This window comes from Amblyomma americanum, chromosome 6, assembly GCF_052857255.1.
Source record: "Amblyomma americanum isolate KBUSLIRL-KWMA chromosome 6, ASM5285725v1, whole genome shotgun sequence".
In the NCBI taxonomy this organism is placed as follows: Eukaryota; Metazoa; Arthropoda; class Arachnida; order Ixodida; family Ixodidae; genus Amblyomma; species Amblyomma americanum.
Window position 1 is genome coordinate 99,294,138 of NC_135502.1, and position 251,454 is coordinate 99,545,591.

At 49.8% G+C, this 251,454-nt stretch overlaps 4 protein-coding genes across 8 annotated transcripts; all 4 read left to right on the forward strand.

Annotated features, from left to right (window-relative positions):
* Positions 1-28,938: 28,938 nt before the first annotated feature.
* Positions 28,939-140,745, forward strand: Vang (Strabismus domain-containing protein Vang). Of its 4 annotated transcripts, XM_077627685.1 has the most exons (7): positions 28,961-29,494; positions 114,719-114,793; positions 128,810-129,144; positions 129,199-129,873; positions 130,403-130,483; positions 131,437-131,635; positions 136,564-140,745. In XM_077627685.1, exons 3-7 carry the CDS (start codon positions 128,869-128,871, stop codon positions 136,989-136,991), a joined length of 1,659 nt encoding a protein of 552 aa, XP_077483811.1. In that variant the 5' UTR covers positions 28,961-29,494; positions 114,719-114,793; positions 128,810-128,868; the 3' UTR covers positions 136,992-140,745. The 4 variants fall into 4 exon arrangements, with proteins under 4 accessions (XP_077483809.1, XP_077483811.1, XP_077483812.1 ...); XM_077627683.1 differs by having other exon boundaries at positions 28,939-29,494; positions 128,810-129,873; XM_077627686.1 differs by lacking the exons at positions 28,961-29,494; positions 114,719-114,793 and adding an exon at positions 127,543-127,711.
* Positions 140,746-143,102: 2,357 nt separating this feature from the next.
* LOC144093927 (charged multivesicular body protein 7) lies at positions 143,103-144,946 on the forward strand. Its single transcript, XM_077627687.1, has one exon. The coding sequence runs from the start codon at positions 143,292-143,294 to the stop codon at positions 144,570-144,572; it is 1,281 nt and encodes a 426-aa protein (XP_077483813.1). The 5' UTR covers positions 143,103-143,291; the 3' UTR covers positions 144,573-144,946.
* A 63,279-nt stretch (positions 144,947-208,225) lies between these two features.
* Positions 208,226-224,094, forward strand: LOC144095411 (uncharacterized). Its single transcript, XM_077629161.1, has 8 exons — positions 208,226-208,495; positions 215,692-216,073; positions 216,922-217,133; positions 217,923-218,046; positions 219,189-219,358; positions 220,906-221,071; positions 222,189-222,275; positions 223,922-224,094. The coding sequence occupies exons 1-8, from the start codon at positions 208,256-208,258 to the stop codon at positions 224,092-224,094; spliced, it is 1,554 nt and encodes a 517-aa protein (XP_077485287.1). The 5' UTR covers positions 208,226-208,255.
* Positions 224,095-234,046: 9,952 nt separating this feature from the next.
* Positions 234,047-240,925, forward strand: LOC144093928 (uncharacterized). Of its 2 annotated transcripts, none has more exons than XM_077627688.1 (4): positions 234,047-234,141; positions 234,673-234,771; positions 235,816-236,061; positions 236,395-240,925. In XM_077627688.1, exons 2-4 carry the CDS (start codon positions 234,751-234,753, stop codon positions 237,739-237,741), a joined length of 1,614 nt encoding a protein of 537 aa, XP_077483814.1. In that variant the 5' UTR covers positions 234,047-234,141; positions 234,673-234,750; the 3' UTR covers positions 237,742-240,925. The 2 variants fall into 2 exon arrangements, with proteins under 2 accessions (XP_077483814.1, XP_077483815.1); XM_077627689.1 differs by having other exon boundaries at positions 234,673-234,762.
* Positions 240,926-251,454: the final 10,529 nt, after the last annotated feature.

Genomic DNA, 251,454 nt, shown 5'->3' on the forward strand with positions numbered 1-251,454 from the left:
CTGGAAGCACGAAGTGAGATCGCTGTTTTCTCCCATCAGTACAAATCAGGGTTAGCATGCGCCTTACAGCGAAGGAAACACAATCGCGACGCTTCTCCTCCGCGCTGAGGTTAGCGTGAATGTTTCTTCCTGAATGCACACGCACGTCCCATAGCCACGATCTGTCAGACCGCGGTGTGCAGAGGGGACGGCCGGGCCGAGCTCTTATACGGCCGGCCGCGGGTATGGGAACGATAGAAATCTCAGCGGCTGTTCCGCCCGTGTTTGCAGATAAGATCAGCTGCCCGCTAAGTGTGTTCAAATGCGCGCGCCGAATGGCGGCCTGTCAGACAGCGGCGGCGGCGCATTCTGTATCGCTCCATTTGGCACACACTGCGCAGGCACACATAGCGCGCTCGCTCGCGAAAACCGCAGACTTATGTCCGTATGCCGACCGTTGAAGTACGGCCGTGAGGGCTTTCCGTTTAGGGGCAGGAGCGGCGGCACCAGCAGCAGCAGCAGCGCCAACAGCGGCCTCGTGATGCACCAATCGCGAAATGGGCGTCGCCGCCTGTCTCTGTTCGGCCTTTCGCTTTTGCATCTATAGTGGCGATTTCTTAACAGGCCATATGATTTTGGCCGGGAACGCAATAGTCCTTATTCAGTATTTCCGTGACCTGCATTCTGCGTCAAGGGACATTTATTTTTTATATTTTTTGACGCGTCTCTTACGGGAATCACTCTGGCTTTGGTTTTCATTCGCGCCTGATTTCGCGTAATGCCCTTCACTGTGAGGCAGATGGCGAACTGGGCGTAGTGCTTAGGTCACCTCGCATTGGCGCGCACAATGATGACTGAGCACGCGCTGCACTGCGACGACCGGTGCAGAGACGGCAAGCGACGCATACAGCTTTTCTCCTTTCTTTCTCCGTCTGTCCCTCTCTACTTGTGGAGAGCGACAGACAAGAGATTTTATTCATGTTTGCCCATCGAAACGAATACAGCTTTTACCACCGAAGTTATAATTATCACTCAGGCAGTTTTGGCACAAGCAGCTTTAAGAACAATGCATGTAAGCGTTGTTCTTGGAGTGCAATATACACGAAAGATGGGATAGCATTTGCATGCAGTACTTCGTAAAGCTCAGCGCATTTTGCAGACTCGTGAGGACGCTTCAAGGCGGTCATGCACTATGAGGTCATCTGTGTATAATGAAGGAGTTGGGGGTGCCCCTACATGCGCACTTCATTGCTCGCAAAATATCAGGGAGGCCGTGAAAAACAATGTAGCACAACATAACTCTCCTGTAGTGGTTATCGTTATAATGCATAAACGGGGTGCCTTTTTATTTAATTCAATTGTTGTTATTTGCACAAACATACAACTTATGGGGGATTTAAGGAGAGAGAGAGAAACGTTTAATAAAGACAGAGAGAATTTAGCCGGCGTTTAAAAACTGCCGGCCTGCTATTGTGCGCGGGGAAGGGAATTTGGGAGATGAAGGCGGAAGGAGAGCGCTGCGGAAAGAGCAAAATAAACCAAATAAAATGCTGAGAAGATAAAATGCAGCCATTAAATTCATACTAAGGTGTCTAGGCGAGTAATGATGTTACATATGAAATGGTGATGTGCATAGTCCGACAAATGGGTTAACATCGTTCACTGCGTGAAGAATGCGTGCGGATAACCTGCAAGGTAAACGGCTGATCACAGCATCTTTACTAGCATTAAACCAAGTCTAAGGGCGGGTACAGGACCGACGGCACGAGAAATGCGATGAACAAGTAATTTGGTTGAACTTAAACCAACCGACAGGTATGCAATGGAAGGAACAACACCCATAAGCCATCAAAAGCAAACAAGTCCTCAGTTCACACTTCAGTATTAAAAACAACAAAAACCGTATTACCGAAAAAAATACTGCGAGGAAGAACAAAGCATGACCACGCAGTTAATACAGGTTAATATCTAAAACAAATAAAGTGAAATTAGCTGCTTTCCTCGAGAGCAGACTCTGGCGAAAAGGAGTAGAATAAGGGAGGACAAATTTAAGAGCCTGTTTATACATCACTGAAATCATACACAAACGCGAAACAGGACGCTAAGTAGCATCGATGTTACTGCGCATGATCGAAAACAAGGAGCATGGGGGAATGTTTCAAGTTTTTTTTAATATTATAATTGGTCGTTGTGATCAATGGCAAATAATATTAACTTTTGTATCGCTGAAAGAAAACTGGTTAGACAGCAGAAGAAAAGAAATGGAGCGGACACTTAAGCTCCGCCTTAAGGGTATGACGCGATAGAGTGTATGGGTTAATTCCCAAACAGTATGCAGAATTTGTCATTATCTACATTCATAGATCCCTGGGTGCACTCATACCACTCCTAGCTCACTGGTGCAGCGGTTAAGTGATAAGCCACTGCCCTGCGAAGGCAAGTGCTGCCACCGGTGGGTCTTGTGCGACCCAGGTTGCTCTGGCCGAGCGACCAATAATTAAACTACCACCTGCCGCGGTGGGCAGTCTGCTCACTATCCAGTGGGCAGGCTGTGATGACGCCGCAAGGTCACGTGACCTGGGTGGCCCACCTGCCTCCTAGGTTACTTTCTGGGGACTTTTTTGCCGATTTTTCGCCCACTGTCAACGACGTCGACGACGCCGAATTTTCTGCAACACGAGCTCCTTAACGCTATCGCGTTAAATTGCAGAGAGCTTAGCATGGCAAAATGCGGAATTTTGTGCAGTAGCACTAGTTACAGTGGGCATTTAACGTCCTTACGGGCGAAAGACATTTGACCAAATGGCCTTTACCATAAAAGCCTTTGTTCGGTCTAAAGGCCTTTCGCAAAAGGCATTTTACCATGAATGCCTACACCCTAAAGGTCTTTACCATGAGGCCTTTGCCCTAAGAGCCTTCACCTATTGAAGGCCTGTCAGGTGTAACACATGTCAGATTTCCCACAACCCGGTGAGCAGGAGGGCCCCCCTTCCACAAAGAAGGGACGTATGTACGTATGCAAGAAACCGGAAAATGCGCCTAGTAGTGCTGCTTCACTGAAACAACTTCATGCCGCCGGCGGGATCCGAACCCACGACCTCCGGATATCGCGTCCGGTGCTCTACCAACTGAGCTGCGGCGACAGCTGTCCAATCTGCTGCTTTCGGGGGTATCTTATGTTTGCGTGTAAGCGAACCTTGAGAGTGTTCACCAGCGCCACCCTCGTCCATAGCGGCGGACGTAGTACATCCTGCATTACCACGAGTGCCACGTAAACGAACGTGGTCGAACGGTGAGGGCGGAAGCTGTGCGATAGCCCTCTTATGCTACCTATTGCACCAAGACTGCCAGAGCCGTGGCCCTCGTAGAGCTATTGAGCTAACAAGGAAAAGGAAATGAGAGGCTCGTTATGACATATACCTCCTGTAAGAAGGAAGCGAACGTTCACCAAAACCACGGATCTCCTTGCCTTCGCTTCGTTTGTACTTGTTATAACGAGCACCTCATTTCACTTTCTTTGTCTGCTCACTGCGCGTGAGGTATTTAACGAGCTTGGTAAGCGGTAATGTAACATTTGAAATGCGTAGTTAGTAAGAGGTGGCGCGGTGTGAACGTGTACTGTATTACTCTGTGCTTGAAATCAACTCCGCGCATTAACTTACGTATGACTCGTTTCGTTTCTGTTCTTTACGTTAGAGCAGCGGTCGCCGGAATGGTAACAGGCAATGCAGAGCGAATACTCTGAGTACTTTAAAGAGGAGTGCGGTACGAGAATCTGAGGGTGCATCAGGTAGTACAAATTACTTTTCTTTGAAGCAGGCATATTTGATTTATGATGGGGGTAGAGGTCATGCTCTATAGGGGCCAGCAGTAGGTTCTGAGGAAGAGGGCATATTCTACGGGGTGATTTGTTTTTTAACGTTGACAAACTTTATTTTTAAAACTACGAAATTTACGTCGGTGCGGTCTTCGCAGGTAAATTATACAGCATGGGAGGCATTACGTATGTACTAGAGCTCAATATTTCGGCCGCTATATAAATAAATTAACTAATAATGCGTATTTTATGGTTTAAGGTAATATTGTTAAATTGACGACCGTCAATATTGAAAGTGAACACAGCTTTTATATTCCCTTTATTGGCTGTGTGATTCGAAATTTATCGAACGTCCTAACTACGCATTTGAAGCCTCGTCGATTTGACTTTACCGCGTTGCACATTTATAAAACGGCGTCGCAGAGCGTAGTATCGTCGCCGGCATCGTGTTAACTGCTTCTACGTCATAAAATACATAAATGGCGTCTGTATTTGCTGCATTATAAATGCGAGCGACACCTTTAAATAAATGTTTCAATAAACGTTTAATAAGTTTTTCAATAAAATCTTGCCTCCTAAAATCAAAAATAAAAGCTTGATTGGTTCATTTTAGTTAATTAACGTCTTTCAGTTAGCCTCTTCCGCGTACGCAAGGTCCGCAATGCCGTACAATCCACCCACCTGCACGAACCGCACTTACGTATCTCTCGCAGCTTTTAAAATAGAAATCTGTAAAAGTTAAAAAAATCACCCGGTGTAAGTTTCGCCTTATTTTACACCGGTTTAAAACTAAATAGTAATCCAGCGACTTGTGCGATTTTCTAGAAAGAAATTCTGCGTGATCGGTCATGATATACAGATATCGATAAACAGATTTAATTCTTTACGGAACTGGAAAGCTGAATTTTTTAACAGACTACTCTAATGTTGATCTCCAAATTCATGCTTTTGCTTGAAATAAAATTACTTTCGTTTTGTCAGTGTTAATCTTTAACTCCCCATCTAGTGAACAATAATGCATATTAGCGGGTTTAGAATTGCAAGTTGAAGCTAGGCTTGCAACACTTTTTGACGAGAAAAGCACGGTAGTATATTGGGCGTATATTAAGCATCCTGGTTTGCTACCACCAAGAACGAGACCATTTATGTAGACACTGCAATCACATGAATTCGTTTTGTGCTAGTAAGGCAAGATGGGCTGATAATTTCTTCGGAAAGCGTAGCAACAGTTAGTTCAGGCTGCTTTTTTTCTAACCAATCTGATATACACCTAAATAATTTTTTTTCAGTTCCTCTGCAGAATGTTGGGAATATGGAAATATGTCGGTAATCAGATGTCTGCCTTTTATTACGCTCTCTTTAAACGGTGGAAGTACGTTAGCGGTGTGCATTGTAGCCCCGCCCCAAACACAAGGCAAATATTATAAACGTAAGCTAAAACAGGCGTTATATTATCCATCAATGTTATATTGGTCGTAAATATTGTGCGCCGTATTAATACGTAACTCAGAAAAACGGATTAGCTGAGATCCAATAGTAGCAATGCTAGTGACAATAATAAAGTAACTGTAAAAGCAGACAAGCAATAATTCACCCCGAACACTAAATTCGTTTTCAATAACCTCCACTGTTGTGCGTGAGGGCGGCGCTCGATTTAGCACATTAGTTAGTTTTCTCCAAGTTTCGACGACTACCGTTATGGCAAGGCCTCAAATTTTCATATTCACAGCAAGTTTTAGTTTCCCGGAGCTTATTTTTTGAAAGAGTTCATCCCTGATCTTTGTTTTGCGAATATTCGAAAGTCGACTGCAGAGGAGGAAAGCACGTGTTTCCCGGTAACACGTGCTGACACTGCGTGGCATATACATAGCTCCAGCCAAGTTACCGAGCAATTTCGCAACGACTCCTATCATTATTCGTTACCTTGCTTTTAATGCGATAGCATACGAGTTGTCTCACCAATACCTGGCCTATGTCGGAAACGAAATTTGCTGATTGGCCAACCGAGGTCACATGACCTTGTGACGCCATCACAACCTGCCCTGATTAACCACCCTGATTGGTCGAGAGAGGTCACGTGACCTCCTAGCGTCATCTCAACCTGCATGTCATGGCAAGTGGCGCGTCACGTGTCTCTGCAGCGACATCATCACAACTTTTTCACACGGTTGTGAGCAACCTAGTTTCTAGACAGCAACTTAGACATTCGGAATCAAAATGGTAAATACGCAAATGCCGTCACCGTCACAGCATAGCGGATGTAATCGCTACTGCTGCTAGTTGTCTGAATATGGCGATTGATGAACCGACCATTGCAAAGAAACTGACGCTGAAACACGCAGATGTCGCAACAGAAGCTGCGGCATATGTGAAATACAATGCTATCGCATTCAACTGTTAGGATGACATAAGCATCCATACAGTTTTTATGCCACTGGTGAGCGTCACGTTCCGCACCGGTGCCGCCAACGATTCTTCTTCTGCTTAATTTAATATAGCCATTACCCGTGACGTCAGGGCTCCCTAGCAGGCCGCGTAAGTCGCAGGCACCGGTGCCGGCAACTTACATAAATTATAGATATATTAAATTAAGCGGAGGAAGAATCATTGGAAGACACGGCCGCAGGAAGTAATTTGTTGCACGCCAGTTCGCTTGTATCATCATCATTAGTGGTCGCTCGCGGCTCGGCAGAAGCTGGCACGACGGAAGTTTTCGCAAACGAAGCGTTAGCGAGAAAAAGGGTATGACGTGGAGTTACGAAGCACTTGCATCGCGTGACTCTCATGAGATCACCCACGATGCCAAAAAACACAACAGCTGGCAGAGTGATAGGCTCTCTCGGAACAAACAAACAAAACACCTCTTAATTCTCCCGTGACGACTTCATTTGTTTCCGGAGCAGCACATCTAAAGGCATATTCTACTCGTGACTGGAAGGCCCGTTTCTGCTTCTGATCAAGATTGAGCTCCTTTCTCGTTGGCTGTCATTAACGGCGTAAGCGCATTGCGCCTGTCAATCGCGCAGCTCTCTTGCGTAAGCGATGTCTTCTTGCGAATCTGAGGCAGCACTTTTTTTCTGATCTAGCAGCGCGATTGTTTTTTCAACTTATTGTTTTCTGAATTTTGAAGTTCATTCCTATATTGGGTCAGTACTTGCACCTCCTTGTCGAATATTCAAATTATATTTCACAGCTCTCCGCGTACTGAGCTATTAAAGCGTAATTTCTCATTTCTGGAGCTGTCCCTGCAGAGTTTCGGTACTCTGTCGGTCTTGTACGCAAATAGTTCAGACGATGCACGCAGAATAAAAGCTGTATTAGTTCGCATTACAACTCCCAAGGTCAAGGTTGGTGCGCGTTTGCCCTTGAGTTGGCGGAGCGGAGGTGTGGCAAGTGACGTCATACACGTGACACGCTGTGGAAAGGCGCCGCAGCTGCGCTCTCCCAGAGCCCCACCGCTGCTGTACCACGTGACTAGCGGGGGGGGGGGGGGGGGGGTATAACAGCTGCTTGGCTGGCGCTCGATCGCTCAGTCTCGCCATGGATGAGGTGTGCGCCGGACCTACACCGGCGCCAAACCATGCGTAAACATGCTCAACAAGCGCAAAACGTCTGCTAGTTTTTTTTGTTTTTTTTATTGTGGTATTCTCCAACTTTGTTAAGTGTTCTGCGCTCGAAGACAAGTATTGCTATGAGCTGTATTTGTTCCCTGTTGAAAGTAAGCAGACGGTATACAAAGCCAAACCTCGATATAACGAAACGGTTTATAACGAAATATAGATCCGTATAATGAAGCGATAGATATTCCAGTTGGGATAGCCCTTAGTTCTATTAATGTTTGGTGCCCCGTTTGTTAAAAGTAAAATTTTCCTACTTGTAACAAACCCAAATGAACTGCAATGACCATTTCACTCTGAGCATGTCAATTTCTAACGGTGCTTAGCACCTCGACATTTTTTCGATGCGGCAGATTGAAGTTACCGCTCATAACAGGCGCTATCAAGCCCGTTATGCGGAAAACATTCCTTTCCTCAAACGGGACCCTAATGTAACGCTTCTTTGGGAGATTCCTCGCCGTCGGCTCAGGCTTAACGAAGTTGTGACGCCGGAGCGCCAATCCGGAGCTCCTTCGAAGGAATTGAACAATTCTTTATGTAACTATAAAATGGTTGTTGCTTCTCCCTTGAACACTGACGCAATGCGGTAGAGCGTTGCGGCCGATGCAGGGAGGCAAATCATGACGGGAACTCGCGACGGAACTATGATGCCTCGATGCGTGGCTCTAGATGGAATCGTTGCCGCGCACCCTCTTTCACCGAGTCCCGTGTCAGACTTGGCGCCGAGAAAACGTGGCTAAATATTAGTTCGAAGGCATTTCTCTGCTCAGGGGTGCCGTGGACAGGATGTGTCACCACGGGCTGTGGACAGAGTGCGTGCTCTTGAACGGTCGATGATCCACAAATAGTGCAATTATTATTTGTAATGATTGGTAATGGCTGAATGGAAGGTGTAAATGGCCGAATTACTAAATAAATCAAAAATAACAAGAATACAATAAAAATAAATTAGAAAGAAAATAAATATAACTGAACATGAAATAGTAAAATAAAATAATAATAATAATAATTATAATAATAATTCATTTGTCACCGTCAATAGCGATAGCAATTATAATAATAATAATAACAATAGCACATAAAACAAAAATAAAAACCACATAAATGAAGTAACTAAAACAAAATTTTCAAGAATTAAAGATAAAATTCAAATTCAAATATTAATTACATTACCAAGTAGCACCGGAGGCAACTGAACTCCTTAAGCGCTCATTTAATTTTTTTTTTCTTGGTAGGTCTCACTGTCTCCTCTGTGACATATAACCCCCAATCCTCATTTTCTGCGCATGTTGATGAATTCGAAGCTGACACATCCGTTTGGTGCACCTAGTGTGAGAGACACGTCGGTGCGGACTGTGCGGGTGGATTTTAAGCAAGGCGGACATTAATTAACTAAAAACACTTATTCGACCTTTATTTTTATTTTAGTGGAAGATTATATGAAGAAACTGAAGGCCATCAACGCAGAATGTGAGCTCAATTTTTTTAACTTTCTAAGTCGGCAGTTTGGCTTGAATTTTACCGAGCGTCCATAATACGCATTTGAGAGCTTTTTGAGGGGCATTTCCCGCGTTGTCCACTTGCAAAAACGGTGTCGTTGTGCGTGCTGTTGTCGCCGAACTCACGTTAACTGCTGCTACGGCATAAAATACACAAACGGCACCTGTACTTGACGCATCATAAATGCCGGCGACTGCATTTTATAAATGAGAAATGTGGGAAAGGTCACTCAACGTGCTTTCAAATGCGTATTTTTGACGTTCGATCGATAACATCGAATCATTGTCGGTTAAAAAAAAGAAAAAACTGGGCTCTCCTTCGATGTTCACGGCTTTAAATTTCACAATGTAATCTTGCCCTATAAAATCAAATATAAAAACTCGATTAGTTGATATAAGTTGATTAATCGCCTAATTAGTGAGCTCTATCACGTGCGTTTCTGTACATTCCACTTGGGCAAACTGCACAGATGCGTGTCTCACAGGTTTTAAAATAAAAATCTGTACACGTGAAAAAAATTAAGCAGTTACCCGATATATTCAGCTCCGTTGGGGGCGCTGCGCACAAGCGTTGGCTCGTTCAATCGAGACCGGCGGCAGTCTAAACGGCAGCTGCGTCGTCCTCGGTCGACTTGGTTTCAGTCACTTTAAAACTGCGTGCAGAAGACGGCACGACAGCACGAGGCACAGACCACACAAAGCGCAGAGCGCGGATTAGAAAAGATGTACTGAACTAAGGCGTGAAGTTGGGCTAGTTGGTTCTTGTTGTCAGTCATTTTAAAACTGTTTTAAAACTAATGAACTCAAGAACACACTAGCACAACTTCACGCCTTTCTTCTACTTGGTGACAATAAGCCTCCTAACATGCCGTAGATGAGGGCCAAGCTCACCCACGGCTGCAGCGAAGCAGCAGCTATAAGTTAACGAAGAAATCGTGAGGCCCCGTCTACTTTTCTACTTCGTTGTAACGAGGTTCAGCTTGTGCTCGTAACGAGTATTCTTGGGTGTTTTTTGTGAGCCTTAGAGGAGCTTGGGGACCAATCAAACCCCGTTTCTCACATGAAAACCCTTATTTCTCGCAAATGTTTATTTATTTGTTTATTTAATAATTTATTTATGCAGTTATTCATTTATATATATTTGTTTGTTTGATTTGGTTTGTTTGTGTGTTTGTTTGTTTGTTTCTTTGTTTGTTCGTTCGGTCATTCCTACGTTCACTCGTTGCGCGAGTTGCTTTGGGACGTTCAGCCCCATAAGCCATTCATTCATTCATCGATCAATATACCAATCGATCAGACTATGCTCCGTTTCATGCTATCATGTGAAACGCTGTGAAAGGTACGGAAGCAGGTCGCATGAAAAATAAAGGGAGGCGTGTCACTCCGCGCCCACTCTTGCTTTGGGCCGATTTGGGCACGCGACAGCGACCGGTGTCGTCAGCAACATTACGGAGGGCACTTCGGACTACTTCCGTGCTGTAAATGCCAAAGCATGCACGCGGGGTCTTCGGCTACGGCGATGGTTCACTGCACTGACGCAGTGGCCAGCGAAGCTCATCTGTCCGCGCCGCCCGAAAGAAAGTTGACGAAGACGACGCACCCGAACCCAGCGCGAGAGACTGGCAGCTTAGCGCGCGGGGAGTTGTGCTATGGTGATGGCGCAGTATTTCAAAAATGCAGTACTCTTCTCGGGTATCTTGCAACCGGTATTGAAAAAAAAAGGGGGGGGGGGGGTAATTTAACACAGGATCCTTGTGGTATCTCACTGCACTCTCATTTGTTGATGAACCCTTATACATGTTCCTTCTAATTGGATTGCACAGCCTCTTTAAAACATGCGTGATGGACCTATATTGTGATCCATTCTTTTGTTGACAGCGCTTAAAAAACCCAGACAGAAGACATAGAAGACGACGTCACAAGCGCTGAACTTCAACTTTATTCAAGAACAACTAAACACTGCATATATACCCAAAACGCAGGCGCCAACAAGAGGTGAAAATTTTATGCACTTGTGGCAACAGAACTGATATGACAAGTAGTGGTATAATGACAATGGCTAAAAACCAAAAAATTGAACAGAGCAGGATAAAACCAGAACAAGATTTCACGTGTCGGAGATTTTTGTTTTTTAAATGACTTGGTAAAAAATATTTTTTTTCTGTTGTCTCATCTTGTTCTGGTTTTATCCTGCCCAGTTCAATTGTTTGGTTTTTAGCCCGTTGTCATTTTACCACTACTTGTGATATCATTTCCGTTGCCACGAGTGCATAAAATTTTCGCCGCTTGTCGGCGCCTGTGTTTCGGGTATATATGCAGTGTTTCAGCGTTCTTGAATAAACTTGAAATTAAACACCTGTGACGTCGTCTTCTATGTCTTCTGTCTGTGTTTTTTAAGCGCTGTCAACAAAAGAATGGATCAGCACCAACTAGCCCGACAACTTGTCCTATATTGTGAATCTGTTGTTTTTGCAAAAGACCACTTCAGTATAATTATTGTTCATCTAAATGAAGATAATGCCCAGACCAAGTTGGAACCGGAGTGGCACTGACATTTAGGGCTGTGCCATTACCTTTTTTCTAGTGCGGGGTTGCTTAGGTGTGTCGTATTATGCATCGCGCTGATATGCCACTGTTTTCCTCATGGCTTCTGCATAGCTCATGTACGTGTAGCATTTCATCATTGTAATGAATACCATGTTGTGAAAAAAAGCGGTTATGTCGCAGTGCTTTAATGTAGTGGTCACGGAAGCTAATCTGTCCGTGCTTCAATACCCTCTTCGGGACAAATTTTATTTAAATTTAGTTTTCTTTCCTTCTCGTGAGGTCACGTGGGTTTTTGGATCGGCCGTCTGGCGTGGCCAACGCCGAATTTTCCGTCTTATGAGCCATATAATGCTTTCGTATTATAAGACCGCATTTAACCAAGCTCATGGCAAATGCATCCAATAATAAGCCAGTAGGCAAAGTCCTTATTAGTTTTCACTCATAAGGAACGTACTAAAAAACGTTTGGTACTCGGGGAAAGTAAGTGACGCAGTATCGCTCTCACTTCTTGGTGAACACGTCAGTCGCTCCATAAATTGAGGGAAGGAAGGTAGGAGTGTGTAGCATAGCCATGGCGTGCTCGCCGTAACGCCAGATCAGGGAAGCAGCAGCGTAGTCAGTAGAACCAAAAATGAACGTTTATTTACAGGCGTAGAGCGCATTTGTAAGTAGCCAAGTGGCAGGAAGATAGGAAGGAGCACGGGTTAGTCGTGATAAACCGAAGCTGTGAAGGATCGCCAGATAAGGCGATAAAAGGTGCGCGCACTTCGAATACACACGTGAAGTTGCAACAGAGTGCAAAAAAAAATGAGAGAAAGAGGTGCCGTAGTGGAGGGCTCCGGAATAATTTCGACCGCCTGGGGATCTTTAACGTCCAGCTGATATCGCACAGCACAAGGGCACTTTTGACGTTTCGTCTCCATCTAAAAGCGGCCGCCGCGGTCGGGTTCGAACCCGGTCTATGAGGAAAGGAAAGGCGCAGTAACTGTCTCACTTCTCGATGGACACCTCAAACCCGCTATAATGGAAGGGACTAAGGCGGGAGAAAGAGGAACGCGCTAGCATTGACAGCCTTGCACTTCATGCATGAAACGAAGTGTAGATCAAAGACCGCCATACTGTATTGTCGTGCACCGCCGTCGAGGATCTTGTTCCCTCAGCACACATCAGTTCGCCAACTTGGTGCTTTTTTTCAAAGTGTCTAATGTGTTGAGTGCATGGGATCTGTAACTCCATCTACATTGACTACTCACCACTACAAAAAACAGCGAATTGATATTGCAAAGAAAGCTTACGCATTAAACAAGACCGTTAGATAACATTTCTTCACATCAGATTCTATGTAGCTAGTTGGCCATAATCTACTGACTGAAGTAAGAAAAGCAATTAACAACTAACAATAATAAATAAAGTGAAGATAGCACAAAAAAAACAACAACAACAAGCTCTAATCACGTTTTTTTTTTTTGTTTAGGAGAAGCCATGTGTGTGCCGCAGCCTCAGGAATAGATTAAACCGAAGAGTTACAAACATCGTATTCACATCTTCAAGGCTATAGAGGGCGCTCGTCTCGCCCATTTCTAGGTAGTGCTTTAATCTGCTCTGCTGTGCTTCCGGTATCACTTCACAAAAAGGTTTTTGTTAATGCTAACTTTCGATTTTCACCAAATTTGAAGTAAAACAAATTATGGTAGATTTGCGTATTTAGGCCAAATGCGAATTAGGAGCGCTTGCACTTCGGTTTTTCTCTTCGGTTCCAGTGTTCGGATTCACTATTCTCGGATGGAAGGTATTCAGGTAGCGATATTGCGTTAATGCCTACATATGCGGAATTTGTCTTCCTTTACTTAACATTCATAGACCTCCGGAAGTCCTCACACCACTTCTGTCTCAAATGACGTGCCCCGCGATGGCAGGTCCTGATATTGGTGGGGTTAGTGCGAACCACGTTCCTCTTGCCGAGCAACTTCTCGCGACCAATTGTTAATTGAACTATCACCTTCCACTGCGGGAAGTATGTATACAAGGTGTTTCAGGTTGTTTCAGCCTGCCACAAACCACGCTTCAGAGAAACACACATCGGCTAAATGCGGGGAATGACCACTGTAAATTATGTCGCGCACTAAAGATAAAAGTCATGAATGGTAACCTAAAGCGCAGAAGGTACGGTTGGCCGCCCGTTGATGCGTCAATTAAGTGCCGTAAGTGGTGCGCTAAGGGCGCGACAATCACATCTCGCGCATGCTTTCAGCCGAGCGGTTGCTTCTCCGCAATGTCCCAGGATCCGAAATGGCGCTCCTTTGCGTCGCCGCGTACTTGCGCTACCGGCAACTCCGCGCGTTCTTCCCTTTCCTCCTTTCCCTGCGAGGAGAAGAAGTCGGCGGGGGGTCGGATGGATAGGATCGTCATCAGCTCCGCTCAAGTCGGGGGGAAAAGTTTTCGAGCCGATCCGGGCACTCTGCGCGCCGGCTCCTAAGTGACGCCTGTCTAACCGCATTCGTTGGCTGGGATTTATTTTATCCGGAACGGCGCTTCGCGAATGCTTTTTTTTTTTCCTTCTTAAGCTTCGCGTGTCTTTGTTTCACTGTCTCGATTTAGACGTGATCCCGGCGGCATCCTCGAAACTAATCCGTCTATTCTGTCCGCTTCTCACCGTCTCTTCATCCGCGCAGCTCACGTCTCAGGCTTATAGGATGGAGATTGTGAATCGGTCGTGATCACATTACGCGCAAGAGTGCTCATCCCGGCGACGGGGAAAAAAGACGGGGAGTACAGATAGGCCGGGAGGAGCCTCGAATTGCGCAAGAATGCTGTCATTGATGTGGGGCCAGCCTTACCTTGCTCACGCTTAAGGAACGAGGAAAATTGAAGACGGTTAGGTCACGTCAGGTTGTAAGATAGAGAGAAGCACCTACGTGTGCTAAGTGCGAGCCACACTGGCTGATTTGAAACTGCCGCTGCTTTGCCGCGGTGTTGCAAATGGGTTGCAAACCCCAAGGGTAGCGTTGGCCTGGCGGCCTGGGGCAAAGCTGGAAACATCCGAAGGTCCCGGCAAAGGATGAGTCGACTGGCAACAGAACAACTTGTTTATTCTGGCATCGCAAAAGAGCAGCCGGTCAGGGCGACCACGTTACTCGCAGGAAGAAATCGAAGTCTCTCGGCGTCCGGGGCAGCGGCGTTTTATACCATCGGAGTCGAGGGCAAGAGGGAACGAGTTGGGAAGAGTCATCCGATACGGCGTCGCTTCGACATGTCCAGACGTGACGGGCGCGTCCGCCAGGCCGGCGCCGGTCAGACCTCCTCGCCTCCCAGTTGGGGAGCTCCTCTCCCCGGCTGCCGCGCTTTGACAAGCGTGGGCAAAACATGCACACACACACACACGCACGCACGACGACACGTGGCACTGAAACCTGCCTGGACGCGCTTGGCGGGAGGCGTTGCGGCCGCGATGAACGAAGCCGCGGCGTCCGTTGCATCCGCGCCGGCTATACCGCGCGTTGTAGGCGAGACGTAACAGACCGCCCCGCCGGGAGAAGGAGATCCCGATGGTCAGGGGACTGCATCCGCTGTCCAGAGGGATGTCGCTCGATGATGCTCGTAAACGAAACCGATCGTCCCTCGACGTTGCTTGAGCGCAGCGCACAGAGAAGGCCTCGTTCTCGGGTTCAGGATCACATAGGACACTGCAAAGTCACTTCGGGAGAGTTGCCATTTTTGTGCTCGTTCCCAGCAAGCGTTAGAACTACGCCGAAACGCAACCGCTCAGTCAGCAAGCACGAGACAACCCTCACTAAGCTCTGCCAGGCTCTTTCCCCTTTTATACTACTGCCTAGTTCCTTACAGTAGTCAAGCAGCACTCAGAACGCGTCCACAAATTGGAAAATTGCACTAGAAAGCACATAATCACTTAGAAACACTAAACAAAAGCAATATGTTAAAAATCCTGCCTCAGGAAGAAAACATCACTAACAAACAACTTTGAGGCGGATTCCTACGTTAGGGGCTTCGACTTAAGCCATCGGCGTTACCGTTGAGACTCCCCTTTTTGTAACGCACCTCAAAGGAATATTGTTGCAAAGCGAGGCTCCAGCGCAGGAGGCGGCCATTTTTGGGAGATATGGTCTGCAGCCATTGGAGAGGGCAGTGATCCGTCTCAATGATAAACCTCGAGCCGGCTAGGTAGCATGACAATTTCTGAACGGCCCACACGAGACACGCACACTCTTTCTCGGTGGCGCTGTACGCCTGCTCACGACAGGTCAGCTTACGACTAGCATACAGGACGGGGTGTTCCACTTCTCCATTGTCCCTTTGGCACAGTACAACGCCCATGCCTCGCTCACTAGCATCGCACTGAACAACGAACCCTTTTGTATAGTCTGGCGATCGTAGCACAGGCTGGCTTGTTAGGGCGCTCTTTAGGGCGCTAAAAGCTCTTTCCTTTGTCTCGCTCCAGACGACTGTTTGGGGCTCTGTTTTTCTTAGAGCATCCGTCAGGGGAGCCGCGATATCGGAGTACCTGGGGATGTACCTCTGATAGTAGCCGGCGACACCTAAGAACGACCGAATATCGGTCTTCGTGCGCGGTTGCGGGAAGTCTCGTACAGCGGCCACCTTTATTTCAGAGGGGCGGCGACGACCCTGTCCAATCACGTGACCGAGGTAGACAACCTCGGCCTGTGCTAATTGGCACTTGGGAGCCTTGACTGTCAAGCCCGCTTCGCGCAGGCGGGTTAGCACTGCCCGCAAGTGTGCCATATGCTCAGACCAGGAGGCGGAGAATATCGCTACGTCGTCTAAATACGGTAAAGCGAATTCTTCCTGTCCCCGCAACACTTTGTCCATGAGGCTTGAAAAGCAGTATGGCGCGTTCTTCAAACCAAAACTCAAAACTTTAGGACGGAATGTTCCCATTGGTGAAATGAACGCCGCATACCTACTAGCCTCTTCTGTAAGTGGAACCTGCCAATAACCCCTGACAAGATCTAGGGTGGAAATAAACTGAGCGCTACTAACTTTCTCAAGGCGCTCCTCGATGTTAGGGATCGGATAAATTTGATCCTTAGTAATGGAATTAAGCCTGCGGTAGTCGACGCAAGGACGAGGTTCCTTGCCCGGTACCTCAACTAAAATCAAAGGGGAGGTATAATCACTCTCACCCGCCTCAATAACACCGAGCTGTAGCATTTTCTTTACCTCAGCCTCCATAATATCGCGCTGGCGGGGTGACACCCGGTACGCCTTGGATCGTACTGGCTCTGGCGAGGTAAGTTCTATATCATGAGTAAGGACAGAAGTCCTACCAGGCCTCTCAGAGAACTGACCTTGAAACTCTTGTAAGAGTTGGTGTAGTTCGGTTTTCTGCTCAGGCGACAGCGGTGCTTTACTGAGTAAGTCACTAATGACCTGATCAGTGCCTTCCCTGTTCGTCACTGAGCTTAGTCCCGGAAGCTCGACCGGAAGCTCTTCTAACTTTCCCGTGTCGGGCATTTCCTCTCCAGTACCTGGTGCCTTCAACGCTACAGGCTCAATTTTATTCAGTTCGGACGTGCTCTGAATATCCGCTTGCTGCGCCTCCGACCCTTTCTCATTGTTCGACAACGTCGGCCCCGCAACTACCGCCTTTGCAGCGAGCTCCCGAACTCTCGATCTGGTTAAGGCCTGAACGCTAGCCTCACCAAACAAAAGCCCCTTCTCGCGCAGGAGGTGATCGGACCTGTTCGAAAATAGGTACGGGTACTGGGGGGGCAGCCTAGATGACACTACGGCCTCAGTCTCAAGTGCTCCGAAAGGTCCTTCAATAAGCACTTTTGCTACGGGCAGACACACGCTATGAGCTTCCACGGCTTGCTTGATCCATGCGCACTCGCCCGTGAACATATCGGGTTCTACGTAAGAGGGGTGAACTACATCCATTGTAGCTGCGGAATCACGAAGCACTCGGCACTCTTTCCCGTTCACGAGGAAGTCTCGCATGTAAGGCTCGAGAAGCTTCATGTTCTCGTCAGTGCTACATAATGACAAACACACGACTTCTCTTTTTGTTTCTGGACACTGCGCCGAAAAGTGACCCGGCTTCTGGCACGTATAACACACGCGCGCTTGCCTCGCCTCGAACCGCTTTCTGCGTTCGGCTTCGGCTGCCGCCGTCTCCTTACGTTCGGTCGGACTGCTTTCACTCGCATCCGCACTACGCGTGTCCCCCCTTGCTCTCATGGGTGTGAACTTCGGCCTCTCAGACTTGGAGCCAAATTCACCCTTTTGACCGTCCTTAGCTCCGCGAGCCCGACGCGTCACAAACTCCTCGGCTAGCTCGGCGGCTTTAGCCACTGTACTAACGTCTGGCCTATCCAAGACCCAGTACCGCACGTTCTCAGGTAACCGACTATAAAACTGTTCTAGCCCGAAACACTGCAGAATTTTCTCGTGGTCACCAAACGCTTTCTCTTCTTTGAGCCACTCCTGCATGTTTGACATAAGCCTGTAGGCAAACTCTGTATATGACTCATTTCTGCCTTTTTCATTTTCCCGAAACTTCCGACGGAACGCCTCCGCTGACAGCCTGTACTTTTTTAGCAGACTCGATTTCACTTGGTCGAAATCCTCTGCCTCCTCTCTCTTCAAGCGAGCGACTACGTCGGCCGCCTCGCCGGGTAACAAAGTGAGCAAGCGCTGTGGCCACGTTTCCCGAGAGAACCCCTGCTTCTCGCACGTTCGCTCAAAGTTAACCAGGAACAAACCAATGTCCTCTCCAAGCTTAAACGGCCGCATCAGGTCAGTCATTTTGAACGATACTCGTTCTCCTGCACCGTGTGCCTGACTTCCATTACGAGCGCGTTCCATCTCTACCTCGAGACGCTTCATTTCCAAAGCGCGCTCTTCTTTCTCTTTTTGCTCTTTACGTTCGCGCTCCTCTTTCTCTTTTTGTTCTTTACGTTCGCGCTCCTCTTTCGCTTTTTGTTCTTTACGTTCGCGCTCGTCTTTTTCTTTTTGTTCCCTCTCCTCAATGGTCTCAAGGCATTCCGACAGCTCGTCATCCTCAGCCTCCAACTCAAGAATCGCCCTTAGCAGTTCTGGTTTTCTGAGTTTGTCTGAGACATCAAGACCCAACTCTCTTGCAAGCTCCAGCAATTTCGGTTTGCGCAACGACTTCAAATCCATGGCTGCTCCGAATGCTGCTTTCTCTACTGCCTACTATTGTCTTGCCGCAAACTAACCCGGCAGCAACGACAACACAATTACCAGCTCTGTTTCTGACACTAACAAAAGCCTGGCAAAACTCAGAAGAAGAAAGTCCCGCACTCACCAAACCTCGCAGCCAAGAATTCAGGGCAGTCGTTCCGCTGCAGGCAACCAGTCATCACACAGGGCTCGTTGCACTGCTCCCGGATGGTCGTTGTGCTCCTCAGCATACAGTTGAACGCATATCTTCGCTGCTGGCCTCCGTTGTCGGGATCCCACCGCTGGCAACCAGTTGTTGCATTTGGGTTGCAAACCCCAAGGGTAGCGTTGGCCTGGCGGCCTGGGGCAAAGCTGGAAACATCCGAAGGTCCCGGCAAAGGATGAGTCGACTGGCAACAGAACAACTTGTTTATTCTGGCATCGCAAAAGAGCAGCCGGTCAGGGCGACCACGTTACTCGCAGGAAGAAATCGAAGTCTCTCTCGGCGTCCGGGGCAGCGGCGTTTTATACCATCGGAGTCGAGGGCAAGAGGGAACGAGTTGGGAAGAGTCATCCGATACGGCGTCGCTTCGACATGTCCAGACGTGACGGGCGCGTCCGCCAGGCCGGCGCCGGTCAGACCTCCTCGCCTCCCAGTTGGGGAGCTCCTCTCCCCGGCTGCCGCGCTTTGACAAGCGTGGGCAAAACATGCACACACACACACACGCACGCACGACGACACGTGGCACTGAAACCTGCCTGGACGCGCTTGGCGGGAGGCGTTGCGGCCGCGATGAACGAAGCCGCGGCGTCCGTTGCATCCGCGCCGGCTATACCGCGCGTTGTAGGCGAGACGTAACAGCGGACAAAGTAGGTAAGTCTCGGTTTTTTTTCTTTTTCTTTTACCTTATTACCCCAACTCTTTCATGTCTGAACGCTCAAAGATATTTGTTGCCGTTTTCTTTCATATGTCCCTCCAAGGTGCGAATAACTCATTCATTCATTGTCCATTCAAGCAGTGGAGATACGCGTTTCACTTTGCCTGCTGTGCGCATGCGCGTTGTTGAGAACGGGAAGTATGTATAGCACGACAAAGGGAAGCGCCTTTATCCTTCGTGCGTGCATTCAGCCTCATCCTCTTTACTGATAGAGCCATTGTTCTTTTTTTTTTACCGTTTGACCTTTGACACCTTGGACGTTACTATATGCACGGCATTCGATAAAGACGCTTATGTAGCAGACTTACTGGCAGCTATGTAACTCGTATGTGATAGTTTGAAGGGTATTGCGCAGCGAAGGAAAGCTACTGAGGTTACCCGGCCCTCTTTAAAGCTTTTACTTGTAGCCATTTAAAAAAATTGTGTATGTGTTCACTGCGTAATATTAACGTTTGAGGGCCTCTAGAGCAGGAATGATTCTAACATTTCGATAATATTCAACAAAAGACCTTTCCTGTACCTTGTTCTTGGCGCATGATGTCCTCAGTTGCCTATGTGCCATAAAACACAACACACACACATACACACAGTTTGAAAGGTATAGATGCAAGCAGGTGGAGATTATGCCCTGCGCAAAGAATAGGGTAAGAACTGGGTGCGCCTGCTTCGAAAAGGTACATGACTTCTGGTCGGTAAGCCCTTTGGTGTTTCTAACAGCCAGCAATGAGTTTATGCGCCTGTGTCGTTCGTGTGAATGTTTTATTTTTTATGTGGCGAAAGATCTGGCACGAAGAAAAAAAAAGAGCCCAGATATTTTTCTGCGTTTTTAGCAGGAATGGTTAGTGTGAAAGATCGACTTCCAACTAAGCTTCCAACTAAGCATTCGTGGAGCAACACTGTGGATGGATATAAAAATCTGTACTTGGATTTCTCGGTGGTCGGCAATAAATGTCGAAAAATATGTGCTAATCTTGAAGGAGTGCTGGCTTTCCAGCGGCCACATTTGTATATGGTTCATTTTCTGGTCCATTCCTGGTGCCACTTGATTGTTGGTGAGGCTCGATGCCAGGGCCGGCGATAGGGCGATAGAGACTGCTGGCTAGCAATCGAAGCGGACATTACTGTCGGCAGCGATCTATCCCAATGGAAAATAGTAAGAATTGAAGCGGGAAAGCAGCTGTAACGAAATACGGTCCCTTGTTGGGACTTCTCTGATCGCAGAGAATTTGATGACCCTCGATGACCGCAGTAGCAGATCGCAATGCTTGCAGCAAATAATTTATAGCAACGAGTGTCTCTACTGCGAGATACGCTACAAATATCCCCAGTCCGCATATGCAAATTCTGTATGTTATACTGTTAGGGGCCTTCGTTTCCGCGCTTTGTATTTTTCTGGAATTTGAGGGATGAATGGGGGGAGATATTTTTTGACCTCGAATTCGGATATAAATCGGGCTATTGAGCAATCAGACAATGGGTTTTTTTATTTTCATTTTTTTGCAGCAGTCATTTTAATACAGGGGCTCGTTCTTATTCGGGACATATTAAGTCCTTCCTGTCTTTTCCTTATCACTTCACAAACATAGGAAATTGCAGATTAAACAACGAACTGTGGGACAAATCAATGAGGAAACGGTTTCGTCGCGTACATTACCAATGTCTCATGCAGCACTTCCGCATCCGTGCAAGACCTGCCTACCTTGTACGGGAAACATTAATTCAACAACACACGGTCCATTTTAAACACGCAAGAACCTTGGCGCAAGTCGTTGTTAGCGTGGATATAGCGCATGATACATGCAATAATAGCAATACGACGCCTGGTCGGTAGCCGTATTTTGGCCTCTCACATCTAAAACTTGCTTTTTAGAGCTTATTCTCAGATCAAGCCGCCCATGAATAACAAAGGAAGAAAAAGGCTTAATGTCACCAACTAACCGACAACATTCCTCTGGTACAAGCAGATATCTCCTATAATTTCCGTGTCATGTTTACAGATTTGCGCAATGGAAAGCGCATACGTTCTCCAGATGGCGCATTTCCAGATAGAAATCGGGTTTAACACAATATTTGAGAAATCTGTTCGGGGGGACAGGTATCGGGTAAAATATGGTTTTACCCGAAATCGGTGGGCCCTGTACATCCTTCACTGGAGGCTCAGTGGCTTGGCGTCCTAGTGCTGATCACAAGTTCGCAGGTTCGAGTGCCGGCCGCAGCGGCTGCATTTAGATGAAGGCGAAATACAAAAACGCCCGAGTGCTTGCGATGTAAGTGGTCTGAATTAATCCGAAGCACTCTACAACGGCGCTCCTTAGAGCACTGGTATCGCTTTTGATGTTTTGATGTTAAACTCTACATTCTCTACTCTACTCTACATTAATTCCTTCACCCGTAACGTCGTCACGTCGGTCATATCTGGTGTCGGCGCTCTAAACGCCGGTCGAGGTGCCTGACTCGTACTATCTTGCACTACATCATACTATGATGAACTCATGAGATACGCTGGGCTGACGGTGATCCCGGCACCTTTGACGCTTTTAGTCAGGCTCATTCTTCGGGCCTCAGTGTGAAAGTACAATGCGCAATAACAGTTTCTCCAAGATATGCATGAAGTAAGCAAACATCATCAGTTTCCTTTATCCAACTATGACGTTCTACAGTCTTTATATTGCACAGATTCTTCAGCTTTTCTCACCTCTATTACACACCAGGATCTTCATAGTATAATCTTTAGCTTCATTCGAAGAAAGCTGCAGGTATTGACAATATCTGAATGAGTGACCTCCAAAGTAATTTTACGAAATTGCAGTCGGTACTTCTTTTTATGTTGAACACTTTTATTACTGAATGATTCATTCCACACAATTTAAAAGTTGCCATAGTTAAGCCATTACATAAAAGTTGCTCTTTAAAGGCTATTGAAAATTACAGGCGCATTTCAATTCTAACTGCGATTGCGCAGATTCTTGATAAGCACCCATTTCGAGTTATGTACAGTTTTGTTTTCACGAATAATATCCTATCAGAGGAGCAGTTTGGTTTCATTGAAGGTAAAGAGTTATTAGAAAGTTTTACTGGTACTATTTACTCAAGTTTTGATGACAACAAATTCGCGTGTGGTTTGTTTTTGGACGCTAACATACTTTTCGATTGTGTTCGGCATGACCTTCTGCTAGATGAACTTGATGTCATAGGGTTTAGGGGTCCTTTTAATGATTTGCTGAAAGACTATTTTTCTAATCGGGCTCAAGTTGTTGAAGTAAGTGGGCATCGAAGTTCTGAATCATTTTTGTCGGCAGGTGTTCCACGGGGCTCTGTTTTATCGCCTTTGCTTTTCAATTTGTTTGAAAATGATTTATTAAATGCTGTAACAAAATGTTACATTTTTCAATACGCCGCTGACACGCTATTGTTGTCAACAAATGCTTAGCTGCCTCTGGCCATGGAGGCTCTTAGAACAGATGTGGTGCATGTTATGGACCGGTTCTTAAATAATTCTATTTCAATTAATCAAGAAAAAACTAAACTCATTTGTTTTCTAATCCCCATAAAAAGATTTCCTTTGTTGAAACATTGTTTTCACATTCTTCGCATTGTCTTAGTTGTTGTTGCATTCCTATTAATTTTTTCAAATAGTGTCAAGTACCTTGGTATACTTTTTGACAGATATATGTCTTGGAACAGTCATCTTACCGTATTATGTAACAAGCTTCATGGTTTATCATGTGTGCTATACAATGTTTGATATTTATTACCTTTTCTGACTCGCAAGCTTATTGCACATGCTCTTATTTATGGTATCCTGAGATATGGAGTCACTGTGTATTATCACTGCTCAAAGACATGGTGAATGAAATTAAATGCTATACGAAGGAACATCCTTCGATCCGTGGCATACAACACGGATGTTTCACCTGGCTGCAATTTATTTTCTTTTTTTACAGCTGCCCTCTATTGATGCCCTCTTCCATCATGTAGTTATTCGTGCTCACTTTTGGGAGAGTGAATTTTTGGTTCCTTTCATTCCTGTTCGTCCTTTCCGACAGCACGCCCATTTTACGGTACCTCGCTGCTACACTCATTATGGCCACTTCACTCGTAATTATTACATACCCAAAATTTTTAATTCTTTGCCTGATTCGATCTTTTCTGTTTCTTCGCTGTCACAATTAAGGAACTTCTTAAAAACCTATATGTCGGTTATTTAATCTGTTTTATTTTTCTTGTTTCCTTTTCATATTACGGTTTATCTTTGTTTTCTTGCTTTGTGACTCCTGTTTTTCAATATATTTGTCATTCACCGACTGCCGAGTACTTCCTTACAAGCCTAAATGGCTTTCGCAGACCTGTCTTAAAGAAAAAATATATGTTGTCTGAAAATAAAGGTGTTTATAATTATTATTATACATGCCACAATTCGAAGCGTAGACAGCATATTCGATTGCTGTATAAACAGCCGAAATTCTAGTTTCTGTTCGATCGGCTACACAAATCTGTTTAAAATGACAAACGGTTATTCCATGCGAACGCTGCGAAAATTTCAGGTGGTGATTTTTTTTTTCTCGCGCATACACACTTCCCTGTAAGACTTAGACCCATTGATTATTGAAAACTCAAGAGGGACATAATCTTGTTGACAAAATGGCACGATTTACATACACCGTTGTTGACTATAGTGACAGGCGGACTATAGCCACGAAGGCGTATGCGAATGTAGTTGATTACAGGCACGTATTCAAGAGGGGGCCTCAGGGTGTCCGCCCCTTCCCCCTCTTTCCACAAATCAAGATCATCCCCTCCCCCTATCCTCCAAGAAGTGTCTCGTTGACAGCGCACCGCAAATGCTCCGCCTCCTAAAATTCCCGATACAAAAAAAGTGTCTTGGGCCCCTTACGGAAAAAAAAAAAATATAGTTACGTGTGCCCCGCCGCGTTGGCTCAGTGGTTAGGGCGCTCGACTACTCATCCAGAGTTCCCGGGATCGAACCCGACCGCGGCGGCTGCGTTTTTATGGAGGAAAAACGCTAAGGCGCCCGTGTGCTGTGCGATGTCAGTGTATGTTAAAGATCCCCAGGTGGTCGAAATTATTCCGGAGCCCTCCACTACGGCACCTCTTCCTTCCTTTCTGCTTTCACTCCCTCCTTTATCCCTTCCCTTACGGCGCGGTTCAGGTGTCCAACGATATATGAGACAGATACTGCGCCATTTCCTTTCCCCCAAAGCCAATTATTATTATTATTATAGTTACGTGCCTGCAGCTCATCATATTACGGCATCATAGCATCTCCTGCTTCCTCTCCCTCACTATCTCTCCCTCCTCTTGTCCATACCCCAGAGTGAAGTAGCAGGTGAGAGTGACATTGCCGGCTGGGGTCTCCACCCTTCAATGCCAGTAAAGCTTTCTCTTTTCTGCCTCTTAATGCAGTTTTGGAGTAGGTGCGTTAAAGGGGCTCTGAAAGAGCTCTAAAAAGTTGCGATATACCTGAAATGTTAAAGCACGCCGCTTCACGAATATTGCCCAAGAAGGATCTTTTAATGCGCTTTCTAGAAACAGAGTTATATGTAGTCAAAACTTGAATTTCAGCGTCTTCGCGCTTTTCCCTCTCCTCTCGTCACGTTTTGCACGCTGGAAGGTCGGCGATCCTCCGCCGTACCCACCTCTGGCGGAGAGCTTCCTGACCCGCCGGGGCTACGCGGCTTATTGGCCGCGACCATGGTAGCTGCCCGACGTCTGAAAGAATCTAACCAGTAGCCACCTCTCAACATGTATACGTAGATGCGAGCGACGGAGGAGGGTGCGAGCATGAAAAAGTCGCCGGGAAGGGCTCGCCAACTTTCGCGCATGATTGTGGGTTCTCTGCTCCGTGTATGTGTATTATTCGGCTCAGATTTTCATAACAGTTGATATGGGTATTATTTGGCTCAGGTGTTCATGGCAACACAATGCAGTGATTGAGCAAGTTCATGTCGTCTCCTCGGAAGGTGTTTCAGAGCCCCTTAAGAGCGTTTGCACTTACTCATCACATTTCTCGATTTCTTGGGGTCTGCTACCACCTCTCGTCGGCGTGAAATGTTCCAAGTCCGAGGAATTCAAGATGGCGGCCCTCATAGTAAATCGATGTAGCAACCCAACTGGTAATTGATTGGTGACGCCACTTATTCTCCGCAACGGTGCGGAAGACACTACTAGGCATGAATCACCCCGTGATATTCGCTTACGACCGCTAAATAATTTCTAATCGATTTTTTCTTTAATGCTGTTTCAGTTTCGGTTTCAATAACCGAACGACTGCTGTGACGTCAAAGAGTGCTTTTGTGTCACGTGAGGTATAGAAAAACGTCTATATAATCGCTGCTCCATCGTTTTAATTCGCCACAGTGCTGAAACCAGGCTTCCTCAAGAGCCGGAATGAAAATGAATGTGGAAGCAGCGATTATATTGAGGAGGAGGAGGAACAACTTTATTTACGTCATGGCCTAATGGCATCATGACCTAATGGCGCCGTGACGGGGGCCCAGGCGGCAACTCAGCGGAGGATCTGAGGCCTTTGTCGCTCAAGAGCCGCCGAGACCTGCTGGACGGCCCAGGTTTGCACGTCACGGTCAGAGCATTCCGTCGCAGCCGCGAGTCGCGGCGGAATCGTTTTGCTTTTAGAAGCCTCGTCGGGGAATTTTGTGCAGTCCCATAGGATGTTTGATTATATTGAAGTTTTTTTCATGTCTCGCGTGACCTGTAAGCACACGTTAACGTCACAGTGCTCACTAGGCTGTTAAAATCGAGACCGGAACAGCGCGAGAAAGAAATGCGGTAATAAATTATTTAGTGGTCTCAGGAGAATACCAGGTGGTAATCCATGCATAATAATGCCTTACGCGTCATTACAAAAAATAAAACACGGACCCAAAAATTAGGTGTCTATAGTCCTTTTACAAGTCCGACAACACGCACTTGCAACTTCGGCAGAGTCGAGCGGACATGTCGATGTCAAGGGCACACGTTGGAGTTGGAGCGCTTCTGTTGCCAGTTTCACTGAGCCATTTACACATGATATACTGGCCTCTGACTTGGCCTTATTGGGCAGTTCGTGCAAAATTTTGAAAGCAAGCTTCTCTGGTGAGCATAATACCACAGCTGCTGCGTCTTTCCCGGTAGGTCGCAAAACATAAGTGTATAACTTGACTGTGCTCTTGTTTGATTGTTCCAATAATTTCCGGCCCGCCATGTACGGCGACAGAATGTGGTTAATCTTTTTTCAATGTATTTTGCAGCTCTCCTATTTTCTTTAAGAAATTATTTATACAATTGTAACAAAATAATCGAGATATTGCTTTGCAAGCAAGCTTTTCCACAAGACAAGCACGGTGGCAAGTTCTACGGAGAAGCGTCCATGCGGATAACGAGACGAAAGACGAGGCGCCGGCCCAAGTTGCTCTGCCTTCGAGCATCCCTCCTGCCTTTTGGACTAGCTCATTACTGGCGTCGCAGTGCGACGTAATATTCTTACCCTATGTACTGCGTTAGGAAATAACGGCCTATAAGGCTTAAAATCCTGTCTATGGGAGGTACACCTTTATTGCTTTTGAAAGCTGTGCACGTGAACTAGATGTACGCAAGCAGAAGCGTTTTGAGAAGGTCGACCTGGTATATACTCGACCGTTTTGTATCTGGCATGATTATAAACAAGCTATACTGCTTCTCAAAACGCTCACTTTGTGAGTATAAGCTGCTATCACAAGCTCTCACGGTGCTAGCTCGCGGCGCAGTGTCAACCGCGCGCCACTGAGGAGATAGATGAAAGAAGGCATTGGTCAGCGAAAGACGTAAACCCAATCGCCCAAGTAACCATAGTCGAGCTTATGGTTCCGGACTGGCTGCGGTGCTTTCTTCGCGAATAAAAAAAGGGCACCTCTTAATCCGTTGATGCTTCCTAGACGGAACTATGGTTCCTGGCGGTTGGCCCCTGCCGAAGAACTACACTGGAGACATGTGGCTGTGCTGTGTGGCCTCGCTGGTGGCACGCAGTGCGAACTGCGTCTGGGCACTGCACATCACGCAAAAGCTTAGAAAGACTCTGCTTAAATATGTGCATAAAAGCATCGTGCTTCGAACAGGCGCCCTCCTTTCATGCAGATATACTTATCTTTGTACTTCCTATTGAAGTTGGTTTGGGTGCTTGCGTTATTAGAGGCTAACCGGTGCCTCAACATTACATGCAAGCCCTCTGTTGCAAAAACAAAACTTGAAACGGAAGTAAGCGTGTGCATGAACGTCGCGAAAATAATGTCACCTGAAACAGCACAAAGCGCTGTGCCCTTTTATGCCTTCTCAATAAATTCCTTGCGGGGTGCGGAAGAGGTAATAAAGTGGGAGACACTTTCGTGCTCGCGGCGTAGATTGCAACCTTCCGGAATTCTTACAAGGAGCGCACTGTCCGTTTTCATCACTTCCTGTGGAGCTGGTTGCGTGCCGAATGAAATGTTTTGGCACCCTTGCTTTTCAACGATTTTTTTCAGGAAAACCGGTGCAGTCGAGCTGGGTTTTTCATGCCCGTGAAGATTTTCAAGCGCAACGCAACGCAGTATCAAGTGCAGTAGTGTATTTGCCCGTGTGCGCAAACAACGCTAGCTGTTGTACGTTTTAGAAATCCTAGTTCCTTGCAGAGAATAATCTGCACGGATTGTATACCCCGTTACGTGACGTGCAGTGCAGGGATTCAGCAGAGATTTGGGTTGTTTACGACTGCAACCAAACCTCGCGACACGCCCATTTCCCAAAGGCTTGGGGAGCAGCAGCAAGCTGCGAGAACCCGCATTTGTCACGCAGTCTGGGCGAAAGTTATACGGTCTCGTATCCCGGAGCGGGCCCGTAAACCGGCTTTAATAATATCATTATAATAATTTTCTCCTCCAGCATAGCCCGTAATTTATCACCCTGTCAGCACCCAAGTCCTGAGAAATTGTCGGACAGGGCGGCGGAAGGGCATAAATCAACCACTGACCGAACGTGCACGAGTGCCACCATATGTGAGAAGAGCGCGTCGTTTACTAAGAAATCGGAGAAAAAAATAAGGGAAGCAGAGGGGCACGGACGTCGGGTTAGAGCAAATCCTGTCATAAATCAGGCTCCCTCCATATGGCCTTTTCGCTGCTGAAAATCGCGGTTCCGATGCCGAAACAACCTCCTTTCCGGCATAGCACGTCTGACGGCTCCTGTAGGCTTTATTCTCCTCAATGCACCAAGCGCAAAAGCGAGGAGGCGTTCCTCTCTCGAGGAGAGTGCAGAGCAAAGCCGGAACGCGGCATCCAATGAGAGCAGCGGCATCGCTTGCGATGTGCGCGCCGCCTGTGGAAAAGAACGCGAAGTGCAGCGTCGCCGGCAGCGAGAGACGGGCGACCGGGAACCGGAGTGCGGAGGCCGGAGCGCTCGCGTTGGAACGGCGCTGGAGTGCTGCTGCCGGTTGTCGCATTTGTGGTTTGTGTGCGTGTCGGTGCGATGCCCCCGGCGTCTTGCCAGCGTTAGAACCGACAGTCGGGCTCAAACTCGGAGGATGCAAACAAGTGGCTGAGCGAACGGTTGGCAGCGCGCCCGACGACCGCCGGAGACGCGGCGTCCGTCCGCGAGCTTCAAAATGGTCGCTGGCGACCGGACGGCGTCGTTGTTTGGAGCGACGGAGCGTGCTCTGGATTTCGTCTGATCTTCGCGCCCGTCGCCTCCACTTGGAGAATTTTGTGAGAGCCTCGCTCTGTACGGCTCCCTGCGCCTCTCTCCGGAGGGCGAGTGTGTGCGTGGCGCGGGTGTCTGGACGCGCACCGCCTCGGATTACGGGCGCGCGAAGAATTCCTCTTCACTTGACGTTTCCACTCGTCGGCAGCTTTAACGCATCGACTGTAACCGGCGTGCCACTTACCTCCACCTCCGACGCCCGACGTCTCGCTGGTAAGTGTGGTACACCTTTTGGCGCACGTGTTGTATCCTCAGATCGTTATTTTGGTGCATTCAAAGCTCGCTCGGAGCACCTCCGCTCTTAATTACAGTGACTGTTTGCCGTAGTCTCGGAGTCTGCCAGTTTGAGATGTAGATCGGCCTGCGACAAAAGTATTTGCTGGCGATCGTAGTCCTCCGTGTGCGTAGCTTGGCTGCGTTCAGTATTTATGCAGCGAACCGTGTTTTGTGCATTGCACAGAGATCCAGTTCTCAAGAGTTTGTAGGTACCTACGTCTACACTGGGTGGGCGACTGCTCCAGACGTTAGCAACCGTATCACGATCTGTAATTCGCGGGTAATTTTATCGTAATAGCGCCCGGGCTGGCGCAAGCGCTGCCGGTTCGCGCGCTTCGCATCTGGCATGCGAACAGACGCGAGGCAGGTGCACGGGCGCTTGTGCACGTGAACCGCGTCCGCGCCTTTTGACCTCTTTTACATTACCGTTTTCCTTTTCTTTTTGTGCGCAACGGAACCCATCTCCTAAGTGGTGTTTATGAAGTTTGCCCTGCACAATGCTTACAGCATGACGCTTAATCTCGCCTTTATAAACAAATTAAATGGTTTTTGACGAAAGGAAATGGCGCAGTGTGTGTGTGTCACATTTCGGTGGACACCTGAACCGCGCCGTAAGGGAAGGGATAAAGTAGGGAGCGAAGAAAGAGTTGCCGTAGTGGAGATCACCGGAATAATTTCGACCACCTTGGGATCTTTAACGTGCACTGACATCGCACAGCGCGCGGCCGCCTTTTGCGTTTCGAGGGAACGCGGCCGGGTTTGAACTCGGGAACTCTGGCTCAGTAGCCGAGCGCCCTAACCACTGACCACCGCGGCGCGTTCGCCTTTACACCGCTATTCCTCGATTTCGTATGCTACGGTTGAAAAGCGATATAAAGTGTTCCTCACTGGCGCTCACTTTGTGTATCCACTGTTTGTCAAGTGCTTGCGCGAGATTTGTTTGCACAATGCTTGGCTGTATGCCTGGTCCCGCAAGATCTTTCTGAACGATACGAAAATACTTGGCTGATCTAAAAAAATGAATTTTAGGCTTTAACGTCCCGAAGCGATACATCAGCTTTCAGGGGCGGCGTAGTGGAGGCCTCTGAATTAATTTAGCACACTCGGGGTTGCTAACGTGACTGGTTGATTGGTTATTAGGAAATGAAAGGTGCGGTAACTTTCTCACTTCTAGGTGGACACCTCAACCACGCCATAAGAGAAGTAAGGAGGGTGGGAGTGAAAGAGGAAAGACAAAGAGGTGCCGCAGTGGAGGGCACTGGCATAAATTCGACCACCTGGGAGTATTTAGCGTGCACTGACATCGCACAGCACACGGGTGCCTTTTGTGTTTCGCCTCCAAACGCACAGCCGCCGCGGTGGCTCAGTGCTTAAGCGCTCGGCTCCTGACCGGAAAGACGCGGGTTCGATCTCGGCCGTGGCGGTCGAATTTCGATGGAGGCGAAATTCTTGAGGCCTGTATACTGCGCGATGTCAGTGCACGCTAATCAATCAATAGTTGTCAATCAGTCAGTCCGTGCATATTTCGCTTGTGGTAGGGCTGGCACAGTGTCACTGACGCCATTCGCTTCGTAATGTGCAACTGACTCAGCCGGGATGGGCAGGGGACTTTGCGAACAGAAGGATGTGTTAACAAAGCAAGAGTGCCTAGTAAGGGCTCAACGCGAAGACACGCCAAACTGGGCGGGCCCTATAAGCAAGCTTATACTTTGTGTATGATGTGGTTGCCTACAGCCTTGGTCTAGGAATGCTGACAGACTGGATGGAGTAGGGGCCGTCGATTGCGCCTTGTTAGACGCTTGCGATCCCCATTTGCAACGCAGCCAGATCAGCGCTGCAGTCGAAGTGAAATTCTGTGTCTCGGCTTCAGGACCACTCGTGCGTGTGGGCGGCGCTTATCGCTTTTCAGTGCGCCGTCTTCCGATTCCCATTGTTCCGGAGTCATTGTCTTTCTCCAACCCGTTCAGAGGAGCCTCTGGTCGATGGCGATGCCTGTTCGCTTTTCCTCAAGAGGGAGTTTGTCGCGATTGTGTCAGTTATGAAATCGTGCTGGTGTGGCGTTCGCGGTAGGAAGCACCGTTTCCGTGGTGCTTTTCCGGTGCAAGAAATTCCCTAGCGTGAAGCAGGGAGAGGGAAGCGATGGTGTACTGATGGCTACTCCCAATTCTTGTTCTGGAGAACACTCCATGCAAACGTTTTAATACGATGAAACGGTGTGCAGAACATTAAGCGAAAGTGTCAGAAGTCTGTTGTGCACTATGCAAACAATCTTGCCTGCTGTACGCACGGAAGAATAGTAGCCCGTAGCTTAGGATCGCCAAGGATGGGACTTGCATAAAGTCTGGCTCACTACGTTGACCCAACAGGCTGGTATTTAGAAGAGTGCAGTCGCGAGCATCAACTGCAGATAGTGCTATGGCTCCCATTCACATCGTCTTTCAAAGCTTAACCGAAATTCTGGGACAAAGGTATGATTTCAGCTGCTGTGGAGGTGCTGAACGCTCTGTATTAGCAGGAAGGGCCTTAAATATTGTGTTAACAACCTTTCTGAGCCCATTCGTTACAATGAGTGCCAACTGTTAGCTTTCGTTAGTGCGCCTTTAGCCTTTTTTTAGTGCGTGCTTGCTTATGTGCTTCCTTGCGTTCTTTCCTGCGTGCGCTCGTGTTTGCCCAGTGTTTAACCGCGTGGTGTGTCTTCATGTAAGGGCGGTTTATAGTTAGCGGCGGCCCCGTCATTTCCTTTTCCTCGTCTCTTCTTTGAGTTGGTAGGCTTTTTGAGTCGGTTGGCAATAATTTATGCGGCCTCTCGCTTTATTCAGATATTTTGCCGACCTTTGCTTCTTACCTTTCTTCTGTTGATTTTCGCACTAGGCCTGAACTATAGCGAGGCTGTGTCCATAGCGGACCCGTCATATTCGGAGTGAAAGCAGAATTGGGGTTCGTGGTGTACGGCGACTCTGCGATACTACATGGTAAAAGCCATGCTACGTACGCTGCTTGCTGAGTGTTACCCCAAGGCCACGCAATCCTGCGAACATGCAGCGGAAGGTGAGACACTTTATCTATCGCGGGATAAAAAAAGGTGGGGGGGGGGGGGGTGCAAAGGGAGAGTAGGAGGCAAGGCGGTTGAATGAATCCGGAAGAGATTCCTTCGTGGGCTTTTGTCTCGACCTTCCCCGCGTGTAGTACCATGGTGCCCGCACGCGCTTGTTCAAGTTCCGCCCTTATCACGTAAAGGTGAAGAGAAAGACTGCGCCATCACATGAGACCGCTGAATGACGCGAGGAACACAGGACAGCGCAGAAAGCGTTTCAGTCTGCATTGACAGGATTTCAGAAATGCAGTTTTCGGTTGCCAGCCGCTTCTCTTTCCCGCCAGCTCTACTAACCTTATCCTTAGTCTGTGCCTAGATTAGCGCTGACGATCCGCCGCAATGGTGACCCGCGTCTCGCGGAAGCAGGGCCGTACCTGCTGTCCCGCAGCATGCACGTTGCGGAAACTGATGACACGTGGAAAGCACTGTGCCAATTGAGGGGCGTTATGCTGAAGCGCTCTATACGCGCCGTGCCGGCCGTGTTTCGATGGAGGCAAAGCGCTAAGGATGCCCTTGTGCTGACCGACGTCAGTGCGAGTCAAAGAATCCCAGATGGTCGAAATCGGAACCCTCCAACTCGGCATTTTAAAACTTTCGAAAGCGCTGCTACAGGGGACACCAAGAGAAAGAAAACCAAGGACAAGCGCTTGTCCTTCGTTTTCTTTCTCTTGGTGTTCCCTGTAGCAGCGCTTTCGAAAGTTTTAAAATGATGTACCAACTCGCTCAACTGTCCGTGTTAGTCCAATTAGGCATATCTTTCTTCTTTCACTCCCGCCTTCCTCCCTTTCCTTACGGCCTGGTTGAGATGTGCACCATGACGTGAGACAGTTACTGCGCCATTTCCTTCCCTCAGAAGCGATTTTCATTTCACAGCATGGTTGAGGTGTCCGCTACCTGCCGGCAAAGAGCCAGCGCTTCATTTGCGCGACTGGCTTGTTCGAAATCTTTCGCGTCCCTGTTTTTGGCAGTACACTCCTCGCCGAGAAATATTTCGTCATCGTCGTCAGCTGAGTTGAGTCGAGGATGAAGGCTTTTTCTAGTCGTAACCAGGCGCAAGATTTACCAGAGGGCTTGCTCTGCGCTATCCCCCAAACGAGTCTCCCTCTCTCAAGGAAGAAACGGAGTTCTCGTCATTGCACGGTTCGACTGTGCGCGTTTTCCAGGACACGCACCACTGCACGTTCGTCGAAATGCGTCGTGGCCAAACTGTGGCCGTCACCTCTTTCGACCCACCGCGCCATCCAGATTGTCAGGGCGCGGAGTTGGCGCGTGGGTCTTCTGACATCGACCGAGGGCGAAGTGGTTCTACCTGTCCGCGCGCATGGCTTGCAGGCGGCGTCGGCAGCGGTGGTTACGTACCGGCCTCCGCCGCAGCCGGTCGAAAACTGGCGCAGACGCGGCCACCAGAGAACTGGGTTAACCGACGCGCTTTACTGTATGCGCTATGCGCGTATGCGCGCGGCCCGTAGTTCGGCTGGCCTCGCCAGTTTGTTGCAAAGGGCAGAGCCGCCGCCATACAAGACCGATGGGCTGTATGAGCGCTGTGGTCGGCGTTGCTGCTGCTCGCTGGCAGTGGCAACCGTTCCTAATCGGCCTATGGCTCTCTCTCCGTACCCTGGCTGGCCCACCGGCGACCGCTCCTGCTGCGCCTTTCCTCTCGGTTCGTTGGTTGACGGGCGCTGGAAAGGTGCGACTGGCCTCCCCTCTCCCCCTGTGCGGCGTCGTTACGTGGCTTGATCGATGGCGCCTCGGGCTTCCCTGTCCACCGCCGCCTCGATCGGCGGGGGGATCGACGTCTGCCCCATTGTACTCCTAGGTCGGCGCTCGTCCTGTGGCCGCACCTCCTCCGTCCTGACCTCGCTCGCAGTGGCTGCCCGTGTTCTGTGCTTCGTATTGCAAATTAAAAAACTAAATTCAGAGCTGCCCGGCAGTAGCGTTCGATCCTAAACCGCGCCTATACGCTGCATCGAAGCGGTGCGAGGTATTGCTCTACAATTTCTCTTACTCCGGCTTGGTTCGATAATCCGGCTCCCGAGGGCTGCTGGTTTGCCCAGTGCGGAAAAAAGGCGCTCACGTTTTTCGGGTTGCGGATGCTGGTACAGCCTCCATCTCTCGTTTGTGTCTGCGTGGATGTGTGTGCGCCACTGCAGTTTATTTGCTGTCGATGTCTCGCAGAGGCGACTCCCTTCTCTTGCTCCGAGCTGTTTCATCAAAACGTTTGGGTGTTGCAGCGCCGAAACTTGCGCGTTATTTGTTTCGTTTTGTGCTTTTTCTTCTTTTTTTTTTACTACTACTCGCGGCCCATTTTCTCGCCCCTAAGCGTGCTGGAGCGCGTTTTCTTTTCATTTTCGTTTATTTAGCGGGATCGAAGGAGATGCTGACATCCGTAGTTGAAATCGGCTACCACTTCCCGCGTAATACGATGATTAAAATTGGTAGATTGAACTTCAGGTATACCACATATCCGATATCAATAAATCGCACTGTATCGAGTTCCGCACAAACCAACTACCTGCTCATAATCCTGCACAAGATGCGCCCACTGTCGACGTGTAGAGACGTACAAATCATGCGCAGTTCAGCCGTGCTCAGGGTCAGTGGATTATTCACAACGACTTGCTCATGCTCGCTCCCTCGGTGGGGCGGTGTCGACGGGCCAGAAGAAGACGTCGGCCGTTACGCGTCTCAATCTGCACGTCTGGGTGTGTGCCTGACGGCTGGACAGAGCGCGAAGACGCCCGTGCGCACACAATGGACCATTTTCGTGCCGCGGCCACTGGTCAGCGGGCATCTGGGTCGCACGCTGACGGCAGACGACCGCGTGTACAAAGTGCGAGGGGATGAGCGCCGAGCATGCTACCTTGCTTCGCCTCCCAGTGTTCGAACAAGCATCGTTCCCGCAGAAACATCGTGGGGATCTTTAACGTGCACTGACATCGTAAGGCGCCCGAGGGCTGTGCGATGTCAGTACACGTTAAAGGTGGCCGAAATTATTCCGGAGCCCTCCACTACGGCACCTCTTTCTTCTTTCACTCCCTCCTTTATCACTTCCCTTACAGCGCGGTTCAGGTGTCCAACGATATACGATGCAGATACCGCGCCACTTCCTTTCCCCCAAAACCAATTATTATTATTATTATTGCTTCTTGGATGCCGGTGCGCGGACCGTGTGTGCGCCTTTGCGTAGCCTGGTACACCGAGCACGGCTTTAGGGCTTGGCCTCTCGGTCATGCGCGATGCAGGGCTAATCAATTAATTTTATATGTCATGGCTACGCCTCTTCTCTTCGCCAGTCTGAGACAAGCTGTGGTGCAGGGCCCCGGGTTCATTTCGAACTCAGGGCGGCCGAACGCACTCCGAAATGTTAATGCCCGAACACTTTTTCGTTAGGCCTCGGCCAGGTAATCATGGCAGTGTCCTGACTGCAGTATGTAGTCTTGAATGATGGCGGCGGGAAAACCCTACTTTTTTACCGATGCGTAGAGGAAGAAATCACGTATGCTTAATCGAACATATTGGTACCAGCGAATAGACGGGATCGCCAGAAGAAGGAGTACACGGGACAGCGCTGTCCCGTGTACTCCTTCTTCTAGTGACCCATGTCTGTTTGCTGGTAACAGTTTGTTCGATTCACGCCACCTGGCCCGCATGGTCATCTTGTTAAAGTTCACCTGTGCTTACTTCTAATAGATTGTGGTAGATCTGCACATTTATCTTCTGTAACTTCTTGCAGGTTCCTTAATTGGGCTCTGAACAATAAACCGTGATACGTGGGCACCTATCGCACTGTGCTACGGAAAGAAGAGTTCACTAGGAAAATGTACGCGAGGGAAGGATACGGCACTGTGTTTGGCATCCCCATTCAATAATTTCGGTTTCTATTCCACCGCAGCGGCAAGGCCGGCCCGTGGGCGTCGTGCATGTAGAGTCGCTGAGCACGCAAAAGCGCGCCTAGTATTGTGAGACAGGTTTATAACGAAGCATGTGCATCGTTAATTTGGTGATAGTGGGAAGTATGAAGCTCAGTAATGATATCTTAGTCCCGCTAGCCGCGCGGAATCCTCCGAAACAGAAACTGATTTCGCTGCAACGAGCATTTGCTACGTTCGGCAACACATCGAGGGACATCATTCTTTTTTTGTTTTGTTGATTGAAGCGAATAATAGAAAGAGCATGACTGCCCTGCGGGAACGCTTCGCGTTGGATAAAATTCATTCATCACTAACGCTCGCCTCCGTTCTCATACCGTCTTCGCGTAGTTATGTATTGAGGCAACGGGCCAACTGAATGTAGCCGCATCACTGTTTCGAAGTATTGAGAGTTTCGAGAAATCGAGCGACGTGTCCGCGGGTGAGTGTTGTTACGGGCGGTTGTTATTCGGTGGCCGAAATTGGAATTCTAAGAACTTGTTCTGCAACGTGTTGAATGAAATATTTCGGCAGTTTCAGCTAGCATAGCGACTTGCGTTGCTCGAATGGAAAAGAAAAAAAAAATGGCAGACTATTACGATAGTCGACAATGCGAAAGTTGAGCGCAGCGCTTCACATATTTTGGTTTAATTTTTTGCTGCGATTTTCTACTGTACGTATGCAGGTACACAGGTTATGCTAGGAAGGGTATTTTGCTCATGTAATTGCCACCCTTCGGGCTTGCAGGTGGCCTGTTACGTTGGTATAGCCACCCTCCGGTATCTTCCCCTGGCAGGTGGTTATCCATTCCTCCGCTCTGGCTGTTGATAATAATAATTGGTTTTGAGGGAAAGGAAATGGCACAGTATCTGTCTCATATATCGGCGGACACCTGAACCGCGCCGTAAAGGAAGGGAAAAAAAACATTCTTTAAACTGCACACATCCACGCTGTCTGTGAAAGCATGGCTTCATGCTTCAGCATGGCTTCATGCTGTTCTTGCGCCACGGTCGGTGAACTGCCGCCTGTGCGGTACACCACAGACAATTGACCATTGCTTTATTCTGTGCATTGATGCTGCGTTCTTCTGGGATATATTACAACGAACAGTTAAGAACGACAATAGCGTTTCTCTGTGCCACTGCCTGCGAAGGTTGTCAGGTGGCGTGTTACGCCGACACCGCCCACGCATACCACGCAGAATCGAGGACCGGGCGCGTGAAAGCTGCGCTCTATAATAAAGCCTCTCTCCACCGAGATCTGATCGTACACGCGCAGTTCACTACACTCTATTATACTATATATACTACGAGGTCCCGTTAGCGGGCGATACCGCTCGCAGCGCACACGCGAGCGAGTGAGAGGCTACGCGCAGCACTGCCAGACGAGGCACGGCGGATCACGTAAATCATCCGCAGCCGTGGCGCATCGAGATCGGAGAAGGCATAGCCGCCAGGGCCGTTGCCGATCGGGGCTATGCAGCTACAGCGGCGCGCCTCTCTTTCCCCCCGTGGTCTCGTGCGTGCCCGGAGAGCGTTGTTGCAGTACCAGCACAAAGGGGTGGCCCGAACCCGGCTCGGAGAAATAAAGCAGCGTGCGCTATAAGAGGAAGAAAGGCCCCCGCGCATAAGGCCGCCGAGGTGCGGTCTCCTTCTTGGACAAGGAAGAGGAGGATGTTTGTGTGTGTGCATGCACGGTGCGGGCTTCGCCGTGGAAGGTGCACAAAGGGGAAGAGAAGAGATGCATCCGAGGCGGAAAACAAGCGCGGAACCGCGCGTGCAGCTGCCTCCACTTCCCTCCTCCTCCTCCACATCCTTGTCTCTCCGAAGAAGAGCCCTGCGTGGCGGCGAGACCAGGCAACACCCTCTAAATAGACCAGGCGCCGTCGTGCGCGCGCTGTGTGTGCCGTTGTTGTACGGGATCTCTACGGGGTCGAACCGCGCCGTGGCCCGCTTACGGTGTGTTTATGGACGAGCTTTCCTCTCCCCCCTCCCCCCGGACAAATGCGTCCCCCCCCCCCCCCCCTATTCCTTCCAGGCGTTCCACCTTCCTTTCCTCGTTCGCTGGTGCCTCTTTGTTTTCGTGGCAAACACGCAGCGTGCGTGGCGTATCGGGGGCCGATGCACCGTCCCGTGCCTCTTCTGGGCACGAATTGGCGGAGGTCGGATTGAGACCTCCCGCGCGACCGTCGCTTTCGCTCCTTTCGGGTGTTCTGATTGACGCCCATAAGCTTCGATTGTCTGCTTTCCTCTTGCCTTTTCACTTTCATTTTGTTTATCTTTACGGCGGCGCAGAACTCGGAGCTTGGACACTTGGGGCCGAAACGTGTGCCACGGCATGATGGTATGCCAGCATACCCGTACTAGTTGGGCCCGTGGCTTGAAGCATGCTGCTCCGGTTCATCTCGGAAGAGCTAGGGCCTTGAATCGAGGCAGCGAGGCCTGAAGAAATTAATGCGAGGTTAGATAGGAAACGGATCTTGAGATGCATATCGAGGCTTAGCTGTATGGAGGGCCTGTGGCTTGGGTAGTCGAAACGCGCTGCTCGCGAAGGGAAAAATTACAGTAGCCAGGGAGGGAGGCATATAAATTAAAAAAAAACAAGGAAGAAACGATGGGAGCAGATAGTTTCGGGGGGCTGCGCGTGCTTAAAGAACAGCACGGCAACGTGCGTCTTCCTTTAATACGCCACGGACATCCCCGTGCCCCTTTGTGCCCTTGTCGAGCTGCGCGGCCCAGACAGTGCCTCTCCCGACTTTCTTGAAAAGTACACTCAAGCGGCGAAGGCCCTCGCACTGCGTGGCGTCCGCAATCCTCATTGTGCGGCCGGTCGCAGAATCGGCCGTCGTGTCACGCGCCGCCAGGGGGCCGCACGGATCACTCAGAAAGAGGGGACAGCCGCTCTTTTCACGAGCCCAGCGTGGAACCTTGCGGTGTGCGCCCGCTGCCCTGTGCCTGTCTATGCGTCGGCGAGGAGGAGGTGTACACAGTGCGCCACACCGTCGTGGAGTCGACGACCCGTTGTGGCCAGTTGTGCGCGGCTCAACGCCGTCGCGTTGACCTTTCCTCCCGTTTCCGCGAGGAGACGCGCGCTGTGTTGTTTGTCTTTTCATGTCTTGCGAGCGCGCTGCGGTCGCGACTCGCGTCACGACTGGTCCTCCTTCCGTCACGCAGCGCCGCGCGCTCCTCTTGGGCTCGCCAAATGCGTCTCCGCCGCCGCAAAAGGAGTTTCGTGCCTTCGCGAGGAGAAGCCATGTGGGCCGTTCCGACTGAAACGAACGAAGAAATGAAAAAAAAAAATAAGTGATGGAGGAAACCAAAGTAGCCGCTTGCCGGCGGCCAAAGTAAGCAACCCTATGCTCATCGCTTCTCTTTATTTTTGCTTCCTTTCTTCCTGCCTCCGCGCTTTGTGCTGTTCAGCCCGCGTCCACCCCTCCCTCCTCTTCCATTCTTGCGGTCCAGCTGAGCTTGTGTGTTTTTCCTCTCCTCTGCCGCCGACGGAAGGTTCCTCCGCCCTTCGCTCCGCTGTTTTGTTTGCTCGCTTTAGGACCACCTTTACCTGGTTTTGCTCTTCTGGGACCTCTTTCCCTCTCTTTCTCTCTCTCGTTCCGGGCAGCTCCGCTAGCCTCCGCTTGCTCCTCTCCCAGGAGAGCGTGTGCATATGATGTACGCAGGGCATGCCTTCGCGCCCCCGTCGATGGACGGGCAAAGGAAGCGGCCTCTCCGACTTTTGATTGATGGCCAGCAACGGCGGTACCGGGGCATGTTTCCTTTTCTTTCTTCAGCTATCGTTTTCGTTCGCTCTCGGACTGCCCCGAGCAGCGACTTTCCAGTTTGGCCTCCGTGGAACGCTAGGGGTCGCAACCTTCGGGGGCGGAGCAGCTCGAATCCGCGGAGAAACGGAGGAGAATGGGAGACCAGCCGTATGTATATAAGCGGTCGGAGAGTAGGCGAGAGTGCACTGACGACCACCCGTCGTCTTTCCGAGCGTAGCACGGCCGCCGGTGCGGAAGCTGGTCGCTGTGCGATACACCGCGCTCGTTTTCACGGCAACTTATTCACGCTGTCCGTTTGCGATTGGCTTCTCCTCTTTTTTCCCCCGTTCTGTCTATCTGTCTGATTGGTATGTTCGGTCCTCCTCGTCCCTTTGCTGGAGCGCAGTCTCCGGTGTACTGGACGTAAAGGTGGTCCCATTCCAGAGTTTCCATGCATACCTGTGGTGATATTGTCCGGCCTTTTCGTTTTTTTTTCCGCCGTTCTTTCTTTGAAATTGTGAAACAAGTTTAGGTGCTGTTTGTACTGCTGAGTGTTGCGAGTGAAAGTTGTTCCTCTTTTTCCGCTGACGTTTGTTTTTGTCATTTTAGCATCGACTGTTCTCTGACCGAAGCAGAAAAAAAAATGGGTACAGTTGAAGGGATTCTACGAGCCTGAGGACGTACGTATGCACCAAGTTCCCGCCCTTAATTTTATTTTTGAGGCGTCCAGCAGTTTTGATTAGAGTATTTTTTTTTAATTGGTTTTGGGGCGAAAGGAAATGGCGCAGCATCTGTCACACATATCGGCTGGCACCTGAACCGCACCGTAAAGGAAAGGGTAAAGGAGGGAGTGAAAGAAAAAAGGGAGAAAGAGGTGTCGTAGTGGAGGGCTCCGGCATAATTTCGACCATCCGGGGATCTTTAACGTGCACTGACGTCGCACAGCACACGGGAGGGAGGGTGCCGATTGCAGAGTGCTGATTTTCTTCCTTGACGCCTTCTGGAAGAACTGAAGATGGGCAGGTTATTCGGCTTCAAGGTACCCTGTCTAAGTCAATCGCAGTAAACCTTATAGCGCTGCGGATACATGCTACCGTACACGTAAACGGGACCAGCCGTGCGTTTCTGCGCATGCGTAGCAGCAATAAGGGAGCGTCCCCCCCACTTAGATACTGTTCGTGCGCAGCCGGTGGCGGGCTGGCCATGTACACATTACGCTAGTACGTCATTAAAACTCTGCATTGTATATTTATTGACCCCGCCGCGGTGGCTCAGTGGATAGGGCGCTCGACTGCTGATCCGGAGTTCCCGGGTTCGAACCCGACCGCGGCGGCTGCGTTTTTATGGAGGAAAAACGCTAAGGCGCCCGTGTGCTGTGCGATGTCAGTGCACGTTTTTTTCCCCAGGTGGTCGAAATTATTCAGGAGCCCTCCACTACGGCACCTCTTCCTCCCCTTCTTTCACTCCCTTCTTTATCCCTTCCCTTAAGCCGCGGTTCAGGTGTCCAATGATATATGACAGGTACTGCGCCATTTCCTTTCCCAAAAAGAACAATTATTATTATTATTATATTGTGACGAAGAAGACGAACTGTGCAGTGGCGCGAGCGCTCCTGCCCGCGCGAGCGCTCCTGCCCGCGCCACTGCACAGTTCGTCTTCTTCGTCACAATATTTATTGAAGTCACAAGCGCTTCATCTTCTGTCATCGTATTTTAAAAATGGCTTTTTTTTGTAAATATCTGTAAGCCGAGGCGACAATTTAAGAAGGGGCGGAAAAGTCGCCAGGCGGTAACGGTTCGCGGAAAGAGCGCCATTGGTTTACGCAGTGGTCGCTGCGCGGCCGTTTGTGTAGCGGGCGTTCGACTCCTATATACTCTCGGCTGTCTGCATGCGCGCAAATAATAAACGAGGCGGCTCGGTCGATCGCTGGCATATCCTGCCCTTCCTGCAGCTGGCAAAGAGAAATCCCTTCCGTGGCATCATTATCCTTCTTCCTCGACCGTCGGCGCCTCTCTGCTTGCTCTCGACTGATGGCCGCGGAGGAGAGCCGGCCGTTCGAGCTTTCGCCGTTGACCCGTGCGCATGCGTTTACAGGTTCGCCCGGTTATTCTTCGTGCCGAGGCTGCATGCGGGGCTCCCGCGGAGCTTGGGAGAGTCTACATCGTGCGTGTTTAGCTGTTTGTTGGCCGTAAGCGAGCAGGCGCCTGCCGCGTGGCGACGGGCATTATTCATCTTCGGTCCTGGCGAAGAAAAATAATTCTCCTTTCTTTGTTTTTTTATTGACACGGACATAAAAGGAGATGTTGGTGCCTCGTTATGGCGCCGGCTACTCTTTTGCGCGTAATGGGAGAAGAACACTCGAACTGGCGACGTAACGCTCAATCAAGCACTGCAGCTACAATACACAAGACAATACGTTGGACACGCCAGAAATGCTAACACGAACTATAAACTATAACTACACTGACTACAACTATATAAACTTATTATAATAGAATGCCATAAAATTCTCCTTTTTCTTTTTTTCTTCCTTTTACGCCGTCCCCACTCCACTTTTTCATCCCTTTCATGTCTTCGCCACGGTTCAGGTCCCATTTCTAGAGTGAGGCAGTTACCGCGCCTTTCCTTCCTAAATACATTTTCCTCTCTCCTCTCCGCGCTCGTAGAAAGAACAAAAATATATAAACTGGTGAAACGCGGGTAAGGATTTCATAAGGCTTGTTGTCTGTAGGGGTTTAACGTCCCAATGCGACTCGGGCTATGAGGGACGCCGTAGTCGAGGGCTACGGAAATTTCCATTACCTGAGGTTCTTTAACGTGCACTGACATCGCACAGCACACGGGCCTCTAGAATTTCGCCTCCGTCGAAATTCGACTGCAGCGGCCGGGATCGAATGATTTCATAAGGAGCTGTCCTTTCACGTTCTGGCTAGCGATTGCTACAAGTGCGCGGTGTTCGGCGCGTAGCTGTTATTTTTTATGGTTTAGTTATTTATTAACAACAGCTAAAGAAATCTCGGTTAACTGATGTTACGCCTTTCTTGTTACCATGGCAACGCCCAGTTCGTCGCGCGGAGGTGACCCCGTCCACTGTGGCCCCAGCAATACGGTCACGCCGGACGGCTGTCAGCTCGCGCGTGTACGTGCTCAGAGCTTGGCAGGGGTGAGCTGAGTGAATTGCCCGCAGCCTACTGGTGGATAACGAGGTGCATCGGTCAGATAAGCGACGCTCACAACCCTCGCTGAAAAGTAAACCAAGCTCAACGGAGGAAATGGGATATGCCATAATTGTATATGTGCTCTCCTGTCGAGCTTTGCAGTCCATTTCCTTTTCATGTGTACATGTTTTCTCTCCCTGTCTTTCTGTTTTGCTTTGATCTAGTGTCATTTGTTGCGTACTGCAATGTACAGGTTTGGTCAAAAGTTTCCAGGCCACATGGTCTGTTTTTTCGGCAGTGTAGCGGAGCATTTATGACAACCCCGAAGCTCGAAATCTCTGGATGACGAGGAGAAGCCTCATCCTCACTTCTTAGGACCCTGGTAGTCGCATAGGCACCGTGAGGGACCCAGTAATACCGCTCGAAAGCAGACCCTGTGGCCTGGGAACTTTCGGCCAGTCCTGTACCAACTCTGATGAGTCCTCCACTGCGACGTCGCTCATGTGCAGCTTCGAGACATTAAATCCAACATATAGTATGCTGTACGCTACCGTAACGTACTGTACCGCACCGAAGCACACCGTACAGCGCCGTACCATATCACACGCCACACTGCACAATGCGATGTCATACCATACCATACCATGCCACATCGTGCCACAGTCGGGAAGCGGATGGCAAGCAGTGTTATCTTCGAGTTTCCGCCAAAACGAGAGAGCCCATTTTTTAGATCTTTCTTGTACACTACAGAAAAGTGCGTTACTCAGCTTCTCTGGCTAGACCGTATACACGGAGCCATGCTATCGATCGATCACTGCTGTTTTTCCGTCAAGTAGTTTTCGCGTTAGGCTTGTTGCGACCCCCCCCCCCCCCCCCCCCCCAGTCCTCCTCCCCTATCTGTTTCACGGCCGAAGGGGAAGGCCTGTTTCCTGAGGCTGCGGCGAAGACCTCCCCCGCCATTTTCCCGTCGCGGAAGGATGCGCTCTTCCGGTGGGCGGCTGTTTTTTTCCGCGGATTACCGCAGACGCGGCTCTCGTCAAAGCCGAGCCGGGGGTCGTCAAGCTGTCGCTGGGACGCGCCGCCGTCTCCGGCTCGTTTGTCTCCGTCGCGAGGAGAGTGCAGCGCCTGGTCTGGTAACGTTGGGCGAGAGGGGCGACGCCAGGCGTCGGGCGTTCAAGAGCCCCTCGTGGCGGCGGCCGTGCCCAGAGTGGGCTTTTCCTTGTCTGTTTTCCTGAGGGAGAAAAAAAAATGAAAGGAGGATACGACAGGGCCTCGCTGCAGAACCTTTTCGAAACGACTGCTTTGTTGTGGCGGCCTCCTTTAATGTTTTGTGGCGGATAAGGAGAAAAAGCTCCGTGAATTGAGGCAAAAAGAAAGAGAAAAAAATGAGGGGGTGGAGGTCGTACCTTTATTTGAAGAGGAGGCAGGTGCTTGCTGAGGCACCTTGCATTGGCAGGAGAAAGGCAAAGGAAAAGTAGGATTGATGATTGCTCCCCCCCCCCACCCTTTCCATTTTTCTGTTTTCTTTTTTTGTTTCAGTGGTGCCTTTCCTCAACACATGACTGGCATATCGCACCGGTCGTGGTATCGCGTTGGCCTCTTCCTGCGTCTTGTCTGCGCGCTGCTGTTCTCAACGTGGTCCCGAGTCGAGCCATCTCCTCCAGGAAGAAGCCACAGCTGTGGTCTCCTTCCCCCCCCCCCCCCCCCCCCTCCCCTGCACCCGTGGTTTCCTCTGGAGACGCGGGCTTTGGTAAACGTGAATAGCTTCTTTGTTTCAACTCGTGAAGTTTCCCTGTCGGTGTGCTTGGGCATGGGCGACACGTGCAGACTTGCTTTTGTCGTGCCGAAGTTTGAGCAGCCTTTGTCGCGGGGTCGTCATCGTCACCATCTTCCCTGCGTGCACTAGTTGCGCCTTAGTTACATGTGCTGTTCGGTCATGCTCGCTTGCACGTTAGAGGTCGCTTCTTTCTTTTTTTTTTGTTTTCAGCCATAGTTAATGAATGTTTACTCCTCAACTTTCTCACTCGGGTACCTAGACTGCTTCTCCTATTTCTCTCTCGCCTTCCTCTCGGAGCGATAACAGCTGCGGCCAAGATGTACCCCGGTGATCTAAGGGCGGTTGTGGGTAGCAGTAGAAGCATGCGTCGTCGTAAAATGTACTTGTCCTCAGCGTTCCTTAGAGGGATGAAAGTAAATGAACCTCCCATGGCTAATGCCCGCTTTTCTGAACTCGACTCCGGCCGACGTTTTTCGTCACACCGTGCATGCATGCTGAAACTAAGGACCTCCGCGTTGCGATGGCTTTTGCTGCGTCCCCTGCGAAGCCGTTGTCCCGTTCCTCTTGGTTCGCTTAAATGCGCTGCAGTCGTAAACCCGCGAAAGGGTTGCTATACTACCCTGCCGCACATTTCTTCCTGCCCCATGCAACCAGTGTCGAACAGGCGCCTAGGACAGCTGGACTGAGGAAACCGGCCAACGGTGACCGTCGTCGTCATATATCTGTAGGTAGCCGCTGCGAGAGGCGAGCGAACAAAGCGCTCAGAACCTGTCAGCAGCAGCAGCAGCGCTCGACGAACGGCGGCTGCATTTAATCCTCCGCGGCGCTTCTTCTCTTTCGATTCCAATCGAGCATCTAGCCCTTGTGTCGAGTGCGCGCTTTCTGTGGACGCACCGTCGCACGATTTATACATGCATGCGCATACGTGAGCTGCTTCGGTGCGTGGCTGAAGCGGTCCTTTGTTCGCTCGACTCGCGCTGGTCTGCTGCCCCTGCGGCGGCAGGTTGACGCATGGCTGACTCCCGGTGCTGTGGCGACCGCGTGTACCGCCGGGGGGTCCGTGCGCGCTTGTGTCCACTTTCCCCTCTCGCGCTGACGGAAAGCGCTGCAGGCTTCGAGGAGGGGCCGATGTAGTGGCCAGAATAGCCCTGTGTGTGTGCGGTTACATCGGCGCCACTTGGCTTTGTTCTCTGGGCTTCTGTAGGACCCGCTGAGCGGCCGGACTGGAAGACAAGGCATGCGTAGGTGTATACAAAGGCTTTTTGGCTGTTTGCTACGCACGTCTTATGGCTTTAATTCTACGGACCTCGTCTGGGTGGTTACCCAGCCCCATACAAAGACAACTGCTCTTATTGCCGACGCGTTCTTAGTTTTCCACTTCGTTTTGAAGCGTTGGTCAGAGGACTGAGGCTTTCCCCTCGCTCTCTGTATTTGCTGTGGACTGAAGTCCGCGAACTGAATCACGGGTCCGTAGGCGTACCTCCGATTGTCGACGCGCTGCGCTAACTTTTGCGTCTCGGGAAATGACGGCGAAGCCCGTTTACGTCGGCTATTTAGGAAGTCGCCGACTCGACGAGCTGGTATTAGCGGAAAGCCCCGTCCGAAGCTTCTCCGTGGCTGCTGCGCGGTGTCTTCGCAGTGCGAACGTTGCGATCGCCCTTGCGGTGGTTTTTATTGTATCGATTTACGCGCTTGAAACTGCTTGGAACATGTGCAACACGTGCTCACACCGCTGCTCCAGCAGCGAACGTGTCACTCACCTCGTCGCGCCCTTTGATTGGCCCGATGCGTGGTGACTATATATAGCTACCATATTGCAGTGCATGCCTCCGGGCTTTGGACGAACCGCCTCGTAGTATCTCTCAGGCCATCGCCATTTCTTTCCCTTTTAGTATAGGTGACACATTGTTGACGGGTAGCGTGAAATGGCTGGTTCGCAGCTACGTAGTTATCGGCAGACAGCTGGCATTTTCGCGCCGAGCAACGCTCTGAGCCCCTCTGTATGTATCCCGGCTCGCGCCGCTCACTCGATCCCCCCCTTCCGCGTATCTTCCCGGTCTCACTGGTTTCCGGCTTCGCACGCGCCGCAGGACTGACAGAATGGGTCAGCATCATCTTGTATACTGCTTGCGTCGTCAAGGCTTGTAAGCACCTTGTGTAAGCCTTCTTTCTTTCGCGCGCTTTTTTATTTATTTTTCAGAGGCTCTGGTTTTGAAGGCTCCCGGGGTGGGGCGTGAACTTGGCGAGCAACGGGGTCGCGCGAGCGACCTGCAGGCGCCCGAACGCGGCACCCGCGAACGTGGTGTTTGGCGAGGCGTGTCTCGGCGCCGTCACCCCTGCAAGTGCGAGCGGCAGTGGCACCCGGCTCGTGTATACGATGCCGACAAGCGAGCGGTCGCGTGTACTGCGGAGGATGCTTTAATGCCCGTCGCTACGTTCGTATCAGAAGTCTTGTGTGAAATTAGGCGCACAGTTCGCGACATGGCGCATCTTGTAAACAGAAGAAGAGAAGAGAAGAGAAGAAAGGGAATTTTAATGAAAGAAAGGCGGAGAGGTCGGCCGGTGGTAACAGGGCCCTGGCCTGCTACTCCACACAGGGGAAAGGGAAGAGGAGGAAAAGGAAAGTGTGAATGAAGGCTGATGATGGCATAATACAATGAGTTTCACGGGTGATGTCTATGCACACGCACACACACACACACACACAACACTGGCTGGCGCTCGCATCGCGGTTACTGGACACACATAAAACTCAAAACTGGTGTCTGCAACACAACACCGACACATGTCATTAACCATGTAGGTTGTGCACAGGCGGTCACAAACGAGTATCCAGGCCTGTTTCACACAAAAAGTTGAGCAGGGCTTTTGTCACACGCCGCCAATCAGAACGTCTCGTCCTTGCGCCCAGAAGAGTTTCCTCAGAGAGAGGGCGAGAGTCCAGGTTTTTCACGGTCGCCTCCAATGTTGTTCTTTCAGAAGTATACTTCGGGCACGCGCAAAGAAGGTGTCCAATAGTCTCTGGTGTGTTGCACTGTGCGCAATTTGGGTTACTGTCGATGCCGATCTTGTGAAGATAGTGTTTGGTGTAGGCAACGCCAAGCCGTAGCCGGTGGATTAAAGTCCCATGACGTCGCACCACCACAGATGGGAAATGTAATCGTGAGCCAGCGTCAAGCTTACACACGCGGTCCTGTTGATGACTCGGATCATGCCAGTGCGACTGCATTGCCGCCTGCATTAAATGCGCCAACAAGGCTCCAATGTCTGATCTTGAAAAGGCTATCTCAATGAAAGCACCATCACTATGTGCCATCCGAGCCTCGGCGTCAGCACGCTCGTTTCCCGCTATGCCGCAATGGCTCGGTATCCATTGAAACTTTATGATATGGCCGCGGTGGAAAGCCTCGGCTAACAAAAGCACAATCTGTTGAACCAGCTGCTCGCATGCTCTTGGTTTTAGATAAGTTTGTACGACCTGTAATGCCGATCTGGAGTCGCAGAATATAGTCCATTGCTGCGCTGGCTGGTGACCAATATAAAGGACGGCTTCTCGTATGGCTGCCAATTCGGTTGCCGTAGAGGACGTTTTGTGCATGAGCCTGAAACGGTGACATGAGGCATTTCCTGGCACTATCACCGCTGCAGCTGAAGAAGTGGTCGTAACGGATCCGTCCACGAAAACATGCTGGGTGTTAGTATACATAGATGTAATGTATGACAGCGCCAGCTGTTGCAGTCCGACTGTTGGAATGTGCGTTTTCTTTGTTATCCCTGGGATTGTTGTCCGTATAGATGGTTTTGGTACTGCCCAAAGTGGCACCTCCGCAATCTGATGTGGCGCGTAGTTCGAAGGCAGCGCATTGCGCTGCATCCAAAGGGCTCTGGAAAAGGCTGCATCTGGACGCACCGCACTAATGTTAGTCAGGGGGTGATGACGATGCCTGGTCAGATGCCGCAAATGCACACGAAGTGGCTCCTGTTGAAAATAAATTCGTGCTGGGCAGGCGCGGGCCTCATAAAATGTGCCCCATGTAGAAGTTTTACATGGCAAACCCAAGCATATGCTTAAAGCACGAGCCTGCGCGCTTTCAAGCACACGCAGGCCTGATAGTCTGACCCCCGAGAGAACGGGTGCACTGTATCTGAGAAGGCCGACTACCAGCGCCTGGTACACGTGTAGTAAAGATCGCTCAGAGGGACCCCAACATTTTCCTGCCATACACCGCACAATGCTTGCAAAGCTGTCGAGCTTTTTCTTGAGCACAAAGCGTCTGTACGTCGGCCGCAGGTGTGAAACCGCCGTGAAGGTTCGAATCTGTCTCACGAGCTGTTTCGTTTATTTGTTTGTTTATAAACCGTTTATTTTTTCTGACCGCAGCTGACGCAGGACGAATGTAGTTCTGGAGCCTTTATAACGTGATAGCGTTAACGAGGTCGTGTCGGCGTCGGCGGCGTCGTTGAGCGTGAATGAAAGATCCATGAAAAATCCCCACAGAAGCAATCCTGAACAAACTGCGCACCGTGGCAGGTGGAAGTTTATGATTGGGCGTTAGAGGTTGCTCGGCAAGAGCCACCTGGGTTGCACAAGCCCTACCGGGGGCAGCCGCAGCCATCGCAGGGCAGTGGCGCATCTCTTAACCGCTGCACCACTGCGCCTCGAGTGGTATGAGGACTCTGAAAGATCTGCAAATTTTAAGTAGAGAATGACCATTTCTGCATATACGGTCATTAACCCATTAAGCTATCGCGTCATTCACTTAAGACGCAGCTTAAGTGACCCCTCCTTTTCTTTTCTTTTTTGCCCTGCAGTGGATATGGTTAATCTGATGATGGTGCTCGCGCTGGCCCGCCTAATCCATGGCCGTTGCAGGTAGCCCAATAATCGTTGATCGCGGATCCGTTATTGTTGGATATCCGCAGACAGCACTACACAAATAGCACAGACACCGAATCGTAGCCTGCGAGTGATATATGTCAAACGGGTGTTTATAGAACTGACATGCCGACTGAGGGCGGAAGGGCACTCGTCTCGTACGCATCCCAAGCGTCGTCCATCTGTTTCTGCAGAGGCCACTTCTCCGTGCGTCGGCTGCTGCTACAAAGTGTGCCGCCCGTTCCTTGCCTCGTGTTGTGTACCGTGCGCCTAATTCGCACCAGTGACCGTGCTCGTGAGGAAAGGGGAGCCGGGCACGAGTCGAGGCCTCCACGCGATCGGCTCCTTACATATATGGTGCATGCAGGCGGGCAAGCAGGGGCGCCTGTCCTGCGCGCACAAAACGAGCAAGCACCACTTCTTTTTTTTTCCCCCGGGGTCGTGCATGGCACCGTCGGCGGAGGAGCCCGTCGAGCGTCTTCCTCCGTCCCTGTAATCAACCTGCCACGCGACTGTGTGCGCGCGCGCTGCCCGCGGCGTCGTCACGCCATGCGGATATATATGGCTATTTGCGAGCGGACAGCTTTGTTCCACTCGTCGAGGGCTGAGGAGCCTGTGCTGACCTCGCTGTCCGATTTCTCTCTCTCTCTCTCTCTCTCTCTCTCTCTCTCTCTATATATATATATATATATATATATATATATATATATATATATATATATATATATATATATATATATATATATATATATATATATATATATATATATATATATATATATATATATTATATATATATACATACGCACAGAAAAATGCGGTCCTCCAGCCGAAACGTCGTAAATTAAATCCTGCTGTTTTTAAATGTTTGGTGTGTGCGTGCGTGCGTGCGTGCGCGTGCGCGCGTGTGTGTGTGTGTGTGTGTGTGTGTGTGTGTGTGTGTGTGTGTGTGTGTGTGTGTGTGTGTGTGTGTGTGTGTACGAGGAGACACGTGACGATTGTTTACGCTTCGTGCTGGGCGCTTTTTTCTTCGGTCTGTGCGGCTTTCTGCTATCTCAGTGGTAAATTTGAAGCCGGTGCTCGATAAGGCGCCCCGTGCAAATTGTAGTAGAGGCCACTTAAGCTCCTCCTTACGGGTACGACGCGACAGTGTTAATGGCTAATGCTCATATATGCGGGAATTCGTCACTCTCGACTTAACATTCATATATACCTGGCAGTCCTCGTTTACCACAACTAGCATAGTGGCGCACCGGTTGAACGATGCGCCACTGCCCTGCGATAGCAGGTGCTGCCACCGGTGGGGATTTTACGACCTGCGTTGCTGTTCCCGAGCAACTTCTCGCGACCAATGTTTAACTGCCACTTGCCACGGTGCGCAGTTTGCGCACAATCCGGTGCGCAGGTTGTTAATACGCAACAAGGTCACCTGACCGAGGTCGAGCCGCCGGTCAGAAAGCAGAAATCTTATTTCCGTCATTTCTAGCAGGCCTCCCCCCGGCCCCTCATTGTACGGAATCCTCATCTTTCAAAAATTCTAACGGCTTCGCCCCGCCTATAGCGGTGTCTGCCGCCATCTGTGGAACCTTTCCTCCTCGCCAATGGAGCGGCGGCTGCGTTTTTATGGAGGCAAAACGCTAAGGCGCCCGTGTGCTGTGCGATGTCAGTGCCCCAGGTGGTCGAAATTATGCCGGAGCCCTCCACTACGGCACCTATTTCTCTTTCTTCTTTCACTCCCTCCTTCATCCCTTCCCTTACGGCGCGGTTCAGGTGTCCAACGATATATGAGACAGATACTGCGCCATTTCCTTCCCCCCCCCAAAAAAAAAACAAAACAACCAATTATTATTAATGGAGTCACCTTCCGGCTGGAAGACTGTCCCCGATGTGGGAGGAGTGCTCGGGGTAAAGGGCGCAACCAAAGAGTAGACTTGTGATAGTTGATGTTAAGTTGAATGACCGAGACATGTTATTCTGTGCGCGAAGAACATGAAGAAACTTCGCCCTCTGTGTCTGTGTCCTTTTTTTTTTTTGAGCGCCGTCAGGATATATAGGTTCTGCTATTCACTCAAAACAGCGTGTCGGCGTTGCACTTATCTATAGTAGTTGGCTTGCAGTCACTCCCGATACGAGCGCACTAACTTTGTTCACAAGTATGGAACCACGCTTAAGCCTCTTTGTGACGTGGAACACGCCACCGGCTATCGCTCTGGCGATGCGCAGCACCCAACGCGCGTGGACACTGCGGTGAAGCCCACATTTTTGATCGCCAACTAATTCCTGAACTTTTCGGTGGCGCCAGGCCCGCTGCGCCCAGAGAAGTAAGCTCCCGCAGCATCCTGGGTGTTGCACGTTACGCTGAGTGGGGCTGTACGTCGAATGCTCGCGAATGGTCACATTTCGCGCTCTTGCTGATCGCGATGGCCAACAACACGAAATTCCAAGGCACGGTCCTTTACTGCGCGCTGGCCCGTGATCACGGCCCTCGTTGTGGTGGGGCCGATTCCACCTGCCATGATGCTGCTCCCTCCGAGCGAGCCGAAAAAGAGTAGCTTACCGTCATTTCATTCTCAAGCCCGAGCGCGTATCTCGAGCGGCGCACAATGGCGTGGCAGCCCCGTTGTCTCTTCTGATACCCGCCGTCGCCTTCCCCTCGGACTACACAATGGACGGCCGCTGCCTGTGTCGCTTCGCAAAGAGCTGGCCGCGGCCTCCTTCGGGGCATTTAGTGCCGGCGGCCGCAGTGTACGGTATTGTGCGCCCATTCGTCCGCACGTCTGCGGCAGCGACCACTCTCGACGGTGCCTGTCACATGGGCACCTTTTTAGACGAGGAGGCGTTGTCTGCGCGGGCGAAAAGGGCTTTTGTCACGTGCCACTTGCTGGGGCTTTCAGCGACCGGCGGCGGTTCATAATGGGCGAGTAATGAGGCCGCGGTGGCCCCATGTGGCTGGTTCACCGTCAAAGATACGGCATCCGGAGCAGTACTGCCGCAGCAGGTCGGTTCTTCTCGCACGAGACGGCCTGTTCTAGTTTGCGCCGTTTCTTGATTGGATAATATGGTAGTAATAGTACAGTTAGTAGTGCTGGTAGCTGTGGCGGTGGTGAGGTGATAAAGCAGTAGTAGCGGTAGTAGTAAGAGCTGTAGCACCAGCAGCACTGGTACGTTTAGCTATGGTCATCTCTTCGTGCAGCTTAAGGGCTAGTCGGTTTATAGTGCTTCGTTGTTATCAAAATGCTTGCAAACACAACGGGAGAGTGGGAAGGCAGCATGCTATAACTATTATCTCCTGAAAAGGTCACCATGCCGTGCCTCTGCGTTGCATGGACGGCGGCTACTTCGCCGACAAGGCTACCTGTTTCAGCGGCTACGGTGTGAGACGTCGTCATACCACTTCATGGAATATTTGTGGAAACGTTGCGCTTCTCTGTCACCCTATCGCCAGGGACGCACTTTCTGTGCGCTGTGCGTGTAGAACAGTCGTCCGCTTCCGTCGCAGTTGAAGTGGCCTGCGCGGCACTTTGCAAAAGCGTCGTCGCGCTCTGCGTAATGGCGTCATCCTCGTACGCCGCAGTGACCGCTGGTGCTCGAAGTGATCCGCGGCTGGCGAAGCGTGACGCGAAGCGCACCTCTCTCCCTCGCTCTTCGTCTTCCCTTTCCCCATCGAACGAGACCTGCGCCTTCCATTCCAAGGGCGCGAGCACCGATGCAGCTTTTGTTTGTTTATCTATTTTTTTTTCGCTACCGACGCACTCGCAACAGCCGCTGTATGCAAACACCGAGCATGTAGACGCACCGCGCCGCCACTCCTGGCCGGCCGAAGCCCTCTTTCCCATTCTGCAACGGCCGAGCGCCCCTTGCCTTCCCTCTCCCAAGCATGGAGCTCGCATTGTGCGAAACAAAAGGGGCTCTTACGCGCGGTAACGTACAAGCCTGCGCCTCCCCGCGCTGGGAAGCGCTCCTCCGCTGTGCGTGAGAATCGCGCGTGCATATAAAAGATGTGGGCCACGCGGTGTGTGCGCGCGCAGCGATAAGGCATCGTCATCGGCACCGCACCGGTTTTTCTTCGCGCGCATGCGCTCGATGATGCGCGCCCGGCCGCACATATAGTGGCTGCTCGCGCGTTTCGAGATCAGATGGCGCCTCAAGTTCCGCGTGCCGTATTTTGTTGTTCTCAGTGACTCCTCGCTGTTTTCATTTCTTTCGCGTGATGTGCGGCTGTTTGTGCTTATGCCGCGACGAGAGATAAAGCTTCCGCCGCTCTATCCCCAGCGCTCAAAAAGACGCGCCCTTGCGTTTTATCTATGTGGTCTGCGGGTGCTAAACTGCCGTTGTGTAACTGCACAAACTGTATATTTTTTTATGTTTACGGCGGATGTGAGGGAAGTCGTTATGTAATGCTTACTGCCTCGCCCTTCATTGTTCGGCATCAGCAGCACATATCTATTCACTTGGCAGCACAGGCGCTCGGCACTCCAGTTAAGTCAGTTATAGTCGGCGAAGTGGTTAAGAATAACTCGCACTCCCACTGGCCTAGGCCTTCGTATTGGGTCTTGCTTTGTTCTTCTCTAACCCAAAAAGAACTGGCCGGCGTCTGCGTAACCGCCTAAGCGTTTCCTAATGTCTTCCTTTGTTCTTCCGTTCTCAGAGCGGCAGCTACGCTGTGCCCGCCTTTCTGTGCAAATGAACGGGAGTCAGGCAGCATAGTGTGTGCCGTGCATATGTATACTGCATATATATGCATATACGCCGCTTTGTCTCTGGCAAACGCCGCTTCCAGAAGTGGCTTTCTGAGAAGCTGTTTCTGGCTGTACAGTAGATGCGCATGTATACTGCTTCATATATGACACGCGTGGACACCGCACAGCGCGGCGTGACAGAGTGCGCCCGCTTGCGTAATACGTGCAAATAGCGCTGTTGCTACCCGAAAATTCGGCAGAGCTGCGGTAGAGACGGCCGCGCCGCCGCTTCGTGTAGGGCGCATTGGAGCGACCGCCGCCTCTCCCGTGTCATTGCACCCGCGCCTTATTTTAATACGCGCACGCTCGCGAGCGGTGCTCGGCTGCGGGCTCGGCATGGCTCCGCTGCCTTTCGGAATAAAAGTTGATTCCTCTCTCTCTCTCTCTCTCTCTCTCTCTCTCTCTCCGCCACGGCGACCGCTACCGTCTCCGTTTAGTGGCGGTTCGTCCTGCCGAAAACCGTGCGGAGCATTCACCGATGAAACTGTGCACCATTTGTGCGAGCTGTCGGTCCGGCAACAGGCAGTCACCGGCCGTGCGGACAAACCTCGTTCTCCCGTGATTGGCCAGTGCATTGACGGGGTCCGTTCGCGAACGATCAGCTGCGTGCGCTTGAGACGCCCACGATTGGCTGATGCTGGGCCGACAGCTTGCACAGCGGCGGTGCACGGATTTGTTGGAGAGCGGCCGCTCAGCCAGTGCTCTCCCGCCGTCCGCGCGTCTCTGTTTGTACCCGGCGCTTCCCGTTTTGCAACTTTTTTCCGGTCGGTCAACCTCTTCCGTTTTTGTTTATTCCCTTCCTCCACGTTCCCGCTTGTTTAGTACAGCGGCCTCCGACGAGGTACTTGTTTTCGGCCGGGAGGGCTTGTACTCTTGCGTACAATTTTACCGTCGAGAAGAAAAAAGTGGTAGATATATCTAAAAATACAGAGGGCTTGAACGTGACGAGAGGTAATGAGCAGCTGTTTTTTTTTTTCCAAGTTCTGCCTTTCCTCCAGTGTTTATTGAGATAAGGTTCTTACTCCGTGCAAAAACACATAGGCTATGACTGGCGTTGGGTTTATTTTTGATGGGCGCTTTAAATATGCCCGCGAACTGTATATTGGAAGAAAAGCAAAAGTCCGGAAATATATCGCTTGGTGAACTTTGAGGCGTGCAGCTACACTTTGCCCGCTATTCTCTTGTCGGCGTCTATGACGTGAAAGGGCTCCTTTTACGATGTTTTTTTTTTTGTATCTAAAAACCTATACTTGCGTTTCAACCAGAAGACCTCAAGGGAAAATTGCTACTGCGTAGCCCTGAAGGTATTTTATCCCCCGCGGCCAAAACTAGTGGAAGCTTACTAGAGCTCTCCGCTGCATCTTTTGAAAACATGATTGGCGCCGTAGGAGCCCCTCTGTATTTTTTAACTGCAAACCTGGGAAGTAGCGGAACTTTTGGCCAGGAGTAGGAATGGTCACTACCCTTCAGTATGTGGAGTGCGCTGTAGTTTCGACGTACTCAATGACACGTCATATGGCTGGTTGGCTCCATTCCTAATAATAATTGGTTTTGGGGGAAATGAAATGTCGCAGTATCAGTCTCATATATCGTTGGATACCTGAACCACGCCGTAAGAGAAGGGATAAAGGAGGGAGTGAAAGAAGAGAGAGGTGCCGTAGTGTAGGGCTCCGGAATAATTTCGACCACCTGGGGATCTTTAACGTGCACTGACATCGCACAGCACACGGGCGCCTTAGCGTTTTTCCTCCATAAAAACGCAGCCGCCGCGGTCGGGTTCGAACCCGGGAACTCCGGATCAGTAGCCGAGCGCTCTAACCACTGAGCCACCGCGGCGGGTCACTCCAATGCTGGACACAAGCTTCTACCGACGACCTTCGGTGTTATTACTGCAGTCTCGCGCTCGCCTCTGCTACGTTATTCCTGCGAATTTCCAAAGCCCGTCGCTTCATCTGACTCAGGCCCTCTTGCTATCCATGCAGTAAAAAGGGAGTTAAGCTGTCCTGTAGCGTAGGCCTTTTTAAAAAAGGCATAGTGCGCTGCCCACCGCTTGTCAGCAGTGCTGCGCATATTCGCACGTTCATTTCGTCCTTTCAGTGTCCTGGCTGGGAAGAGTATCCCTTGCGCATAATGCGTAATTCCCGTGCTTCCTAAGCGTTGCCGCATGGGTCTAAGTGTGCAAGTCCCGGCTGTTTTTCCCCTCATTCATGAATGAGACTCGACGGAGAAGGATGTGGCGGTTTTTTTTTTTTATACACGCGATGTAAATCGGCGCACACAAACAACGCCGACATATCATGCAGGCGAACTGGGCGCAGGTGCGCATCCCATCCGTATGCTCGAGACACGGGCAAGCTGCCGCCGCCGCAGCTGCATGCAGCTGTTTTTTTTTTTTTGTGCCCGAAGTCGGACTCGTCGCCGGCGAGGCGGTGTGTTTGAGTGCGCAGGGCCTCCAGACAGCTCGGCGCGTCCCCTGCGCATAGCGAACGAGGCGAGATCCGCAGGTGTGCATACCGCGCACCTGCAGGACGAAGAGGTCCCCGTGCTTTTATGCGCGACGCTGCAGCAACTGCCGGACCACGAGCGTTGCGTTGGCATGGTTATGGAGAAAGCGCGCCGACGGTGGCCGGCACGGCATATATAAACCGTGCTGTCCTAAGCGCCTAGAAAGCGCAGAGTTGATGCGTAGGCCTGCCGGCAGTCGTGGGCTGTCTCCGCGGTGTGTGTCATCTAGATGTGATGCAAAGAACACGCAAGCCTTTTCGTTCACTCGTCTGCAGCGTTGACTGCTGACTGCTTCATTTGAGGCGCATGCCGGCGCTCGGAGCTTCGCATTTGGTCAAGGCGAATGAGATGCTTTGTATTCTCGGGGCCAGATTTTCGGCCGAGACTTAACGTTTGTAAAGTTGCCGCCATGTCTCGTGCACCACACCGTCCCCCGTTTTGTTCGTTTATACGCCATGCATGGTGTTGTCTTAGTGCGTATAGTGTGCGTTCTTTAGCCTTTGTATAAACGGTGCATGAGCATATGTCTCAGTTCCTCCACTACGGTATCCAAACAGTTAAACCATCGCGGTTCGCTGCGGGCAGTGATGTATTTTCCCCCGCGTCGCTGGACGCTCGTTGGAGATGCCGTGGCATATAGAGCCTCAGCTGCGTATGCACTGGCCTCGGCGCTGAGTTTCTTTGCTAGAAATGGGCCGCGCTGCTGCGCGTAAAATGGTGCGCGCGCTCTCCCCTCCTGCATACGGAGGAGCGATGAGGGCGTGCGCTCGTTTATCACCTGGCGCGCACCTGTTCAAAGATGAGGGTTGCTTCTCGAAAGTGATTGCTCGTTGAAAGGGGCTCGGTTCAATCGCGGTTCTGCGAAGCTTGTGGCGAGTGGCGTGGCTTCGCTGAGCGCGCGCTCCGAGAACGTTCCCTTGATCTTCGCCCGCACGCGGGTGACCTTTGCTTGGTGGTTGTGTAGCAGCGCATTTTGAAACAAGCGCTGCTCCCGAACAGCAGGTGGCGCCGCCGGGTAACCCTCAGGTTTCGACCCCCTGCGAAAGGAGCGGAAGTTCACGTTCGCTGGAATGGCCCGTTGTAAGCTGCGTGACAGAGGCTAGTGTACCGTATACTGCCCCGCATGAACTGACCTCAAGAATTAGGCCTAAGTACTTAGGCGGGAACGTGTGCCGTCCTTCCCAGGCCACGGACTTTATACTTCCGAGACCCGCTATGCCGTTCGCTCGAAATCACCACCATCGAAACCCATCGGAGCTTTCAAGCGCTAGGGGCGATATACCACTATGGGCTCCGTGCGCTGGTATGGTGGCGCCAGCAGCGACCACATCGCCAGCGCCGCCTCGTGGCATTCGCCGCGTTAACCGGACAATCAGTCACGGCCGGTCTCTCGAAGGGAGAGCGCGGGCCCCCTCGAGACTGGCCGTAGTGGCCCTGCGCCTTCCTCCATGCCCGATGCGTTCGCGCCAGCCCGGCCGCATAGCAGACGAGCACTGACCGCGATGCCATTCTAAGTCAACGCCTTCTTTGCGGATTTCAACGCAATGAAAGCTATGACGCCACCACTGCTGCATTTCGTTTCAATTGCTTTCAGGTTGGGCTGACCTCCGATTCCCAGCAACCATGATTGTGTTGCAGTCCCGACGGCACTGCAATATCTGGCAACGCAGTTGAGCTTATTGAGATTAATTAAGTACCTTTACAGTTTCAGAAACAAGGCTCTGACCCAAATAATGAAATCAGCTATGTAATTTACATCCACTGTGACATCGACTATGTGAATGGTCGGCTAGAATTGCGAAAAACGCAAACTTACTACACAGATATATCAGATGATAGTGCTCTACATCCTGCAGGATCGACACTTCTTTACTTTGTGTATTCCTCTCAGAGAAGCATAGCTCTAAGCACACGAAAAGACGATGGGTTTCTTGCTAAGTATCTTCCACGGGACTTTCATTTTAGGAATTTCATGAAAACACCAATTACATGAATTATTTTGGTCGTATTGCTCTTTTGGTAAATACTTCACTATAGAAAGGCCGCCGCGGTGGCTCAGTGGTTATGGTGCTCAGCTGCTGACCCAAATGACTTGTGTTCGATCCTGGTTGCGGCGGTCGCATTTCGGTGAAGGCAAAATTCTAGAGGCCCGCGTAGTGCGCGATGTCAGTGCACGCTAAAGAACTCCAGGGGGTTGCAATTATCTGGAACCTCCTACTATGGCGCCCCTTATAGTCTTCGTTGCATTGGGATGATAAACCGAATTAAAATCAAAAGATTAATTCCCGAAATTAAGGGTTTAGTGATGTTGTGAAATGCAAGAAATATATATATATATATATATATATATATATATATATATATATATATATATATATATATATAGAGAGAGAGAGAGAAATTTGAACCACTCTCTATTTTTCTTTTTATTCGTCTAGAACAGGATTTGAGATCTCATAAATGCAACAAATAAAGATACAAAATTTTAAACCACTGAAGGAAATAAAATGATGCAAATAAATACACAAAAGCTTAGGTGAAACAATGTGAAAAACGACATAAGCACTCTCAGAAGTACGACGTCGCTCCCACTGCAGACACACACGCACGAAAGAAAAACTAGAAGCAAAATTGACACGCTGAACCACAGATGAGCATAACAAACGAAGACTTAAACTTCAGATGCTAGCTCCAAGAACTTCACCGTAAACCATTTCCTGTGACTGACTGAACGCATTCCTTCGCTCAACATAAAGACAAAGCAGCTCCTACCAATGATGTCACGTTCGAAACACCCCAGTCAATGTAATCCCTTTCCCAGTTCACTCTCATGAATTTAATTCCACAGTGCACTCATTTCCAGCATACCCCCTGTGCATGAGCTAGCATGCACGATGTCCAAGAAAAACGTTTAAATATATTCGGTACCCTGACTGGAGTGTTTTTATAGCTGTTATGACATTGGGTAAACACAGCAGTAGGTAGAGCACCCATAATTATCCAAGTTTGTTTTCGCCTTCGGACGAAGCACCTCACCGCTCGCCTCGCTCACTGCAAACTGAACCAGAGAGCTGCGTTGGCTGCGTCCGCCTTTCGCCACCGCTCTTAACCAGGTGGCGCCACTCGCGCGCGTCAAACTGCAGCGCACGGAGCGGCTAAGTTTACATACATGGCCGAGCAGTGCATGTACTGGGGTGGAACTTTTGAAAAGGACGGCACGTGTTCATTGCAGCTGCGCTTTAGAGTCGGTGTAGTGCACTGAGGTCAGAACGGCGCTTTTCACCGCGCGTCAAGCACAGTGTGCGGGAAATGCCTTCTTTGGAGCACCGCACTTTATTGGCTCGAAATTGTGACTTCGCTGACGCGCGCGTGTGTCAGAATGTGAGCTGCTGGGAGAGGCTCGAACATTTTCTGCGAACTTTCAACTCTACATTGGCAACATTTTCTTTAGTATGCAGCGACGTTCGCTCCATTCACAGGTAGAGCATCTTCGACATGTTCTGTGAGTGCGCGTTCCAGCGAGCGCACAGCCGCGCGGCCTCATCCCTTAAGCCAACGAACGGCAGTTGAGCACCGGTCATTCCCAGGCATAGCGACCAGTTAATCGAACTGGTTGTGCCAGAAATCGGCGTTGGCGCAGTGTTTCAGGATGAATCGCTATTCCCTTCGGGGACGGCTGAAAGTAGGCGCTCCATTCGTTGCCCTGCATGCACGCGGACATTTAGCAATAGTTTATTTTTATTATACAGCCCCGCCAAAGATGTCTGCGATTGCTCCAGCACGGACGGCGGCAGCAGCGACGCTTGGCGCGGTCACGCAAGAATCATGGCTGTGTGCAGGCAGGCAGCTCGTTCCCGCCATTTTCGCAAAAATAAAAATGGTCCCATTATACGCGCTGGGACACAGAGCAGGCTTCCCAGGGCTATTTCTGGCCAAAAAGGAATCCCAGGTGGTCCGATGCAGATGAGGGATTGGGTGGACACAGAGAGAAAAATACGCCATTTGGGAAAGGAAGGGCAAAAAAAAAACGTGGAAAGGAGGAAACTGTCGGGCATGGAGGGCGTGATTCGCCTGAGACAGGCCGCGCATTACGAGAATTAGTGCGCTCGATGCACCCACCGGAGGAGCCGTTGTTGGGCGCGCTTGGCCGGCAAGGTGGCTTAATTTGCGCTAGACGATAATGCGGACGATATAAACGTGTAATCGATATATGTCTGAGGCGTCTGCGTGGTCTTCGCCGTGTTAAGTGCTCACGCCCAGGCTGCAGCTGCGCTGTTCCGAGTTTTTGTTTGTTTGTTTGTTTGTTTGTTTGTTTGTTTGTTTCTGGCGACTCGACGTTCCCGTAATGAAAACCGACGAGGAAGCTGCGTGAGGTGAAGCTTGCGCAGAACCCTCGTTACGGCGCACCGCCCTCGAGAACAATGCTCTCCAGCAATTGTTGAATTTGCGGCGCTTCGCTTCGCTCGTCTTTCGTTACAGGGGATTAGCGCGGCGGCCGCTCTGTTATCGTTATATACGGTTGCGGCTGAGCGCCTCTCTATAGGGGAGCGTGCAGTGGGTCGCCTCGGGGGCCCATCGCGGTCTCGATCGGCTGGCGCGAAGATTTTTACGGGTGTACGTGTTCCGCCGCAGGGAATGGTGCTCAGGAGTGGAAATGTCGTTCGCGCCGCCGTTGGCTGATTAGCGTTGCCGGCGCGTATACAGAGACACGGTTGTGTGTGGCCCCTGGGCTGCGCGGTCATTTATTTCTGCTAACCGTGACGGTGTCGGCGCGTGCTATCCGTATACCATTCGGGATGTGCGTTTGTGGCCCCCTGCAGGGCCTGTGCTCGCTTGCGTGCGAGCTCTGCAGTGCAGTGACCGCGTTTTTCTCTTCGTGGAGACGAGCAGAACGCGGGCGCCTTGGGTGGATCCTCGGGTTGTGAGCCGTATACGGCGGCAGGGTTACGCGAATGAGAACAGATGCAACGATTATGTGGCATCACGGGATCGACCCTCGTATTGCAGCGACAGAAAAGGCAAGTTTTCGGGAATAACTGGCACTTTAGGATCTCGTTTGCCCGCTAGTCAGTAGAATTCGTCTCCCCAGTTTTTAACTATGCTCGTAGCACTAGTAGTAGTAGTAGTAGTAGTAGTAGTAGTAGTAGTAGTAGTAGTAGTAGTAGTAGTAGTAGTAGTGAGTTTCTCACGCGTGTTCACCAAGCTATCCTTGATGTACTGGATGTAACACGTGAGGAGTCAACTGTAACGAAGGGGAAGACAGGCTTTGTAATATTACGGCTATGATAGCCGGGCCATGCTTGAGACCTCATTCGATTTTCAGCAATATATTAGTGGTGGAAAAGTTGCAGATAAAAGTGATTATGCCGCTTCACGAACTGCCACTCCGGTACAGGGATCAGTGGAAAGGGGATGCTCTTAGACCACTCTTACATTTCAGCACGTGCGCTTAATGGCAATACAAAAAAAAAAAGAAAACGAACGTGAGGATCTTCGAGGCGTCAAGGCGGGTTCACACTGGCGAGTCGCGGAGGTCGCTGGACAGGTTTAAATCGATTCGCTACGCTCCCTCTTCGCTTTCCTATTGGTTGGGAGACCGTAACTAATTGGCCGAAATCGGTCGCGCGACGTTTGCGACTCGCCAGTGTGAACCCGCCTTCAGACCGAAGACCTTGAGCAGCATTGGAACGGCTTTCTCCTGTTTCAACACGGGTGTTACACTCCCACGGCAACAGAGGCCGGATAAGCGGATAGTCGATGTGACGTGACGTCTTCAGCGCGCCGTTCTATAGGATCTCGTTATTCATTCGTAAGGTTTTGTTCACATCTTCCGACGCATTACCGCCATGTGCCGCCGGCGGCTGCACTTCTTGCTTAGCCTGCTTTCAGCCTTGCATGGCAGGGTACACCCCTGCCGGGGAATAACACGAGAGCTCGTCGTGGCCGGTTGCGTCGTTCGCCCCGAAGCAGCCGGTCCGGACTGTCCGCCGCGGGGCTTCTGGAGACGGTGCGTTGAGCCCGCCGGAGAGAAATCCCTCGACCTGAGGCGGAGGGCTTCGTTTACTCTGCAAAAAGCCCCCGCAGCAGCAGCGGCATCCGCCACTATTATCCGCCGAGGGCTAAGGAAGCCCGCCCGGTGAAGACGGCCGCGCACCCAGGCAGGCGGCGGTTGGTAAGAGGGTTTGGCCGACAAATTGCGGCGTCATCATCGCGGTGCCCCGCGCACTGTCCCAGTGCGTATATAGCAGCACGTGTGCACGTCTCAGAGGAGTCTGGAAGGGTCGGCAAGTGCGGTCGGCCTCCGCCAAGGCTGTGTTTTCCTCTCCTCGAATTACGTGCATCGCGGACCGTGCAACGGAACGAATGCTCGTTGTGTAATCGCAACGCCAGAGAGGGGACCGTTTGTTAGCGAGGTGGTGCTCCGAGCCGAGTGTGTGCGCGTATAATAAGGGAATAGAAAAAAGAAAATGAGACTCGCTTTATTGCGTAATTCGCATGTTCCTGGTTTGCTGGCCGTTTTTCTGCGCGCCTCGAACAAAGGCGGCTCCGGCGAGGTGATGCGTGCCTGCCGCCCAGGGTGCGGAGCGACCTCTACGGGTTTAAGGTGTCTGCTGTATGCACACTCAGTGCACACACCCGCTGGAAAGCGAACGGTCAGGTATCTTTGTGTAACCAAACAAACGTAAGTACTGCGATGCGGGTCCTCTGTAGTCCTTCCGAATAGCAATCAGCGGCACTTACTTTGTAACAGCACGTGCCCCGGCTTCTTGGAATTACAGGGCGCCGCTTAGTGAACCTTCGCACCACCAGCTGGCGCCACGCTCGGTGCTGCGAGCGCGGTGCAAAATCTGACTGGGTGAGCGGGCGATATTCATCTTGCGCACTCGCACAGTGTAGCTGTATAATTGACGGGCGACCACCGAGCCAGTGCCTCGTGCAGGTTACGGGAGGGTGGACACCTCCAAGTACCAACCGGATTATGTGCTGCGCGAGTGCATGGTTTTGGCGACGTGAGTTGCCCTATACTTCGAGGCGTTGGCTTTCCCGAGTTTGCGCCCGACTCCAGGAGAGAAGCGAAGGCCCGAACTTCTTCGATCTCAATGAAGATGTCGTGGCTAAAGGAGACACAGCGCCTTGTTTCCGCCTATCGTGTCTCGGCCGCAGACGGATCAAACTTACTGCGACCCCTCAGACTAGAACGTTCGCGTTTACTGAGACCCCAAGTTTAGAACTTCACATGCGAACATCTCTATGCTGTGCTAATTTTTTCCCCAAGAGAATGAAGCACCAACCAGCCCAGCAAAACGTTTTACCCGAGTGCTAAGACTAGAAGAAAATGTGGGCTCCGTAAGCTCGCCTATAACTGCGCTCAATCCCATCGCGGTGGATGTGGCGATTCGGAGTGCGGACGAGAGAAAAAGAGTACGTGGAAGGTTATCAGATAGCGTTGGGAGCACGGTGGTCCTGGAGAACCGTCCGCTCTGATGGAGGTCCTTCTGCAAGTAGTCCGAAGACACCGAGTCGACTCTCATCACCACCCGGCGTTAGGTAGAAGTTGCGCGGGCTTTTTCCGGGAATGGGTGAGACATTACAGCCGGGCGTGGTTAATACAGCGCCTGGCATCCCTGTTCATCCTGAACGGTCGTTCTCGTCCACCACTGAAGTCGGCCCGTGCGGTGCACGCTTCGACGTCGCCCTCCTTGGGGAGTGATTGGCGGCTGTCCCCGCCTAGACGGTGTCAGCCGAGGCAGAGCGGCGACGCTTTCTCCCTTCCTTCGGCGTCACCCCGGGGGCGACGCGGAGCTTTCAATCAGCCTCCTTCCTTCGCTGACGCGCGTCACTCGGCAGCGGAGGGGACGGGCGCCCCGAAATTAACTTCCCGGCCCTGCCCCTGCTGCCTCCGCAGGCCCATACTCTGCTGAAGGCTCTGCAAGCTGGCCGTAATAGGCAGTAGGATTTTTTTTTTTTTGTTAGCTTTGGTCGCGTGACTTCGGTTCCGTCGCTCCTCAGTCCCCTCTCATTTAGGCGCCGTTATTTCATTCCACTTTTTTTTTCTTTCTGTGGTTTTTCCCGTCGACGATGGCGACCACCCTTCCGTCACCTTTGAGGATTCGCTCTCTTTCCGCACTCTCTCTCTCTCCCCCCTTTATTTTTCCCTCTTCGTGCTTTCTGATTTCGGCCGTCTGTCATCTTCCGGGTGAGAAAACCATCTTTCTGTCGTCGACTCGCAGACGGGGCTCGAACGTCTCGAAACGAGGGACTCGATGCTGAGCGGTCGCTTAAAAAGGCGTTTGAAAAATCTCTGCTCGGGTCGTTAACCTCGCCGAGTGCTTGCACTCGCACCCCGCCCTCCTTGTGAAATTCTGACGAACTGCGGGCGGCCCGTGAAGCGCGCGCGTGCGTCCGGGCGAGGCGCGGTGCGCGCAGTTTGATGTGTTGCCGCGAGATTTTTTTTTTTACCGAAAAAGGCCAGTGGCGGCACCTCTCCGAACGGCGAGAGACACTTGAAACGTGGGCGGTAGCACGCGAGCTTGCGTTGCGAAAACCTGCGTTTAACGCTGTGGCTCAAAAGTCAGCACTGACTGAGCAGGGTGGGCTCTGCCACGTGCCTGAAAGGCTGGGCTTCAAATGCAGGCACCTCACGCAGTGTAGCCCGTGCGGAAATTTGAGTAACTAGTTTGTAAAGTTTAAGGACCGGTCACCGGTATCATCATGGCAGAAAACAAGCGGGGTCTGAGCCACTGCAGACCTAAGCCGATGCGGCATAACATTACTCGGGCTACTGTTCCTCAGCTAAAATGATTTCCGAACCTGTGGAAGTCAAAGCCTGTGGTTGTATTGAACACTAAAGTCCAATCTAACCGAAGTTACGTGGAAGCCCAAGGGAAGTGGTATGGTACGGTATAGTAGTACGGTGCACTGGCTTTAACGTTTCGAAGGTGCACCTTGGCTGTGGGAGAGGCAGTGCAGGGCTCCGTACTACCTCAGACACCCTGAGCGCATGACACGCGGGCGTTTTGCGCATTTTGCTGCCGTAGAAATGGGTGCGCCGCAGCTGGGGTTCGACCCCGCGACCTCGTGCTCAATGGCAGGACGCCTTATTTACCACTGAGCCAGCGCAGTTGCGAGCATTCTCGCGGAGAGACGCCGGGAGAGATCTCTACGCTTGCCGCTTTCTGCCGCTTACGCAGTCGCTGTCCGCATGCACACCAGTGCAGCTATTATAGCTAAACTCGCTGACCACGTGACCGTCGTGTTCGACTGCCTGCCCTTGTAACTATTTTTTTTTACAATTATGTTAACGCAAGCCAAAGAACGCCGTACGTATGTATCAAATAAACGAAGCGCCTAGGACGCGGCTGCCGCAATCGGCCTCTTTTGTTTCCAGTCGCCCACGACCACTTAACCTGGGCGAGTCACGACCCTCCCTTCCAGCACGGCACTGCCCTGGTTGAGAGAAGGGGCTTCCGCAGGCACCGACGGCAGTGGCTCTTTCTTGCCTTCCGCGCCCCCCTTTTAACGCTGTTACCGCCGCCGCTGCCAGCATTCGTCGTGCGCCGGCACGGCCAAAAAATTGAATAACGCCGCCGCGTGCTCCCATAGCGCTTGCAAGAGGCACGCGGCTCTCTCTGCAAGGCTGTGAAAAACGAGCACCCTTTTGTGAGCGCTTATGTGTGCGCTGCCGGAAACCGCGCGCATATGCGCGTATGCTACACGTGTGCTACACGGAAGCTGGATGTCGTCTCTCATTTGGCGTCCTCGGCACCTCGTGACTCGACCGCCGAGCTTCTGAGAGAAGAAATGCGCCACGCTACCGACCGGTAGGGCAGCACGGTATATTCTCGCGATCCTATATTGGTCGTGGGAGAGCCGGCGGTGCCCATGACGGCGCCGGCGTCGGCCTTTATCATTACAAATGGGACGTGCTTTTGTCTTTTTTTTTTACTTTCCACCCCTCTTTTGCGCGTGCGCCTCTTAAATGAATCCTGGTTCGACGAGTGCGCGCGAAACAAGGTGCTTCGTGCGCAGCTGCTGACCGTCGCCGGTCGTTTCTGTATATGCGGGGAAGAGATGAATTCGCACTCGCGGAGCGCCTCTTCTTCACGCCGCCTCGTTTGATTATTATCATTTTTGCGCGTTGCTTTCTGGCCATTGCCGAAGGGTCATCGTCTTTAATTGGCAATTCATTTCGTAACCTCGTGGAATGGGTTCCCTCCGGCAGAGGGCGCTTCGTGTCGTTTTCTTTTCTTTTTTTTTTTTAGGGAGAGAGAGGCTCCAAAGCCGCGTCGTGGCAGTGCTTGTAGAAGCATCAATGAACCTTCGGTCGTGCCTCCGAAGGAGTAGGCAATTAGATTACGCTAATGAACTGTCTAATGTAGCAAAATAAAATGTCCGATTCAGTGATTTCTTGTAGTCGTAGCTGCTAAGCATCGGCGGTGGTAAAATTGAATGCCGCGTATACTTGTGCACGTGGTGGTGTTCTTCTCGCACTGTGTGCGTGGTGTAAGATAAAACGCGTTTTTACGGTGGCCTTCTTTTTGGAAAGCTGCACAGATGACGTGAAATCCGGCCACGCCAAGGGCGACTGCATAATGCTACAAATACAAAGGCCAAGCGGCATGCGCAAGGCGGCCTGGTGCCCTGCCGGCTTCATTATAGCTTCCCCCTCCCCGTTACAGAAAGTGGTTCACGGCGTGTTCAACTGCTTGTTTCTTCCGTCTGAACTCCGCATTAATCCATGAACGATGGTGCGAAGCAGGTAAATACCAGCGCAAGCCTTCTTTGAATTCGTGCTATTGCAGCAAAAACAGTCGAGAACGGTATTGCGACAGCACACGTATTCTGTATGCTAGAATATACGAGGGTCGTTACAGCGGCCTGAAAAAATAAAATTCCTTTCTTTTTTTCATGATGGGACCTTTCTCTGCTTATCCCAACATTCTCTGCTTATCCGCCTTCCTCTGCTTATCCCAACATTCAGTTATGTAATTTATGGCGGTCTACTACCAACGCGACGCACAAACTTTTTTCCTTTTTTTTTTTTCCTGCAGCGCAGTCGTCATCGGCTTGTCTGCTTCACTTCTTGTAGTCAGGGCCGGAATGGCGGCTACGGGAGGAACCTTTCAAAGTGCATACCAAGCAATTCTGGACAAAGGCATTTTTGAGCGGGAAACCTTTTATGAACGCATTTTTTTTTTCATATAATGTAAGATTTGACTACAATCAATATATTTCCGTAAAAATGTCTTCTATTTTCTAATTTCCAAAATTTTTGTCCGAAATTGTTGGACATAGCAGCAGATTAAAACTGCAAGGGACGTGGTTGGAAATGAAAAAGGTTGCTGTACAGCACTTAGCAGCGTTGCTTGATGCTCAGATCTCCGAGGGAAGGAGTGTATCGGTCTCTTTTAAAAAGCTATCTGGCTAATTCATGTTATGAAACATATTGACTAGCGCAAACACAGACAGGGACCAAAGTAAGAGATGGGACAGGACACACGCTAGTCTTGCAACTTACATCACACTTCTCTTTCGCCCTCTTCCAGGAGCACAGTGCCGGCAACCATTAATCCCCAGGACTGTGTACAAGTCTTCAGGTCGTGGTTGCGGGAAGCTCAGCGGGCATCTGAACTTCTGTGGGATCAATGTTGCCGGCACTGTGCTCCTGGAAGAGGGCGAAAGAGAAGTGTCATGTAAGTTGCAAGACTAGCGTCTGTCCGGTCTCTTACTCTTGCTTTGGTCCCTGCCTGTGTTTGCGCTAGTCAGTATGTCTCACTGCTACAACCAACTAGCCCAAATGAAAGCCTTAGCATTCATGTTATGGCGGCTTAGTGTCCCGTCACCGCATACTAACTATTGATATATATAATCCACAAGTTTCCTTCCAATCTCTTCTTGTTTTCTGGCCTGATTAACTTGGCATCTTATGAAAATGGGGTGTCGATGCTATCGCACTTGCATGCCTCGTATACTCTGTCATGTTGGTGACACGGCCCACACAGCCCTTGGCACACTGGTGTTAAATGGCGTAACAAGGCGTCGCCCCCTCCTTGGTCATCACAAAAAGCATGCAGGAGGGGCCTTTGGCCTGCAGTGGGCGTTGTCAGGCTGATGATGATTATGCTGAAGCGTGTTTGTACACTTTAGCTGGATCTGGAGCGTGCAAGTCTGTCGTCGAATATCACTCCAACCTTAATTTGTTCGCGTTGGTGCCACCGCGGTGGCTGAGTGGCTATGGCGCTCAGCTGCTTGCCCGAACAACGCGGGTTCGATCCCGGCCGCGGCGGTCGAATTTCGATGGAGGCGAAATGCTAGAGGCCCGTGTACTGTGCGATATCAGTGCACGTTAAAGAACCCCAGGTGGTCGAAATTCCCGGAGCCCTTCACTGCGGCGTCTCTTATAGCCTGAGTCGCTTTGGGACGTTAAACCTCCATAAACCATAAACCTTAATTTGTTCGCATCACCAGCTTGATGGCCTCAAAACTGTACAGAAAGCTTGATCGACTCTCGTTTTTCTGTGATCGTTCAATGCGAGTGCGTTTCATTTCAGTATACACAGACAACATTTGTGTTGGATCTATCGGCTACCAAAACAAGCGACTAGCCTTGATATAGATTGCCAGGCCCCTATCTCGGTAACAAGATCATCTTCAAAGTGTGGGACTGACTACGTCAGCGGAAAGTTCCGGCTTTGTGTTGCCACGTGTAGGCAGACGTTATGAGCGGCTGCAGGTAGGCCTTTGCAGTTCACACATTCGCCAAATTAGTCGCATGTGCTGTTTTTGCGTTCTTGTTGACTCTCGTGTTTATTTCCGCGCCGCAATATGATCCGCAGAGTACAAGTGAACAATAGAGTAATTACCTTCTTCGATCGCCAGACTGGATCCACGAGACCCTCGTGGTGAGCCTTGTGATGCACCAACTGCCTTTAATTTTCCCATCTACGAATATATATATGACAATTTGATCGTCGATAAATTTTGCACCCATATAGCCTAAGTATCGCAGGCTGCCGGGAATAATCAGGTTCTTCATGAGTCACTGTCGATACTAAACTTTGGCGCCTTGGAGAGATGGGGCGAGCTCTTCTGTATAGTATAGCGTCTTTGAAAGAGAGCTGAATCCCGGGCTTCCTTGGCACTGAGCGCAGTCTTAAATTTCAGAGACGGGGGCAGCGTTTAAACCCGCCTTGGTCGTTGGAGAGTCTCGGTTGTACGTTGACCACCTCTGACGGTGTAGTCTGGACAACTTTATTTTTAGTTGATACATGTAGGGGTGGCATGGGTTGTCTAGCCGCGCTTTACACTGCTTTGTAGAGGCCGCTTAGCATATTTGCCGATACCTTTCCAGATGCCGTTCGCTCCGGCTCTGGTCAATGCCGAAATTCCTCGCCATCGGTGGGAAAACCATGCTTGGCGACGAGGTCGTCGCAATAAAGCCCTTTTTTTCCCTTCTTTAACAACCCAATTCCCCAACAAAGGGCCTTGAGCCTCCCTTTCTAAATAAACAGCTCATTCATTCATTCATTCATTCATTCATTCATTCATTCATTCATTCATTCATTCATTCATTCGCCGCCGCGGTGGCTCAGTGGTTATGGCGCTGGGCTGCTGACTCGAAAGACGCGGGTTCGATCCCGACTGCGGCGGTCGAATTTCGATGGAGGCGAAATGCTAGAGGCCCGTGTGCTGTGCGACGTCAGTGCACGGTAAAGAACCCCAGGTGGTCGAAATTTCCGGATCCCTTCACTACGGCGTCCCTCGTAGCCTGTGTTGCTTTGGGACGTTAAACCCCATAAACTATATATATATATATATATATATATATATATATATATATATATATATATATATATATATATATATATATATATATATATATATATATATACATATATATATATATATATATATATATATATATATATATATATATATATATATATATATATATATATATAGTTTATGGGGTTTAACGTCCCAAAGCAACACAGGCTATATATATATATATATATATATATATATATATATATATATATATATATATATATATATATATATATATATATATATATATATATATATATAGGTAGAGAGAGAGAAAGTCCCCTTTCCTCTTTTACGGGAAGGGAGAGACCAGATTGTGGCTGCCACGGGAACGACACCCCGCTACTCTGCCAAGGTTGGTAGATGAAAGAGCCAGCTGCTACCTACCGCGGTTGACAGAGTGGAGAGAGGGAAGTCCCCCTTTCCATTTGTGTGATGCGGTGGTGCTTGGCAGCTCGCAACGAGATCCTTGCATCCTCAAACAGCGCAAAGGACGCGGACAGTGACAAGAGCAATCACACACTTATGCTGTCGCATTGTCGAGTAAATTGTAATTAGGTGTCCTCTGATTTGTTGGCTGTCAACTTCAGTAGCAACTCCTTGCTTTGAACTTTCTCTAGAGGAAGCGAAAAATGTCTCAGTGTTGACATGAGGTCGCCAGCTCCGTTTGTGTGAGAGGCCGTGAGAGATGTGGTTGTGAGGCAGATTCGACTTATTATCGACCACATCATTTTCTGGTGCATTTTGCGTGACCCGCAATCGCATAGCCCATCGATTTTCACTCTGCCTCCGTGTATTTCATGCTGCCATCAATGCCTGGCCTCAGCAGCGGCTAGATCGAAACGGCGATACCGTGCTGAGCTCCACAAAGCCACCCGGCCACCGCGGCGGTTAATCGGAGCCAACGACCTCTTCTGTCTTATAAGCAGTTCATAACATATATGGACAACTTTAACGCGCTCCTGTGCAGGCCTAGCTGGACGGCTTTTCTGCCTTAGGAATTTACCACCGCCACTGGCGCACCGCTTTTGAAAAGCACTTTGTAATCTCGACGCGCTGTTTATAACCGGGAACGTATAAACGCGGGGTGGTCATTAAGGACCGTCTCGTCGTTAATTAGTGGAGATGATGCTCATGTGCGAGGGGCTGTGCGGTCGTAATTAATTTTACTGCCACCTGTTGTCTATACCAGAACCCACACCGCTTGGACGCGTGTGAGCTAAACGCCGTCTGTAGTCGCCTTCGCGTAAGTTTGGGGTCGTCTTACAGCGTTCGTGGGCCATATATACGCAACGCAGACTGTAGCAGAAGGCACTTGTGTCTAATGCAGTTATTCGATGATCCTTACCGCGCCATGACTTTGTGGATCTTCATTGGGCTGCCGCAGTTGGGCTATGCGCGATGCGGGCGCCTTTAGGTCCCGACACCACATGGTTGTATTTGGTGGAATGCGATGGACCGTGACTGCAGTCAGCGCAAAAAATTTCGCGGAACCTTATGACGCGCAAGTTGTTCGCTTCCGTGCCTTGTCTCTAGTCGCATCACGGTTTCGTGAACAGTGATTCACAAGGCGAAGTCCCAGCGTCGAATTAATATAATTATAGCTGGCGCTGCTAACGCGGAGAATGAACGTACAATTTGGGGGGGGGGGGGGGCAGTAAAATACAGCTGGAAGTGGGGCGAGGTACAGCTATTTACTTCGCTTAATTTGACGACTCCTCGCTGTTATGTATAGAATTCATCTGTATACAGTAAAAGGCAGAGAGAGGGATCATTGTTTCGTATTGCATGTGACAGTTGTGTTCGCCACTTTCCATGATGTGAGCGGCTTCGTCCGTCGTATTTCGCGTGCCAAATACTCCCTTCGCCAACGAGGATGCCATTCGGGTGGCTCTGTGCATCTATACATGCAGCGTGAGACATGCGGTGTAGTCTGTCTTACCTCCGATTCGGGAGGCTACGAAGTTCACCCAACTCTTCATTGGCTGCAGCTCACGGGGCACTTACTGCTAGCGACTCAACGCGCTGCTAACCCTGTCACGGTGCCAGTTTGTACCGCGATGAAAATCGGAGGCCGGCGATCGTTGCGCGAGAAGAGTGCGTCGAGAGGGCATCGTAATGAAAGAAGGGAGGGGAGAGAGTTTGGTCTGTGGGGGTTTAACGTCCAAAAGCGACTCAGGCTATGAGAGACGCCGTAGTGAAGGGCTCCGGATAATTTGGACCACTTGGAGTTCTTTAACGTGCACTGATATCGCACAGCACACGCTCCTCTGGAATTTCGCCTCCATCGAAATTCGACCGCCGCGGCCGGGATCGAACCCGGGTACTCTGGATCAGCAGCCGAGCGCCATAACCACTGGGGCACCGCGGCGGGGCGGAGGGAAGAGAGAGAGAGCTGCCTGTCTCTTTTTCATGTCCCAAAGACGGCCTATATATGCCTAAGGGCATCGAAGAGCTGCCGCTGTGACGGAAACTGGAATTGGCGTTATAGTAAACGGACAAACGTTTAGAGAATATAAAACGGCACACAACTTCAAAGGAATGTCGAGCGGCGGCACAGCGGATTTTTTTTTTTATTAAGCTAGCCCGCAGGTCGGACGTAAATGACTCACTGTCTCATTATCCACAATGGCGGTTTCCAAAGAAATCAGCTCCTGTACGGACACCGCTGGCCTGAAAGAGAGCAAGAAAAATAATTGTGGTTTTGTATCGCACCTCTTGCTCAGTCGCCAGAGGAATGTGCGAGGACGGAGCAACGATGACAAAGCGCGGTGGAGGAATGTGTCGCGATCTCTTTAAAAGTAGCCGCGGTGACCCGGTCATCCTCGTCGGTCGGTGAGCCTCTACAGATTAGCCGGCCCCCAGCGGCGTTTTCACGCCCATGTCTATTGGCCGGGCGTTATGCAGCGTGCTGCAGGGATCATCGGTTCGCGGTGTCGGAATTCCATCGAAGTGTGAAATTGATTGTGTGAAAAATAGCCGCGCATTGAACTTCCCGTTCGCTGCGGGCTATTACGACGCGTGCGTAATAGCTTGCGCGACGCAAACCGGTCGCTGCGTTGTCTGCGCGCGCATAATGACCGCGCGCTGCTTGTCTCTCAGAGCACGCACAGGAACACCCTTGTACTGTGTTGTGATATAGCACGTGTCCGCGTAATGCGTACTGTGGGCTTTTTTTAGTGTGCTTTTTTTTAAAGCTGCCGCTTGCGGCGTCATGGTGTGCGGACGTGTTGGGCTTCGCTTCATCTATGTAGTAATAATGAACCCTCTTCAACTGCTTTTTTTTTTTGTTGCATCCGCGTGCGTCTTCCGTCTTATCCATGTTTATAACTTCGGATCACAGCGCTTCGGGCTTCTAACCCCGCCATATATGTATCGGTAAAAAAAAAAAATCACGATTCTGTTTTAATGAACCCTCAGTGTTTGGTCGGGTAGTATAACTTTGCTTGCACGATTAATCGGGTTCTGCCTTGAACTCATTAATCTTCTCTTAATGCCTGTGCGGCTTTAGCGTAGAGGCAGTAGTAAGCACTCCATAGGTGATAGGTAATCGCAGCGAACTGTAGAATGATTGAGAAAGCTCGTATAACGAATCGTATTTAACGCACGAGAAATAATCAGACCCGAACAACTGAACGAGTCATTGCTGTAGACGAAAGCGCCAATAAACGGGAGAAGACAATGGGTGGGGGGGGGGGATAGGACTTAGGCCCACGCCTTTTATGTAGTACTACGAGTGGGTTGGTCCCAGACACGAGCAGCCCGAAACTACATTCGGCGTAAATGCACTCCGTCCTTGTCCGCTGTGCAAAGTGACCCGCGTGCACAACCCGCCGTCAGACCGGCGCCATGGACCGCCTGCGGGTCGTTTTCCCTGGGGAGCTGCTTTCTGCCAGCTTTTCCTAGAGCGTAGTACGCACATAAAAGTAGCTGCGCGGTCTCAGCAAGAGCAACAACAGGTGCTGCCACAAACCTGCCCTCCAGTGGACGATGCATGAACCGGCGGTTTTAAAACTGGTTGCCCACCCGGCCGATATTGTAGGCCGCGGGCGTAATTGATATCAGCCGCTCTCCTTTCCACGCGGAAGGGGAGCACCGCGGAAACCCAAGTTAGTGCTCGCGCGCGCACGACCTCAGCATCGGCGTGGTTGTTGGTCGTTTATCGGAAACTGTTCGTCTACGCTAATGGCGCCTCATGCACGTACCGAGAAGCGTCCTGTCGTAAGTGCTGTGAGGCACAATCGCCGGGGTGGATTAAGCCTTCTCTTTCGGTTTGCATGAGAGGGAAGTTTGCGATTGGCGCTTAACAGCTAGATGCCTTCGCGGGCCGCATGTTTGATGGCTTCATCGAATGCGCTTGACGTGAGAACGCTCCGGCAGTGGCAGCGTATAAGAGAGCCTATAGTTAACGCAAGTGCATATTCAAGTGAGCGTCCGCCCTTAAAACAGTGCAGGCTACTTCGCAGCTCCCTGTATGTATAGGGTGCTGGCGCTCCTATAGTGTTACAGTATATGGGAGGAGGGGAGCGACAACTCTTGTAGAGCAGGGGCCATTTTACAGCCTCTTTGCAACCACTCCCGTTTACAACCGCTCCTCGCTCGCTTGCTTTTGTTTGTGAGGTTGTTTTTGGGCGGCCTTTTGCTCTGCTGATAGTTTTTTCGCCTCTTCTAGCACATGTGAGATGCTTCGCAAAAGCGCCGTGTACAGCCTGTGCTCCGCATAAAACTTTATTGAGCTGCTTGCGCATGCGTCGGAGCCTTCCGTTGACCGCCGCGCCAATTACGACGGGCCCATAATAGGCAGGAAGGCCTCGCGTGCGAGCGCTCCCATATAGCGCGCTGGCTAGTTGCACGCGTACACGACTGAAGCATGCCTCGCCGTTGTTCATGAGCATGGAGCATGGTCGCGTTCAAGTGCACGCCCCCCTGGGCACCGTTTAGCGGGCGATGGTGTGATAGGAAATCGCTCGCGTATGTGCTCCTGGATGCAAAACAAAATTATACTATAGTGTATGCATGCATGCATACATGACCGTCGGAATATTCGCCACCGTGGGTTAATAGCGCCCGCATGGCGTATAAGCCGATTACCGGTCGCATATACCTGAAGTCGGTGTCGTTCGTACAGCGTCGGTATATAGTATAAAGGAGGCGTAGCACTTTGTTTATATATGGAAATACAAAAGTACCAGTAAGAAAAGAAGGAAAAGGTGGCACCGTAAGGGAAGCTGCGGTTCGTCGTGCTGTCCGGGTATCGGGTCATCTACGGTGGGAGGGCCTGCGTTAACGACGCTCGAGCGGCAGCGCTGGCCAAATATAATAACGACTGCCCGCGGCATATATGCGCCCCGCGTGGAAGAATAACTGACAGGGCCATTCCAAAGGCGCATGCGCGATAAGGGCGAAGGAGAGAGAGAGAGAGAACGCCTCCTCGCTTAGGATCTGTGTGGTGCCCGTAGAGCCGCGTACGTATATTCCATTTTGTTTTTTGTTTATCTATTTTCTTTCCCACCGCGCCGGCCGGTCACACGGTGCCCCACGTGGAAGAGACAAGGGGCGTTTTTATTTGTGTTGCGTGGCTCTCTGCGGCGGCGGCCCCTTTTGTATTCCTTTCCCTTTTTGTTTTCTCTCGTACCATCCGCATATTCTCTGCGCCACTCATTTCTTTGTTTGTTCCTCCGAGGATCCATTGTTGATGCGTTGCCTGCTGCCGGTGGCCGTTTACCTTTAGTGCGGCTTTCCTTTTATTGCTCCTTTTCCATCCTCCGTGGTCTGCGCATTTTCTTCAGCCGTCTTTGTTCGCGAGGAAAAGGTAGATAAATTCGCGCATAAAGACAAGAAGACAGGGAACGATGCGGTCTCGGTGGTAGCGGCGGTACCTAACTGCCGAAGCGGGGTCTTGAATAAAACCGTGCAGGTGCGCCGATGACGTTGCCGTATATGGGGCGACTCGTTGAATCCACCCCAGTTTTCGCCGACCTGTTCTTTAGGTTTGGCTTTGGGGCCGCTCGTGACTCGTGACAGTCGTGCAGTTTCTCAGAGCGTCGGCCAACGCATGCTCCGGCTTTCGAATGGGGCTGCTTCTCGGGACGAGAGGTCGGCAATAAAATCAAAATTAACACCGAAGAAAAGTCACTCATCGCGAACCTTTATCTCGAGACTATTAGCGTGTTCTTTCGTTTTTCGTGTTTACTTACCCGTCGTTCACCTCTGGGTGGAAATTGGCGTTCGACTGCATCAGGTGCGCAGCCAGACCGGTCGTATCCATGTCACATTTTCGCGACAAAAAAAAAATTAAAATGCGGAAATTTGCACTCTAAGCCCAAAGAGCTTGTATTTATTACGGTATTTATTTCTTTGCACATATTTATGGCCTCGAAGTAAGGCCTGTCTGCACAAGCGTCTATGCGCTCTTTCGCAAGACGAAATTACAAGAGAAAAAGATTGTACATTATATATGACTGCTCAACCGTAAGCACACAGCACGTCACACAACTGCCGAAGCAAAACAACAAAGGAAAAAAAATAAAAGCACGTATTTTAACGACAACATGTCAATCAATCAATCAATCAGTCTAGCTCCACTCATGTAATGCGTAAAGTTTTCCTGTGCAGCCTAAGCACGAGATGCTTGTTGGCTGTCCAGCCAGCTGTGTGTTACATCAGTTTGTAAACAACAGCTCCTACAACGCCATGTAAGAATACACATCAATGCATTTTACTGATTAAAATAAAAAGTAAAAAAGTGAATACTTAATGTATACCATTCATGAATACAAATCATGCCAGATAGAAAAAAATGGATAAATATGAAGGACATCAAAATAGTTTGATATTAAGCAAATTTATTTCTAGTACAGACAATAATATAAAACAAAGCAGAAATAAACATGTGATGCACTCTCAGTCATGTGTTTGCAAACATAAACTCAATTTCCTTGTTTCTTTTACTATTTTTCATTTCGTTTTGAAACTGTAAGGTTCTTCAACTAGTGCATTAAATATGTGCGGCACGTAAAACATGTTCAATCAGTTACAACCGCGCAGTAAACAATGTATGTGGAATACACGTACAGGTAGGTAATAACAGAAAAAAAAAACAAGGAAGAAATTTTTCACCTCTGTGTGAAAAAAGGTTATACAGTCGATCCTCGTTATAACGAAACGGTTTATAACGAAATAATGTATAAAACGAAGGAATCTCGGTCCCTTTGAAGCTCGGTCAGCTCTACCTATAACGAAGCGGTGACTATAACGAAGTAATCTCCGGGCCCCTTCAACTTCGTTTTAGCGAGGCTAAAATGTGTAAGGGCGAAACTCGTAAGGGGCTTCGGACAGTTCTTGCCGTTCACTGCCGCGTCTTGATGGCCTGCCTTCTTATACGATTAATTGGTTGATTGATTGATTGATTGATTGATTGATTGAATCACTTTTATTTCTATCAGAGAAGACGTTTGTCTCCGCCCCCGGCACGCAAGGCTGCATGGGAGACGAGACGCAGCCGACGACGCGCAGATCAGCAACTGCTGCCACTTCTTCCCGTGGACAGTGCGAAAAGTTTGCAAGTTTCTCCTTTGCAGGACCTTTAAACCTTTCCACAAAAAAAAAAGAGAAAATGCATTGATTCGCTCCAGAAGAGCAAATGCATTCGAGAGTACACTCTAAGCAAAAAGAAGTAAAAAGTTAGTGAGCAGGGTGCGGCAGAAAGTTAGGTGGACGGATGAGATTAAGAAGTTTGCAGGGATACGGTGGGCGCAGCTGGCAAAGGGCAGGGTTAACTAGAGAGACATGGGAGAGGCCTTTGCCCCGCAGTGAGCGTAGTCAGGCCGATGATAATGGTGTTGGTGGTGGTGAGGATGATGATGACGATAAAGCTGTCTAGCTCACTCTATTTCATAAAGCGTGTACACTAGAGGACATCTTACTCCCTTTTTTACTACCATATGGGCGTATTCGCGTTTAGAGTGCACGTTCCGAGCCCTACGCTTTACTTGTGCCCAAAGGATGTCCATTCTTTTGTTGACAGCGCTTAAAAAACTCGGACAGAAGACATAGAAGACGGCGTTACAGTGACGTAGTCACAGTGGTCTGGGCGTCCGCTTCGGCTGCGGGAGGTGGTTGGTTCGAAACCCACCGTCGGACACCCACCGGTAAAAATGGGTACAAACCACCCCCGGCTCGGCGCCCGGCTTCTTCAGGGGTGTGTGCTTGAGGGGGCTCCGCAAACCCCGCTGCGCCCCATCGGGGGCAACACTCAGCCTGCAAACAGGTGGAAACAAGTGAAGAGTACACTTGAATTCACTCCCAAGTCCTGCTCTGCGTCTACGTGAGAAAAAGAAGACGACGACGTCACTGTGACGGCGTCTTCTATGCCTTCTGTCCGTGCTTTTTTAAGCGCTGTCAACAAAAGAATGCATCACCACCAACTAGCCCGACAGCTTGTCCTATTCAAAGGATGTGACCGATGGTATACTTCCAGGCTTACGGTGGTGCACCAACAGCATTTGCAAGCGATCCTTTTCTCTTGGTGGCAAGGGCGGCCATGCGTTGTGTCTTTCGTAGAATCTGCCTTATTGAGTCTACAGAGGTCGCCAAGCGGCGCTGCCGTGAGTGTGTGCTTACCTGTCAGTTACCAACGAAGCTAAACAGTGTGCGCGCAGTGTTTGTTGGAAAGCATGAGAACCTGGGCTGCACAAACGTGGACCGTGCTCGACTGGCTACGTCGCTGTAGCCGCGAGTATGCCTTGCATGCAATCTGGTCACATTGTTGTGGAACGCACTCCTTCTGGTGTTCGAGGAGTGTTAACGCCACTCTGCTTGCTCTCCACCCTTCATCGTTCCCCATCTTCTTTCCCCCTCAGAGACCACGCGTTGGGGTCATCGTGCGTGCGAGTCCATACCCGGATGATCACCGTTACGTCGCTGACTGCGCTCCCGCCGCTGTCTGACGTCAGGGACGCCGGTGCGCCTCAGGTCGTGTTGACCGCGCGCTTCCCCCTCCAGTTGTGACACTGTCAGTGGGCGATGCCACCTTCAGGGTGTCGTTCGCAGAAAACCAAACACCTCACTGGTCTGCAGTACGCGCGGGTACTAAGTTTGCCGTAACGCGCGCGCCGGAAGCGACAATCACCGTTTTCAAAAACAACTGCCCTAATCGGGAACGAAGCTAAATCGGTGTTGCGGGGCTACGGGCGGCTTTAGCGCACCCTCGTCGGCGTCGTCGTTGTGGTCGCTGTCGCCTTGTCGGAGAACAGTTCTCGCGGCGGCCTCTTCCTCACCGTCCTCTCCCCGAGGAGTCGACCCGGCCGGCACCTGCGGGACCGAGCGAACCCTGTTAATCTGGCGTTGACCTCGTTCCGAGAGCGCCCGTCGTCCCACGGCTTCTCTCTCGCGTCGTTCCCCCCTGCCGTCGACCGTGCACTGTAGCCTCGCGGCCGGCCGCGGCGTCTCGCCCGCGTTCCTCCTCCTTTGTGGCGCGCGACGGGCTGCCGGAGCGAGAAAACTTGCGCGCGGCGTCGCCGCTGTGTTTGCCGCTGATGGTCTATGTTTGGACACTGGAGATGGATGATCGACGAGATATGATCGCGCCGCGCGTTCTCGGAGCTTTTCTCTGTGCCCTGCGAAAAGCGGCTCGCTGCCTCGCGAGGCGCTGTGTCTGTCCGCGAGGCCGATATAACGGAGCGGTCGCGCGCAGTTAAGTGCCCAGCGGGGAGTCTGCAGGCATGGCAGCCGCGCTAATGGAAAAGCCGGTAGTCTTCGCGCGTGCTGCCCCAAAGCGCCGACGCGAGGCGGGTCTCAAGGGTACTACACTTCTAATGCATTCGGCGTGTGTGATCGGTTTTTATGAACGTGCTGCGGGGATTGAATAAATATGAACGAGGTGTTGAGCGGAATTGAATTGCCGGCGTACTTCGGGAAGGAACGCCTGCGCGAGTCGTTCATCCCCTGGGTTTCGAATGGCGTCTGCTGCATTCGGTGCTGCTCTAGATACCTGGTTTCCGCATTGTCTGCGGTTTGCGCACATGCTGAACAAAAAAGATTGGCTACCGAAGGCGCCTGTCCGCGTTATCTGCGCCACGGCGAGGTGCTGGTTCTAACTTTTGAGTAGGTGTCTGTTTTGGAATTAAAATCCATACTTGGCACTTTCCATGCTGCGGGTTCGTTGTGTACGAAGATGTTGCAGCAGTGTTTATTGCGCCGGCATTTGTCTTAACATGAAATGTCTGGCTAAAGTGTCAAGTGTAAACCGATCAAAGTCTAAAGTTATGTTCATCTCACGCCAAACTAACTCGTTCAAAGCGCCCGATTACAAAATTAGTGGAGTTTCACTAGAGGGCGTCTTGTCTCAAATATCTTGGTGTTCACATCACCAACAACTTGTTCTGGCGCATGCACATCGAATATGTTTAACAATTCAAACCTTACCTTCGGTTAGATACGCAGAAACTCATCTCAGGCTCCATCCCATTTGAAGTTACTTTTATACCAAACACTAATACGGTCTAAGTTAGAATGCGCATCATCAATATCGGACCCCTCACTACTCACTTTAATCGAGGGTATAGAACCGGTTCAGAATCGGTCATCTTGCTTCATCCTTTGGGAAAAAAAAAAATATTTTCTTGCGGGTAGTGTTTCTTTAATGAAATTTGAACTTGGTCTCAATAATCTCGCAGTTCGTAGAAACATCTCACGCCTCATTCTTTTCCACATCATTTTCTTTCATAGTGAGACAGTAAAACAGGAATCTCTTTTCTGCAGTCTCATCGTACGAATCATCACGTGTTGATAATCCGCATAAAGTTGCCATCCCTACTTGTAAAACCGAATGGGCTTTTTAATTCTTTCTTACCGAAGAACTGCACTGAGTGGAACCACCTTCCATCCCATATCGCTGCATTGAAGACGCGTCATCCTTCAAGCCACCGATCACCAAGTATCTTGTCGGACAAGCGTCTGCATCATGATTTTTGCCTTTTCCCTGTAATTTTTTAGTATGTATATTTTTTCTTTTCACACCCACTCCCTCTATAACGCCGTGAGGGTATTGTGATAAATAAGTAAATAAATAAAGAGCTTAGAGGTTCCTTTCCTACCAGGTATTTGGTATTGCATTTGCTACAACTCTTCCGAGGCTCAGTGAATGTGGTTCATCACATTGTCTCGTCGAACTTCGTCGTTTTGCGCTTTTTCCATATGAGCTGGCCTGTATGCACTCTACTGGCACGTGTGCCGCTGGGCAAGTATTCGTCTATTTATGGCCCTCAAACACCGCTAAGTATGAATACATTCGTGGTGTTCGACTGTTCGGCGCAAGCAAAGCCTTGCCCAACTCACAGTCCCGTATCCGATGTATTTTTCCTTTGTGTCTTACGCTGTTGCCGCAACGCTCAATTCCGGGTACCGTGACACTTCACGCCGCTTGCTGTCGTCCCCTGTGCAATTGTTTCGAGCCTATGGTAATTTTAGTGCGAAACTAGAGTGAGCGCAAGAATGGTCGCCGGCCTTTTTCACCGGTCCCTGCAGCCTAGGTTCTTTTACCTTTCGCAGCTGTCCGCACATTGTGACTGCAAAAAACAAAACAAAAAAGAAAAGCGAAACAATTCCCTGCGTCGCGTGGAATGCTGCTTGGCGGCGCATCCGTCGCGCTGCTCGCAGCCGCGCTTGCACTCGTGGAAGTCCTGTGTTCGCCGCCTGGGAAGGCCGACTAGCGAGCCCAGCTTGGCCGCACATGCGGCGGCGGCGGCTGCCTCGAGAAAGCAGCGCGTGCATCCGGCGTCAGCCGTGTGTATATTTACGGCCAGGCCGCGTGCGTGCCCCGGAGCGTGTGTGTGTGTGTGCGCGCGTTGCCGCGTGGGTCGCCCCCCCCCGGCCCCCCTTTTTTCGCTTTCCTCCCAGCGTGAACTGTGGGGGCCCCACTTATGCGCCTAGGTTTGTGTTACTCGCCGGCTCCCGCTTTTACCGCCGCGCCCTTGGCGGAGATGCGAGGGACGCTGTATATCGCTGGAAAAAGGGGTGAGAGAGAGAGAAGAAAAATTGCGCCTGACATAGCTGAGCCCGCGTAGGCGGCCATCTTAGACACCGTAGCGCAGGCCCTTCCGCGCCGGCCGTCCAGCTTGACTGCGTGGCTCGTTCCGGTGTGCACTTGATGTTGCTTTCGTGCTGCGTAAATTTATTGGGGGGCTGCCCGCGAGAGAAGGGCGCCTGGCAGCCTGGGACCTCCTCCGTTTCCCCCTGTAAAGCATCCCCTGTGAAACAGAGGAGGAGAAAAAGAAGAGATTTGCGGTGTTTTTTTTTTCTTTAATGCGGGCCTCTCGGTGGTGTCTTAAGTAATGTACGCAGAACTCATTTTGGATTCTCAGCACTAAACGCAGCACTATTCGCGCACCAGTGTTGTTGCAGCTTGTCCGTATCTTGTAATTGGATCTTCCAGCTTTCAACGCGACGAAGGCGTCTAGCTGGTTCTGTAAGCCGTCCGACTCACTAAAGATCGGCGCCATGGCGAGCTCGCGTGGCGACACTACAGTAGAAACAACACTGCAGAAAGACAAAGTTGCCTCAATCCCGCCTGTATCTTTTTTTGCATTTTTTTTTTTGTTTTCACCGCGAGGTGAGGCAGCGTGTCTTGGCGGAAGCACCGGTTTGTTTTGAATCTGCTGAGCGTTCGGTGCTGCCGATTGGCTCGATTTATGCGTGTCTGCGCGCGTACGTGCCTTACGCGAGATTTAGCTCGCTCCCGATAAAGGTCGCGCCGGCGAGAATTCGCCGTTGGGGGCATACCGCAGCGCGGGCGCTCGCTTTGGGGTTCCGGCCGGCCGACGGGCCGTGCTCTGCATACGTATATATGCACTGCCTCCCCCTGTCGATGGCCCGGCGATTCCGGGATGTTCGCGGCGTCGCCGGAACGACCGCGAGAACGGCCTTGCTTGCCTCTTGACTGCGGCTTCCTTCGGGGAGGGGCATTTAGGAACGGCGATAGCCGCCTGGAACGATTGTCTCCCAAAGAGGTTGGTTGCACGCGCGCAACAAAAAATATATGGCGGCCGATCAGAATGCAGATCGGTCGGGTCGGCCGGTTCCCGAGTTTTGCCTGTGCGTGTTGTCTCTTTTCTTTGTTTTCATCCTCGCCCAGGCTGTCTGTCTGTCTCTCACTTCTCTTTTTCTGACCTCAGCGTACAGATAGCGGCGAGTGTGTCACGCACTTGCTAATGAGATTTAGAGCGTCATCAGCGGGGGAGCAAACGTGAGCGGCTGTCACGTTTCCGCGCCCATTTTTCACCCGGCTTTTCGCGAATGTCCTCGCCATTTTCGGTCTTCCGGAGTGTTGCGTTTTTCTCGCTTTCTGTCTCCCTCTCACTATTTTTCCTGTTTTGAAGTGCGTTATGTTTTGAACTTCGCCGCTAACTTGGCGCTACAGGGGCAGGCAGAATTTCCCGGTTTGTTTGTTTGTTTGTTCTAAGGAGGAATCGTGCGGTTGTTCCGTTGTTGATTGTGGGTGCGTAATTTTGCGCGGAGACACTGCTCGGAATGTGAGTGAACGAAAAAAAAAACGGGCAGTCTGTTTTGTTGTTGTTTGCGTTGTTTTTTTATCGCTATCCTCCGCATTTCGGAGATTTTTTTTTTAATTGGTTTTTGGGGAAAGGAAATGGCGCAGTATCTGTCTCATATATCGTTGGACACCTGAACCGCGCCGTAAGGGAAGGGATAAAGGAAGACGTGAAAGAAGAAAGAGGTGCCGTAGTGGAGGGCTCTGGAGTAATTTCGGCCACCTGGGGATCTTTAACGTGCACTGACATCGCACAGCACAGTGCACGTTAAAGATCCCCAGGTGGTCGTAAGCATTTCGGAGCTCTGCACTTCTTTCCGCACGGTTCTTCCTGCCGAAAGCGGCTTTGTTCCGATTCACGAGCGAGAGCATCAACGCTCGCTCTTCTTGCTTGCTCGTGATTTAAGCAGAAAACTGCGCAAGCAGTTCACAGCATTCAGGGACTCAGTGAGACACCGCTGTATCCTCCCCGTAGCGCTCTGGTTGACCGCGCTAGCAGCCCGGTGCTTTTATTTTCGTTATTATTTTTATTTTGAAAAAAAAAAGAAAGCAGAAATACTGGAAAGCGTTCGGCCCGCACTGGCGTGGAACGGTGCGTGGCGCCGAATCCCTCCGAGAGCGAAATCCTCCCGCGAGGCGCTCGGGTGATTGCGCTCGCCGCCGTTGCGGAAGAAGAGGGCGATGCAAAGGAGGAAACGAGTGTGTGTGTTGCGCGCGTTGAAGGGCTGCTCTGCCGCGTCGATCCCGGCGCCTGCTCTATTCATCATCGGCTTCAATCCTCGCCGCGGCCTCCCCAGCTTCTGCTGTTTCGCACGACTGGGTCGCCAGAATGCTGCAGCAGCGCCGCCTCTTTCAGCGTCACCGTTCCTAGTGCACTCCGGCCGATTGGAGTCGGCGTGTTGTAGCACTGATCCGCAGCCTCCTCTTTCGAGAGGAGGAGGAGTGGTGCGTTCCGTGAAGCGAGTGTGTGCTGTTACTTTCCCCATTGTTACCAATCCCTCTCTCTTTCAGTTTTCTTTTCTTTCTTCTTTTGCGTGCCGCCGCGTTCTCCGGGCTGCTTTGTAGCGCACGACTATGATCTTGTTCGCTGCATTTCTTTCCTTCTTTCATCTTTCGTCCCCTGTTACGATCGACCTCGCGGAGCGCAATTGTGTTCGGGGTATCCGTCGCCAGGAGAGTCGTTGGAAGAACGTTACCGCGGTTTTGTTATCTCATCTTTTTCCTCCTGCGCGTAGTTGTTGCTTTCGTTGTTGTTCGACCTGCTTCATTTTGGTTTCGGCTGTTGTCGTCTGTTCGGTTGTTATTCGACCACGTTGAAGAAAGGTAGAAAGGGTGAGGATGTGTACGGAAAGAAGAAAAAAAGAATGCAGAGGATGAGAGGAGGTCGCAAGGGGAATAAATGTGTAGAGAAAAAGATAGAATGGAATGGGAAGCAGAGAAATCCGGCGTCGGTCAGGCGTCTATTGGTCGGGGAAGAAAGTGGTTTGCGGCCTGCACCGGGGCCTGCGGGTCGTGTTCATTTGGTAACGACGCCTCCTGCATGATGGGGGGATCATCTGCCGTGGTTACCACCGGTGAGCCCCTCTCTTTGATCGGGGCCGCCGCGCGATAGGTGGGCCCCCGAGGCAAATGGATGGGACGCCTTGCATCTAGCTACCTGCCGTTTGCAGTTCCACGCGTGAACATCGGTCATAGGAAATGCAGGCGCGAAGGGAACGCGTGATTAGCTGCGGAGAACAACCGCCATCCTTTATTGCTTACTGTTTTCTTTTCCTTGCGTTGTTTAACTAGTTATTCTACCGTCCTTACGTATGACTGATCGGATATGTTATCGCACGTGCAAAGGGACACGGGACGAATTCGTGGCTGTTTTCGTCAGTGGGCACCCCGATAAATCATGAAGCGCTGGAATTCTCTGTTGATGGGAATTGCACGTTTCATTAAGACCAGGCACCGCTTGAATAGGACACTTTCCTTGTTCTCAAGTTGGCTTTACAGCAAAACGCTCTGCCCAACTAATGCCGTTACAGTCAGTGTTCCAAGCAAGGAATATAAGTGCAGTTCTTCGAGGTAGGATATGTCGACATGGTTTCATCATTGTCAGGTGGACATATCCGAAGTTGAAAAACGCACGAACTGCGCTTTTATTTCCTGCTTGGAAAACTTCCTGTTCCGACATTAGTTGGGAGAAGGTGCGTTGTGGAGAAGCCAGCTTAGGAATTGGGAAACGGGTATGCCTTAAGTCTAGTGGCTGTCCTCGGGAATTCCTCATTACAGCTTTATGATTATATTAAGAGCGTTAGCACTTATTATTGGTCAAATGTTTAGGGAAATCCCCCAAGGTGGAGTAAATTTTTAATAAGGGAGTAATTACTCATTGGCGTCCACCCAAGCGCAGCCATACAGCTACAAAGGAAAGCTATACAGCTTCCACAGAAACTTCGCAGTTAAAGAAGAATTCGTCCTTGTCCGGGATTTCAACCTATTCGGAAGGACTCTACTCAAACAAATTCAAAAATTGTGATGCGAAAGCCGATCTAAATCATATGATCTGGAACTGCCCGCAGTCCCTACCCGCGAGTCACTTCATTACCGACTCTGCTCATTGGGAGGCTCTATTGCTCAGCCCCGACCCGGGGATACAGATCAAGCTCCTCCAGCTGGCTGAAGACGCCGCCGCTGCCCAAGGGATAGCGGCCGCCGTTTAAGCGGGGGGCGACTTCGTGTCGCTCCTCTATATCCGCTGGAAATAAAGTTTCACAACCAACCAACCGTTACCACCACTTCACCGGAGCAGTAACTCTACCAACTGAGCTAACCGGGACGGCGGCAAGCTTATGGTAGGGCGAGAGCGAATTAATAAATCGAAGTGGGAGCAGTTTTGGTCACTCCCGGTAATATCCCTGAAAACCAACCAGCCCAGCAGCTAACTCTGCTAACTACTCAAATCGACACTCATTATTTTTTTCATTGACTTACTTAGCGCCTTACTACTGCGAGGCTTGCTATGTAGCGCGTTAGTATCGCACTGGCCTCTATTGATTCTATTGCGGCTAAGACACTGTAGTCGACGAAGGACGTACTCCGGCCTCCTTATTAGCGGTCAGCAGGGACTTGACAGCTTCTTTGCGCTCGGCACGACGCAGCTGCGAACCGTCGGGCGGTTCAGCTGATTGATGCATCCTTCCTAGCTCCACCACCTTGACCGCTGGCGACCACTGGGCCGATTACGTTGTTCGCGGTGGCTACAACCGCATGTGCATATGCATTGGACGTCCCGATGCCGCTGCTGGGAAGCGGTGTTTCGTTTTGTGCGCAGGGATTCGCGCGGACCCGCAAGCGCAGGGAGCGTGACTGGTCGAGTCGATTCGATTTGCGATTATAACGTAGCGCGGTTTGTGACCGATCGGTTGGACCTTCGTCGCATATTGCACCAAGGCGTGTGCGTAGTTGGGTGCAGCGTACAACTTGCGCTGCAGGTATCCGGGCCGACCGCAGCGCCGTGATACGCAGCCTAGAGCGAACGGAGGAAGATCCTTCCAGAGGCAGCCGTGCAGTTTGGCAGGCTTCATTTGTTCGCACCGTACATGTGAAGGCTCTCTACTCACAGTTAGTCATTTTAAGATATAATGGTTTCACGACGGATTTCTCCTGTGGCCGGAGGGCTTTTTACTGCGTTAGCAGTATAGCCCGTTTTCGGCAAAGAAGCCGCGGTCTGTGTCCGTGAAGCCTCCACGCCTCCAGCACCCCCGTACTGGACCGGGGAGGAGCGGAGTACCTTTGGGGCCAGGAGGGTGCCCGGAAAGTGCCTCCTCCGTAGGTGCACCACCGGACACCCACCGATAAAAGGGCGTCTCCCACCTATGGACCTCCTGCATGGTTGTAAACAAACGAGGTGGCGCTGCAGTCGCTAGCGAGCTCGTGGTAGGCAAAAGGTCGGGGAGTGGCGTCGCGGATAGGTGTTGAGCGCGGGTTTTCAAGGCTTGCAGGCACGTTTCCAGTTTCTGCGAATCATAGCAATGGTCGATGCTTCCAACTTAGTAATTTGTCGAATTATACGAGCTCGCGTTGTCCACGTGCGGCCTATAAAGAGAAATAGTTTGCCACTGTGTATTGTATATATGGTTAGTAGTAAACATGTAGAAAGCGTTCCTGCCGTTTATTTATGCGCTAGGCATTGAATAAAACAAGTTTTGACACTCTGCACTAGCCGGAATGATTTTACTTCGGAACAGTAGTGAGGGGAAGTGCTGGCGTTGTTTCGTCGGAGCAGACATGCGCTCATCGTCTGCTGACATACGTACGTGTCGCGCTGAGCGAAAAGTGGGGACAGCGTCGTGTCCCCGATCTCCTGTCTCGCTTAGTGCTGTTTTTAGCCGCATGACCACGCACCAGCCAGGCCGACTTGTCCTCTTGTTGAACTGGTCGATTTGGTGAGAATTTTTGATTTCTAGAATTATTTTCTTTCCTAGCCCTGAAGTCTAGTTTCGTGACGAAAAATTATAGCAAAATATTGAGTACAAATTTATAAATTACGCTTTTTAGAAGTGTGGTCGTCAAAAATTGTGAGGTAATTTCATTGATTTCAGTGCCGCATTTCTTTCACCAAAGCGAAAGCGAAGATGCCATAAACGAGGGAATAACCTTTAAGGTTCGTTTTCTGACCTCTCACATTTTCTGCGACTGGATCACTCACCTTCGTAATTCGCATGAAAATCAAATGATTCCATTTGTCGCAAACTATTCTTGAGACGTTGAGGAGCGTAATAAATCTCTCGATTTTTTCCCTACACGTGCAGTACTGTGTTAGTTATTTTTTGTAAGAAGCGTTTTCATGTAACTATGCATGCATAAGTACTGATCATATAGAAAAAGAACTAATCGCGTCATCATACAGAACAGGGCTTTATGTACATGCTGGCATAAAAAAAAAAAACTGCGCACTATCTACTCAATTATAGACCTAGCTTGGGGGGACTTGACGACGGTGTTAATTATAATTACCCAGAACTGTACCAGGTATAGCTATAAATACAAGGAATTACTGAAACTAGCGTAGGAATTTCATATTTGCACCAAGTTAGTTACATATCGCATGCATGGATAACGAAAACACTTTTCATGCCGCGTCACCTCTCAATCTCGCCACGTGTCTGTTAATAGCGCGCCTGCGGCTGCTTCTTTCCAAACAAGCTTCGCGATCATGTACTACCTCATGAAACATGACACATGCATGATGCAATGAAAAAGTATATGGCGTTTAGCACACTTAAGGTACGCTATTCTAAGCACACCAACGCGACCGTGCAAGATTGACACAACTTACCAGACTTCTTTCTACTCGAATGAAATAATTACGTCGTCATATCAAGAAACAGTTTCAAGTAAATATTAAATGTCACAACACGCGCCATTAAAACATGGTGTGCTATTAACAAAAAAACGCATTCCTTGGGGGCGAGTGAACCTGTCGGCGCCCCGTGCACTCCGGCTCAAGGTGATAAGTACGTGTGCAGCTGCATATGTCTTTTTTTTTTCCTTGAGCAATTATCAGCCTACTATTCTGAAGTTCAGGTGAATGAACGCAGTAACTTGCATGCTATTAAGTGCATTGAGTGGCAGTGCCTACCGACTCCCAGACTTCGCACTTTACTACCGTGGCCCAATGCCTGTTAGCCAGTTTCTGAATGCGGCATTTATGCGCGAGAAACCTATCGAGGCTAATTTAATATTTTTATGCTACTACGCGGATCCAGCAGTGACGCAGCTGGTCAATATATGCTGCTTCTGCAGTGCACAGGCTTGAAGCAGCCGCCGGTAACTGCGGCAGCTGCGGTAGGCACGGGCAAGCGGAACCTGTTTTGCCTACCATGCGAAAGTCGCTGCTAACGTCAGCGCCACCGCATCTTCGTGACGTCGCGGGGTGAAGGAGGTCCATACGAGCCAGTACACCCCCGACGACTCCACCAGAGGCGCACTGCGAAATGAAATTCGAAGGCGCAATGGGAAGGCGATCAGCGTAGAAACAAAATGTACAGCCAATAAACTGCTAACGCAGATTTTTCGCATCACACTTTATGATCTCCTGTGCGTTTTAGTACCGGGGTCGAGCACTCAGCGTCCGTCAGCGCAGCGCAGGTTACCAGTACTGTCGGCGGATGAGCCTGCGAAATATTCCCTCTTGCCTTCTCTTGCGCCAGTTAATGAAATCGACGCTGGGCAATTTTGGTGCGGGGAAACTGTATTCGGAGCAGTACGCGGAAACGTCTACGCGGAGACGGTGTGTGGCCGGCTCGTTCCTCGCGCTGCACTGAATCTGGGCGGCCGCGTATGCGCATGTATAAGTTAAAACTCGATCGAGCACTTCTCCTTCGTGATAGCAGCGCGTGAAGGAAGTAAGTGCGCCACTGGCAGCGGCGCGGGAGCGCGAAGGGCGTCTTCGCTTTCACCTGTGGCTCTCTCTGGCGGTCGGTAGGCTCCCTCGTTCACTTGTCCGTCGTCGGCGCGTATGAACAGAGGCGCACGCAACCGCAGCGGCAGCCGGGTTAATCGGAGTTCGGTGGCAGCAGCGCCGAGTAATGTTTTTAGTAGGAGGGCGTCGGCAGCTTCTTGCTGGCGAGATCCGACGGGTCTCTTCCATCTCAACTTGGGGGGAGAGGGGCGAGGCGACATTGAGGGAGAGAGTGTGCGGTGGACTTGAGCGGCGGAGGGGAGCTCGCGCTGCAGCCGTGACCGGAATGCATAATGGGGAAGCGTGGTCGGCCGCCCCCGTACGTGTTTCAGCCGGCCGCGTATACCTGCCCCCGCCGGCATTGCGCCAGATAAGCAGCGCGACGACGACCGCCGGGGCATGCGGTCGAGCGGCGCGCTGCTGCTGCTGCTGACTCTCAGCCACGGTCTCCCCGGAGTCACCGCGGCCATTACGGAGACTACCTCCCTCCAGCGGGGAGCGAAAGCACTTGTTTCTTTCCGCCGCGGCAGAGCGCAACTTGGCGCCACCGCGCGCGCGTTCCTGCCGACCGTTTGGGAGACCGCCTCTTTCTCTCTGTTGCGTTGTGTCGGCGATTTGCGTTGCACCGGTGGCGAAAGTGTGGATTGGATGGCGTGGCACGGGTTCCTAGAAAGGCAAAGAATGTGGGCGACTGTACTTCCGTGCGCGCGTGCGTGCGGACGGAATGATGGAATGTCGCTTATGCAATCCCGTTGAGCTGAGTGCCGCTTTCGAGGCTGTATATTATTATCAGTGATCTTTTTCGTCGTTCCCAGCGTAATCCATGCAAGCCGATCTACTGGCGATAAATATGGCACAGTCTCGAAACGGACCTGTTTTCTTTCGTTACTTTCCTATACGTTGTAGGTGTGAACTGTAACCAACGTAACGTAGTTTCCGAGCCGTTAGCGCGTTTGAACGTTGAATGTGAAGTCTCCTGAGCTTCTTTTTTCCTGTTGCCGCTGCTTCCAGGAACTTTCACAACTATCGGGGTAGCCGCGCGTATGTCGGCTAGGCATTCCGTCCAGTCATACTGCCGCGAAACCACTTGGGCCGTAGTATGCACGCCATGTCGGTCACGTCGCGCACGTTTGCGCGTAGACCCCAGGTGAACTCACGTAGCTCGCCCGCGCGTCGCGCACCTCACTGTGTATGACCGATGGGGCCAGGCACCTCCGGGGGCGTGCGATCGGGCACGTGCAAGTCAGCGTACGTGCAAGTGAGCGGCATGTCGGCTCGGGAACTGGAAAGACTCCTTCGCCGCCGCGCGCAGTTCTCCCCCGCGCGCGGCTTCGCGGCGACATTCGCCGCCGCGTTGGATTCTCTTCCTCCCATAACTGGCAAACAAAGTACCGCTGTCCGGCGGCCAGTGCGAGGCCATAAGTTGCGACGCCTGCTGCCGCCAGAGGCCGCCCTCCCAGGAAGAAGAAAGAAGCGCTGCCTTACAAATGAGCTCCGGCCGGCGGGGAGTCTGCACGGTCAGCCGCCGCTGGGGCCTGCGCTTCGGCGCACAAATTTGCGTGCAGCGGCAGCAGTGGCGCTGACTGGAGAAAGGGGAGATGCGTGCGTTTCTCGAGGGAGAAAACCTGTATCCTAGAGGCTTATTAAACCAGGGGCCGTTGTCGCAAAACCTGTCTTATACCTATAAGCGTGTGGTATACGTATGACTGGACACCTCAAAGGCGTTCCTGACCAACCAGGATGGACCAATCATGATTAGTCAACGAGGAAACTCTGAGCGTCTATAGGAACACCGGTTAGGCGTAGTAGTTGTTTTCTGGCGCACGATCTACTCTCGCTGAATTCGCGACGTCTGCCTTGCGATTGGCTGTGGCGCCTTTGTTCCAGTTACGATATCAAAGTGTACGACACGACTGCCCAACCGTTGCTCAGTCCGTAACTGGCCGTCCTTGCCGACACTCTAAACAAAGAGGACTAAAAAAGCGAGTAAGCTGTCATCTAGTACACTAACTCTTATAAGAGGGACTCTCTTTACTCCTCTACTCTTTTTTTTACTCCTATAAAGGCGTAGTCATGTTTAGAGCGCGCACGCGCATGTGTAGTTTCAACAACGCTCATCGCGAAAAAAAAGCAATTTAAAACCCTGTAGCTGCGCGTACCGCCTGCTATTACTTGCCCACGGTGACGTCAAAACGGGCGTCACGCTTACAAGTTACAGGGGACGCATCACATGCTACATACAACTAACTCACTGTGAAGCACGTGCTGTGAAGTCACGCGCCCGGTCCGTCCACTCATCTCTTGAGGCGCTTGTGGCGAATGAGCGATGCGGTTGGTGCAACCCGTGGCATCGAAGCGCTAGTGCAATCGCAAACTATAGCGATTACTGATAGCGTCTCTCTTAGCGATGCGTGAGATAAGTGGGGTGTGCCGGAAGTGAGAAGAGTTTTGCCACTGACGCCCGTTCGTGTGGCACGCGTGCGCGGAAGCCTTAATTTAAAATATTTAACGGGCCGATTTTGCCTGGGAGAAATTACACACGGGGCTTGCTTATGAGGAGTCGCCTAATGGGAAAGGCTAGACGTTCGGGTTGATTTATGTCGCTCCTGGTTTTTTTTTTTTTCTTCTTTTAATCGTGCGTCTAATGTCGGCGTTTTCTCATTTCTCCCCTTCTCTTTTTCCCCGCCTCCCTTTCCCTCGCCGTTCTCACGGCGCCTTCAATATGCGGTCTGGGCTATGCGTAATCGATTTTCGGAACTTTTGATCGGCGTAGCGCAATCTTGGCGACTGAAGCGAGACTCCTTATACACAAGCGCAACAACCAGATGGAGCCACTTTCCTCTGTTTTCGTTATTTCTTTTTACTCTACTTCGCTAAGCTGCACGCGCGCGAATGACTCGAAATGAAAGTGAGAATGGTTGTCGGAAGCGAACATTGTTGTTGTTGCCTCAGTCGCGCGGTACATCGCTGTCTCTGTTCGTATAGACTCCCGCGAGGCATATATATGCATGCGCCGCACCACTGCACGCTACTTGTATCGAGGCGTCGGGCTCGCTAGTTCTGCGTCGGAAGATTCCGCGTCAGCCGCACGCTCGCTCGTTTCCGTAATAAAGTGTGCACGAACGAGGTGGCGCTGCAACGCGCCTGCCCGAGATCGCATCGAGGAGACGAGAGAAAAAAAAAGGGAAGAAAACCGGCGTGGATTTGGTGGAGGCAGGCGCGGTGCGGGGGCAACTTTGGCGGTAATTACACGAGACGCGGAAAATTAAGAGGGTTGGGGAAGGGGTGGGTACGGGAAGGAGCGCGGCGAAATGCGAGGGAGGAGGATGGCGAGGGAAAGGGAACATGAAGACAAATGTCAGGAGGGAAAGTACGCCGAGGCATGCGAGCGCTTCTTGGTTCAGCAACCTGCCTCCTCCGGCGTCGCTGCTGTTACGTAGCGGGCGCAGCGCGTTGCGGCGAGTGCGGTGGCGAGCGGCCGCGGTCCCGATCCAGGAAGGGAGAGACGGGCACGTAGTCGACGAGCAAGATAAGCCCTGAAGGACGCAAAAATAAAAAGAATAAAAACTAAAACGTGATGAAGCACTTCGGTCATAAGTATGAGCTTATTATAGTGTTTGGGCAGCGGAGTTTGGATGCAAAAAAGTGGTTCATTCTTCTGTTGACCTTGAATTAATTCGACACCGCTATGACAACAGCGCTTAAATTCTGTTGGTCTCTTGATTATATGCCTCCCTCCAAGACGCTGCGGACAAAACGCAAGGTAAATGAGACAAATTGAGGTACTGTCATAGTTTTTTTTTTCTCCCCCGCTGTGAGAAGTGAGGGTGAGAGATTTGCCGCCCATCCCGCTGTGTCCGGGTGAGCCCACAGCCGGAACAACGTGACGCAGGCCTGTGCGGATCACGTGATCACAGATGAATTATTGTTATTGGCCAGCATTGTCAGTGGACAGCCTACACAGTCCTCGAATGACACACAGCCCTGTCCACATTCCCATGATCTGCCAGCCAGCTCAGATGAATAGGGCGCTACTTCACGTTCGTTGGGTATGCAGTGACGCCACCGGCGAGTCTTCGGATGCAGCACACGTAGGACGGCAACTGCGCCGTGAACTGCAGAAAGCCTGCTTGGTACTGCATCCCTATGCAGCATCGCATTTTCCCGCCAGCTGAGCAAGAGCTTTGACTTTGGGCGGGGTTGACGTGGGCTGGCGTATAGTACGACGTGCTTTCTTGCTCATCACTTGCTCGTCTTACTGGGGAACTCAGCTCGTGCGCTAATTAAGCAGGCGTGTATGTACAGCGTGCTGTCGGCCGCAAAAGTTTGCGCGATCTGCGATGCGTGGCGGAGCGAAGCAAAACTGCATTGCTGCGCCATCTGCCGTCACAGAGCGCGGTGTCGAGGCTCACGGCATGCCTGCTGCGGCAGTACTGTGAGTGAGCTTCGTCACCATGCTCTGTGACGATAGCGCAGCGATGCAGTTTTGCTTGCTTCGCTCCGCCACGCATCGCAGATCCCGCAAGCAAGCACGAAGTATCTGAGGCTCGTCCATGGCAGCTCCGCTACAAGCTCGCGACAGCCGACCTATATATACCCACACAACCACGTGGCTATGACGTGTATCACATGGTCTTACGACACCCCCATCGGATGTCATCACGTGGCTTCACTTCACCCCATCGGGTGTTCTTAAGGTCAATCCAAAGGTCACCTAATGTCAAAGGTCAGAGGACAAAAGTTAACTAAAGGTCATGTGTCAAGGTCAGTGGTTAAGAATTCGACACCACAACTGTACCACATATAGTCATACATGCCTAACGTGGTTGGGCTCAAGGTCATTCATTCTCCGGCCTACGCGACGACTGCTTTACCTAGCGTAGTGAAGCTTTTCGCTTCAAAAAAAGTCTGGTATCTTTTTTTCGAAGTGCGGGGAATAAAGTGCATTACATTAGCAAGAGTTTTGTCTTGAATCGCAGCCATAGTGAATTCCTCGCTAACTTCAGCAGCATTCCGAGTTAAGTGGCGAGCGCCGAATCTCCAGCGTCTCGCGAGTGCCGACGTTGTGGCCTTCTCCCGTGCACCCCGCTCGAGCTGTGCTGGAACCGGCTCCCGACGAGATGCCGAGCGCCCACACAACGTCGGGTCCGACGAGCGCTTCCTTTCGGCCAATTACGTGGTAATGACCAAGCTTGCGCACGTAACGTGATTACAGACCGTCTCGGTGTGCGGGCAGACCTTATGTTGTATCGTTGCCATCACTGATTCCACTGTAGGAAATGAAAGCTGCCCAGGACGTCCATGAATCGACCCATTCGTTCGAGCGCGCGAACTTGCTCGGGCTTATGCGGGTTGCGTTCGAGGAGCAACGAGCCGATGTCAGAGAAGGAATGAACTCTGCAACGGATCCGACTGCGAGAAACGAAACTGGCGACTTTCTTGGTCTGTGTGCTGCCTCTCTGTGCGGGGCCTCCCAGCTTCTTGCTTCGATGGCGAGTTGGGCAGTGAAAGGGAGAGCGGCGGGCGGGTGTTTGCTTTCTGCGCTGAGACCCTCTCCCCGAGACGGTTGGCTGCCTGCCGCCTGCCTTGGCGTTGCAAGCTGCATCGAGGCGCTGCACCGAGGAGGGGGTGATGCCCAGAACTGGTTTCTGTCCACAACGAAGAAGCCTCCGAAGGAATTTCTTTTTTGTTTTGCTGCTGGCTAACTTAATCGCTTCTTCTTCCCTTTTATTTTGTATCCTTAATTTTTCCTCTCCGCTTTCCCTCCCCCTCCTCCCGCCATTTTCCTATTCGTCTTCGGCGTAATATTCTGATGATGCATTATTGCGTTAGCCCCGCACGACTTTGATTCGTCCGCACAGCTGCGCGTCCTTCTGCTTCCGTCGTTTTCCTCCTCGCCGCCTTTTTTTTCTTTATATGCCGTTTTTCTACCTCCTTCTTTCTCCTGTCGGTCTCTCTCCCTCTCTCATGCTCCTCGTGCCTTTTGCGAACCATGACGACGCCTTCTCGGAGCGTCGTCCCGTTCGTTTCCAGTCGGCCCATATTTTGCGTCACGCGGGACAGGCGTCTCCGGAGCCTGTCTCGCTTCTGGCCACGGCACGGCAGAGACCGCAGGGACGTGAAGGCAAAGAACAGAGAGAGAGAGCTTCGAGTGTGAGAAAGGGCGAAAGAGAGAGAGAGAGCTTGTCGAAGCGGTGAAGGTGGAAAGAGTAGTGGTGGTTGGTGTCGGTGGCTGAGCAGAGAGACACTAGTCGGCGAGGGTAGAAGTAGACGGGAGGGGGGAAGGGGGGGGGGGGGGGGGGTCGGCGTGTGGCGACGAGATCGGGACGAGAAGTTTAGGGGAGAGAGCGCAGAGAGATTCGTGGAGAGACGGCGGGTGCCGTCTGGGAGCGGACGGCGGCGTTGTCCTGGACCTTCTTCCGAGGGGCGCTCCCCGCGGCGCGGCAGCTCCTCTGGCGTAGACGACGTGCCGGAAGCGCTCCTCTGTCCGTCTGCTAATTATGAGATATGGCCCCCTCGCTGCCTCCTCCTCAGCTTCTTCCCCCTGTCCAACTCCTGGGGCAGTGTTGCGCGCGCCTTCCCGAAGAATCGTGCTTTGTCGCTAGCGCTGTGCATTTCGCTCTCATTTGGTATAAAGTGTATATAAACGTTCAGTTTGGGCTATTAGAGGTGGTGCAAACTCAAACTCGTGTTGCCCGCCGGGTGTCATTGCTGACCAGCGATAAGAGCGAGGACGCCTTCGAACGTAATACTTGTAATTACCGTAATTGCGCTGGTTAAGCAGGCGTCTGCAAGAGGCGATGAGGCCGAGTTTCGGTACTCAGCTCCTGGCGGTTTCATTATTGGGAAACTTCGCGTTTCAAGCGCGCAAATCGTCCATTTACAAGCTTCCCAGGCCCCTGGGTGGGGTTCTGGAGGTCGTTCCGCGGCTTATACGCTGCATATCCAGCGCTACAGACCTCGGGCGGGTGAGCTTGGTAGTACCACGGCTGCGACAAGATCTCTGCTGGCAGCTACGGTGGCCTTGGAAGGGAGACAAGAGCTTTGTATGCAAATTAAGGCGTGGAGGTCGTCCTGCGCGATATATTCTTCAACCTGCTACGCTGTCCACTAAGGAAGGAGGAGGTGCTGAGCGAAAGGGATTGTACGGGGGACAGGAGAGAGGTGCAGACAAAGGCATCGTTAATGTAACGACGCAGGCGGTCGTTCAGCGTCACATGCTGGACTGCAGTGGAGAAACGAACGATAGTACGCGCATGCGCGCAGTGTCCTTGGCAGTTGCAGCGTCGGCTGCTTGGAAAGGTGCACATCGCGATTCACAGTCTCGGGAATGTGTGACCTGCAGGGAGCACAACTAGAAGCTTCAAGTCGGTTTGAATGAATGTAACGCCGCGTGAAAGGGACGCTTATCCTCACTGTACATACAAAGCTTGTGTAGTTTGGCTGAATGCCAGTCTGCAATGTTAAAAACTCACGTTGGGATTCAGTCCTTGGATGTGTCTCTTTGGAACGAATGTGTGGCTGTGTGTTCTCCTGTCGCACTGCATGCTAACGCCAGAACACACGGCGAGGCAGCATTTGGCTTTGAAATCGGAGGGACTGTTCGTTCGTCACCGTTGAAGCAGCCGCAACATTTTGAACGAACGCGGACTGCGCATTGTTTCCCGTGTTCGTGCACTGCCGACATCGCCTTCGCGGCATTTAGTGCATCAAAATTCGCACATGCGAGGGCTTTCTCGTTGTTCTCTTGAAACTTCCGTGCCGCCCCTTTGCGACAGCAGTATTTGTGCTCGCGTTTAACGAGCAGAAGTACGAAGATGCAGATTGGCGGTTCGGCTGTGCCTATATACGATACCGGCGATAAGCAGCCCGATCGCCCGAGGTTTAAACAAAGCTGCCGACGTGGATCCAGACCTCATCGGCGTAATAACTCGGTATGCGTCGGCCCTAAATCGTACAAAGTTATAAAGGCCCTTCATGTCACCTCAGTGCTGTCTCCTGAGAGCCGTGGCAAGAGATGCGAGCCGTTTTTAATTGTCTGCGCTGCTAGGAAGCTGTCTTCTTAGCTGGTCATTTCTGACTGGGCGTTCTGCGTCGCTATTATGTGGTCAGTGATTCGGGAGTGCGTTCACCGGCAAGAAGATACCGCTCTGTTTCTTTGTGAAGTGGGTAGGTGTCTCTCGCTCTCTCTCTCTCCTTAGAATTCTGATCTGGATCGCGGCTGGTGTGGAAATTTCGGCGTGTTGTTACTACCGTGCAAAGTTTACCCGCAACTTAGCCGCTATCCTTCTCAGTGACATCTATTTTTTTTTTCGGGCGTCCCGCCGTATTTTTTGTCCTTTCGTTGCGACGCGCAGGCTGTGGCCGCGTGACGCTGAGAAGTGCGAGTGTAATGGGCGCACGTGAGACGACCAGCGCGTCCCGTGAGGTCGCCAAATGCAGGGAGAGGGGGGAAGAGAGGGGGAGAAAGGCGGGAGGAGGTAGTTCAAAATTGCGCGCGCTCCTCGCCGATCACACGTACCGACAGAGAGGGAGGGGTCGGCGCCGCAATTTGGACTTCATTAGGCGCACCTCCCATCGCTCTTGTTCGGGGCGCTCCTCGTACTTATCTCTGGGTGCCTTCTCTCTTTTCTTATCTTTCTCTTTTTGCATTCGGCTTCTTCTTCTTTCGACTTTTTTTTCTTTCCGCTTTGTGCTGTCATTTTTCCTGAGCTTGGCTTTCTGATCGGCGGGCTTTCTGAGTTGTGCGGGCATGCATGCTCGCGGCTCGTCGCCGTTCCTCGTGCAGCGTTTCCTGCCGTCGTTATGGCCTCTTTATGATCGACGAGCCGGGCCAGTCTTTTACCGAGTGTCCGCATCCTGACTCGCTGTCTTCTTAGCACGTGCAGGCGATTCGCGCCGCGTATTATCGGCGTATAGCAATGCAACGTCGCCCTGTTCACTGAATGCGATGCCCTGCCACGCCGCGAGCCTGATGTTGATCAGGGCGACGTTGCGGAGGTCATATTCTCTACCTTCGGGCGGCCACGGGTTGCTCAGCGATTGAGGCGCGCTGCAGTGATTATATGCTGTTAACTCCTTCTGTTAAAAGTGACGCAAGGATCGGGGCGGGTTGGTAGGGAGGCATACGGCACGTGTTTAGCTGTCAAAATGTATTCCATTGGTGATAAAATGAACGATTGGTGGCTTTTTCCTAGTTGGCTGGCTTATTACGGCTATATGTGTATTGTAGTGGCACGTTCACACCACGTGGTATAGTTCAGCATACCGTCCGCGGAGTTTGCACCTGCCCGTGAGTGTAGGATCCACGTGTTTTTAGTGTGGCGGGATTTAAGAAAGACCCGGATTGGAGCCGTCTATGGTGGCACTCCTCGGTTCTTTCCACACCCATGGCGGGTCACGGGAGGAGTACCCACCTGCAGAAGCGTATAAATGGTTTGTAATCTCCGCGTTAGAGATTAGGGGGATTGGTATGACTGCGCGGCAGAACCGGGGCAATTCCTCAGAATCATTTGCGAGTCGCGACTGCTGACTTGTCAGAATGCGAAATCAAGTGCTGAGTCATGCTGTGTTGCTGAATGACTGAGTCATGCGTGATGACTCTTCATACTTTGTATAAACTGTATATACCTTCCATTGCGTTACTTCTTAAGCGCTGAGATATGATACGTCAGGATGGCTATGGGTCATGAGTAATGACTATTACGACGAGTCATCACTTTCATAGTGCGTCACATTTCATCAATCATGACTACATGTTCACTTATATGTTGTGACATCAAACACCGGCGTTCTGACAACTTCCGAATTTCGTGCCTTGAACGGCGGATTTCGTGCTGTTGGGACACAATTTTTTCGCATTTAAAATACGTTTCTTTCGAACTTCCAGGCTCTGCTTGTTGGTGGCGACTATAGTAAGACGTAACTGGTGTAAGCGATGAGTTCCTTAATACTCACGAGAGAGCGGGGATCGCTGTAAAGCCTATTATACTTAGTGGCACAGGCAGGGGCATATTGGTTTACATTCTTTTTTTCTGGCTGCCCCACCATACTTTTTGTATAGCTACCAGGAAAAAATTGTGGCCCGCATTCCGCTATGCATGAAAACAGCGCTCGTGGAATACGTATACACACGTTTTCGCTGGCTCTATGTGTCAGTGACCAAACCCTGTGCGTCATTTAGCCGGTGCACACCTGAAGCCGGCCTCACGCCTCGTCTCATTCTGACTGCATGGCGGTCGCACGGAACAGCGCAGTCCATGGATAATAGTTCTGTGCAGTGCATTTTCGGCTCAGCGCAATCCACGTGATCGATCGTCATTTTCCCCTTTCCTCAATGCGATAGCCTTAGGAGGACCGTGAAAGCGAAGTCTACCCGGCGGCGGTGTAAAGCTTCCATCCACCTGCTAACAGTGGCAGGCGGTAGGTGAGAGGAAGGGGGAGAGGCTGTACCAAGGATGACACAGCAAAAATGACAGGGAATGACTCAGCAGAAATGAATGAAGGAAGCGATTGCGAATATATCTGGAATAAGAATACAATCAGAATCGCAATAGATTGTTCAGTGTTTCTGTGGTCGTGAAACTTCTTAGTAACTCTATGGGAGAGACTATAGTCCATTTGATCGCCTCTAAATTGTTTTCTTGTCACCCACCCCCCAGAGATATCCTCTTGTCGGCCTCACAGTGTTAATAAGTGGAGGCAGTGCCACGATTGCCCGCTTTTCCTCGTGAGGGGTCGTCGTTTCCCCAGATCGACCCGCTCATACGTAGTGCTTCGTGGGAAAGGCGGTACATCCAACACACGGTAGTTCAGTGCCGTTTGCGGTCGCATTACCGCTACAGTCGCAAGAGAAAAAAAAATAAAAATAAAACGAAAGCATGTGGTTCGCACTGCGCCACTTCTGTAGCAAAGCTTATGCCCGCCCTGAACCTCTGCGACTGTCGCTTTCAGCCGACTCTGTCCATAGCTGCAAGCGTCGGGTGTGCCGTTGACGATTCGAGCGAAGGTGTCAGAGACACGACGCGTCCCCTGTGGTTATAGTGGCCGAACAGTGTGGGTGGAGGAAGAAAACTCGATTTGGCGCGGCTGATACCCTTTTGCAGGCTAAGAGCCTTTCTTTATTTCTTTCTTTTCGCGATACCGCTCAATGACACGGTGCATACAGTCGGCGCAACGCCTACCGCGGCTCACCGAGCGTCCAGCGTGTACTCTACCAGCGACGAAGGCAGAGAGTAAGATAGAGGGGGGGGGGAGGAGGAAAGAAAACTACCCATGCGCGAGCAGCGTTCAGTAATCTGCCTGAAAAGAAGAAGAGGAGGAAAACGCATTACCGATATGTGAGCCCGTGGATGATGATGATCGGGCGCTTACGCATGCCGCCGCCTCCTCCTCCTTCCCGTGCTCGGCCACCGCTCATTATCCGCGCTGCTCGGCGCGCATATATCGGCGCGCTAATGCTCGCGAGCATCCTGCCTGCCTTCCCTCTCTCGTGCCGCTTCTCTCCCCCCCCCCCCCCCCCCCCCGCTTTCCTCAGCGGCCGGGCTTTGCTTGTTGTGCGGGGGCCAACGACGAAGAGCGCAGCACCTGTCGAAAAATTTTCGGGGGGAAATGACTCGGCGGTAACGTCTTTGCCTGCTGGGCAGCCTACGCGCTTGGGGTGGGAGAGGAGGAGGGCAGGGGAAGAGGTGGAGGGGATTTCATGCGCACGTCATTACGGGCATCGGAACCGAGGCACAGCCAGGAAGAAATAGAAGGCTTATATAGCTGACATTTTATTCTTTATGTGTATGTTTGTGTCTTAGGCTACTGGAACTCTCTCTCTCTCTGTGTTTTTTTCTTATTTATAAAGGAGGACGTGCATTTATTACCTTTTTTTTTTTTGCCTGCTGAAACAGCGGGTACTGCACGCAGAAAGAGAGAGAGGGGGCATGGGTGGAGTGGAAGGGGGGCCTGTGAACGTCCTCGCCTGAGGGATGTCTCTGGCAGCGCAAGCTGTAATTTGCGGCACCGCGTTGTTGTAGCTGTACGAAAGCACGATGGGCCCAGGGGTCGGCCTCTCTCTCCCCCTCACCTTCGCTCCTTTTTCCGAGAACGGAGTGATCGCCGTTCGCTTGCCCCCGTCGTTTCTTCTTTCTCGTAATTCACTCCGCTCCGGCCAGAAGCCGCCAGCGTGGCTCGGCTTGGCTACGGGCGCAGCACCGTCTGAGGCCGTTCCCTTTCGCAGGTGCAGGTGGTGTATGCAGAAAGCCGAATGAACGGCAGCCTGTTATTGGGAAACAAGCCACCCTTTCATTTCCGTTGTGCGGTGCAGAGGGCTTCATCTGTGGAAACGTGTTTATTCATAATTTATTTTCCGGCTATCGCAATTTTATCCGAGATCCAAACACCTCGTTTGCGACCTCTCCGAATGAGCTTCCCAGTTGCGGTGGTTGTCCAGAAGTTTCTCGGAACGTTTCCTACGAGCCCCCTTATAAGCGCCGCGTGGAAATGGTGCTAACGTCGATTTCACTGTTCAGCGTAAAAGTCTGTTTCCTTTCGTGGTAGCAGTCGAAACGTTCTTTTGCACTAACTGTATGCTAATCCTAAATTGTAGTTACTTGAAAATCTGTGCATTGTTTCGGATTTTTCTTCGCTAACACGAGCCTCACTTCTTGTTTGTCTGTACGAATCGATCTGTGTCCGTTTTTCGAGACTGCAAAATGACTATTTTTTTTTCATCGATCTGTACATTCCGCACCCTGGTTTAGGTTGAACGAGACGTCTACGCTATCTGCGCAGTCGCGCGTTTCAAGGTGGGCGACTGACGATAACGTCTTTGCTTCCGTTGGCGAAGAAAGAGAGCGGCCTCTCCGTAAACAGCGGTTGTATGGCGTTTCTGAGAACGGGTCGCTTCCAGAGAGGTGATTACGGGAACGGGATAGCAAACGGACAATGCGGGCTGTTGTTGTCCCGTTCCTTATTTTTTTTTCCCGCTTCTTGCACTCCTTCTCCACGTGCGCAGCGGCTGCGTTTGCCTGTTCGCCTGATAAATAATAAGGGGTGGTGTGATGCCAGGAATGCGGGACCCCTCTCTCCCTAACAAAAGAGGACTGGCGGGCTCCATTCTATACCGTGCAGTTATTCGTCGCGTAACTTAGGTCTTTCCCGGGGCTGTGCACACTGTATAAATAGCAGCGCCTTGAGCGTGTCATGCGGCAGCGCGATGTTGGGTTTCTGAAGAAGTTTGACCCGCTTAAGAAACCCGTGCTGCTCAGAGCTATTTCGGCCTGGTGTCCGCGTGTGCAGCCGTGTCTCGCACCGTGTACGCGGTGCGACTCCGAACGAAGGGCCCTCCCAGGGCGAGCCCTGAGAGACAAGACCTCTATCGCGGCGGTCTTAAGGATGTCCCGCGGGTAAAGGGTGCGGTCTCGCTCGAAAGTAAACCGGCGCTGGCACAAGAGTTGTGAGACGACGAAGTTCTGGGAGAGAAAGTGGGCTGGTCATCACAGAGCGTCGAATGGCAAGAAAACGTTGAAGACGCCCAGTGGCGGGCCGTTACATTTAAAGCAAGTTGAAGCTGGGTACTGGCCACAGAAGAGTGCGGGCTGGGAACGGGACACTTGCCCGAGAGCTGTTTAGCCAGTCGTTTGGAGGTTGAAGAAGCCACTGTGCAGATGCGCTTGTAAAAGCATTTGATGAGTTACTGAGCAACAGAGCTCGTACTGCGTCCTTTTGGGTTTCGGAAATGCGCGTAGCTTGTCGGACGTGCCGAGCTCACAGAAACAGCTGAGTGCTTCTTTAAGTGCGACAGGTATACCGGGACGCGCAGCTGTTTTGATGCATTTTTGTGTTTTATGGAATAGATCGATCAGGCCTTATATTTCACATATACGACGTCACATATGACACGTATAAAACTTTAATATATTTATGCATTGAGTCGCATATTTGACAGTCATTCTTTCCTTATAAATACTATGTCTACTTTGGGATACGAAAGCGGGTGAGAGGATAAGAATCTAGAGCCGGGAAAGTTGATCGGGGGAAAACTCAGGTTTGCTACCGTACAGAACATGCGCACCTTCGATTCCGTGATAACGAATCAATGCCAAGCTGATAGGATGGCTTTATTCTCAAAACGCCTCTCGTGATGATGATTGTTGACGATGTTCGTTGGCCGAAGGGCATCCATGGCCAAAGAGAACCAGAAACCGATCGACTCTTGTATGCAGCTGTGGAGAGGGAGGTACATAAGAGATGGAGAGAAGAAAAGACAAAATTTTATTCGGACAATAAAATTTGTTTTCTTCCTACTAGCATATCGCTTGCTTCTTGTCGCGACGTACAAACAAGTGTCAGCGAATGCTGTACCTAATTCCTTTGGGCGCGTTACGTGACGGCCACTGAGAACTGAGTGGTAGCGTTTGACTCTACTTAAAAGCGTTTCATTCTTGAACGTGGCTAATGTTTGCATGCCGCCCACTCGCCGAGTTACTGAGTGCAGGATTTCGAAGGCTTAAATGTTCTACCCTGGAAACGGAAAAAAAAAAAAACTTTCAAGCAGGCATGCGAGTCTGCCTCTATGACAGAACCTCGACACCCCGCCGTCAAGCGAGCCTGCGACAACGAAAGCGCTCTTTTTTTTTTTTATCGCGCCCGACCATGTCACCAAGCTGGCTAGCAGTGTGCACAGAGGATGGCAAGTTGGGCTATAGTCGGAAACAACTCAAGAACGAAGCGGCTTTCCCCCGTCAAAGGGCCCCGACCTTCCAGCCAATTGCGTCGGTCGATCCTGCTAGCGTGACAGCGCAAGGAGCGGCAGATGAAAAGGGACAGTCACCTCTCTCAATAGTGGGGGATAGTTCCCTCCCTGCATTGTCACGCTGGCAGGGTCATGAGAATCAGCCGACGCCATTGGCTGGAAGGGGGGTCCATTGACGGCGAAAGCAGGTTCGTTCTTGAGTTTGAGGACACGAAAATACACTTTTAGCTTCCTATAGACCTTTGCATCGGGAGAGGAAGTTGTCGAAACGCCTCCTCTCTAAACAGGTTCCATCACCACCGAGGTACTCAGGAGAGTCCAGTGAACAATATGACAGCGCCCAGGGAGCCCTCATTGCAAAGGTCTATACCTCTCTCTAATTCCCAAACCTTCCTGAACACTATTCGGGGACCCACGCGTTTTTCGCCGTTCAATACGGCCAGAACAATACGGCCGTTAGCAAAGCCCAGTGTTGAGCAGGCACTCTCAATCTCTTTGCAAGTTTCCCATACTCGCATTTATACTGTAAGAGTGATGTTCAAAGGATCCTTCCTTAGCTCTATGAATTCTTTGTCGTTTAGTAAGGAGCCGCCGCGGGGGCTCAGTGGTTATGGCGCTCGGCTGCTGGCCCGGAATACGCGGGTTCGATCCCGGCCGCGGCGGTAGAATTTCGATGCGAAATACAAAACACACCCGTGTGCTGTGCGATGTCAGTGCGCTCTAAAGATCCCCAGGTGGTCGAAATTTCCGGCGCCCTGCACTACGACGCCCCTCATAGTCGCTTGGGACGTTAAACCCCACACTCCATGTCATGCCTTTAGTAAGGCAACGCGAAAAGGTACGCACATGTGATAAGGAAGTAATTACTCATTAGCACAGGGTTAATTAGAGAGCTATGGGAGAGGCCTTTGTCCTGGAGTGGGCGTAGTTAGGCTGATGATGATGATGGCTCATTAGCATCTACCAAAGCGCATCCAACGACTACAAAGCTTTCACAAAAACTGTGTAGTTGAAGAAAAATTCGTCCTGGTTCAAGGTTCGGATGGAAGGCACGTTATGAATATATGGTCGCTATAATACAGTTATATTCGTCCTATTCAATTCGGTTCTTACCATCCACTGGTGTGACTGGCTGATTACACTGACAGCTCGCGAGGGTATGGGACAAAAACGAAAAGTAAAAGGAAAACAAATAAGAATGAAATGGTATCGGAATGATATCAATATCAATATATCGCCCCTTTCTTTCTCAGTGGGCAACGGAAGGCCATATCACCACATGCGCTTGCCGTAATACGGCCTGCCATCACATGCACATTCAGGCGTAAATTTCGTCACGCTTGAAATGTGGCTGTTAGTCATGTGTGCTATATATAGCTCGGCGATGTTTGTCAACAAATGACGCTCCGTATTTACCAATAGGCATTTCTAGTACGAGGAAATCATCTCTTATAGGCTCGGTGTCTGATGTCGGCTGCATTGCCATGGTCCTGGAAGCATTCCACTTCAGCGTTGAAAGCTGCTACTCCGATTTTGCATCGTGTACTGCCAGCACCAGATGACTCACACAGCAACACTTCGCGGCTCTTCTGTCTCGTTATAATGGAAACATCCCAGCCCGCCTGAAATACAGTTTTGCAGCAAAACTCTGACAACGCCTGAATGCGCCGGCGAACCGCTTACGCAACGGACCAAACAACGTGTTTGCGCGTGCGTCGATCATCCTTAGACTAGTTCGAGGCGCCGCCGCAGCGTGGCGTCGATTTCGCAAAAGCCGCCAGTATACAGGGCCTGTAACGTAAAGGCAAGAGCTGAGGGAAGTGGTGTCGTGTCGGGAAAAAAATTCTGAGAAGAAGAAAGTTCCGTAATAATAAATTGTTATCGGGAGCAAAAGTGCCCGCTAAGTGCAGGCCTAAACGTGCGAAAGTCGCCCGAAAATTGGCGTCTCATTCTGTCCTCCCTGAACGTCTTTATAGCCGGCGTCACTTGAGGTTTCCGAGGCGACGCGATTTTATCGAATGGCGCCGCAACTATTCGTTTCGTTTTCGGTATTGTTTGCTGTGACTATACGTACGAGACCCTGTATGTATACCTTAGATAGTGGGAAAAGTATTCATCGTAAAATGTCATCCGAGCACATTTCGTATAGAATTCCTCGGTTGAAGGTTGAAGCGAAAGAAATAATAATCAATGCACAAAGGATTGGGCGCGTGGCTAAATGGAGAATAGGCCGTAAAGACTATCATAAAATGCGCCTTATTTGAGGCGACTCATAGCACTTCACCTTTCGTCGTAGACGCGTCCCCCGCGACAGATAAGGATCGGGTAATTGCCGCGCATGCGCTGACTTACGAAGGAGGGGCGTTCAGAAGTCACCAGCCGCCCCTCCACCCCTAGTCCGTCGGGCCAGATTTCCTGCGACGTGGCGAAACCGCTGCAATCGTCGCTTTGTCGAAAGAGAAACGCTTTATGGCTACGGGGTGCATCTCCGCTGTCTTCAAACGTTGGCTATAAACTCCTCCTTGTTTTAGCGCTGCCACCCGTATGCTTAAAGTTTTCGAGTGTCTCGCGATGATTGTACCTGGGAATTACTTTGGGCGTAAATTAGGAATCCAACGTACGCATTGATACAGCCGCCGCGGTGTCTCGGTGGTTATGGCGCTGGGGTGCTAACCCAAACGACGCGGGTTCGATCCCGGCCGCGGCGGCGGAATTTCTATGAAGGTGAAATTCTAGAGGCCCGTGTGCTGCGCGATGTCAATTGTATGTTAAAGAACCCCAGCTGGTTGAAACTTCCGGAGTCTTTCACCACGGCGTCCCTCATAGCCTGAGTCGCTTTGGAACGTTAAACCCAATAAACCGAAACCGTATTGTATATATGCCCAACAATTCTGGGCAAAAGCGATTTTGAACGGAAACCAGTTTATGAACGCAATTTTTTCTTATGTTATAAGAGTTCATTATTGCTATCAATATATCCGCCGATCTCCCGTCGGCAGGCTTGCGTTTTTTTTTTTTTTGCTGTTAACGTCTTTGCTATCGTCATAAACGTTCCCCATTTTTTTTTTTTTTATGGCAGTCTTAACTGTTCGATGTGTGCGATGGAAAAACTTTAAAAGAACGATTTTGCTACGCACCGGAAAAATGGACAGAGTCCGTCAATATTGTTACGTGGCGACGAGCCGAAGAATGAGGCGAGGTGAACGATGGCAGTGAGATGACATTTAATGGCCGCTGGCCTAGCGCGAGCGCTCCGTCCCGCGCCACTGCCAGCTTCGTCGTCTTCGTGACAGTATTTCCGTAAAAGTGCCTTACAATTTTCCAATATTCAAAATTTTTGTCCCTAATTGTTGGGCATGGTTCCATTTGATAATGCGATTGACCCATTCGACGCCACACATCAAGCTTTCTTTTTGCCTGATGCCCACCGGTGACGGTGGAGGAGGGGGAGGGTGATGATGGGGATCATCATCATGGTCACCATCATCATTAAGCTTGCTTTCGCTTCGGGACAAATGCCTGTCATATTTGTTCTCTAGTTAGCTCTTTCCCTGCGCCGACAAGTTTCTTCATCTCTCCACACCTGACTGTTGGTCGCCCCCAGCTAAGTTCCTCTTCCACTCTTTTTACTTCAGCAGACCATGGGTTGTCTGCTCTCCGCATTCTTTTCCGTTCCAGCCAGGACCCTCTTCTGCTGCTATTCGGGCTGTTCTCATTTTCTTTCTATTTCCCAAGATATTTTAATGCTTCGCTGTTTTTTTACAGTGCAGCACTCCGGCCATTCGCCGCCGCAGCATCATTTGTCCCGCCATAATTAGTTCTAGCAATATACAAATGCTGGTGCTTGATAGTACGTGCACCTGAGTATGCCCATAATCACCTGATCCTTTGAACGGAAGCAAACTGCCGGTAACGTGCGCACCAAATTAACGCTGCGGACAGCGTAGTGTTCGCTATTTCGCTGATTGCCAGCGGGACAACGAGAGGGTCAACAGACCCACCGAGACTACACCCGCGCAGTAGCAAAACTAAGCTAATGGGCCCCGAAAGCGCACTCGGGACTAAATGCATGCTCCGGTGAGAGTGAATGCTTCTCGAGAACGCTGTGACCCGTGCTAACTTTTTTCTTCTTCTCTTGTTTACCTCGCTAAGTACAGTCGGACAATCAGCGACCGCAGGAGAACGCCGCTATCGTTTACCATTGAGACTGTCTCGGAGCAGAGCGCAGTCATCTGTAGAGCAGCTCGTACGCGTAGTTTAGCCAGGGCGTGGCTTCCCTAACGAGCTCGTCAGCAGGTAGAAGGAGACGGGAGCACTCGTTTCGCTAACTGGTTGTTAATGCCGCGCACTGTTACGCATCCGCCATTGTCCCGTTGCTTCTCCACGCCCACGACAGCGCTACAAAGTGCCAGTACGGCCGCCTCTTTCTACCTTTCCCGCGCTTTCTTTTCGCGCGTTTTCGCCCGAGCCCGTAATGACATCTCGTCGATGGCCATTGGAGCGTGCGCGCATGCGACTCTTGTCCGATTGACGAAGACCGCGCACTCTGCGAGCTCCCTCGGTATCGGAGGCCCCTGTGTGGTTGCGGCAATCGGCCCGACGTAGTCTCGGTATAATCATGATGTGGAAAGAGCGTCGGAATCGAGACCCAATCTCCACCGGGCAGCCGAGCGCTCTCGTTGGTTCGCGCGGATACTGGCATCACGCGTGCCCAGAGGGGTTGTTGGGATAGAGAGCTCGCGGCTTAAGACATTACATCGTTAAACGAGCCAGGGACCGTGATGACGCTAGGGCAAACATCTCAGCGCTCCTCTTCGTGGCGGCGACGCGGGGCGTCGCCTATTAGGAGAATGAGAAGGAAGGAGAGAGGGGAAGGGGAACCCGGAAGAACTCGAAGGACGCACATCTAGGGACGTTGTGCAGAGAGACGCTGCCGAGGCCGGCGCGGACACTGAGCTTCGCTGTAGTGGGGAACAAGCGAGAACAAGTTGCGTTCGTTGGCGGCGGGAAGACGGTAGCGGGACCAACTGCGCTGTCTTAATGCAGGGGACTATTTGGTCCAACACTTTCAAGGCTCTCGAAATAAAGACGCCTACAGTCGTCGGCGAATCGAAGCCAAACTCCGAGCCCGTCGTGTTTGGCGCTGTATGTGGTGTTTGCAGGCAAGGTCTGTGAGAGGAGCGCTTTCAAATAGAAGCTCGTTGTAAGAGAGCTTGCGCTGTAGTCGCATGTTTTCGAGCGTCTCCCGAAGGACGTAATGCATACGCTTATTTATGCCACGCAGATTTCTGCGAAGGCAAACTCCAGCGTTATCGTGTTTCATTCGCTGAGGAGTCGTCGAATGTCCATAGGCGCAGAGCTCGGAGCAAAACAAATGTTCCAATTCCGACGTTTCGCTATATCTGCACCTGTCTCTATCTCTCTTTCTTTCTCTATGCGTGTGCCTGTGCATGCGTGCGTGCCCATTTCTTTTACTTCCTTGATTATAATTTTAAAATTTTGGTTACCGCATGGTGATTTTTCACTCTTTGAATACTTTGAGTACCCCAGGGAAGTTCGTCCGCAGGTCTCTCGCGACAGGCGCCCGAGCACTGGCAAAAAGTGTTAGGTGTCTATGTCCATCTTTAATTTGTTGTTCTCTGTGTTATTAACTGGCTGATACATTTTTTCAGCGGTTTTCAGCAGTCCAATGTGTTTAGGGGAATCCCCCGAAGCGGAGTAAATTTCTAAAGAAGTATAGTTACTCATCGTCTAAAGCATCCACTAAAGCGTAGCCATACGGCTACAAAGGAACTCTACGCATCTTTTGCAGAAACTTCCTAAATGAAATAAAGTTCGTACTGGATTGAACCTATCCGGGGCAATCGCTCAATCAACTAAGCTGACCAGGAGGGCTAGCACATGGCAAGGGGAGGCCGAAATGATCGAGTTTTTTTCTTCACCTACAACGACGTGTCTGTGAAAGCTGCGCAGCTTACCTTTGTAGCCGTATCTCTGCGCTTTGGTGGGCACTAATGAGTAATAACTCGCTTACTATAGCTTCTCATTTCACGGTGCTTGAATGTGCCTAACTGGCTACTCTATATACACAGCCTAATAACGGCGACATCCGTGTTCTGTCTCCCCAGTGCGCGAGCATTTGCCACTGGCACTTGTTCGGTGTTTTATTTGGATGAACAGGCAACGAAGATAGAGGGGGAGAGGGAGTGCCCGGGCTGGCGAGAACGTCGCCAAGCACGATCCATCTTGGCTAAGTGGCAGTGTCCCCGCGTCACGAGAGAAGGAAGGGATTCCGTGCCTCCAGAATCGTCGTTCGCGGCCTGCGGCGCTGTTCGTGTGTTTACGAACGGCGTTGTCCGCGGGCATGGGAGAGCCGAAGCCTCTCACAAAGACCAAGGCACTCGTGCATGAAGTCGTTGCGGGAACGTCACGTGGTCGGGTGGGTCCTCCTTTACAGGTGCGTCCTGCCCGAAGGACGAGATGGGGAACAGGCGATGCTGTCTTGGGCCACACCGCGCACGCTGTATACTGAAAGGCAGCAATGCGCAGATAAGGCTAGCAAAACTCGGCGATGAGGAAAGAATACTAAAGGGAGCTTGAAAGAGACGTGGCCGTGTGGCCAGGTTTTCCGAGCGTATACACTGGCGGCATCTGCGCAAGCGGTTATCGTTAGAAGCGTAGCCGAGGCATCGAGAAGATGGCATCTTGCTGTACGCAGAAGAGCCGCGGGAGTGGCCTTTGCGCCGGCGGCAGTACTCGGCTGGTCGGTGTTTTGAAGACGTTAGGAGGCCCAGGAATCGCCAATCTTCTCGCAAAATTAGCCGTTCGCACCGCGGTTGACAGAGATGCAAAGTGAAACGCAGCAGGGCTTGTGCATACGCTCAGGCCTGATGGAGAAACCCGTGTTTACGATCTATGACCACTACTAATTACAACGGGCGTCCGACAACAGCTAAGACCCGTCCTGTGTTTCAGCGGGCCAGTGGTTAAGGACGAGGCGAATATTCGAGAGCCCGTCTGCCTACGTACGCAAGCTCGACTGTTATACTCCCCGTCGGCAGCAGATAAAGCAGTATATATGACCGTGTTTTCGAAACTCTTTGTTCGGCGTTGTGTAGGCAGCTTTTGGCGTAGTCGGAACACTAGTCCGAGGTCTGAATTATATCGTCTGCTTGCCGATGCGCGGACGGTTTCTGCGAATATACAGACGGACGCGTACAGTTCAGACTCGCACTTAGTACTCCCTTTGCCGATATGTACGCAGTTGAACCTACCTACAACGAAGTTGAAGATGCCCGGCGATTAGTTTGTTATAGCCGTAGCTTCGTTATAGCCCGTTTTGAGCGAGCTTCCAGGGCGAATCGTCATTCCTTCGTTATATTTATTATTTCGTTATAAACCGTTTCGTTATAACGAGGTTCGACTGCAGTATCCCTCGGTGACAGCCCTCAAGGAACGTTTTGTAGCGGTGGCCAGTGGTTTTTAATAACCGGCCGCGCCTTATAGGACGGGCCTTTTTTTTTTTTTTAAAGAGAGAGATAAAATCGCGGCGTTCGTATCGTTATACGTAGGGCCGATTAGCTTTAATCTCCGTTTCCCTTTTTTTCTTTCGTGCCTTGCCCGTGCCTGTCCCATTCCCTCGCGCACATTGGGCGGGGCGCTCTTGAACGTCTCCGTGCGCGGGCATGCAGTGTGTGCGGTCTCGTGTATTAATAGAGAAGTCTGCGCTCGTTGCATGCTTCACTGGCCTCTGCGCTCTGATGATCGCGTCCGCAATCAGTCCGGCTTGAGACTATTTTCTCTGGGTAAACAAACGACGTGCCCGTGGGAGCGCATGCGCACGGAGCTACGTAGCACCGACAGAGTTAAATAAAGATGCTCGCGTTCCTTGTCGCAGATTCATCCAATAAGCTGCGCTTATTGTACGCGTGTGCCTCGTGTGTTTTGTGTCTGTTGGTGTACGGGGCGCGCCTCGTGAGTGTTTATTACTGATACCGGCGCGGCCGCAGTGAAGCGTGCTTGATGCCGAGCTGACCGAAGCGTTGCGAAGACGGCGCGGTTAGGTTGTGCGTCGCCTGATTGCTTGTGCACGAGCGCGCGCTTTAAATTTATTGAAATGAGTTTGCGCACAGCTGCAGCTAGTGGTGCGTGCTGTAGGAGCCCGAGCGCATTGTTCCTAGCTCTGTCCCGTCGTGATGTTTGTACTTAGACACCTCAGAAATCGAACACCGTTGATATGCGCACGACTGCACGCTGTCGCGAAGATATATGCGCGCATGACGTCGGGCGTTATGTGCAAGTCAGGTTTACGGGCACGGAAGAGTGAATTAATCGTTGCTTGTTGACGCGGTCGATTACTTAATTCCATGCTTCAATGCTTTGTATGGATCAGTTGTTTTAATGAAGCGATGAGTTTTGTGCAAGGGCGGGCAGATTTTGGCCAAAGAGCGCCATGGTACAAGGTGTTTTTCGGCTACCCAAGGTGGGGTCAAAGACAGATTTCCCAAGCATTTCACCCCAGATAAGTCAAGCACCAGGCCAGGGGAAAAGTTTGTGCGCCTTGTACACCGGTGGGTACCCGGCGGCACTGGGGATCGAACCCAGCACCTCCTGCACTCGAGACGGGTGCTCATACCACTTGGCCACCGCTGCGGTGTAGTGTTACGCGCGGAGTAGTAGTGCTGCAGTTGTTTAGCGTTTTCGCAGTGCCCGATACTGTGTCGCTCAATTAAAATTGTGCAATTCGCGCCTTTACTGACCTCTCCATCTGTTTCCCTTTCCAGGATCCAGCATGGAGCGGATGACGTGTGAGGAGCAGCCGACGGCGGACGAGTCCCCTTCGTCCGGACTCACCTGAGGTAATGGCGGCAACGGATGGGCAGAGAGCAGAAAATCGTCTGCAGACGTTGCAGTTCAAATCAGGACGCGGTGTTGGGCCTTCGCAGGACATATGGCGCCGTAGGACGTACAACGGGTGTACGGAAGCAGTTTCTCTTAAGCTGGCTGCGAAGGCTCGGCAGAACTAGCTGAGGACTATATGTGTTTAAGGAAAAAAAAAGTGGGAAAACTTCAACTTCTTGCTGCAGCAAACGTAACAGTGACAGGTGCTTGTGCCGAGCCAATTGTAAAGGGTCGGGATATACACGCAGCATATCGTGCGGTAATCCTGATTCATTTTGCTAGTGTTTTTTTTTTCGTCGGAACTTGTGTATCTTCGGGGAAGAAAAAATTGTTTTCTAAAGTGATCTGAAAATATGCATTTCACCTGCTTATGGATGAACGTACAGAAAGGCCGCGCATCGTAGTGTCCCGTTTCTTACGTTTGTCTCAGTCTCGCCGTGGATCCCCGTAAATCTTCACTTGTGGAAAGCATCGTATGGCGCTATATGCTGTCCAGTAGCGTGAAACAGTGCTTCTGGGACCAAATCACGGGCACTGCGATCTAGTTCCGCTCTCTTTCGCTTGCGCCCGGAACTTTCCCAAGATGCTTTTCGGTGCTCTTTCCACCGTTACCGTGTAGAGCGCGCTTTCGCGAGACCATTCGCGACACGGCTCGACCATGCATATAGTCGGCGCAGCCCAGTGTGACGGTGATGCAGCTGGAACGTGCGAGCTCTCACGCGACACCGCATTCCGCGCGCAAATACATTCACGAGTCAGGTAGTGGAGGGCGTCACTGACTCGAGCAGCTTCAGACAAAGAGCGCCGATAGTGCGTATTGGCACCAGCCCGGTCCTTATCGGGGACACGGGCGCCGCTCTTGCTTCCGCAAACCCTGTGCGCATACCTCTAAAGACAAATGCTGTAGCTTTTGTGTGACTCTTTTTCCTTGACGAATGGTAACAACATTGGCGCTGACCCACGTTTCTTCCTTGCGTCGAGTATGTGTCGTGGTTATTTCCCAGCTTGTTCTGTTTTACTCGCTTCCGTATGCAATGCAGCTCGCTGCATCGATTTCTTTTCGGTCGCACCGGAGCTGCTTCCAGTGGTACCGAAGGGGGGTACGCTGGCCGCTGGGGAACGTCCCTTCCTTCGGGCTGCGTGCTGGTTGACTTAAAAGCTTCATCAGATAGTTGGGCAAGCGCGTGGGCCAAAGTTGCTGAAACCGGGTGTCGAGATTGGAATCGCAGTGACCACCAACCACTCTTAAAGAGAGCCGCGAATACACTTAACGGTGATGATCTGCAGTGATTGAGTGGGACCACCGCCGACCAGCCACCGCTCAACGCTGCTTCTTTATGCTACAGCTCCCTGTAGGAGTCAAGTGCTCCCCGAACTGCGGAAGCAGTCGACAGTGCGACAGTGTATACCATCATTATGAGTTTAGCCCTGCTCTGCGCATCGGTACCTGGAGATTCTGAGAGTCCTGTTCGGGATCGTGTCGTTAATTCTTCTTTTTTCTTCTTCCTCTTAAAACATGACACATACCCACATGGGGGGATTGGCCCAGGTGTAGTGGCATAAACAAGGAAGTTTCCATAGGAGATTGCGACAAAATATTAGCGCGATGCGTGATTTTTTTTTTTAGAACGCACTGCCCGCGTTTTTCCTTCTAAACGAATTGCCACATTTTAGAAACGCCTTAGTTCTATGACACAAAAAGAGAGATATTTAGCCGTGCGTTTGGTGCATGATAGCCTTAGCCGCTGATATGCGCCATAACTAGAACCCAGCTCAAGAAAAACATGTGCGCATTTTTCTTGGCTGAGTAACAAGGTCTCCCAGAATTTAAAAGAAAAAAAACGCGACGATGTTTTTCTCGAGCATAACAACAACGCAAAGTCAGGGTTCTCGCCCCTGACCGCCGCCGAGTCCCACGGGATTCCGGCCGACGGTCAGGGGAGGTTTAGGCTGAAGCCTTCTCTTCCGTTATTTTTAAAGTTAAAGTTATTTCTCTCCCCCTTTAGCGCTTTTCCTTCTTTAATCCTTTGCTTGCTTTCTCGAATTGATTATAATTTCACCTTTATCGTTTTGCACCTTGTCTCCCCCCCCCCCCCCCCCCCCTCCTTTTTTTTTGTTAACGTAAGCCTCCGATTTCTACCTCATGTTCCAAATTCAGCGAATCGAACTGGCCTCGATATCTACCGTGGTTCCTGCTGGGCTTTGTTTTCTGTGGCCTACGGCTTGTGACTGGAGGCTTGGGGCTGAAGCTATAAACTATAGCAGGGGAAATGGCGATGAGCTTGGTAAACTAATGCTAGGTCCATACGGCCTCGACACTGTTAACGACATCTCGTTGACCAAGCATTAGGACGTTGCCTATAGACAAGAACAATATAGGCAACACCAACGTGGGCAGTGTCATTGAGAGGTCACCATGATAATACGACTGCCCACTGCAGGACAAAGGCCTCTCCCATATCCTTCCAACTAACTCTGACTTTTGCCAGTTGCGGCCGCCATATACATGCAGACATCCTAATAACATCCGCCCACCTGACTGCCCCGTGCTCCGCTTAACCACTCTTGATAACCAGAGAGACCACCATCGGCTGTCTTGCCTTCGCATTAGTGCCTTGCCCATGTCCGTTAATTCTTCGTTTCATCTAGAATGTCAGCCGCCGCGGTGGCTGAGTGGTTATGGCGCTCGGCCGCTGGCCCGAAAGACGCGGGTTCGATCCCGGCCGCGGCGGTCTAATTTCGATGGAGGCGAAATTCTTGAGGCCCGTGTGCTGTGCGATGTCAGTGCACGTTAAAGAACCCGAGGTGGTCGAAGTTTCCGGAGCCCTTCACTACGGCGTCCCTCATAGCCTGAGTCGCTTTGGGACGTTAAACCCCAATAAACCATAAACCATCATCTGGAATGTCATTGACTCTCGTTGGTTCCCTGCCCTGCTCTGCTCTTTTTCGCTCTTAATCGTTACAGCGAACGAGCTCTTTTGCGTAACTTTATGCGCTTCCCTCGTTAATTTCATCCCTTTTCTTTAACCCACAAGTTTCTGCGCCGTAGATGAGCGCTGGCAAGATGCGACTATTGTAAACTTTCTTCTTGGTGGATACTGGGTCGCTGTTGATTAGCTGAGAGCACTTTGCCAGATGCATTCCACCCCACTTGTTATTTGCCTTACTATATCTCGCTGTCGTGAACTGCTGTTCCTTTCCCTCTGAGCGCACTTTCCACTTATTGCAAAGCATTTGCTGGCTACGCTGCGGCACATTTGTCCATTCGCACCGCATGCACGTCGATTATAGGACGCACGCTTCAGTATAGGGCTACCCTTTATACAGCATCTGTTCATATATAGTGGTTGACTCCCTTTACATAAGGGGCAACACATGAGCCCGTAATTTCTGTGCGCTGTGCAGATATTTTATACGCGCTAAGTGGCATCCATAGAGTTGCAACAAGATGCGCTTTGTGTGTGCTGCTTAGAAGGAACTGCGGCTGTTGCGCTTTGAATATGACAAGTTTAACAATAAAGTTTGTGCCAAGCGCCCGTTTTAACTTCGCAGCGGTGCTTTTTGTTCAGTTGCGACTTGACTTAAAAGGCCGTGGGGCCCGTCAAGCTGCTTTGTTCTTTTTTTGCTTTTTTTTACAACCTTCCCGCCGCTTTATACGTGCTATGCACTTGTAGAGAAATAAACGGCTAGTTCTATTTCACTTATCGGGCAAAGGAGGCAAGAAGGGGGATGTGAATCAGTCTCGCTGAACGTTAAATGACCAAAGCAGTAAAGCGTTTCGTGAGCCCGAGGTTAGTAAATCCATCGCCGTGCCTCCGGCTGCTGTAAATGTGTACGAGAAAGTGAGGAAGAAATGCGCATGTACTTTCGAGTATCGGTGCGGAAGTGCGGAGGTATACCTCGTCAATTGTGCAGACCGGCATAAAACAAGTATTCAGTGGAGATGAAAAGGGGGACGCTCGCGAGTATACAGGCGAAGTGGTTGCAAATGATCGCCCCGCTGTGTAACCCGTACCTTTAGAGATCATGGAGGAACGTCGCCGGCTAACTCGGAGCAACGTTTGCGCAACGCCGCCCTATTATCGTTCCAGGGGTGAACAGTTTGTCTTTACGGCGCCTCGCAAACTGGCGAGCTTTAAAATGCCCGTCGTTTAGGCGCACAGCGTGTAATTTTCCTCGAATGATGCAAAGAGATGGTTTGCGCGGGCCATTTGGACTCTGGTAGATGACCGCTCGGCAATTTCGCCGTATTAAGAGGGAAGTTTCGTGTCTTTTTCGCCCTATGTATACTGCCGGCGGCCAATCCACAGACCGCAGCGGTGTCCCTGAAAGCGAATGCCCCTTGTTTAAGCGCCTTGCTGAAGAGCCACTCACTTTCAGTGCTTGCGCATGCCGATTTTTTTGTGCGCTGGATGTATCGTGCTCCATAAGCAGACACGAGCAGCGTCCTAAACCGGTAAAGTTATACTGCTGTCGCGATGCTTCAGGCGGTTAACCGCTTATTCAGGTGCGCTACCGAGACGGAATGATCAGTGTGAGCAGTTCGCATCAGGTGGGAATTTATTATTCTAAGATATTTCAGCTCGCACGCAAGCCTGATCCCTACAGTGCTCGAAAGCACAGGCTGGTAGCTTTTTATTTTTTTTTTAACAAAAATCATGTTTGACGCTGTAAGCATCAGATTTGAAGCACTCAATTTCGTTCGCCATTAATGACGCCTTGTCGTTGCTCGTGGTAGGTAATAAATTAAAGATGGTTTAGCCTGTTCAAATACACTACGCAGTCGTCAGCGAAAAACAAACGGTGTCATATAAGACCCGGGAGGCCCGACTGTTGAAGTAAATCACGAAGAAAAATAAACGGGGATTTGTTGCGTATGACGTGTAAACAAAACAACAAACAAAAAGAAATAAATGCAACGCTTTTACTGCGATTCATCATCGAAGAAGGCCTCCCACAAAGAGCTTCGCTGCGACCATCACGATACTCCTTGTATAGATAGCACCGCCGATTGATGACGCTTACCAATAAAAAGAAGAAAAGAGTCGTACTATCACACAGATATATGGGGGGAAATGATTGAGCTCTCGGCACTGGTTTATGTAACAAGAGGTGTATAACCCTGTAATATTCCCCGCGGGCGCAGTTAAACTAGAGCCGAAATAAACGGAAACAAAGGAACGCCTCTGTGCGCGTTTAAAATTTAAGGATGACGTTGTTGTTGTCGTTGTTGTTGTCGTCTCGTTGTTGTTGTTGTTGTTGTTGTTAGGATGACGTGTGGTCAGTGTGCATGCTCCTTCCTCCATGCGTGCACGTCTGTTCCCTCCCATGTGTTCGAACCGCGCACTCAGCCCACTGAGCGCACGTTTCGCCTCGCGCTCTTCACACCGTTGCGCGGCCGAACTCCCTTCTTGGGCCTCGGGAGATGGACGAGTGCGGCCGAGGATGAAACTCGGCCACCACGGTCCCGTCCGCGTGCAGAGCCGAAGCCCCGTTAGGACCAGCGCTCGCGGGGGAATCGTGATCGATGGCGTTTTGATGAGGTCCCCCGAGAGATGGAGAGAGAGAGAGAGAGACGCTAATTGCCCCCACCGTCGGTCTGCACCTCGATCACGCTTCGCACTCCGCCGGCGCACGAACGAGCGTTCTCTGGGCACGGGCGGTTACCGAGGTGCCCGTTCTTTGCGCCGTGGTTTCTCTCTATCGACCCGCCATCGGTCGAGCACGCGTTCCGAGTGCTGCAGTGTGGAAAGTCCGCAAAATGGGACAGTGATGCATAGCATGGCGTCCGCCATCAAGCCCGCCTATATAACGGACTTGGCTACTCCCGCCCGTGCCCATGTAGGAGTGTGTACTGCGGGGGGGAAGGATGGGGTCAGCGAGCTGCGGCATAGATGAGTGCCGTGTGAGCCCGCGGGGCCGTGCGCTCGAGATTACTGAGCGTGGCTCTATATAGGGAGCGGCGCCGCGCTCTTAATGTGTCGATGTCCCTGCATGACCGTGAGCATTATGAAGCCTACGTGGCGCCCATATATCGAAGGCTTACTTAGTGCGTTTGTTTATCCCGTTCGCGGCCTCCTGGACGAGGAAGACCCACGCACCTGGGTGCACCCGGTCGTCGCCGTCTCGACGACGCCCGTAATTTCGAGGTGATCAAAACTCGGGAACCGACATTTTCGAGGGTGGGTGGATTTGACGAAGTAGCTTCGGGGCTGTGCGTCATGCACAAGACCTGCATCGGTGGTCTTTAAATACCGGCGCCTGCTTCGGTCGGTTCGCCAGGTTACTATAATTTCTTGCGCAAATGCTTGGAACGCTGTCGGTGCGTCAGCGCCGTACCGCGATCGTTTGGTGTAGCCGCCCCGTTTTGATGACGTGGACGGTAAAAGAATAAATAAATAAATAAATAAATTAAATAAATAAAGATATTCTCAGGTATCGAGGTGTCAATCCGGTATATGCGTCACCATTGCGCGTCTCGGTCGATGAATGTGTGTGTTTCCCGGGGGTATTTAGACGCCACCACTTTACGGTCATTTGTAGAGCCGCATATTCAAGCAGCCCTCGTTTTGTGGCACTGGCGTCGGAATGACTGTATAATTCTTTAGGCGATCGTGTTGTCTTTGTTTGTCGTTTTTACCCGGTTTGCGTGTCCCAGCTTATTCTGTATGCCGCCGTCCCTGCGTCTTTTCTGGCCGCCGTCTCCCGGCCCGTCTCATGAGCGGCGCCCGCACAGTTAGACGCCTCGCCGTTATCTCGCTCCGTGTAATGGCCACTTCTTCATAAGAGCGGGACAACGGCGGCGTAAAACACTACAGGCATAATAACTACGCGGGACAAAGCCGCTGCGGCCGCCTATAGCGACCGCAACGGTTGATGTTTACCTCGCTGGAGCTTTTTATCTGTATAACTCCTGAGTCGCCGTGTGTCCGTAATCGACGCGCGTTCTGCTGCCGAAAACCAGCGCGCTCCCGTTTTGTGTTTCGCTCGGTTTGCAGGGGGGTTTATCGGCATTGTTTTAGCGCACCGCGGGTCTGTAATTTGAGCAGCTGGAGAATCGGCGGTAATCGGGAGTTGTGGTTTTGTGCTCTCAAATCCAGAGAGATCGCCTCGAGGGTCGTTAAATGTGCACAGCGCCCGAGACGCGGTGACTCTATAGCCTGCGATCGCGCAGTCGTTGTAATGCGCACGCGTACGCGACCGCGAAGCGAAGCTTTGTTATTGCCGGCTATATTGCGCTTAAGTATTAGTGCGCGTTTCTGTGGATAATAGGGAGCAATGCATGTATACGTGATACGAATCAGGACTAACCACGTGTGTGCTGGCTAATTTCGGCCGTGTGCCAAAGAACGAGCGTTGTTACGCGTTCGACTTGTTGAAGTCACTGAGCGCCCTGCGAATATTGTTGGATATTATTTCGTGTAGCTTTAAGCGTTGTATTCAAGCGAGCACTTGCAGCTGGTTCGGAGTTTTGCTCTGTTGGCCAGGAATGGGTAAAACGGGACTCAGTGCATGCACCATTTCGTCCCCGCGGCGATTGGTTAGTCCATGGGTTGCCTAACTGTGGCTGACGATCTCTATATGCATTTAGTCTCTATAAGGGAATGATTGTTCCGCTTTGGGGGACTGACGTTTATGGGACCGCAGTAGTCCCTCACAAGGAACAATCTCTATGTCTCTTTCTGTCATTTCTGGCCTGAACTTACGCAGTAGCTTAAGCGCGTGACGCTTCGCGGAATTACCGTCCGTTTTCGGTCACGACTCGAATTAAAAATTTGACTCAATTTTTGAGGATGCAATAAATATACCGGCAAAATACGAAAATGTCACTTCCGATGACGGCGATATGCCTTCATGCTCTTCGCTTTCTTTTTTATTTTTGCGGGCGCGTTCAAATCTTGCGAAGTTTGCGCACCATGGCGGCCCGGTGTTGTCTTTATAGAGCCGGTGACCGCTTAGAAGAAGTCGCACCGTGTATAAGCCCCCCCCCCCCCCCCCCCCCCCCCCTCCCCCCGGGCCTGCTTTTCTACTCATGCGCAGTCTCTCACGGCGCGCGACAGTTTCACGCCATTGTCCCCAGGGGTCGCGAGCGAGCGCGCGTGCTCGCTTGACTTCCCATTCTCGCATTCTTCGTAGTCTGACGACGCACGCGAGAGCGGCGGGACAGACGACGCGCTTGACCCCGGCGCCGAGCGGCCGCGCCTCGTCGCTCGGCGTTTTGCCGTCGGCCGTCCCCGTCTCTTCGTGCGCGGAGCGTCGTCGCTGTCCGTGCCGTGCACGCTACGGTGCCGCCGGTAATAACGACCGGTTAGAGGCCTCCCCTCTTTCTCCTCCCTTCCTGCAACGGAGCGAACGAAGGACGGAAGAAAACAGAAAGGCCTGGGATCACGCACGCTGGTTTGCTGCTCCGATTCCGGGCCGGACACGCCGAGCTGCGCCTTGTCACCGCCGCGTTTTCCTGCCCCGCGCGTGTATCCCTCCCGGCTCGCCCGCCGCTTAATCGCGTGCGTAAGCGCATATCCTGGCTCCGGTATCGCAGTGATGGCGACTCGCCCTCGAGTCCCGTGACGACGTCGGTCCCGTTTTGGAATGTTTGCCGTCAGAACGTGTTGTCTGCCCCGAAGCGCGAGTTGGATGGCCGGTCCGGTTGCAGGACTCGGAGCGCGCGCAGTCGCGACGGGCTACTTGCTCGATGAAGCGGAACGTTGACCGGCCAGGGATTTTCTTCCTTTTTTTATTTCTTCAGTATCACGACGCCCGTGTGTGTGAGTCTTCATAACGTAGTGATCGTCGTATCACCACGCCGAATGACCCAAGAAGGAGACGTACGATGGAAGCGCGCACGCTGTACCCGATGTGCAAAAGAAGGTTTCGCAGGGGGTCCTCTTCCACGTGACCCGACGTCACCATGGTGGGCTCGTCTGGTCCTTCAGCGGTTCCGGGAGCGTCGGTGTCGTGCGGACCACACGCGGTTCAATTTTCTCCAATGGAAATCGCCCTTCCTAAATATTCTAGTGCTTTAGCATTCAAGCCCGCACTCACCGATTTCTCCGTTGTCTGTCTGAAACCTCTGGCGGGCGGCCCACCTGCCACAGTGGGTATGTGGCAGCCTGCCCGCCGGGTTGGGGTCAACCTGCCGGCAACCTTTATGGCCAACTGTAGAAAGTGCGTTGGCACTTAAACCCGCATTCGGCCATCTTTGTCCGATGCCTGCTTGACCTTGAAACAACCTACGTGGACCGCCTGGGTCATGCGTCCTTCTGACGTCATCACAGCCTGCTTGCAGTGGCAGTTAAATTAATTATTGGTCGTGGGAGTTTGCTCTGGAAGAGCAACCTGAGTAACACAAGCCCCACCGGTGGCAGCACCTGCCATCGCAGGGCAGTTTCGCATCGCTTAACCGCTGCGCCAGGTGTGGTAAGAGGAATCCCAGGGATCTGTGTCTGTGAAATGGAGAACCTTGAAAACCGATACCCGAACAACCGAACCCCGAAGTGGAAAACGGTGTGCTAGCGCACCTATTTCGTGTCTGGCCTAACCACGCTAAATAGTACATCATTCTTTTATGGTAAGAAGAGCGGATGGAGGCTCTAGTGTAGTCCGACAGTCTTGTATGGTGGCTTCATAGTGAAGTATTGCGCGTGTTGTCGAATATTTACAATGCATTTTACGTTCATGATCAGAAAAATAGCCTTTCTTTGTTTATTTCTTCTTCATCATTTACATGCTTTGTTTATTTTTAGCTTTCCACTTATTTCCTTTACCGTTATTTGGAAGTTACCTACTCTTCGACAGAGCTGGATATTCAGTATAGGGAACTGCATTTGCGTGACAATGCAGTCTCCGTTTCTGATCTTACGCATTGAAGCAAGAAAAAAAAGTGTACTTATCACTAAGTTCCTTATCATGCATGCATGCACTTGCAGCTTCCTTAATATTACCCTTTGAGTGGCATGAAATGCCGAATCAGGTCAGTGATCGGGTCAGGTCGTGCTTTGGTGAATTTCATTTATTAATACCCTCAGGGCCATTTGGCATTGCAGATGGGAGTGATTAAATGAATAGCACATTAAAAAAGCAAGAAATGCAGCAAAATAAAAAAATACAAGCTGTTAGGCCCCTAATTATACAATGTTAGCTAGTGCATGTTTAAGACGTTGATGGCCTTCAATGGCGGCGATAAGTCCGGGAAGGCGGTTGCAATCATGTGATTTGCTGGGTGTCCAGTGTGCAAGAACAAAAATACTGAGGCTGATATTCAACACCTGCTGTGCGTTGGCTCGGCGCTGAAGCCGACGAGAATTCGGCACCTGGCGGCAGCGGGTCTCTCGCCGAACAATCCTGATTTATATACCGCTTGGACGCAGGGACCGCATCATCGTTTTCACTCGTTGATTTCATTACATCGACGAACCTTTTTTTTTTCAATTAGTTAAGCATCCTCGTCATCCATCATTACGTACCTTTTTATGCCCTGAGGCAATAAGCATAGTTTTAAAAACTGTGGGAACTGGAATTAGTGCGACAGTACAACAATTCCAACTTTGTGCGAGTAGTCAACGTGGTCAGAACGATAGGACTGATTAGAGATTAATTCATTGCGGCGGTTGGTGTTGTGGAAGTACATTTTGTGAAAAAGGCAGAGGCGAGAACTGTAGCTGCGAGAGAGAGGCAAGTGACGGCAGACTTCGGTTTTGTTTCATGGTAGAGATACTGGCAATCCGATCGTAGTTATGAAGACTGAGCCGAGTAGACTGCTAACCTGTGGCTATGGTGAGGGGCACATTATTAAGCAAAGAATAAATAAATAAATAAACATTGATTTTGAGAAAACGAAAGGACAGTAACTCAATTCTCGGTAGGCACCTCAACCGCGCCGTGAGTGAAGGGAAGAAGTGGAAGTGAATGAAATACAAACTCAATCATTTTGCCGTTGTGTGTACGAGCAAGAGAGAGGGGTATAGTGAACATGAGAAAAGCCCCGGGAGTAGATTTAGGCGGTAAAACGTAAGGTGCAAACTGACTGTCGGTGCCTTGCCCCGCTGCGGTGGCTCAGTGGTTAGGGCGCTCGACTACTGATCCGGAGTTCCCGGGTTCGAACCCGACCGCGGCGGCTGCGTTTTTATGGAGGAAAAACGCTAAGGCGCCCGTGTGCTGTGCGATGTCAGTGCACGTTAAAGATCCCCAGGTGGTCGAAATTATTCCGGAGCCCTCCACTACGGCACCTATCTCTTCATTTCTTCTTTCACTCCCTCCTTTGTCCTTTCCCTTACGGCGCGGTTCAGGTGTCCAACGATATATGAGACAGATACTGCGCCATTTCCTTTCCCCCCAAAAAACCAATTATTTATTTATTAGCCCGTTCAGCGAGACCGGCAACGCAGGCTCCCCCTAGATGGGTCGCTGACACATTGCCCTGCTTCCCTCACGGCCTGTCCATGGGATTGGCGCAACCTTGCCTAAAGTTCGTGCCTCGAATTTAATAATAACTGGTTTTGGGGGAAAGGAAATGGCACGGTATCTGCCTCATATATCGTTAGGCACCTGAACCGCGCCGTAAGGAAAGGGATAGAGGTACTGAGAGAAGAAATGAATAAAGAGGTGCCGTAGTGGAGGGCTCCGGAATAATTTCGACCACCTGGGGATCTTTAACGTGCACTGACATCGCACAGCACACGGGCGCCTTAGCGTTTTGCCTCCATAAAAACGCAGCAGCCGCGGTCGGGTTCGAAGCCGGGAACTCCGGATCAGTAGCCGAGCGCCCTAACCACTCGAATTTAAGCAGAAATGCGTTCACTGCGAAGTATTAGTGAATGTCGATTGACATGTGTGTAGATAGCTAGCTATCTGCGTGCAGTATCAAAGTATTTGAGGATAAAGATACAGTATTTATCCTGTGCGGGCAAATAACGGTGTGTGCAGTGTTACGGATTTTAAATGGGATCAGGTTCAAGTCACACTGCTTTTCTCACCGTTGCGTAGAACTTATTGAATGTGGATTTTTACTTTTAATTTCTGAGAGCTTTTTTTCAGAGCGTGTATGATTCTTTCGATCGTGGGAACATGCAACACGTCATGCTTTCTTAGCGATTTCCCACATTGTTATATGAGTATCATGAGTGGCTCGAGATAGATTCGTCTTCGCCGTTATGCTTCGCCCATTATTGCTCGCAAATGTGCTGACGGACTAGTTTGAGGTCATGGGCTTTTGTAAAGACGGGGTCACGGCATACTTCACGAGAATCACACACACACAAAAAGGGAAGATCCACCCAGCGCCAGCGCAGGTCGTAAATAGTGCACCCACGTTGTTTAGGCTGCCAGAAGCCTGTAATATCCTTTGACCTCGCTGCGCAACCATTGAGCGGTGCACAATAATAGGGTGTTTGAAGAAACGGATCTGCTGGTGCGCAGCACTTTGCCGAGAACAATGCGGGGAGTGGCTCTCAACGGCGTGCAGATGGCTTGTCAAGTGTTCGTTCATGTTTTGTTAACCATCAGAAGCACACTTTATAACTCTGTTTTGTTTCTTTTTGTTTTTGTTCGAAGCTATCTGCAACGACTTGCTGGTGATCCATTCAAACTTAGCGCGCTCTATCAACGCATTGGCTAGACGCGTGATGGTGGCGCCATCTGTGGATGATATGAGAAATTTGCCGGCTAAGTTTGTGGTCTCGGGGATTGTCTCGGGGATTTCGTGCCTGACCACTACAGTGTGGATCTCAGAGGGTCTGCCATGCTTTTGTGCGAATGCATTTGTGTATTTGGGCTGTAAGTCATGCTTTAAGCTAGGCACAGAGAACGCAAAATGAATGGCTGGAACGTTTGAAACTAATTATGGCAATGGAATTCATTCACGACCATGAAGATGCCTTGTAAGGAAGTTTTCTTGCCTCCGTGGAGTGGCGACATCGGTAGCGTGCTGCGCTCGGGAGTACGAGGTCGAGAGTTCGAAACCGCGAGGTTGCTCTGCTGCTGTTACAAATTCCGGGTAGCTGGCGATTTCCACTATCCGTGCCGAAAAACAGCTACAGCAATGCCGCAACCAAGGCCTCACTGCTGTCCAAAGTCTCTGAGGCGAAAGAGTGCGGCTACATTGTGCGTGATCTCGAATATGAGATTTCAGTCTCTTCTCCATTCTTTGGGCTTTACGATTGAGTTTTCGGGTGTCCACGGAGCGCATGAATTGTGACAGGATCCCGTGCCCATATATATTACTTGCCGGTCGATAGACGTTACGGCTGATCGATCAGCATGTCGATCGAATTCAGAACCAGACTTCCTTCCGTTGTACAACGGGAAGCTTTCAAATCATCATTACTGAACCGAAAACTCTGGATATCAACAGATTTATTTTGCTCAGGAAGTGTGTGATAATCTCGCATCAAACAGTGCATATTTTTAGTGAACTACGGACAAAAAAAACAACAGAGGTAGGATTGTCAATTATATGTAACATGGGCAGAGCCCGGTTTGGATTATATGCTTAGTAAGACCATAAAAACACCCTCACCGTGGCCCTGGCTCAGATGCTGTGAATTTTCTCCTTTTGCCTGTTTGGCTATTTGCAGATGTGAAGAATACTGACATTTTTCGTTTTGAGGCTGAATTTCACAAATTGAATTTGGCACACTGTCCTCATTTTCTTTTTTCAGAACTGGAAAGTTCAACCCCTGACTAAGCTCAATCAGTAATGCTGCTGCAGAGTGTCCATTACCAGAGAACCACCCCTGTGCATTCTGCACTGGGACTTTATCTGTGACAGAATCAGATACATGTGGTCTCTATTGTGAGGGAATTTTATGCTTGTGTGGTGGTGGCATGCATTTTCATGATTCGCAGCTGTCATTTACGGCAAAAGATAATTGTACATATTCAGCATTCTGAAAATATTCATGAAAAATCACTCGCTTGGCAAAGCATAATCTTCAGTTAGAGAGCCAGACGAACAGTGTTCTTTTGCCCCATCGCAGGCACACAGTGGAGACTGCTGGTGGGGCAAGGTTAAAAGCAGCGGCCTGGCGGCCTGGCCATGTCCCTCTGGTCGGGAGAAATCCACGGTGGAATCCAGCTACCACCCAACTACAAGATGTCGCACGACAATGAATCTGTCAAGTCAGGCCCCAGCGAGCGGTCACGGAGGTCCTCTGCTTCTCGGCACCACAACCACAGCAACAATGTTCAGAACCACCACCAGCCTCACCAACAGCGCCAGCAGCAACAGCAGAAGCACGATGAAGGACCACAGCAGTCGTATCGTGCCAGCCGGAGGCATTCACATCGCTCTACACGATCATGTCCGACCCAGGTAAAGGTTGGTGACCGCAGGGATGAAGTCATTGAAGTGCAGATCCTTCCGCAGGATGACAACTGGGGAGACAACACGACAGCCATCACGGGGAACACAAGCGAGCGCTCCATCAGCGCTGAGGACGTGTCGAGACTCGGTCACGAGCAGGAAAGCACACCCGGAGGGCTCTTTCGCTGCCACATGTGGGCGGGCACCGTGCTTACCAGCATTTTGTCCCTGGCAGCGTTCCTGTCGCCCATGGTGATGGTGGCGCTACCACGGATTGAGATGCTAGAGTGGAAAGTGCAGAAGTGCGGACCAGAGTGTGATGGACTCCTCATCAGCTTTGCCTTCAAGCTACTCATCCTCGCAGTTGCCACATGGGCCCTGTTTGTCCGACGGCCTCGGGCGACCATGCCACGCATATTCATAATGAGGGCTGTAGTGCTGGCCCTGGTGTTTGTGTTCATCTTCTCCTACTGGCTTTTCTTCAGTGTGCGCATCTACGAGCGGCGTCACCAGGACTATGAGCTGACCTACCTGAGCATTGTGCAGTTTGCACTGTCCCTGGTGGACTCGCTTCTTTTCATTCACTATATGGCTGTCATACTTGTGGAAATACGGCAGCTGCAGCCGCAGTACTACGTGAAGATTGTGCGATCTCCTGATGGGCAGAGCAGAAGCTATGCAGTTGGCCAGCTCAGCATACAAAGGGCAGCAGTGTGGATGCTTGAGAAGTACTATCAGGTACATGGGAACCTTATCAGTTATGTTTTGTCGTCACATGACAGGTTCATTTGTGCACAGAGTCTATCTCACAGTCTAAGATCCTGTTTTAAGCAAGATGTATAAGGGAAGGTTACAGCAATGCAGTTTGCATTACTCCACAGTGATAGTGCGGGGTGTAGACAGTTGTGAGATTAGCATAACACAGATTGCCCTTGTAACCTATGATCTGTAGACAGCGTGGATGTAACCGGCTGATGTAAGCCATATGGCCTAGCTTACGTATGTGGACTACATAATGGGCACTTTAGAGATAGTTGGGGGAGGTCCAAAATAGCTATTGTTGTCAATTGTTAGCCCTGGGGAGGGTGCCACAACAAAAGGCATAAATTTATAATGTGCTCACTTGTGCAAGTAGCGATGATTTGCTTGAAGGATGTTTTTGCTTCTTCTGAAGGTCCATTGCAGGCTTGATAGCGGCCCTTTCTGTAGTTATGCAGTTACATTCCTTAACAATTGAAATTTTTTAATTCTGCTGTTGTATTTGCAGGATTTTCCAATCTACAACCCATACCTGGAGACAGTCCCCAGCCGCCATCGAAAGCAGCAACAGCAGCAGCAGGCTTTCAAGGCAAGTGCCTTTTCCATTTAAAGTGTCGCTTGACTGAGTTCACTGAGTTTTAACATGGTTAATGGTGCTGAATGCCAAGTCTGAATGCCCGAAAAGAAAAGGTGTGCAGCAAAGGCATCTTTTTTGTTAATTTACTTGTCTATAAAAGATACCTTGGCACTCTCAGCTGGGACGAGGTAATTCTTTGTTCTTGAAATATTGGTTATTGCTCCACAAAAACAAATAACAAAAGCACAGCAATGAGAAGGAATAACATCCTGTGTACAGTGCGATTTCATTGCACGTTAAAGAACCCCAGGTGGTCAAAGTATCCGGAGCCCTTCACTACGGCACCTCTCATAGTCTGAGTCGCTTTGGGACATTAAACCACCATAAACCAAAACCAAACACAAAAATAATACAGAGTTATAAAGGTATTGAAATTAATATAAAAGTCCAGCATCAGTATATGGAGTCTTGACTCACGTGCTAACGGGACATTAAGAAGGGATGCACATGCCTATCATCACTCCTCACAGAATATATGAGTGGCAGTCATTGACATACAGCATATATGCAGGTAAGGGCTGCACTCGTGCAGGCATCCTGTAGGTGCCTAGGTGCCACATACGGTGTCAGACTATTGGACAATAAAGTAGTTTCCTGAGACCATAGCATGAAAATTGAACTGTAAAATTCTGCTTTCGGGTAAGGACCGAAACACGCCAAAATTTCGAGAAAAAAAAAAAGGTGCAGCCCTTACCCACATACGTACGGTATATTAGTATACGGTATATGGAGACCATAAGAAGGTATTTATTGCATACACCTGATGTTTTTCTTTATTTAAAATTGGTCTTTCGAAACCGGTTTATTTTACATTTAGTTTTGAATACAGTTGCCCACAGGCCATCAAAGTGCAAGTACACAACACAGAAGGCCACTCTTAACAGTTGTGGTTTACATTCTTTCAGGTGTATGATGTTGATGGTGTTGTGGAAGAAGACCAAGCTCCACTCAACCAGACAGTTCTGCCTGGCCGGCGATCAGGTCACAACGATCGGTTTTACGAGGAGCATGAGTACGAGAGGCGTGTACGCAAGCGTAGAGCCAGGCTTGTGTCTGCTGCTGAGGAGGCCTTCACTCATATCAAGCGGATGCAAGAAGAAAATGGTGCGTCATTATTTTGATTTTTTGCATTCTATCGGTTGCAACACATCACTAATAAATTTCGCAGCCTAATTGTGTGCCTACACATTACTGCTACGTAATTCTAGTCTATGGTAGCACCATTGTTTGTCTCTACTTTTCCTTTATATAAAACTCAGTATATCTTAGAAAAATAACAAATATTTCCTTCATCTGTCTGAGCCATTCAATTGTAATATTGCCACAGTGTTAGCCATTTACTGGCGCCGCCATGCGGTGGGACAGCACCCACTGGTCTTCTTTGTCTTCCCCGGCTCGTGCATGGTTCGCTGAGTGTGTCTGCCTGGCTAGTCCTGGTGTGCCCTTCTGCCCTTTCTGCCTGCTTTCGGTGACAATATGCTTGAAGATTTCAGCTATTCACAGGGAATGCTTTTGCCTTCTGTGTAAGACATGACTAAAAGTAACAGCTTGTGTCTGACTTGGAGGCCACAAGGTACATGGCACCCTTGGGCGATTATGATCGCTGAGGATGAGGCACAAGGATCCATTGTCTTTTCGCTTGTGAAGTATTCACAACTGAGGTGCATGTGCAGCATGCCTTGGCATAGCAGGGCTTATGCAAGGGTTAGGATCCTGCTTGTTTAATCCTGCTGATGTACACATGCAGGGCATTTCGATATGCATTGCACATATATTTTAATTTATTTAGTACATATGGCAGACCACAACATGGTAAACTGGGACATATGGGTAAAAAGTACAAAAGGATACCAAACAGAATAGTGAAGCAGATGTAAAAGAAAAAGCATTAACCAGTGCTTCTTGAACTGTGAGGATGCTGTAAGGTTGTCCCAATAGGATATCATTCCTGGATATCAGACATCACCTACATGAAACTGGAGGCACTATTTCCAGCTGGAAAAGCACTTTTCTAATAGCATTTCCAGTTGGAGCTAGCTGAAAGGGAAATTTTCCAGCTGGAATCAAGGCATGATTTCCAGTTCACTAATCTAGCTGGTATTGAATGGTTTCAAGTTGGAAAAGCACATGATATCCGGTTCCGTAATTCGGAAAAACCATTTTTTCTCTGGAAAAGGTATTGGTGAATTAAAAAGTGCGCACGAATGTTATCTGATAGTTAGTGTGGAGTACCAGCAACTGTATGAAAAGTTTCACTAGGGAAGTTCACCCCATAAGTGTGATGAACACTCTCATCAATTGGTTAGGGCACATGGCCTTAATTGAACTTCACAGTTAAATGTTGCTGTTCTTGCAACATTCTGAACTGCTGTACGATGACACAAAGCACACCATCAGATCACAAGCAAACAAGTTAGGCAGGAAGGAAACAGTAAAAATTTTAGCACTCTAAATGATGACAACAGAAAGACAGTGGCAGCTGAAATTAGTTAAATGATAGAAACAAGGCAGGGTTACTTGCTAATTTGATTGTTGTTGCTTAAGGTTACTTTGTGTTTAATTAATAATACTGCTGATGGAGTAATTACTTTTTGATCATGGCAAGGCTGCTACTCTCTGGGCACTGTTGGAGGCGTAGTTTGTTATGCCCAAGGGTGAAACTTTCCACTGTTATGGTCACTGCTCTTATCTGGCACTTTGATCAAATTTTTCTCATGACTCTTTTGAAGGCTAACATTCTATATCATTCAAGAACCATTCACATGCAACAAAAAGATTACCATTCAGCATCTATATTCAGTCAGTGATGCAAATTATTATGGTTCCAGCTTCACCTACATGAAAAGGAATCCACAAAAGTTTCATTGTTTGTTTCCTGTTGGAACATTTTCAGATCAGAACATTACTAATAAGATGGAATAATGTTGACTTGTGGTAGGTCATAGATTATCTATAGCTTTATCAGTTCAATAAAACTGTTGAGGTTTCATCAGGTTTTATTGCTACATGAGACCTTGTAGAGCAGGCCACATTTTTGTGCAGCCTTCGTACAGAAGACAGATTCTGAAAGCAACATGTTTCAATTGCATTGTGTGCTTTTAAATATCAATGTCACCACATAAGGATACAGCTGTATGAAAGCCACTTATAAATGCTCTGTATTTTAACAATGGTCTGACATTCTGTTGTTTACCCCAAGGAAAGGGCAGAACATCCAACCTGCTGCCTTTGCGACTGCACTTGATGCTTCACATTGCATTAGGCATGTGCATGCAAGAATCTCCAAGGACAATGGGGGGGGGGGGGGGGGGGGGGGGGGGGGTCACAAAGTTTATAGTAGTGTTTATTCTTGTTTTCTGTGCAAGGTAGCAGGGAATAATATGGGACAAAATTCGTGTCTCTCTTCTTCATGCACTGCTCCCTTAGCACCCTCCGCTATGCACTCCTATGTTCAGAACCATCTGCTCTGACATGAACCTGTGTTTTGGCGTACAGGGTCCATTATGAAAGTAATGCACACGATTTTATTATGACGCGACTATCCATGACAGCGCGATAAACCAGTCGGGAAATGTGGCAAGGGTTCTGCCCTGCCAACGCAGCCGGTCGCCAGTTTACTCCAAGCAGTGTGAGCGGATAGCACGGCGCGATGGAGCGTTTCCTTGAACAGCGATACATTATCAAGTTTTACGTGAAGCTTGGAAAGGATGCAACCGAAACATTCCAGATGCTTCAAGAGGCCTTCAAAGATGACTGCATTTCAAGGTCACAGTCCAGGAAATAGCAAAAGACGTTCAAGGAGGGCCGGGAGGAGGTCGCTGCCGAACCCCGTTCTCAGCGCCCAACAACGACCAGAACTGATGAAAATGTGTATAAATGCGCGCGAAGTTTTGCGTCCCGACCGTCGATTGAGCATCCAGAAAATTGCTGACACCGTACACATGTCCACATTTGCAGTACATGGGATAGTGACCGAGGGTCTGCAAATGCACAAGGACTGCACAGTGCTTGTGCTGAGAGTGTTGACGGAAGATCAGAAAGAACTTAGTTTTGTGCTCTCAAGAATTATTGGATTTTATTCAAAATGATCTGGACTTTCTTAACTCTGTCGTAACCGGAGACGAATCCTGCATGTTCAGTACGATCCAGAATCGAAACATCAAAGCAGCGAGTGGCACAAAAAATCATCCCCTCCGCCCTAAGAAAGTGCGAATGAACAAATCTCGCATCAAAACGATGCTCATTGTCTTCTTTGATGCCAAAGAAATCGTCAGTTTTGAGTTTGTACCGCAGGGAGAAACTGTGAACTCAGCCTTTTACCTGGAGGTGCTCAAAAGACTGAAACGCCGGGTCGCGCGTGTGAGGGCTGACATCAAAGACACGGTCAAGCTCCACCATTACAACGTCCCCAGCCACACGTCCTTCATCGTTACAAACTTCCTAGCCCGGAGCAACACCCTAGTGGTCCCCCATCCCCCTTACAGCCCCGACTTGGCTGCATGCTTTGTTTTCCCGACTGAAGAGAGTGCGGAAAGGAAAGCATTGGGAGACTGTGGAAAAAATTCCAAAAGCATGTTACAGCGTTCCTGAGAGACATTCCCGTCTAGGAATTTCAGGGTGCCTTCCAGGCGTGGTGGACATGTCTCCGCAAGTGTATTGATGCAGGGCAGGGGCGTAGCCGGAGGGGGGGGGGGGGGGGAATTTACGTTTTTCATATGGCCTTTACGTTTTTCATGTCAGCGGCATGCACTGCTTTGCTCGTTCCGGACCGATATAGTTGTAGACTTCGTGTGATATTTTCTTTACTTAATTTTCTTTCTTTACTTAACATAGAAGCATTGGTATCAGTTATGTCTGCGACGAGTGAACAATAAGGGGATAGTTGGTATGACATGATTACATGACATAAAACTAAGCAGGGGACAAGACACAGAACACAAGCAAACAGGACGAGCTCGTCCTGTTTCCTTCTCTCCTGTGTCTTGTCCGCTGCTCAGTTCTATGTTTAGTGATCATGTTTGCCACGATTTTTAAGACATAAGGATACATTCTTTCATTTTAGAAAATACATATTTCACTTGTCTAGACAGTGCATAGCGTTATCTAATACACAAGGCATTGGCAATGGCAATGCAGTTATTATTTTTGCGTTTGATCCCTCCACAAATTCTATGAGGAGGCCGCACTGCAGCATGAGCTCCCCCGTCCGAACAAAATTTCTGGCTACGCCACTGATGCAGGGGGAAATTATTTTGAAGAATTTTAACCATCTGTACTGGTCCGGTCAATAAATCTATTTTTCCTAGATAATGTGCATTACTTTCATAATGGACCCTGTATAACTCATCGTATGTCAGGTTAGATTTTTAATGCGAAAGACAGTATAACCGCATGCCAGCTCTCCAGATATTGCGGTGTACATGTTCTAGTGATCTCCTTAGGAAAAATACTTTGCAAACACAACCTTATTTGCCTTATCTTCTCTAAGAAGCTGTGTAGTGACGGTATTAACATCAAAGCGTTAAGGCTGTCTAGGGTGGCCTCCTGGCCCTAGGTGGCAGTTCTTTTAATGACTTGTTGCGAGAGGCTGCTCAGGAAGTCTAAGCTGGGTAACATAAGCCCAACTGGTGGCATCACTTGCCATCGCAAGGCAGTGGCGCTTCGCTTAACTGCAGTACCACTGCACCAGGAGGGGTATGAGGACTTCCAGGAATCTACGAATGTAGAGTAGGGAGTGACAAAATCCGTGTATGCTTCATACCTTTAAAAAGCTTAAGTGTCTTCTACAATATTTCTGTGATGTATCTAGTTCGTGACGATTTTGGGCACCACAATAATTGTGCTTATAATTCCAGCAGAAAAACATAGTGACTCAATTTTCTTTGTGTGGTAAGACGAGAAAGAAGGATGACATCCCGTCTTAGCCACTTTTTTTTGCTGACAAAGAAAGCAAATATTTCATTGAAAAAGTCCTTGAGAAACAAGGGCCAGAGCTTATGTGTTCCTTTCCCAATCCTGTCTTGTGCATGCAGGGCCGGCCATCCCAATGGATCCAACCGAGGCTGCGCAGGCCATCTTCCCATCCATGGCTCGTGCCCTGCAGAAGTACCTGCGCATCACGCGCCAACAGCCACGGCACACCATGCAGGGCATCCTGGAGCACCTGGCCCAATGCCTTCACTACGACCTCAGCCCGAAGGCATTTCTTGAGAAGTACCTCCAGTCAACACCCGTGCTGCAAGATGACCGTGAAGCACGCCCTGTCCAAACGTGGGCACTTGTCTGCGATGTGCTGCTCTCGCGGCCACTCAAGCCCGGTGTCACCTTCCTCCTTAGGCAGGGCGAGGTATCCCTCCTGGTCAGCGTCCATGCCCTGCCACACTTCAACGTCACTGAGGAGATCGTGGACCCGAAATCTAACCGTTTTGTGCTTCGGCTCAACTCAGAGACTTCGGTGTGACATAAGGACTGATAGGAGTACCCTGGCTGATCAATGAACTTCTCTGCAAGCGAGTCTTGGACGGAATTTGCCGTCCCAGGGGAAACTGTCACAGCAACAGTGTAGTGTGTGAACATGTGGGTGATCAGGCTGAATGTGTTGCATGCTGGTGTGATATATATGCTACTGCTATTCAGCCTGTGATCTCTTTTTTTTTAACAGGAAGTCTGCTGATCGCTTCAGTTTACACTTTCTGGTGAAAGTGTTCAGCTGGCCTTTCTAGTTTACTTCCAAATTCCCTACCAGACCCTGTTGGTCAGTGTAGAGATATTTAGTGTGAAACATTTGCACCAGTGGAATACATTACTCTTGCTTGGTGCAAGTGTATATGAAGTGTACATTACTCCACAAAATATATATGAGATGCTTCATTTTTAGTTGTCAGTGTTTGTCAAACAGTGCTACAAAGGCCAGCAACTTGAGTAGTTTAGGGCTCTGTCTTTTGAATATGGCTTCATCACACCTACAAGGCATTACATGAACGATTCAGGTTTGACTGTACATTTGTTATGCCATGCGCTTTAAAAATCTGCTACTAGCAGCATACAAGCATGTGAATAATGTAGACCTGTGCAACAACAGCACGTAAGTCAACTGAGCTGCACCAAAATCTGTGTACTTGTGAAAGCAAGTTGTGCTGCTGCAGAATTCCAAAACCAAGAATGCTTGATAACTTTTTCAAATTTTGAATATCAGATGTAATGTTCAAACAAATTTTATGTGACACATTTAAATCTATCATCTTGTTATTGCTGTTAACAGTTCAATTGCTGCCTAGCTAAATGCAGAAAGGGTCACAGAGCTATGCCCAGCATTACCATGCACTGCCATGTGCTGCCTTTCATTATCCTAGCATCAAGCTGCAATTTTTTCTTGAAGGGACATTGAGGACAACTCCGTCAGAGTTTTGTTGTCAGTAAATTCTTATAGCCAGGCTTTTTGCAACTCTTTTGACAATTTTTTGGCAGCAAAAGCCGCTGGAATCCCTGAGAACTGTGGAATTAAACTTTGAATGTTTTTTCCTGCCACTCCAATGCAAACTTGTGTTGGTAGAAATGATGTCGGGTGTCATATGAATTTGGTTTGTTTAACTTTCCATGTTTATTTTTACCTTTTTTGTGCAATAAAAGTGCACTAGTGGAAGCGATAAAAAAGTTACCTTAACGTTAGGATTCATAATGCTTAATTTATTACTTTGATCACCACAAAATCTCGCCGGGCATCACCTGGTTGTACAATGAAAATAGTTAGAGATGGGGACGCCTATGTTTATTTTTCGCTTTTTTCTTGCTTATAGGAGCTCTGTTTTCTTTCTTTCTTTGTCAGTACTGAATGGTAATCCATTAGTCTAGGCAAACCTCAACTTATCGTTGGTGTCCCTTCGAGACAATAGCATTAAGTGGCATCAAAACTATATATCATTGTGGCATAGCAGCGATATGTGGCTGTTATATCTGTCCCACTGAGATCACCTGGTGAAGACAATCTGACAGTAGTTTGACGGACTTTAAGTTTGAAATGTGTGTCACAAAGCTTTGTGACTGCCACACCATTCCAGTATACCAGAGATGCAAGCTAGTGTTCAGAAAGGTATGGCTGTTTCCTCAATAATAATCTGTTATAATCTGTTTAATAATTTGAGCTGTCAAAGGCAATTAAGTGCAACTTGAACATTTAAATTGCTGACTCAGCTATGTCATATGCAGAATTGCTGAAACTTGCACATTTTATCATTTAATGTAGTACTGCAGGTGCGAAAGTCATCTCTCTGTGCTTTGGTATATAGTTGTGTGGTGTACATGTGAGTGATGTGAGTATATAACGTGTAAGCATGCTGGAATGTATATAGTGAAAACATTACTTTTTTCTGTCTCTAAGAACAACTGTAGTGCCTACCAGGCAGGAGTAAAGTGTAATAAATGGCGACCAGCAATGCCATTTAAGGAAATGTCTTGTGGCAGACAACATGCTGCCTTGTTGTGTTCCTTTTTATCTCGTGTGTTTCTTTTTATTAGAATATCAATGCCAAACTGTCCTCCAAGACTGCTGTGCAACTATGCCATGTTTATTTATTTGACAATTATAGGTGGAGCAGCAAGCAGCAGGAGGGCCAGCATTCTCATTTTGTGATTACTGTTATCAGAGTGCTTAGCTAACTGATATTGTCCAGTATTCCTGAAGTAGAGCCACTAGAAATAATTCTGATGCATGAATAATCTCAGTTTTTCTCTTGAATGGTCATCAGACCAATTCTGAATATATCTCACTTGCAGTCACTTGACATGCTTAAAATCTAAAGTGAACGTTAGAAATTTTCTGAAATCATTGGCAGTGAATTAATGAAATTGATTCTTGCACAATATTTTGCAAATGTTCTGGCCATGCAAGTGTATTGTAGTTTATCACATTCTTGCATGTATCTGTGGCCTGTCTCTTGATAACTGAACTCACTACGCCTTTCAGAAAGACAAGGTCTGAAAGTATGGCATTCTGAACTTAGGAAGTGCTGTTGTCCAATGTCTTCCAACTTTAGAGATGATGGACACAAAAGCTGGTTGACTGTGTTTAAGTCATTCATGTTCAATTAAGCTAAAAGCACTAATAGGTCACACTGTTTCCTAAAATACTCATTATGTGCCACATTTTTGTTTCGCTTAGCTCATGTCTTGGAAGAGTTTTTATCCCCTTTACTACTTGATCACAGTTTTTCAGGGATATACACATCTTGTGATTTTTAGCCTGGCTGTCATACTGGTGTGTATAGTGTATTTAGACCCCTTTAAGTACACAAATGTAATGTCAGCAGTGCACAATTTCTAAAATTCTTTTTCGGCCACATACTGTCCCAAATACTGAGTTTTAAGGGCTGTCAGTATGTAGGTTGCATATACCTCTTTGAGAAAGCATTCACATTTTCGAGTATTAATTCGAATCTAATAGAAAAGGAAAGAGAAGATATTGTACCACAACATGCAATGACAGTAGTGTCTCAAAAATGGTGAGATTCGTAATTCAGCAAGTATGTTCAATCAATGCTTCAGATCGAATTTCGATGTCATTTTCTTACATTGCATATATTCCAGTGAAATGAAGCTAGTTTCATGACATTTTTCTTGAAATAGAGTTGTTGCCTGCTTTGAAATGCTAAATAGCTGATTTTCATTGGTTTATTGCACACAGGTAACCTCTGCTAATACCATCTCATTGTTGATTTGTCAGTAGCACACCTAGAAAATGTTGTGTATAATTTTTCTGCCACAAATGCAGCGTTTATGCACAACACTGACTTGATGTTTTTTGTGGTTGTAGCTAGGTATGTTATGTTTCTGTAACATAATGTGGTAGTTCTACAGAATTGAAATCCTAGAAATTGTTTTTGATGTTAATTCAGTGATTCGTAAGCTGCGTACTCACCCAGTATGCTTTCTTACTGAGAAGTGAGTCTTATTTTGCTTTCAAGGTGCGAATAAGTGCTTGAAAAATTGGATCCAGCACTTGTCACATTGCAGTTCAAGCACTATAACTTGCAAGCATGGAAGAAGAGTTCATCATATCGTATTTGTCATGCATGCAATATGCAAACACCTCTTGCAGCGCATTGTTCCGAGCTCCCCATCTGAACTATTACATGTTTCTGGTGTGACCACTTACATGCTGCTGCCAAAGCACACTGCCTCTTGGAAGTATGTGGGAATGCAATAAATGGACTTGATTATTCTTGGCTTTTGTGTCTGCCTCCCCTCCTCCTCGTTCATTGCAGGAACAAGCAAGAATGATTGGGAAAATCCTGCATCTTAAGCTTGAAGCAATTTTTTTCTCAAGTGCTTTTTAATTGATTTTCTGGCATTGATGCTATAGTGCATGTCTTGTGTTTAGCAGGCATTACAATAGACTTTCTTTTATTCGTGAAGTAGTGGCATCAATATTAGTGGCTAAAATGCCTTACAATTACGGCCCAGAAATTTAGGCATTAAAAATAACCAAAATACTCGGGAAGGTAAAAAAATAAATGTTGTTAGTAATTTGCTTTATGTTTAGGAATCTGAAGGATTGGCTGTACATTAGTCATGCACAGAGGACTTTCACTCCTGAAAGCAAGATTCAGTAACGACGTTCTAGATTCGCACACACTAAGCTTTTTTTCTCGACAAGAGAGTATTCGTTCGATGTCACACAGGCTACACTCGATAACAGGTTCGCATGGCAATGAAGGAAAGGCTACAGAGGTGGAGCTTTCTTAACTGTGTCATTCCGCCAAATAGTTCACTCGCCCAACGGAGCACCCAGCTGCATGCATCACTTTCCACTGTAGCTTCATTTTGTCGATGGTGTAGCTAGTGCCATCTGTGGAAGCTTCTTGTTCTTGTAACAAGATGCACCTACCAAATTCATTGTAGCCTATAAAAATGTTTTTCCTTGACTTCCTAACAACGAAACTTTGTGGCCTGGTTCTAAATATGCCTTAGATAATGAGTATTGACAATTCTGTATAATATGTTTTGAGTAAACTAGTGATTGCAAATGGGAACCGTAGGAAGAGAGAGTGTACGTGTTTTGGTTCCCTAGCTTCTTTTTAATTGCCAGAAAAAGTCATGCAGTATAGGGGTGTGAACTCAAAACATGACAGTTCATGGGGGCTCAGGCCAGTCTTCAGTTGACGTAGCCACTTCACTACCACAGTGCAGTTCAGTGGTTGCTTGCTGTTGAATCAACTGTTTGCTCACCACTTGTCAGCGAATTAAGGAATCAATCATGTCATACCTTTTTTTCGTGGTATCCTGTGTTCTTGTGGTGGAGAAGGGGAAGATTTTTTTTCCAAAATGTATGAAAATTGGCAGCACTTGGTTAAAGTTGACAAAACAGCAGGGAAGTCCAAGAATTCCTTAAATGCCGAAGTTTTGTGCTCTACTCCTGAGCGATGAGTAGATAAGTGATACTGAAGCAACATCCTTTCATTGCGCAATAACAGTTAATTTAGTGCTTCATCAAGTTAGCTGCAATTGCAGCGCCTGTGAGCAAGGCTGTAAATTTCATTTCATTTATTCTACCCTTGGGGCTTTCACATTACAGAGGGGGTGGGGCATTGAACCCCAAAATAATGAAGCACTCTGTTCAACAGGGAATGCACATGTGACTGATACATAGGAGTAATTAATACTGAAGCAAGCTTAGCACACACAAAAGAATACAGGATGCAGCTGTAAATTAAAAAAATCTAAATTAAGATCTATGATGGAACAACAGACAACAATCCGCAAGATTCTAATAAAGTGTGATTAATTTAATTAGTTCCAAAACGTGCAGGGTCGGTAATACAAAAGGCTGTCTGTGAAATATTGTTCCAGTCATTGCATGTCTTAGGGAGGGACGAATTTGAGGTCACTGTCCTGCAGCAAGGAGCAGATACTTTTTGATTGTGATCAATGCAATATGCGATATGAAAGACGACTTTGCACAGGTAGCATTCAAGTGAGGGTTGTAGTAGTAAAAGACAAAGTGTGAGAGCTTAAGGGGAGTAATGCAAGTTCCATTCTTAAACTTCGTAAAGCTTTGCAGTTAAAGTAAAAAAAAAGCACTATAAAGAAACATTTATTTCTTGTGAATAAAGTGAACAATTTTATGCCACACTTAAGCTTGGTGCAAAATACACATCATTCTTCTTAAATGCAGAGACGCATATATTAAAACAAGGTATATCTCACTAATATTACCATACATGAGCATCAAACTTTTTGGCTCATTCCAGAAGTAGCAAAGAAAGCTTTTCTGAAATTGGTGGGCGATCTGTCGACTTTCACACTCAACAACAAAAATAAATAACTAGATAAACAATTCACATGTTGCCCGGCAAGAAATAAGTTCCTGAACTATTGGTGTAGGGTGCTTAGCAGACGGTTCGCATTTGAAAGCATGTGGTGGATTCACTCGCATTGTTTGTTTTGATGCTCACTAAAAAATGCCCGCGGATGTGACCAAAACAAAGCTCGGTGCTGCCCACTGGCGTCAGCGCGCGGAAACAAACCAAGATCAACTGCCGACGCCGCCGCTGCCTGTCGCCGTCGTCGCTTTTGCATGCCAGTGCCCAGTCAGACGAAAAAAAAAAATTTCAAGCAAGCCAAAGAGAAGCGAACGACGCACAACTTGGTAGGTGATACGCTTGTCGTCCCGTTTTGAATTCGTCGTCAAATCAAGGCTATTTGGTTAAATGACTGGTGCCATCACGATCTGCCGCCCTCTGCTGTCTCAGGCAAGTCAGTAAGCATGATGGAGAGCAGTGAAAGCAATGCTAACGGCTTCGTCCTGCCCGTGTGCTGGAAAGATGACGTACGCATGCGGGCTCTCTTTGCCGAGTTCCGCCCGAAGGAAGCTAACCCGGAAGGCTGGCAGGACAAAATGGATTTCTGGGTGTCGCTCATTCTTCAGTGGAGCCGCGAAACAAAAACGCCAGTATTTTCAGCCAGTGACGTTGCTGTCGCTTTCGAGCGCAAAAGGACGCAGCCCGCGTGTCTGAGGACTGTGCTGTCGCACATGAAGAAATCGGGCGACCTTATAAATAGCAGGGACTATTTCACCAGCGAAGGCTGGGTGAAGTGGGGTTTTGACACACTGGTCAAGAGGCCGTTAACGTGGATGTGGACCTGGGGCTCGGGCAGCGGCGAGGCCGACACGGAGATTGACGAGATGCTCGTCAACGTTGACGTCTTGCGTCAGCTTCAGCAAGAGGTCATCAGCCGCTGCGAGGATGAGCGATTTGTGGAAGATGTCGTTCCGTACTCTGAAGTCTGGAAGGTGTGCGAGGGAATCTGCAAAGACCAGAGGTCCTTCGCCTATGTCTTAAACGGGCTCGAGAAATCCCGCCATGTGCGGCTGTTTCAGAAGGACGGCAAGAAAGTGGTGCAGTTCCTCCGCCATAACAGCACGCTGAGCGAGCAGGAGAAAGCGATGCTGAAGCTCGAGAAGGCCAAGCAGGATCTGAATCAGAAGGTGGATCTGCTCCAGAGCGACATCGACCGTTGCACCCGAGAGGCGCTGGAGGCCAAAAGGCAAGGCTTGCAGAACAAAGCCCTGCACATTCTCAAGAAGAGGCGCAGGGCTCAGCAGGTTCTGGACAAGCAGTTCGCCATGCTTGACAACATCCACTCCCTCGAGATGAACATCCACGAGAACAAGGACATCCAGCTAATTTACGACGGCTACAAGACGGCGGCACAGGCACTCAAGGTGGCGCACGGTGGTCTGGAAGCGGACAACGTCGATGACGTCGTCGCCGAAATTAGCACCGCCCTTGAGGACCAGCAGGAGTTGCATAGGATCATGGGCGCGGCGATGGGCTCGGACGCCGAGGTCGACGAGTTGGAAGCCGAGCTGAATGAAATTATGATGGAGGACAGTGCAGCCAACGAAGGCCAAGACGTCAGCCGAGTCTCGGACGAGGACAAAGGGCTGGAGTTTCCCGCTGTTCCCACGGATTCGCCGCATTCTCCAGCGAGACCTTCATCTGCTGAGCATCGGCCCCAGCCGACTGCTTGGAATGCCCAGTAAAAGTGCTTTTCCTGGTGCTTATGTGGCTTAATAAGCCCTCTACCCATTATATAAGTTCACAAAAGATGTAGGGGTGCTGTAGTGGACTGGAGGGGTACAGGAGGGCTGTAATGGAGCTTCATTGATACTGAGTGTTATGTGTGCACAAGTTGTGCAATTTGCTTTGTATGTCATTGATTCTTGGGCTTTTGTTGCTGTGCTGGTTAGGCATCCTTGTGGTCAGTGCACAAGGCATACTGTGTGTGTTGTCTTTTGTGAATTCCTGCACTGAGGGTGTGCTGCTGGCAGCATATGTAGTTATCTTTTTTGCTGTATTAGTGTGATTTTCTCTTGTATCAACTATGCTAGTTTGAATAAATTAGTTTGTGATTCTTCATGACAATTTTAATGGAAAGGGCTATCGTAAAGCTCTTATAGGTAGCCGTGACTAGCAGTGTTCATGAGCAGCATCATCAATGAGGCCACCTGCAGAATGACGGTAAGCATGTTAGGTTTTGAACAAAGACAATACATGAGTGGTGTCATGAGTATGAGTATGAGTAGGATCATGAGTGGCAGTTTACCAATTTCCCTCAAGAGAAAAGAGTACAACAGCTGTATCTTACCGGTACTCACCTACGGGGCAGAAACGTGGAGGCTAAAGAAAAGAGTTCAGCTTAAGTTAAGGACAACGCAGCGAGCCATGGGAAGAAAAATAATAGGTGTAAGGTTAAGAGACTGGAAGCGGGCAGAGCGGGTGAGGGAACAAACGCGGGTTAATGACATCCTAGTCAAAATGAAGAGGAAGAAATGGGCTTGGGCAGGGCATGTAATGCGAAGGCAAGATAACCGCTGGTCCTTAAGGGTAACGGAGTGGATTCCAAGAAAAAGTAAGCGTAGCGGGGGGCGCCAGAAGGTTAGGTGGGCGGATGAGATTAAGAAGTTTGCAGGCAAAGAGTGGATGCAGCTCGCAAAAAACAGGGTTAATTGGAGAGACATGGGAGAGGCCTTTGCCCTGCAGTTGGTGTAGTAAGGCTGATGATGAACATGATTTGTATGGTGTTTACTCGTTTCCAAGTTTTTTGCTCTTCATCAATTAGGTTAGGTTATGCCCATTGCAGAAGGAAAAGCTCTAATTGATCTCCAGCTAGTGTCGTGCACCAGCCAAGCAGGATCTTAATCAGAAGGTGGATCTGCTCCAGGGCGAGTCCGAACCCTAGTTGTTCAGTTAACCTTCAAAGTTTTAACTCTAGGTGAGCAGTGGCAAGGTATAATTCCTTCAAGGGGAGTCACTAAACTGTTGTTCATTAGCTTGGGTTGCCTGCCAGATACGCTCCATTCTTATTCTAGTAATTGCTTTGCCATGGTTCATACCTGCATTCACTTCTTGGTGTAGATGTACTGCCTTTCTGCTCTCAGTAACTCATCACCTGTTGTTGTGTTCCTTTACTACTGAACTTTAGCTTCCTTCACGTGTCTGTTGAAAGGTGCATGATTCTTTAGAGCTTCTCTTTCATATCTGCAGATTGCACTAATAGTTTCCTGCTATTCCTGTATATGCTGTATATGCCTCAAGACACCCCTAACCTCACTATGTCCTATTGCATCCAGTTTAGGGCTTAATAGCCCCTGAAGTATCTCGGCTAAGCTAGCCTCACTGGATGACATTCTTTTGTTAATTGCGAGGTTCATTCTTCAGTGGTGGCCTGTATGGACCCAGAGTTTCTTGACATTCTCCAGTGTAGTGTAGACTCAAGTGCCACGTTGCTTATTTGCTCTGCAGTCTCTAAGGACTAAGGGCCTAGGATAAAAGGCACACTGAAGACAAATTAAGTTGGCCTGTATCAAGAAGGCCATACCATTTCTCTATATAACCACATCACTGAAAATGGCGCATTTATAAGCTAGAAAAGACCAAAGAAGAAAATACAGGTGTCACCATCACTGCCAGTTGCGTAAGTAAACTGTGTGCATGGACATCGATTTTTGGGCGTGGATCCGATGGGCGTGTGGATTCCCTGTGGAATGTTGTGGCCAAGTGCTACACCAGGGTGGCCTACTCCAGGGGAGTGTTTTACTGCTCACTCCATGAGCGCTTCTAGTGTGCGTGCACCCAGACTACCGTAGTCTTACTATTCCTTGGAGTTGTTTTTTTCTGTGGTGTTTTAATGTCTGAAGTGACACAAATTATCGCACTGATTACTAGCAGAAGAGTATAATGTCTTAGTTTATAGGCATTAACTTGTATGCATTGTGCTGAAAGTGGATGATGAAATGTGTCTAAGAGGGTTTTACATCTGCCATAGTTTAGGTCTCGAGCTTGCTGGGCTATACATGTCTCAGATGATTCAGTTATGCGTAGCACACAATGGGATGACACAGTGCATTGACCTTTTATCACCTGGAGGCAACTTCATTGTCATGGAGTTAACCTATAGCCTGTAAATGACTTCGAAGAGAAATAATTACACATTGCAATAATAGTTGCAAATGCGAGATTCATATTGCATCGGGAGGATTGAATTGGAACAACCCTGAAAAATGCATAAATGATGGTCTGAAGATAGCTCAGGCCTCAGTTTGCATGGAGAAAGGAATAAGTTTGAGTACTTGCTTTTCGTGCAGAACTTTTTAATTCACCAATACAAAGCCCCAAAGCTGCCGATGCCTGATCTCTGTGTGCGTATTTCAACCCTCACCATATTTCGTGTTATTAACATGGTGTTGTTTGTCACAGAAGGAAGCCAGTTGCTATTGTTTCCATTCACCTGGACTTTATGCATAACCTTCCAAATATTTCTCTAAACCCTTATCTTTCAAGGCCTGTGCAGTAGTGAATGTACAGGCTCCGAAATATGCTCTGCAAAAGCCATAATCTGGGAAATATGACTTGAACTGGAGCAGGTATATGCTTGCATGAACTTTTCCTTGAGAACATCATAAAAACACCCATGTTGAAACTTGCTCATAATGAGTCGTATGAAGTTTTTATACCTGGACCAAAAGACTCCGGTCATTTCACATAGAGGCCTTTTCGTGGTTGTGTGAAACTCCACATATTTAGCACACACTTTCCTTCTCACTCAGTCCACTACCCTCCGAGCTGAACATGTGACAGCCAGCCTTACTTCCACTTCTCTTGTATACCATCCCACAACTGCTTACTGATTCTAAAGAAGTATAAATACAGAAGCTTTCAGGTTTGTCTTGTGCTAAACAATGAAACAGAACAGCATATGCCAATGCCCTCTTTGCATCATTTATTGCAACACTTTATTTTCCCTATAGTTTGGTTTTACTGACAGTGACATCAAAGGACAGTACAGAAGTTAGAGTATGCTTATAGATATGTGGCACTTTCTCTGCTCCATTGTCTTCTGCAAGCATAGGTGACTTCGTTCATATTCACACCAAATGAAAAAGCCACTGTGTCGCTGTTTTGTGAGTGCACATACTTATCATCCTTGACATCAGAGAAAACATTGCTTCAATACATTATCTGAAGCATACTGAAGGACACATTTGCTTCATTCTTGTCATTCCTATGGCCCTGGGCACCGCTATCACAAGCACGACATGAAATTTTGGTGTTTTTTCTTGCTCACCTGTTGCCGACCCGGCAAAAGATGTCAGAATGTTTTGTCGATCAATATGTATACCTACATGCAGTGTCATTAACATATTTGGATGAGGCAAACAACTTTCAAGCCTCGCCATAAAGTGTTTAGCATGCTTGCAATTAGTTTCGTATACCTTCTTTCATGTCCACTTTCCATAGGCGCTAACACATTCACTCACATGCAGTTTTACCTGTTTTGGCATTGCGATGGGAACTCGATGTCTCTTGGAAACAACTGTTTAATCATCATCACCAGCCTGACTGCGCACACTGCAGGGCAAAGGCCTCTCCCGTTTCTCTCCGATGAACCCTGTCCTTTGCCAGCTGCAGCCACCGTATCCCCCCAAACTTCTTGATCTCATCTGCCCACATAACTATCTGCCGCACTCTGCTACGCTTGCCTTCTCCTGGAATCCACTCCGTTGCCCTTAAGAACCAACATTTATCTTGCCTTCATATTTCATGCCCTGCCCAAGTCCATCCCTTCCTCTTATTTCGACCAGGATGTCATTAACACGCATTTGTTCCCTCACACACTCTGCGCACTTCCGGTCCCTTAACGTTACACCTATAATTTTTCTTTGCATAGTTCGCTGCATTGTCCTTAATTTAAGCTGAACTGTTTTTGTTAGCCTCCATGTTTCTGCCCCATGGGTGAGTACTGGTAAGATAAAGCTGCTGTATAGTTCTCTATGGAGGGGTATTGGTAAACTGCTATTAATGAAAATTGCCGTTTGGGCGAGTTGGTTGAACATGATTCGAAATGACCAGCACCCGTCCTGCCGTCAGTGTTTTTTGTTCTCGTGTCCCCGTCTGTTTCCGCACTGGACATTTCGAATCATGCTATTAATGATTTGAGGGAGCCTGCCGTGTGCGCTCCACCCCATTCTTATCCTTCTAGTTATTCCCCTCTCATGATCTGGATAAGCGGTCACTACCTGCCCTAAGTAGACGTATTTCCTTACCACTTCCAGCACCTCGCTACCAATTTTTTGAACCTCTGTTCTCTTATGAGACTGTTGAACATTGCTTTGGTTCTCTGCATGTTAATTTTTAGACCCACCATTCTGTTCTGCCTGTCTAACTCATCAATCATACTTTGTTGTTCATCTCCTAAGGGACTTGTCAAGGCAATGTCATCAGCGAATCGCTGATTACTTAGTTACTCTCCATTAACCCTTAATCCCAGCTGTTCCCAGTCCAGGCCTCGGAACGCCTCCTGTAAACAGCTGGTGAACAATATTGGCGAGATAGTGTCTCCCTGCCTGACACCCTTCCTTATTGGTATTTTATTGCTGACCTTATGGAGGACTATCGTAGGTGTGCAGTCGTTATAGATATCTTGCAGCATTTTCACATAAGGCAGGGTTCGATCCCCAGTGCTGCCGGGCACCCACCGGTGATATAATGGGTACAAGCTTCCCCTGGCCTGGTGCTCGGCTTAATCAGGGCGAAATGCTTGAAAAATGGGTCTGTGACCCCACCTTGAGCAACGAAAAATACCTTGTGCCATGGCGATCTGGCCGCAGATGCCCTTGCGCCATAGAAATTCGCTATCATCATCATCAACAACATAAGGCTCTTCTGCACCCTGATTCTGCAATGACTGCTGTGGTTTCCATTGAGTCAAATGCTTTCTTGTAATAAATAAAGGCTATATGTAGTAGCGGTTGGTTATGTTCTGCGCATTTCTCTTGTGACCTGACAGATGATGTGAACATGGTGTATTGTCAAGTATCCTTTACGAAAGCCTGCCGGATCATTCGGTTGATTGAAGTCGCAGGTTGTCCTGACCTTGTTGGCGATTACCTCAGCAAATTCCTTGTAGGCAAGGGACAGTAAGCTGATCAGTCTAATTTTGCAAGACGCTTCTACCCTTGATATGAACATTTGTAATCGGCTCTGATATTGTGGCTTTGAAGAAGGAATAGGTGCAGAGAGGAAACTAAAGGCGGGGTTGAAAGGGAAGAGGGAGGAAAAAAATTCCATTGACGCTTGCTGCATAAATTGTGAAATTCAGCAGTAGCTAGAACAAACTTCAGTTTTCTAAATCTCTGCCTCTTTGGCCTCTTAAAGCTTTCACGGTTCTGTCCAGTTGAAAGGATAATTTGTTTTGAGGAAAGGAAATGCACAGTACTACTCTATGCACATCAGGACCATGCGTGTGGGAAGGGAGAGAAAGAAGAGCCTTAGTGGGGCACTCGCAATTAATTTCTAGCATGTAAAGGTTTTGAACATAGACTGACTTTGTACGGAATACATACAAACTGCTCCATCCAGGATTTGATCATGCATCCTTGTGGCACATACCATAATTACTGAGCCACAGCAGCTGGTTCCACTATGTGTCTTTCATACCCTGGGCAAAAGTGTGACACTTTCAGTCGCGCTTGAGTTTTAATGCAGACGTCATTTATTGGGCTTTACTTCGCAATCCTCGCCTACGGGCTTTTATTGCAAGAATTCATAACCTCCACCTCGCACTTTCCATGATTGCGTCGGATTCTGTGTTCTGCCCATTGGTACGTTGCCGATTCAGTGCCAGCGTCGTTTTACTGCAAAAGCAGTTAAAAGCACGTGTCTCGTTTCTGTGGCAACGTGGGCATTGGCGTAACTTGAATAATGAGCTCAAGGGAGACGGAGAGGAGGAATAAACTTTATTAGGCTTTTCTGTCGTCATTAGCCCAATTTCATCCCAGGCGGCCTCCATGAAAAGGCGATCTCAAGGATCCAATCTGCGATGTTGGCTTGTACTTGTTTGTCTTCACTGCGTATGATCTTTTACCAGCTGTCAGCTGAGGGATACGGCAGGAGCTTTCTGGGTGGTGGATTTCCCTCGCATCCCCAGAGAATAGGGTCATCATCTGCAGTAAGGTTATTGTCACAAATCTGGCAAATAGGATTAACTTCACCTTTTGTAATTATAAGGCCAATCGATGTGGGCTCATACGACTGTCTGAGCTTTTCGAAGAGCCGTGGCTTGTGCCGTGGTAAGCTCAGGGTCTGGGAGTGGGTAAAGGCATCTGTTTTCCCTATATACGTTTGTAACCTCGTTGTATGTGGTGGGTGGCTCTGCTGGCGGCTCATTCGTGCAGACGACCCAGTTGGTTAGCCCTGGTACAATGCTGCGTCAAGCACCGTGTTACTACGCGTCACTAAACGCGTCATGGATTTGTGGCGCCATTTGTGTGCAGCAGTGCGAACTAATGCTTACGTTTTCACTGCTGTGGCTGAATGTTACACAGGCGTGGCAACCGTCGGCGAGTTTTTTTTTTTTTTGTAGCAAGGGCTACACTGGGCTACCAGTCGAGCATTTCGCGGTGGCTGGGAGATGCCAGTTGTGCGCATGCGCCGTTACCATGGCAACAGGCGAGGAGCAGCAGGTGCGGCGTGCGCTTCGCCGTCGCCGCGGCCCCGCGCCCGCTCCACCGTCGGAGCTGAGCGTGACGTTACGCGGATGAGCAGTTGTGCGCATGCGGCGATATCAGGTGCGCCGCGCGCTTCGTCCCGCCTTGCCGCACTATCACCCGAACCGCGCGTGGCATGCGCAGCATGGCGCATAAAAGGCAGAGGTGTAATGAGCGTCTGTATCACAACGTTTGACATGGATGCAGAGAAGGAGAGTCCAGCCGCTGCTAAACGGCGGTATAGACAAGAGAAGATTAATTCTTCAAAAATTGAGACCGCTGCATGCTACTTCACAGATCATCGGGCAGGCTTCATCTCTGTGAATCAAAATGAATAAATGATGTGTATACCCATAATGTCTCTCATTGCTTAACATACAGTGCCCACAGAAAGCTCAGCCAGGGAAACGTACGTATACCTCCCGCTACGTATATCCTGACATATATAGACGATCAGCTAAAGCCACTGCCAATTTTTTTGTTTTTCACTGGCTTCCGTTGGTAAAGCAATGAACTATTTGACAAGTGTTCAATATGTTTTCAATGACAAAGTTAAGTCATTCGCGTCATTTTGACAAATTTTATATTCTTCGTCTCCACCTCGTGCTTTCCGAGTTGGCAAAAAGCGGCTTGTTTTTAAATTTTTTATAACGTATTTATAGTTTTGTCGGCAATGTCACTCGGTTTTAGTACTTTGCTGTTAGGCAGAGTCGGCACCTTCCAGATTGGGTTGAAGCAAGCCCAAGTGTGCAGTGACCTAGAAGTATACTTCTAGTTCACTGTACCCAAGTGCTAACCAAATATGAATGCCGGACACTGTGTGATCTAGCCACGGCCCGCGCTGGTCGCAGTAGTCCTCTGTGCTGCCGATGCATGGCCATTCTGTCATGCCCTCTGGGTATAAGGCGCTGACAGCAACGCAGAAAAATGTTGACCTAAAGCGCGATGAGGCGAAAGCCTTTAGCGTGGTGTTGCTGCTTGTGTCGATTATGTGTGGTGATGTTGATTAAAGACTACACAATTGTTCAATCGCTTCACTTTCGCTGACGTTCATTAGCGCGCGCACACTTGGTTGCTGGAGACACAGGAGAACATCCAGGCGACATCCTTGCAGATCGACATCCTTGCAGCCGCAACATTTTGAACGAACGCGGACTGCGCATTGTTTCCCGTGTTCGTGCACTGCCGACATCGCCTTCGCGGCATTTAGTGCATCAAAATTCGCACATGCGAGGGCTTTCTCGTTGTTCTCTTGAAACTTCCGTGCCGCCCCTTTGCGACAGCAGTATTTGTGCTCGCGTTTAACGAGCAGAAGTACGAAGATGCAGATTGGCGGTTCGGCTGTGCCTATATACGATACCGGCGATAAGCAGCCCGATCGCCCGAGGTTTAAACAAAGCTGCCGACGTGGATCCAGACCTCATCGGCGTAATAACTCGGTATGCGTCGGCCCTAAATCGTACAAAGTTATAAAGGCCCTTCATGTCACCTCAGTGCTGTCTCCTGAGAGCCGTGGCAAGAGATGCGAGCCGTTTTTAATTGTCTGCGCTGCTAGGAAGCTGTCTTCTTAGCTGGTCATTTCTGACTGGGCGTTCTGCGTCGCTATTATGTGGTCAGTGATTCGGGAGTGCGTTCACCGGCAAGAAGATACCGCTCTGTTTCTTTGTGAAGTGGGTAGGTGTCTCTCGCTCTCTCTCTCTCCTTAGAATTCTGATCTGGATCGCGGCTGGTGTGGAAATTTCGGCGTGTTGTTACTACCGTGCAAAGTTTACCCGCAACTTAGCCGCTATCCTTCTCAGGCCTGGACAGTTTGAGGAACATCTGCGCTAGGTTAATTAGTGACGTTTTGCAACGTGGCCGACATCTTGCGCACGCATGAGTTAGAGTTTCCGTGCAACCCTTAATTGTGCGCCAACGTACCTAATTTCCGAATTTCTGCGCCGTAGGTGCTTGCTAATGGAAATGCGCTGATGTGGAACACTCTGGCGAGGCTGCAACCTCGGGTGTCCCGCTGCGAAGGATGGGGTTAAGGGGCGCTCACATTAGCGGGAAAACGCGCAACGCCGGGCGTTTCCCGCGTGCCGCTTCCCGCCCAAGCCGGTTTTTCTCCCGCGGACAGCCTGCTCTCCCGTCCCGCGGAGCGATGGGTTCGGTACCTATTTTTCCCGTGCCGGTGATTAAGGACAGCCAATGGGCGCCGACCGTGAACCGTGACGTCGGTCCCAGCTCAGTGACCCCTTCGGCGGCGGCGGAGGCTGCGCGCGTCCGGCCGGCCGGCCCCGGCCGGGGCACTCGGCGGCTGCTTTGCCAGGGCGACGGGAGGGGAGCTAGCAGGGTGCGCTTTCCAGTCTTCTCTAGTGTCACGTGACTATCCCCTTCTCTTTCTGCTCGTTCGGGTCCTCCCTCAGCGCCTCCTCTCTCCACATTCCAAGACAACCGCAGCGAGAAAACGCGCGTAGTGTGAGCGTCATTCCGAGGAGCTGCGAGGCAGCGTCGACGTTGACGCTGTGCCGGCGCGGGAAGCTTCCCGCTAGTGTGAGCGCGCCTTAAGATCCCGAAGTGGTCAAAATTATTCCGGAGCCCTCCACTACGGCACCTTTTTCTTCCTTTCTTCGCTTAATTCCTTCTTTACGACGCGGTTCAGATGTCCGCCGATATGTGAGACAGATACTGCGCCATTTCCTTTTCCCCGAAACCGATTTTCATTTCAATTTCCGGTGAATAAATTTTTTCCAATTCAATGCGATCGCACACAGAACTTGTCGGACCGCTTTGCGTTGACGCCGTGATGTCGCACCGCAGCCTAGGCAAAAATTGGTAAAATTGGTTTTTGAGGAAAGGAAATGGCGCTGTAATTGCTTCACATCTCGATGGACACCCGAACCGCGCCGTAAGGGAATGGAGAAAGGTGGGAGTGAAAGATAATAATAATTGGCTTTCGGGGAAACGAAACGGCGCAGCATCTGTCTCATATATCGTTGGACACCTGAACCGCGCCGTAAGGGAAGGGTAAAGGAGGGAGTGAAAGAGGAAAGGAAGAGAGAGGTGCCGTAGTGGAGGGCTCCGGAATAATTTCGACCACCTGGGGATCTTTAACGTGCACTGACATCGCACAGCACACGGGCGCCTTAGCGTTTTTCCCTTCTAAAGTACATATACTAAAATTGGAGTGAAAGAGAGAAAGAGGTTTTAGGGTTTATGGCGGTTTGACGTCCCAAAGCGACTATAGCTATGAGGGACACCGTAGTGAAGGGCTCCGAAAATTTCGACCACCTGGGGTACAGTACACGGGCCTCTAGAATTTCGCCTCCATCGAAATTCGACCACCGATACCGGGATCGAAGCCGCGTCTATCGGGTCAGCAGCCGAGAGCCATAACCACTAAGTCACCGCGGCCGTAGTGGAGGGCTCCGGAATAATTTCTATCACCTGGGGATCTTTAACGTGCACTGACATCGCGCAGCACACGGGCGCCGTTGTGCTAACGCCACTGCCGCGGCCGTGTTCAGGCTCCAACCCGCCTCGGTGGCTCAGTGGTTAGGGCGCTCGGCTACTGAGCCAGAGTTCCCGGGTACGAAACTGGACACGGCGGCCGCGTTTCGAGGAGGCGAAACGCAAAGGCGCCCGTGTGTTGTGCGATGTCAGTGCACGTTAAAATACTGCAGCCTAAGCACTATGCAGTGGCGTTTTCAAGGGGGCGCCGTGATGCTGCGTGTGGCAACTGTGTGTATGAGTCATGTGACCATTCATGTCTCTGAGGTGGGCATCCTCACGACATAATTACTAAACAGCGCTAAAGACGTGGACGAGGAGCAAGCAGGACGAGCGCTGACTCGCAACTCGCAATTGAGGGAAACAGAATATATTCAAGCCAAGCAGCACCAAAACCACACAATCATCAAAAAACCAAAATACCATGCCGTGACAACCCCGTACACATGCCCTGTTCAAGAAATCTTACCTCACTGTCTGTTAAAGCAATGGAAGGGTCACTGACTCATATTTCCCCGAGTGCGAGCCCTTGTGAGGGCGTCCTCACCCTTACCTCATGAGGATTTCACTCAAAGAGGTATGCATGTGTATCAGACGCAGCCGCAAAAAACGCAATGTCGTCCGCATAGACGTAAGTACGAACATGGCGATGGAGAGGAATGGAGCTCAGCAGAATATAAAGAGCACAGAATAAAGGACAGCTCCTTGCGGTACACCTCTCGTTTGTTTGTACCTCTCTGAATGCACACCATTATGGACGCAAAATAATTCCCTCTTATAGAGAAATGAAGGTATCCAAGCGCACAGGCGCCGACTGCGGGAGGGGGGGGTGAAGGGCTCGACCCGCTCCCCCCGAAATTTTTTCGAAGGGCGGCGCGAAGGAGAAGGAAGCGTGCGCTGCAGCATAGACTGTTCGAGAATCTTGGACAAGTCTCCCCTTTTGAGACTGAGGGTGTCCGGGAGTGTGCATACCAACGAGTGGCGCATCATTAATAAATATAATTATGAACTGTTGACATCGTGCAACAGCAGCACAGAACTGAAACTTCTGCACATTCTTCGGCTGACTGTATATTGAAGCGAAAGCTTCAGTTCTCCATGCATCAGCCAAGGTCAACCTGTCCGGCCGCTTGACCTTCAAAAAGGTGGTGGGACCTTGACCTGATTAGGTGCGGGTCTCCACCATTCCATGGTGTTCAACCGAAAGTATACTGCGCCTTCCTTTCCCCAAACCTAACACAAAGAAAAAAAATACGAAAAATTGACCTTGACCTGATTAAGTGTAGGTGGCCACCATTCCGTGGTGTCCACACAAAAGTATACCGCGCCTTCGTTTCCCCAAAACTCAAAGAAAAAATATAAAAAATGGCGATTGAAAAGGTAATGTTAAAGGGGCCATCGCGGCTACTCTAAAAGCTAAGCTTGAGCGTTCCCCCTAATTCAAACCGTCCAACTATGCATAACCATGCTTAACACAGCTTTCTCTCGTATCACTAGTTTCAAGCCATACTTAACCCCCCCCCTAATTTCTTATGCATATCCCCAAAGTATTTTCTATAGGTGCTTGTGTTAACGTTCTTTGTTGTTGTTGTTTTTTTTTTGCACCCCTTCCAATTCAGTTATGGACCCTGTCGTCGCCACTAGCCGGTAGGTGGCGCAAGTAGCATATGTCCTGGAGGAGGTTGGAGGACAATCTGTTTTCATTGACGCAGCGTATAGAGATTGCTGAAACGGAACACAGGCCCCTATGGCTAGCATTTCTGGATATTAAGGGAGCCTACGACAACGTTATTCAAGAGTATCTGTGGGACATACTGGGCACATTGGATGTGGAAGATGGAGTAATTAATCTTTTAAAAGATTATTACATAAAGGTACCAGAGTGCTTACAAAACGGGAAAAAATGTATCAGATCCTGTAGAGATACAGCGGGGGCTAAGGCAAGGATGTCCTCTGTCTCCTTTGTTGTTCATGTTGTACCTGCAAGCTTTGGAGATCAAGCTATAGAGGAGCGGTCTAGGCTTCAACCTTTCTTTTTTCAAGCAAGGAGAATTGATTAAACAGTCATTACCGGGACTAATATACGCCGATGATATAGTGCTAATGGCTGACAAGGAAGATTTAGAGAAGTTAATAGACACATGTGGTGCAGAGGGAGATAGATTAGGTTTCAAGTTTATTAAGGAAAAATCTGAAGTCATGATATTAATGATGAGGTCGGCGAGCATAGAATGCAGGAGTTCGTGCTAAAAGTAGTGAATGAGTACAAGTATCTTGGGGTGTGGATAAATAACAGTGCTGAGTACCTGACAAAGCATGAAAAATATGTAATGATTAAAGCTAGTAGGAATGCAACTGTTATGAAAAATAGGGCACTATGGAATTACAATAGGTATGAAGTGGTAAGAGGGATCTGGAAAGGGGTGATGGTTCCTAGCCTGACTTTCGGCAATGCGGTCCTGTGCATGAGGCCAAATGTTCAAGCAAGGTTAGAAATTAAACAACATGGCGTAGGGAGGCTAGCTTTGGGAGCACATGTCAATACACCAAATCAGGGGGTACAGGGTGATATGGGATGGACGTCGTTCGAGAGCAGAGAAGCTAGCAGTAAGATAGCATTTGAGGAGCGATTGAGAAAAATAGGGGAAAAGCAGTAGGCTAGGAAAGCTTTCAGATACCTGTATATAAGGAATGTTGATACGAAATGGAGAAAGCGAACTAGAAAATTGGCAAGCAAATGTCTGGACAGCAGTAGGGGGCAAATCAGGAATTATCAATTAAGAAAAAGGTTAAAGAAACAGAGAGCTCTGTGGAAAACAGGGATGCTGACCAAATCAGCACTGGGAGCATACAGGATTTTTAAGCAGGAAATTGCCAAAGAAAATATCTATGATAATTGTAGGGGAAGCTCTTAGTTGTTTGAGGCCAGGACGGGAGTTTTGCGGACTAAGACATATAGAGTCAGGTACCACGAGATAGACACGTTGTGCGTTGTGTGCGGAGAGGAGGAAAGGGCTGAACACTTGATATTTTTCTGTAAAGGGCTTCACCCTATATACAATGGAAAGCAGCGGGGATGATTTATACAAGGCATTGGGGTTTAAGTACAGTGAAGGGAAAGTAGATTTTAAGCGTGTAAAAGTAACCAAGCGAAGGTTATCTGATTGGTGGCTAAAATCAAGAGAAGAGCAAAATTTCATAAGTCATGGCTTGGTGGCTTGAGCCACCGCCCGATTTAAAGGGTTCAGCCGTATCCATCCAACCATCCATCCTGGAAAGTGGGCATGTCGGAATCGCTGAGAATCGAGAAGCGACTGCTGCACATTCCGTGGATGAATGACGTCGCTTCTGCTCTGCTCACTGAAATGTATGCCAACGCTGTCATTGGGAGCAAACTATTTGTTCGATGTCCGTACAGACCACGGTACTTAGCACAAATAAGAGATCGGTGTTGTTGTTTTTTTTACTCTCGATCGGCGCTCAATTGCTTGGTCACCTTACCTTCCTGGTATTGCATTTTCAGGAACCCGTGAAAACAGTGAACAATGGACATATATCTCATCAAGAAGGACAAACCTCCCAAAGAGAGTGACGACCTTCAACGAGCTCCTCTCAACATACCAAGGTTTGCCTTAGCGGCCCAGACTCGACATCTGCCACTGTAACCACTGTTACCGGACACGTGAAAATTGTTCTTGAGGATGCAGTCACTGCTGCTAAAACACAGCAGGGGCGACGTTACCAACCACCGTGGAAAAAGGCGTACGAATGGCTTGTTTATGACGCGTCAGTGGACAACGTATTCTGTGAGACTTATCGCGCTGCTTGTGCCATGCATGAACATCTTTCTGCCAAATACTTCCAGGGATAAGGACTCTCAATTGACGTTTGTGACGAATGGTTTTTATAAACGGAAGAAAGCTCTTATAAGATTTAAGAGTCATGAGGCCTCGAATCTGCATCGTGCGGCCATGAGCGGAACCACAGCTATCAAAGCCGGGGTGAACGAAGCATCTGATTGTGTAATTGGGAAGCAAAAGGAAGTGAAAGACGCAAGAAAAGCACTGATAGCGACATTATCTTCATTGCAGTACTTAGCGTGCCAAGGACTGGCAGTGCGCGGCCATGATGACGCAGAAAGTGATCTAAGACCCCTTCTGGAACTTCGCGCCAATGACATTCCACAACTACAGTCATGGCTTTCTCGAACAAAGAACAGGTGGCGTTTGCATGACATTTTAAACGAAATGTTGGAAATAATGGCTCATGATGTCCTCCGGTTACTCACAAATGAGGTTCATGAAGCAGAGCACTATGCCGTGATCATAGATGAAACAGTGGACGTATCTGCCAAGGAGCGTGTCTATATGGTTTCGTATTGTTCACAAGAACTTCGAAAACACATGAACTGTTATGTGGATTTTATAACACTGCTGACACCAGAGCGACCAGTCTTTTTGCTGTTCTTAAGGGCGTCCACTATCGTTTTAATCTGAGCATTGGCAGTTGTCGTGGACAATGCTATGATAGCGCTGCAAACATGAGAGGGCAGCACTGTGGGCTGCAAGCCCTAATACAGCAGGGAGAGCCGCGAGCACTGTACGTACACTGCCTTGCGCACATACTGAACCTTGTGCTACAGGACATGTCTCAGAAAATGGAAATATGTCGCGCTTACCTGGGCATGATATCAGAAATGATAAACTTTGTTACGTTCTCTCAAAAATGGCTAAATTTGTTCCAGGCATTTCAGGAAGAGCGTGAAAGCGCAAACTTCCGAAAGTTTTGTCCCACGAGGTGGATGCTCAGGGCCATTTCACTGAGATCGGTTGTTCAGAATTATATCCACCTCATCTCGTTTCTTCATGGCCTGGCATCACAGCAACGGAACGACGCCGGATCCAAACCCAGCGGATTTTTTAAAGCTCGTCATAATTTGACACATACTTCATGCTCGAGCTCCTGGTACTCGTATTTTCGCGATTAGAGTTAGTAAGCACGGCGTTGCAGAAGGTAGAATTGATACTTGATCAAGCGGAAAAAATGGTCAAGGCTGTCAGAGGAGTTTGCCGATTTTGGGACGAGACTCAAGCAGAGGCGCTTGAATTGGAAGCGCATTTTAAAGAAGATCGTGTGCCAAGGCAAATGAAGGCTCCACGACGATATGACGACGGATCTCTACCTCACGTATTTCCTTCGTTCGTGGACATGCGCCGTCAGTGGTTCTACGAGGTGGCGGACACGATGCATTCCTCGCTAAACGACAGGTACCCACCAGATATGTGACAGCACATGGCAGAGATTGAGCAGCTTTTGACAGGAAATGGTGATAGCACGTACCTGTTGAAATACTACGGGCAAGTTCTTGAGCCTGAACGGCTTAACCTTTTCTGTAGTATCGTCACAGATATTGTAAGTCAGCGCAATACAGCCTTGAAGACTTTTAGGACGTTGTTGAGATGCTTTCTGGCGATAGCGGTGAGCAGCTGCGAGATATTTCACCCGAGGTGGCTAAGCTTGTCAAAATTGCTTTAATTATTCCAGTCACGTCATGCGCATCTAAGGGATCGTTTTCCTGCCTCCGTCGAGCCAAAACGTATCTCAGGTCAACAATGGGACAAGCTCGATTAAATCACATAGCACCTCTATATGGGCACAAAGAGCTCGCACGCAAAATAAATGTAAGTGACATCGCGGATGACTTTATTTAGAGGTCTACTGTGCGAAGAAACACATTCTGTATTGTGCGGAAGCCTTTGTATTAAGTGAGGGACAATGAAGTTCATCAGTAAAATACGCCAGCTTTCTTCAAGCTGCCACTGTCGATGAGCTCAAATTAGTCCGTCCCATAAAATCGGCGCTCGATTCCCTTCGTTGCCGCTTCGCCATTACAACTTCTGCTCGTTGACACCTGTTTTTGTCTTCGTTTATATTTTTGAAAGACGCATGAAGAGTTCATATTTCTTCTTTAAATTCTAAATTGTTAGCTTGTGAAAATGTTTGTGTGGTCTATTGTTTTTTGGACAAGAAGAGCTTATAATATTTTCAATTGAAATTGTAATGTTGTCGTCCAATGTTGTGTCCTTGCAAAGTGCCTTTTGTGTATCCGTAATACCCTGTCACACGACATTATTCGAAGGCCTTTCCAGCAACGGCAGCTTTTTTCACCAAAGGAGCGAAAGCTTAAAGGAGCAGCGACGCTGCTGCACGGTGCAGCCCAAAGGTGAAACAGTCGTCAATGCTTAAAACTCGCTGCTGTGCTCGAGCCGGCTGAAGTGAGTGTTTTAAAATTAAAGTGGGGAATTCTGTTCATTCTTTGAGCTCAGACAATTTTTTTTCCATTCTAATTGCTTGCTTGAAAGAACTGCAACCGCTGCTCTCATCAGCAGCAGCAGGTTTTGTGTATTGCCTTTGCCACCAGGGGCACTCAGTGTTGCTGCAACACTTTACTGTCTTAAAATCTGGGCATAAAATATAAACAACGTAAAAGAAGCAAAGCCAGACACACCTTTTGTATTTCGAAAAGATGTTTTCAAACATTGTTGGCTTCATCTACTTTTTTTTCATTGCTTTTTCTTTTTGACGTTGGATGGCACTGCAGTCGCAGGTTCTTGAAGGCCGCGCCTTTTGTCTCCAAAGGTCTCTGACGGGCGCCTTCGCCTCCAAGGCCCTTAGCCGCAAAGGCGCAACATTTGTGCCGTGTAGCTGCACTCCTTAAGCCTTTGGATATAAGGACCCGATTCTCAAAGGCATTTGCGATGCCCGTGTGACAGGGAAACCAATGTATTTAGAAGACTGGATTTATCACTCGTCAGACGATACGATGGCTCACGGACCCGTGCTTTAGAAGGCAGGGCCTTGAGTACTGTGGGGTTTTAATTAGCGGGAGATAAATACGTTTTTACTCATTTAATCGCGGCTGATACAGTTCAAAGCCGCCCGGGCCCCACCGCGTGGTCACGTGCGCTACCGAGCGCACGCCGACCACGGCGGGCCTTGCTTTGAGGAAAACAAAGGAACGGCACTCTGGCTGACACAAACAAGGCATTTATTGCTACAACAAAAATAACGCCAGCTAGCAACAAAATACGATGAGAAATCGAGGTCGTCCGACTCACCAGCAAGGCTACGAGCGAATGTTCGCCCACGATATACTCCGTTTCATACATAAGGTGCAACGCTGTATAAATGGTACGAGTTAAACTTTCCTGCCCTCCTCCTGATGGGAACGGCGGTTAGCAGTACGAAGAGCACTTCAGGTCTTCGTCCGGCGACACGTTGCCGGTTGGGGCAGCAATTCCAACTTCTCAAAGCAAAACTGATTTATTAAAGACGGGATTGAAATACAAGGTTGATGACAAGGCAGTTTAAAGAAAAGGCTGTTTAAAAAAGGCTGTTAAAAACGGCCGAGCTTGAGACTCGGCGCGCTCGTCCTAAGTCATTCTTTGCAGCGGGTTTTAACCCCTTCGATAATTGGGCGGAGCTTTAGTAAGCCAGCTCTCGCCCAATTTGAACCAATAGCAAAACAATTGCATCGTATGTACTAGTGGGCGGAGCCCAGGGCTCGCCGGTGTCAGGGGTATTCCGAAGCCAGATGGGACCAGATGCGAGAACTCATCTCCACGCCGGCGCAGAGCGGAGCGCTGCGGCTACACGTCTGCACGCCACGATGCTCCCAAGCCGAACAGAGTGATGCTGCTTCCCGCGCGTGCGCATCAAGCCGTCCGTGGCCTAAAGTCACTGGAACTTTAAGCGCCACTAAAGTTCCAGTGACTTTAGTGGCGCTGCGACGCCGGCGCCCTCTCTTGTTAGTTCAGTTAACCAGGGAGAATCACGTGGCGCGCCCCGCATCGAGGCGATGTTTTTGCTGCAGGGTGCATCGCGAGAAAGCTAACAAAAAGGGGAAGTCGTGAGGAAAAGTCCCCATATCCCCCCCCCCCCCCCCCCAAACCTTAAATAGGCCGACGCACGTCAAAGTACATGTTATGGAGGAGTCTCCTGGCATTCAATGCATGAAGGCTTCATGCACTTGAGGAAGGTCTTGCAGCGGAGGGCACGCCGACAGCGTCCACGCAGACTTCCGCGCTATTTCGAAGGCGACGTGAATTTCTCCGCTGGGACGACTCGCATGGGCCGTGGACTACGTGTCCGCAGGCCCGCGAAGAGAAGGCCGGTGGGAAAACTGCAGGTCAGGATTCTGCAGTAGTCGCCAGGGTAACAGCTGCCGGAGGTGACTGCTGACTGGTCTCGCCACAGCTACCCCGTGTTGATACGGTGAACAGGATACAGGCCGCTCTGTCGCAGCAGGCGGCAGCGAGACGATGTGCACTGGACAGCCAGCCTGGGTGGCTGGACAGCCATCCTGGGTGGCTCCACCGGATCTGAAAGATTGCCGAAACGCTCTCGGCGTGCCTTTAACGTAGGTCACAGCAAGGTAAATCGCGTTCGTAAAGGCCTTTCACAGCGTTGCACCTGATGTATGGAACGGAGTATATCGTGGGCGAACATTCGCTCGTAGCCATGCTGGTGAGTCGGACGACTTCGATTTATCAGCGTATTTGGCACAAGGCTTAACTCGCTAGCAAAACGTGTCGGGTGGCTGTGCAATCGCAAAAGAACAAGTGAACAAAGCCCTTTCTTTAGTTGAACGAGACTCCTCAGTTCGTGCGGGGTTGCGAGAGCGGGTGGGCATCAAAGTGCGCTCCCTCTCAACAACACGGTCCGGTGGTCGATCGTGCTTCTCCCGACGTGGTGCAGGCAGCTCCGAACAGACTTAGGCCTAGCTACCACTCTGAGAACGACCGTCAACAAACAGAGACCCGGCAAGGGTTACGTGCGCGCAGCCGCGAGGAGCCAGCAGCTTTGTGGGGTGGTCTTATCCCACTTACTGCACAAAGCAGCTTCTGAGCGGTCGGCGCCCACCGTATTGGACGGTGTCGGAGCGTCCGGTGCCGAGCTGCAATACCAGCGAGCTCGTAGCGGCCCCCGCGGCCCCAGGCCACCCGGCTCCCGGAGCCGCGACTCCCAGAGTCGAAAAACAAGACAGCAGAGAAAAATATATACTGAAAACTCGGATTACCCACGCGGCTTCCGTACCCACTCGCCTCGGGCTCGGTAACTCCACGGGGGGCGATAGGCTTCGCGCTCCCTCAAGCGGACCGAGTGGTTCTCGTGCTGAAGATACTCCAGAGAAGAAAACGTGCTGATCATGTCGAAAGAGAGAGAGAGGGTTTATTGATAGGAAAGGCAGAGAAGTTGAAGAAGAAGAAGAAGAAGATTATTCACATCACATTACATGATGCAGGAAGCCTGCAGAAAAAGCTGCCAGAAGCCAGCTTGACAGGGCCGCAGGCCCCCTTTCATTGGCAGTTGGCCTGAAAAATAAATATCTGGCCTGCTACTCTGCTCTGGGGGACGGGAAGATGAGATAAAAGAAGGTCACGATGGGGGACGATGATGATGGGAGGAGGCAGATGAAAAACTACTTAAAAAAAACAAGGCACACTTTCTGACATCACAAACGCGAGACAAGGTCCGTGTCGCTCAAAAAGCGTGAGAGCGCTCGCGTTGCCTTTACCGTTCTAAAACTATCTGGCCAAGCGCCGAGGATCAAATCCTCAGAGAGGAGCGATGTGTCCATAGGCTTCAGAGCAGATGCGAATATGAGTCTTTCACGTGCATACGCTGGACACGCCACTAAAACATGTTCTATAGTCTCTAGCACGCCACATGTGGTACATTCCGGGGAGTCCGCTTGTCCTATTAGGTGCAAGTATTTGCGCGTGAATGCCACGTTTAAACGTAGTCTACGGATAACGCATGCAATAGGGCGAGGTATTCCGCGAGGAACTGAAAAGGTCATCGTCGGATCTAGCCGTTTAAGGCGGATGTGGCGGGTGTCTGGCAGGGCCCAGTACCTAGCCGTCGCCCTCCTCATCAATTCCGAAAGGAGACAAGTTGTGTCCACTATAGAGAACGGTACAGCTGTACGCAGGCCACTGCTGAAGGCGCTCCTTGCTTCAGCGTCGGCGGTCTCATTTCCATAGAGTCCGCAGTGTCCGGGGATCCACTGAAACACTATACGGTGGCCGTTTCCCTGAGCAAATGATACGAGACTAATGATATCAAGAGCCAGAGCTTGGTAGGCTGTGTGGCGTAGGAAGAATCCTAAAATGTGTAGCGCAGGTTTACAGTCGGTGAAAATGCACCACTCCCGAGGCGGTTCTCCGCAGATGTGGCGAATCGATTCCCGAAGGCCCACAAGCTCTGCAGCGGTTGAAGTAGACTTGTGTCCCAAAATGAATCTGCGGGTCGTCTGTTGTGCAGGGATTGCGAAAGCTGCTGTTGATGCATTTGGAGACGCAGATCCATCCGTGTAGACGTGCACACATTTGTGGTATTCTGACCAGATGTAGGCAAGTGCGAGTTGCTTCAGTCCGCTAACCGGCATCGCAGACTTCTTGATTATGCCAGTGACATGCAGGTAGACTGAAGGCTGAGCCATTACCCATGGGGGCTGCAAGGAATGATGCGGCAGGGCATAGTCTGATGGCAATTCGGAGCGATGGAAGTGCAGTGCGCGTGCAAAACTGCTGTCCGGTCGCTCATCAAAAATCTTCGTCAGCGGGTGACAGCGGTGCCGTGTAAGCGCACGTAAATATACACGAAGTGGTTCGTGTGACAGGTAGACCGATATTGGGCACGCACGAGATTCCTCAATCGTGACTTTGTTCGAGGCACAATGTGGTAATCCGATGCATATCTTGAGCGCCTGTGCTTGGACACTCTCTAACGTCCGCAAGCAGGAAATACTCATGTTAGAGAGTACAGGAAGGCTGTAACGAATGTAGCCAATAAAGAGGGTATAGTAATGTCGAAGCAAGGAGCGCTCCGTTGGGCCCCATTTAATGCCTGCCACAAAGCGAAGCACATGTCAAAAAAGAGTGAGTCTTTTCTTTAGCATGTTTATATGCCTCGACCATGACAGATCGCGGTCAATGATAATGCCCAAAAATTTGTGGTGGGAGACGTATGGTATTGCCACCCCTTGAAGAGTTACCGGGTAGTGGCAGACAGACTTGCGCGTGAATGCGACCACAGCACATTTTTCAGCTGCCAAGTGCAAACCCTGACGCCGTAGGTACCTTGAAGTAGATGACACGGCACGTTGTAATCTCGCACGCATTTGCGGACGTGTCGAACCCGACGCCCAGATGCAGATATCATCAGAATAGGCACTGATGTGAATGTTAGTGGGAAGTTCATTCACCAGTCCAATCAATGCCACGTTAAATAGGGTTGGGCTAAGAACTCCTCCCTGAGGAACTCCACGGCAAACCTGATGACGGGTAGTCTCCCCATCAAGCGTAGACATGTAAACAGACCGGCCGTTGAGGTAGCTCCCAATCCACGAATGCATCCGGCCGCCAACGTCAATGTCGTCAAGGGCATCAAGGATGGCGTCATGAAGTACATTATCGTAGGCCCCTTTGATGTCCAAGAAGACAGCAGCGACGAGTCGGCGACTACGTTTTTCATGTTCCACTGTCGATATGAGGTCGATTACGCTGTCAATAGAAGAACGTCCCCTCCGGAACCCGGTCATCATATCCGGATAGAGAGCATTCTGCTCTAAAAACCATTCGAGCCGCGCCAGCACCATTCGCTCCATAACTTTGCCGACGCAGCTTGCTAGTGCAACTGGCCGGTATGAGGTAAGCTCATAAGGAGGTTTGCCAGGCTTCAAAAGTGCAACCAGGCGGCTGATCTTCCAGTGTTCTGGAACGATTCCGGAAGCCCATGTATCATTGCAGTAACTGAGCAGCACAGTTCGGCCTTCCATGCCAAGGTGAGAGAGGGACGCGTACGAAATCCCGTAGGACCAGGTGCAGATGGACGCCTACACGAGGAAAGAGCAGCTTCTAGTTCAGGCATCGTGAATAGCATGTCGTAGTGGTCATCTGGTGAAGGTGGTACAAAAGCCTCCAAACTGGTTGATGGTACCATAGTTGTGCCCACAACCATTTTGCAGAATTCTTCTGCTACCTCTACATTATTACAACGTTGGTAAAAAGACAGGCCATGGAAATGATAGCGTTCCTGCGGGGGTGAACGCAAGCTCCTGGCTACATGCCAAATACGCGACAGTGGTTTGCGAGGGTCCAGCGATGAACAGAACTGCCTCCAACGTTGTCTCGCTAGGTGGCGCTTTATTTGTCGTTGAGCTCGGCGACAAATGGCAAGATCATACGTGGATTTGGTTCTTCTGTATTTCCTTTCGGCGCGCCGACGGACTGCGCAGAGTCTTTCGAATTCCACGTCAATAGTAGACCCTGGCGTAGGCGCACATAAATACCGCGTGGTCTCACTGAGAGAGGACGTAATCAGGCCTTCTATTTTAGATGGTGTTGAGAGTTCCAGACAGGAAATCTCCACGGACGACCTAAAGGCAGGCCAGTCTGTATATCGCACGCGAGACGGAGTAGTAGGTGCGTACCACTTGACGCAAACATACGTTGGAATGTGGTCACTCCCATGTGTTTCCACGTCACTGCACCAGCTGACGTAAAACTGGAGACTTGCTGAAACAAACGCCAGATCCAAGCAGCTGCTGTACGACGTGCCACGCAGAAACTTAGGTGAACCATCGTTGATATTGTTATGAAGACGAAGAAGAGTGCAGTGGCGCGGGACGGAGTGCTCGCGCTAGGCCCTTGAGCCATTAAATCATATCTTCATTCTGTCATCATGTCGTGCTTTCCTTGGCTTGCCACCACGTAACATTTGGTGTGAGGTGCTGGGTTCTCATCGTCATCCTAGTCCCCGGAGCATCGCCGCCTTCTGCTCGCCTTCGTCGTCGGCCGAGGGGACCTGGGCTTCGCCACCCGGCTCAACCCCAGCTCGAACTGACCAGAACCTACCAGCCGCTTTCCCCCGCCCCGTCCCCAGCCCCGAACAAAAGACACGACGACCAGGACCTGACGTACGATGACCCGCCTACGACCAGAACCAAGACGGCACCCCCGCCCAGGCTGTGCGGCGATCCCTCAACCCTTGACCTTCGGCAGTGGTTGACCGACCGCTGGACCTGAAGCTCCGGGGGCAACCGTCCACCAGATCATCTCCTTCATATTTGTGGCAAGCCTTTAATCTTCTTCTATCCTTCCTGATCATCCTCATCGTCACCTCACCATTCGTAATTCAAGCAATCGATCGGGACGATCGCTCTGAGGACCGGGGTCATGTTATGAAGACGAAGAAGAGTGCAGTGGCGCGGGACGGAGTGCTCGCGCTAGGCCCTTGAGCCATTTAATCCTATTTTCATTCTGTCATCATGTCGTGCTTTCCTTGACTTGCCACCACGTAACAATATTGATGAAGTTCTGGGAGTGCATAAAGTCAAACAGGTTCCTGCCTCGGTTATTCATAACAGCACTGCTCCACTGAGGGTGATGAGGATTAAAATCGCCCACTATGATAAGAGGAGCTGGACAACTCTGGATGGCTGAATATAGGTACGAAGTATCAATGGCATCTCTAGGTGGAATGTAGGCACCGATTATCGAAAATACCCGTCCTTTTAGCGTGACTGTCAAACAGATGTAATGGTTTGTGTTGTGTGGCTGTAGAACTTGGCGGACGTGCGCAATGTCTTGGCGTATGCAAACTAACACTTTGCTAGTTTTGTCTTTTGTGCGAGACCACAGCAGCACGTATCCAGAAAGGCGGAAAGGTGACGGCATGTTGGGCTCACATATAACCAGCACACGGAAGCGGTACTTGTGGACGCGTTGCCGGAAGTCACTCAGACGACCTCGTAGGCCTCGGGCATTCCATTGCACCACTACACTACGGCGCACGTGCATTGGCACAGATGAGGTGGGTTTTGGTTGTGCCATAATGAATTACTGAAACGCCGCCAAGAGCGGCTCAAGTGCATCAAAAAACTGCACAACAATCTTTGCTGTTGGCGTGTTAATGCCTGAAAGCAGCACGCGCATTGAACACACAAGCTTTTTTAACATTATGCTCACATCCTGACCTTCGGGCTTGCCAACAATGTCAGCTGGAGTGGCAACCGGTCTTGGTCTTGCCATGGCCATCTCCTTGGATGGCAGAGCAGGCCATTCAGCATCAGAGGAAGAAGGTAACACAAACGCATCAGACTGAGCTACTGCGGTAACATGGGACACGGCCGCAGACGTCTTGTTATCGTTGCTAGGCTCATGCTGCTGTGCCGGCTGAGCTGATACTTCCTGCGACTATGGTGCTGCAGGTGGACTAGAATTGTGTAGAACCGGACGACGCCGCCGGGAACGATGTTTGCGGCGACGAATACGCGCCGCCGCTTCTTGGTGGGTCGAATTGTCCTTCACCATCTTTTTCAGGATGAGTCTTTCGTTTTGCAGCTTAGGGCAGCCCTTAGCTGTCGAAAAGTTCAAACGTGCCGCAGCGCAATACACCTCGCTCTCAAGAAAGCATGCCGCAGTTCCTAGCGATCAAAATTCACGCTATAGGCCTAGCACTTGCCAAGTCCGGACAAAGAGCGCTCCGCGAACCGAACAGATAGTCGTCCAATGTTCCAAGAGCAGGCCCCACGTTGGGCGCCAGATGTGGGGTTGTTGGAGGAGATAAATACGCCCCCCCCCCCCCCCCCCCAATTTAATCGCTGCTAACACAGTTCAAAACCACCGGACCCTACCCTGTGATCGCCTGCGCTACCGAGCGCGCGCTGACCACGACAGGCCTTGCTCTGCGGGAACAAAGGAACGGCACTCTGGCTGACACAAACAAGGTATTTATTGCTACAACAACAATAACGCCAGCTGGCAACAAAATACGCTGAGGAGTCGAGGTCGTCCGACTAGCGCTATACAATACTTCATATCTAGAACCATGCACTCATCATTCTGCAAAAAACGTGCTCTGCGCATTTTAACATTTTCAAGTTACATAGAACACACTGCAGCACTATTTCCCGAGCTGCAGATTATGACATTCACAGTCGCGCGTGATTACAAAAAAGCATGTGCTCTGCATAAAATTCTGTCAAGTAATAACCCGCTTCCCTCCAACAACTTTATACCCCCAAAAAGGCCCACACGAAGTGAGGATCATTATAATTTTAACATACCCGCCGTTTACAACATATACAGAAGGCGGTTATTAACGTATACTGGTACAAAAATCTGCAACGCTCTTCCAGTAATGGTTAAAAGAATCCCAAATTTCTCCCGCTTAGTAAAGGACATTATCTATAAAAATAACTTTCAATCAAAGAAGGGTTTTCTGGCGGGTAGTGGGTGCTTCTCGTTCATGATTAAACTGCGGGAAAGAAATGGGGTCGAGACAAGAAACGCGTGTTTCTTGTTTCTGTCTCCGTTCTTTCGCGCAGTTTAATCATGAACTTTAAATCTCTTGCCGAAATGTAGTGTGCTAAAAATTCGGCGCCTATGTCCAAGCTACAAAATAATCTGGAAACGGAATAGACTGTAGCCTATGTATTAGGATCAAGTGTTCTACACTGTCGTAAGCTTTGGAGACGTCTAGCGCAACCAAAGCAGTGTACAGGCGTTGACGACGAGCAAGGAGAATTCGACTCTCAAGGTCAGCATGTGCATTCTGTATCCAACATGGTGGTCGGAAACCGAGTTGATACGGGCTGAGAATAGTTCTGTGGTCCAAGAAGGCTGAAACCGGAATTAGTAACTACTAAGTTTACAACGTTTGATGTTAAATAAATAGGCCTAATATTATCCAACTCATAGCTTCCACCCTGATTTTTAAGTAAAGAGATCACCTTGGCCAGCTTCCGCTAAGAAGGCATCCAAGCGCGTGTGATAGAATAGTTTACCAGGTGTAATAAGAAGTCAGGAGACTCCTCAAAGAGAATCTTGAGCATCTTTGAAGTGACACCATCAGGACCGTAAGCATAAGCTGGCAATCTCTGAACAACTTGTGAAAGCTCCGACAGATTAACTTGAAAGACACAATTATTTGACGTCACTGGTTCAAAACAACATTGGCCGCAAAGGCAGTAGAGACGAGAACCGGTGTTACAGGCCCGTGGCAATTTATTCAGCCACCTCGATAGCTTCTTTAGGTGACATATATTAATGACTGTAAATTACGAGAGGACGTGAGCTGTTTTCTTGACCGTAGAAAGCCGAATAATGCACGTCGGTTCCACGACTTAGGAAGATAATCGAAATGTTGCGAGTCAAATTTGTCTTTCGCGCGATAAACTGTGCGTTAAAAGGTGGCTGCAAGGAATTTATAATCATTCCAGTTATTTGGGCATTGGTTATGAATTAGCTTTTTCCATGGTGCTTTCCTCCTGCTATAATCTCTCGTACTGTCCGCATTCTACCAGCAATTAGAAGAATTCCCTTCTGATGACCGCACCAAAAAATCCGACTTTTTACGGCACTCTTCTATAGCCAGACATATGCTTGCAGACCGGTGGTCCTCGGCGATGCTAGAATATGACGCAAGGGAAGAGCTCAACGCCATCTGAAACCTGCCAAAATTTGCATGTTACCGCAACTGAGAAGACGCAGGAGTTGCACGACATATGATATAACGAATAGGTATATGGTCACTAGAGGTGCCGCAGTCAACAGTCGAGCAGTTCGTTAGGTCAGTGCCAGGACTAGTGAATGTGAGATCTAAAACAGATTGAGTCTGTGCGCGAAGATAAGGGGCCGATCCTGAATTTAAGCACATTAGGTTGTGATCAGAAAAACGGCCCCAAAGGAGCTTGCCGCATCGATCTCTCCTGAAGCCCAAAGGCACATGGTGTGAATTGAAGTCGCAAGCCACGAGAACTGTGTTCCGACAGTTAGCGAGTAACAAGTCCAGAGGTCTAGTATCCTGTACTCTATAGGGGGAAATAAACATTTACTAAGGAGAATGGAGAGCATGCACAAGGAAGAAGGATGTCTAATGCCAATATCTGACACTCAGGAGACATTTGCTGAAAAGATACCTTAGCCCTGTGGCAAAATTTTGAAGAGACTAAAGTTAGCAAACCCCCTCCTCTTGATTTGAAATTAATTTTTAAAATGAAAATGTTTGTAGGTTGAAAGCCACGTTTCTTGTGGAATTGTGACATCCGGATTAAACTGGGGAGAAATACAGTGTAAATCTGTGGAAGCTGTAAGAATAGAGCGAAGTTCCACTGTAGAACTCGCATCGACGCTATGGTTGCGAAAGCCTAGCAGCAGCAACTGCCTGCTCCCAGATGTTATCCTTAGACTTAGTGCCAAGTTGCTCCTGCTTTGATTTGGGCTGGGGACGCGGAGAAGCCGAATGAGACATGGGGGACCCGCTGCGCTTAAGAACCCGCGCATCAGGCTCAACCATCTCTGAATCATAGATGATACCAACATCACTTGAAGTAGCCGAGGTGAGTACAGCGCTAGGGGCAGTAGTTCGTTCCTGGGGCTGAGATGCCTCATGTATTGTAGACCAGGTAAGAGGGGAGAGAATTGCTGTCGAGAAAAGGGCCAAACCGGCCTGCACGGCATGTGTAAGCTGAGTCGCTAGAACTTTAGTAAGGCATTCCGAGACACTTGCGACAATCCGCTCAGCCATTTTAGTCATTGCATGAAGCCTCCACAGTAGACGCAATTGCCTGAGACAGCGACGAGTCTAACATGAGTCCTTGACGAGCGATCACACCTAACCGTAGGTTCGTTCTTTTACCTCTAATATAGAGTCTTGGCGCGAACAGCGTTTCCTGTCAATGAACTCAAGAACTTGAGTTTCCTGCGCTCGAGGGGCATTTTGAGGAGTTTTCAACGTGGGCTCCAACGCAAAAGCAACACTTCTCGTTTTGCCCAGTGCAGGTGCTCATTGCATGAGCGTGCCCACAGCTGCACCAACGCAAGGTGGATTTGCAACCGCCGGCGCTATGGCCGTAGCGCCAGCAGTTGTTGCCCTGCAGAGACCTAGACGATAATGGGTCTACCCGAAAAATTAGAGGTCTTGATTTCAGAGGGTCAGGGAATACCGGCGAAGAAGGCAGTTAGATTCAGTAGGCACCTGCATGGTGTTAACATCCTGGCTACAGCGGTGCGCAGCAACGACACCTTATGCGGACAGAAGATCAAGAGTCTCTGCTGGAGTCAGAGATGAATCTGCACCTCGAACAATAGCTTTCGTGCAAGCCGATGTGAAGGGATAAAGGAGCTTAGCAGAAGTGAGGAAAAGGGTGAGGAGTTTAGTAAATCTCTTACACAGGTGAGCTCTGACGATCTGCACAGAATCCCGCCGCGTCCAAACTGGAGTACCTCTGAGGCTGATTCGCAATGAGATGTGACTGACTGGAGCGCAGCCCGAGCGCCCACAGGGTTGGCCACCTTGACAGCGCCACCATCCTTAAAGGGGGTGCGAAACTGCTTGAACGGTTGCCGGTTACACTTCAGCTGGATTCTTTGTCGCACAGATGGTGACTCAAAAGGAATTACGAAAATCGATGCATAGGAACGGGAGTTATTCAATGAAGAAATTTCAAAATGCAAGCAAACAAAATGCTGCCCTCAACTAGATTTTCGCGCAGCTTCCCATTCCCATTTCACTCTCCCAATGACGACCCTTAGTGCGACCAATCAAAACAGCCTATCTGAGCACGTGGCGGAAGTTTGCACACCATGGTTGCCTGTTTTCTGTAACTCGTTCATGCCAAGGCTGACAGCGCCGTTTGCATGGTTACAACAACCATGTGAACGCCCAGCTGACCAAGCGATGCTTCACCGTCACGTCGACGGCGCAGAAGGGAACACTGGTCATTGACGTTCCCTTACTTATGGATCCGAACTCGAGCGCGAGATACTGCGACGGTGTGGCCGCCTGCGCAAGATATCAAGATATCAGACACATTTAGCATAGCGCGTACCGCTACTGCTTACCGCCAACCATCGCCCGTCGCTCCTAGCGCGCTGGTTGGTCACGGCGAACAAGGAACGCGTGCTGTTGACGGGAACGTGGCGCCATCTGGCGCCGCCTCCCGGTAATCCTCCACAAGCTGACGATACGCACTGTCTGCTAAATGTGAAACGAACGCATCCTTCTTCGGGACCGAAACGAACGCTTATAGAGTGCTATGGCTCGATCGGATCGATTCCGCAAAGCCGCTCTCAGACACCTAGAAAGTAGCCATAAGTGTTAAGTGCTAGGTCGTAGAATGTTTAAAGAGAGGCGCAAAGTCCTTCGGAGGCAAAACGTAGCCAGAGCCTCTGGTGGTATTTTTGTTTTACTTGCTTTACAGTGCTTTTATCTAGGGCAAACAAGTTGCTTTTGTTAATGTAATATAAAACACAAAAACTGAAAACGTACCTCTAGTTATTAACACAATTTGAGGTATATTTACTCTTTGTCCAATCATCAAGCTCCCACTAAGTGATGTCATATCCGCTGCTAAAAACCGCCACTGAACGGTGACACCGTCGGCGCCACGAATTTGTTTTTGCGAACTAATTAAAATATTAAAACCGCAGTATACGCGGTAGGACCAATGCTAATAACATCACTATAACTCATTCTATGCAACCAACAGGTAAAACAAAGCACTTAAAATGTGTTTCGGGGCCCCTTTAAGCACCAGCGCAACAGGGATGCTGCCGACGCCGCTGCGCAAAAAAGCTTTCAAAGGAAGTAGATCAGGGGATGGGGAAGCAGACCAGGAGGAGCTCCCTTGGAAGGGTGACTGGGCAGACATACCCCAGGATAACGGCCTTGCCGCGTGCTTTATGCCCAGAAAACGAAACGCGCAAAGGCGCAGGAAGAAAAAGGCCTCAACTAGCCACCCGAAACTTGGCCGATCGTTCCCAGAACGGGTTCTGAATGAGTCTCAGTCACCGAATGCTGAGTGCTCAACGATACAGAGAGGAATGTGCTGAGGAGCAAGGGCATCGGACATGCGTGCTGCCAACCCTATCATAAGCATGAGCACGCAGGCTAAATTCGAAAAACAGCGTACGTAAAGCGAACGTACGTAAAACCTCGATTTGAAAATAACGTTTGGCAAATGCGCAGTACGAAGGACGCTATTCTATAGCGTTCGCTATGCCTTTGCGCATGTCTGCGTACGCTGTACTAAAAGTCTAATGTTCGCACCAGCATGGCGCGCTCAGAAACCGAAAGAGCCAGTGCTTTTTCATGCTTGCAGGGCTGCCGATCGCTGCGGCCACAGTCCGAGGATTTAACTCTTCATCGGAGGGAGAGCATATATAGAGACGGTCTACAGTTCCCGACCCAGCGTTTTAAGCATGGAATGCCTTTAGCTCCGTTTCCCGGAAAATTAAGGCGAACATGATCCAGAAACCAAGGCCGAAATGAGGGAGAATCTGAAGAACTTGAGGGCGAACTTGTCGAAAATATTCCGAGACGTTCTGTCTGAACGGTATCCAACAGAAAAAAAAAAGCTCCAGCCCGATAGGGATTCAAAGCAGCCGTGGCGCAAATAGGTATGCGTGGTTTCCCAATGCCTTCGACCATTGTATCATCCCCGCGGCACCTCTCAGTGCCGTGTTTTTAACTGGCAGCCTCTCGCGCTGTGCGTTGGATACTGTCGTAATAGTCGTCTTTCATCCGTGCGTACTGCGCCGCAAATGTATGCCAGGGCCCCGATGGAGAGCTGGAGAGTATCAAACGTAACAAACAGCAAAATGGACGTTACAAATGCAGCGACATAGGTTGAGCGCGCTGTCCAGAACGACCAAATAGAACAGCGGCTGAGTGTGGCGGCACATGAAGCACCTGTTAGGACCCGGGAGGACAGCGTCGGCCACGTACCGGAGAGGAGGAGGTTGCCCCAGCAGGGCCCATTACAGGACTGCGACCACATTTATTGCAGTTGCGTCGACGGGGTGGTGTTAAGCACGGGATGCCCTCCAGCCGAAGGGGATTAAAACGCGGACTATCGTCCGGCTTAGCCACGGCAGCGACGAGAGCAAGCCTCCTCTGAAAGCAGTCAGCGCAGCTCTGCGAGTGCACCCTCATCTACACGACGAAGAGTTGCCAAGGCCAGCCGTAATGGACCTTCAAGAGAAGACCAGGGGTCAGCTGGGTCCAGTCACCGTGTTCGCGCAACTCGCCGTCGAAGGAGAAGTTTCCGGCGAGCGGTTTTCCTACCCCGCGTAGCCTAGCGCGTGGCCTTAGCCTTGGACTTGCGGTTTTACACTGATGAAGAACAAGTGCAGGCTACTCGTGCGACCACCTGCACACCGTGGGATCGCCACTCGCGGACCTTCCGGTGCCTGCGCGACATAGATGGCATCCTCCTCACCCTCAAGATCAACACGTGACCAGAGCGTGTTCACTAATGAGCGAGTGTGTGGTCAGTGCCACAGTGAACATTTCAGGACACTCCATCCTCGACAGGCCCGGTCCCCATATAGGGAACTTAGGGAAGGAAAACCTTATAAAACATGGCAGCGAGTGCAGCTGACAAGCTCCCTCGCCTCGAGACTCCCTTCTGCTAAGACGTTCCCTTTTGCTGAGAGACACTCTCAGTTGTTACGTGTACATAATGTAAATAGTTGTATAAAGTTTTCCTTGCCTTTCCCTTCGGGACCACGTCTTCCTTGTCCCTTCTCCGGGCTGACCACGCTACCTGCATCACAACAGTGGTCGACGGAGCGACGGCGAGGGTATGAGTGTTCTGTGCAGCACGTGCTGTCGCCACCTGCTTTTATTTGGCACGTAGCCGGCACTCGTCACGCGGGTCGCTACACACCAAAAGCTGCAAAGAAGCCGAGCGCTCTATCCGACTTAGCTACGTGGCTGCTGACGGACGCGCCTGAAGAGTAGAATGCGGATACCACCGTCAACGAATCGCCCAATAGAATGCGCCACGCCTTTCTTGCAATGCGTTTCTTGTTTATTTTTACTCTAGACGACGCGACACCCTGGCGGTTTTTTACTGCGATAGCAGTAATTGCGTCCCTCGCCCGGATATCCGACGCAGCATAGTGGGCAAAAGTACGAGGCCCCCTCCAAGTTCCGACCCATGCCACTCGGCGCGGGGGCGCCACCTGACAATACACTTCTGTGGTCAAGACGGGCCTACAAGGCAGACAACCTGAAGCGCAGCAGCTAGCGCGCGCATTGCGTCTTACCTCGCCTCGGAGAAAAAAAAAAAAAGAGGAGGGTGGGGCGGGGATTAAATACAGATTTGGGTACACGTTTTTTGAGAACCCTTAAATATCTATAGTTTATAGGAAACTGACAAATTCCATAAAGAAGGACATTTCGAAAGTGCTAAGGCTCTATGCATTATTCACAATGAATTTCGGTGTATTGTGAATTATAGGGCTTAACCTCCCAAAGCGACACCTTGGTTCCATCGAAATGCGAGCCCCCGCGGCTGGGATTCGACCCCGCGATTTTGGTATTAGCAACCGAACGCCAAAGCAACTGGGCCACCACTGCAGGTTGTCCAAAATGATGCAACCGACTGTGTGCATTCCGGTTGTTAAAAAACAAGTGATGTTTTACTGACGTGTTGTTTTTTTTATGGGGTTTCCATAGGCTGCTGCTTTCATCGGTCGCGTCTAGTGTGTTAGAGTTATTTGCAATCGCACCTGTTGATTTTGCCGTTGAAGCGTCCCAGCAACTCCCGAAGATGTCTCATGGCAAGAATGGATGTCTTTCGGCGCAATTGTGCTCTACCAACATTCGTGTGTCTTACTGAGCAACACATATTATAAATGTAATGAGCATTTCTACCAGCCGAAAATTCGAAACAGTGGGGCAACCAACCCGGTCACTAAGGAGAGCATTATGATGCAGGACGGCTAGGGAAAAATTTGGGCATCTGCAACCTGTACACCTCACCTGTGCGAACTTACGGACGGGCAAAGCTAGTGGCCACCAGGGATCACACAAGGAAAGGAAAAATTTAAACCATAATGGATGTCATGCATTAAAAGCCTGGATGCGCCCAGTGGGTTGCTTATTTGTGAACAAGACAGCATTGAGCTCCCGAAGCGTCGATTCTTTGAAACTGGTCAGTGTCATATGAGCGTCATCTGCTATGCTTTCTATGGTATGGCTTTAAACCATCGACAGGACTTTATGATGTGCACCCGAATTTTGGTCAACCATAATTCATGTGTGCTGGCTATTAGAACGTAAAGTACTTTTCGGTTGCAGCGCAATACAACTAAACCCCAGATTTCTTGGGCATTAACTTTCGCCATCTATCGGCCGCCAAATGCAAACGCTGCGCAACTCAATGGAAATACATTGGTAGGGGTTTAACGTATAGTTAGCCCGAGTAGATGTGGGAAAGTAGGTGTTCATTCTTCAATTGGACAGGACACTTAAAGGGCAACTGCACCGCTTTTCGAGAATTTCGCGATTTTAAAGGATTCAAATCTATATAGGCTGTAAGTAAAGCATGCCAAGCGTTTTTGCGCGAGCATGCAAAATAGTGACGTAATCGACGACTGAATTTTTTGCTTCTCCTGAGAGCACCGGAGGTGTGCGGAGAAGTTCAGTGCGACGTCACGGAAGGTATGATTTGAATACTGTGGAGCTTAAGGTACTTTGGCACACATAACTATAGAATGTGGCAGCTCCCCAGGAGCTGCGGAGTTCAATCATGAAACAGCCTGGGACGATTTGCTGCGAAGCGAGGATCCCGCTGCGCAGAAAAAACTCATCAGCCTGGCTGCCGAGGCTGTGACCGGCCAACGTCCCTTCCCCGGCCCGAAGGGGGAGCAAACTACCACCCTTTGGCTGAATTAAGTTGACTGACTGACTGACTGACTGACTGACTGACTGACTGACTGACTGACTGACTGACTGACTGACTGACTGACTGACTGACTGACTGACTGACTGACTGACTGACTAAAATTCCCGATGCCGTCAGTCACACCCTGCCGTGCCTGGTAGGATGCTGGTAAATAACTATAGTCGGATTTTGCCTTCAGTGGCGTTGGTTTTTTTTTCCTTCAAAGCAAGCGTTTATGCGTTGGAAATGTACCGATACCTTCGATGGCGTCATCATGCGCCACTGCGATGGCAGGTGGCTATTCCTATCATAGCTACCCGTAGGGATTAAGCGACCCATGCATGTTGCTCTTGCCGAGCAACTTCTCGCGCAGCTGGTCCGAGGCTCATGCGAACTTGCCGGAGCATGCCCGAGTTACTGTCCGAGCTTGCCAGAGGTAAGCTTGGGTAGTAACTCGGGTTGCTAGGCAACAGCACAAAATCGAAAGATTGTACGTACGTACCGCGACAAGATACTTGGATAGTGTCGCTGATCGTATGCGCGCTTTCGCACTAGTATTTTAATCTGTAATTGAGAGAAAACTAAAGGGTCCGTTGAAATGGCGTGAGAAAATGCTGACACTGATGGCTTACTCTGCCCATGCACTGCAGAATATGTTATAAAAAGCTTCCTACCCTAACAAGAGTTAGCGGGGATACGGTGGCCGCAGCTGGCAAAGGACAGGGCTAATTGGGGAGACATGGGAGAGAGAGGCCCTTGCCCTGCAGTGGGCGTAGTCAGGTTGATGATGATGACTATACCAAGGACTACAGTTCTGAAGACCACAAGAAATCAGTGGGGTGTACCACGCATTCAAAATTGCCGTGGTAATTTTTGACGTCCAAGGCCACACAACACGTGACGGCAGCCACGTGAATTAGAAGCGCTTCTCCAGATTTCCAGGTCTTGATATAACTAACACGAATATGCATACAGACGAAGCAATCACACCTGCTAGGGCAGTGTTAAGCTCCGACCTGCTCCGACCTGGACATATCGAAAAGCGATGCAAAAGCAACATTAACGCTTTTTTTTTAATTCTTTATTCTGCATCAGCGATATGCCAGTGCGGGCTTTGCCTATTTTCATTGACGGCCGCGCGGGCCACCGAAAAGGGTAAGGGAGCGGAACAGCTTGCGTTTCTCTACGGAACGGAAACTAGTCGGCGGCAGGTGAGGAACTGAGTTGCCGTCAACAAAAACAAAAAACAAAAACGAACAACGACGACGTCGCTCCAAACAAACAAACAAACACAAAGGAGCGACACCCGAGAATGGCAAGCGAGCGTGCAGCAGCGGCGGCGGATGCTGGCAGCTTGCCTCGAGCTAAACGACGACGCGAAAGAGGGCGAGAGCGAGGCGGAGAGTAGAGGGGCAAGGCAGCAAGAAGAGGTTGACCGGTAATTGAAGACAAATGCACGCGCTCCGTGGGAGGGAAGAACGGCGCTTCCTTCGCGCAGGCAGGTGTTGTCACGACGCGGCACGCGCCGCACCGGCTGCCACCGCTCGCCCCCCTTCTCTGCCGCTGTAAGTACACACGCAGCTCCACTAGCTGCCAGCAGCAGCAGCAACGGCGGTGGGGAACGATCCGGCTGACTGGGCTAACAAGCGCGTGGGTCAAGAGAAGCAGCCATTGTTGCTTTTTCTTTTCCCGTGCGCGCGTGCCGAGATTTCAACCTTCTCCGGCTAAAGTCAAGTCAAGACAGACAAACGAAAAGCGAAGCGAGAGCCCAGCGTAGACCGGCTTTCGCCTGCGGCTCTGCGGTTACACGCTGAATGAAGCCGGTGTACAACGTAAGAAGCGGGCTTGCGTAAAAGGAAGAGAGAGCGGCAAGCGAAGAACGCGTGTGTGAACGCACTGCACAGGCGAATAGGACGCAAGGGAAATATGTTGATTGCGTTGTACGTACTGTGTGGACGGGGGGTGAATGAGAAGGCGGGATCTGTGGTGGATGTACTTTGTTACTGCGACCACGTGGTGCCGTTGACCCTGTCTATGCTTTTTGTCTCGTTTATGTACAGGGTTCCCACACGTGCACTGCCACGGATGCTGCGAGGAGTGACCGTGAACACCTGCAGACGCAGCGTGAAAAACCTGCGCGCAGATTAAGTCGCCTCGTGGGCTTCCTTCCTCGTTTAACGCTCTGTGAAACAGAGCGCATTCGGCAATTACACGCACAAAGGACAATCATGCCAGTGCAGGAGTCCCACAGATTAAGCGGAGGAGCTAGTGGACAATTCCGGCAGCCTGTATCCTTCCCCGAGCAGATCGCGGGTTTAAAAGTCACTGGCAGCGTACAGCGACAGTGACGTCATTTCCGGAGTACGCTGTTCTGCCTGGGAGAGAAAGCCGAAAAAAAAAAAGACCAAAATGAGCGGCCGGTATTGTGCGTCTGACCACTCCAGGCATAATTTTTTTACAACACTTCAGTTCCGACTTGACCTGAATTGCGAACAACGCGCAGACTGCGGTGGTAAAGCCGTGTGCATAATCAAGTACCTGCAGTTGTTTTGTTACCAAATATTTTTACCTGAACGTAGTGGCACAGAATGCAAAAAAAAAAAAAGCCGCAGCGGCTAATTGACGACGCCTGTACTGCTGAGATTTCGCTGCAGATACGCGGATAAAGTCGCATCCTTGACCCCGGTTTATAGAGAGGGCCGCAATCTGGGAAAACCGATCGAGAATACGGATGTCAGATGTAGCGGCTCTCTCGCTGCGGCGTACCGAAGCAACTGTTGAGCATGCACTACAGAGGCGCTAAGAAATGCGAACAGAGCAGCGCCTACGTGTACCGCTGTTCGTTTTTTTTCATAGCGCTTTTAGCTGGGTGATAACAAAAAGACACTACAGTCGTCTATTATATCATCATGTGCGACTCCAGCGTCTTTTTTTTTTTTAACCACGCAGGTATAAGCGCAATACAAAAAAAAAAACGCCAACAGCGGTGCACGCAGCACTCGCGCTCTTCGCATTTTGTTTTATTGCGACAGTACGTCTAATGGAATGAAAAAACCTGAAGCACACTTCTTAGTGGCACAAAGAGATCATTAAAGCTTCTTAACGCGCTGTTTGTAAGCGCGACGTGTTGATCTTGAACTTCGCTCAAGGCTGCTGACTGTATACGCGCACTTTGTGTCCCTAAGCATAAGTCCAATACTTAAAGCTCTCGTCTGCTTTTTTTTTGTTTGTGCACAGGCTACCTATGACATGGCTAGCCAGCACGCAATTTATGGCAGCCTTACACGATTAAGCGCACGTTAGTCTTCCTCAAAAGTATCCAGACCATGTCAACGGTGGCCGGAGCTGCCTCGTGGACGGGCGCAGAGGAGCTTCTGAAGTGCATCCCGGGGCCCCTGGGCCAAAGAAGCGAGCTGGACTGCCGTTTACTTACTTCGTACGTACTTACCTCACTCGTCAGCAGCGCGAGGGAAGCACCAGAATACGCCTTTTGCGTGCTGGTGCACGCACTCAAGAAGTCACTCGATTGCTTTTCCATAGCCAAGAATTCAGGAGAGCGCCAAGCCAGTGCGATAACCTTACAGCGGTCTATCTGTTCTGCAGTCACTCGGTCACACTCCTTCTTTCTTGCGTCACGGACGATGTCAACGCTCTATTGTTTTAGTGTTCAAAGCCGTGCGCCACGTTGGTGACAGCCAAGGGAACTAAAAGCACTTCTCCTGAATTCGTGGTAATGGCCAAGGGGCGTTTTGAATTCAGCGATGGTCCAGCGTCCACTCTGCTGTAACCACCACCACCACCACTGCCGCCATCGGCGTCGCCACTGTTTCCGGCAACCAGGCTATTTCTGCTGCACGACAAGGGATCTACCACTGAGTCCGCAATTAGCGCTGTCTTGCGCCAGTGGCGCCTAATCTTTCCAAGGAAATCTAATCTCACCCGCCTACCTGACTCTCTGGGGCCTCCATTCTCCTTTTTGTTTCCTTAAATTGTATTTTGTTACCCTAACAAATCCTCGGTCATCTCATTTCTGTCTCACGCGTTCTGCCCAACTGCACCTCCTCTTGCTTTTCTCTAAAGGATTCCGCTAACTCGAGTCTGACCACTAATCAACGTGTTAATATTCCAGTCCACATGTGTCACTATACCACCGTACTACTTAATGCCATCCCCAAATAGAACCAAGGAGAATACTCTGCGACACGCGTACGGCCCCCAAGTGTCCACATCGTGCGCCGGGTCTCGCGTGGCAACCACTTGGGCTCCGTGCGACCGAATCACGTGACTCTTCTCGCGGCACGCGACTCTGGTTTGCGGGAAGACCACCGGAAGCATGCGGTGGGCGCGCGCGTGGCCACCGCAGCCAGCCAGCCAGCCATCCGTCGCCCCCGCCGGTCAGACTCCGCGACACAGTAAACAACGCCTTCGCGCTTCGGAGACCACAAATGCTGCGTGGAGAGAAAGAGCCGCCTTCGACTGGCGCTGCGTGCGGGTGCACTGTTCCGTCTTCCTCGGCGGCGCTCCCAACTGTTGTTACTCAGTGTCGGCACGCGATGACAGACGCTGCACCACCGCGCGGCACCCCGGCGTCGGGTCATTGATACACGCTGCCTGACTCGTCTCCCCTGGCTCAGCCAGCGCCCCCGTTGTACGGGGAGGAGCTCCGGCAGAAGCGGCTGCTGGCAGATTTTGCAGCTGTCCCGACGCGCGCTACGGTATTACTATCATCAGTGCACGGGTCGCCGGTGAGGGGCGTCCATACAATACTCGCTCCTGCGTGCCGCTACCGTTGCGGGAAAGAAAGATAAACAAAACTATAAGAAAGGAAGTGCCGATTGTCTGCTCTCACTTGGCAACCGTTGAGTCCTGTAATAAGCATGCGTCTGCGCTCTTTTCTGCGCTGTGATGACGTACCCATCGGAAGCCTGAGGCTTAGTGGCTGAAGCCGTGGGTCCTTTTAGTCGGGAAACGGGACGAGACGAACCGCTTCCCAGACCTGCACAGGAGAGGGCTCCAACCGCTTGTAATTCACAGATAAAATGAGCGTGCCTCTTTGTGTGTTTGTGTCTCTTTCATTAGACCCAGAGCGAACCTAAGATTGGCGGGACAGTCTAAACAAATATTTTCCCGATTTGTTTAAGATGTCGTTGTTCATAGAAGACAGGCGATCGTAATACGTTTGGGGTCTCCGAGCGCTACTAGAGGATTCCCATATCCTTCCGACTAACGAGGCAAAAAGGAAACACAGAGACCGCTGTTCGTGCAGCTGCTAGTTGGCGAAGCTGCTTTTAGGATATAAACGTTTATCAGCTAGAGCCGCCTGATAGCGTAAAGAAAAAAAAAGGCTGATCACATCGCGGTCCTGGCATCGAGAAAGCTTTGCATGCGTACATCTAGCTTACAGGTGAGTTTTCCATAACATTACAAGCTTCACTGGCAAACGTAGCGCTACAGCCAACATCCTATACAAGCACGCGACTACGCGCCACAAGCAGGTCCCTTCTATAGGTCGCTATCACCAGCATCTTCCGTCTTACGACCGCCGGTGCCACCCATTACGTTCCCGAGCGCTCGAGTAGCGCGAAAACGCTATTTTTCAAAACAGTTCAGCTAAAGTAAAACAATATCAAATTCGCCACCGCGACGATGCGAGTTCCTGCTCAAAGCACCACCATAAACCATCGATGACCCACGTTATCTCCGACGATCCTCCATGGCGGCCTGGTGCGGCCGATGGCAGCGCATCGAATTCGAGTAAAGCACGCAGCCCGTCTTGAGGCCAGCATGCCTGTCTGTAGCAGACTTCCGGCCATTGCGAGCCCCCGTCTGGGCATATATTACAGGACATCGCCCAGGCGGTCAGTGAGGGCCGGCGCTCCTCTGGATCGGCCAACGACCAAGCAGGTGGTATCGCTTTGCGCGCTTCCAGTGTGTACTGCCGCACGGTAACAACCTCTAGAAACGACGACCTTGCTGATCTTGCCTCAAGGAGCAGCGTGCCAAAAACGATCCTTTCTTTCTCCGCAGCTGCGGTGAAAGCGACGCGGTTCGTTGCATCTCTCTTCTGCACCGAAAGAACAGGACACTCACGACTGAGATTTGTCTTCCTATTGCATGCTAATAAGTTCCCCATGCCTGCGGCGCCGGTTTGGCGGTTTTTTGGCGCTTCTTGTCTCGCTACTAATCTAGGCAGCCTGCCGCAAACGTTGTCGCGCGATTGAACTCGCGCACCGGGTCTTTTGTTCTGAAAGGCGCACCCTCACCATGGCTTCGGCAGGTAGAAACGCGGTCTTTGTTTGCGTAACACTATACTGCTCATTCTGCAGTTCACGAAGAAAGACTCAGGAATCAAATGTCCAGTTACGGTGCATTTTACGGCAACACTCGGAAGCCGAAGAGCATGCGACCATGTGACAAGGAGCACGCTTAGTGAGAGAGAGTGCAGAGGTTCTCCTTATGCAAGTTGATGCGTTTATTTGGCTCTTGTTTGTCGGTTTAACCGAATTTACGCTATCCAATTACCCAGCATCACCCGTGATAAGTGACGTAATGATGGTAGCCCCTGTTATCCTAGCTCTCATCATATCAAAAATGAACGCAGCTGCTAAAAAGAAGAACGTTCAGTGCCTCTTTGGCTGTTTAGCTGCTGTTGCGCACGATGTTGTCAGATGGAGAAAGAAATGCTTGCGCAAGAGAAACTATGGAACTTCCTCTCTGTCGCTCGAATCAATTTGGGATACAGGGAGGACCATTCACACTCGTGGGAAGAAGATCCCATCACCTTGTACTGTGCTGCGGAGGCCGCGAGTGAAGACAGACGCGAAATCAGTGAATTCAAGAAAGTACGTGATAACAAAAAAAAACGAAAAAAGCAAGAAAATTCGAGCATCTGCTGCATAAGCACTGGCAGGCAATCAGTCCTAACCCTCGACCGGGGGCACCTCGCCTCTCAACTGTCAGGCTCACCACATATGCCTGTGGCGTATATATGCACAGGCAGACTTCGCGAATCTTCAGTTCTTGGGCCACGCCTCCTTGACACCTACCGCCGGGCCACTCCATAGCGTCAAAACGAGTTCGGAAGCCGCGGAAGCGTCCTCGAGGGAAGGGAGAGGGAGGCAGCAAACCGCAATTTACCAGCTCGAACCATTCATCTGCGCTTTCTGGCAGACCTTTTGTGGCGCCGCCGCCGAGGGCGCCACCGTCTGCAAAAAAAGGAATCGGAAAAGTAAAAGCGGACAAAGAATAACACATAGCTCAAACAAAAAGCCGAACGGGATAGGAAGAACTACCGCCGCCTGGTCGGCGCCACTTGCAGCCGGGGAACAGTGCTTGCGCCTAACAGCGCAGTTGCTTTAATAGCGAAGCGCGACGCGCCGCAAAGCAGCGAATCAGTGGTAACCGCGCGCGGCCAATTTGAAATGCGTCAAGAAAGTAATCACCATGCGAAGTGGCAAGCGGTGTTCTGCAGAAAGGCAAAAAGAAAAGAGAAAAACACTCGCAAGAGAACAATCTGATGCCGCTGCGTGAACCCAAACAGGTGGTCATGCGCGGCCGCGTGATAAAAGCGTTCGAAGTCACGTAACCGGGCCTTAACTCTCCCCCTTTTCCTCCTCTGCTTTCTCCCTTCTTTTACATCTTCCTCCTCCTTTTCTTTGTCCTCGCACGGAACAAACGGAAGAGTGGTTGCGCACCGGCAGAAGCCCTTCGCAACCACAAGAAAAAAAAAAGGAATCGAATCAGTCCTGTCCGCGCAGGTAAGAGTTTCAGCCGCAGTTCAAACGGGAGAAAAGAACTGCGAAGCCTCTCGCCACTGTGACATAAGTATAATATTAGTTCCCCGAATCCCGTTATTAGCCTTCTTTCATGCCTGTCTACCTCTCGCCCGCTCTCTCCGGTCCTCCTCCATCTCTCTTCAACAATGTGCGAGGATGAGCGGAAATCTCGCGCGCACCCACTCTTACGAGAGCAAAAAGGAACAGGCTGAAAGAAATAACTGTCAATGTGCGATCGCCCCCCCCCCCCCCCCCTTCCTCTGGCTGCATGCATGCAGCGTCTGCCAAGGCTGGCTGCTTCTCAGGATAACAACAGCCGCTATTCGCACATATAGAAGGAGGTGCGCTCCTGCCCGCGCGGGCCACATATGGCGTTTCCAGCGGTTCTCGAATGAAAGAAAAAGGCAACAGACGCGAAACGGATGGAACGAGATTTCGACGGGAGGAATGACTTCCCTCGCGTATAACGAGAATTTGGGGCTGTGAAGCATCAGAAAAAAAAAACAAAGAAAAGAAAAAGTAAACGCGTTTTTACGTACCTTTGTTTCTAATTTTGTTTCTCCGTTCACCACTCCGCTTTTTTCTCCCTCTGTCTTCTTCCGAATCTGTATTTCTTCGTAGGGCAAGCCCGCGCCGCACATGCGAGCCGGGATTGGGTGCGTGCCACGGCCGAATTTTCGTGCGTGAAGTCAATTTCCCGGCTAGACGCGGCGTGCGCCAGCGTATGGCGCCGACGACAGATGAGCAGCCGCCGTAAGAACAGCCGCTGCAGATCGACTTGCACGAAGTCCTCGGAAACAACGACAAAAAGAAAAGTTAGAAGTCGACTAGCACGAGATAGAAAGAAAACTGTGTGCGCGAATTCGGCGTGCAAGGACGCGTCCACTGGCGTGAAACTTATCGCCGCCCCAGAAACGGGAGATCCGCACTCGCATATAGAGGGTCTGTGCTACAGGTATACGCTATATAGCACATGGTATGTGCGCACACACATAGAAGCACTGGAAGCCTTGCTGGCGTCACGAGACGTGTCAAATGCCGCCGCTGCTTGCCGTATGTTCCCCGTATACGGTGAACTCATGCGCGATGGACTTCTGTGTAGGCGAAGTTCTGCCCCAGAGTATAGATGGGCGAACGGAGTCTGTCGCAGCTGTGCGGTCATGCATGCACGTTCGGGCTCCGTAAACATGAAAGGGAGGAGGGCGGCCGCAAGTGTGTTTGTGGTTTATTGTAATCGATACGGCTGGCATCGTGACAATAGGCTGAAGTGATTGATCCATGTCCAGAGAGCAGGAAACTATGGCTTGACACTCGGTTATTTTACAAAAGCCTTAGCAGTACGTTTACTTGGCGCGCATTTAAATAGTCATCATCATCATCCGCCTAAATACGTACTCTGTTGGACGAAGGTCTCTCTCACTTAGTACCAATGAACTATGTCCTCGCCCATGTACTGTATGTGAGCATATTATTCCCACAAACATTCTTATCTCATCCGCCCAGCGTCCCCTGCTACGTTTGCTTCTCTTGGAAACCACCTCGCTGACCTAAGGGATCATTGGTTATCTCCCCTCCGCAACTCTTCCTGTGATCAGGTCACGTGACTATACTTTCACCAAGGTCTTTGCTGGTCACCGCGCCTATTTGCCCTCGAGATTTACCCCCGCCTCAAGATCGCCCTCGTCTTTATGGAGTCTGCATCAACCTCGGGTACACCTTCCTAAACACGGCATTACGAAGAAAGCCGGTGCATCATTGGCTGCTGTCAAACATGTCACGTTAAAACATTGGCATTCTATCTACAGTCACCGCATACATGTGCACACAGACGGTTCAGTTATCTCAACTGTGGTGGTTCTGCAGGGCCTGTGATCACCCGGGCAAAGCCCACCTTCATCTCGGTGAAGACAACTTACCACACTTTCTGGGTGTGTCAGAAAAACAAGGATCTAGCTGCAATAAACAAAAAACCCGAGTGCGGAACAGTGGGAGGGGATGCTCTCCAGCGAGGACCCGGCCGTCCAGCGCGGATTGGTGCGGAGAGCCTACCTGGCGGCATACCTCAGTGCAGCCCTGGACCAGGGGCCCCAACCCTGTTAAGACGGGCTGCAATAACTCATCGGAAGATGAAGAAGACAGCCCGCGACCGCTAATAACATATTTTAATATCAAATATAAATAAAGTTTTTCCTCCTCCTCCTCAAAAGGTGCACAACTAGCGCCCTGCGGGCTGCCGTTGATTTCATCAGCCATGACAACGCGCAGGAAGGGTCACCTTTTCAGATTCCAAAGCAGCCCTCCAGGCCCTGCAAGCAGTATACGCCGCGGTTCGCTTAAACAACTCTACAGAAATCCGCTAACTCTACCCAGTGCAATACCAAAGGTCACGATATGCTTTTCCAATGACTGCCAGAATACTGCGGCGTTACAGAAAACAGGAAAGTGCGGTCGAAGCCGCCCTATGTGCCCACAAGGACGGACTTCATGTGACCATGCATTCCTATATCAAGGATTGGAGCAGCAGTTAGGCTTCGCACGCTGGCGAGGAAGCTCACACTTGCTGTGTGGAACAAGGGTGGGTTTTTCAACCGTCGCCTCAATCCACTTGACTACGGACAACGCCTACGTCTTCTTTCTCACATACCGCGACGCGAAGCAGCATTGCTGTATCATCTCCAACATAATCGCATCATCACCTTGGTCCCAGGACATGTAGGTATCGATGGCAATATTAGGGCCGATGCCTGAGCTCGAGAGTCTACCTACCGAGCGGGGCACACTGATTCTACCCTCTAACCCCTCTCAACCCATTTTCCCATTCGCCTAGAGACTCTCCGCCTAAATCGGCGTCTCTACCCTCCCGCAAGATAAGCAACTTTTTTCCGGCGGACTGCTACGACCTAAGACGCATCCAAACACTCACTCTCCCTAATCTCCACCACATACACCGCAATCACCCAACATTATACGCAGATACAAGCGCCTGGCGGGGTGATATTCCCACGTTCACACACATTAAATGGAGATGCACAGCGACACCCAGCCACTTGAAGCCGCACAACGCGGCGATGAGAGTAGTGAGAGATAACACTGGGCAGTGGCACTCGGCAGCGGCACCCTGAAAGACCAGCAGGCGCTAGTTGCCAGCGCCGGCTGAAGCTGATGGAGTCCTGGACTGAGGGCCCCACCCACGATCTGTTCTGGTCTCCTTTTACACGTAAATGTTTATTCTCTATATATCTCTCTGTGGCTTGGTGTTGGTTTTACAAATCGCTACTCGTTCCATATTGGTGTTCCCGACAGTTCTGCCTTGACACATGTAGATGTGAGGAGACCATCGAACATCTGTGAAGACTGTTTTTGCACCGAAGAACAGATGCTGTGCTGTGCTCTGGACCAACTCTATCCTTGCCCTCTGATAGAAGGTAAGATCCTCGGACTGTGGCCACACCAATCGACGGCCCACAGGGCATTACAAAGCATTGGTTCGTTACTTCAGAGCGACATGCTTGCGTGACCGATTGCGGCTGTGGTCTTCACCCCTTCGCTCTTCCCCTTTTACTGCCCCTCATACCTCTCCCCCAGTGCAGAGTAGCCAACCGGAACACCCTTCCAGTTAACTTCCTTGCCTTTCCCCTCTCTCTCTCTCCTCTTCGCATTACATGCCCTGCATACGTCAATTTCATCTCGATTTCAACAATGACCCGCCGTGGTTGCTCAGATGCTTTTGCGTTCTGCTTTCTGATCCCAACGTCGCGGCTTCGACCCATGCCGCGGCGACCATATTTCGATGGAGGAAAATAGTAGTAGTAATTGGTTTTTGGGGAAAGGAAATGGCGCAGTATCTGTCTCATATATCGTTGGACACCCGAACCGCGCCGTAAGGGAAGGGATAAAGGAGGGAGTGAAAGAAGAAAGGAAGAGAGAGGTGCCGTAGTGGAGGGCTCCGGAATAATTTCGACCACCTGGGGATCTTTAAGGTGCGCTGACATCGCACAGCACACTGGCGCCTTAGCGTTTTTCCTCCATAAAAACGCAGCCGCCGCGGTCGCAAAAAAGCCCGTGTGCCGTACAATGTCAGCGCATGTTGAAGATAAGCAGATAGCTTAAATTAATCCCGAGCGGAGGAGGAGTGAACTGCGCGGGAACGCGGACGTGCTCTGCATGGGCTCCGTGAATCGTCAGTGTTTTTGACCGGAAAACCCGAGTTTAATGCAAAGTGTTTATTGGATGTGTTCCGTGAAGTTACGAGGACCATCTGAACACCAATTTTATCTCTGTGAGTAGAATCTATTTCCACTTACGGGACATTGAAATCTTGAGGCGGCGAGAGTCACGCTAACCCTAACGCCGACGTAGCGTCGGCCGTGGCCGAAGCAGGAGACGCATGGGCTTCGCTGGCCCTACCGGGGCTGAGCAGCCTCGACGGCGGCATGGCATCAGCATCGACTGCGGCACACATTACGGCCCCGGTTATTGAAAATAGCCCGGGTACGGACCAGCCCCAAGCCATGGAGCTTGCAAGCATCAGCAACGCCGGAGGTACGAGGGGACCGCAAGAACAACCAAGAGTCTACCCAGTCAACGAGACCCCGTGGCGAGTGATGAAGGAATTAGTGGAGCGCAGAGCCCAGAAGGATAGGAAAGCTACCGGTCAAGCAAGTACACCTTCCGAGGCAAACAAGACTCCAGTGAGTAAGAGCGATCCGCAGCAGCAGAAACCTGGGACGCTGGGACCGAACGCCATGGTCCCGAACGCGCCACCGGCGTCCGCTGTAAACAAACAACTGAAGACGCTCGCTGGTAACCGGCGAGATTTCGTACAGCTCCCGAAAGGAGGATACAAAATCGTATTCCGACCGAAGAGCCACAACCTAAGAGTGGGAGATTTCAAGCCCAGCGATTACATACAAGCCCTGGTGAAGGAATGCAACCTGGTCTACATCGGCGACATGCTTGTCGCGGTGAAAGCCATCTCAAACATAATAATAGTCCGGACGCCAGATGGTGCGAAGGCAGAAGCTCTGCAAAAGACGAGGAAGTTGTGCCTCGGAGACAAAGAATTCGAGTTCAATGCCTACTGCTCCACAGCGGAGGGAACTGTCCGGGGTGTGGTGCACGGAGTGATGGCCGGCACCACGCACCACGGGCATACAGAGATGGCAGGATCGGCCAAAAAGCCGCGAGGATTCTCTTCGCACAAAACCAACACAGACATGGATCAAACAACACACACATTCAACACACCATCATTTGGGTCCCTGACACTGGGGTTGAGGGAAATCTCATGGCAGACACCGTTGTCCGAGGGTTCACGAACCGGAGGGCGGGTTTGCCGGTCGAACCCTTCAGCACGCCAGAATCGTACGGGGAGGCAATGAAGGCGTTGTTGGGAGCGCGCAAGAAGTACTCGGCTCCGGCGGATATCCTCAACAGAGAGCAGGCCACCACGCTCAGAAGACTACAAACAGACACCTACCCAAGCAGAGCCATGTATCATAAAATGTGGCCGAACAGATATGCGAAAGAGTGCGTGTGGTGTGGGGGCTACGCCACAACGTACCACGCCACCTGGGGCTGTGAAAAAAGCCCTTTACTACCAAAGATAAATAGCCCTAGTCTAGAGCAGTGGGAGGCCCTCCTGGCTGACTCCGACCCGAGCACACAGCTTATGCTGGTGACGAGGGCCAAGGCAGCGGCGGAGGCCAACGGGATCCTGGACTAGGGAATACCGACCACTGCAGCTCCACTTCTATCTATCCCCAACACCCTACTCCCTTACTCTTCCTTCTGTGAAAATAAATGTTTTTACTACTACTAATCCCGAGCCTTCCATTACGTCGTCCCTCGTAGCCCTTGAGTCGCTCCGGGACGTCAAAGCCCGCAATCCACAATTTGAGCTATGATATCATTAACTGGCGTTTGTTCCCTGATCCACTGTACTCTCCTGTCTCTTAACGTGCGCCTACCATTTTCCCTTTGCAATGCCCAATGGCAATGCTTCCAATGGATCGCTGCCTATCGTAAACTTGTGTTCATTTCTCACTGTGCTGAACATTACCTTAGTTTTTTTCATACCTGTTTTGTAGACCCATTGTTCAGTTTTTCCTGTCTAGGTTCTCAATAATTCTCCACAATTCGTCCCCTGAGTCACTTAGCTACGCAATTTCTTGAGGAAATCGGATGTTAATAACATATCTTTCACTAGTTTTTGTCCCCAACTCTTCCCAATCCATTTCTCCGAATACCTCGTGTAAACATGCGGTGAATAATCGGAGAGGTCGTCTTTCTGCATGACACTCTTCCTGATTTGGATTTCATCACTTTCGTGGAACCTTTGCTTATGCTTGCATAACTGGTGATGTTCGGACTGATTCAAATGCTTAATTTCTGGCAATCTATAAGATATAAATATATAGGAGTGGATATATTTTGCGCATTTTTATTATATCATTGATGGTGCGAATATAGTTCGTCGCGTCAAAAGTATGTGCCGGGATGAGGGAAACATCGACTGATTTATTGGCAGTAGCGCCAGTGTTCGATGCGCTGCCTTGAGTAAGCCAGGACAGATTCGCGTGAGGCTTCAGCGCGTGGAGGGGACCCAACAAAAGATGCTTCTCGGTGTTGTCATCGGCGGCTGCTGCCACCTGTGCTGCATGAGACCGGTGCTGCTGCTACAAGTTCTTTGCCGAGTAGCCTTTCTGAAAGCCAGCCTGGTTTTCTCTTCTTCTTCTTCTTCTTCTTCTTCTTCTTCTTCTTCTTCTTCTTCTTCTTCTTCTTCTTCTTCTTCTTCTTCTTCTTCTTCTTCTTCTTCTTCTTCTTCTTCTTCTTCTTCTTCTTCTTCTTCTTCTTCTTCTTCTTCTTCTTCTTCTTCTTCTTCTTCTGTTGTTGCCAGGAAAAATGAAAAGGAAAGTGCACAGGCTTGCCCACTGGCTCAAGCTGAGCCACAATCGCTACCACGTGCAGAAAGTAGGAGAGTTTAAAGATAGGATAGAAAAGAAAAGACGCGCGCTATTATGTCCCAGGCCGATCCCGGAGGCAGTGCAATAGCGGGCCAACCGGTGGCGGAAGTGAAGCAACCTTCAAGCACTCCGCCACATTTTCAAAAATATATTGGGTTCAAATGGGACCCGTATCAGATATTCTAGAACCGAAAACGGCCCACGGGGCTTCGAACCCAATTTTAAAGCTGGTTGAAGTCTAAGTCACTGTAAGTGGTACAGCGCAATCTAGACGACGTACAAAAGCAACAAGACAGCACAGACAGCGCTAGTCCGTGTTGTCTTCTTGCTTTTGTCCGTCGTCTACTTCGCTCTGTACCACCCACAATGAATTATTACCAGCTCGCACTACGCTGGTAGGTGGCTATTTAGAAAGCCGCCGCCGATGCGGTTTGAGAGACCCAGGTTGTTCTTCCAGAGCAGAGTGGAGACCAGCTCGCCCAGCTATTGATCCTTCTTCTTGAAGTCTAAGGTTATTTTAATTCTATTAGCGATTACCTGACTAAATACATTGTAAGTAACGGACAGTAAGCTGATCGGTTTGCAAATTTTTAAGTTCTTGACACCTCCTTTCATACGCATTATGGTCATGTCTGTTAATTCATGCTTCCGCTATGCTCGAGGTCGTACAGGAGGGGGGTTCCGACATAATGTCCTCTTCATCCTTCGAGGAATATGCATTAAAATAACAGCACATCAAATCAGCGACACTGGCGGTGAACCCACCGTTGTCACTTCTTTGGGAGACGATCAACAAATCTAAGTCTTTTAGTGCAAAAGTAATTATTCGCTCACCAACACCGACCAAGAACAGTCGTCTTTGGATTTGGAGTCTTCTCATCTTTGGATCTTGTACCGTTGGCTAGCGACAGCGACGCCGCTTTAAGTTAACAAAGAAATCTGATCAATATCTTTGGCTGGGAGTCGTGCGCGCGGCGGCGCGAACACATCAGCTTTGCAGGCCGCTGCGCGAGAGCACCAGGCTATCGCAGCAGCCGAACATGCCTCCTGTTGATGACGACGACGACGATGATGATGATGATAATGGCCTCCTGCTGATGCAACCCACCCTGGCGCTGTGCATTGCGCACCGTCTCCTTCGTCAACTAATACTGCTCCGGAGCTTCGGGACCATGTTCTCGCACTATAATCGGTTTAATCACGTTAAAACCCTAAATCTTTTTTGCGACTCGTAGCCTAACCAGGCCGCTCAGCATAGTGCTGGCGAAGTTAATAACAGTTGAATATCGCATGCGACAAATACTACATCAGACTTTCACTTTTCTTTCTTGAGACAGTCCTTCTCCATTCGTAGACGTTTGCGGGTTCACTTGGTTAAGCCTGTAACCAACATCGTTGTTTCACCAAGAACTGGCAAATGTGTACTGTCCTGTGCGCCTCCTTGTCCGGTTCTAAGGCGAATATTGGTTTTCAGTCTCGGGGAGCAGACGAAGGACCGGTTGTGGAAGGATCTACTGCCACCTGCTTCGGTTTCTGTGGCTTGCCTGGACACGATGTGCTTTTGCGGTGGAGACAAACACCTTTTTCTTTATGTGCGAAAACTTCCTTTCCTAAGTTTCACACCGAAACTTTGCCGATTAAGATATGGCTGTAGAAAAAAAAACAATAAACGGGCAGTCTCGAGCACACTGCTCGAGCAGTTGTGTATTCGGAGCATATTTAGTAACCTAACAAAGGCCAGAGAGCACTACTGTACCAGCTGCATGGATGTGATCACAGTTCGGAACGTTCCCCGAATAACTCCCTTCGCTATGTCTTGGTGTGCCCCGTCCAGACAATGTTGTTTTTACACGGCACTGCTTCGGGAAAACCCGAACATTGGATCGTGAAGCTGCGTCAATTGTTACTTTAAAAACATGTTTTAGCTATGCGAATAATTATATTAAAGACCTGAGAGACTTGATAAATTTCAGCCGCATCATACCAGATCTTGATTAGGCGTTCGTCATCGCCTTCCTTTCAACGCAGAATTGCAACCACATCTCTTTCTCACTTCTTGTGCGATGCCATGTTTCTGCTCAGAACCTCTATGGCGTCTCATGAATCTAGTGGGGTTGTTTGAATATAGTTGTCGTGGGTACAAGAAATCTCTTCATTTTAGTTCGTACAGAAAGGGTGTCTGAAGTGGGATCTCTAAATGTTCCTTCGTCTAAAGCAGTTCTCTCTCTCGCTATCCTCTGTCCCCGTCGCGAGCAAGTGCACAGGTCGAATCAGTACAACAGGGAACACTTTGTTAGCATGCAGTCAAAGATTACTCCACTACTGTGCGCGGGAAAATTTTTTTAATAGTTTCTTGATAATGTTCCCTAGGTACACAATATCTTGGACGCCACAAGAAAACCAATTACTTAGTTTTACAATGCGAAACACCAAGTGCTAATCTTATACAGGCATGTGCAAAATTTTCTGCAAAGCGCTACATTGCTGCCAGATAGTAACCTCTAAACACCAGGCTTTGTCGTGGACATACCTTGAGAGATTGCGGGGTACATGTTTCTTTCATTTTTTTTTTTCGAAAACTCACATGGCGCTAGAAAGTCAGAATAAAGTGGGGTGAGAAAATTTGTCTACATTAGCATTTCGAAGGACGTGCTTCCAAGTTAGCCATTTCGAGAAATATCATTCGCAGCGTTCTTAGCTGACAAAAAAAAAAATCTCCCCAGTTTCAATATAGAGAGCGCTAGATTTGCCTTAAATAATGAAGCCACTGCTGTCTGTAGCACACCCCCAGAAAAAAAATTCTCAGTTCGCCACGTACACGATAGTGTATGTGCATAGCGTCTGAAAGGGTTAATGCCTTTTCCATTTCGGTGCAGAAATAAAAATCAGTTTCGTTTTTACCATGACTTGTGCTGTTGTTCCCTTTATTATTTCTCGCTGTTGTACACAGTTTTTTATTACTGAAACCTGACGACCTCTGGCTGACCGTGTTCGCGCCAGACTTCGACACTGCGAGACACTCAGCGACAGCTTGGCTGAAGCTAGACTTGCTCCACTTGCAACCACCCTAGGGTCAGAACGACGAAGGCTGGGAGGCGCTTCATTTGATGCGGATCGAATGCATTAGTTTCGGGCATTTCCATCCACCAGCTTTTCATTATTTTTGTTACACGCGCAATCTAGCATACAAAGCGCCGACACTCATCTGAACTATATGCACGCTCGATGCGAGACATGTGGCAGCGCGCCAGAATATATTGCTTCCTTCGGCGCTATATCTGCGATCATAAACAGCGCATCAAAAGCACGTTAGTATCCAAGAAGACGACATGTGACACTCTGTGCACGGAAACTTGTGAGACACTGAAATGCGCCTTGGACGCTTTGGACGCTGGTGTATCCCAGCCCCGCTATGACATGTGAGGGTAAATGATTGGATTCCAAGCGAAGGCGAACGTAGTAGAGGGTGGCAAAGAGTCAGGCGGGCTGATGAGGTTAGAAATTCTAGTTTCCGGGGATAGCGCAGTCGCATCTGGCGCAAGGCAGGGTTGATTGGAAGCCAGTGGAAGAGGCCTTTGTTCTGTAGTAGACATTGCCGATGTTGTGCTGATGGTGTGGCGGCGGCGGCGATGATGATGATGATGATGGCGATGATGATGATAGAAAAGCAGGCGAGGAGGACACGGTGGGCTAACTGTACGCCTTCAGGAAAGGTCTACGGAAAATCGGAAGGGCCTCTGCAAAAACGATATACATGCACGCGCTCAGGCCGAGCGGCGAGTCACGTCACGACCACCAAACTTCAGCGATGACTCCGGCCAGATCGAAGCCTCCGAGAGGCAAGTAAGTCGAAGCGTAACGGTGGTTCCAGAGGCTTTGCTTTACCGTGAGAACCGAGCGCTTCCTGCAGGGGGACGACCTGGGACCGGCGGAACAGTTATGCCTTCCAATGCGGAATCTACGCCGTACGGAGTTGACGCGCATCATCGCCGCCAGCGAATCCGCTCGTTACGGGCAACCACCCCGCTGCAGACGTCCGCTGCAAGCGATGGTTCCGTTCCTCCGGTTATTTAGCGCTTATTTGTTGTTGTTTTCTGCTTTATCTGCGTGCCGTCTCTATCGACTGGACCGATTTCAGCTGCCTCTCCGGCCGCCGGCGGAGGTACGACAGTCGTTGCCGTGAGGTCCCTGACGCTCCGACTTGTCTCTTGCCCCGCGACGGCATACGAGGCTTCGTTCAGGGGGGAGCTCAGAGAATCACCTGCCTTCCTCAAAAGAGCACGCCCAGGCCTGCCGGGGCACGTACTGCGTTTTTGCTGAGCGCCGGCCTCACGATGCGAGAGAAATACAGGACACAGCACGCATACAAAGAAAACAAAATTGACCGCGCCGCCGCTACCGCCGCCGCAAGCGTGCAGGTGATACTTCACGCTGTCGTGCGCCGGCCGGGGTCGGTCGGCGGTGTGAGCGAAGGGTCCTCTGTGTGCGACTTGGCCGTTGCCTCGGCGCAGGTTCGTTCACGGCGGCGCATGCGCTGATCTGTACCTCTGTGTTACGCTCAGTCCAGGAGGCACCGTGCGAATTTCCAGTTTACGCTCGTTCGCGGCGTGCGCGTATAGCGGAACGCCGAAGTATAGGCGAACCGTTCGATTAGGCTTTGGAACGGAACGGTTGTTTACCCCCTCCCCCCCTTATCCTTATCCTTCCAGGCGCCCACGGTTCCCACGATCGGCGGCATCAGCAGGCAGGCGGAACGGGAGTTTTCCGCGGAGTCATACCAGATAGCGACCAACGGCACGCATTCACGCATGGACGTTTGCGCTCGATCTGATCTACTGCCTTTTTGTTTTCTCCGTGCAACCCTGTTGCGCTTGGTAATACGGAGGTCTAGTTTGGGGGGAAGGGGGGGATGCTTTATAAAGAGGGGTCCACTGTATATGCGGATTAATTAACTGACAACCCTTGGTGGATAGCGTTACAGTGAACAGCACAGTGTTATTGCGTATACCGCTACTTTCGATAGCACTGCTCCCCACCAATGCATCTCCTCATATCAACGCATATCGAAGGAAGCGGAAGAGGAGTGGATAAAGTGGTGCATGGGCCACTTGTTAGGTTGGTATCGAACTATCGATCATCTGGTATATACACAAAAAAAATAAAATGAAAATGAAACAAGCACATAAAGAGCTATAGGTGTCGATTTGTGGAAAAGAAAATTGCCGTGTGGGCCCGTGTATATATATGTTGTCGGTATCGTTAATAAAGCTGTTGTTCGTGTCAGAGTTGTCCTTTGTGCCCTCACTTGTGTTTCCCTTCTTTCCCCATCTGACAGCGAGCAAGCTGTGTCGCTGGAGTTGTGTAAAAACAGGAACTTAAGCGACAGGCGCCTCATCTCTTCGCGGACGCGGCAAACAAGTGATCATTATAGGATATCTACAGGGCCGCGTTCAATAGGGTGGCCAACTGCTGAAAGCTGCTTAAAAATTCTATTTGTGATTAGCTGGCACCTTGGCTGTTGCGATTGGCTAGCGCATGACTGCTGCCCAATCGCCAAGCTAGGCTACACCCGAACAGCCTTGTGAATACGGCTCCTGGATTCTACAGTCTTTGTCAAAAGTTTATATTCCAAGGGGTTTTTTCTAAGTCGTGCAAGTCGGGCTCTTGTTAGTGATGTTCCATTCCGGGAAATTTCTCGTTCTCGGGGAATTGGAATGGAGAAATTCGGCGGAAAAGGATAATAAATATTTAATTGTAAAAAGAAGACCGGAGCGGACTGTGGGTGGGGTCCTCAGCCCAAGACTCCAGTGGCTTCCGCCGACGCTTTGGCGATGGCGACTAGCGCCTCCTTGTCTTCCCGGGTGCCGCTGGCCAGCGTCACCTCCCACTGCTCCAGAGCCGCGTTGTGCGGCTTTAAGTGGTTCGGATTAGCTGAGCATGTCCACGTAATGTGCGTGAATGTGGCAATTACGCCACACCAAGGGCATGTATCTGCATATAATGTTGGGTGGATGCGGTGTAGGTGGTGGAGATTGGGGAAATTAAGTGTTTGGATGCGTCTTAGGTGGTAGCAGTCCTCCGGGGAAAGTTTCCTGTGTGGGGGGAGGTTTGGACTTATTGAGGGAATTTTCATTTAAGAAATTGAAACTTCACTGGAGCCTCTTGTAGCGTCCGCAGAGTCCTTTGTTTCTCTCACCCTCGAAATAATTTGAACGCTGGCGATGCATAGCGAATCGCACAGAGCGGTTCAGAATGAAACTCTTTACTTTTGACAAAGAGTGTACACGGCGTATGCGCCAGCTGCTTAGGCTGAATCAGCGTGTCCGGCAGGCATGCGTGATGGGGGCCTCTTGTCCACTCATTATGTCTCTTACTGCCCCACCAGATCTCTGGGCGACTGCAGTTCATAAAACTGCCCTTGTGTGTTCGCGTAGGTGAGGTATGGCAGCCAAGGATTAAAATAGACAGCCCGAAAAGGCGAGGCAATTTCAAGATCAGTACGCGAGAAGGTTTGTGAAGGATGGTTTCATCCTGCAACATTCGGTCGCTGAATCACTAGTATACAAGACCAAATGTTGACTTTTTTTGCTTTCCTTTGAAATAATCACTCTGCCCAACGGGGCTTTTGAGGGTGTTTTCATTATAACGTGAATGGCTGGACTGTGGCTCATACGCAACTTGAAGCAAAGATGTGCTCCGGGGGCCGTTGGATCGACCTGAGACAGTTCGCGGGTTCCCAGATCTTAAATGTGTTCTTTCTTCCGTCCGAAGCCAATTCTTCCGCACCCTCCAGGCCAGATAGCCATTCTGGTCACCATCGCGAGCGAATGGTGTCGGCGAATGCTACGCTGATAGAAGCAGCAGCAAGCGCGGTAAACACCTGTCTGATAGCCTGTTCCTCTACAGTCGGTCGTAACGTTGGTTCGTCGTCAATAAAGCAATATCGGGTGGCTGTGATATTGAAACGGTTTTGATATCAGTGTCCGCTGTCTCCTCTGATGTTTATGTACGACCAAAGTATGTGTCTCGAGCTTTTTTATTCTTTTTTTTAAAGCATTGCTTGACAACAATAAAAAGTCATTTTATAATAGGCAGTGCAGGTGGAATAAAAGGGAAAGTGCTGCTGTGAGCAAACAAGAATGGTTCACAAACATACATCTGGGAAGGGAGTCGTAGATTATAAGTTACACGATCGTGCGATATACACACGCTTACACCTTTTAAACGCTTTTCTTTTCAGAAACAAGATAAAAATCCTCTTCCGGAAAGTTTTGGTTGTTTCTTTTTCTCGTTTGCTTGCCGTTATGGGATTGCAGGAAGACCTGAACGAGGAATGGTTTCCTGGCCCTTTCCTCTTTACTAGCGCCTCATATAGCTCTTGAGATCATTTCAAGTAAAACACCACACTGCACTGCAACATTACGCGCCGGAGTAAAGGCATTCAATGGCACGTGACAGCAGCTTTATGCGAGGGCTTACCTTTGAACCTAAGGCTATACTTGTAAACCATTAACTTGAAGAATTAGAGAGAGCTGAATAAGAGGCAAATAGTGCCTGCACGCGCAATGCATTGCTCGTCAGGATACTGGTCAAGGCTCTTTCCCACATGTACATACACGCGTGACCAAAATTAAGGAGCCCGACATTCACGTACAACTTCGTTTCGGCCACGCTTAACTATGCGCATCTTGTTTCTTGCGACTTGCTCTGTAACAGGCTTTTGAGGAGGAAACAACATACGTGACGTCGTCATGTTGCCTGCGAATAAATTTTAAAGTAGAAAGGGCTTGGTAGTCTCTAATTATTGCTGGCCGGGCATGCACATTTTGACGAAGGTGCACAGGCTATTTTACACTCGATCGAACAGACCCGAATCCACTCACCTAATTTTACGCGGAGCTCCTGATGCCGAGAAGTTGCAATGAATGGGGAGAACATTTTTCCAGCAGCCTGATCGGAGGACAGTCTTCCACAATAGTGGTACTACAAGCGGTGCAACTTTTTTGCCCTTCTAGAACCCTAAATTGCATTAACAGCACTGTAATATTACTTTTTTTCTTATATTCCTCAACAGTCTGCCCTACTGCGGAGGTCATAGAGTTCGCTTGCATTTTTAAAGACCTATATTTTATGCCCGAAGCGAGCAGCCCTGTTTTTTCGAGTTGAAACAAACCTCGCAGCACCAACCACACTCTGTTCTGGCCTGTACCGAAGTGTCTCGCGCACCTCAAATAAACTCATATCAAAAATAAACGGATACAAACTGCGCATGGTGTCACTAATGGCGTATACCAATCGGTGATCCGGAGCAAGTCTTCTTGCTGCGCCAAACTCAAGAGCGTGTTTTAATGGGTAATTCGGACCCCGAGTTCTGGCTGGACGGCGTTGAGCTGTTTTGGCTGGCTGACTGGAATGCGCCATAAGGTTGACCTTATAGAGCCCCATTACCACTGCGACTGTTGTGCAGGCGACTGGGTAATTAATACTCTAGATCGTCCTCAACGATGCAACTCAGCCTAGTGGCACTTAAGAGAATAGCTTCAGAACTCGCTGCTACGAATAGTGACGCACTGTTTGTCCAGCACACCATGCACTTTGGGAAAGCGAAGTCGCTCAGCGCCGGCTCGGCCTCTACCAATCACGCCAAGGTAAGCTCACTCGGTACCACTGACACTTAATGAATTGTGCACAGGTTGGAAGTGAAGAGCGAAAGAAAAAAACAGAAGCCTCTTTAGCTCGCCGGATTTGGAGCATACTGCATGCAAACAAACCTAAGTAACCTTTAGTCGACAACTGCCACCTGGCGCTCTTTAGCCCTCAACTCGTAGGCTAACCAAAAAAAAAAAAAACGCCCCGCTCTGATTTACGCTGTTATCGTCACCCATCGCTTCCTTATGGCGTGGATCCACGCGTTTGGAATTAACGAAACATTCATAAATGGGGTAGCATTATAAATGATGCTAGTTCTGCGTCACTTAATTAGCAGCAGAAAAAAATTATGACAACCGGTTTTTCTCCGATATGTAGCGCTATATGTGCGCATAAATTCGCAGTGCTCCAGAAACACAAAACACGCATTACGTGCACTTTCGGGCTCGGACCAAATACGACTAAAAGTCACCCTTGGTCTTTCGTCATAGGCCAATTTTTATAGATATGTCGATTAAGAAACACCGGCAAGTTAACTGCACTGAGCCGACTGTCTTTCTTGAATTTTTTCTTGAGGCGAGTGAGATCCAGTGACAAATGTCAGTATTTCGTCGTTTCGTGAATGAATGAATGAATGAATCATCACGAGCTACCGAAGTGTTAGGCAGGTTATGAAATTAATGAGCTGAAGTCATGTGTAACAGCCCTTAAAAACCTAGTGCCATGTTCAAGTCGATAATCCAGAGAACAGTGCTTCTTCTCAGGAATTTCTGCAGAAACAACTTTAAACCTTCTGACTAAGCAGCACTGCCGTGCAATATGTCACTGAAAAAATAAAAAAAAAACACGTTGACCGTGCTAGACAGTGAGAACGTTATTCCGGTGTTCCGCTAAAAGTGGGATCTCGGGAATGCACCTTGAACAAGTGACGTGACCAATGTGGGCGTGGCCTTTGCGGACCTTGAAATAAGCCCTCTCAAGGGCACCCATGGGTTTGGGTGAGGCTGTGAGGGGTGCGGAGGGAGGCATGCGCAGCTCTCGCTGTTCCAGCCTTGGTTCACAGGAGCTTCTTTATGTTCACCCGGTAGCACTTCCCTAATCTGGTGCTGTTGATGACTACTGGAGCGAATAAACCGACGAGAGAACAACAACGCGCGCATGACTGCGTGGTCGCATGCAAATTGGGCAGCGCGGACTTCAGCGAGTGTCCTCCCGTCGCGGTGTTTCCTTTTCGCACGGTCGTAGCTGCTCGGGCCCGGGCGGACGTAATCGTCCGCATCCGCCGCTCTGCATGGTGACGTGATAGGAATCTCGCGCTGCCGGCAACAGGTGTGTGGCCGGTGGGGGGAGGGCGCGCGAAGCGGCGTCATTTCGCAACCAGTGCGCCCCTCGCCATCATCGGCGGGCACGGTGAGAGTGCGTGGCCGCGCCCCGGTGTACGGGGGCGACAGATGCCCCCCCTCGAACTTCCCCCCTTTTTTAGTCCCGCTACTCGGCTGCTCGGCCGGAACGAGTTTTCGTGTGCCAACGGGCAAGGCTGGACGATCGCGTGCCCTTACTCCGCTCCTCCGACTGCTGCCGAGTTTCTGGCAAGCGCGTTCTCAGAATGCGTGCTTCTTGGAGTCGGTTTAACACACGCACACACACGAACGTACGCACGTACAGGAGAGATCGCAGGAATCGCATTCAAGAGGGAATACGACAGCTGCTTACTTGCGCCAGCGACGCCTTCCTCCAGCATCGGAATTCTGGAGTAAATGCTTCTGGTAAGAAAAGGGCTCGCGACTGCTGACACTTGACAAAAGTAAACTCCTAATCCGGTGCTTCTGAAGACAAAAAAGAAGGCGCTTTGCGGGGCTTCGGACCAGGTATGCAAAATTTCTCGGTGCTCTTGAAACGATATGTATGGCCTTTCTGTCGTTTTTTTTTTCACACTATTTGCACCTTCTAATTGAGGATCAATATCCAGGACAAGGAAAGTTCTGGAATTTGGCATTTTTATACACCAAGGTGGGTCTGCCCGATTTTAAAGAAAGAGATGGAATGTAGCCATTTAGCAGATACGCAGTGCGTCGTGTTAGAGTGCAGAGTCAACGATATAATAAAAGGAATCAAAATCCTTCCACCTGCCTGGTCCGGTTTTTGATTTCTAATCACTACCCATAAATCACCATCTGGCCAAGCACAGCCGAAAATTGTTACGCCATCGTAAGCGCTGCTCTGAAATACCCTCGAGTCTGTACCTGAAACTAGACGTTTTCTTAACCTTGTAAGACTCGGACATCATGCGGAGCCTATTATATCGACCTATTTTTCGAAATAATTGCAAGAAGTGCTGGCCGCAGGCACATATCCCCCCCCCCCCCCCCCAACTCGAAAATTACCATTGGGCCCTCTCGAAAAAAATTCCTGGCTATGTGCTTGCACCGTTGAGCACGCATCATTTGAGTCTAACTTAAAAATCCATACTACATGGCATCTGACAAGAAGACACCAGAATATTTACTTTTCCTTTGCAGATCGAGCCTCCCATCTTTTAGTGGACGCACCCTGCGCAGTATAAAGTTTGGAATACCCTTTTGAAACAGACAAAAAGAGAGATTAATACTAACTCGAGCTTTACATCAGCATATTTTATTCCAGTGCACGGGAAAAGTAGATCTGCTCTTTTTTATGCACCCCACGCATCGATACGGATGAAATTAGTTGGATTCAAGACACGAAAATTCAAAGACTGGCGATTCTTGAAAACAAAGTTCTGAATTAAGCCTTCAGCGTTGTATTCATAAAATTCTCCAAAGCTGCCAGGCTTCGAAGCTTTGATGACTCTATATGATATTAAGTTCTGTAACCAGCATATGTTAGGACAACAACTGAAGCGAGATGCTATATCAACTAACCAAGGGGTGGTGGATGGTAAAGGCCACGACGGTCATCCTCCAGATGTCATTGCATTGCTCTACCCCCTCCCCACCCCTCCTTTTTTTTTTCTTGAAGAGGTAGTTCAGCACCTCGTATGTTTCATCCGGTGCTTAGTGGCCGGTTCAAGGTCAGGCACAACTTTCGCAGAAAATTCGCCACTCACATTAAACTCTCGTGCCTTCGCATCCGTCTCATAGCAGGATGCTGGTATCGTTTATCTGTGTGTAGTTCTTTCCCATTTATGTTTCAAAACATGTAAAGCTATCATTCCTTTGCGCTCTACGCTCTTACGTGACTCATCCTGTTTATGCGCTCCAACCGAACGTTACCTTTATCTTCACACGCATGTTTAGCATGCAGTGCGTGTGAGAATGGTGAAAGCATGGGAAATGACTTACAAGCTGCTATTTGCATTTATTCTTGTCATATTTGTCACAAAATGTGCACTACGAATTATGTCTAAGCATAATACGCGTAATATGCGTATTATGCTTACATATTTTACGCAACTTTGCGTAATATGTATTATGTAATAATGCATATGTGTACAGTTTTAAAGAGAGGTTGCGATGAATCACTCATTGGAAAAATTCGCCCACAAATTCGGCTTAGAACGAAGCGATAGCGCTAGTTTCACTTGGCTACGCTCGAGAGCGGTGGTGTTATTCCGCATCGCTTACGCAGTCGCTTGCAAGTGGCAAGCGCCAGTGACCGCTGCGTAGGCGTAAGTGACCGCCTACACTCGTGTCACAAATGCGATGGTCAAGGAATGCATTCTCGATGGGTGGGTGGTTCCTTCCTTTCTTTCCCTCTTTCTTTCCTTCATTTCCTTCCTTCCATTTCTTTCTTTCTCTCCTTCATCTCTTTCTTCCTTCTTTCCTCCCGTTTTTTCTTTCTTTCTTTCATCTCTTTCTTTTCTTCTTTCTTATTCTTCCTTTCTTTCTCTCTTTCTTTCGTTTTTACGGTACGCAACAAAAACAGCGTGATTTTCGATTGTTAACCCACTAGAGGCAGCAGTTGTCCATCCCTTGCTTAAAGCAACGTTGCGAGACTGAGAATGTTTCGTTAGGTTTTATTGGGGTTCAACGTCCCAAAGCTTAAACTCAGGTTATGAGGGACGCCGTACTGAAGGGCTCCGGAAATTTCGACCACCTGGGGTTCTTTAACAAGCAATGACATCGCACAGTACAAGGGCCTCTAGAATTTTCCTCCATCGAAATTCGACCGCCGAAGCCGGAATCGAACCCTCATCTTTGGGGTCGGCAGCCGAGCGCCATAACCATTGCGCCACCGTGGCGGCCAGTCTGAGAAGCGTGTCAGTGTCCTGAGATTTTGAACGCGTCAAATCTGTTGAGCAGGTGCAACCGGGAAACGTGTACGGGATTCAACACCCCCTAAGTGGAGGACGGTCAAAACGCTCTATACAGGGCGTTCCCTATCTGCCCCCTGGCTGTGCCTTGCTAACAATATGCCACAGTAGCGCTCGGTCCGTTAAATGGAATGCTTATGCCGACACCAGTATAATAAAAGGCGCACATCATATATCCATCTCGCTTTTTCTCTTCCCGTCTTATTTACTTATTTTTTAGAGATACTATTAGACAAAATAGGGTCACGATAGGAGTGGTTTCATACAACCCATTATGGGAAAGGGAAGGGAACAAAGTACTGCAAAACAGTCCGAACTAAACACCGTGTACAGTACATCAATAGCGGTGGTTTCATAAAAAACCTCATTAGAAATGAGAAGCGGTCCTTTCTTCTGGGTTGTCGTTTTTCTCTGCGTTTATTAACGCAAAGCATCGTACCAGCAGCCAAATGGCTTAGCTTTCCTCCTTCAATGCTTCCATTTAGCTTCCATTTATCTCTCGATTTTACTGTTTTTTTTCTTGCCACAGCCAGCCGTGCCTAATCGTTACAGATACGCTCACGGCACCGCTTAAACCGCGCATACCGGGCCAACTGTCTTCGGCCGTCGCTGAGGCCCCCACCACGTGTTCAGCGCTCCCGTTGGCGCGGCCGGGTGTCATCCATTCTGCCGCCGGGTGCCTTCTGCCGTAGTGAGGCAGAGCGAGGAGGAGGCAATTCTTCCTCCTCCTCAATCTCAACCGTCCCTCTCGCCCCTCGGAGGAAGCTTCTTCCCTCGCGGAAGACTCGGCCCCCGCCAGCCAATCACCTGCCCCTGGGCCATGCATCAGCATCACCATCACTTAACTGCCCTCCCCTCATCCGAGCGGACGGAGTAGCAGCATCCTCGGCGCCGGCAGCAGCCGGCTGCACAACTCCGCGCCGACGTCCCCTGCCCGCCTGGCTGCCCCTCGCCCGCTTTCGTACACACACCTCCTGTATACGTGCGCTCACACTCGGAGATTTCGTGTCGTCACCCTCGCTCGTGGACACTTTCAGCCGGTGCTCAGCCGAAAGGAGTGTCTGTCCTCATCGCCATCAGCGAGAGCATCGTCCGAAAATAGAGCCCATCTCGTCATTTTCTGATTGCTATTTGTGCATTCGAAGAACCCCGAGGCCCATCCGTCTCGCTGTCTTCGGGTTCCCCCGCGCTGTTCAACGCGCTTCGTCGCTCCACGTGTTACCTCAGTAGACGTTAACCCCTTCGAGACTCCGGATCCCGTGACTCCCGGCCTTGCGCTGAGAAGTCCTCCAGCGATCGCGTTTCGTCCTTGTCCTTTCAGATAGCAGCCAGTGAACTCCCTGCAGCGGAGTAGTAGAACTCCCTGTGTCGACGTGAGTGTGAGTGACCAAGAACGAAGAGCGTTTGGGTGAATCGCGATCAATTCCTCCTTCTCAGCTTCTCAAGCAAGCCCAGGACTTCGCCGTTTGTGACTCTGCTCCCAAAGGCAAAGACGCGCCCTCTACTAGAATCTTTTTTTTTATTCACTGCTTCAAGTTTAGTTGAGTTGTGAAGTTTCAGTACACATACACTTTGGGGTCGCAGACCTCCGCGCTTAAGGGACACGGCCCGTTCCCGGTGGCTCTCGAGGGCGGACGCCACAGACGGAGACATGACACGGCCCATGAGTACGGGACCATGAACCATGGAAGAGGCCCATCAAGCTTCGCTCCGTGGGCCATTGTGCGACGCGATCCTGTACTGTCGTAGAGGCCACTGGCGCCATGGAGACGTGTGTCCTGATGCCACCGGAGTTCAGCCTTGTGCTCAGCACCACGGAGGACTCGTCCAAGCACGACAGCGACCTGGACGAGGACGACACCACGTCGAAGACACACCCGTACGACATGAAAGTGCGTCTGTGGGCCAACCAGGCCATCCCTGTCGGGAAAGTCTTCTCGCCGGCCGAGGGGTCTGTGCGCCTGGACCGATTAGAAGTCTACAGCCTGCTGGACGACAATGATGTAAGGAACTTGCCTATCTTAAGCCATTGGAAACCAACAGTTGCTTCTATATGTAATATTACAATTTCTCCTTTTACACTTCCTGCTTACCACAGGACATATGAACTGAAGGCAGCCATTTTACCTTCTTTCGTGGAGCTCTGTGCATTATACACTTTATCAGCGGCGCCCGAAGCTGCTTAGATTTTTACTGAAAGTGTGCTGCTAACGTTTGGTTTCACTAGACTTAAGCGACTTTCGCCTAGAACAAAATTTCAGTCCAGCGGCTTCACGACTCGCAACAGCGTTCGCCTAGAGCAAAATTTCAGTCCAGCGGTTTCACGACTCGCAACAGCGTTCGCCTAGAGCAAAATTTCAGTCCAGCGGCTTCACGACTCTCAACAGCGTTCGCTTCCGAGCGACTATAAACTGCACTGGCGCTCTTTTTCGGCATTCCGTCAGCCACCGCTGGCTCTTATCTCGGAACCAGCAGCAACGCGAAGCTCCGTCGAGGGCAGCGCAGAAGGCACGAAGCCGGGAGGGCTTTATCAAGCCGCGTATGAGAGCGCTGTAATCGTTACGCATTCGGGCGCATGGATACCGCTGTCACGTTCGATTTTTCAAATTTCGCGGGCTCTCATTTTCGCCGAATATAAAGGGGTCTGCTAAGACTACCTCAAAGGGAGCAGCTGGGACGGACCATTTAATGGGGCTCGACAACATTTCAATTCACATATGAACGTTTAAAGCTATATTTAAAAAATTTATTAATTAGTCGACATAGATTAAGTGAACGGAACGAAAAAAAATACTAACCGGTATTTTACATAACTTCTAACAACATTCACTAGATTTCAGTTGGGAAGAACACTTCGCTTTTTTTGTTTTTAATCTTGATTCATTTTAGCTCGAATAACGAGTATAGTCCCTGCCAAGGATTACCGCTATTGGCCGGACGAAAACAAGTCCTTTTGTTGAAAGCTTGCGTTCAAGGGACGGTGGCGCCCCCCTCGTCCTTCAAGCTCGGGCTTCAAGAAGCATCTTCGCACTCTTCTATCGTGAGCTGCTGCACGAGTGAGCGTGACAATGACGAGTCAGACTCCATGTTCATTTTTGAAATGCAGAAGTCGTTGAACATAGCAGCAGTAAATACGGAGAGACAGTGGCAAAAGCCAACGACAACCTCGGTTTATTCTTCCTAACAGTAGAAAACACCATGGGAGAATAAACGAGAATGGTCGCTCCTAGCTATGTCCCGAAAACGCCGTCATTCTTGCAAATAAAGACATTCTTTTCCACACGACGTTTGACAAAATTGACCAAAATCCCACTGGCAGATATTTACGACGTAACGATTTTTAAATTTCATCGGTGCCAACAAATTTAATTCCTACATCGGCTCTTAATTCTTTCTGAGCACATTACCAGACTTAATGAGGAGGTCAATTTTTTTTTCCTTGGTGATACGGGCATTATGTAAGCCTTAAGTGATGTTTTCGAGACAACTTGATAGGATTAGCCGTTACATTGTTTGCAAAAGAAAGAACGCGAAATATGACGAAACGAGACGTGTACTTGGTTGCAATTAAAGTGTTTGCTATAATTATTTTCAGTGTGACGTTTGCGTAATACAAAGCATAGCATAAAAGACAACAGGGGAAAAAAAAGTCCCCATTGGGGTCGCCACAACCGCACGGTCGCGGAGCATTTACGAATCGTCACGCTAGACGTCCCGTATTAGACTGCGTGGCGCGAAACATGATTTCGTTAAGTCCGCTTCAAGTTCCTTGGCTAAAAAAAAATAACGATAGCTCCCCGTTACGAAACAGGAGAATTATTGAGAAGGGCTTAACTATTCGAGTGCACATACAAATCGCCTATGCATTATTTATAGTCAACGATAACCAGCGTCACATAGCAAGGGATCATCGGTACGAAGCAGTTCTTATTATTAACTCTTATTTCTAGTGATAAAGCAAGACAGTAAGGACAAGATTTTAAATAGTGATTAACAGAAAAAAGATTGAAAACCTACACTCTAACTCAGAAACAGAAGACATGTTTTATGCTGGTGCTCAGCGTGGTCAAGATGTGATGGGGCAAAAACTGACACCTCTGAATGTGTAATAATTCACCTATAGTTGTTTTAAAGGCCCTGTTAAACGCTTTTCCTTTGCCTTTATGCCTGTATGTAATAACCGATGCGATGAGGCACCTCCGTGCTAACTTATCTGCACATGTTCATTTCGAAAACCAAAGACAAATTCGATGTTAAGTTAACCTGAAGTTGCACTGATTCCAAAGTTCGCTTTATGGTTTATGGAATTTAACGTCCCAAAGGGACACTGGCTATGAGGGACGCCGTATAGTGGAAGTCTTCGGATAATGTACCCAATGGTGCGCCGGTTGCCTATGCTCCAGTGCCGCGCGTTTCTGCAGCAATGTTCTCAAAGCCAACTCGTATTGCTCTAGTTTCCTGTTTCTGCCAACGCATGCAGCGTACATCTGTCTGTCACTGCCGCCGCATAGCCCAAAGCGCGAATATTAGCTTGATAGCAGTATTAGTAGATGTCGAAGACGATATGCAATGCACAGCGCTAGTGTGTGTTACAATTTAACCCGTGGCGTGTTCGGCTGCGGCAGTAGCGTCGTGCTCTCGCGCAGTGGTCAGCGAAGCTGATCTGTTCGGGCTGCGCGGGTTCGAATCACAGTCGGGACAATATTTAGTCATAGTTTACCCAAGGTCATCCTCAAGGTCAAGCTTCACACAAACCGGTGGGCCGGTTTGACCTGCTCACCAGATTGACCTCGTGAAGTAGTGCTTTCTCATTAAGACTCATGCATAATGGCATGGTTGATGAAACATGGTGCGCAATAACTGTACGAAGATAAAGTCGAAATGCAAGCACTGAACATTTTCGCACATGATCACCTCCGGGATTAAAATAATGTACTAGCAGGAGCAAAGAGCTTTCTGGACTGTGCTGTTGTGGCGTTGTTCTCTTCAGCGCAGTCTTGTAATATATTTTCTTTTCCGCTGTGGAGATACGAAAAATCAAGGTATAGCTAAGTTTTTCGAACTAATAATTTGGTGACCACAATAAAACCTGTTTATTTCAAATTTAAAAGGGGCTCCAAGCGCGCGCGTGCATGCGTGTGCGTGCGCGCGCGTGTGTTTGTGTGTGTGTGTGTGTGTGTGTGTGTGTGTGTGTGTGTGTGTGTGTGTGTGTGTGTGTGTGTGTGTGTGGGTGTGTGTGTGTGTGTGTGTGTGTGTGTGTGTGTGTGTGTGTGTGTGTGTGTGTGTGTGTGTGTGTGTGTGTGTGTGTGTGTGTGTGTGTGTGTGTGTGTGTGTGTGTGTGTGTGTGTGTGTGTGTGTGTGTGTGTGTGTGCGTTTGTGTGTGTGCGTATGTCGAAGGAGTTAACGCTCTTGCATTGCGAAGGTTGCGCGGTGGAAGGGAAAAAAGTTGTTTGGACAGCATATGTGCCAGCGCTCTGTTTACCAGGTAGTAATAAGCGTACACACAGGTCTGTGAGTCATACCTTTAAGTAGAATCCGCGACCGACTATAGGCCCTGATGTACACTGCATGAACTCGGAGATGTGAATATGCCAGAGTAGTAATGTCACAACACTGATATAAGGAGCATTGTACATGAGGCATCAGACATCAGGGTGCAGCTCGCGTTAGCGCTCTTTGTGCCAAGCTTTCGCTCAGTGTGACGACCTACGCAGCGATACAGCGTAAACACTGTGCAATTCTAAGAGCTTTAGATCTTACTACTTACATTTGTCGAGGACGCGTCTGTCTGCAATTAAGGTGAAATTGACCAAAACAGTTACCCCGAGACCACACTGTTTCACATAGCAGCAGTGGGTGCGTAGCGCCTGAATTGATACCTATACTTTCGATTCGTTAGTATACTTATATGCCAGTACAGTGGTCATCGAAGTGGACCCCCCCCCCCCCCCCCACCCTTCGGTACCACCATTTGCATGAAATTTGGGGGCCATCCGTTTGACGCAGAATGTTCGAAGTGGTGCCAAATGACTTGGCATGTTCCTGAGGACAAAAAACTAATTGAGATGAAGTCGAAAATTTGTGTGGGATTTTCAACGACGAGCTTTCCGGCTCGAAACCGTGCATTCCGATTACTTCAGACGGCCATTACGGCCGAACCGTTTCTCTCAGGGGGTTCCGTATAGTGTCAAACGATCCACCGTATTGTGATGCACACGTTTATAAATTTATTCACTGACATAACGAGGAGATAAGCCGCGTATAGCGAAAATATGTTTCCGGGAAGGAAACATACGAGGATGTTTGGATTTGGTCTTCACGTTTGTTGAGCACACCAATGTAAGCACTTGAATGTCCCGTGGCTAACGTTCTTAAGTCGAACACTGAGGCAGTGTTGGCTGAGGATTGTTTGTTTCTAAGGACAGCTATATAGGAAAGCTAAGTATTAGATAATTGTATTATATCTTCTTATAAACGGCGCGGGGGAGTGATGGAAGTGGTATGGTCATGTATTTTCGCTTTTAGTGCGACCTACAAAGCACGTGCCTATAGCAGCGTTCATAAGTTAGATCATGGCGTTGATCCAGCCAAATCTTACGGACGAGGGCCAGGTTTTCATTGTCCCTGGGATGCACAGCATCCCATTCAATTTTGCTTTCGCCTCTGCTGCATTTATTCTATGACCGCGAGCTGAAAATTTTTAAGGGACATTTAATACCCGGCTTAAGGGCATGACTCGATGGCGTTAATTGGTCCCTACAGCGGCCTGGGCCCTTTTGCGTAGCATCTCGCAGGTACGAGTTACGTTCTTTCTTTCACCATCACATTCCGCTTATAACATACACCCTCGAGCGTACAATGTGACAACATTGGCCGCGAGTACTCCTTATCCATGCCGCCTGGGTTCGGCCTACATGCCCATATATGCAAAAGGTCATTCTCTACTCTGCATTCATAGATTCCTGGGAGTCCTCGTACCGCTCCTGGCGCAGGGGTGCAGCGGTTAAGCGATGCGCCACTTCCCCTGCGATGGCAGGTGCTGCCACCGGTGTGGCTTGCGAGAATCGGGTTGCTCTCCTCTAGTAACCTCTCGCGACCAATCATTAATTTAACTGCCGCCTGCCACATTGGTCAATGTGCTCAACCTTGGCAGGTTGTGATGACGTCACAAGGTCACGTGACCTAGGTCACAGGTGAGCCACCTACTTTTTCGCTCGCAACACCGACAACGACGCCGGACTTTCTGCACAACGGGAGCTGTTCACGCTGTCGCGTTAATACTGCCACCAGCGCTTTAGCTGTGTGAGCATGCCACTAATTCACCTGGAGCAACTAATTCGGCTCATTTTCACGACCTAAAGGACGCTCCTCATGTAATCCAATATAGCGCCGTTATGGAGTACTGTGGGCAGCCTAGGAACAGTCGCGATGAACTCGCGCTTGTTTGCTGATGGTGGGGTTTAGATTGAACCGGTCTTTCGTTTCTCGATGATTTAAGCAGTAAGCGAGAGACAAGGAAGCAATTGCTGTCTGCCGTTTGAAAAAGGCTGAGTGATGGAGTCTAGATGCGCGCTTTGGAGAGAATTTCTATTAAGTGACATGCACGATGAAGGCGGTCGTACAGAGAATGAATTAAGTGCAATTTTTTGGACTTCGCACTTATTGAGCGATGGGAGATCTTGCTAAACAGCCCCGCCCTGGATGACCAACTCGTCCTGATCTTCAGGGGCCAGGTGGCAAGGAAAGCATATGGGTCACGTGAAGAGGGAACCACTTCCATCGACGGCGTCTAAGAATACGTCGTAATTAGTTCGGTTCATTAAAGCTGTTTCTCTCTCTCTCTCTCTTTCGCCCTGCAGGCAAGCAAGACTCAGTGATTGACATGCTGCTTACGCTTGAGTTTTAACTCGTAAAGGTCCGTCCTTTCCCGTTTCAAAAATCTGATTTACCACATGCTACTTTCAATGGGAATATAGGTTTCTTACCGTGTGTACAGGCAGACAGCCAGAAATATGAGGTCGTTTTTTTGCGCGCAATTTTTTTGGAGCAATTACCGCGTCTTAGCCTTTCATTTTATAAGCATTGCATGGAAGACAGTTAATGAATGTAAGGCAACTGTGACCCAACTCTTTTCGTTCGATTGTATTCCATTCTCATCACCTGTGGCAATAATGAAGTGCACATAGAATAGGACCGAAATGCAATCAGAATGAAATAATCATATGACCGCACCCCACTTTCCGTGGATAACAAAGCATGACATCACCATAAACTCATGCTGTATTAAGGCCTGCCATAACAGGCACAGTCGCACACAAAACCCTTCGCTCTTGCAATGGCCCCGTTTGTCATGTGATCACCGAGAAGGGGGGGGGGGAGGGGGGGGGGGGGGGGCGAGGGAGCCCACCCCACCCTCCGAAATCGCGCTCAACCCCCCCCTCCCCCCTCAAGCAGTGTTCTTGATGGGCATGAGCCCCCCCCCCCCCCCCCCCCAAACCCTCCCGGGTTTCGCCCTATACAACTGCCTCGGGCCCCTCCCGAAAAAAATTTCTGGCTATGTGCCTGTTCTACAGCAATGGTATAATAAAAGCTACGTTATTGAAGCTTCGCACAAATAATGCACAGGAGCTGTAGTTACCAAAAAGGTTAAAATTTACCGGAAACGTTTTTACAATTACTTTTATTTATTTATGAATTTGTTTATTTACGTATTTATTTGCCTACTTTAGTTTTCTTTTCACACATCTGAACATTTTTTCTTAGAACTGGGCAGAAACACTGCGCTGAATTATCAGTGCGGGAAGGCATATTTAAGTTACAGAAGTAGAACTAGAATAAGCCTACAATAAAAGCGCCGACGAAGCACTCGCCACGGAGCAAACGAATGGTTTCGCGCGCGTCACTGCTTCCTGGACTAGTTCGCGATGCGGCGTTGTTTTTTTTGAAAACCGCCACATAATAACTCTCCTCAAGCAAGTCGCCCACTGGGCGTTTTCTCCATAAGAAGAAGGTCACTGGACACGCGTCCGCACTTACGTCGTATGCTTTGCACAGGGTGAGGAGAAGAGAAACACCAACACTGCAGCCCTCTTCCGATGTAAGCGAGGGATAGCCATAGCTGCTGCAGGAAATCACCAAAAACATCGGGGGCACAGGAATGGTGACGAATGTCGGTCTGCCTGGCGGATGTTCCACGCAGGTCCGCCACTCTCTGGGCTGCTACGACGAGATCCGCGAGGTGGAGCACCGGCAGGTGCGCCACTGCAACTGGGTCCGCTTCGTGCGGCTCGCCAGGCGCATCTCGGCCCGGGTCAACCTGGTGGCGAGCCGCGTGCCAACCTCCTCCTCCCGGCAGGCACCCGTGCTCTACCGCGTGATGCGGCCGGTGCAGCCCAACACCGAGCTGGTGGCCTTCTTCAACGACAAGGCCGAGGAAGAGGAGCGACAGGGGGCGTCGTCCCTGGTCGGGATGACCACCTCGACGCCCAAGATGGCCGCAGGAATGGAGCGCCGCCTATTCCAAAGAACTCTCCAAGGTTGGATGATGTGCACTGCCCGTTCCTCTGTCGCTTACATTGGCTGTACAACTGGTATTCACGTCATTGTCATCTACGCTGCTTGCACGCTAATGACCTTGTGACAATGCCGCTTATGTGGTCTGTCTGTCTGTCTGTCTGTCTGTCTGTCTGTGTGTGTGTGTGTGTGTGTGTGTGTGTGTGTGTGTGTGTGTGTGTGTGTGTGTGTGTGTGTGTGTGTGTGTGTGTGTGTGTGTGTGTGTGTGTGTGTGTGTGTGTGTGTGTGTGTGTGTGTGTGTGTGTGTGTGTGTGTGTGCGTGCGTGTGTGTGTGTGTGTGTGTGTGTGTGTGTGTGTGTGTGTGTGTGTGTGTGTGTGTGTGTGTGCGTGCGTGCGTGCGTGCGTGCGTGCGTGCGTGTGTGTGTGTGTGTGTGTGTGTGTGTGTGTGTGTGTGTGTGTGTGTGTGTGTGTGTGTGTGAGAGAGAGAGAGAGAGAGAGAGCTAGGCGACAACAATCCCTTATGTGTGACATATCTCTATACGAGCCCATTCTGTGACTCCAGGTTAGTTTCTCACGCCCCTGTACCAGTGCCGGCTTCTGTGTATAATGAGGCATGGTCACTAGATCACATTGTAATTCGCAATGATTATCTGGTTTCCGTTGAGGAAACCAGATAATCCCAGCACTCCCAGCAGTCGGCTGGTCATACTGCTGTGACCATCAATAACGGCAAGAGAGCACAAAGCACTCTGCCGGCGCTCCACGAATCTCCCAGAAAGCGTAACGAACCTTTTGACTGCTTCGGTCACAGATCATTTTCCATTTTTGTCGACTATGTGTTCTCCGTGTGCATAGTCCTTGTCCAGGAGCCAGCGGCCATGAGCTCTTTCTTTTCACACCCCGACTTCGCTCGCAGACTTCCCGCTGGACCTGTCCCAGAGCCTGCTGTCGCCGTCAACGTCGACTTCGGCGTCATCCGCGTCCCCCAGTTCGTGTCGCGCGTCGTCGTCGACGTCGTCGTCGTCTTCGGGCCTGCTTCGGACGCCCGCTTCCATCAGCTCCACGTCCGTGTCGGCCAGCTCCTCTTCTTCGGCGTCCACGTCGGAGGCCAACAACGAGAACATACAGGTACGCAGCTTCTATATATGCACCGCTGAGACACCTCGTAGCAGGCAGCACACATCAACATGCAGGAGGATCAGAATAACGGCCTGAGGGGCGAGTTGGTGCATGATGAAATGAACGGCTGCGCAAATCAGAACACAGACATGAAAGTGCGCATGTGGTGTCTCTTTCTTGTCTGTGTCCTGATTTGCGCAGCCGTTCATTTCATCATGCAGGAGGATACATATCGTTTCATGCAGTCTCGTTCGCGCTGTCTCTGCAATTGTCAGAAACTACCTCTCCGTGCTGAACACCGTTTCTGAATCACGCGAAAGCCTTTTCAAAAACGTGTACAACCTTTCCTTCTCTTTTTAGAATCATCCGATCAGAGTTTTGGGCAGACTTAAGAAAATAAGGTAGCGCCAAAACGCCATACAAAAGGTCGTTACCCCTACTCAAGTCGTCCATGATCAGTATGCGGGGACATATTAACGCTATGGAAGCTTGCAGACCTCAGTAGATACGTTGCGCGACACGCGGACGCATATTTACTAACATTAGTTGAAATTTCCCGGCATGCAACATGGCACGTTTTTCATGCACACGTATGAGTAAGATAACCCTTTCCTGCTAATGCTGTTGTTTTCTCACTTTCTCTGTGGTGCAATCGACACCCAGCGGTGCAAACCACATCATCATCATCCAAGGCGCAAACGCAGTCTCAAACCGGATGAGAATCCTTGACCTTTTACTCGCATTTGGTCTAAAGCGACGGGGCTAAAGTTGCGCTTGGCATTTCGCTATACCGCGCAGCCGGGCCAGGCGAGGAAAAGCAAGGAAAAGAAGCGGCGGCAGAAGTGCATGCTCAGTTGCGAGTACTGCACCAAGACCTTCGACCGGCCTTCCCTGCTGAGGCGGCACATGCGAACGCACACAGGTATGTGAAAGCGACCGCCCTTATGCGGCCCTGAACAGCATACTGAAGCGAAGCCAGTGCTTCAGCACTGCGAAACATGCCAGCATGTATCAGAGAGAAATCGTCGGGGAAAATGTCATTTTGGTGCTTGTACTACGTGCGTACAAGCACGTTGGACGTCCACGTTGGACGCCAACGAATGGAAAAGCCACCGCATCCAGTTTAATTAGCTCCGGCGTTTAGGGCTGGCCCTGGAAATTTATCAGGACAAGTGGTTTCCAGGAACTTTTTGCGAGAAGAACAGTACTCTCAGTGCTGAACTATGCAGAGGCGCTAGCACGCGGCAGTGCCATAGCGGCCGAATTGGTCTCGCTTTCTGAGACCGAACAACAGTGCCCTTTGTTGTGCACATGTATTTGACTCATTTAGCACATCATGTACAGGGTTGCCTTTACCGGAGTGCCGGAGCCCATGCGCCATGAGTGCGCATGCGCAGATCGCCGTGAGCGCTACCCGTCAGCTGCGCTAAAGCCTGTCGCTTCGGTGACCAATCAGCGCGTGCGCACGAGCGGTGGGCGGGCTTCCAGTACTCTGGTCATGGAAAAGATAACAAGGTGCACGATATGCTAAAGGATTTTATTAGCTGCCACCCATGTCGCGTGCAAACGTTATACGTGACAGACGTTCTCGAGATTAAAGACCAGCCTGGCATTTGCGAATGGAGACATTCTTCTACGATCGAAACCCGCCAAGTTAACTGGAGGTGTGACCACAAGTTCGCGCTTTCGACTTGCACCCGCGAATTCCTCATTTGGAGGAGGCGAAACGAGGAAATGTCCGTGTACCGGCACTTCGGCGCACCTTATCGAACCCAGTGTGGTCGGACTTCTTCCGGGGCCGTACACCACAGAATGTCTCACAGCTCCTGCGCAGTTTTGACACGTAAATATATACAAAATTTTTCACGCCGTAAGGTAAGAACTAAACGGGTCTTCGTGCACCGATGAGACGTATATATACGGAGCCCAGGTGTAGCAGAGTAACGCAATGCGAGTGGCCGCTTTCACGTCTCGCGCTGCCGTCGAGCTGAAGGCGAGCTGTTTATAGCGCTGTATGCATGCGCCCGAAAGGGCAGTCTCAATTGCTGCCGTCGTTGCACGCAGGCGAGAAGCCGCACGCGTGCGACGTGTGCGGCAAGGCGTTCAGCACGTCCAGCTCGCTCAACACGCACCGGCGCATCCACTCGGGCGAGAAGCCGCACCAGTGCCCCGTGTGCGGGAAGCGCTTCACGGCCTCCTCCAACCTCTACTACCACCGCATGACCCACTCCAAGGCGAGTACGCGTATACACCGCGCGAGCGTGCATGCACTGCGTATGCACGGTCGCAGTGAGCATTCGTGCGCGTTCACCAATGACACTTGTGACATTTGTTATGTACCCCCTTTCGCCAAAAGTAACCGAGCAACATGATTTTGCTTCTCAGCCGTATGACGGAATCTTTACGGCTCCCGTAAAGACCGAAATGTGTCAGAACGTGAGGACGAGGGTAAACCTTAGATTAGACAGATTCGGAGCTTTTGGGCTGCGATAAGTGCTTCGCTATGCGGCTAAGAAATAAACCACCGTTGTCCGGTTACTTTTGGCAAATACGGTGCGTACACTACAGCGTCAGATGAAACACGAACAATGAAATTGAAATGCGAACTGAAAAATGATATCATGTTAAGAAGAGAAAACTCAGTACTATAGCGCAAATTCATTTTACATCGATGGCCCGAAGGCTGGTTTAGAAGTGTCAATAAATAACGCCAGTAATTTCTCTCGAGGAGATAATGTATTTGTGGTTTTTGTTGGCAGTTTAATTCTCTTGTTCGCGTTTCATTTGACGCTTATGGTGCACGCCTTAAGAGAGACCCGCCGGTATGATGAGGCCGCGTACGAGCTAGACGAGTAAAGAGCATAGTACCAGTCGTAGCCAATGTCCGTAGCGTGTACTCGCTGGTGGAGATTTATGCTCAAGAAATTTGGGCGAAATCGCCAGGGGTTTAAGGCTTGCGTAGAGCTACCATCGAATTCAGCATGCCTAATAACATAAGCGATACGTGCAATGCGGCGAAAATCCGTACCTGTGTAACAAAGTGTCAGGAAGTCACGGCGAGAAATATTGCGTCAAAAATTGCTTTCGAATACTTCTATCAAAAGTGAATCTATCTACATTATACTATGCACATGTGCATAACTGCTATAACTTTTCTTATAAAGCCGCATCTTACAACATGGTCTGCGAACAGGGTCAGCCTGTGAAGTCAAATTTGCTTCACGAATGAACCGTATAGCACTCAACGAAACCTACAACTGTGCTGCTATTTTCCTCTTATAGCGATCAAATTCACCGTGACACGTGGTACCAAATACGTGATGACAGTGCAAGAATTCCTGCTCATTACGATCGTAGGTTGAAGCTTTACATTTCAGCAACGGTGAGCTGGCACAGCTCTGTGATGTGAGCTCGGACCGCATATTGTGTGCTACAGATATATATTAGAGTTTAAGCACAGCGGAGTCGTTCTAGCATAAACTGATACCGAACTGACCGGATGTTTACGGCGCATGCGCAGCCAGGGCTTTAAGGCTTGCGTAGAGCTACCATCGAACAACAGTTGCCTACTGAGCATGCGCAGTAGACAATCGGTTTTTCCTGTACACGTTTGCTGTATAGTATGCGTATTCTTTTTGGTAAATCCGCTTAATGTGCAGAATAGTGTTCGTATACGGCGCATGTGTAAGTGTGCCACAGGGAGGCATGTTCTTCTTGACCACAGTCACCGAACCTCTTTGCCTGACCGTGCATGCCTGTTTGGGCATGATGGCTTGCGCAGGAGAAGCCGCACAAGTGTCCCGTGTGCGCAAAGTCGTTTCCGACGCCCGGCGACCTGAAGACGCACGCGTACGTGCACAGCGGCTCGTGGCCCTTCCGATGCCACCTTTGCGACCGCGGCTTCAGCAAACACACCAACCTCAGGAACCACCTGCTGCTGCACACCGGTACGGAAACTCCAACGCATACGTTCCAGCTGGGCATCAACGGTGCTCTCTTCCTTACTCACAGGACCCGTAACGGGTCCTGTGGAGTGAGGGAGAGACGATTTATCGAGGAGATGTTTAGAGGTCGGGTTTTTAAAGAGGAGGACCTGGCCTGCCATCCTTAATGCCATCGATTTTGCCACGCAGAAAGAGAGCCACGTTGGAAACGCTTGAGCGTAAATTTGCCCCTTGGACTTGTTCAAAAAAAAAAAAAAAAAAACGGCGACAGATGCAGGCAAAAGAAGTGTCGTTTCGACTGACTTTAGCATTGCATATTTTTTCTGCAATTTTAAGTACGCTAGATTAATGAATACATATATACCTATGTATTTATTGAGTAATTTCTTATTGGCATCCATCCAAGCGCAGCCATATATGGCTGAAAGGGAAAGCTGTGCTGCATCCACAGTAGGGTTATATATCGTAGTCATATGCCTGCCCTTGGATGGATGCCGATGAGTACGCACACTCCGTTTTACAAGCTAACTCCACCTTTAGGAATTACCCTAAAAATTTGACCAACACTGTTCCAACTTCGAGTTACTGATCAATTCGCTCTCGCCTTATCTTCTGCTAGCCGGCCCAGCTAGCTCAGTTGTAGAGCGACTGCTCCGGTGAAGCGGTGGTCCCGAGTTCGAACTCCGGACCAGGACGAATTTTTTTTTTAACCAAGACGTTTCTGTGGCAGCTGTATGGCTTTCCTTTGAAGCCTTATGACTGCGCTTGGGTGGATGCCAATGAGTCCAATATTACATACCAACTCCATCTTGGGGGATTACCCTTAAACGTTTGACGATATTTATGGTTTTAACTTCCGCCATGTCAGTGCACGTTAAAGATCCCCAGGTGGTCGAAATTATTCCGGAGCCCTCCACTACGGCACCTATTCTTCCTTTCTTCTTTCACTCCCTCCTTTATCCCTTCCCTTACGGCGCGGTTCAGGTGTCCAAAGATATATGAGACAAATACTGCGCCATTTCCTTCCCCCCCCCCCCCCAAAAAAAAAAAACTTTCGCCATTGCAAAGTATTAAGAGAGTCTGGCGTCTGACGAAAGCTGTTTCCATCCTTCTGACGCAGGTGATCGTCCGCACACGTGCGACGTCTGCCACAAGACTTTCGCCCTGGCCTGCAACCTGCGTGCGCACATGAAGACACACCAGGAAGGTACGGGTGACATGAGCAGAACATGCTGGAGAATATTTTTTTGAGCTTCGTTGGTATACACTCTGACGGGACGGTGTTAAGCGACAACTGCGGTTGCACACTTCATTTCGCCAGCCTGAAGCGATGAGAATAAGATTTGGACCTGGTCTCAGTGCGGGGTAATTATCGTCCCACTTGAGAGCGCTCTGTTCAACACTATCAAACATACCAGGGACTGAAGCAGGATGTATAGCCAGTTGCTCCGTCTGTAGATTATATAGTAAAAAAACAACAACAACTGCATCTCCTACAGCTGCCTCAGAAGGCCAGTGTCTTCTCAAAGTTGAGAAGAAGATTAGCTGCCGGGCGCCTCCCAGTTCTTGATCCCCCCGCAGAATTAGCACAACTCAGACAACGCTATCAATGGACCATTCCATCTTCTCGAGTAGAGTGGCCGTGTTCGGCGCTATAGTATTGACCACCTCCCATAACAGCCGAATTCATGCACATAGGCAACGGGACACCTTCCATGTTGTGCAGCTGATTCACCATCACGTGAAGAGGAATAAAGTGGCATTGGTTTGTCAAATGTATTGCGGAGCCAACTTGAATGTATTCTTGATGAACACGGGACGACGGTCAGAAGCAGGATGATGCAACAACCAGAAATATGTTGCGAATTTCTGTCTGTTAACTCTTGTTCGTCGACAGTAAACTTTCAAGGTGGCTCGCAAAGACATAAACCAACTGTAACCAAGTCACGAACGATTCACCGCCAAATGTAGCCCAGGCATTTGTGCAAGAGCCCACGACTTAGAACTGAGGGTGTGTCTCAGATGCATGAGCGAGGGCATGCGTCCCACGAGCGCACGCCGATTTCGGCTTCTCTCCTATAGGCGCGATGCACGCATTCTTGTCGGAGCTTTTACCTAACCACTGCGGTTGAGTGTAATTTCGAGCAACGCGACGGTGTTCGAGAACTCAAACAGAGCTTGCCATTACGCGTGCCATTCCAGTAGAGGAGGATAGCCTATCGACGTTGTCAGGGTGGAGCTTGAAAGGTTAGGAAGATGAAGAGGAAGGAATGGTGGACGAAGATGGCCTCGACAGACTACAGGAGCTTCCTTCTATGGGCAGCCGGGGGAACACAAGTATGCAGCAGTTGTAGCAAGGCATTTTGTGCGTGCACTGCGCACATATAGTTTATTTTTAACGAAGAGATTACAGAACAGGCAGCGGAAAATGACTTTTGAACGTAAATCGCACTAATAAGGCGTTGCTTGCACAATGAATCCCTACCCTGGATCTACAAGACCGAGGTGTTTGAAACATCAGCATAAACTAGAATAAAGTTAGCAGGAGTGCACTAACTCTGACGTACAGAATTTGTGAAAAGTGAAAAGCCCAAGGGGTTTGCTTCTAAGCCTTACAGTGTGGCTTTAGTGATCAGGTCTGAAGAGAATTGAAGAGATTTGGAACCTTGAAAAGAAGATATGAAACGGTGGCGAGGCATAAGGAACCAGACAGCCTGGCCCAGAAAAAAAAAATCCTTGGGCTCTTTGCTTGTGACAAAGGCTATGGGTTGTTATAGCGCGTCAGTAATCATAACAGGGAGAACATTCGTAGCGTGCTTTGTAATCAGCGCATGTGGACGTGTCTGTGTGCAGGCTGCCCCCACGTGAAGTGCCAGCAGTGCTGCGCCGAATTTCCGGTGTCAAGTCGTCTGGTGGTGAATGGACTGTGCCAGCAGTGCACGCACCAGCCGACGCTGCCACCGCCACCGCCGCTGACCCTGGCTCACCAGCAGGACTTCTCGATTCGCCGACTCGTCAGCCCCTAGTCTCCACGCTCTCCGAACAACCGCGCTGTCTACTTATACCAGCTCTGGGAAGCCGCGTTAGAAATAAGTCACGACTGATGAAGCTCGTGTTAGCGCTGAGCTAATGAAGAAGTATAACGGGGAAAGGAATGAAAGATCATCGCCCCCCCCTTTTTTTTTTGTTGCGTATTGCGTGTCTCTTGTCATATGTTACTCGCACAGGTTTTTGCTCAGCCCCAACAGGCTGAGACGGGCGATCTCAGCAGCAGAACAGCGCGTGTCCCGTTGTTGAACTGTGATGGCTTTAAATGCGTCACTTGCAAAAAAACAAACTGTAAAGAAGACACTAGCCGAGCTGATGACTGGGCGTGTTAAAATGTGTACATCGATCCTGATATTCAACGCTCCTTGAGACCGCTTTCTTGCACTCCATGTCTGTATTCTTCGCGCTGAAGTTTCAAGATGGACCTTACGAAAAGCTCCGTTCTTTGGACAGGCTGTGATTATAGGAATATTTATAGATTACCTACGGCGCAAGCTGTCTGTGAAATCGTGTTGTTTTATGGCACAGGATGCCATATAAGGTAAACAAAAGTACGGCTGGCTGTCTACTCGCCTCCGCGCTTCAAAGATCGACAGCTAAGTGTTACGAAAAATACTGCATCTGAATGTGATAGTTTTACATTGAAATTGACGCGATATAAACGCGCAACCTTAATACCGGGCTTGGTTTCGGATAACTGCGTTTTCAGAACCAAAAGATACTCTCCTGTTGGCTGAAATGTGCCTTCACATTACGTTCTGCAGAAAAGAGCGGTGATAGGGTGGAAAGTCCGATGATCTGCCAGAGAGAGGATTAACGGAGGAATGTCTATTTTGAAATATTAGGCCGAAATTGGGACGGTAAAGCCTTCAGTGAGTCATGCCGGCCGGTATACAACTGGGTGGCTGGAAACCCATAATGTAAAGCTCATCAAGAAATACCAATGCGAACGGGCCTCAAGGAACACAAGGCACCAGCTCAAGATTTGACAACGTGCTGTAGCCATGGTGTGGAGAAAGGAAAAAGCTAATGCGAGATGCAAGCGTATAGGACGCTAGGGCAGCATGTGAGAGTCTGAAACATCTCCGTAGCTCCTCTCTCAGTTAATCGGTACGACGACTGATGATGTACATCGAGACAAACTGTGGTGAATGGCTAGCGCGGTATTTTTCACGTCATCACTCTACATTTGCTGAAACACCTCCCTTAGTTACACTGCCTGTTCACGGCGTTACGCACAGCGTAACTGTAGCCAGGACAATGCCATCAGTGGAAGGGTCTCATTGTGACGCGGCAGTTTTGAATTGAAGAAAGTCTCAAGTTTTCTCTGCTCACATCATGACATCAGGAAGCGCGTTGCTCGCTTAACGTTTGACAGGGCTGTGCATAAGATGTCTAGTGGACATCACTATTGTTTCACCGACGATCATGGAGAGTACCGTACGTTTCAGTACACTAGGCATACTGCACCACGTCGCATTTTATTGCACCAAAAATGAATGTATTTTGATGTTTGCTTGCGCACACTGTTATGCCTTGCACGCACAACGCTTTTCAGTTTGTTGCCAGAACGAGGCGGGCCCACGGTGCCTGTTACAAATTGCTTGCATTTGTGATCTGTCCGTAACAGCCGCAGCACAGGTCGCCATGAGTACCAAGGAAATCTAACTTTCCTGTCTGCCCAGCCAATACCTTTGCTGACATGTACAGCACATCGTTGAAAGCGCCAGCTTTAGCCATCATCCTGTGAAATAATGGCCATAGTATGCTGTAATTATGGTCTGCTTCTGGGTTTTTCACCAACGCATGCGCAGAATTCATAAAAATTTATTAGTTCGTGCCCCTTCCACCAGGTTCCGCTAGTGACAACAACGCTTCAGATTATCAAAACAAATGCAGCTATTTCTTTGAGATAATACTAGAAACGAGCAGTGCAGTAAAGCCGCCCGAAACCAGCTCTCAAAAATATACAGACTATAGTAGGATATAGCTTTTAAAACAGCAGTAGTTGGTAACAATCTGCCGTAGTCTGCGGCGTCTTGTGTTACTCAGTTTATTAATCACAACAATAAACGAAATCAGCTTTTCAGTGTTTCACTATATCAAACAAGCCAAGGACATCAGAATTCTTGACCTTATAATCTCGCCTTATGATTACCTTCTTGTTTAGGGAACAAAATTTTAACTGCGGACTACGTTGTCGTCGCATGGGAATTCTGTACGGCGGTCCTGAATGCGGCCGGAGCTTTACTGCAGATTTAAGTTGTATCCGACTATAGTGAACACCCTTCACACCGTGTTCGAAGAAAGCTAGGACCGCACCGTTAATTCATGAATTTCTAGACAGTGCTGAATTCAATAGCTTTTGTATGTCATCATCAAACAGAACGACACGTGCCCGCAATTAAGGGTTTCAAGGTACTGCATATGTTCAGATTCGCGAAATTGAGTATTCAACACAGCATTTTCATGCATCGATGCGTACCTCATTGCTTTATAGTCTGCCATATCTCTTCGAAGTATTGAAGTCCACCGTTTTTGCAGGAGCGATGACCTCAAGTTTATGCAGGGTATGTTGATTGAAACACTCTCAATGCAGCTAACTAAACCAAAGAAATTTGCTTGGCTAGCGATGGGCCACCCTAAAATTTTCGCACACAAGGCCAAAGAAATGATTCGACTTTGACCTCCTTTCTACTTTAGTTGTTGTTTGTCTTCTTATGATTGTGCTAGTTGTAGGCACGTCGGCAGTTTGTTACTGCATTTTGCGTCACGTTTATGTCATAGCGTAGAAGGCCCCTTCCATGGAGCTGCAAACTGTGTACAAAATATTATAGTAGGCTTAGATGCACGCCTCTGGTCATTGTGAAGCATTTATGCCAAGTGATTGTCAATAAAAAGTACAAAACTCCGCCCCTGTTGGTTTATATGAAAAGCTGAAAGCACCCATTACATAGCATGTACACAAGTATGCACATCACGGATAATTTGTTGTGTGTGGTTTAACAGTTGTATTTTGTTAATATGAAAATGCAAAATAGCGAAATTACTGCGCAAAATAGATGACAGGGGACGAGCGCATTACATTACCTTTTGGTGGCGTGCATAGACACAACACCATTGTTTATTCCTCATTCAAGAATTGTCCCGCACTGCTCCAAGTCTTTAGACCAGGTTTGATGCAAGTTAGAAATTAACACATCTTCATTTAAACAGCACACTTGCATTTTCAAAAACTGGTTCCATTGTTTATAGTTTTAATAAAAGGCTAATTCGAAAGCAGTTCGTCTTGGCACGGCAGACACGATTTCGCAAGATTTCTCTAAATTAAATTCGGCTCTCTGCCAATTTTGATAGCCACGTGATCCACATGTGTCCTCCATGAACAGTGGATCGGCATTAGCCCGGTGGACATGGGCGTGCTGCAGGGCTCTGTCTTATCACCATTTCTGTTTAATGTGGCCATGTCGGTGGTGCCGGCCTCCCTCCCCACGAGCGGCCGACACCATGTGTACATGTCCATATATGCAGACGACATAGCTCTGTGGTGCCGGGGACCACCGGGCGAGGCGATCCGCGTGCGGGGGTGCCTTCAGGGAGCCCTGACCGCAATCGATGCCAGCTTGCGCGGCCTTGGTCTGTCGCTGAGCGCGGACAAATCGGTGGCCATGGCCTGCGTTTCGCGCTCGCGCGCGCACCTTGCGCCACTGTCACTGGACGGGACTCCGATTCCTTGGCGTAAATCGGTGCGGTACCTTGGCCTGTACATCGACTGGCGCCTTTCCTTCCGCCCAGCGGCGACCAAGGCCTGTCTGCAGATGAAGAGGATCACCGCCCACGTGCACAAGCTCACCGCTCGAGGCCAGGGCATCTCCCAGCAAGCCGCGCTTCGGCTATACAATGCAGCAGCTTTGGGGGCGGTGCTCTATGCGCTGCCGCTCGTCACGGTGCACAAGCCGTGCTGGAAGAAACTCGAGCTCCAGCACCGCAAGTCCCTGCGCGTGTGCCTAGCCCTGCCCAAAAACTCGCAGTGCGCCGCAACGTTGGCCGAGGCAGGAGCGCGGCCACTTGAGCTCCAAGCAGCGCGCAGGGCACTGAATCACATCGACCGGCGTCACCACGCACCGGACGGAGGCTCGCTGCTGCAGCGTATGAGCTCGCACCCGCGCTCACGAATGGGCGCGGCGCTGCTCAAGTATGAGCAGTTGACACAAGGCCCACCCCCCTACGGCTCCTGCGCGCCCTGGCCTGCTGCCTCGGAGAGATCGTCGGCATTGCGGGAAAGCGTAGCACACCCCTCTGTGCTGTGCAGCAGCTGGCCAGAGCCGTCATACACGAGGAGCTCCAGGACCATCTCCTCGTGTACACCGACGGCTCAGTGGCCCGCGACAGCTGCTCCCTTGCAGCGGCGGCTACCATCCCCACCCTGCGACTGCACAGCCAGCAACACGCAACCTTCCTGGGCTCCTCCACCACGGCGGAATTGATGGGGATCCGGCTCGGGCTGGACGTGCTGCTCATCCTCGGCCCTCCGCCGCCCAGGAGTGATCTGCTGTGCGACTCCCGCGCCGCCCTCAGCCGCCTGCAATCTAACGGCCGCGGTACCCCACTAGTGCGGGAAATACGCTCGCGCATCGAGCGCCTCGCGCAGAGAGGTTGTGCCGTGCGTGCACAGTGGGTGCCCGGTCACTGCGGCATCGCCGGCAACGAATAAGCTGACGACCTCGCGACCGCTGCACACCAACTACCTGCCAGCGATCTGCCCCTTGCGCTGGAAGACGTCCGTGCGGCCATCCGCGACCATCTCCGAAAGCAGCACCCCGACCCACGCATCGCAGGAAGTGAGCGCATCGACAGTATCACCGGCTGTCGCGCATTTACACGGTCACAACGTGCAATGATCCTCCGCGCGCGCATTGGCTGCGTGTGGCCCGGGGAACGACGGGTGCATCACGGAATCGCGACGAGTGATGTGTGTTACGGATGCGGTGCAGTGGAAACACTAGAACGCCTGCTCCTTCACAGTGTGCCGCGTTCGCCGATGCTCGTCGCGATATGCTCTCGGCCTATAGGGCGCAGGGCGTACTACCAGACTCGATCAAGACGCTATTGTGGCCGCAGGGCAGTGCGCGCACTCGTGAGCGAACTTTGGTGAGCCTCTGTGCATTCCTCGAACACACGGGCTTGACGTCCCGTCTGTTCTCCGTCAGGAAGTTATACGCAGTGACCGAACGCTCCGCGAGTTCTACCTTGAATGATTAATAACTGGACCCCCCACTCCAGGCCAACACAGTGCTGTGCGCGTGTGTTTTAATTCCTCTAAAATGAACTAATCACGCGCACAACCTGGACACATTTCTTATTGTGTAAATAGCTTGTACATATTACTTCTCCCCCTATCCTCTCTTCTTGTCCCCTCACCTCTTTCATTTCATTTCTCCATTCTGCCTGCTGTCCTTTATTTCCGCTGCCCCAGCTCAGGTGCTGCAGTATCGATGGCAGATGCCTGGGCTAGCAAAAATCTTTTCCTTCCTTTTTACTATTATTTTAATAAAAAAACACTACCACCATTATAGAAACTAAGTATTTGTACGTACAGGTATGATCAAAAGTGGAAAGACCACGTGAACTGTGGCAAACCTCTGGTCAGCGCTATCTGAGGGCGCGTGCCTGTCGTCGGGGTACACGCGAAGTGCGCCATCTGCTGGCCTGTTCGCACGCGCATTTCCGTCGCACATGACCTTTTTCGGGAGAAGAGCAGCAAGAAACAGTTCTTCACTTTTGCGAGGTCCGTGAGGCCTACACCCACAGGAAGAGGGCCGCGATTCTCCTCTCCCCGCTTCATGGCTGCCCCTGACTGACGTTCAGCTCTGAAATGGCGTCCCTGGTTCGCTGTGTATTCGGCTTCGCAACATCGTTATTATCAGTTATAAATTAAAGTTCTGCGTAGTTACCACTGATAACTTCGGAGATAATGTGAACGGACACTCAGAACAAACGGCAAACAATGACGTTTGTGACTCGTTGAAGCAATACCGAGCGTATATTTGTATGTGGGTACTACAGAGAAGCCCATGGACATGCTTTGGAAGCCCGCCGGTGTAAGGAAAGTCGCTGCAGATAATCAGGTGTGGTGTTTTTGGGCCGCGGCAGCATATTGTTTCCAAGCCCGGCTATGCTCTCATAGCCCGGCGGCGCGATGAAAAGGAAAGCGGTACCCCGAATACTTATCCATCGACTCTACCACGAAAGCAGGCCATCTGTACGATAGATTAAAAACGCAAGTCGTATTAACGCGACAGGGTTAAGGAGTTCGTCTCATAGAAAAGCCGGTTACGGCGTTGTAACTCGATAACTTCCAAATAAAAAAAAAACACTTGTGGAGATACGAAAAATCGAACCTCGGCCTTTCAGACTGAACCCGACCGTGGCGGCTGCGTTTTTATGGAGGAAAAACGCTTAGGCGCCCGTGTGCTGTGCGATGTCAGTGCACGTTAAAGATCCCCGGGTGGTCGAAATTATTCCGGAGCCCTCCACTGCGGCGCCTCTTCCTTTCGTCTTTCACTCCCTCCTTTATCCCTTCCCTTACGGTGCGGTTCAGGTGTCCGCCGATATGTGTGACAGATACTGCGCCATTTCCTTTCCCCAAAAACCAATTATTATTAGACCTCCATTGCGGTACTTCTTTCTTCCTTTCTTCTTTTAGTCCCTCCTTTATCCATTCCCTTACAGCGCGGTTCAGGTGTCAGCCGAGATGTGAGACAGATACTGCGCCATTTCCTTTCCCCAAAAACCAATTATTATTATTAGACCTCCATTGCGGTACTTCTTTCTTCCTTTCTTCTTTTAGTCCCTCCTTTATCCATTCCCTTACAGCGCGGTTCAGGTGTCAGCCGAGATGTGAGACAGATACTGCCCAATTTCCTTCCCCCAAAACCAATTATTATTATTATTATTTCAGATTATGAGGCTAGCAGGTGCAGAACACGCCACGAAGGCTTTTTTTATTTTAACGTGGTATTTATTACTGTGAAGCAGTGTTCTATGTACATGAACTATGTACGAACACCGAAGAAAACAATTGCAAATCAACACAATGCATACTACGACACAGCTAAGCAACGAAGCACGAGAAAAGACGCGACACAGGGCACATCGTTATTACATCATAATACGACACCCCTAAGCAAGCAACGACGCACTAGAAAGAAGGTAATGAAGAACACAGCACTATAGGAGTGGTGGTTGCCACTCTGGCTCAAATTAAGTCTGGGCGTACAGTTTCTTTAGCTGAACAATCATTCTGCTGAAGTGGTCCCTTGTAGAAGCTGCAGGCCCACAATGTCCGTCCATCATCGCGTTCTCCAGAGGCTGTGTAGTCCAATCAGAAAGAACATGTCGAAAGGTTCACCAACAAATGGTAGTGCAGTGAGATATGACACAAAATACGTTGTCAAACAAAGTCTTTTTATTCAGTGCCGTTGCAAGATATCCCAGAAGTGCACTGCATCTTTACAATCGATGAAAGAATGCTCAATCGTTTCTGGAGCATCACGAAGGAGGCAATTAACCGTGGTCACAAAGATTCCCCTTTTTTTTCTAACCATCTTCTAACGGGCAATGTCTCGCTACGAGGCTCTTTGGTACGAACTGAACAAAAGTGGACCCAGTGAATGTGTTGTGGCCTTTGACTTCGTGATGCGTCTTTGTGTACTGATGCGTACATGAGTAATACCCTGGCACCGCTGTGACACGCTGCCGCGTTCCACTCTATTAGTTTATGTGATAGCAGTGAGTTATTATGGAATGCTTCAGCAAAGTCAAGAAATATGCGAAATATATGAAAAGGCGGAGTCCAAATAAAAGTGCAAGCCGTAAGTGAAGGAAAGTAGTTGAGAGTCAAAAGAGAAAAACTTTCGGAAGTCATGCTGTGTTAAAGAAAAGAAATTATCTTCCAGAAAATTAACAAAATGTGTAAATGCATGTAGCATTATTCTGCATGCTATTGATCTCAAAGATATTGGTAAATGGTTACATGCATGTATTCTGTTTATCTCCGGCTTTATGTAGTGGTATGACCACAGCAGTCTCCCAATCTGCAGTAGTACACCATGATGATACGATTTTGAGAATATCCATTTCATGATGCTAGAACTATACTCTTTAGCATTCCGTATAATTTGCCGTTTATACCGGCAATTCCGCTAGAAGGTGTTAGTTTCCAATCGATAATCGGTATGATCTTGCAAGTCGAACATGGTGGGATCCATTGCGAAATGATCGCACAGTTGGAGATCGGAACGTTGGATAACATTGGATGAAGAAGGAAACGTACAATTTAGTACAGTAGCACAGAGGTGGTCGGGAGCAGGTTCGCCGGTGGGTGCAATAACGACACTTTGGTGTTTCCAGGTTTGATTATGTTGCAGAAGCGTTTCGGAGTAGTCTTCAGCGTGTTCAGGAGGGCTGCCTTAAAGAAGGCGGATTTAGTAGGCTTCAGTGCTCGTTAATATGCTGAAGCAGCTGTCTTGTCTGGTGTCCAATGGGCAGTTTTTAATGAATACTTAGCATTTGGAAAAAAAGACTTTTCTCCACAGTAAAAGGTCTCGTGCCAGTCCATAGCAGAAGATATGCTGCCCCTTGACCCCATCGCTCAGTCTCCGTAAGGGGGGGGGGGGGGGGGGGCTGAGGCTGCCCCCCCCCCCCTGTAAAACTTTTTTTTAGGGGGGAGGGGAGGGGGGAGGCGGGGGACTCAAGCCCTCTAGCCCTCCCGCAGTCGGCGCCTATGCCAAGCTCACTACCCAGCTCGAAAAACAGAGGTGGGGGCAGCCAAGAGACCTGGCCGATATCCGAGGCAGCTAAAGTAAATGGGCTGCGGGAACGAAGTTAACATTTTATTTCTTGGAACCTGGCATAGCAGTAGAAGTCAACTTTATCCATAAATGCAAAGCAACGTAGACCGTACTTGTTGCACTGACTTTTTCTGAATGTCGTGTAAAGCTGAGCTGAAATAAAACTTTACAGCCGCCTTCGTGACCCGTTTGCTTCTCCTACAGATCACCGGCGTAGCCAAACGAAGGGGTGTAGGGGGGGGGTTCGGTGCCAGAACACCCCCCGAAATTTTCTGAGGGCTGCATGCCCTCCCTTGTTCTCTGTTGTTTATTCACGGAAAAAACTGATGTACGTTGTCGCGGCTCTATAATAGGGAGCGGAAGCTATTGCAGGAAAGTGTCACTCTTCGCGATCGTTCGACGCATGACACTACTTTTAATTGTAGGCACAGCTCACACAATTAAACACACCTTTTCACGTCAGCCTACGTTTTCATCCTTTGCATTGTCCTCAAATGATCATTACAATCGCGAAAATAAAAAGTGCTTTTGTTTTTAAAACGCCTCTGCGGCCGGACACAGGAGCATATTTTTTTGTTTTGTATATTATGCATTGTCAATAACCGAGATTTTTTGTATGAGTTTTTTGGTAAGAAAATAAATGTACGTTACCAATCAAGTCCTAGGACCCGGAGTCCTGTGTGCACTCGTATTTTTATTTAGATATTGCAGTGGAGGAAACATTTAACCCATCGGCTTTAATAAAGCAGAAAAATTACTAAGGCATTGTTTGCGCGCAGGCTCTCTTTCTTTTTATTTTTTTTATCGAGTCCGTATAACACCCCCGGAAGAAAATTTCTGGCTACGCCACTGCTACAGATAGTACGGCGCCTTTTCTTTAATGTATCTCATGTTTATACCCACTCTCGAGAACATGGTAGGCTGCACTTCTTGTATTTCCCGCGTTGAGCCGTTTAACTCAAAAGCCGCCGAGCGGCGCCTCGAGCGTGCCAACCGCCGCGCCAACAAGTGGTGGCAGTGTGCACTCAAAGCAACCAAAACAAAGAAACAAAGAAAAAACAAACCGAAACACGCTGGAGGAGGGGAAAAGCTTGTCAGCTTCCCGTCTCGGTTCGCCTTTGTGCCGATCGCTCCGGACATGTGACACGAGGAGCATCGATATGCTTTGACATTGTGAGTTCTGTCGAACCGTTTAATTCGATGCAACTTCCGAGTTCTTATACATTCTAAGTGCGCGAAATTCCCCATGAAACCAGTGTGCTGCTGCGATCTGTCAGTGGCCGCTATGTGATGCATGCGCCGCACGGAGGAAGGCGTCTTCCCTGCGCGAGCGTTAGTAAGGAGTCTGATAAACTAGGCTTTACCCGATGGACATGCATAGATTCGGACCAGGCATGTGCAATGAGCGGTGCACCTAGGTATTTCTTGTCATGGTCCAGGTTACGAGCGGCGGTGCACAAATTCGATCACAGTGATGTGATTGCTTTGAACAACGTGGTTGACGATGGGGTAGCTGTGGTAATCGTGATGCTGCCGTTTTGAGCGCTCATCTGAAGGCGGTGAAATTGTTAGTAGCGCTATACATAGATTAATCTACTTGGTAAATCACAAGCACAGTTCCTCTTTTTTGTGCACTCGAGGTGCTCCTGTGTGCTGGGAAGATATGAATTGTACTCACAAAAATGTCTTGTGCTCGTCTTTCAGCCGCAGAATGGCCTGATCGCGCAGATTGATCTCGGAAGAAGCGCAACCGTGGCGGCATTGGTGCACCTGACAAAAGTGATGCCAACCAAGGTGCGAAAGGTGCATTTGGGTGTTTTGAAGGAATGTGGCTGCTTTGGTGACGAATGCGCAAATACTGCAAATGAGTTTTATTCTTGCACAAACTTTCGCCTGTGACCACATTTTAGCATACAGTAGTGGGTAGTGAGTTACAGAACAGGGACCACATGAGTCTCCTGCCTCAAGACCTTCAAAAACCTGTCTTCATTGTAATTTACTTTGCTAACGGACATCACTGTAAGGAGGATTACTAGTTTGGTTTTTATGGTCACTTGGTTGCCTTGTTACCATATTTCATCTCATCAACCAGCAAATGCAATATAGCTCCCTGCCTGGGAAGTATATGTTCGTAAAGTAAAATAAGTGTGGTGTTTGTTACAAGGAAAAGTTTATTTGCTTAAAAAAAGCTGTTCGGCTTGTGCTTCTGAAGGATAAAATTTTGAGCTAAGGCAGGGTGAGGAATTTTGAAGCCTTTTAGTGCACTGCTTTAATGTGCACTGTCCATGGTGTTAGTAGGAGATGCAAACTGGCTGTCATTCTTACCCAAATAGAACTGAATAATATTTATAATTCAGGCTTGGTCTTGTGGAGTCTCGTAATTGTCAATATATTGCGAACGTGTATATAGAGATTACAATGCAAATTGTCATTTTCCCCATTCCTTGGACAACTGCTGTTGTACTGCAATCATCATGTATTCCAGTCTAAAGACTGCTCGACCTACCTTTCAGTGTAAATGATACAAAATTGCTTTGATATATTTAATGGGGCAGTTCACAGCTGTTACTTTGTTAAACTGTGGAATATTTAGAAGCTTCAGTAGTACTTTAGTGCAACCACTACTTATGCCATCCCTGAAGATGTAGACCTGTGTAAGGTAACGAGAATGTTTGTCCTCAGCTTTCAAGATCTTTTCATCTTTAGGGAAACCGTAAGGGAACCGGTATACAAGTGAGGGGCAAATCATGCAGCCTGATTATTTCTTGCTAAGATTTTACATATAATATTTGTATTTTGTGTAGAGCTTGATCAATATTTCAGCATTTAAATTTCTCGTCTGTGCAGGGTGCTCATCTGTGGGATGCAAAGGAAGAAAAACATGAATGTGATGATGTGAAGTGTGAGCAGGGTCTCATTTCTAGAAGCCCTGGAAACTGCAGCGGTGCTTCACAGCAGCTCTTGTGCTCCATCTGCAAAAAGACCTTTAGTCGAAAATATCACTTGGCAAGGCACCTGCAAAATGCTGTGTGTTCAGGGGAACAAAGACTTTCTTTACCATGCTCTACATGCGGTAAAGTTTTTTCTTCGAAGGTAAGTGCACATTTAGTGCTGTTGACCAAAACACCTTACATTGTTGACTATCAACCAACTATCTGCTAAATGCAACTGTCTTGATGCTGTTGTTATGAAGTTCAAGGCACCACATGGTGTTTGAGCACTTTTTGTAGCATGTTGCTACAGCACTACAAGGAATCATTAAACCTGTAGATAACTGATGTTTCACTACACTGTCAGCAGTAGAGATCCATCACTCCCTCTGAGCATTTTTTAATCAATTTACGTAATAATTTTTTTTACCTGGTATGCTCAGCTGTGCTTTTTATTCTGGCAATAAATAGTTCTTGTATGTTGCTGGAATTTCAGACAAAACTGGACCACCACATCAAAACGCACAGCGTAGCATCTGATAGTAATCAGAAGTCTTCACTAAAGCGCTTCGAGTGCAACCATTGTGGCCGACTCTTCTGGTCGCTATCCCAATTGGAGATCCACAAGCGAATGCACACGGGTGAGCGTCCTTTCAAGTGCGCTGAATGTTCCAAGGCCTTCGTCTCCTTAGGTGCCCTGAACAAGCACAAGCTCTGCCACTCAGAAGAGAAGCCTTTCACCTGCCCGCATTGCCCTGCCAGGTTTTCCCTGAAAGGCACGCTCAATAGGCACATTCCCACCCATACTGGAGTTCGCACTCACAAGTGCCCTCACTGCTCCAAGGACTTCATCCAGGCAGTGGCACTCCGGGCACACCTTGTTACTCATACGGGTGTCGATGGCTTTCCTTGCCACATATGTGGTCATGTTTTCTCACGCAAAGCTCGCATGAAGGAACATGTGCGCTGCGTTCATGAGGGCCAGCGGCATTTTGAGTGCGCCACATGTGGCAAGAAGTTCTCTCGTAAAGACGATCTCCTCACACATCAAGAGCTGCGACATGGCTTAGTCAGGAAGCTCCTGGGTGGTCTTAACCCGGCATGGAGCAGCTTGGCACTCATAACGGCAGGTTCAGACAATTCATGTTCTCCTAGGGCTTTTGCTCAAGATGTATGCTTAGAAGGCTCTGTGATATCTCATTGTCCCGCATCAGAAATGTCACCTGGCCGAGATGATGCACCAGCCGACATGAGCATTGAGGAGCGAGAATGCAAAATTATCACCGATGGAAAGCATGTCAGGAGTAATACATTCCACCAAACTCAAAACACTGAGAGTCACCCAGTTGTGAAGGAGTCATGCGTCATGCCATCAAGTAAGAAAAAGCTGTGCACTGAAAATTCATGTGCAGATGTGCACACTGCAGAGAACCATACCTTCAAAAAGAAACAGTCACTTGGCTCTGATGTGTCCTGTCACTCACTGCATGGTGGCAGCATTTGTCTTAAAACTGAAGAGCTGCAAGTTGAGCCAGAGGAGGATTGTGATGATCTCAAAAGTCGCGTGCAGGAGTTCCTCTGCTTTCTCATTGAAAAACCGATACTCAAGCAGTTGGGTTGGCCCAATGCAGATCTTTGTGACCTCCTGGAGGCCGTTATTCGCCATTGTGGCTGTAGTCCATCACAGTCTCATTGTGATTCACTTGCAGACAGGCTGAGAGAAAACTGCAAGGTACTCTTTACACAGGTCCTTGAGGATGATGTTGCTGGGAAACTCCTTGATAGTGATGAGACTGTCGATGCAGTACTGGAAAAAGTTCTTCAGTTGGCAAGGTTGGGCTAACCTTCATTTCTTAGTCAGAGTCAAAGTACGTAATGCTGTGTAAGAAATGTGGCAGCGATTTGTAATATGGAAAGCCGTATCAGTTACAACTTGTGGTATTATTGCCTGTGCTGGAATGTACAGAAACCTTGATGAATACGAAGATTATTCCACTCTAATTGAGCTTAATTAATATATCCTGTGATTGTTTATGTTTTCTGTGTTTTTGTCCTATCTGACAATAATTTTGAGAAGCAGTGAAAGGTTTTCTATCACAGGAACCTGGGGAAATGTTCTTTATAAATGATATTCTGTACATTAACGTTCATGGAACACGTTACAATGATGACTTTTTCTTCAGGCAGATGTAAAACAGAGGCTCTGCTTTACCTGTGTTGGCAGTTTGAATGTTTATTCAGGTTACATTGTAGCTCAGCGATCTGTTTGCTGCAGTACTGGTGAGCGCTTCAGTTCTTTGCGGATTGATGTCATGTGTGTAACAGTCCCAATGTAAAGTCAGTGTTAATAGCATTCCTTCTACATTCCTTTTGTGCTGGTAGTCCATGAAAGCAGATAAGCTTTGGAGTCCTGTCTCCCATGTCAGCAAGGCATAGGTATTTTGTTTACATCTTATGTTGAAGGTGCAAAACGCATTTCATTTTTACAGCACAAGCAACGTACTTATTTTAGTGCTGAAACTTCCGATACGGGCATTGCTTACTTATTTCAATACTTGAATTGAGCACAACACCATTTCAAAGCTCTAGCTGGATCTCTTAATTCATACTTTGCTCACACGAAGTAGTGTGTTATACCATACCCATTCCAAGTGTATCGCAAACATTTTACTCGATCGTGTGTGCACATCAATAATTGCTGCTGACACAGGCTATTTACAAGACTGTGTTGTGCTCATTCCCTATTATTCTCTTCTTGTTTTGCAGCCTGTATCCCCAGTGCCATATCAGGAATAGCTAGGCCATAACCTTATTATAAAGTTACTTTCCAAGATGTCAGTCTGCAGTGCACCATGCAGATAGCTATCTTAAACTGAGGACTTTCAGGAAGACGTGAATGCAACAAGCATTTCATACTTAGCATGTTTTGTTTGTGTGTTTGTTTGTATTTGAAGTGAACAGTCAGTACTGGAATAGTCTCAGCAGACACAGCCTCTAAAATTGTTTTGAGGTGTAACTTTTCTGCCAGAGCTTGTTTTCTTATTGGCTTATTCAACTTAGAAACTTGTTGATGTCACTGTGTTAATGATGGCACATCGGCAAGTAGAGTGGTTTATTGCTTGGTAAGTTTTTGGTGAGCACAAAAGCACACTTGTGGGAAATAACCTGGTCCACTCTTGGTCCAGCTGCTTGTTGTGGTGCTAGTGGTCATCGCCTCATATCAGCTTTGTCTGGCATGGAAATGATGGGATGCAAAAAGCTGATCTCTGCTGGCTTAAATCCTTTCCACTCGTTATAATTTTAACTTGTGCCAATGTTTTTTCTTATGAATGGTAAAAGCCTTTGTGCCACAACTTCAGACTTATTGTGAATCATCCTGTCAGTGCCATTTATGTTGCAGTGGATAAAATTGTGCATTGTTCATTTAAACATTGAACTTGGGTGAGATGTGCTCTACGATATGGGCAGTGGTTAACACTTTTGTTTTCCCAGGTACATTGCTCACATTTAACTCAGAGTGGAAACCATTATGTTAGATGAAAATTCATGATAGTCATTGTAGAATCGAAACTGCGGGAAAAGTTGTTTAATCTTTCCTGTCATTCCTACCAGTTTGTGGAAATAATGTGGTCCTGCTGTGAAACTGGGTGTGTTTGCGTGGCTGTTTAAAAGCCGATATCCCTTATTGGGGTTTTTATTTGCATTTATGTAACCACATTTTCAGGAGAACAGTGCTAGTGCTTGTGCACACAAGGTCAAAACCCTTTAGTCAATCTTGATGAAAATAGCATAAATAATAATGCATATCACTGAATGTTTTAGCCAACACATTTTCATCGTCCAGACGATGCATGCATGCCTGCAGGTAGATAATGGGAGACTGTTGGGGCGGTGAGGTTCATCCTGGTGACAGATTGAAAAGCTGCCTGCCCTTGAAATGGATGCGGTGGGAGGAGTGGAAGGACAAGCTTTTAGTAGTAAGTGGCTGTGCGAATAAAGAAGGTGTGCTGGCCTGTTGAGGGCACCAAATGGGCCACTGTCACTGTCCTCTTCAAGATAGATGAGGGAGAGTAGACCGAAGTTAAATAAGTGGAAAGAATGAACCAGGGTGCCATCAGCTCAGGTGCCACCCCCCACCTTACCCCTGTGGGCCCTTGGACAGTACCATACCATGAGGCACTAGGGCACCACTTGCTCTCTTATTTCACTCCCACCTTCCTCCCTTCCCTCACGGTGCGGTTCGGGTGTCCACCGAGATTGGAGACCATTACTACGGCAGTTCCTTTTCTCAAAAACCAATTTTTTTTCATACCGTGACAAAGGGATTAGGAAAATGGACACACTTCCCTTTTTGTTTCCCTCCACCCTTGCACGTCAGTGCGTATAGTTCTGGTGTCCCGCTGAGAATCGCAGCGCCTTTCTATAATTTTAACATACTCCCCTCCCGGGATGTGCGATGGTCGAAGGAAGTTGATTCCGGTCGTACGCTGCGCGGTATCCTTGAAACGCCTGTGCGGCCGCGCTTTCAGTGTATCCAGGACCAATTAGAGATTTAGCATACCGGAGACATATACCGGTTTTACGTACGAGAGCTGCGCAGCACGCGGCAAGCGCATGGACGGGTAGAACCATTGCGCGTACGTAACATGGGCAACGTCTCCGGTATGCGAAATTTCTCGTAATAGACTTTCAGCTTAGCGCAGATCGCCGCCAGGTGCCGGCGAGCTGCGCACGCCTGCATGCCGCGCCAGGACCAGTCAGCGGGTGCCCTCCGGCGGCACGCGCTATGCTAAAACATTTGAAAAGATACAGGGCGTATAACTCGAACCGACATAAGCGGCATCAGTCCCTAGATAAATGTTCTCGCATTTGCACCCGGTAAGATGGAGTTGGGAAGGCAGTGTAATCGTGTCGAGCGTTGAGTGCCATCTTTTCTGTCCATTTATTATCTTGACGCATGCGCCTGTCGAGTGATGCTGTGTACGTGACGATATATATATATATATATATATATATATATATATATATATATATATATATATATATATATATATATATATATGTATGTATGTATGTATGTATGTATGTGCAATTTGTTTTGTCCCGGTAACGTTGAGTGTATGCGTAAGTACTGTGACGCCACTCCATCAATGATGTAAGCGCGCTGAGAATCGAGCAGGTATTCTGTGATATTGATGATCAAATTGTACTTCTTGAAATAAACCATTTTTTGCCCAGCATTGCGGATATTTTTCTCGTTTGTAACAGTTGTTATCGCTGCATGTAATTACGACCGCGCTGCAGACAACAAAAGGGCTTCGCTAATTTCTTTGATATTAAAGGACGCGCCAGTTAGCTATACCATTAAAAGCATCCAGTTTTCAAGGAGAATCCCACGAGAATAAAAATCTGCACAGCGTTATAACACCGCGCCTTGCACACGCTGCGCTGTTTACCCGCAAGGCTCCTCCTGTTACGTTAACGTCGTGAGCTAACGCGTACTTGTCTATTCGCCTGCGACCGCTAAATGATTTATAATGGAACTTTTCTGTCATGCTGTTCCGGTTTCAACAGTCGAAAGATGACTGTGACGTCTAAGTGTGTTAATAGGTCACGTGAGGCACAAAAAAAAAAGCTGCACTTTAATCGGTGCTTCTACATTCGTTGCCTTTCCGGCTCTTGAGGCAGGCTGGCTTTAGCACTGAAGTTAATAAAAACGACGAAGCTGCGACTAGATCCCAGTTTTCATGTGTCACGTGACGGATAAGTAATTGGCCCAGCATTGGAACTGTATTGGCAAAGCTGGCCCTACAAAGGACAAGGATGGGACCATCCTGTTGCAATATTGGGCCGATGACCTGTGCTGCTTGGGTATATATATATATATATATATATATATATATATATATATATATATATATATATATATATATATATATATATATATATATATATATATATAAAGCACGCTTTGGCGTCACAGCCATCGTTCGACTGTTAGAGCCGAAACAGCATGACAATAAAAATTCGGTACTCGCCGCGGTGGCTCAGTGGTTAGGGCGCTCGGCTACTGATCCGGAGTTGTCAGGTTCGAACCCGCGGCGGCTGCGTTTTTATGGAGGCAAAACGCTAAAGCGCCCGTTTGCTGTGCGATGTCAGTGCACGTTAAAGATCCCCAGGTGGTCGAAATTATTCCGGAGCCCTCCACTACGGCACCTTTCTTCCTTTCTTTCACTCCCCCTTTTATCCCTTCCCTTACGGCGCGGTTCAGGTGTCCAACGATATATGAGACACTGCACCATTTCCTTTCCCCAAAAACCAATTATTATTATTATTAAATATTCGGTTATAAATTATTTAGCGGCCGTAAGAGAATACCACGTTGTAATACAAGTATAATGATGCTTTATGGACCAATACAAAGGCGAAAACACGCACCCAAAGGTTAGGTGCCTATACTCCTTTAAACTGTTTAGCAGGATTCCGACTCTTGTCCAACAATTTCTCGAGGGTGCTTCGCCTGCGGTTGTCGAGCATCCTATCTGCCGAAAGGAATCTCCACTAAGACAACGTTACGCGGAAGTCCTCGCCACAAATTCCACCGTCGCGGCGCCGCCACCATGACAGAAGTCCCGCCCCACCTTCCTTATTACCGGGACATGGTACATTGGATTTTTTGGTTTAGGCTCCTAATGCACTGCACTACCGAGGTTGATGGTGTACAGCCAGCCGAAGGGCGACCTTTCCTACCTTTTTAACGCGACAGCGCTAGGCCTCCCGTTCTGCAGAAAATCTGGCTTCGTCGTCGTTTTGTGAGCGAAACCCCGGAGAAGCAGCCTATAGGTGGGCCACTTAGGTCACGACCTTGTGGCTTCATCACAACTTGCTCACTGGATTGTGAGCAAGCTGACCACACCAACAGGTGGCAGTTCAATTAATAGACGAAGCTGGACAGCCATACGACAGATATGGCTACGCGTTACCGCTGCTACCGTTGCCATGCTTGCCTAGCCGTATTAGTTACCGCACGGCGGTGCTAGAACTCGCTGATGATGGTCACGAGAGATTGCTCGGGAAAGCTGAGCCGGGAAAGACGAGTGTGGTGTAATTGCCTGACTTGGTGTGTGCGAGTAGTTTAAAAACTCGGTGGTCTGCCGCCAGCAAAAAAAAAAAAAAATAAATAAATTGGAGGACGCTTAAGCTTCGCCTTTAAGAGTGAAACGCGACAGCGTGCTGCAGCACTGCCAGGGAGTCCACGGAACGCCATCGCCCGTTCGGCGCGACGTCTTTCCCGTTAGACAAATCGCTCTGCTACGTACGGTGAAACGGACGCGCGGAGCGGAAAACCACGTCGAAGCGCTGTCGGGCGCCTTGCCGAAACGTGCGGGACTCAAGTTGCAGTCGTAGTTCGTCGGCACATCGTTCTCGGCAAACCCGATGCCACGAACGCCAGCACAGCTTCCGCGTCGAACGAACGGGCAGCAAGCCGTGTTGCAAAAGGGTTGCAAGCCCCAAGGGTAGCGTTGGCCTGGCGGCCTGGGGCAAAGCAGGAAACATCCGAAGGTCCCGGCAAAGGATGAGTCGACTGGCAACAGAACAACTTGTTTATTCTGGCATCGCAAAAGAGCAGCCGGTCAGGGCGACCACGTTACTCGCAGGAAGAAATCGAAGTCTCCCGTTGGCGTCCGGGGCAGCCCCCTTTATACCCACGGAGTCGAGGGCAAGAAGGAACGGCTTGGGAAGAGGCGTCCGATACGGCGACGCTTGAACATGTCCAGACGTGACGGGCGCGTCCGCCAGGCCGGCGCCGGTCAGACCTCCTCGCCTCCCAGTTGGGGAGCTCCTCTCCCCGGCTGCCGCGCTTTGACAAGCGTGGGCACCAACATGCACACACACACACCCGCACGCACGACGACACGTGGCACTGAAACCTGCCTGGACGCGCTTGGCGGGAGGCGTTGCGGCCGCGATGAACGAAGCCGCGGCGTCCGTTGCATCCGCGCCGGCTATACCGCGCGTCGTAGGCGAGACGTAACAGCCGCAAGCTTCGTGGTGAACGCGCTTTGGATGTGCGCTGCGTTGTTCGCCGCTCACCGCGTGATTCCTGCATGCCCGCACGGCCCCACTGCGCCCGAACGAAATGAGCGGGAGGAGCTGCCGTCGCGCACTATCTGTTGGGGCAGTGGAGTAGATTGCGAGGAGGAGGAGGAGAAGGGATTTTTTCTCACGGCCAACGCCGCCGACGACACCGGCTTTTCTGCGACACGGGGCCCTTAACGCTGTCGCGTTAAAATAGTGGATACGGTGCTCCGACCGCCGCGCGGCCGCCTTCGATGAAGGTGAAATGGAAGAGGCGCAGGTGCATGCGATGTGAGGGCACGTAAACAACCCAGAGTGGTCGAAATTACCCTGAGCCGTTCACTACAGCGCTGCTCATAACCTGAGTCGCTCCGCGATGTTAAACAGCATAAACTATGAACTATAAACCTGAAGTGATGGAGCGCCATCTGACGAACATCGGGAAAGTCACGCGGAAAGGCGGAAAATTGAACCAGCGCTACAAGATATTAAGAAGCCTAAATTGTTATTGGTGTGATCAGCTGAGTTCATCAACAAAAAACACACACGAAATCGAATTGCACATGCTAACGCATTCCCCTCCGCAGAAATCACATTGATGCCTGTTAATTTTATTTTTGTTAAAGTTGCCGCGTTCTGCGGACGGACGGACAGACGGACGGAGAAAATTTTGCGAAGGAAGAGAGAGGAAAAATGATGCTTGATTTTCATAGTGTAAATGTAATTAAACTTTCTTGCGTCTTGCACTCGTCATTAATTTGAACCCAAGAAGTGAGACTTTTGGGCAGAAGAGCTCTGTATAAAAATTTAACGAATAATTTTGTATATTGCCTTTTAATCCAATTGTTCTCGTTGTACCAGGTCTTGCGCGAAAATCTTACGCCATTTTCGTCCTCCGCGAGGGGCTTTGGCATTCGGTTGCTGATCCAAAGGTAGCGAGAAGAAATCCCAGCCGTCGCGGTCACATTTTAGTGTAGGCGAAATACAGAAACGCCCTTGTAAGCGAATGTTAATGAATAACAGGTGTTCTAAATCGATCCGGAGCCCTCCACTACGGCGTCCATGATAATTCGTGTGTCGCTTCGGGACGCTAAAGTCTGCAGTTAAAAAATACACTGGAAATTGTTGCACTATTTGCAGACTACGCAGCCGTACACTATTATCGTAAAAGAAGAACAGGTTGTGTTTTTGGGGCGGGATACAGCCGTGGGCTCCAAACGATCTTTCTTGTTTGACCTCTTCCCAATCGAGCCACTTCATCTCGTCACTAACAAAATATGCAGACCAGTCTCAAGTTGCAGGCCGCATTACGCTTATAACATCGGTGGGCGATCATGTTAGGTCTGTTTACGTGCACAAATGCGAAAGCACGAGATCACTTCATTTATAGGGGTTTAACGTCCCAAAGCGACTCAGGCATAGAGAAACATACTTCACAGCATGTTCATAGTATATATTATATAGCACGTTTCTCTATGACTCAGGTTCAAATCAAATGAAATCGAAAGTGTGTTCTGAGGAAAGGAGATCTTACATCAACCCCTGTCGCAAGCTAGCCTCCATTGTTATCGTAAATCAGAGAAATGTTGTATATCACGTGTCAAGGTCTGCTTTCTTCAACAACCTGCGTTCAAAAACCAAGCCATTAACGAGAAAATTTGTTCTTGAGGAAAGGAAATGGCGCGGTATCAGTCCCAAATCTCGGTGGACACCTGAACCGCGCCGTAAGGGAAGGAATAAAGGACGGACTGAAAGAGGAAAGGAAGAGGTGCCGTAGTGGAGGGCTCCGGAATAATTCCGACATGGGGATCTTTAATGCTACAAAAAAATGAAATAGGACAGTCGCCGAACACGTTCGGGTCGCACACACAACGAGATCGCTACACGCGGTGAATTAGTGGGATATAGCTTTAATATTTACAATGTATTAAATGCAAGACCAGAGACTACTGTTATTGAAAACCTCCTGCCTGCGTGCCAATTACGTCCGCAGACTATACAACAGCGCTGCCCAGCGCGTTCAGACATCGCACTGCTTTTCAGGATTCATGGCACTGCCTAATGGACAGCGGAATTCCTGGGGAAATTCGCGTTGGTTGCGGAGCGCCGCGTTCCAAGCAACACCGGACTCTGTAGACGCTTCGTCCTTTGAGTTCTTCCTCTCACACGACTGTAGCATGAGGTAAACGAAGAACATCTGCGAAGCACTGACGTTCTGCCTCGGGCCCAGGTGAAAGCTCATGGCTCCAGCGCGAGATTTCCTGCGGAAATGATTGTAGGCGAAGCGCAACGCTGTGGCGTCCCGCATCTCCTTCGCCATATGCTTTGGAGCGACGCCTTTACCGAAGCAGAGTTGCGCCTCGCCCATTTTCGCTTTGGTGTCGCGGTCAAGCCATCGCTCCGTCGGGTCCGTCGAATTGGCCTCCGCCAGGAGCATGTCCAGCAGGCACTGGCTGATGCGAAAGCCCGCGCGGGAGAGTTCGAAGTTGTAAACGTCGTTATCAAACAGGAAAGTCAGGTTGAAGAGAAGCATGGGCACATAGATGCTTCTGGGTCCGCGCTCGTACCAGCAGTTGGTGCTGAAGATGGAATGGGTCCAGCGCTCGCCGGAGCCACGCGTCAACGACGACACGAAGCTGTACTCGTGCACGGTGACGTACGACATGAGGGGCTTCTCGCTCGAAATGGGAGGAATCCTCTGCGCGTACTCGCTGACGAGCGTCCTGTTGAAGATCCAGGCAGGGGCCAGGGTCAAGAAGCGCGTCCTGGAGACGATGTTCCTAACAGCCACTCTCGCGACGTCGTTGAGGTACGGCGTGGCGTCGACGCCGCTGAGGAACTCTCGCACGATGTCTTTTACGAGGTCCGTGAACCGCGGTAAGGGCACCTGCGCGATCAACTTCTCGAGGGAAGCCCTGTGAAAGAGTGGAGACACTGCCTTCTCCGCGACGCGCACGCAGGTCTTCCAGCGCAGATCAGCTTGCCTCCATTTGCCGTACAGCAGCGTCGCGAAAGCCTCGGCGAGACCGGACTGTGGGATGAACGTAGCCACTTGAACCATTAGCCGAACACCGAGGAAGTTCATCACCGTGTGCAGCTCGGTCTCCTTCACGAGCGCGACGAGCTTGGCGACGAAGCCGGGCGACTGAACGAGGACCTTGCAGCCGGGTCCGGTGTAAGCGCTTCCAGAAACTCCGTCGAACAGTTCTGCCATGAACGTCTGCAGCGATGACGCAGTGTCGAGCGCTTCGATTCTGGCTTCCTGGTCGCTGAGCTGCGAGGAAAGCTTCTCGAGATCGCTGGCAAATTTGACGACGCTTAGCGTGTGCACTGGCGGAATAAAATCCTTCCGCAATGCCTTGAAGGTGGCGAACACGATGGACGTGTAAAGACGGATGGCGTCGTTGATGTCCACACCGTCGATCGCGGTGAAGGTCTCCGGAAGCCCTACAGAAATGATGTCCTTTGTCGGCATGACTGGGTGGGAAACTACGGCGACGTTAATCAGAGCAGCTGCGCCGGTCTTCCTCAGAAGCCTCGCCGCTATCTTCCACAAGGAAACGCTGCTTCGGACAGGCGGCGTCAGCGGAAATCCATCGAGAGAAACGTCCGACATAAACTCCAGCAGGCCGTCCCAGCCGGAGTCCTCAATCAGCTTGTCGTTAGCGCACTTGTAGTAAAGATCTTGCATCGTTCCGTCCCCGGCGTAGGAACCGAGCGGTTGGCCCTGAAGCTGCGCATGAATCTGGCTCTCCAAAATATTGACGTAGTCGTCGTCCGCAGAAACGTGAAGGCCGCCCTCCGAGGCGGGGAACCGATTCCTCCAGCGACTGCAGACGAACATGTAGAAGTTATCGCACGGGTCAAAGTTCCAGTTCAGCAGGTTGTCCAAATAGACCGAGTCTCGTAGGCAGCTCGGTGAGCTGCAAGTTACAGGCGATTTGTTCACCGCGGCAAGCGGCTTCGCCTTCGGTGCGAAAAACATCAGCGCCACCACGAACGCAGCCATGACCAGGACTAGTGAGAGGGGATACAGGCAGAGTTCCTGTCGGAAGACCACGGGCAAGCCGCCACTTTGCAGAACGCGGGGTGTGCTGGCTTGCCGCGCGAGGTCTGCAGGGCCTTGTTTGGACGGCGCTCGAGAAGCGCTGGCATGCTCGTGATTCGTGTAACCAGGACTCTCGCAAAAAGGATGCCATTTCTTGGCTGACTCAGCGCTAGCCTTGTCCGCTGGTGTTAATCTACTGGTGGAGCTTGGTCGACCGTCAATGCTGTCGTTGCTGACAGACGGCACAGGCTCTGAATACGAGTGCCTGGACGGCACGAACCGGGTGGCTTGATGGCCAGTATCTGCAGCTGCAGCGATAAGCGGTCCGTGTTCGTCGGCACTCAAGCCTGGTTCCTGACGCGCAGACAGCCTACGAGAATGGACGTGCTCCGTTGCGTCATCAAAACTGCGGAGATATTCTAGCTGCTCGTCTGCGCCTTTCTCGGATGATTGTTCGGACAGCTGGGCCGTGTTTGCGGCAGACAACTCGGACCGTAGAAGCTTGGACTTGTTAGCGATTTGCGTTCCCCCGGCTGACACCTTCGACCTTCCGCGTGATGACTCAGAGTGCGCCTTAGCAGAAGTACTTCGACGAGACTTCGTTTTGCGTTCGACTTGTGTGTTCTTGCTGTCGTCGCTGGACGACTCCGTGCTGCTTGAGCCACTTGAGCTTCCGCCATACGTGGTTGTGGGCGCCAACGAACTGGGATAAGTCATGTGGGAGTAGGCACCTTTGGCACTGCGCGAAGCATCAGTACGATCCACGGGCGCTGCTGATCTTTTCGACGTACCACGTGACACAGACTGTGCCTTCGAAGAAACGCTGCGACCGGACTTTGATCGCCGTTTGGAGTATGCGTTCTTGCCGTGGTCGCTGGACGACTCCTCGCCGCTTGAGCTTTCGTTATCCTTGATCGTTCCAAGCATCATCGAACTGGGATAAGTCGCCCGGGAGCGCCCGGCCTTCACGTCGCGCGAACGGCCTGTTCGATTCGTCGCCGCCGGTGAAATCGACGGGCCACGGGATGCTGCTCGCTCGCCAGAAGACGCACTTCGAACGGACTCCGATCCGTGTTCTGCGGGTGCACACACACCGTCGTCGCTGGACGACTCCTTGCTGCTCTTGCCAGCTTGGACTGTTGAGGCAGAAGCAGCTTTGGAGCGGGTCATCTTGCCGCTGCCCGTTGCTGCCGCAGGACGCACTGAACGGCGCTCCGACTGTTCGTCGTCTCCGGATTCCAGATCGTCGCTGTCTTGCCCAGATGAGGCCCTGTTGGAATGGTTCACTGTAGTACCAGAGGACTCGTCGCGATCGTCGTCTTCGGATTTGTCGGCGCTTGTTGCCAGCGATTCGTCGCTAGCATTTGGGCGGGGTTTACCCTTCGATGTTTCGGCGTCGCCTGGCGAAGCACTCCGCACCGACTCGGCTGTATCCACGTGCGACGAAGGTCCCAAGTGTCGAGATACTGCCTTTGATGCTCTTGCCTTGGAATGCGCCACTTTGGAAGCTTTGTCCGTGGCGTGAACCGCCTTGGGACGTTCATCTTTCGCATCTTCCGCTTTCGAGCGCTCCGCCTCTGAATTCCCTGCTCTTCGTGGTTGGCGCTCAGGGTCTGGGGGTTCCATTTTCAGTTGAGCCCCATCTTCACTACTGGGAGGCCTGGCCTTGGCGGGCGCGCCCTTTGGAGGTTTTACCCCAGCGGGCTCGGCTTCGGTGGCTTTTGGTCGCTCAGTCGATGAATTGGGCACTGGCTTTTTGTCCGCGGGCCCATTGAACCCAGAGTCCTTCGCGGCGCGCTTTGAGAGTTCATCCTCGTAAAACGTCACCTCCGGGGACTTGCCCCGCTTGAATCTGCCGGCGAGGCGCGGTCGCATCGGCGTTTCCACGAGGGCGCCTCCATCGGCCGGAGAGGTCTTCGGGCGAACCTTGTCGTGGCGCTGATCCATGGCGCTGGCGTGTATTCCAGAACCCTGCCGTAGCTCGCTGTCCAAGGATGGAAGACAATGGGCGCGATCTGCTATGCGCGCGTTCGCGACAGCGTGGCCTCGTGCGTGCAGAGATGGGGGAAAAAAAGGAAGAGGCGTTACATTCATTGTTCGCGTACGCACGTGCCAGTATTTTACAACTCATGCTCACTACTTAGTCCTTTCAATTTCCTGCACGTAAAGCCCCGTTTTCACATCCTATCAGCGACCTCGCAAAAATAAATTTGCTATTCAGTCGTGCTTTAATTTTCACTGCACTATCATCTTTTTGAACGTTCGGACGTCATCGTGAGTCTTGGCCAATCCCTCGCGGTGGTTATGTGCCATTTTCCATTTCAAGACAGAGAAATGGGTATGCACACTTAGGCTTTGTGCCATTTCACGCAATGCATCATTGTCACCAGGCAGGGAGTTCCTTTCCAGTGTGCACATAGGGCAAGCAAAAAAAGATTGCAGGGATTACAATTATGGCTGCAAAACTGCAGTAGCGTTGTTTCCATTCCTCCGCTGCTAACGTAACGAGCGCTGCATGACGCGTTGCGCACGGATTCGGGCTCTCAATAATGCTGTGATATGCCTAGGATGTTGAAGGATGCCGCCTCACAAATAACCTCCAGCAAGAATTTTTTTTTTATGCGTTTCGTGGGAGCCGAGTTATCTGTAGTCAAAATTTGAATTTCCGCGTTTTCGCGCCTTTCTCTCGTCACTTTTGCACACTGAAACGTCGGCGCTACTTCACCGGCCCCACCAACTCGGCCCCTACGCCGGCTGCCGACGCGCGCGGGAGTTCCCCGGGGAAGGGGGGGGGGGGGGTAGCTTCCGGTTGCGGCCAAGGTAGCTGCGTGACATCAGAAAGTCGGCACGGCGAACCACCGATAGTCCTCCGCTGCTGACGTAACGAGCGCTGCATATCGCGTTGCGCACGGATTCGGGCATAAGCTCAGCACCGTTGGTCGCCCCCCCCCCCCCCCCCCCCCCCCCCACAGCAAAAGCGTGAATTTTTAGAAATGTATTGTAAATGATCTGCTCGCTTTTGAGGTCTTGTACGCAGCATGAACGCTCGGTGGCCTATACTCTACACAATGCAAACGTATAATAGCCAACCTCAAACACCGTTTTCAGGGACCCTATAAAGTCAGAAAATCAATACGGACATGCCCCCCCTTTTTTGCAAGACAGCTTTCTAATGCAGGTTTATCTTAGGAAAGTTGACTTAGCATATGACCTTCCAAATAACTGAACTGGGTGATATGTCATGACATCATGAACATAATGGTACTATAGTCAGATACAACTGGAGAATGAAACGGCAAATGCCTTTAAAAGGAGCCAATGGTGTCCACAGAGTCTCATATCACGGTGAATACCATGGTACCTGCAAGCATGACATCACAGGGAGTGGCAGATAAAAGGGGATTCATCATCATCATCAGCTTGACTACC

Bases quoted from the DNA above. Each gene is read 5' to 3' on its own strand.
- Vang (XM_077627683.1), top strand. From the start codon at position 128,869: ATGTCCCTCTGGTCGGGAGAAATCCACGGTGGAATCCAGCTACCACCC. The intron at 129,874-130,402 runs GTACATGGGAAC...TTGTATTTGCAG, and splicing joins TGCTTGAGAAGTACTATCAG to GATTTTCCAATCTACAACCC. The intron at 131,636-136,563 runs GTGCGTCATTAT...TTGTGCATGCAG, and splicing joins GCGGATGCAAGAAGAAAATG to GGCCGGCCATCCCAATGGAT.
- LOC144093927 (XM_077627687.1), top strand. From the start codon at position 143,292: ATGATGGAGAGCAGTGAAAGCAATGCTAACGGCTTCGTCCTGCCCGTG.
- LOC144095411 (XM_077629161.1), top strand. From the start codon at position 208,256: ATGGAGACGTGTGTCCTGATGCCACCGGAGTTCAGCCTTGTGCTCAGC. The intron at 216,074-216,921 runs GTACAACTGGTA...CTTCGCTCGCAG, and splicing joins CTCTGTCGCTTACATTGGCT to ACTTCCCGCTGGACCTGTCC. The intron at 222,276-223,921 runs GTACGGGTGACA...GTCTGTGTGCAG, and splicing joins CATGAAGACACACCAGGAAG to GCTGCCCCCACGTGAAGTGC.
- LOC144093928 (XM_077627688.1), top strand. From the start codon at position 234,751: ATGCCAACCAAGGTGCGAAAG. The intron at 234,772-235,815 runs GTGCATTTGGGT...TCGTCTGTGCAG, and splicing joins TGCCAACCAAGGTGCGAAAG to GGTGCTCATCTGTGGGATGC. The intron at 236,062-236,394 runs GTAAGTGCACAT...CTGGAATTTCAG, and splicing joins GTAAAGTTTTTTCTTCGAAG to ACAAAACTGGACCACCACAT.